General features: G+C 45.9%; 1 protein-coding gene and 3 long non-coding RNA genes across 4 annotated transcripts; 1 reads left to right on the forward strand and 3 right to left on the reverse strand.

The window, feature by feature from the left end:
* The first annotated feature begins 26,016 nt into the window (after positions 1-26,016).
* LOC146199544 (uncharacterized) lies at positions 26,017-201,412 on the forward strand. Its single transcript, XM_084592143.1, has 5 exons — positions 26,017-26,163; positions 192,765-192,942; positions 196,940-198,178; positions 199,817-200,225; positions 200,964-201,412. The coding sequence occupies exons 2-5, from the start codon at positions 192,919-192,921 to the stop codon at positions 201,410-201,412; spliced, it is 2,121 nt and encodes a 706-aa protein (XP_084448269.1). The 5' UTR covers positions 26,017-26,163; positions 192,765-192,918.
* Positions 118,057-125,000, reverse strand: LOC146199545 (uncharacterized). Its single transcript, XR_014704756.1, has 4 exons — positions 124,858-125,000; positions 120,078-120,235; positions 119,031-119,171; positions 118,057-118,296 (listed from the first exon to the last, which is right to left on the reverse strand). It is a non-coding gene; the product is annotated as an uncharacterized LOC146199545 (long non-coding RNA).
* On the reverse strand, positions 129,680-134,477 carry LOC146199546 (uncharacterized). Its single transcript, XR_014705091.1, has 2 exons — positions 134,264-134,477; positions 129,680-131,879 (listed from the first exon to the last, which is right to left on the reverse strand). It is a non-coding gene; the product is annotated as an uncharacterized LOC146199546 (long non-coding RNA).
* Positions 201,413-282,535: 81,123 nt separating the features above from the next.
* On the reverse strand, positions 282,536-285,782 carry LOC146199547 (uncharacterized). Its single transcript, XR_014704757.1, has 3 exons — positions 285,505-285,782; positions 284,954-285,034; positions 282,536-283,058 (listed from the first exon to the last, which is right to left on the reverse strand). It is a non-coding gene; the product is annotated as an uncharacterized LOC146199547 (long non-coding RNA).
* Between the last annotated feature and the right edge of the window lie 2,576 nt (positions 285,783-288,358).

The raw sequence follows: 288,358 nt of genomic DNA on the forward strand, positions 1-288,358 counted from the left end.
ACCAATGTATGCCAAGATATATTCAATGTTGACGAGGCAACCATAACGGCCGGACAATATTAGCCAAGCTATGCCATGATATGTGCAATGCTGGTCAGCCATCAAGGCCAATTAGACAATATCGACCACTAGAAACCAAGATATTACAATGTTAGGAAGCCGCCAAAGTTGGTTGGACATTATTGACCACTGTATGCCTAGATATATTCAATATTGAGAAGCCGTTGTTATTGACCGGACAATATTTACCAGGTTATACCATGGTGTGGAAGATATTGGCAAACAATTGCAGCTGGTTGGCCAATAATGACCAGGCTGCCTCATTGTGTATACAATAATGGCAAACTGTTGAATATGAATGGCCATTATTGACCGCTCTTAGCCGGTTGAATGCCAATAACGGATATGGGTGAAGTTCACTGGGCCAATAATGATTATGGTATAGCGTGGCTGCACATTATTGGTAGCTCAATGGCACCATTGGGCCACTTGTGGGCCAGTAATCCCCAATCAATCCCCATTATTGGGCCGATGAAATGTGCTGCCTGGGATATTTTAACAGTGATTACTTCTCTGAACTCATTACTTAGATCAGGGATTTGTAATTCGAATTGCTGTACATTCGTTTCTGACAAGGAGAGCAGCTTGACCCTGTGCATGTTGGTTTCCTCTGTTCTGGTGAAGTATGGTAGGCTGCTGAAATGTACGGTAACCCCGAATAGTGCAAGGTCCTCTTGTTTCTTGCAAAAGGATGACCAGAGGATTCAATTTTCTGACTTGTTCCCTTAGGGTAGGTCCAGTCTGCGTGAAACTTCTGCAGTTCCATTGTAGACATATTGATCTGATTCTTATTGCGCCTCTGCGGGCTTACGTCTTTTTGGCTCATCGTTCTGGCGTTGGATGCTTTTGTGCAACTCTATAAAAATTGCTTCAATCTGAGTCTGTATCGCGTTTGTTATCGTTTGAAACTCATCCCGCAGGCTTTTTTCTACACGCTGTGTCTCGTTGTGTCGCTCTTGCCTCATGATGCACAGCATTTGCGCATACGCCGAGTCTTGTACGGTAAGTGCCTTTGTCGTCTGATGAGTCTTTGGCGTTTGAGTCAGTGATGTTTCGGTATGTTGGTGCTTTATGGAGTTTGCAGTTGTTTTACGACTGGACGACCGTCCGGGCCGGCTTTTCGAACGCACGCGTTGCATCCGCCCAGTGGGCGAGGCTGAAGCATGTTGCCGCTGCGTCTGAGATGCACGAACGTCTTGTTCCGGTGGTAGCCTTGCAAGGACTTTCTCCAGCATTTCTCTAAGTTGCTGATTTTCTTTTCGCAACTCTTCCAGTTGTTGTTGATAAACAGGGGGCAGCGCAGTTTCTGTCGACGAGTTCTGTCGCGCCTTGTCTGCCCTTGTAACTTCTCCCTTAACTGCATCAGGGTTCTGCTTATTTTGTTTAGGCTCTTTTGGTACATGACTAGGACAAGCCGAATTGATTGAAATGTGGCCCGGTTTCTGGCAGGCGACGCAGAATAACTCTTAATCGCATTCTGTGTCTTTAGAGTGCAGCCGTCCGCACTCCTTACAAACCTCTTCTGCTGGACAATACCTAGCAATATGTCCCAGTCCGTGGCAGTTATAGCAGGCAATAATTTTCGGTCTGTACTCGTAGACCCTTGTGATTTCGTAATCAAAAACGAGCCTTTTGGGTAGCTGCTCTATATCAAATTTTAACAGCAGCATGTTTGTCTTTCCTATGAGACGCGCGTCAAGAATAGTTGCAGTTTCACATCTTAGGTAGTCCTTGATGAACTCAATGGTTTGAGCAGGACGCAATTTGATAACGCCCCGACTTTTTTCCTCGCCTCGTGCTGGCGTTCGTTCAATCGTGACCTCATACGTGCAGACGCGTCCGTTCACTTTCCCGGCTAGTCGCGTTAATGCGGTGAGCCTTTTTGCGTGTTCCTCATCTCTAGCAGTGACCTTGAACGCGATTTGCTACCACATCGTAGCGGAAAGCAGCCAAATCTGCCAATTACCAACTTTTTGCGGTCATTTCTAACGCGTCTGTAATGGCTTGTTTAGGTATATCATGCACATGTACTCGGTTGAGTGGCCTGATCGAGAGTGGAAAGAGAGGTCGACTTACCCGTTCAAGACGAAGCTGTTCAGGCTTCACTTTCCTTTGAGGTTTCCGTTTCTTGATTAAAATCCAGTCGCCGTAGTCGCCGACGTTCTCTTTAATCTTCGGTGTCCATTTGGTCGCTTGCGTGCTGCTCCTTAGTCTTAGTGAGTCCCACAGAAAGACCACTCTCAGCGTCCGCGTTCGGCAGCTGATGCGTTCCGTCCACCTCATCGCGCGTTGGGCGTCGGAACGCCTTTTCTTGGAGGCTGCTTTCAGTTTTTTTGGTGCCTACACTTTTTGATGAACCCACAGCTCCCGCACTTGCGCCACTCGGGTGTGAGCGAACCGACGCCGGCTTCGGCATGGTGCGTCCTCCCGGTTAGAAAAAAAGAGAGAAATAGCATTTATCCGCAGCCGTCACAAGTTTGGCGAGGATCCGAGGCGCAGCTCCCTCCCAGCCATGTAATACCCCTAGTCGTCGACCTCGATCTCTTGGATCTGAGCAGCGGCCAGGGCGAGACGGATGAGCTCAAGTTGTCCTTTTCGCCCTACTTGAAATGTAGTGCCTCCCAGGACTCGTCTGTTCTGTCAGGTTCTCCAAATCTATGACACTTCTATGTCATGTGGATCATGGCCTCTATGTCATCGCAACGTTTGCAACTGGGGTTGAAAATTTCCGGGTGCAAGTTGCTGTAAAGCTGGTGGTTCAGGAATACTCCGGTTTGTAGCTTACGCCCACGCCCACTTACGCCCTATAACCTCCTTACTTTTAGTGAGTTGCTTACATGTTTTTGTAAATATTGATCTGCCGAATTTCTAATGATTTAGGATATCTTGGTATGTATTAAGATCATCATCATAGAGTGGAAGGGGGTCCTCATCGTGCAAGGGGTACGGGGTGTTGCATATAAAACCTCACTGGGATCCTTGAAGGTAGCTTATCCTCGGGCGAGCACGTGCGCTCTCTCGTTCCCCGTTATTTCTCTCTTCTGTCCGCACGAGGAAGCGAATGTGGCTCAGCTGCAGTGCCAGTAGCAGGCCCATGCATTTTCTTTTCCTTCTTCCTACAGCCACAACAACCCCTGAGGCGCCGGTGTCTAAATGGGCGCGACCTGCTCTGCCGTAGGTGGACCCCTGGCCAACACTCTTGCTGTTATGGCGTAATCACGGCCCGCGTCAATATTTCTATTCGCTGACTTTAAGTCATTAAGTATATTTTTGACCTGTTCTGGGTTAGAGCGGTTAAGTGTCGGGTGCTGCAGCAAACTACCGAGTGGCCGTTTTCTGTAGTTGTTACTGAAACGCGTCCCATATGGTCCGCGCAATGTGCGGCATCTGTATATAAGACGGCCTGTCTGCCTTCAAGACGGGCTTGCAGCGCTGCTGCTCTATCACTTTCTCCGGCTCTCATGGTAGACGGGTTGCATGTTTTTTTTTTAGGGGGGGGGGGGGGGGGGGACTGGTGTATTTTTAATTTGTCCCTAACCTGTCTAGGAACCTTCTCTGTACGTCGGGAGAATGCTTCCGGCTCATGGCCAAGTTTCTCCAACATGCTGCGACCAGTACGACTGTGAGACAGTCTCCGGTATTGTGAGGTCGTTGCAGCCTCAATGCGCTCTTCGAGGGTATTGGAAACCCGTAGTCTCAAAATCTTGTTTATCGATGTATTGGGTGGTAAACTTAGTGTCGTTTTAATTCTTTTACCAATAAGTACGTCGTTTCCTATATTCCGCCTTGTGATGCCGTCTCAACGGCCACACAGGCTATCCTGCTGATTAAGAAATACTTGACTAGCCTAATTAGGTTAGCTTCTTTCATACACGTATGTTTGTTTGCTATCCGCTTCAGGAGTCTACAAGTTTGACTGGTGCTAGCGTCTAGCCTCTGTATTGTTTCCGAGCTTCTGTCGTTAAGCCGAATTCGTAATCCCAGAACTCTAATGCTTCCCACCGTTGGTATAACGTTACCGTTGGCCCTGAGTGTTATTTGAAATGCTGGTTGTGTTCGACAACGGGAGCGCGATGCACTTACAGTCACGACAGTGCATTGCGTCATCAGGCGATCCATACATGTACGAAGCTGATCCCGCCTGGCGTCCGAACCAGACGTCCGTGCGGCGCCTTTAATTTGCCGCCTCCTCGAACACGACAGCAAACAGAAGCAGACTCAGATGTCTAGGAGGCGTTAGTACCGCAGGCATCAGCGATGTTTGAAATTGATTGACATGATAGAAAAGGCGCCGCATCTGTCAATTCTCCGCAGGCACAAGTACCACGCCGTAAAGAAAGGGAGGAAAGCGGGAGTGAAAGAAGAGAGGCACACAATCCACCGCGCTCTAATGGCTTTCGCCTCATCGCACTTAAGTGGGCCAAAGTGCCCTCTAGAATTTTGCTCTTTCGTTTTGCTATAAAATCTAAGGTCGAACCGTAAGAAATAAAGGAACTGAAGCAAGAAAATCGCAGAACTAATTATTCGAATAATTTTAGCAATATATATATATTCCTTGTTATACTCATGTACTGTTTCAAATAATGTTAATCACTACTAAGGCGGACAAAAACCACGCCCCTGTCCTCGCTTATGCATTCAATCACACTACATGAGGCTAACTGTTACCGGCGCATGGCCGAAGCAATTCGTGGCGCCCAAGCTAGTTCCAATTTATGCCAATGGTGACTGTTCACCCGTGTGCTCTATGTATAAAGAAAAATAATTAGAAGCGACATGCAATTTGGTGATGAGAGAAGCCTCTTACAGATGGCCGCGGGCTGCTCTCCGCTGAGTACTTTCTGCCGTCGGCAGCCTCCATCGGTTGTACCAGTTTATCCAGGGACGATAGCGTGCTTATTAAAAAGCAAGACAGCGCAGCGCGAGACTTCGCGAAAGCCCATTACAGCCCGTTCATATCTATGAATAAAGCAGGACGTAGGAGAGGTTTGCTGTTTTGGTAACTGCTTTCGAGATAAGAAATAAAAAGCTATGCTCTCAACAACCATCCCGGTGCTCTCGAAGTTCTTCTGCGATGCTGCCCCATCGATTCGAGGTAGTGCTCGATTAGGGGCTGCGATAATAGGTATTCGAAGTACTTTTCTGAGCCCCGCCGGGGCGGTGCAGTGGTAAACGCCCGACTACTGTGCCGGAGTTCCCGGATTCGAACGCAACCATGGCGGCTGCGTTTCGATGGAGGCGAAACGAAGTGGCGTCCGTGTGCTGTGCGGTGTCAGCGTACGCTAGATCCCCAGGTGGTCAAAATTACTCCGTAGCCCTCCACTACCAGCTCCCCTTTGTCTCTTTCCACTTTCACTCCCACCTTCCTCCCTTCCCTTATGGCGCGGTTCAGGTGTCCACGTCGACAAAGAGTCTTCAATGTTCAGTGTCCATTACATTCCATTCGAAGTCGTCACCGGTTGAGGACGATTCAAGACAAGCGCCGCACGCTCATCTAGCTACATCTTGAGCGCGCCGTCGAGCGAGACGCTGTTCCCTTTTTCCATCTATCTCCGTAGCCCGCTGTCGTTTTCTGGCTTCGTCGAGACGGCGTGACTTTTCTTTCTCTTTATCAGGATGCATAGTGAGTGCCTACGCCAAGAGCGGGAGCCTGCTCCGTTCATCACGGAAAACCATTTACATGAGTTTCTATAATATGCCGTATGGCAAGCTTGCGTACAAAAAAAAAGTGCCTACGCGAGCAAGTGCGAGCTTTTAAATACCCATCGTTTTCCTCCCCCTCCTATCAACTGCGAAAGTGGTGACAGAAGCGCCTCTACTCGGTAGCAGCGCGACTCCAGCTGCAGCGCGCCATGCCTACTGACTGCCGTCACCCGACAAGTCGACTTGGTAGCCCATCTCTCGCAACTGGTATGACGTCACAGTGACGACGTCATCTCATCCGCAGCGCGCCGTACCTACCGACCGCCGCCACCCGACGACTCGACCATCTCTCGCAGCTGGTACGATGTCACAGGCATCTGGAGTTGTTAAAGGTCAAACGTGCCTACCGACCGTGGTGGCTACGCGAAAAGCTGAAAATGGGAGTACTATTGCTTTCGCAATAATAGTTAATTACTCGTCCAATAGGGCAGTCCTGCTTGATTAAAGTCGATTACCATTTTTGCAGTGAGGTGCTTGATTCCTCTACTTTTCATCTTACCGCTAACTTTTTAAGTGGCTTCTTCCTATTTTTTGCATTTCATCTTGAAGCCAATACTGATTCGGCACTTAAAAAACTCGTGTTGAGTCATAGACAGAGTATTGGTTCTTTCAAGGAACTCCATCACATGTTCAAAAAGGATCTGTTCTAAAATCTTACATGAATGCGCTTTAAATAGATGGGCATATAGTTAAAAAGAATTTGCTTGCAGCTATAGTAACAAACTTCAATATAACAGTCTATTTTAAAACAAAAAACTTGCACCAAATCGACTCAGTGTTGTAAGGTACCAGTAGTAGAGAAAATTTAAGATATGAACGAAGACGTGCGACTCGATGTTTCAGCATACATATTAGCAACACCAGTTATTTCTTTTCTGCTTTTCTTCCTTCACAAATCCATTCCTCTCTTTTCAGAGGACGGGTATGCTCTAGTTAGAAAATAAAAACACTGCAGCTCACACTCAGCCCTATAGGCGCCCTGTCATTTTGTAGCAGCTTCTCTGTTTACTATAGCAGTTATCTAACTCCTTTGGACATTAACGGTTTCACATAGCGAACGATAAATTACTAAAATATATTGTGCGAGATATCTTGTAGGCTTTCTTCCTCTTGTCTATGTTGTTTCGCTGCCCTTAAATTCTACGACAGCAGCTTTTTTCATGCTGTTTTGAGTCATAGTTCTCTTTTTCGACCTTACATGTCTGGCGGGAATACCGTCATCTTTATATCCGTCGGAAGAGCCTGAACCAAAAAAAAAAAAAAAAAAAAAAAAAGGACATGTGGACATTGTTTCTTTTTTTGAGCTTCAAGCTTCTCCAAGATTAGTAAACTTCACCAAACAGCCCAAGAAACAGCCTTGCTGAGCGTCATCCTTATTGGACGAAGGGAAACAGTCACAGCCTGAGAAGCGAGGCCTTCGTTGCCGTGCTTCTAGAATGACGCGAAATATATTTGACTAAGCTGGCATCATCACGCAAGTCTAGAAAAGCGCATACGGAACGCAGCGATAATTTGTGCTGCCTGTTTATGACGATGGGTAAAGCGTTCACGTTTGCGCGCTGCCTTGCGCATAAAGTGATTCATCCAAGTGCACCGCTCCATCTTTCTCGCGTCATAACAACGAACGGTGCGAAAACTGATAAGACTCGCGCAGCGGCTCGGAAATTTTCTCAGGCTGAAGCAACGACGAGATTGACAAAGAGCTCTCTGTAGGGATCTGGCTTCTTATTCAGGAAAACACGGCCCGATATGCGTCCTGCCTGAAAAACGGCCGCCTCTATACATTCAATCACCGAGACTTGCCTACACGCCACTCCATTCCGCTTTTACGCGCGTTGGATGTCGAAGTGCATAGAAACAGAAACCAAACAAAAAATAATATGAAGTGTACGTTTATACCAAGAACATAAAAAGCAGACAGTTGGACGGAGAACGAAAAACATTAGGGTACGTTCAGCGGTTGTAGGGACAGGGATGCTTCTACTTTCCGTCTACTACGGCCATGTTCTACGCCAGAGTCATGAATAAAAAAACTTTGCAAGATCTACGTTATGACCCACTCAGACAAACAAAAATGTACTTACAGGCCTAAATGTGCTTGCTTTGTTTTTCCATATTTTTCATGATGGAAGAGACGGCAAATGCGCTGTGATAGATGGGGCATATGATAAGGTGTTTATTTGCTACGGCCCTGTCGCGCGTTCAGTAACACTAGCAAGAAAAGATGTTTTGAATTCTTTTTAGAGACATGTCTCTCCTTCTTACTCAAAACGCCGCATTAACGTGGCAGCTTTAAAGGTTGCGTTTTGCAGAATATTCGGTGTTTGGGTTCTTAGCAGGAAATCAATACCAACTCGTGTTTCCTAATTAGTGCAATATTCCGAGTGCATAAGGGCCTTTGGTGCATGGGCACATTTAAGAATGACCTGAAAATATATTAAGTTCCCTTCTTCTCTCCTGAAAGAACCGATGCATATATAAGTGCAGGGGTGTGTCCATCATTCCGCTAGGTCTATAAGCGATGAAGTCTTCAAAACATGATGGACTGCATACAAAGATGGTGTTGGAACTCGTAGCAATGCACGCTTGCAGAACAGAGAACAAGGCACTGATGGTATGTATGCATGTATGTATGTATACATGTATTACGTGTATGTATGTATGTATGTATGTATGTATGTATGTATGTATGTATGTATGTATGTATGTATGTATGTATGTATGTATGTATGTATGTATGTATGTATGTATGTATGTATGTATGTATGTATGTATGTATGTATGTATGTATGTATGTATGTATGTATGTATGTATGTATGTATGTATGTATGTATGTATGTATGTATGTATGTATGTATGTATGTATGTATGTATGTATGTATGTATGTATGTATTGTGGAAGAAGGCCACGTCGAGACGGCAAGGTCGAGACGGCAAGGCAACGGATGCCGTGTCTGGCGTTTTATTCCGATGGACAGAACCCAAGCGCGTGCCGGAGCCAGCGCCGCGGGACGATGATGATGGTATGTACAAGAGGAAGAAGAATATCATGGTATGTACAAATGAAAGAAGATCCGTGGAGGGCTCACACAATCTGCCCGGGGGGTCGGAAGCGGCCAGCCTGGCCGCTCCTAATCAACCGATGTACCGCGGCGCACGAACGGGTTCAAACGAGATACATGAACAATTTCAGTTCCACGGTGGCGTCGGTCGGCGGGGGGATCAACAGGTGTGACTTGGTAGTTTACTGGGGACGTTTGATTGATGACCTTGTAGGGACCAACATAGCGGCGCTGAAATTTATCACTAAGGCCAGGGGTGCGCAGTGGTGTATAGAGCAGTACTTCGTCACCAGGACGAAAAGAGACCACGCGATGCTTCGAGTCGTAGCGACTCTTGTGGTCTTGCTGGCACGCTTTTGTGTTGAGGCGGGCAAGATGACGGGATCGGGTCACACGGGATAAAAACTGGGCTGGTAATGATGAGGAGTAATCGGGCGTAGAGAAGAAGGAAGTGTCGAGGATTGTAGTGGGAGGACGGCCGAAAACGAGAAAAAATGGGGAGTAACCGGCAGTCCGCTGTACTGCAGTATGTATGTATGTATGTATGTATGTATGTATGTATGTATGTATGTATGTATGTATGTATGTATGTATGTATGTATGTATGTATGTATGTATGTATGTATGTATGTATGTATGTATGTATGTACGTACGTACGTACGTACGTATGTATGTATGTATGTATGTATGTATGTATGTATGTATGTATGTATGTATGTATGTATGTATGTATGTATGTATGTATGTATGTATGTATGTATGTATGTATGTATGTATGTATGTATGTATGTATGTATGTATGTATGTATGTATGTATGTATGTATGTATTTGTGCACCGTGGAAGAAGCCCTTAAAGACGACACTGAACCTCGTCACGTTCTGCCACCTGTCGAAATAAACGCCGAGTTATCACCGGCTCAGAAGGATCAGCTTTCGGATGTCTTGGCAGATTTTGCAGACTGCTTCGCAACGACTTCCAAAGTGGGCCGAACTCCGGTCGCCAAGCAACGTATATTAACAGACGAGAACACGCGCCCCGTATGCCAACGGCCATACCGCGTTTCTCCAACGGAACGATCAGCGATTCAGAGACAGGTCATCGAAATGCTTTCCGACGATGTCATTCAGCCGTCTACAAGCCCGTGGGCTTCGCCGGTTGTTGTCGTCAGAAAAAAGGAAAACACTCTGCGGCTCTGTGTCGATTACAGAAAACTTAATTTCGTCACTAAAAAGGACGTTTATCCACTTCCCCGCATAGACGACGCATTAGATCGACTGCGAGATGCCCGATACTTCTCGTCGCTAGACCTAAAAAGTGGGTACTGGCAAATAGAAGTGGATGAGAGAGACCGGGAGAAGACGGCTTTCGTGACACCCGATGGCTTGTATGAGTTTAAAGTGCTACCGTTCGGTCTATGTTCGGCACCGGCCACGTTCCAACGCATGATGGACACCGTTCTGTCCGGTTTGAAGTGGCAGTCGTGTTTGGTTTACCTGGACGATGTCGTCATATTTCCGACCACCTTCTACCAACACCTAGAAAGGTTACGCCTTGTGTTAAAAGCTCTCCGAGACGCCAACCTGACAATCAAACCGGAGAAATGTCAGTTCGGCTTTGAGGAACTTCGCTTCCTTGGTCATGTGGTCAGCGCAAAAGGTGTTCGCCCGGACCCTGAAAAGACAGCTGCCGTTTCTGGTTTTCCGCACCCTACTGACAAGAAAGCTGTTCGACGGTTCTTCGGTTTGTGCTCCGATTACAGACGCTTTGTACGAGACTTTTCGCACATCACAGAACCGCTAACCACACTGACTCGAGATGACACGCCGTTCCTGTAGGGAAGTGAACAAGAGGCCGCTTTCCTTGAGCTTCGCAGCCGCCTACAGAATCCCCCGATACTAGGCCATTTTGACGAAAACGCCGCAACTGACGTTCACACTGATGCCAGCAACGTTGGAGTTGGTGCAGTACTAATTCAGTGGCAAGGCGGTGCAGAATAGGTCATCGCTTACGCGAGCCGAACACTTACCTGCTCCAAAACCAACTATTCAACAACTGAGAATGAATGTCTGGCGGTAATATGGGCCCTCACCAAGTTCCGACCATACCTCTACGGCCGACCTTTCTGCGTTATAAGCGACCACGATTCATTAGGCTGGTTCGCGAGCCTCAGACCCCTCAGGACGATATGCTAGATGGAGCCTTAGATTACAAGAGTATGACGAACAGTCGTATACAAATCAGGACGGAAGCATCAGGATGCTGACAGTCTGTCGCGCTCGCCCATCGCCATATGTCCAGAAGAAACGGCGGATGATTTTCCCTTTCTGGGGACTATTAGTACAACCCAAAAGGCGCAGCTGCAGAGAATGGACCCAGAGTTAGCGTCACTCGTCTACTATCTGCAGGGCGTCGACACCCGTATTCCCCATGTTTTTCATCGTGGGCTTCAAACATTCACTCTGCGTGGTAACGTGCTTTACAAGCGAAATTTTGCTAACAGTGAAGAGACGTTTCTCCTTGTTGTGCCCTCCGAGTTGCACCGAGATATATTGAGTGCCTGTCATGATGAACCCACCTCCGGCCACCTGTGGGTGAGTCGTACACTTGCACGAATTCGTCAAAAGTATTATTGGCCCAGATTACTCCCATCGGTGCGGGCCTATGTACGCTCATGTCGTGACTGCCAACGTCGGAAGTCTCCGCCATTGAAACCCGCTTGATTTTTACAGCCTATTGCTCCGCCGAAGACCCCTTTTCATCAATTGGGCATGGATCTTCTCGGTCCTTTTCCGAAGTCCTCTTCTGGCAACCGTTGGGTAGTCATCGCGATAGACTACCTAACACTGTACGCAGAGACCGCGTCCCTTGTTAAAGGCACTGCAGCCGAAGTTGCTCACTTTTTTGTTCATAACATTGTCCTACGTCATGGCGCCCCCGCCGTGGTAATCACTGACCGTGGAATAGCTTTTGCGGCTCGCCAAATCCGGTTGGTCATGACTCTGACTCACACTAGCCATCGCCGTGCGACGGCGTATCACCCTCAGACCAACGGGCTGGTGGGGCGCCTCAATCGCACCCTCACCGACATGATTTTTAACGTATGTGGACGCAGAACATCGCACCTGGGATGCGATTTTGCCCTATATAACTTTCGCCTACAATGCCGCCACTCAAGAGACGACGCGACTGACCCCGTTCCAGCTTGTCTTCGGTCGCCAAGTGAGCACGTCGTTGGATGCCATGATGCCAGTTGGTCCTTCTTGCGGCTCTGACGCCGAACTTGACGCCGACATCTTTTTTTCAGCGTGCTGAGGAAGCGCGGCAACTAGCACGCCTCAGAATCCACCGACAACAGGTGAATGACGCTGCTCAGTATACCCTCAGCCGAAGAATCATCACTTACGAGCCGGGCGACTTCGTCTGGGTGTGGCCTATCTGAAAAGTTACTACGCCGATACTTCGGCCCTTACGAGATTGTTCGCCGTATCAGTAACGTCACCTACGCCGTTGTTCCCGTAGCTTCAGCTCCATCCCGAATGCCGCAGCGTTCTGAACTCGTGCACGTGGTTCGGCTGAAGCCCTATCATGATCGTGCATGACTGAACTTTTCGTCAACACGGCTGGGTCCTTGTGACACTTTTGTGCACCTTTTCGCTAACTTCTTCCTAGTAGCACCACGTCGCATCGAGTCGATGCTACAGAGGAGGGGGCAGTGATACAAACTATAGTCGACGACGAAGCGGAGACAGTGGCTAGTTGACGTAGACGATGAAGTGGCTGCTGGTTGGCGTAGACGGCGAAGTTGGTTGCCTGGAACCGCGCTCAGACCGCTGCTCGGACCGCTCTCGGACTTCGGCAGTCTTCTAGGCTCAGGGCGTTGCCTGGCCGTTTGGCGCAATACCCGTTACAGTATATACCTATATACATGTGTGTGTGTGTGCGTGTGCGTGTGTACAGTTCTTTTTTATATTTATACACTTTAGCAACTCATATTTAAGCGCTGCATGCTTTGCAAAAAGGTTTTCCCTCTGCACCCTACAGGCCAATAAGTTTGGCCAATTACATGGGAAAGGTTATGGAAATAATGGTTTCGACGCGCCTTGAGTTGGTACCTCGAGCGCTCTACAATGTACCCCAACGCAATGACCGGCTTTCGGCGGGCTCGCTCCTCTAATGATAACGTCGTTGACCTTGTGTCCACGGTTAAACAACAGAAGCGAATGAAAGATATGTGTGTGGCACTCTGTTGATGTCAGAGGTGACTACGACAACGTGGCCATGAAGTAAGCTTTGATGCGCTGGAAACTGTGGGCACGGGTGCGCGAAGACAATTTTTATCAGTGTCATGGTGGCTCGACTGCAGCATATTACACCGACCGTAGTGTGCCCCAGGGTAGTGTGTTCAGCCCTACTTTGTTTAATCCAACACTCATCGCCCTCCCAGAGAACGTCCGTTCCACCGTCCAGATATCAATGTACGCCGATGACATCTGCATTTGGGCCTCATCTGTGACGTGTCGCTAGGTGTGTGCAAGACTATAACGGGAAATAGCATTAACTTCGTCGTATCTCAGCAGGGTCTCAGCATTCACCGCAAAAGTGCGCGCTAGTGTTACTTACACGCAAATCTGGGAATCTATACGCACTATCCATCAACGGTCATAGCATTTCTTACAATAAAACTCACCGTTTCTTAAGGATTCTGATAGACCACAACCTATCATGGAGCCCGCATTGCACCCTATTGAAAACAAAAAGCGAGCATCCTTCGCTCACGCACTCCACTTTCATGTCGAAAAATGATTGGGCTCGTAGGTACAGTCAGTATTTCAGTTGTACAAATCACTATTTTAGGATTCCTGCGCTACAATGCGCCCGAACTTTCAAACACGTGCAAACCTGATCTGCGTGTCCTCCTGGCAGTACAGGGTCAGGCACTTCAAACATGCATGGGCCTCCCTAAAAGCGCATCAAAATTCGGAAGTATTGCAATAGCCAATGACTAACCGCTTTCAAACCATTTTACTGTATACTCTTTGCGAATGCACATATGACATATTTCAAGGGTGCCACAACACTACCTTGCGCAGACGCCTCTGCAGAGACCACATGCTGTATTTTCAAACATCATAGCAATGCACCAATCATCCATCCCAAAACAATTCACTCCAGCAGCACGATCGCTGCCGCCATTGTCATGTCTGCAGCTCCCATGTGTGCGCCTTGCTGTTCCGGGGATATCGAAGAAATCAAATTTGTCAACATCAGCCTTTAATCTGTTGACACTGCTCATGCTACACAACAACTATTGGTACCGTATTCATGTCTATACGGATGGCTCTGTAACCCCTATTAGTTCTGCATGGGCCATCGTCGCGACTGCGAGATAAGCAAACATTTATAATCTAATTTCGCATGAGACTACCTCTACTAAAGCAGAACTGGCCGCAATTCGTACTGCTGTAAAGCATAGCTCTGAACAAACTCTTCAAAAATGGGCTTTGTATGTGCATCTAAACCTGCCCTGAAATGTCTCCAATCGGTCTTGAGCCATGGCGTTCATGAGCAACTTGAAGTGGAGGTTCGACGTCTGCACCACAAGCCATTACAAGAGGGTCACGAAATCTTCTACCATTGGATACCAGGCCACATGTAAATTTTTGGCGACAACTTAGCTGACGATACTCCTGGATCGGCTCGCGATACTACAAATACTGTCGAAATACCACTGACAAAAGCCGACACAGCATGGAACCTTCGACTCATGGCCCGAAACGTGGCCAGACAATCATGGTCTAGGCCTAGAGGCTAGACGTCCCGCTGGCACCACTTTGACTAGTTACTTCTACTGCAGGTACCATACGGCATCCCTCGTTTTGACGCTACAATGTTTTGTCGTCTGTGGCTAGGAGTGACATTTACAAATGCATATTCCCATCTCATTGGAGTGGCAAGCTCTCCAACGTGTGAGCAATGCGGGTGTGTTGAAGCGGTTGTGCCCATTGGGACTGCCCTCAGTTTGAGAGTGAGCGTGCTTTCCTGGCTGCTACACTCCACTGCTAGGACTCTCGCCCTCTTACACAAGATAAGGTTCGGACCATTGGACGACACCTTCATCAGAAAGAAAAGCAGTGAAGGTGCTCCTTAAGTTTTTAAAGGGCTCGGGGTTGAGTTGAAAACTAAGTGTATGCTCTCTGCAATCTTTTATTATATATCTCTGGACATGGGAGAGACTCCTTTGCTTCACGCCCTTTCTTTCATTTTTCACCCTTTGTTTCCCTCCCCACGTGTAGGGTAGCCTACTCAGAATCATGTTTACTGATGCCCACTTACTGGGCATCGCCTAGTTATTCTTCCTGGCTTTCTATTCTAATGCATCTCTCTCTTTCTCTATGCCCAGAAAAGCTGAGCGCCAGGCCGATGTACAACTTTCACCAATTCCCAAACCATTAGGTGCACGCCCATTAACATCTTTTACCCCTTGCAAAACTTTTGGATACACGGCGGCAGTGAGGAATGAAACTATATCCTCCCGAATGCTACGAGGAGGACTACAACGAGGCGACTGTTTAAAAACGACAACAGCAATAAATGTGAACGTGCCCTACACGTTATGGAAACATGTGAACAAAAAACATAACAAAGGAGAAGTGCTAAACCTGTACAAAAATCACGCGGCCATCATACAAGTTTTTTTTTAAATACGAAAATAAATCTCAGGGTACTGTATTCTGATTTCATTGACACGATTAAAAATGACTGTTCACGTTTTATTTTCTTGATAATTTCTTGTCAATGACTGAAGTAGAATCTCTCGTAAAATTTACAGCAACGCCATATTAAAAAAACTATTTGATGTTATTCATCATCTACATGTGATCCCATATCAATAACCTAGAAAAGTATGTGTTCTGTAATGCCGCACTGACACTCTAAATTGCATCATCGAGCAACAAGTGAACTATGCGCATTCCTGCTTTCATCACAATCGTAGCCAATTTAGACATTTTTAACAAATGTGCCTATGATTCTGTATGCTCCTCCTGTCTTCAATGACTTCGGGTCTTGAGGGTCTTGAGAGAATAGACGGAAATACAAAAATGACATTATAAAAGTTGGTTTCCCACAACCTTACTCCGTGTAATAGGACCATAGCATGATGCAGGTGGATAAAAGTTGTCTCCGGAAGTGTTCTGACGAGGATCACTATATCACTATAAGAAAAACACATGCACAATTCTGGAGCGGATGCGTACTTCGAGCGCGTTAGAAGAAACGTCCTTGAAAAATCGGCTATCGTTCACTATCTAAAAGCAAAACAACCTTCATCGTCATCATCTTGCGATTTCATTCACGGCTATTAGTCACATAAGAAAGATTCCTGTGCTAATATGAGAATTCATTGTTTTCGCAATTTTGTTTAAATTTTTGTTTAAAATTTAGCTTAAGACTCAAAATTATCAAAGTACTCCGCTCCTAGTTCCCAAGTCTTGTATCTGCAGTGACCATGGGTAATGAGCCGCCGTAAGTACGTGACATTACGACTGATGATCTTATCATCATCATTGTCGTCGTTGTCGTGCCCGCTATAGTTAGAAATGCCGATTTCATGCTCATCAGTCTTGCAGATTCACACTCTGGGTACTAACAAGTACCGACTAATATTGTATAAAAATAGGCTTTCCACGCTGGGCGCCGGTGCGATACTGCTGTCAAGCGTCCCGGGTAAGATGCTGTCTAGTACTCCAGGTCCTTATACCGAAGATGCAGCTCCACGTTGTCCTCACGAAGGCCTAGAATCACGCCCAGCGGCAGCTTCACAAAAACAGCCCGCATCTCACTGCGTCATTTGCATCGCACCTACGAACCGAGCAGAAGCCGACCACCAAGCTCCTTCAGACAGCATTACAGGCGGAAACAGCCAAGACATGACTTATTCGCTTGCTGCCTTCAAGAACTGGGACATACATGACACGTTGCGAGAAGCAGAATTCACCCAAAGATGATCCATCAGACACACTGAAGTCAACGTCGGAGAGCTCTTCCACGCCGCAGCAAGCTTCAGAGGACACGGAAAGGGCGACTGACGTGGTCACAGACTGCGTACTGCCGAGCCTAGAGAAGTGGTTCCCAGGAAACGTGAATCGTAAAGAGGGCTTCACATATACAAACAGTTCTGACATGAGCACATTCGAGATTTAATACCATCTGTTTCGAGTACGAACGTCGGTAGAAATCGAGTCTTTCTCTAATTGACACAGGGAAGCCGAGAACTTTGTAGGCCTACGGAGACATAATTTTCTCGACCGAGCTTGTATCGTAGTATCCAGTGGAAACAGCTTGAAAGAGCTCACCGGACGCAAGCAATGAGAAAATGTAGGTAGGCCACATGGGGAGAAAAAAGTTGACATATCGTCGTTGGACAAAACTGAAGTCAGGGTGGTTGCTGATTGGGAGGCTCAGGGCCCACATGATCCTGGATGGCTTCTAGAGTCAAAGCCTGAAAATGTTTCACGCCTCATGAGTGCCAACGACTTGAGGTGGGGTTACAGCAACACTCGAGGCACAGCAGCCATTTCGCGCTGCGTGACATGGGGGACGCTTACAAGAGCAGAAGCTGGCCATTCTAGTGTGCTCCTTCGATGGCCTCCTAAGGTTCCATGCAATAAATAGGACCTTCCACAGCTTGCCCCTGCAGTTCACGCTGGCCAGGTGTCAGTGCTTCTATCAGCTGCTGCTGAAGGCGTCCTGTCCGTGACTTACCAGACGCACCAACAACATGCATCACGTGATGCGTACCGTCTGTACCATTTGGCAGCGCTTGCCGCTATCACTACCGTTTTCCTCCTACTATGGCTAGAGCCACAAAGCGGAATAAAAGAAAGCGATTAAGCGATTTCCAACCTTCAGGTGCTTGGCGGCAAGCTCTTCTATATAAGCATGTATACTTGAATAGCCTCCTTTCTTTGGGACGGCGTCAGCCCGTTCCAGGAACTTGTACACAGCCAGCCACGCTGCGCATTGCTTCGGTTCCTCAATTTGCAGGGCCGACACCCTTGCAGCATTTCTTGAAGCCAGATTGTATGCGCCTCTTCTAGATGACGTTCTGGAAACCAAACAGCACCCTCTTAGCAATCATGGACTTGCAGTAAGAGCATGAACATAAATAGGAAGCGCATAAGATGAAGGCTCAAACGCTGTGCTCGAACTAACGTCTGATGTCTTCCTTGAGAGTTTGCGCCTAGAGGCAGTCTCTCGAAATGGGAAATATCGGCTAGGTACTACGCAAGGTGGGAGCTGCTATGTTACTTGGAATCTGTATCTGTGCCAATCAAGCCATGGTATATACGGACATCTTGATTATAGGGCCTCCTCAAATGCTAAAAATTAATGACCACACTGATGGGAATTTTAATTACCTTCTAAGTATTGTTTCTACCATAAAAGGGCTTAAAAAGAAGCATATGTTTCCAATTTTCAGTCTAAAGGCTTTGAAGTTCTCAAGAGACCTGACGAAGATTGTTAGAACAGCGCCAACCAACGATATTTCACATGTGAGTTTTCTGGAATAAATCCTACATCTTGTAAATTTATTTGAAAAATACCTTTCGCGACCACCGATCGTATTAGTACCTTGGGATAGGTTGAGGAATCACGATCTATTCATCCCCTCTCGTAAATGAGATTTTTAAGCTTACCGTATAAACTGAGGCTCACACTGTTGTGAACTACCTCGGTGTTCGACTCATGTTTCAAGATTCTTCCTTTTATTAAAATTTATTTATTACAAGTTCCTGCAGCGCCCGAAGGCATTATTGCAGGGGGGGAGATGACAAGTAATCTTGCTGGGAACGCCAGTGATAAAATACATAAAAATGAAGAAAATAACATGACACAAGTGATAATGCAGAATGAAAAACATGCATCTAAAGGGGGCAACTGCGCGACGAACAAAGTGATGAAAACACTCAAAAACAAAGTAATGAAGGAAACACACGCAAGAGAACTGGGCGCCACGTCACACATCCGATAAAAAAGCCCGAAATAAATTTTCATTGTAACACTCAGTGATGCCAGCTGGCAGCCGGTTCCACTCATTGATCGTCAGTGGAAAAAACGAGGTTGTATACACATCTGTCCGGCATTTTATTTCGCGGATCTTCCACTGATGATCAAGTCGTCTAGACAAAAAGTGAGGTTGAAGCAGGTACCGGTCTTTGTCAATGCTGAACTTTCCGAAATAATTGCGATACATGATCTGAAGTCTGAAATGTTTTCTGCGGTGAGCTAAAGATTCCCAACCAAGATGATGTTTAATAGACGTGACACTAGATGAAAAATTATAATTGTTAGACACAAATCTGGCAGCATTATTTTGGACGCGTTCGAGCATGTCTGATAAGTAAATAAACTGGGGATCCCATACAGGGCATGCATATTCAAGAATTGGCCTTATGTAAGTGAAATACAGGAGCTGCTTGACATTTGACTGCGCTTTGCTGAAATTACGTTTTAAAAAATTAAATATTCTGCAGGATTTCGATGTAATATGCTCAACTTGTCTCGTCCACGTAAGGTTAGAGGTGAAATATATGCCGAGATACTTATATTCAGAAAATTTTTTTCCAGGGAAACATTATTTATTGAGTAGCAGGTCGGTAAAGGGGAACGCTTACGAGTGAACGAGACAAGTTTGCATTTTGAAATGTTGAAAGACATTTGCCATTTTAAGCCCCAGTACTGTATAAAATTTAAGTCTCGCTGAAGTTTTAATGCGTCAGAAGAACTTTCCACACCATGGTAAAGCACACAGTCGTCAGCATATAGCCGAACTTGGCAGGTGAGGTCAAGAACAATATCATTAATAAAAATGAGAAAAAGAAGGGGTCCAAGGAGAGACCCCTGGGGCACACCTGAGGAGACGTTTACGGAATCATGTCCCCAACGCGATGCTCGTCGACTTCTAGAGCGCCCTCCCTCGCAGGCAGTTATGCGTGCAAGCCACTGAAATGGATCTCTTCCCCCTCAACATGCTGCTCTGTTCGATGCCCTCTGAAAGCACATGTAAACAAAGAACTGAGAACTTTGCCGGAAATTTTGTCACAGAATTTAAGCGCGGACGTCAAGCTTTTTCTAATTTTGCAAAAAGGTATAAAGTTGTTATCCGCAGTATGCTAAACGCAACCGTTCTTCGCTTCGATGGGCCAGACCGGGTTAATGACAGCTGACATAGCTGGACACGTGCATTAGGACGCGTGCACTGACGTCAGCTGTACGCGCGCATTAGTTGTCTTCCTGTAAAGGCCGCGAGAAAGAGGAGCGGCTCTGAACACCTACATAATGTGCCACGAGTTCCCCGCAACGCTGGAGCCGCTCAACCTTCAACCCAAACTGCTGGCACGAGCCATACCACATCACCTGCGCCCCACTGTTGGTTCTCGACATCTCAAGACCCTTACAGCTGTAGTCACGAAGTCATACAGCTGTCTCGAGCAGGACCGCGTTTTATTTGGTGCGCCTATGACGCGCTCCGCTGCAAGGCGCGCATGTCCTACAATAGCTACGGGCCGCGGCTTGCCGAAGAAACTAAAAAGATATAAAAAACACATCACCACCAACATCAATATATACAGGGATGGTTTCACATTCCGAGAGTAGAAAAGCTATGCATACTGGTTATGTACATTCAATCGAATGTCAAAAACATCAGATTAATCCAATAACTCAGAACGATATGTGATCAAAAATCTCATCTTATACAGAGGATGTCAAACAAAGAGGAATGAAAGAAAAGAAGACCCTAAAACTTGTGTAAGCCTTCATTCTCAGCTGCATTATATATACCACACCCCGCTTATTCCAATAGGCTAAGGAAATAGAAGCGATCGACTACATTTATTCGGCAGTCCTCAGAATCTACATTTATTCGCCAGAATCAGCAGCGTTGTAGGTGGGAAAGCTCAGTTTACTTATAGTTTTTGCAACTTTACCATTGCTTCAGTTTCTTTAGCCTGGCACAATTGAGCACTTATAACTGCCGTAGCTATAACGAACAATCGTATATTACGAAGAGTGCAGTGCTGCAAACAAATTTTAGGTTGATTGAAGAAAGCCTCAGCAGCCCCACTAGTGCATTACGGCTAGGGTAGTGTCACAGTCCGCATAGGCATTGGTGCAATTGCGGCCATTTGACGTAAAATGCACTTGTTCGCACCACTCGTTAAAGAGTACGTGGAGCATCTGTAAACTTGTCTAGCAGTGATAAAACCTCGCTCTTCGCGCCAGAGCACAGACCAAAGAACATCACATAACTAACCGTTAGTCGTGACCTACTCCTCCTTCCTTGTTATTTCCCTCCCTAAGAAACTTGGCGATGAACGAAAATTGAAATGTTCTGTTCCACACTAATAAAACAGATGGCGACATGCGCGCATAACGAGCTCGAATGCTAATTACTACGTGCTTGCACTGGTCGGTTAATTATAGAGCGTATAGGTACAATTGCAGTCCAAGCTGCATAAGGTACAAGCGGTTCATGCGCCGCCAGTGCAAAGAGCACTCCACCATTTTCGTCACTACCACGTGCTACCAGCGCTAGCTATCCCAATTCAACTAATGAGTCCACAGCTCACACATCGCTGCTCCAGCTTTGTGACTGCATCCTTGCAACTTGGCCGAGAGCCGGAGTCTCCAAGGCCGTGGTGACGCACGTGTACAAGCATTGGAGTCCCGTCTACGGTTCTTAGAGGAGGTGTCTGGCTATAGTTCTAACTTCGCTTTGAAACATAAAGCTGTTGAGCGTTGGAAGCGAAGCTGTTGGAAGCGAAGCAACAATTTTATTGAATTTCTCACAGGATGAGAAATTTCTTCGAGCACGGTGACAAAAATTTCTAAACTGCATGTAACATGGAGAAAAAGTCAGGTTCTTCTCGTTCTTCTTTAAATCTTCCGCACCTCTCCAAGCTAGGTGCTCCTCGATTCGACGGGCGACGTGCTGTTCACACGCAAACACACTGAGACAAAGGCGAACGAACTTGTAGTAACAAAACGCACATTAACTTTATATAACAAGAACACGAAGCACAGGGTACAGAAAACTTAGTTAAACGAGACAGAGAGGCGACACACTTTACAAAAGAGACTGAGCTAAAAAGTAACAGCAAAACGAGCGCATCACTCTTTTTAACGACTTCTCAGTCGGGGCCTGCCTGCTATGCTGTCTTCTCCGAGCGAGAATCGAATCAGAAACAGAACCGTCGGCGCCTGCGCGGCGCGCTCTTAAATAGCCAGCGCCGAACCTTCTAGATGCGGAGGAGGAACGGAAAACAGCTTAGCGCTGCCAAAGCTATGCCTTCCCCCCCCCCCCCCCCCCCCCGGCTTTCTGGAGAGGCCTCGAACTTTCTCGAACATGGTTAACACGCGCGGCCCTCCCGCGCGAAGCGAGGAGGAGGGCCGGGACCGTGCGGGGGAATGCACGCTTGTCTCCGCGCATGGCGACGAGGGCGAGGAGGCGCAGCGCGGTGGCCGAGATGATGTAATCGGTCGAGTCGCATTCTCGTAGCATGGAGAACTTTCCATCGCCGATTTCTGCGGCGCGCGCGCCGAAACATTTAAGAAAGGGCCACCGCGGCCTTACATGCCCCACCATAAGAGAATTGCTGGGCTTTTTTGCCCAGCCGAACCGAACATATACAAAAGGCCGCGACTTTCCTTCCGCTATAACACAATCTACAGGCACATTTCCCTTTGCTCACAGTCTCAGGGTGGCATGAATGACTTTCAAAGCTGGTCACAGTTCCTGGCGCACAAAGTTCACAAGCACGAAGTTCAAAAGCACTTCTCTCGCGCACAGACACTGCACAGCATGCAAAACGTTCCCAGCAAGTCCCAGATCCTGTAGTTCCGCACACATCACATGTGGTAAAGTCCGGCAAGTGTTCATTGCATGCTTCACTTGCCATTCCACGCTCGCAAGCGCACACACTTTCATGCACAGGCGAGCAGGATCGCTTACGCCCGCCGGTGCAAAGCTGCTCAGGCTCAGGTGGAGAATTATATTCGTCTCGACACTCTTTAGAGCTAGGGAGGGGCGCGGCATCGTGCGGCTCGTGTAGGTCTGCAAAAATGCAGCATGCTAAACGCTCGTCTTCGAATGGGGGACTCGTCGCTTTCACGAGTGCGAACAGTGGCCGCTTCCGCGACTGTTGCTGTGCTGACTCTGATGTTCGCGACAGCTGCTGGGACTTCTGCCCTACAAACAGCATCTGCAGCGGTCAACGTAAGATCGCTGATCTCGCCGATCGCATCGCTCGTGAGCGCTGTCACTGAATCAGTTGTGGCGCCCTGTTCGTGATAAGCGCTCGCGCCTGTTGTCGCTGTTTTACCCACATTTGCTACATTTAACGTGTCAGGATCAGTTTTTAAACATGCGGAAGCTTTACGCTCTTCAATTAACCCGTCTACCGCGGGTTTGAGTTCGGTCTCCTGATGCCGCGCGCCTTCCGGTGCACCTGACGGGTCGCTGACGCCCTCGGTAATCTGATCGCACGCGGGCACTTCTAATGGGAAGACTTCCGCCGATGTTTTGGCGTTGTTTACTTCGCTGGCTGGCAACGCGCCGCGGACGCTGACTGCATCGTTCGCTCAGGCGAAGGTTGTCTCCGCTGGCGTAGTGCTCGCGGCAGTGTCGGCCGGCAAGGCCGCTTCGTCACCTGACACGCTCCCTACAAGTACTGTTGGGGGCCGCTCTTTCGAAGGGTTCTTTTTAGTTTCTTCTAATTTACTTGCTTCAATTTGGAAACCACGAGGCATTCGTCTTCTTTCCAATAATTGGACCTCTGCTCGTACCTTTCGAGCTTCTGCCTCCGCTATCACTCTTTGAGTTTCTAGTTCGTACGTTCTCAATTCTGCCTCCATCTTTGCGATTTCCAACTTAGCTTTTATCTCCATCTTTCTGATTTCTAATTCAGTCTCTATTTTCGCCGCTGTCTCTCGACGCTTCACTACGTCCTTACTTTTCGTCTTTGCTACGCAATCCTTCCGTCTCAGTGAGACTACGGGGACTCTTACGGACACTCTGGTCCATCCGGAAAACACTGACTTTCTGGTGTTCATGTTTACTAACTGAACTAACTGCACGTCGACACAGCGCACTTCCCGCTCCTAATGCCTGAGCCACGCACACCAACGGACGCAAGAAATCCCGCTCACTTGAGCAACGGTTGCGCCCTTCTCGCCGCGTCGCTCCTCGCTGTGGGGCACTTCCGATCGTCGCTGCCTCTGACCGTCGTCGCTGGGGGTCCCTGGGTCCTTGCACGCGTCGACGAAGCTCCTACCCGAACGACCGGGAGATCTTGGCACCTCAGCAACGGTTTCTCCTTCCTTGCCGCGCCGCTCCTCGCTGGTGGGCACTCCTACTCGGCGCTGCCTCTGACCGTCTCCTCTTGGGGTCCCTAGGTCCTTGCACGCGGCGAAGCTCTTCCACCTTTAACGGCCGACAGACTTCGGTGAGCACCGATAACGTTGCGATGGCTCGAGTGACGGGCTGGGCTTGCGGAGTGCTGCATTTGCCGAATCATCCTGTCGGCTGCGCCAGTAAAAGTCAGGTTCTTCTCGTTCTTCTTTAAATCTTCCGCACCTCTCCAAGCTAGGTGCTCCTCGATTCGACGGGCGACGTGCAGTTCACACGCAAATACACTGAGACGAAGGCCAACGAACTTGTAGTAACAAAACGAACATTAACTTTATATAACAAGAACACGAAGCACAGGGTACAGAAAACTTAGTTAAACGAGACAGAGAGGCGACACACTTTACAAAAGAGACTGAGCTAAAAACTAACAGCAAAACGAGTGCATCACTCTTTTTAACGACTTCTCAGTCGGGGCCTGCCTGCTACGCTGTCTTCTTCGAGCCAGAATCGAATCAGAAACAGAACCGTCGGTGCCTGCGCGGCGCGCTCTTAAATAGCCAGCGCCGAACCTTCTAGATGCGGAGGAGGAACGGAAAACAGCTTAGCGCTGCCAAAGCTATGCCTTCCCCCCCCTGGCCTTCTGGAGAGGCCTCGAACTTTCTCGAACATGGTTAACACGCGCGGCCCTCCCGCGCGAAGCGAGGAGGAGGGCCGCGACCGTGCGGGGGAATGTACGCTTGTCTCCGCGCATGGCGACGAGGGCGAGGAGGCGTAGCGCGGTGGCCGAGATGACGTAATCGGTCGCGTCGCTTTCTCGTAGCTTGGAGAACTTTCCATCGCCGATTTCTGCGGTGCGCGCGCCGAAACATTTAAGAAAGGGCCACCGCGGCCTTACACATGGCTTTTAGAAAATTTGCAGGTTTCTGTATTTAAAATCAGCAATTTACCAAAATGAGGTGTTCGCTGTGTCTATACCAATCAGTAAGTGCCACTCCGAGTCGGTAGTGAAGTTGGACGGTGTGTGGCGAGATGCGAGCTATGTTAAGGGAGCATTACCATTGACGCTCCCTTCGCCCCCATCTTTCTCACTTCGGAGTTCTCGCATATCCATACCATGCGGTGGCTTTTACACGCACAACAGAAACAGCACAGACCCTTTAACACATCGATGTTTGTACAATGTCTGTAATGTGGATTTCATGTCTTTCATCTTTATATCTCTGTTCTATAGCAAAGCATACGAACCAATGCCGCACGCCTGAGCCTTATCGCAGCGGCGTGCAGCGCATAACTGAGTTCAGTAGCCCATGACAACGTGGCTCCTCCGGGAGGTCGTCGGTAGTCTTACGCCCACAGTTAACCACTCCGGCGGATGCGGAGCAAAAAAGGTGCCAAAACAATATATAACAGAGAGATCACACAACTGATCAGTCATCTCGCTGGGACAGCAACGCACTAGTTAGGGCTATATGTTGTGTGGTTGTCTGCGGAATAATGAGGCAACACAAAAGGCGCTAAGGGTCCTCGCCCGTGCAGAATCACGAGAAATAGCAATAAGAGCAGCAGCGCATTGAGGGAGGGGTAGCCGGAGAATTAATAGGTAAGGGGAAAATAGAAACGAGAAGACAAATGCGCTTCTAAAGGCGCATAAAGGCGAGTGAGCCCGGCCATGCGATAGAGCAGTCGGAAACCGGTGTTTCCCTTCGTACTCGCCCTCCGCAACATCTCTGTGCCCGTACCTCCAGATACGATAAATCAACTGGGGCAGGCCGCCGGTAAGCGCAGCCAGTTGAGACATCTGGGACAGAAGGCTTCGCCTTCCAGGGCCCTGGGCGAGAAAGCCACCACAAGCAACTGAAGCGAAGTGCGAAGCCGTTTTCTGAGAACATCATCAACTAGGGCATCAGCCTAGAGCGACAAGCGTAAGCTCTCTATTTAATAACTTGGCCTCACTTTTCCAATCACAGAGAGTGGGCTGAGCTCACTCGGCTTGTGCCCTCGTTTGCCTTTAGATTTTATCTACTGCAGATGGTTATGTTGGTTTGGTAAAAAGGATTTGTTATCCTTGCCCCTTTGTCTATAGCTACTGTGTACGCTGAGATTTCTTTATGATATACCATGGCTAGAGCTTGACGGCCTTGTAAAGAGCAGAGACATTACACTGCCAACCAAGATCCGTATAACTCGTGCTATGGTCGTTCAAGTTGTGATGTATGGATGCGAGAGTTGGACTGTGAAGAAGGCTGACCGCCGAAGAATTGACTCGTTTGAATTGTGGTGCTGGCGGAGAATCTTGAGGGTTCCTTGGACGTCCAGAAGATCAAATCAGGCGATATTGTCGACCATAAACACTGACTGCTCATTGGAGGGTCAAATTCTGGAGTTAAAGCTCAGCTGCTTCGGTCATCTGATGAGAAGAGAGGAGTTGCTGGAGAAAGTTTTAATGTTGGGAAAGGTTGAGGGTCACCGGAGAAGGGGTAGGCAGCGAACGCGATGGTTAGATGGCATCCTCGAGGCGCTGCAGATGAAGTTATGTGATGTTAGGAAGATAGTGAGAGACCGGAAAGCGTGGTGTGACATGGTCCATATGGTCACGAAGAGTCGGACACGACTGAACTGAACTGAACCGAACATCCAAAATTTCATTTGGTGGCCTACAGAGCCGTATTTGAAGCATGACTGGCCAAGAGAGCTAATGATATTGCCTCATCATCAATGATCTAATCAGCGTTTTTTGTCGCGCAGCGAAGATGGCAATCAGATATTCGTAGGCCATTGGCCTATGCACGAAAGCGTTTTCTGTATCAGTTGTGCAAACGGAGTCCAGGTTTAGTATCATTGTAAGGGCGCTTTGCGCCTATGATAAAGACATTGCACTGAAGGTCGCACCTCCCACAATTGTTTAATCTGCTAAGCCCCAAAATGCGTGATGGAATATCAGCCGTGCCACCTATATTTTAGGGTAGGTGAAATGCGAAAATTGATAGATGATTATACTGATTGATGCGGCAGCACATTCCAAAAATTACCCCGCATGCACTCCCTTCAGAGCAGCCGCTATCGCCGACGGCTTCAAACGGTGCGAGAAGGTAACGTGATCCAGAGCGTCAATCACCATCTTGCTCACCATTTCTTTTTAATTGTCGCTCTTTTCCTTAAATGTATCATTCCCGGTGGGACAGCAATGCACAATTTCCACCGGCTTCTCAACAAAAATTGGCTGATAAACGTTGTTGCGACTCTAGGAAGAAGGAAAAGAAAATGCACGGGTCTGCTACTTGCTCTGTAGCCGGACCACCTCCGCTGCCTCGTGCGCACAGAGGACAAAATAGAGAAGGAAGAAAATCAAGAGGGAGAGAGAAAGACGCGCGTTGCAACGGCTGGTGTGGATCATGTCGGCGACAGCACGAAGACTTGTCAGCGAGCTCAGCGGACTCACCACTCGTCTTGGCCCATTTTAATCCATCCGCCGTAATGATATCCGCCCCGACGGAAATAGCAAGGTAATTTAAGCTATACTCACTTAGCGACAGCCCGGCTGTACAAGGGCGATTGCGTATGCCAGCCGCCTCCTATCTACGCGTGAACAAAATTATTCTATCTCAGAACGAGAGTACCTGACACTTGTTTTGGCTATTACGAAAGTCTGTCCTTATTTGTTCGGCGGCCCCTTTACTGTTACAACAGACCACCATGCTAATTGTGTTGACTTTCCTCCCTCGAAAACCCTACTGGCCGTTTGGAACTCTGGGCGCTATTGTTGCAAGAAGATACCTTTTTCGTCGTCTAGAAGTCCGGCTATCTTCATCAAGATACAGATTGCCTGTTCCGTTATCCCGTTGACTCCTCTAGCCCTCTCATCTGGAATGATGACGCATGTGTCTAACATTGCCTATTAACATCGCTTGAATCTTTTGCTACATTCCCTTATCAATTATCTTACCTCCGACCACACTGATGCATCTCTCGCCTTCTTTGTAATTTACGTAAATGTGTTATAGTGATGTAATATGCGACCAGGTGGTGCTATGCTTTTGTTCATCATTCTCCAAAATCTGCGCTATAATATCCTTGTAGAATTACATGCTGCTCCCACGGCTGGACATCTGGGTATCTCCCGCCACTTGACAGTCTGAGCCGACGTTTCTACTGGCCGGGGTTTTATCGCTTCGTCCAGCACTGCGTTGCCACACGTGAACTGTATCAGCGTCGGACGAAACCCTCCGTTTGGCCTTGAGATCTCTTGCAACCAATCCCCACGCCGACTGACCCGTTTTCCCGGAGTGGGTTTGGCTTTATTGTCCTAACAAAGTCTCCACAACAAATAGTTACCCTGTTCATATATAAAAATCTGTCAAGGGCAATTCTTGACAATTTCTAACTGTTTGCATGCCATTGTTGCACATACGATCTCATGATCACATATTCCTGGCGCTGCCATAACTGATTCCACCAAATCTTCACTGTTATTAAAAAAAACAACTTTAATGTACTCCCTCCAGGTGAGCCATAACGTGTTGAGAAATTAACAAACTGAACAAGTTCATTGTTCCGTACCAGCTCACAGAAGGCAGACTGGAGGCCAGAGCCGCCTGTTGCCACAGGACAGCGGTCACGCCATAAAATTTCAGGCATTTGAAAGTCACCTCCCAGTAGAATGGTTTCCGATGACAATGCTGACATCGATTGTTAAAGGCTACGAAATGGCTCTATGCTTGTTGACGACGGTGGCTTGTAAAACGATCCCACCACTAGAAAGCAATATTCTACAGCAATCACATTCTGAAGAGAAGTCATGGTAGTGTAACGGCGCACTTCGTATTTTGTTATGCACATGGATGAACACTCCTCCGCCCTGCCGATTACGGTCTTTTTGATAAGCTAAATATTCCGATGGAAACATGTCACAATCCGATATGCCAGGCTCTAACCAGGATTCAGTCCCGATCACAGTATCAGGTTGTTAAATGCGCAAGAGGCTCGCAAATTCATCTGACCTATTCTTCAGGCTCCTACAGTTTATAACAGCGATGCATAGGCGTTCTGATAAGTGTTTTCTAAGCCGCGGCGGCCCACGTTTTGTTTGCTATTGCGTATTCTCTCTTACGGTATCGGTAGCGCCATCGTAAATATATGTCTTGCCGTCAAAAGTCATCTTGTTGTACTTCAATTTAGCTACGGAGTTTTGTTCGCGCGCAAAAGCTATAAGCTTACTTCTGCAACGGCGAACCTTTTGAGAGTAGTCTTCATTTATTGACATACCAGTGCGCTTTAGTTTTGAAGCAGCAGAAAGACGCTGTTTGTCCTTGAACAGCACAAACTTCACTATAATAGGCCTTGGTTTATCGCCTTTATACTTCCCCGTCCGGCGAGCTCTCTCGACTGTTGATGATTCAATAGTGACACCTAATTTGTCACAGCAGACAGATATAATCTTCCCCTCTGATTCATTCTATATTTCCTTATCATTGTCATCTTTAATTCCAAAGAACAACAAGTTCTTCCTACGGCAACAATTTTTTCATTCGTACTGATTAATTAGTACATTCCGCATAGCTTTTGAAAGCTGGTTATTTTGAGCTCGCACTTCTACTCTATCCTCAAGCGCAGATACAGCGGACAGATCCTCTGCTAATTTGTCTTTTTTTTTAAATTAAATTCTCGAATTTCTTTTCTATTTGTTTCTGTTGCGTTTCCAGAGCCTCTAACTGTTTTACTATTTTCTCTTGTCCTGTCAATAACTTTGACAAAGAACGTATTGCTTCCATGAGTTCACGTTCCTGTACATCCGACAGAGTGCCAGGGTTCTCTTCTACGTATCCCGGCTAGCAGCAATCTTATTCTGAACCACAAATCTATTGCACCAGCACATAGACAGACAACGCCATAGACAAGCTATACTGCCGTAAAGACCAGGTGGGATCCAGTACCGAGTAACGAGTTGGCTTATAATGGTAAAATTAACCAACCCGAAGAAAGAGCAGATGTGAGCCTTTCGTCCGCATCTCGGCACAGGAACCCAAATGCCTTGTCTGTAGCGGGCGTTTAAGTAGCCCTTCCCTCGATGACCGACAGCAGAAACTGCTATCACGCCGGGCACTGAAGATGCATTAAGATATGCACATAACCACCGGTCACTCATTACAGCTGGACACTGTCCTTCGAGGGAGTCCGCGTCTTTGAAAATTGTGCACGCGCGTGTCCTGGCGCGTTGCTGCTTCTGACGCTCCATGAATTCATGCAGATGAGGCCCCGCAGTCACTTCGATGTTTCCATCAGGGCATGCGTTGTAGACCTCCTCGCGTACTCCAAGCTGACTTGAAACAAAGCCAGTGCCGAACGATCCTAAGACATTCTGAAACAACTGAAGCAAGAGCATAATAAATATCATAAATAAAAAGACTAGCGCAAATAACACAGACACAGACACAGTCCTGTCTTCTCCTATGTCGGTGTCTGTGTTATTTGCGCTAGTTTTTTTATTTATGATGGCACACCAACTAGCCCAGATTTCTGCTTTGACTGAAGTAAGAGCAGATGTGAGCCTTTCGTCCGCATCTCAACACAGGAACCCCTGCGCACGAAACTTGCGCACGAAAAGCTGGAGTACGCAGGAGAGCGTTACAGCCGCTACTACGACATCAAGAGCCGCAAACGATCTCTCAAACTGGGAGATTAGGTTCTTATTCTTCTTCCCACAAAGCACAATTAGCTGCTCATGCAATATAAGGGGAGAGTTTCGGCCATCAGCCGCGGGGGTGATGTTGACTATGAAGTGGATTTGAGCAATTTCACAAAATTATTTCATATCAGCATGCTAAAGGTATACCAGCAAAGAAACGACGACATCATTATGGCAGCCGTCGGTGCAGTAATTTCGGCAGAAGTAGACATAGAAGCTGGCGAGATAGAGCTTCCTAAGCCCTCACTAAGACCCCACAGAAGGTTCAAGGACCTTCACGTCTGACAACAAAGAAGCTATAGCACTTGTTTGGGGAATCGAGAAATTTTAAGTTTTTCTATACGGGAGAACGGTTCTCGTTCAAAGGGACCATCAGCCTTTGAAGTCCAGAAAAGGAAACAAACTCTGCGAACGGCCGCGTTCTTTACTGGAGTATTAAGCTTCAGGAATACAACTTCCGTGTCGAGTATAATAAAGGCAGCAAGAACATGGGAACAGATTAGATGAGCCGGCTGGAATAGTTGTTCAGCTTGCACGACTGCCTAGCTGCATTGTGTTGATGGCGTAAGGAAATTGTTCATGATTTGCCTTTGTATTTGTGCTGGCTTGAATGTTATTGATGGTCAATGACCTGTGACACGTGCTCTGGACATGACTGTGAAACAGGAGTGTTGTAGTGCTGTGCTGGTTCTGATCAGTGCGTATATAGCGCGCGTCATGAAACGCAGTGAGTGGCGAACAATCTTCGGAGCATCGGACGGCCCCAATCTACAGAATCCCTTCTGCGGAGCTCAATAACGTCGTTTTCGGCGCTTGTGGATGTCCAGAAAGTTCGGAGACAATATTCATCAGTGGGGGGCTGTCTCAGAAGCTCCCCACCTATAGAGTGGAAGTTACGGGATCTCTTGCCTCACATATCGAGCGGAACTTACAGGATCTCTTCGCTCCTCCGAGCATGCTTCGACATGACGTACGGACAGCGACTACGCCTCCTTGACGCGGCCACAGCGCAGTCAGCCGAGAGTATAAAAAGGCATATCGCAGCACGCCCGCTGGTGTGCGCACTGGGAAGACTCAGTGTTCTGGGCCTCTCTTGCGGTCACTCTGGGAAAGCGTCTTGTGTTTCACCGAGCCCGCAATCAACTTATCGTTTCTCCTCTTGTACGACTTCGACGGTTCATCTAACAATGTTCCATATCTACAGCGCGATAAACGGGACAAGCGAACACAATAACGACAAACACAAAGCGTTCTCTTGTCCCGTTTATCGCGCTGTAGATATGGAACATCGTCACCAACTCGCCCAACAACTGACCTTGTCATCTAACAAGAAAGCTTTGAGAATTCTTTTTTTGCCACAACTGTCGGTTAATCGAATATTGTTCTCGGCTTTGTTTAAAGCTTGGTCTAACTTGGTATTTTTAAGCCGCGTTTCCTGTGTAACTCATGCCCCTACTTATCACATCTGAACTACGTGTTTTTTTATCTTTAAAGCGCTCTTCTATCGCAGAGTTGTGCTCATTGCCGGATTATCATTTCGTCATTTACCGAGTCATCTTTTATCACTATCTTGTCGTGGCGTTTTATTTATATTTATTTTTATTCTCCGTAATTTGGAATGCCATCTATAAATATTCAAGTATTTTAAAATAAAGGGACTTTCTTGAACTTATTTCTCAATCACACACCGAATCATGTACTTCACGGGTTGACCGGCCTAACTTTTAACGTGTTCTCAAACCTTATAGAGAGACGGGTAACCGTAAAGGGGATCTCGCGCCTCTGTTGACCGTAAAACGGGTTTTTGTGACAGGTGCAGATTGTAGTATGCACAATACCAGAGCTAATCATAAGGAACCTGGATATTGAAATGGCAGCTGTCATATTCAACCATGAATTTAGAGAATTAATTCGAGAAATGCTTTTCGAGGTAACTATATCGGCATGTAAGTGCGGAGAGGAGGTGCTGGTAAGAGATTTCAGCGAGATGGAATCCATTTCAGGGAAAAGGTCAAGGCTTACATCGGCTGCCGATTGGCAGGTAGTGTGCTAGATTTTTAGGGGGTCTGCGAAAGTTCCGATTGGACTGCGTCACACTGAAGCAGAAAATGTCAGGCTGCAAGAAAACAACTCCAACCAACACACCAGAAGAAAACGTACGAAAAAGCTAAGAACAATAAATTTAACTCCATTGTTCATTACATAGACATGCAAGGTGGCATAAGGAGAGCGAAGTGGTTAGAAATAGAAAAGCTGTTAAGAGATGCTGAAGTCGGTGTATATGCATTGTGCCAGACGCACATCACGGTCCTAGTAGAACCGCCGGGTATAGAAGGCTACGTTTAGGAACAGTGCAACAGAACAACAATGGAGAAAAAGGGTTGTGGGTTGGTAGGATGATACACCAAAGGACCAGTTCGCAGAGAGCCAAACCACCTTGCAAAGAACATGTCCGGGTTTCAGAAACAAGAGGAAAAAGGTATGGTTAGGGGCAACCTATTTATAAACTAAGGAAAAAGCGAGCCGGAAAACAGAGCAGTAGGTAAATGTTTCAATGAAGAAATCAAACAGTTTGGAGACGGAGCCGAGATAACTTTATTGGGAGATATAAATTGACTCATTGGGGACATGGGTGGATACACTGACGGCAATGGGGAGGTAATGCTTGAAATATGTGGGCAGTTGAACCTAGGTATTCTTAATAAAGGAAGGAAATGTGAAGGCCAGATCTCATGGGAATTCCGAAATAGGCAAACGACCATTGATTATTGCTTGTTGTCACAGGAATCTATATAAGCTTGTCAGAATGGAAATAAATGAGGAAGTCGCGTCTAGCTTGGGAAGTAACTATAAACGCATTAGCCTGAAGATAGGACACCTGGCCTAAAGTAAAAAACCAGAAAGCACGAAGAACAAGCGAAAATTTGACCGACAAAAAACTAGAACTAGTACTATCAGGCATCGAGGAAACGATAGAGAGATTATGGAGACGTGGGATTATATGAAGTAAGCACAACTCATCAGTAAAAACATTTGGCAAGGAAAAGAGTCAAATTGTTGGAGAAGTAGGAGGTCTCCTCGAAGCTGGTGGAATAGTGAAATCAAAATTTTGGAGGACGCTTAAGCTTCGCCTTTAAGAATGGAACGCGATAGCGTTATCGCGCCCCGTTCGCACCGTCTACTCATTTGCTTGTCGCACTTTTGAGTGACACAAAGACGTAGTTCACATGATACAACACTCGTTAACTTCTTCAAAGCATGACTGTTTGGTAATTACTTGTTCTGAAACCTGAATCTAAGCGTTCCTTCGCTTACAATGTGGCTGAGGCGTGCACTGAGACGGAAGGCTCTGTTTCGAATTTCTACATAGAGAAACTTGCTATACCTTTTTTTAAATATTAATCCTTCCGGGACGTAGAAGCGCTGCCAGCCACCTTGCCGAAACGAGCGGGCCTCAAGTTGCAGTCGTAGCTCGTCGGCAACATCGTTGTCGATCCGAGCCGGCGCGATTTAGATCTCGGAGGTCATACCCTGTCTATGTTATTCCGTGCGCCACACGCATGATGGCACTACGTGCACGTCAAGCGAAGAGGAAGTACAGCGGAAAAGTGATTTGCCACTCGCTTAACTGCGTGTTTCATAATTATGTAATCTACATGCTCATAATTATTATTATACGCCACAATACACTTTTCTAAATGACATTTCTGAGACAACACCGCAATCAATAAACGCGCCTTTGTCCATTTCAAAACATCTAGCTGGCGTGGCGGAGTGGTTAGCGTGCTCGTCTCGAACCCCGGAGGCTCACGTTCGATTCCTCAGGTCGGTGCTTTTTCCTACTCGTTTTTCATTTATGCTTCTGGGATTTTTGCTCACGACCAACGCCGGATGACGCGGAACGGCGGCCGCCGACGACGACACCGACTTTTCTGCGGCACGGGGCCCTTAACGCTATCGCATTAAAACTTGTAATCGAGCCAAGACGGATGGCTCCCAGAGAACAAGAAGCTGAGTAAACTGGGCTGTCTTAAGAGAAAATGGACAGAAAATGGGAATCTTATCGGCAAAATAAACCGGAAGTGCGAATACTGGCACAAAGTAAAATAAAACAGTACACCAGTCGCTGGAAGACCGAAGAGCGCGACTCAACTAAAGACTCTGCAAAGAAATTCTGGAGTCATATAAGCTGCCTGGGTAAGAGAAATCACAGGAAGCAGGAACCGAGTAAGGACGCCGAAAGAAAAAGATTAGAGGGTGATGACGCATTGAATATATTGTTACGCCCTTAGCATCGCGACCTAGACGTTCTAGTCGGTTCAGTACGCTAGGTACACAGGGCCAGCAGGAACGACACAGGTGCCACAAGACCAAGGTCGAACGGGCGCGCACACGTCTTCTTCCTCTTCCTTCTTTCTTCCTCCGTGCTCTGTTTGAGAACAAGTCCGTAACACTTCCCCCGTCGCAGGCGAAGCCCTCCGGGCGAGTCAATCGTCAGCACGAGGATGACAGGGTTTCAGACGCGCGACGTGGGCAAGCTCAGTTCGTGAAGAACGTTGGCCACTTTTGGTAAAGCGCGCAACCCGATAGTAGAGGTCACTAATTGCCTCGATGATAACATAGGGACAGATATAGTGCGCGAGCAGTTTCAGACTTAAGCCATGCTTCCTTAGTGGACACCAAAGCCAGACCAGTTCGCCAGGGAGGTAGGTGACGTGGCGATGGTGGTCGTCGTAGCGGGATTTTGAGCGCTTGTGTGAAGCGAGAGTTCTCAGGCGGGCTATCCGGCGGGCTTCTTCAGCCCGGCAGAGGATCTCAGCAATCCCAGGATCGTCGCCTGTGGGGAACGGGAGCGTGGTGTCGAGGATATGTCGAGGAGACCGGGCATAGAGGAGAGATGGACTGTAACTTATTGTTTCCTGTTGGGCGGTATTGTATGCGTATGTTATAAATGGTAGCACAGAGTCCCAGGTCCTTGTGGTAGGCGGCGACGTACATTGAAAGCATGTTGGTGAGCGTCAGGTTGGTTCGCTCGGTCAACCCATTTGTTTGCAGATGATACGGGGTAGAATGTCAGAAATACGTTTGGCACAAACGAAGGAGTTCTTCGACAACATCAGCGGTGAACTGACGCCCTCGGTCGCTGATCAACACTCGGGGAGGCCCATGGCGCAGTATAACAAAGTGTAACAGGAAGAGGGAGACTCGGTGTGCAGTAGCCGATGGAAGGGCTGCCGTCTCAAAGTAACGAGTGTGGTAATCAGTGCAGATGACCATCCAGCGGTTGCAAGAATGAGACTTGGGAAAGGGTAGCAAGAGGTCTACCCCAACTTTCTCAAAAGGGGATCTTGGAGGCGTCACCGGATGAAGGAGACCAGGAAGAGTGCCGACGGGGCGTTTGTGACACGCACACTGAGCACAGCTAGCCACATACTTCTCAGTGGTTTCACGCATCCGGGGCCAGTAGAAACGTTCTTGGATGCGATAGAGCGTCCGCGCAGATCCCAGGTGTCACGAAGTGGGGTCGTCGTGCATAACGCGCAAAACAGAGGAGCGTAGGCTGACGGGCACCACCAGAAGGTAGCGGAGACCAGTGGGAGAATAGTCCTTTTTGTACAAAAGACCACTCCGTATACAATAGGGACTGGAAGGTGTAGGGTCCCCTGCAGCGGTAAAGAATGGTTGGAGATTCTCATCTTTCCTCTGCTCAGTGCGGAACGTACGGGTATCGGGGAATGGAGGTAAAACCGCAGCGACGTAATGATCAGAATTGTCGGCGTCACATTCCGTTGTGGGAAGCGGTAAACGTGAGAGACAGTCCGCGTCAGCGTGCCGGCGTCCACTCTTGTAGGAACCTGTGTAACCAAACTCTTGTAAACGGACTGCCCACTGTGCAAGATGGCCAGATGGGTCACGGAGGTTTATCAGCCAGCACAGGGAATGATGATCAGTGACCCATCTGACCCATTACATTAGTTATTGCCGAATAAATTAGGAAACAATGATGGGATAATCCTCCCGTAATGAAGAAACAGTATCAGACAGCATAAAGGAAAGGAGCTTATGACTGACAAATGTTAACTGGAAGAAGGTGGAGACAAATATTCCTGTGTGTACAGCCATGGGGAAGGACGAAATTCCAACCCAAGAAGCAAGGATGCGCTGTGAAAAGCATTAGAAATACACATAACGGATAAAAACACTCCGGAACGCTGGTGACTGAGTAGGGTGAATGTAATCTATAAAAGAAAAGGAGGTGGGAGGAACAATAAATCATTTAGACTGATCACTATAACATCAGTGACGTACAGACTGGAAATGGAGGCAGTGCGACTACAAATGGAGGCATGGATAAAAAGTAATAATATACTGGGCGAACTGCAGAACGGGTTAAGGAGTGGTAGGTGCCTAGATAGCATTTTTCGTAATAAACCAATGCATAGAAATAGCCAGGGTGGAATATTACTGTATGTAGCCTTTTTGGGTGCAATCAGTGCATACGACAGCTTAAACAGTGAACATCTGTTGAACGTACTCAGATCTGAAGGCATCAATAAAGAATTAATTGAATTACTAAAGAAAATATACAGAGATAATAGAGTTGAGATTGCATGGGTTGGGTAAAGAGGCATGTCTACTGTCGAGCTATGCAAAGTACTAAGGGAAGGATGTCCGCTATCACCATTCAAGATTTATATGAATATAAAAAAAAACGTCTGCAAGAAATCAACCTTTGTTTTAATCTCTCGTAAAAGCTAGGTGGAACGAATCTACTCCAAACGGTTCCAGGATTACTTTACGCGGACGACATTGTCCTATTAGCCAATAGCCAGGAAAATTTAAAAGCGTTGGTTAATATATGGGAATACGAAGGAGATGCAGTCGTTGTACCTTAAGCGCACTTAGGTCGGGTATGGTGCTTTTTAACAATTTCAGTGGAAAAACGCTGACAATACAAGAGAGTGAGATATCAAGATGGCCAGAATATAAGCAACTCGGATTATAGATAAACGAAGGACAAGTACACATGAAAAAACATGACCAGGCCACCAGGGCGAAGCGGCGATGCGATGCCGCTAGAGGGAAGCAAATGGCAATATGGGGATACAACAGATATGAAGTACTTAAAAGTATTTGGAAAGAAATAATGGCACCAGAGCTCACCTTCGGGAACGCTATTTTGTGACTAAGGGCAGAAGTCTAGTCGGGGTTACAAATAAATAAAAGATCTGTAGGAGTGTTAGCACTGGATCGCACAGCAAAACAACAAATGAAGCGGTGGAGGGAGACATGGGCTGGGCGTCTTTCGAGGCACGAGGGGCTCAGAACAAAAATATTTTGAGAAGAACGCTCGGAAAAAAAGCTGACAATAGGTTGGCAGCTAAAGTATTTAAATACTTATACTGAACGGGCATTGACTCACAGTGGCGGAAAAGGACCAAGACCAGAAAACGAACCAATAAGTATGAAGGCAGGATGGAAAAATAAAGAACATTAAACGACAGGATAGGAACATAGCTAGAGGCTAAAAACTGGAATAATTGAATTGAACAGAAACCGACCAGAGAAATATATAGAAAATAAAAAATTTTACTAAGGAGGAAATATTCTATGTCAACTCAAGAGGCTTCGGCCTCCGTTTTGAAGCTAGATCAGGATGCCTTAGAACCCAAAGCTACAGAAGGAAGTTTAATCAAGAAGATGAAGCTTTTGCTATGTGCAGTAGATGTTCAGAAACAGTTGGACATCTTATACTGGAGTGCGGCAGTATCCAGCCTGAAGTCGATGCCGACATAGTCACTCTAGCCGAGGGCCTGGGGAAGCCTGAACGAATCGGCAGTATAGGTAAGCAAGAGATGTCAGGAAGTTTAGGGGATAAATAGCAGGGAGTGGACGCAACTAAGCTGAACCAATATTAAACACGGGTATTTAAAAATAAGCCGGGATTAAAAGAAGAGTCTTTAAAGATGACGGGTTATCTAAGTTAAAAGTAAAATTCAGCATGGTGATGACTCACCATTGCGTTTCAAAGAGAAAGCTCCTAACATCCGTCCATTCATTCATGAGCTCTCTTACGAGGTTAATTTAACCTTCATCTTTAACGTCATCAGCCTTTAACTTAACATCCACCTTTAAGGGTATATTTTGCAACAGCGTTAGCGACTACAGCTTTCAGGCGCCCTTGAGTACCCTCGCTCCCTCACACTCGTTCACTTACATGCATGCTGCTACTCGTATACTATACATGCGTAAGTTACCACGTTGTATGCAAGGCTACCCAACATATATAGTCCCGCTTTAGCCAAGCTGTTTCAACATGTAGCGTGGTCTAAGGCTGCATGTCTAACTCGGTTTCCAACAGTCCTCGTGGGCGATTACCCGGTGTCACCCTCCCACCTCAATCCTTCTACGCTTCGTCCTTCCTGTGGTGCCGTACGTAAGTACTGATATCCCGGCTGCATCTGTTTAGCGAGTAATGCTGCCGTGTCTATCATCCGCTATCATTCGTGTCTATCATCCAGATATGATAAATATTCGTATATGACAAATATTCATATGACTTATACTCATTAGCATTAATTTTCTGCCATGCTACCTCATTATGGCATTGCGTTTGTAAAGAAATGACAGAGACAGTAATGCTCGTCTCTTAATCATTTATTTTATTTTGGCGGTTATGTTGAGCAGAATTCTGACCATTCCCTTGCGAACTACCACCTGCCAGAAGCATGCTCCAGACCTTCCAAGGCAGCGAGGATTAAGAGTAACTTGGAACTTGGGTGCTTTTTCACCATGCCAATTTGCTGACACTGTCATGGCATAGTCTCCTTCAGTCTTATGGGCATTTTCTCAATTTAGCACTTCTTCAATGTTTTGTTGCAGAACGAAAAAATTTTCAAATATTCAATAGTGTGGCCTCAATCCGTCATGTAGGGACACTACCATCTACATTATCTTTGCATTTGCTGCACGACTAAATTTAGTGCTTGCTTTTTGCCATTTCAGACGATTAGTGATTCCATCTGTCACAGTCACCAGTTAGGCAACAAACACGCACACGATAAGGTTTTTGGCTCTATCCGTGACGTCATAGTGCGGCATGTCATGTCACAGGTTCGTCGAAACCTACTTTTTGTACCTCAAAAATGCGCTGTCCTGAATATGATGTGGTTATGAACACAAAATGTGGAGAACGCCTTGGGAGTTGCTTTTTTAAACTGACTGGTGCACGAGTTCGGTGAGTTCGATTTCGAACATCACCCTTTTCCCCCCTCCATAGAAGAGTGCTGCCCGAGTTAGGTGGAACCTTTTTCTAATTGGCCTTGTGACGCCACTCATCTTGTGACCAACTAATGCCCGTCATGTCACATTCCAAATGACACCTGTAAGAGGCATCCTGGTGATTTCTAGGGGCTGCTAACTTAAGACGCAAGGTGCAAGGATTTTGGTGTTCGTCACCAGGCAACTACCACCTGCCTGCAAAACGAAATTGATTTTTCAACTCTTCGAGGCTTCGAACCATCAATGCCGCTTACTCGAAAACCGGTTGACAGTTTTTTCGACATGGTGGTTGATTGCTCTTGCTAATGTTTCCTTTATTCAATACGCTTTCATTCATTTCATCGCCCGAGCCTATCAGTTTCTACCGCATATAGAATACTCCAGAAAAGGGCCTAAAGAATAGTCATGCTAACATCCAGACGACATCGTTTTACTACCTGCGCTTTGGCACTGTTTAAGGACGCGCAGTCTCTGCGCCCCTAAGTGACGCTCATCGGTGTCACACAGTTGTTAACACTCGGCCGATTGCTCACTTATCGGCGAAGCGCGACAGCGGCCAGGCAGCATTAATCATCGTCGCATTGTACGCTGAGGGGGCTTACGCTCTCTGCACATTTTCCTTCGAAATCTGGCTGTTGCTGGATCACATACGTGGCTGATCGGCCGCTAATCGATATTATTCTTAGCGCTTATGCACGCACGCACACAAGAACACAGGCACAGCTTTTTCCTCGGACAACGGTCGACGCCCAGTATGGCCGCAACGAGTGCGGACTTGCTGTTTCCGGGAGAAAGGGCAACTGCGATTGGGCAACATCGCCTGTCGCCGGCAGCGACGTCGGCTGGTGACTCTTGATAGAATAGCGGAAATAACGAGTTTGCCACAACGACTGCTGAGCATGCGACGCAGTTCGGACGAGCGAGCACACGCACGCACGATCTTCGGCTACACGAGCAAACGCGTTCAAGGGCTGCGTGTCCACAGGTCAACTCTTGTTTTCATCATGCCCCTCCGAGCAGCTCCTTGAAGCAGATAAAGAAACGCACAAGAAAGTCACGACTCGAAAACACTGATGTAAGTGAGCTGGTTGACTTTCCACCTCATGGGTGCGGCAAAGAACGGGAACCCTAACGGATGGAAATGATAGAAACCTACGGCTTCCTTGAGATTAACGCTTGTGATGCAGCTATATGCGCAGAAACCAAGGCATTTAAATCATAAGGAGGGGTATAGTGCTGGAATAATTTAAGCGGCACATTTACGCTTGGACAGTGTCTTTGCAAAAAAAAAAAAAAAAAAAAAACCTTTCGCAGTGATAAAAACAAAATAAGCCGTATAGAATTCTACCAAAGGCCTAGATAGATTACAAATATTTGACAGCCGTGGTTTGCTGCGCTCGTTGACCTTGGGCTGTTCTTTATAGTTCTCACTGTCTGCAAACATCCAAACACACATATTTGCTTGCTTTCTCTGAGTAGGCAACATTAAATAAAATGAGATGGTGTCTCGTACTGGTTTGGGTGAACTGAGAACTGCATCCATTAAGTGAGGGACTAATTGAATGTTCTGCTAACGCTCAAATTGGTCAAAAATGAATGAAGCAGCACGCTGAATTCTGTTTTAGATATAAGACGTTCCTAAAAAAACCGTCAGCTCCACAGATCCGCACCCCGCGCCCTTCCTGCGCATCTAAGGGACGAAACTGTAAGTAAAATCAAGGAATCCTAAATGGAATGCTAAATTAGGCTCTCGTCTCCAAATCTTCAACATGACATACCCGTTAAAGGTCTACACCTCCCAACCAGACAACTACATCCGAAGCGTTCTCTACAACCGTATCTACGACCAGACGCGTGGAGATAGTTCAGGAATTGGCAATTTTAACAAATGTAGTTCGTACGTCATTACGGACGCAAGACACGGTGCAAAGAGCCAACACCAATTCAAATAGTGAGAAAGAGAGACCTTTTAATAAAAAACGAAATTTTTAGAAGGCATTTAGATTTCGCTGGCATGCTACTTCGTGTACGAAGGGGAATTGGGGAGGGAAAGATTGAAAAAGAATGGTGAGGGGATTAAAAGAAATGAAGAGGGAGATAAAATGCGGTCAATATATGCGTTGTAAGGTCCACTGTGGAGTAATGATATAAAATTATGTGATGAAATGCATATTCCGACAAATGTGCTTATAGCGTTCACAGCGTGAAAATTGTCTGATGGTAACATTCAAGCTGAATTTAGAGTTTGTCAAAAGGTTCAATCTCGTTACAATACGTAGATAAAAAGTTCAATGCTAGTCTCTGTTGCCTACGGCAGGCTAAGGGACCTAAAACACTGACCATTTTTAAAGGCAAAATGGAGAATTTCACCATTATACGTTCATAGTATGCAAGCTCGTCAGCGTACGCTGGACACTCAAGAAGGATATGTTGCACAGTTGGAATCGAGCTGCAGTTGTCACAATGCGGACTGTTCGTTTTACCGAAACAGTATCGCAAGCAATTTGTATATGCACAGTTCAGGCAAAGTCGGTGGTAAAGGGTTCCTAGGCGAGGAAATTTATAAGGACGGCATGACCTTACGATCTCAGATGCGGGTTAATTGAGTAACGCAATTGGTAGTGATGTGGGGCAAGCTTCAAAGTTGATGCTTTGCTTCGGAAGCCATTTTTTTTAGCCAGTTGGGATGCATCACACTTCGTCAAGCAAGTTCGAATGTATCTTTTATGTTGGCGATCTTTACGAGCCGCTTCATTTGTTTTTTCATTGGCTTTATTGCCACAGTGGCCTGATATCGACTGAAATGCTAGGCAGTGGCGTGCAGAAACAGCTGAAGATGTAGATACGCGATGTCAAAGGAAACAGGCTGATGATTGGTTTTCTTCAGCAGGTTATACAGGGTATGCAGAGATGCTCTGGAATCAGTGAAAATAACCCATCGTCCTGGGGTTTGGTGCAGGAGATAGGAATCCGCTCCTTTAATGCCGTGGAGCTCAGCTCTCGTATATGATGTCTCCCGCTGCAGCTGGTTAGACAAGAGGGCACATAAAGGTCACAGGAAGAAGTGTCTTAAGTAGTTGAATCATCGGTGAATATCTGGGTGTTATGCGTATATGCCTTGTCTACGTTGGCGAGAGTAGCTTGCAGAAGTGCTGACTGTGGCATGCGGCTCTTCGCATCTATGCCAGGCACAGACGTATTCATCTTAGGAGACTATAGTGTCCATGGAAGAAAGCTGAGAGGTAGTAGGTTTTGTGGCTGAATAATAGTAGGGAGGGGCAGCTTGATCAAAGCCACAGTTGCAGAGCGTTATTTGGACATGAGGTAAGAAGTGCTTCTTTCATTGGTGGACATTCGAAAATGGGTACGCATAGTTTCTTGGGCAGCAATCATATCTAGAGGGAGACATCCTGCTTCTGCAAGTGTTCCTGATGTAGAGAATTTCTTTGGAAGTCAAAGGCATATACGTAAGCAGTTGTTCAGCGCGGTTTCAAGAATCATCTTGCTTGTTGGAGATAATATTTGAAGCACTGGTAAATAGTAGCATAAGGCTCCTTCAACGTAGGCTTTCTCAAGCAGAACCATCGACCGGCGGTTGCTACTTCAGTATGTTCCTGCCATGAATCTGAAATCCTGCGATGCTGCAGTGTTCCCCCCGCGGAGGTTTTTAATCTGACGTGCCCAAGGAAGATTACTGTCAGTCATAACACCTAGGAATCGCTGTGATCGTATATACGATAGTGGCCACCCACCCAGGAGGAGCGCGTATCCAGTCATTCAGTTTCTTTTGAAAGCCATAGCAACACTCTTTTGTGATGAGAGGCTAAGAGCCCGGGGAGTCAGGTACATTGAGATATGAAGTATAGCTCTCTAAATACATTGCTGCGTGATGTAACGCAAACGTGATGCACTCCAGATGTAGATATCATTTGCAAAAATTGTTATGCGTACTCCTCGCGGAAGGTTTCTTGTTTTTTTTTTAAACACGTCGTATTGCGCCGAAATTTGGGCGGCTGGCCAACGTGCCTACCATGGCCAGTCTTGATGACCATGCCCAACTAGATCTTCCGTCAACTATTCGGCAAATCGTGCGCGAAGAACTTCTACGGATCAACACGCTTCCCCTACATGAATCTGCTGAGATTTCTGTCCAGAGGGCCTCTAGACGGCCGGCTTCACCACCATAAGCGATTCAAGTGCAGCCTTTCTGTCAAGCTCCTGAAATTGCAGCTTCTATTGACTACCCGCCAATGCATTTTGCCAACCCGACTGCTTCGATGCTTGAAGCACCAAGGTATGACGTCACCTCAAGTGCACCTAGATCTTCTATTCGATCTACAAGGATTCCTGTGCAGTGTGAGCATTCATCCAGACCTACGATGCACCCTGCTGTGCCTGGCTCGTATCCAGAACAGCATTTTATACCTTCCTCACCGATATGCTACCGCTGCGGCGTCGAAGGTCACATCGCCAGGTACTGCCGCAGTAGTGTTGTGCCGGTGGGGTTATCACACAGTAGCCCACCGTCAACAGGGTTGTGCCAGTGGATCCCGCAACTGCCACCAATGTTGTGCCGGTGGGGTTATCACACAGTAGCCCACCGTCAACAGGGTAGTGCCAAGGAGTTGGTAACGCAGCGCTCGTCACCCGTTTCGTGAACGAGGGCTGTCAGCTCCCTGGGCGGTAGCGATTAATCCGAGTCGGCGTTGGTGAGATGAAGAAAACGCTTTATACACTATTTACATGCATTTACACAAGGATTTCGGCACTGGGGCCGAAAGCTAACATAGCCATACGCGACTGTTCTCGCGCAGCGACGGCCGGGGAGAGTCCGCCGCGTCCGCACTGTCAGGGGGCGAACTGCTCCCGATGGACGCTAGTGACGAACTCACACTCGGAGTCTCGAACGGAAGCACTTGAGACTCCGTTTCCGAGAACAGTTGACGCTCAAAATGGTCCAATCCGACGGCAGCACTTTCGCAGGGCCAATGGGAGAGCTTGCTGCGCTCTCGCTTCAAATATGCCGCGGGGCGAGAAGGGGTTCACCGTCAGGGCCACGGCGCGCCGTGCTGTCTGGACATTCAGCGCATGTTGAAACACGTCGCTTCTGTCCCTTTGGTACGGCTCGCCTCCAGTGCACTGGTGCCTTGCAGAGAAGTATCCAGAGTTTGTGAAGGAGGCGTTCGCCGAAGAAGTTTGGCGTCCGGCTGAATTTCTAGGCGGCTTTGGCCAGGCACAACAGCACCCCCGCCATCAGACAATGCGCCGGGAAGACGAGCTGCTCGCATGTGGCTCGGATGCCGGGCGCGCTCGTTCGCCAGGTTCCTCCAAGCTCACGTACAGTGTCCGGGCGCCAGGTAGCCTCACGTGCCTTGGGTTCCACTCGCCAGGTCAGGATCTCTGCCGACAGCCTTGTTGCCGGGGCACGCCGATCAACTTCACTCGGGTCGCTCCGATGCCCTTGCAACTCGCCCCTGGTAACGGTAAACTGTTCTGCTGCTTGCAAAACCGACCGACAACAGGCAACACCCAACAGAAGCAAGTACTCTCGGTCACCCGTCAAACACCAGACAGAGGCAAAATTTCAAATTCAATTAGCTAAATTGTTGTCCCCTTTTTGCTCCCACTACAACAAGAGACAAGTGTATAGGATGCAGTACACAAGGTTCAAACAACAATTTTGCACATTAATGGTATACATTAAATAGGATGGAAAATTTATGATCAGTAATGGAAAAGAGTCTCCTTGAAATCACTTGGACCGTAAACCACAACTGAGGAAGCAAGGAGGTCATTCAATTTTGCCCCGATCTGCCTACAACATTACCATTAGCGACGACACGCTCGTTGAAGGCAGCTACGTCTCGAATGCACGGCTCAAAGCATCCGAGTTCGCACTGTGCTGCTCTCTTCCGCAAGCGGCAGAATGCGTAGCTGCATTCGGGCGGTTTGGCTCTTCTCCCTCCGCTACAGCCTCGGCTGTCCATTTCTCTACGAGACCTTTCTTTCCACTTTATGCGTGAAAGAACAGACGTGCACAAGTTACTCGCTTTGCTGAACGATCTGTCTCGTTCCTTACGCTCGGCGCACCAATCGCGCATTTTCTCAGCGCGGGTGCATTTGTGCCGCTGGGATCGCCGCTTCTTTTCCTTTCGCGATCGTTTGCGTTTTCTCACCTTTCGATGAGAACATTCTTTCATGCACCTGCCTTTCCGCTCTTTTCGGCGGCTGCACTTGAATGTTTGCTTTCTTTCTTTTAGTGCCAGCTCTTTCAAGCTGCCGGTAACCGGAGCTAGTATGGCGCCGACATCGTCGGAGTGCGGCGCCGCGCCTGCATCGCGGCCAGCAGCGCATGACTCACTGCCAGTCGCGTCCGAACAAGGACAAGGCTCGCTCACGCCAGCCCCCAAGCTAGGCATATCCTCTGCAGGCTCGCCACTCAAGTTACTCTGATCCGCCGGTGTGCCCCATCGATCAGCGCTAACCGGCGCGCGATCACGTTCGTCCGACAGCTGCGGCGCTTCGGATCGCGTGAGGTCCATGTTCGCACCAAGGTTGTTTTCGCTAATACAATTGAGCGCGTCAGGACAGGGAGATTCATTGCTCCAGTCTAGTCGCGCGTTGTCGACTTCACAGGTGCGATTCTCGACAGCGTCCGCGTCATGGGTTTGCCTTCGCTGTTCACCACTCGTGGGCTGCGCAGTTTCCATGAACGGCATTTCGTCTTTCTGTGTGTCATGATTACGACAACGCTGATTTCGGAAATCACCAATTTTTCGTCTCCTAGCCTGACTACACCTCCGCCACGCTGTACAACTGCTGCTTCTGAGGAAATCGCCAATTTGTCGTCTATTAGCCTGACTACATCTCCGCCATGCTTGACAACTTCTGCTTCTGAGTTGTCAGGCGGTTGATTTACTGCCAGTTCCTCACTCTCGATTGGTGGAATGCCTACAGCTACGTGGGAATGCGTGCAGGACGTTGTCACTTCGGACTACTCGCCGATGGAGTCGGCTCCAACCGTCTCAGCTGCCAGTGGCTCGACCAAGGTAACCCCAGACACTTCTGTTCGAGACTCGATCAGCTCGCTGCTGCAGTCGCTTTGCTCGGCCGCTTCCCCAAGCTGTGCCTCATTCTCCGGTGCAAGTACAATTTGCTCCGAAACTTCCTGACTGTCTAGCCATTCGGTTACATCGGCTTTTAATTGATACGCCAAATCAAAGTATGCCTTGTTACAATGTTTCTCGCTCTCATATCTCTTCCGAAGATCCTGAGGCGTTATCTGATATCGTATCAGCAATGACTCTTTTAGTTCATCGTAATTTTTCAAGCGGTCGCCAACCAATCGCTCGATTTCTTCCGACGCTTCAGCGGAGAGAAGAGCCACCAACTTCTGCGCCCAACTATCTCGCTCGAAACGTTTACTTCTGCAGACATTCTCGAAGTCTGCCAAATACATTGCCATATCCTCGGCGATGAGGAACGGTGGTGGACAGTCTCGCGGTATTGAACCGTTACAATGAATGGCATTAAAAGCTTTAATCTTTTCCACGCTCATTCTATGTGTTGAAACCTCCAGCTGCATCAGTTGCCATACACGGGCGTCCTCTTTCTCGTGACGTTCCCTACGTTCACGATCCTCTTTCTCGCGACGTTCACTGACATCAGCCCAGGCCTCTGCGGCTTCCTCAACCGTCACGTCTTCTGCCTGCATGATCTCAAGAATTTCCTTTTTTCTTTTTGTTGAGCCCAAATCGATGCCCAACTCATCACAAATTTGGAGAAGTTCTCTGACCTTGTAACTCTCCATCTTTACGCCGGCCTCTTGTTGTTTGCCTTTCTAGAATAGTGTACTATACGTTCGCTATCTCGCTCCTAGCAAGAGATGCGCAAGCCTTTCTCACACTGATTCCCTTCTCAGCATCCCCTGGTTTTCAAAACACTTCCTGTAGGCTTGAAACACGCAAGGTTAACACAATGCTACGCTCAGCCTTTCTCTAAGCTACCCTGTGTGTTAGAGAAGTCTGGCGTTTGAGGGAAACTTCAGGTACTCACCGCGCCGAGGTGCCTGACGCCGGTCAATCCCGCAGCTGCCATCCAATGTTGTGCCGGTGGGGTTATCACACAGTAGCCCACCGTCAACAGGGTTGTGCCAGTGGATCCTGCAACTGCCACCAATGTTGTGCCGGTGGGGTTATCACACAGTAGCCCACCGTCAACAGGGTTGTGCCAGTGGATCCCGCAACTGCCACCAATGTTGTGCCGGTGGGGTTATCACACAGTAGCCCACCGTCAACAGGGTAGTGCCAAGGAGTTGGTAACGCAGCGCTCGTCACCCGTTTCGTGAACGAGGGCTGTCAGCTCCCTGGGCGGTAGCGATTAATCCGAGTCGGCGTTGGTGAGATGAAGAAAAGGCTTTATACACTATTTACATGCATTTACACAAGGATTTCGGCATTGGGGCCGAAAGCTAACATAGCCATACGCGACTGTTCTCGCGCAGCGACGGCCGGGGAGAGTCCGCCGCGTCCGCACTGTCAGGGGGCGAACTGCTCCCGATGGACGCTAGTGACGAACTCACACTCGGAGTCTCGAACGGAAGCACTTGAGACTCCGTTTCCGAGAACAGTTGACGCTCAAAATGGTCCAATCCGACGGCAGCACTTTCGCAGGGCCAATGGGAGAGCTTGCTGCGCTCTCGCTTCAAATATGCCGCGGGGCGAGAAGGGGTTCACCGTCAGGGCCACGGCGCGCCGTGCTGTCTGGACATTCAGCGCATGTTGAAACACGTCGCTTCTGTCCCTTTGGTACGGCTCGCCTCCAGTGCACTGGTGGCTTGCAGAGAAGTATCCAGAGTTTGTGAATGAGGCGTTCGCCGAAGAAGTTTGGCGTCCGGCTGAATTTCTAGGCGGCTTTGGCCAGGCACAACAGTAGGTTCCCGCCACGCTATAACCGGCCGGTGCCTCCAGCAGTACCCAGCAATCGGCAATACAGCCCCGTTTTCCAGCAATCCAATACTCCCCGTGGGTACTTCAACAACATCCAAAACGGAAATCTCCGCGACCATTCCCCAGCATCTGAGCGAAGTGTTACTCCTCCACCCGCCTTCAGTGCAGGTCGTTCTCCATCACCGCGGCGGCGCTCCATGACGCCCCAGCAGGAAAACTAACCAGCGCGACCGATGGGGGTGAGGCCGCTGGAAATGTGCTGTGTGCCAACATCCCTCCAACTGCAAAGCTCAAAAACAAAATTCGTGTGTTCATTGATGGTGTGTGTACATTAGCTTTAGCAGATATGGGTGCGACTGTGTCTGTGATGAGTAATCAGTTTAGGCGCTTGTTGGGACGCAAAGTGATGTTTGAATATGACCGTGCTTCAACGTTTTGTGGTGTGAGTGGAGAGGCGTTGCGACCACTGGATGTGTGTAGTGCGAAAGTGTCTGTGGGTGGTGCAATTTTTCAAGCCGAATTCATAGTCTTACCCCACTCTACGCATGACATCATTTTAGGAATGGACTTCTTGAAGTTTTGTGGCGCTACCGTGGACTGCCGAAGTCAAGAGGTTGATTTCGATGGCTCGCATCTGCCGACACTTTTTGAAAGTGGCCGTGATGAAGAAACAGTTTTTAGTATTACCGAAGACACAGTAGTTCCACGCTTGTGTGCCATGTTCGTTCCCGTGTCCGTTCCACTTCTTGAGAAGGTTTCATTCCAGGCCATGGTGCACCCAGTCCACTCAGCATGCCTGAAGAAAAATGTAGTTATCCCTCACTGTATGATATCCGTGCATCACGGTAGTGCCTCGTTATGGACCATCAATCCATCGTCCAAGCCCGCAGTTTTACCAACGGGATTGAAGCTTGCCTCCTGTGGACCCGATGCGCCCCACGTCGTTGCTTTGGTCACAGATGCTACGAGTGCCACCGTACCTCTGCCTGCTGATGAAATTTCGATCTTCCGCATGATCAGCGCCGATCTCATCTCACCTCAACGCCGAACTCTTGTGGATATTCTTCTACCTTTTTCGCCTATGTTTGACGTTTCTCAAACAGATGGACCAACCTCTCGCCCTGCACATCGGACCCATCATAGCATCGACACTGGTTCGGCTCGTCCCATTCGTCAAAAGCCATATCGCGTGTCCCCATCTAAGCGCAAAGTCATTCATAAGCAAGTGGAGGACATGCTACGGAAGAAGGTGATACAGGAGTCATCTAGCCCCTGGGCTGCCCCTGTTATTCTTGTACGCAAGAAAGACGGTTCGTGGCGATTCTGCGTCGATTATCGGCGTCTAAATTCTGTTACGAAAAAGGACGTCTATCCTCTTCCTCGCATAGACTATGCCCTCGACTGCCTCTGTGGTGGGTCCTATTTTTCTTGTCTTGATCTCAGATCTGGCTACTGGCAAATTCCAATGGACCCTGCGGATAAGAAAAAAACAGCCTTCGTAACGCCAGATGGCCTTTATGAGTTTAATGTTGTGCCATTCGGGCTGTGTAATGCGCCAGCCACCTTTGAACGCTTTATGGACACAGTTTTGCGCGGCTTAAAATGGGACATTTGTCTTTGCTATCTGGACGGTGTCGTCATATTTGGGAAATCCTTTCAAGAACACCATGACCGTCTAGTACGTGTCTTGGATTGTCTGCGCAACGCCGCCCTAATTCTGCACTCCAAAAAGCGCCGCTTTGGAGAGCGCCAAGCGCTGGTACTAGGACACCTTGTCAATGGTGATGGTAAAATGCCGGATCCCCAGAAAACTGCCGCTGTTGAGTCTTTTGAACCCCCGCAGACAGCGAAGGAGTTGCGCAGTTTTCTAGGGTTGTGTTCGTATTTTAGACGCTTTATACAACGCTTTGCTGATGTTGCTTACCCATTGACGTGCCTTCTCCACAAAAACTCTACTTTTGACTGGACACCAGACTGCGACGCGTCATTCCGTCAACTGAAGTTTCTTTTAATATCGAAACCCATCCTACGGCACTTCGATCCTACTGCAATGACAGAAGTACACACGGACGCTAGTGGAATCGGTCTTGGTGCAGTCCTTGTCCAACGGCACGATGAACGAGAGCATGTTATCGCGTACGCAAGTCGTACCCTGAGCAAGCCGGAGCGAAACTACACAGTCACCGAACAGGAATGCCTAGCTGTACTTTTCGCTGTGCAGCGTTTCCGTTCATATTTTTACGGACGTTCGTTTACTATCGTAGCTGACCATCATTCACTCTGTTGCTTGCGGAACCTTCGAGACCCATGTGGTCGCCTCGCACGCTGGGCCCTCGGTTACAGGAATATGACTTTGCCGTGGTGTACAAAAGCGGGAGGCGTCATGCAGACGCAGATTGTCTTTCTAGGATGTCAATGGCCACGATTGGACCTGAAAGCGACGATTTCGACAATTATATATCGACCCTCGAGCCAGCGTTCCCCGACACGAATGTTTTCAAAACGGAACAGCAAAATGATACCAGTCTGCAGCCTCTCTTTGCCCAAGCTTGCGTACCTACAAGCCGTTTGTGTGCATGATGGCCTCCTATGGAAAAAGAGTTATTCACCTATCGGCCAGCGATACCTACTCGTAGTTCCCAAGAAGTTGTGCACGGACGTATTGCGTGTTATGCATGATGATCCAACTTCTGGGCATTTGGGATCGGTTCGAACACTCCACCGTGCTCAAGAAAGATTTTACTGGCCCATAATGCGCTCGGTGGTTGAACAATACGTTGCCAGTTGCAAGCAATGTCAACGCCACAAACGTCCAACTGCAACTCTGTCTGGCTTGCTGCACATTGTGAAGACCCCGACAGCACCGTTTGATCAAGTAGGCATTGACCCCGTAGGTCCGTTTCCGAAGTCCGTGGATGGAAATCGCTGGATTGTAATCTGCGTGTACTATCTCACACGTTACTGTGAAACCGCCGCTCTTCCATCTGCTACGGCACATCAGGTGTCGCTTTTCTTGCTGCACTCAGTCATCTTACGACACGGGCCGCTACGAATTGTCATTACTGACCGGGGCCGACAATTCCCTGCTGATGTTGTTGAAGAGATCATGGGTTTATGCGCCGTAACTTTCCGACACTCGACGCCATACCATCCCCAGACAAATGGCTAAACTGAGCGCGTCAACAGAGCGCTTATCAACAAGCTAGCCATGTATGTGGACGCAGGGCATAAGAACTGGGACGCCATACTGCCCTTCCTCACGTATGCGTTTAATACCGCCACGCATGAGACGACTGGGTACAGTCCATTTTTTCTGCTCTATGCCAGACCGCCACGCTACTCTCTGGATACTATCCTGCCCTTCACAAGCCGTGAAGACCCCTGCCTGGCTGAGACCCTCTGCCTCGCCGAAGAAGCTCGGAGAATCGTCCGATTACGGTCTGGTGCTTCACAAGAACGTTCTAAAGTGCGATACGATGCCAGTCACCGGCAGGTCACGTACTCTGTAGGTGATTTAGTCTGGCTATGGCGTCCAATTCGGCGCCTTGGCCTACATCAAAAACTCTTGGCCCATTATGACGGCCCATATGTGGTTATCAAACGCATTAGTGATTTAACTTATGGAATAGCCCGCCTGACAGCATCAGGTCGCCGGTCTGCCAAAACCGAACTATGTCATGTTGCCCGCTTGAAGCCGTGTCAGCCTCGCACGACTCACGAACACGCCCAGAGGGCTTCGTCTGAGTAGGGGGGAAATGTCACGCTAATGACGACGATGAAGGATGGTGATGGTGTGACAGAAGAGGAAGAAGAAGCGTTGGTTTCTGGGCCTAGTAGGCTTCATCTTGTTCCGCTACATCAGCACTGTAAATAAGCACCCCTTCTTATTTCATTGTAACAATATTGTTATATATCCAGGAGAGGGCTGAGCACAGCTCTCTGAGGTACGCCCCTCTTGACTGCATGAAAGCGACTTTGGCCTTTTGGAGTGCTCATAAAAATTTGCCCCTCTTGCAAATAGTGTCCAATCCAGCTGTACACCTTTCTTCTGAGGCCAAGGCTGACGCGGCTGCGAGAATCGCATGATAAAACACAGTAAAAAACAGCCTTGATGTAAAGGAAAACGGGCGTCAAGATATACCCAGCGCCAAGGTTCTCTTCAAGTTATGACCCAAGGCGATGACAATTTCAGTCGCAGACCTATTTTGGCGAAACCCGTTTATTTCTTGAGGATACTCATTTCGGCTTTTCAGGAACTAGGTGACGCGTCTGCAGATCATTCGCTCCATAAGCTTACCTACGCAGCTCAGCAGGGCGATGGGTCGGGAGGAAGCGTAACTTGCTAGCTGTTTAGAAGGTTAAGAAACGGGCACAATTTTCACCAACTTCAATTCCACGGTGACCTTACAGGACATCCAGAAAGAATTGCAATATTCCGGGAGTGAAAGACGGGAATTGTGGATTAGATTTATGGTTGCGTCATAGGCCACTTCATCATAACCCGGAGACGTCCGTCTGTTTAAAACCACGATAGCTGTAGGTAGGTCCATCGCTGACACTGTCACATGGGTGATGACTGACAGACAATATGCGGAGTGTGCGGAAGACCCTACCGCTATGACAGTAGTCTGAAATATTCTTCTGGGACATCTTCAATGGATTTTCGTTCATGCAGACACAGCGCTGTGAAAGGGTAAAGTTGTTGAAGGAGCGTGAGCACGCAGCGAACTATCTTTTAAATTTTGACTACTGGTAGGCGCACATCCAACGTATAAAAAAATTCATGCCAGCTCTGCCGACTAAGCTTACCCAGGTAGCGTCTATGATAATGTGCCCCTCACAAGCATAAATGTCTTGAAGGTTTTTTTGCGGGGAGAGCTTTCCTTTCAGCTCGCCTGCGAATGGCACACTGCCTTTGAAATGCCTCGTGATAATGGTGTAGCTATCGCTTTTAGTTGTGATTCTGGTGCTTTTTCTCAGGCAATATGCCATGGTCAATATTAGTTCCTCCTTTCGGGTTGCGGCAGTAATTCCTCTGCTTGCAGCGTCTTTGTATGCATCCCAGTCTGTAGACTTTATAAGAAATTCCTTTGCCGACCTCTGCGCACGGACAGCTGATATGAGGGCTTGGTAATGGTCCCTTCCACGTGTTTCTAGGTGAACCAGCCAAAGTTGTGGGCAGCTGGACTTGTCACAAAGGTCACGTCAATGCTGCTGGCGGTCGTCATGCCTCGGAGATAGATTTTGTTGCCGTCATTAATCGGTTCAGTCGAACATTTTGCCAGAAGGTTTGCAAGTTTGGCACTTCGGGCACATGTGCGTCATATTCCCCAAATTTCATTGTGAGCATTGAAGTCTCCGCAAATAATATATGAAGTGGGCGTCCTTATTAAGTTTTCAAGCCTCGATGCATCGAATGGCCTGCCTGGCTCAAGGTATACTCCAATAAGAGTGTACTCTTGTCTCCCAATTACTGTTACGGCCCACATATATTTACTGTCATTATGAGGTGGGACATCAATCAATAATGCCAAATATCTTTGCGAAAGCCTGTTAGCAATCTGCTGACGTCATCTGGTCGTTGTGAATGATGAAAATAGTATTCGTTTAGTCTGAAAGCTTCCTCCACGTGAGATTCAGAGATGACTATGAAAGGGAAGGGGTACGCTCACACAAGCTGCTGAAAATCAGAGTTTTGAGCTTAAACCACGATCATTCCATTTTAAAAGGGTGCATGTGCGACAGATGTTGTGGATGGCCAACTGTGGTGAAACACTTCCTGTCGAAGCCATGACTACAGATGTGTGATATTAGGCCCCTGCCAAGCATAAGAGATCAACATCAATGGTCCCATTGCAAGAACAGCTTCTACTTCTGGGAGTCCTCGCGACGAGGAGTGAGCATGGAGAAGAACCTTGATAGCGGCAAACAGCATCGGAGTCAGTAGGCATGTGATATCTTGTTCGGTGCTTCCGTTTTGCTGCCTTTCGCTGATAATCTGGTTACGTCGCATTGCATTAGGCTGAAAGCAAAACAATTAGAAAGACTGTTTGTCGGGTATGGTGCGGAGTGTCGCTGCTGTTTTGATGGAGAACAGCCAACGGCCTTTCCCCGCTTCGTTTTGGCTGCAGCGGCGCATTAGTCATTATATGTTTTTTCACGTTGAGGTGACTTATTTTGGGATATATCTAACGTATTCGTAAGAACCACGTCAGAGTTTGGTGGTGAATCAAGACGCTTAGGCGGTTTTCCGTGCTCTTGCTACACTGTGCATGCAGGTGTAGCTGATTTCTTTAATACACCCTCCGTATGAAGCAGGGTGTAGGCCGTCGCAGTTTGCGCATTTAGTTTGCGCTCTCGAGGTGCACTGCTTTTGCGTATGGGGATGGGCACACACTTTGCATGGCACGGGGTAGGGGCATTGTCTCAATATGTGGCCATGCCTCTGGCATTTGTAGCATTGTGTCGCAACTTCGACGTTCTCACTTACATAGTAACTACATAAGCCAAGCGTGACTCTTTTAGTGACTCTTTTAGGCAGCGGTGCATCGTTCGAGAAATCTAAAATAATAGAGCGACGGCGTACCTCTTTGAACGTGCCACCGTCCTCAGCATTGTAAGTTGTTAGCCTCCTTGCAGGAGAACGCCTTGGTCACGCCTTCGCTTGGAGTAGGTTACAGATACGTCTTGAGTTTTGCCATAGCTGACTGTGTAAGAGTACGGTACCCAGTCCTTTATAGCCACTCTAGCAAGCATGGTTCCTGCGAGGAAACGGTTGGCAGCAGGCAATGTCGATACTTTATCCATCAAGCCCCCGTCCTTGTTAATACGATGGCTGCGAACGTTTTCTGGAGCCGACGCTACAGCTGCTGAAGCCATGACGTTAGGGTTGGTTTTCAATAGATTGCCTCCTACCTCGATGGGTCTGAAGACAACCGGAATACCAGCACCTTCCATTTTCTCGTAGGACACAAACTTGAGGGATGCCTGGTCCATGCCCTCTGAGTGGTCACCCATAGCCGCATCGCTGGCTTGTTCTTCGCATGGTTTCTTGTTCGCAGGGCCCTATTCTGTTGCCACCACTACAAAGGCCGCTTGACTAGCCGATGGCTCTGCTGCCATCAGTGCAGTATGAAGGGCGGCTGGAGGTGGTGTTTGGTGTCGGCGGGGATACGGCGCAGAGCGCTTAGGGGGCCGCTTGACGTGCTTCTGCCGTTGGCCAGGGACCCCCAGATTGTCGCACGTCGAGTACACAAGCCAGAAAAACACTGAATATTGTAAGACTTAAAAAAAAACGCTGAAACTGAGAGAAAGGTCTCAGACAGCCGTTCAGCTAATCTTCATCTTCTTCTTCCATTCAATTCAAATAGTTTGGGCTGACATCCAAATTAATTCAAATAGTTTTGGTACCAGCCCACGCAGGTAACCTCAGCAAAGGAACGGCTCACTCTCTTGCTCGAGCGTACGTCAGCCGAGCAGGGCACACCATAAGCTAGGGTATGCACTAGGAACCGGCTCGTCACCTATCATGGCATAATGCTCCACTAAAGGGGGCAAAGATTCGTCTATCCCCCACCACACATCTCCCTCTCGAAGGAACAACAAACTACCTGGAGACAGTTCCAGGCTCGCACATTCCCTTCACCGGCTTTGTTAGTCCTTATCCACCTAGGCCATTTCAAACCCGAACGCTCTTAAGTGGAGTACTGGGCCGAAAGGTACGACATGATTTACAGGGAGGCTTAGCGCGAGACAGACGAAGACAAGAGAGAGGGGCACACAAAGACGAGTACATCCGTCTTGTGTGCCATAGCCTCACAAGAACACATGCTCTGTTTGTGGTGCTCCGGGCGCCAGCTTCGACAACATTTTATATCTCTGCCGAGAATTCCAACCACCATCTCGCTGAAACCTACGGACATAGAGGGTTTGGAGGTCGCGCTGTCCAGCTAAGAACTGATCTCACAAAAGTGGTTGGTAGAGTGGGCTGGAAAGGTCGTCACACGTCATGAACTGTTGGCCACTACCGAGATCAAGATCCAGACCAACCATAGGACCTAAGGATGTAGCTCCCTCTTTAGGGCTCATAATAAATTTTTCACCTACCTAACTAATGGAACATCTGAGACTATAGGTAACTGAAGAAAAGTTACTCAAACATGAAGTGAACCATCTTCTAAATAAAACTAATTACTGAATATTTGCAGGTAACTGTGTATTCCCTACATGCATATTTAGAAAAAAAAAGCTTTGCGCAACTCAACTACCGAAAAACATATAAACGGAAACTATTGGTCTATCATTCCGACGCCCAGTGTGTGTCTGAAAAAAAGAAAAAATTTGTTTTTTATAGGTATGCCAGTCATAAAAAAAATTCGAAATCGTAGTGGTAAATTAACTGAAGGCCCCAATAGAGATTGTTTGATCACTTTTGTTAAGGGAAGTGAATAATCAACAAATACATGGTTCTGGAGGTTTTCGAAAAAATTTACAAGCAGTGAGCGCAGTTTGTTCTTCTGGTATTCCTTCCATCTTTCGCTTATCCTCACACGTGGCCCAAGCTTGCTAGGGTACCATAAAATCATGTGCAAACACTGCAAACAGATAGCCACCACTCTACCAGATGAGAACGAAGAAACTTCTAAGTTTATAGCGTTCTTCAATTTAAAGCAAACAAGAGTTACTAACGAACTCTTGTTGCCGTGTAAAAAGGTAAAAAATATAAACCTGCCTCTACTCATTGAGACATTTTAAATTTTATTTCATGTCTTTCTCTCGCATCCTCACGAAAAAAAAAAGGCTGGAAAAATTTTGAATCGACCTCTAACGTCAAAGTGCTTCGTGTAAACGTTGCTGCGGTCGCATGATAACAAGCGTACCTCCCGCTCTTCTTTCCACGTGCCTTGCTGCTCTTACTCTACACGCCTAATTCAAGATCCTCGGGTCCTTGTTTCTTCACAGAACGCAGGCGGGAAAGAATGAAAGCCGTGCTCCCTCATGCGTTACTGCGCCATAGCCGGATTATGATTAAGATGGATGGGGCGCAATCGTTGACGCCTCCTCCGAGGCTTTGGCAGATTAACCCGCCTTTTCGCTGCTTTATACCGAAACAATTGTTGGCTTAGCAGCCAGCGCCCTCATAGGCGGCCAGCTATGACGTATATGCTTATCGGCGCGCATACATAGCCAGTGAGGGAGGTGACAAGAAAGGAATGTAGAACAAAAACAATTCAGAAAATAAACGCAAAGCTGTCAGGAGCCATTGCGTGGCGACTAGACTAGAAAGTGAAAAGAAAAGCGCTTCTGCACAGTTGGGCCGCCTTCACTTCGCAACTTATAAATGACGCAGAAAAAGATGACCCAAACTATTGCAATGGGATGAAGAAAATCTTAACTGAAACGACTGCAAGTAGAAACGCAATTATCGCGTCCAGGAGTAAGATTATCGCTCTTACGACGATGAGTATACGGCGTGTACACTTCGAGCAGTTTTATTTCTCTGCGCTTCTTTGCATTTCCTTCTTTATTTTGTTTTGAAGGCATTCGATGACCACAACTATATTTTATATTTTATTTTTGTTTTATTTATTCTATGCTGCAGACCTTGCTCTGGTTAATGTAGGTTGGTAAAAGACAACAATATTCCAAATATACAAATCATCAATCAATGGAAAAACAGGCAACAGCGAGTCATTCTAATCTGCTATAGTTCGGGGGAAAAACGAAAACTAGAAAACATTGCCCCGCCGGGGTGGTGCAGTGGTAAGACGCCCGACTACTGTCCGTAGTTCACGGGTTCGAACCCGGCTACTGCGGCTGCGTTTCGATGGAGGCGAAACGAAGTGGTGTCCGTGTGCTGTGCGATGTCAGCGCACGTTAAAGATCCCCAGGTGGTCAAAATTACTCCTTAGCCCTCCACTATAGCTTCCCTTTCTCTCTTTTCAATTTCACTCCCACCTTCACTCCTTCCCTTACGGCGCGGTTCAGGTGTCCACATAGCAAGTGCGACAGATACTGCGCCCTTCCCTTCCTGTGAACCAATTATTATTATTATTATTTATTATCCGACCGTGCACAGTGAATGCGAATGATGGTTTCTAGTAAGCCTAGATGTTGAAAGAGACAGATGAGATGAATAGTCAAATGCTAAATTTCCATTACAACGCACTAAAAGTAACCACACTGGTAAGTTTTTCCTTCTATTTAAAAAGTTAATTGCCATTGTCATGCATTATTTGTGGGGGGGGGGGGGGGGTTACAAGGGTAAAAGCTCTTTCTTTTCCTTAGTTTTCTTTCCTTGACCAAAATGCCTTTTTTTTTTCACCGAATGTGTTCGGCGTTCCACGAATGGGATGAACCTTTCGTGGTGATTTTCGTGAAACTTTTCGTAGTCGTGGGTTGGCGAGGAGGAGGAGGAAAAACTTTATTTAGCTCTATATTATTTGGCGGTTTTTGGACGTCTTCAGAGATGTCTGCTTGTTGTATCCACAAGAGTCTTCTCCGTCGACTTCGTCCACTTTTTCACAATGGTCGGTTGCCCTCAGTCCAGGGCTCCGCTGGCTGCTGCCGCCCGTTGGGCTCGCTGTACCAGACCTTGCTGGTCTTCGCAGCGGTCGCTGTACAGCAGAGTCTCCCATTGCTCCGCACTCGGGTTTCGAATTTTGGGGACCACATCTATGTTTTGACATGCCCATGTGATGTGATATAGTGTTGGTTTTTCATCGCACCACGGACATCTGTCAGCGTATATGGTAGGGTGCATTTTATTTAGTATGTGTAGGTTTGGGTATGAACCCGTCTGTAATTGTCTCCATATGACAGTTTCCTCTCTGGTGAGAGAATTGTGCGGTGGGGGATATCGCATTCTTCTTCCTCTGTAGTTTTCTAGTATGGCCGAGTATGCCTTGGGTGCTGGCAAAAGTTCCGCGGACCCGTCGGATGCTCGGAAAGTAGTGTATGCTCGAGCTATCCTTTCAGCCTCTTGGTTCCCTGCCACCCCCATGTGCCCCGGTACCCATATAATTTTATGTCTGGTCTTGTTTTCTTCGTGGTTTTTAATTCTGTCGCTCGCTTTGAGGAGTATACGGAGCGCGTGAGGACCAATCCTGCCATTCATGAAATTTCGACAGGCTGTTTGAGAGTCCGTGAGTATCGTTAGCGACCGCCCAGCTCTATAGCCCTCCGCCACCGCTAGAGAAATGGCTACTTCCTCGGCCTCTGCTGCTGTGCAGTGTCGGATAGAGGCGCTGGTCAGTTCGCGTAGAGACGAATTGACCACCGTGGCCACTGCAATTTTGTTGTGTCCTCCTCTCGAGGACGCGTCTGCATACACAGTCATGTCTTGAGGAGCGTATGTTTTTTGAATAAAATCGGCCCTTTGCTTCTCTTCTACCTTGGTGGAGGTTAGGGTCCATGTTTCTCGGGATTGGAGCTACCTTGAGGGACTTGCGAAGTTCGTCGGGGATCGTTACCGTCCTCGCTATTTCTCGCATCTGCTCACAGTATCCGAGTCTCTGTAAGAGCGCTCTTCCAGTCGTTGTCTGCAGCAGTCTGAGTTTTTGCGACTCAAGCTGCGCCTCGCGTAGTTCTTCGAATGTGTTTTGCAATCCAAGCCCCATGAGCTTTTCTGTAAACATGTTGCGCGGTAATCGGAGCGCTGTCTTATACGCTTTGCGTTGTATTTCACTCTTGTTGAGGCACTGGTAGGGCAGGCTGTACATAATTCGGCTCACTACCAGGTTTCTAACTAGTTTTAGTGTGTCCTCTTCGCGCATGCCCTGCCGCCTGTTGGTGATGCGGGTGATCATGCGTGTCACTTGTAGCGTTGTTGTTTTGAGCATGGTAAAAGTGTGACTACTGCGTTGGTTCGATTGAACCCACATACCTAATATTCTTATTTTTGACTTTTCAGGGATGGGCATTCCTTCCAGGTAGATGTTGAGTTTCAGGTTCTCACTGGTTGGGATGGTCCGGTTTTGTTTGCCTCTCCACACTCGAAGCAGTTCCGATTTCTCCGTCGAGCATGCGAGTCCTCTTTCTGCGAGGTATTTCTGTACACAGGAAGCCGCTTCCTGTAGTTTTTCTTCCTTCTCCCCGAGGGAACCGGTGTTCGTCCAGACTGTTATGTCGTCTGCATACATGGCGTGCCTGATGCCTTCGATCTTCTCTAGTTTTCGTGCTAGACCTATCATAGCTATATTGAAGAGGATAGGTGAGATGACTGATTCTTGTGGTGTTCCTTTGTTTGGCGCGTGAATTTTGTTCGATCGAAGGTCTCCCATGCCGACGGTGGCAGTTCTATCTGACAGGAAGGCTTTGACGTACCCGTGGATTCTGCGTCCGCAGTCCAGGTCGTCTAGGCCTCTAAGGATCGCTTCGTGACTGACGTTATCAAATGCTCCCTTGATGTCAAGGGCCATTATGACATTTTCACCTGTTCGGGGTACGTTGCGGAGCACATCTTCTTGTATTTGAAGCAGCACGTCCTGCGTCGAGAGTTTTGCTCTGAAGCCGAACATGGTATGGGGTACATGTTCATTATCTTCCATGAAATTTAAAAAAAAACGTTTCAAGAGCACTGCAGAATCTGCAGTGCAGAAATGTGAAAACCTGAGCATTGCTGCTGCACACGGTTCATAGTGCACCCTTTGTGGGGTCCCGAACTAGGGACTTCAAGGCTCAACGTAATGCTTTTGAGGACCGGCTCTCTCAGGGTCAGCTAGCAAATAACCTCTTGTATTGTATGTATGTATAACGTAAATAAAATGTGGGCAAATAACGGTTTAATGCGTTGTGACGCTGGCCAAGTGTCGACCCGGTGTTATGCCCTACTCTGCCATACCTCATTTTGGCCCTTTTGTACAGCGCACACCGAGCCTGCTGGACGGTCCATAGTTCACTGTCCTTGTCTGTACCTTGGAAAGCACTTTGAAGTTCTGGTTGTTAAGCCTTGGGTGTTGCTTTTGTCGGGAACCTGGCACAGTCCCACTTGATGTGCCATTGGTCCGCCGGATCTACTTTACATACACTGCACACATCACTGCAGTAGGTGTCTGGGTGAAGGATGTGTAGCACTGCCGGAACGACGAGTGACCCGGTTCGCATTTGCCTTAGTATGGCCGCCTCCTCCCGACTAAGTACGGGGTGAGGAGGCGGCACTGACCGTCGAGTTAGGCGGTAACACTTAGTAACTTCCTCATAACTGGTCGTTTCGAGGAACGAGGAACTACCGCTCGATACGGTCACTCTCGGGGACTCGGAACGTAAGCGCTCGCGCCGCCCAATGGGCGGTCTCGTTATGATTCGGTGAGGATGCACACTCTCCCACGTGCGCCGGGAACCACTTGATGCGGATGGTGTTGCCGCGGTCTTGGAGCATGAGTTTACCGATGATGGCGGCCGCCTGCGCACACACTCGCCCCTTGGTAAAGTTGCGCACGGAGTTTCTCGAGTCGCTGAGCTCTGCGTCTGCGGCGTTCGTGCACCGCACGCTCGCTGCCATCCTCTTGATGGCGGTAGCCGCCGCAAGGGCCACTGCCACAAATCCTTCTCGCTTGTATTCCGCTGCGTCCACTTACCGGGCGTGCGGGTCCTGGGCTTGTTGCTCGACGAGGACTTTGGCCCGCGCCTGCCACCGTTCTTGAATGCACTCGGGGTGCATGATTTTCGGGATGGGGTCCACGTGGATGCGGGCCCACACCTCATCGCTGATCTCGCACGATTGCCGACTGGGAGCTCGGGGATTGTAACCCAAGCACGTCAGTATACTCGGCCTATAGAGGCGCTCCATTTGAGCAGTGAGCTGCGCCTCGGCTATTTCCTATAAGGTATTATGGGCGCCGAGCTGTAGCAGCCGAACCATACTCGTGGTCCCCATTAATTTCAGTGCCATCTTGTAAACCTGTCTGATCAGCGCGTTTATCCTTGTCCTGTCAGTTACCTGCCAGTTGAGGCAGACCGCAAACGTAGGTGATGTGACTGATCACAAACGACTGGACGAGGAGCAGAAGGCTGTCTTCACGCATGCCTGCCCGTCGTGTCGAGACTTGGTGTATGAGCCGGATGGCGTCCATTGTTTTGGTGGTAGTCTTGTTTATGATCTCGTCGTTGTTTTCGTTTTGGTATAGCAGCAGGCCCACGACCCTGATCTCGGGAACTTCGGGGATGCACTGCCAGTTGCAGTCACGATCTTTATGTCATCGCACTCACCAGGGGTAGTGTGTCTCTGTCCCGGTCGTAACGGTGTGAGGACGAACAGCTTGAATTTGGCGGGAGAGCGCACTAGGCCTTGTCTTGATTGGGGTAGCGAGGGCAGTAGAGGGCAGTAGATAGAAACGGCGTCCGGCATACGATCTACGCCGACGACATTACCATGCGCGCCACCAGTGGCGCCGACAAGCATTTAGCAGCAACAGCTCCAAGAGGCTGTTACTGCTATCGAGCAGCACCTTGACTTCTTGTATTTGTATCTGCATGTAAATGTTTTCAACCACCACCCCTTGTCAAACACAACCAGCATTCTGCTCAACGCATCGAAATTCATCGGTGTTATATAATCGGTTTACAGGAAAGGAAAGGCGCAGTACCTTTAACTCGCGGAATCTCGATCGCTATTATCCGAAGGGTAGACAAGGAGAATTATGATGTGCGTTTCACAAATCCAGGCGTGGCGGAGTTGGTTATTGCGCTCGGCTGGGGATCCAAGTTATGGAGGCTCGATTCCCGGGGGAGATATGATTATTATTTCCCTGATGACGTCATCATGATAATTGACAATTGGAATCCCGGGATATCCTGAATCTGCATGCTGTGTGAGGCGGCCTTTGAGGAAGCGGCAAATGAAACGCGCTATCACGAACGTCTGGATTGGACGCTCGGCAGGGTCAGCTTTCTTCGTATATACGATAATCGCCTGTGACGCCATGGCCAGTCGTGAAATCAATACTGGATGTTACGTCATAATGATGTCACCAGGTAATGACGTCGAAGTCTAGCGGTATCCCGCGGAATCTCGTGGACACTCCTCGCGAACGCACCGACACGCTGGTGAAACAAGAGCCATTACACGATTTCCCCATAAGATATGTGTTATTCCAGGTGACCTTAACTCCACCATAGAAGCGCTTTAAAAATGCGTCGTCAGTATAAAACATTTGAAACAAAATTCTTCAAACGACTTCGCCTTGGTTTAAGTTTAAAGCTTGTTTAAAGACTTGGAAAAAGTCTAGGTGCTCATGCCTCAGTTGTGTCGATTGTTTTCAGAGAACAACATAATTACAGGAGTTTAATTTTGAGGATCGATATAGCAAATGCAATAATTATAACTAAGCAAGATTTGAATGAGGACGATTATGTTATCTCAATTTTATATGTCTTTCTTGGGCGCTTATTATTTATCACATATTGGAAGTGTGTGAATAATGGCATAAATACATTTATGTCAAATATTTTTGGGAAACTCCTATTCTTTTAGGTGTTCTAGCAATTTTTTTCTGCAATCACCTTTGGCTTTACTACCGGTAGCAAAAAAGAGAGTAGAGAGAATACTTTTTGCGCGCGTCCAGGTAAAATGAGACAGACGTAGGCCTCGTAAATTCGGTGCCCTTGCCTTTACAGAAAAGCCTCCGCCGCTGTGTCTTTGCTTGAAGGAATGCGAAATCTCATGAATACTACGAAAAATGCGACCTTACATATTGTAAAATAAATTCAGTAAGGTTAAAAAGAATGAATTTCTAATATTTTTGTTTTATTTCCTATCAGATTTAGTCTTATTAGCATGGAACTCTCTGTCCGTAGATTTAGTCTGCGCAGGATGGCAGCTGCAGTCGGGCCCCGTTATCCGGACCCTTTGGCTCCATGACAATGCTGTCCAATGCGGCGCTCTCTAGGGCATATTCCACAAAAAAGTCTAAAGAACAAAACTGATATTTGTGTCTGCACACAACACTTATTTAACCAAATAAACTCTGCAGATATATTCGGAACCTGGAAAAAATTATTCTGATTGCCATAATGTTAAAAATGCCCCTATCAGCGAGTTATTATAGACGTGCAATATTACATTATGCTGTAATGACAAAAACTTATATTTGTGTTTGCACACAACACTTATTTAACCAAGCCAAACTGTGCAGATGTATTCGGAACCTGGAAAAAATTATTCTGATTGCCATAATGTTACAAATGCCCCTATCAGAGAGTTATTATAGACGTGCAATAATAAATTATGCTGTAATGACATCTGTCGTTCTTCAAGTTATTAATTTCTCAAAAAGAGTCCCAGTGTATAGCAGGTGCTATATGCAACAGTGAATGCCGCCGAATTTGATGAAAAACCTTTCATTGAAGGCTTTCAGGGAAATACAAAGTCGCCTTCGCTGTGCAGCTTAGCCCTGTAAGGCATAAAACTGTAATCGCCAGTGATGCTTTCTTCGGCGCACAAAACACATTAGACGAAATATTTTCTAGAGAATTCAGACTTTGGCTCCATTTCTAGCCAAATTAACGCGAAAAAGCTACACTTGCCCCTAACCGGCTACTTTCACCCACTCTGGTTTCTGGACTAAGCTTGCATCTTAATGAGAGGCAAACGCGTTAAAATTCTTGTTTCTCGGAAGTATCATGTGTAAATAGAGTATATCATCAAGGGCTCATTAGTTAACGGAGCACGCATGCACATGTTTATCGAAGCTTAGGTGATGCTTGTCGGCGCGGTAATGATTTGTGTCGAAGCCCTGAATATTGCGTAAAAGAAAGTTAGAAAAATCTTCCTACTCATCTAGACTAAAGGTTCTTGTAAGAACGTTCCTTTAAAAAAGTATCAATGTAAAGCTCATTTAACTTCTTAAAAGCCGGTTGCTGAGGAGGGCGTTGTTTAAGGACAGATTCAACAAGGACTTCTGGGCGATGTTTTGAGCCATGATTCATTTTTGACAACCACTCAAACGAAACTTAAATGCTTACGCTCGCAAAATAGAACAGCCACATTTAGAAGCAGCCTACAAACAGCGCATTATCTGCTCATTCTTTCTACACAGCAATAAAGTAAAGACTTGAGCTCGCAGGTACAGGTCGGAGAGGGTGAAACATCACGAATAAACATGATGCAAAAAGTTATAGTGCGCACGGGCACAAACTAAGAGCCACCATAAGGCCTTTGGGCGAGGCGGAACGCTAGGAAGGGAAAGCAAAAGATATGCTTATGATTACGCTGCTCGCTTATGCGAAATTTGAGCGCAGGCATGTAGGAGACTAAGAATGAAATTCTCTATGTACTCTCTTCTAACCCTGGAATTGTGCAGGATGTAAAAGTAAGCGGAAAGGTTCGATGCAGTGACCGAGGGATGGTAAGGTCTCGAATTAATCTGGATGTGAAGAGAGAACAGAAAAGACTAGTGAGGAAGAAGTCCATCGAAGTATTTGCGGTAAGGGAAAAGTAGAATTCAAACTCTCTTTCTCGAGAGTAGATATTCAATGGTCACTGGGGAAGTCGATCTTAGCCTAGAAGCATTGAACAATAATTACAGAGATATCATTACTGAGTGCGCGGTAGAAGTATGCAGTGGAATTGTTAGAGATGATACAGGTAAACTAAGCAAACAAATGATTTGATTAAGAAATCCCAAAGTATGGAAGCTTCCAATCCAACACACCAGATACAACTGGCAGAGATATGAAAACTACTTTTGTCCTGCCGGGGTGGCGCAGTGGTTACTTACTCGACTACTGTCCACAAGAATGCGGGATCGAAGCCTGGTCTCGGCGGCAGCTTTTCGATGGAGGCAAAAAGCATGGCGCTTGTGTGCTTTACGATGTCAGTGCACGTGTAAGACCCCAGGTGGTCGAAATTTCCTGAGGTCTTCATTACTGCATCTCTCGTAGCCTGAGTCGCTTTGGTACGTTAAATACCAGGAAAAAAGAAACTAATCAATAAGCGTAAGGTGGCCAACATAATGAAGTATACCATTGGGAAAATTGAGCATGCTCTAAAGAACGCTCGTAGCCTGAAAGCAGTAAAGAGGAAAGTAGGCATAGGCAAAAAGGATATGTATGTACTGAGGAACAAGGCGGTCAATGTCATTACTAACATGGACAAAGTAATCAACGTAGCCGAGGAGTTCTATATAACTCTACAGTAGCCAAAGTATAGTCAGGACAAAAATTAGATTGGCTATAATGAAGAGCAGTCGAACGTTTCGCCAGTAACGAAGAGAGAGGTTAAGGAGGCCTTAGACGCTATGAAAAGGGGGAAAGCACCAGATTCAACATCGATAAAAAAAAGACTAGTCTTAACCAAGACGCGTCCGAGCATCACTTGGTACCATAGAAGTTATACGTCTAGCTCGGCATCCAATGCAGCCGTGTTCAAATTTCTTGCCACCATCCCACATGACAGCTGCCGAATTTGCCGCTGGACACTCGGGCGGGAGCCTATACAGGCGCTTGCCAATTCCCTTGTGCCAGAGGAATATTCGTCATTTTTTGGTCATAGCTCCCACCGACGCCACTTCCTCTTCTTACTGCCTTACACTACCTCATTCCCCGGTTCAGCCGTAGTCAATCTCACTCTTCATGCACCACAGTAATACTTGCAAACGCTTACTATGCCTGCATTAACGTGATAGCACTAAGGGGTCCCTCAGAATCCCAACGCTGCCTTTCACAGAACTGTTCAAGACATCTGTGCTCCAGATGACTATGTCTGGTTGCACGAGCCTCAGCAGAATCTTGCACTCCAAATATTCTAGTGCCAGTTTGAAAGGATGGCCTCCTGGGCCGCGTTTTAGGCGTCGACCTGTTGCACCAACGACGACGCCGCTTGAACCAGGAACGGGCGCTTAAGTGCTGTCCTTTAAAATAAAGAAATAACTGATCTATAAGCAAGAATTCAGAAACAATAAATAAAATAAAATGTTCACGTTTTTTTTGTGATACCGGAAAAACGTTAATAAACCCCGCAAGATCTAGAGAATTCATTCTCTCTGAACCACTCTGTTTATAGAGCTGCAGTCAGTGTCCCTTTAACGGTCGTAAGAAGCCCTGAAAGCTTAATATTTTCGGGCTGCCAACAAAGCTTGCAGTTGTCTCTTTTGTCAGCTATGCTGGCAACAGTCAGGTAACAGTATGCATAGTCTGAGTGAGTATTCTTGTCTAAATAAAGCACGTTTTTTGCTACCGAGGCACACGAGAGCGACGAAGCGTTGGTAAAGTTTTCAGAGTGATAGCACCCTTCAAGTCCACTGTGATTGCCCCCAGAGTTCTTTATGCTATGATTAAACGCTACGACTGACATGAATTGCTCCGACGTCTGCGTGCCTCTCACACTGCCTCAAGCAACGCTACCCGTGATGGCACCAGTAGTGTCTTCACTCTCGACATCAACAGTCTGATCAAATGCTTCAAGAAACCCTCCTTGTGGCACCAGTTGTGTCTCCCCTTCCAAGTTAAGTGTGTCAGTGCTCCGAATGTCTATCAAAGCGCGCCGCATGCGATTCTCTGCGATAAGTGCTGTGAATTTTTATAACATGTGGAAGCTAGAAAGGAGGACACAAACACCTTTACGAATGCGGAAGAGACATTTCGCTATACGTTCGAAAGCACCTAGAACAAGAACATCGGCGTCGGCGAGAAAGGTTGATAAAGGATATAGACAGAAGATAAACAGTTATGGCTTTATATATTTTCTAATAAGCACTATAAGGATGACCACCATCGGGAGAAACTCCAAAACAAAGCTATTCAAAGATGGACGCCCAGCCTGCTAAGAATGAAATGCTAGAAAACTTCTGCATACCGCAAAAATGTCGCGAGGACAACAAAACGATCCCATAGTCAAGCTCAGTCCACTCAAAGGCATCGAAGACAATAATTGCTAAACCTTGCCTTAACGCAGCTTTGATGAATTCCTGGGAGCATGAGGTTAATAAAATCATCAATTCTCAATAATAAAACCAGTCGGCGCTAGCTAGGGCGGCGAAAAAAAATCTCAACCACACAGAAAATATTTGTTTATATATCATACAATCATTGTTGTCAGTGCTCCACTGAACACGCATATTATGCGTATGTAACGGCGACTTGGAAATGCAAGGCAAAAATTGCGGCTGAGTTCTACTGTTCTAAGGTTTTAACATCAGCAAACAATGCAAAGATAGCCGCTGTACCCAAGAGTTCTGACGCATATTCCTTAATTTGGGCGTAAAAGCGATCCACTATAGATAAAATTCTTAGACTCAAATTTGATGAAAGAGGGAAAATAAATTGCAATGAGTAAACATTTACCCGCCATTCGTTTCAAGCTTTTTACATCAGTCGTCGAGAACAATCGATCACAGTCGTCAAAGAATCAACGGTGGTATATCTTAGCTCTGGGGATAAATGACAAAAACTTTAAGTCGGCGGACGGAGTTTTCTTGCTGCACGAGCCTATTATAGCAGCAAATGCACTTTGCTTTAATGCGTGCGCTTCAGTAGCCAATGTCTTAAATAGATGTCAGACGGTGTCCGTCGACTATTCGAAGCTTCGCAGCTTCGAAAAATCACAAGCGTGCCTATACCGAGTGGCAGTTGGCAGATGACACGGCCTGACACAGATTGGTCTGTGAGGCTGCGTGAGATCTGGCTCCAAATTCCACGGGCGACTCCTGAGGCGCTGCCAAGTCGGGAAGCTCCTTTCATATAGAAAACTGAGAAGAGAAAGAAGCACATCGACACCCTACAATTCAATCTTGAAGCCTCGCAGGCTCCAGAAATGAATGAACCTGTATCTTACAGATTGTACTTGGCAAATGACATGTAAAGACTATAATCTGCAGGCAGGTTTTGGGATGCACCGATTCCACATGGTATGGACGAGTTGACTGGAGCTGCCAGCCGGGGTAGTTTCTTTGAGGTGAGCAACGAACTCTCCGAGACAATTCAGTCGAGTTGCACTTATTCTTCGTGAAGCCTAGCTTCAGCCGTCCGCCCGAAATAAGGCGAAACACGCCTCTGAAGCCAAAGCGGGAAGCAGAATAAAGGCACGCGCGGCTCCCGGCGTCGCAGACAACTACGCATTCCTGTGGGTTGGCCATCCGAGGTTCCTGAATGAGAAGATTGTGTGCGCTTTTAGCGCACTTCGGTCCGCGCTCGAAGAAAGGCGTGAGCGGTGTAGGACATTAAAAGGGGCCGCGGAGCAATTGGATAGTCCGATAATAACTACTATGCCGGTACCGCGTACCGGGTGGCCTATTTAGAAGATGGCAGAAAGAGAAACCACAGCGAGACTTTGCAGCTCAAACCGGTGCCCTTGCGGGCGGCCGTGTCAGACGTTCCACGATGGCTAGACTGATTAGGGCCAAAAAGGCGCTGGCAGCGGGCATCTTCAGGTGTTCCCGTGGGAAGTGTGACCATGACCTTGGGAAAGAAAACGCCTCGATACTGAGCAGAGGCGGCTCTGGCACACAGAGAGACTATATAGTGGGAGCCGTCCTTGGGAAAGCTTCAAATCCCCGCCTGTTTTAGGTCGTCTGTCTTTTTAGTGTGGGAACAGTGTTGCGGACAGCTGAGGTCCGGTACGGGATGAGGGTAAATTCTTGTGGTCCAATCACGCTGCTTATGCCCAGGTATTGTATGGTACAGGTCAAGGGATAGGAAACAGATTTGCGAATGGAAGGTGCTGAAGGAAAATTTGTTGTTCTGTCTCAGATCTTGGTCTTAGGTTCTTGCCTTGTACCTCCTGCTCTGCGAAATGTGGCAGTCTCTCCCAAAAGAAAGACATGCCAGCCATTTCTAATGTTTATTATGACTTTTAGGCTAAAACCTTAGTAGACTCATGGGTGTGCGCAGAAAGTGCGTCCGCGTGAGGTGTTCCCCTCTGCTAGCGCTTGAACTGATGAATATAGAAGAAAAAGAATGGCTGTATGAGTTTGAGGAGGAAAACTTGAACCAAGAAGTGAAATGTGATGACTGTAGAGTAAGCAGGTCAATAAAAAGAGCCACAGCTGTCTACTTCGAGTCGCAATAGCACCAGACGTCGAAATAGCACAAGAAAAGTCAAAATCTAGTCAGAAACCCTGAATTTGTGTTGAATTAAGATAAGAACGTGCAATTAAGTGCAAATCATAGTCGAAATCACCGAAGGACCTATGTGTGGGTCAAAAAACTTTCAATAATGACGTCACATCCGGCGGGAAGATGTCGAGGCAGTGTGAGATCTCCCAAATTGAGTACAAAACAAAGGCGGTCTATCGAATTAGATCAGAAGACAACCACGCGAACAGAAAGAAGCCAAATGTGTGCAAAAGAAACAAATGAGGTCACACGCTCTAAAAAAAGTTCAAATTCTTCGCGTCCACGCGAATTAACCAGACCATGACCCCACGTCAGCAACGGCTGTATGACGCTACCTTCAGCAATTCGGTGAGTGCCGGGGGTGACTATTGTCATCCAGAATGGCAGTACACGTTAACTTGTGTCCTATTTGACTGGCCATTCGCTTCTTTCGTCCGGTGCTGTGGTCTTGATTTGCGTTCGGCTAGATAAAGCGGCTAATGAAATCTTGTCGAATGCAGCTACATGACGCAGCTTGGATCGTTGAAGTCTTCTATACGAGAACAAAATTTATCTTGCCCTTGTCGCAAAGACCCAGTTTTGAGAAAACATCATAACTGCATTTACAATAAGAAGAAACTGCGCAATGTCTTAACACATATATGCACTCCAAAAATTGTACGCTGTCAAGTGCAAGAAAACTCAACTATTCAATCTTTTCAGGTAAGAGATGGGCAGCCTCGGTACTCATAATTTTCTAAATGCCAAGAACGGTATTTTATATCGTGTTGCATCCTCAGCTTTAATAGACGTGTAAGCGTGAAGTAATGACAGAACCTTAATTTGCACAAAAACTTCATGAGGTAAACGTTTTGCCGTACGCAGGTTTTATGGTCATCTTTTTCGGCAATCGCTTCGTCAAGGATACTGACAATGTTGAGATCACTATGTCTCACAGCCATGAATTAGAGAATGTGAACAACGCCATTGCATTGCAGGGACAAGTTCCAACATGCAGCGCCTATATCATTCACTAGTTTGAGATTTCAGTATACGTGTGTAATACATTTTGGCAGTTATAAGAAAGTATGGAGGCATCGCATTCATAGAATCTATTTCTCTCAGCTTGTGTTCGCGTCGCTACTCACGAGCAGCCGAAGCATTCGCTTGAGTTTATTTTGACAAGTTTCATAACAGGAGGCCGGAACTGCTGCTGGAATAATTTGTGTAAAATTTCGGGATTAGTCAGCGCTGCGAGGGTGTGAGGCGCTGATACCACGCGCTTTGTAATGCACTCACGCGCAACTCCCCCGCCAGCTTTATGTTTGGTCACACATTGGTTTGGTCAGATCTTATCCAGTGTATGATTGTGCTGTTGTCATCGTTTTCAGCAAAGCTCTGCGAAAATGCGCCGACGCGCATGCTTACTGGCATACATACTGGCCTTCGATTCGCAGGAAGCCTGAAGCAATTGTGTGTGTACTGCATTACAGGAGGGGGTGAACTAATAGAACGCGAAAGGTAAACTTGGTAGTCTTGCACGCCTAAATGCAATTAAGTGCTATGGTATGGCAGCAATGATGATGCGCAACGGTGCCGGTCTGATGTGACCTTCACTAAATAGAAGGCAGATTCACTTCCTGCTAACAAGTAACTTGACTCTCGTTAAATAAATTGAAAAATATCAAATTTTTTGGGCCATGTCAAAAGAGCACGCTCTCAAATCAAATAAACAACTTATATTGCTGCAATAATATTCATTTTAGAAATTTCTCAACATTATTCACACCTTTTTGCATGCATGCAATCTCTTGTCGTTTAAAGGGCCACCGTCCAGGGAAGGCCCTTTTAAGCAAAGGAGCCCAGTGTTTCGATCAGGTACCGTAGATAGTCTGTGCAAAATGCTACAGTGACACGCGCGCCGCAAAGCATCGAAAATACATTTCAAAGCTCTCTCATGTTCTCCTCTGGGAAGCCAGCTTCCCCGTTTCCTGCGCTGGCCCGACGGGCCACAGCAATGACGTACTTACCGGGAACGATGTCCATTGGTCCGTCTTGCTGACTGACGGGAGAAGGATGGGTGTCTACCGTTCGCAGCGCGCTTTTCCCTCGCCACGACCAGACAATCCAGCGGCGCGCGCTCCCTCCACCGTTTTTTTTTTTCGCGCTCGCGGAGAGCCACGCCCCACCTCCCGCCAAACGCGGAGGAGGAAGGGGAATTTATATTGCGGAGGCTAGACCACCTCGGGCAGGAGAGTGAAAAACCTTTGCGAGGGAACGGAAGGAGAGAGGCATGGTAGAATCGGATGATTGCGGTGGCTGTAACTGCGTTATTAGTTACTCTTTGCAAAAACATTTTGCGGCCTTGCGTTCTAGGGGCGAAGTCTCACAGTCACCGGGGAAGAAAATACTTTCGACCGGAGGGTGGACAGTGGGCCTTTAAGGTAAACGTTCATGCTGCCGTACCATGGAGTCGCATCTTGTCATAGCGCATGTTTCGTCATGAGAGGATAACACTGTTTCGAAATCTGTACACAGATTCTGTAACTCGCAAATATTTGTTTTATTTTATACAATTTAGCAAACACAAAGATCAGCTCAAAATTCAGATGTCCGTTCATCGCACAAATCCGAACACAAATTATACCTTAACCTACGCCCAAATTTCTAGCTCTAAGAGGCGCTGCATTGAAGTCTTCTTCACGACTCAATTCATGCATTTGATGCACAGACTGCTGAATATGCTGTTTTGTTTCCTGTGACTGTCTTGCTATAGGCCGTAGCATATTATTATAAAGTCTTAAAAGTATGCCCCGATGTCGTTCCTAAAGTATGATTGCATTTTTGGATGGCGCTACCTCTCCGAGCAAACTTTTCAATAAGTTCTGTGTCATCTCGTATCGGGGATGCGGAAGTTTAGGTCCCGACAGGCTAGCTTCAAAAACATATTGTTTGCCCAGCGGGTGTGGGTTCGCCCGCACATACTTGTTACGGTACATGTCTGAAGGTAAGACGCTCGGCCAAGCGTGTCAGTGGTTCCAATCTTGCAACCCTAGCGGAAACGTTTCGGTGCTCACCAACAGGCGCAATTTTTTCAACACTGTGGGCAGCATCAAAAAAAAAAAAAAAAAGCAGGGAAGGAAGGATGGGAAAGTAGACACATGAGAAAAGGCCAAGGATCTCGTCGGGAAGTGGGGAGAAAGAACGAATGGCGAGTAAGGTGAAAAACTTGAAGATATGGTTGTAGCCACGGTGAATTTTGCCATGAATAGCCAATCGCAGAAGGCCTGACGAAATAAAACATGACGAAAAAAGGAAATAGCAATCGTAACGCTTTCCAAAATACAGCATTCGAAAAGATGCGATAGGAACATATAGAATGATCTCCGGCGTTTCTCCCTTTCACAATATTTAGTTGTTTTAATGATGAAGTTTCTGTTTCTCAAGACGTCTGCATTACATGCCTGCCGAAAAAATGTTTGTGATTAACAAGTTAATAGATGAGGCACTAATCCAGTCATAACAACGAGAAAGGCGATATCCAATGATGCAATTGAAGGTTTTGTGATAACTGCTCCTGGGATAGCTGAAATTTTATTGTTTGTCTCCGGCTCATTTTGCAAGAAGTATGCAAGAGGATAACCGAAGTTGGCCGCAGCGACGTATAAAATTCTAGACGAAGGCTACTTGTTACTTATATTAATTGGAAACTGTCCAAAAACACAGAAACAAGCCAAGGAGCACGCGTACGGTTACTATGCTAACAGCTTTACACTGTTGAAACAAACAAGTACCCAGAAATTGAACAGTGCAGGCTACAACAACCAAGCGATGGTGATAGAAGGAAGACCGATTATTTTTGTCAGAGGTTATAGATTTGTTATTTGTCTCCGCTTTGTCATTACCGGTTGACTATTGGCGGCTGCAGTGAACACTCCATGTTAAGTTTTTTTGATGTTCCAATTTGCTTTAACGAGTAACAGTTATTAGCACATTAATATAGTAGTCGTGCCTGCCGTTTTCATTTTCGCCTTATTGACTGTTTCTTAAAGGGTTTAGCAAACTTTATTCAAAATTAAAGGAACAATATTTGTAATTAGTTGCCCTCGATAAGAGCCATGAATGTGTAGCATGTAACTATAGAAGGGATCCAGGTGCCGCCAGCAGATTTCAAAAATCCGCTCCTACAGGAGAGAAAGAACAATGACAATACGTTTCGCGTCGTCCTACATATAATCTGGTCGAAGAACCAATCGCCTGTGACATGGAAAGAGGGGAAATAAGGAAAGCATAGGAAGCACTTTCGCACGCTGCCATATCGCAAGACCGGCGCATTTTCGTGGAGACTCCAACCAGATGGGAACAAAGTACACACACACACACACACACACACACACACACACACACACACACACACACACACACACACACACACACACACACACACACACACACACACACACACACACACACACACACACACACACACACACACACACACACACACACACACACACACACACACACACACACACACACACACACACACACACACACACACACACACACACACACACACACACACACACACACACACACACACACACACACACACACACACACACACACACACACACACACACACACACACATATATATATATATATATATATATATATATATATATATATATATATATATATATATATATATATATATTGTAGGGGTGTGTTTATTCGGTGAACCCAGGTGATTCCAGCCGCTCAGGGGAGACTCGCAGCGAAGCGTCAGGCGTGGCGAAAGAGCAAGGCAGCGAACAACTTCTTCGTCCTTGAGAGCGGCAGCACGCGACGCATGTCAGTGGTTATATCGATGAAGATTACCACATTACAATATATATATATATATATATATATATATATATATATATATATATATATATATATATATATATATATATATATATATATATATATATATATATATATATATATATATATATATATATATATATATATCGACGCGAAATGTGATACAGCGATACTTAGAGGGAGAGCAGCACAGTTCTAGGGACTTCCTACAAATCATCACTTTAGAACGAGGACCTCTGCTCTTGCACCGGTTCGAGCAACCTAGAAGTTAGGCATGGCTGTACGATAAGCTTAACGGATAGACCTAAAGAATATGTCATGCATAGAGGCTCCAGAGATCCTATGATATCGACCGGCAAAACGTGTATAATCAATGGCACGCCGAAGTGTCTTCAGGGTGCTATCGGCAGTGTGATTATTAAACAGAACTGATCATCCGGTGACATAATGTTCATGCAGTTCGCACGCGATAATCTATAGTTCTGAAAGAAGCCTTCATCAATATCTGAAAACTGCTCACTCGTCTTGATATAAAACCAAACCCAGCCGTTCAGTATGTGGCGTCTGATGCGAAGCCCCTGGACTTGCTCCGGAGATTAAATAAATATAATAGCTCCGTGTGTATCTGTGATTAGGCGTTGTGTTCCCCGCAGTGTTCTGATGTCATATCTACACAAACAGACTAGTGTGTTAGCATCTTCATTCCTAATGCATGGGCATGAAAAATAGTTCAAGACCTGAAATTGGGGTTCCAGTTGGTCCATTGAAAAATGGAACCAGCGGTGTAGTGCGTGTACCTACACTTTCTTGTCTTGCGTCTGTCTTTGCAGGCTCCACATTTGTAATCACTATGAACCATAATGTGTCATAGTTTGTATAATGCAGTGGGAGAAGCTGCCTATCAGACCATCGTCCTCCAAGTTTCATTAATGTAACAATTTTATCTGTATGGCCTGCAGAAATACGCACACACGCAGACACGCGCGCTTACATACGCACGAACAAACTAAAGCACGCCATACAAAATTAGCATTTAATATGGTACAGGAAGCTTCGTGGATGAAATGACCCAGCGGAAATAGGAATTCTTTGCCAGACTCAGTGCCTATCACACTGATGCACGACAGAGTAACGGAGCACGGTAGAGGGGCCTCGAGTGAGCGATGACCGTGAACGCGGAGAAGCACATATACCGCGTGGTCTGATAAACAATTTTGTAAGGCACAAATGGCGTCCTCCATTAGTTGCAGTGATATACGGGAGTACTTTAGGCCCCCATTATACACTTGGAGCTTCGGGCGTCAAGTGAGAGCGGTGATATTTCTTTTTTTCCTCACTCTCTGCGGGAGCCGTGCTTACCCACTGCCCTAACCATATATCTTGCCTTTCACCCGTTATCTAGTTGAATAAATAAATAAAGTTTGCAAGTCGCGGTGAATTCTCAGGTTTTTGAGAACTGCACCATCGCTGGCAGATAAACCTAATAAACGACACCGTAACTTGTGTAGAGAAAAAATCCCCGTATTTGTCATCGTTCTCTCCTCCGACATACGCTAGGCACCGCAGATTTGCTCGCATTTGAATTTGTTGTCTGCGTTGATTTATCACATCTCCGTGCATACCTGACAGGGGCTAGAAAAAGATCCCCCATTTCCGCCAGCGCTGCCCGTTTTACCAACTGCGCTGCTGCTCATGTGCAACTGTGATGTAAGGTAGTTTTCTTTTCAAATTCCTCTCCTTTTACATGTGTTTCTTTTCTCATACCGGTGATATGATCATATACCATTTTATCAGTGCCTCTGACTTTACTGCCTGTTTTGTGGGCGACGCCGGATGGATCAGAAAATCGCATGCTCTTCGCCCACTTTGCGGGGCACGCATGAACATGGGCATCAACACTTAGAACTTAGAACACTTAGAAATACTTAAGGCATACAGGACGCCCATTGCAGGTTCTCGCAAGAACATTACTTCGATTCTTTGTAGTGCAGATTCGTAAATGGAAGCCTTCATGTTGAAATGAGTGCGAAGAAAGCACCCCCATTATTGATCACAACAGGACGTCTTTCTTCCACGGTTGATACATTAAGCCAAGATTTATTGTTTACTGTAGTGTCACACCAACGCTCGGTGATTGTCGACGATGACAAAGACGACGAGCGTACGTCGAAAGGCGCGTGCAAAAGAAAGAAGACGGCAGACAAAAGACGAAGACGCAAGAGACTGACGCGCTAGGTAAACGGTCGACCTGAACACCGACCTGAGCTTCAACGCACCCTTACATTTGGTGGAGGCTGCTCTTCGTTCCCTCCTCTCAAGCTGGAGCTTCGCAGCCGCACACTAGCTCGGCCATCCGCTATGCCTGAGGCAACAAGCCAGACCGCCACTCCACACTCGACTGATCCCACCGGTTCCCCTACCATCCTGTGCTCCGGTGGGCTTCGCCAGCGTGACCCCAGCTTTTTCAGTGGCGCCGACGACCAAGATGTAGACGACTGGCTATCCTCCTACGAACGCGTAAGCGCCTACAACAAGTGGGACGACACCACGAAGTTAGCCAACGTCCTCTTTTACCTGACCGATGTAGCAAATTTATGGTTCCGCAACCACGAACCCGACCTACCCACCTGGTCGGCCTTCAAAACGAGCTTTTCCGAGGTGTTCGGCCGCCCCGCTGTGCGCAAACTGCGCGCCGAACAACGCCTCGAAGCCCGCGCCCAGAATCCCGATGAATCGTTCACCAGCTACATAGAGGACATTGTGGATCTTTGTAGACGTGTTGATCCTTGCATGTCCGAAGCTGACAAGATCACCAAAATCGTGAAGGGAATCTCCGACGATGCATTTCACATGTTGACGGCCAGAAACCCCCAAACCGTCGTCGAGGTAGTTCAGCTCTGTCAGAGTTACGACGTCCTCAAAAGGCAACGAGCTTCTACCCGGCGTTCTCTCGTGAACGATCGGTTATTCGTACCTCCGACAGCATGCAGTCTCACTTCTGAACCACCTTCCCTCCTTCCTGAGATCAAGGCCTTTATACGGGAGGAAGTGGCTCGTCAACTATCGCTCCTCCCTGCTTCTGCCGCAACCACCCCATCGATAGATTCTGCACTTCGACGCACCATCCAGGAGCAAGTTGCAGAAGTTTTACCGCCAAGTTCTCAAATTGCGCCTGTGACAGCCCCGTTAACGTACGCCGCTGTCGCCGCCAGACCACCACCCTGCCCTGTCGCGTATGCTGCGCCGTTACCACCGCCACCACCTCCGCCCCGCCCTTATCTGCCTCCTCGACGTCCGGTCAACAATCCATGGCGGACCTCCGACAACCGCCCAATCTGTTATTCATGTGGCGTTCCTGGCCACGTCGCCCGGCTTTGTCGCCAGCGCACGCAGTCATACCGCAATGGCCCCCGCCTGTACAGTTACAACTACAGTTCAAACTTTGAACCTTCCCCTCCCCCTGTCCCTGCCGGCACTTCTACGGACTCATCTTATCCTGACCGCTCCTCCCACTCCTCCCGTCGATCGCCGTCTCCCCGCCGTCGTTCCCTCTCGCCGCTGCGCCGTCGCTCTCCTGCTGGCCCGGAGGAAAACTAACAGCCGCAGTTCCGGAGGCAAGAACTGCGTTTTCCTCAACTTGTGAAAGTCCTCCGTCTTCCCCGACCAACGTTATCGAAGTGTTTGTTGATGGCGTCGCAGTTCTCGCTCTTGTGGACACTGGCGCCGCTGTGTCTGTTATAAGTGCCAACCTTTGCCGCCGACTTCGTAAAGTTACGACGACTGTTTCGAAATTTTTTCTCCGAACTGCCAGCTCACATCGCATTCAACCGCTTGCGGCGTGCACAGCTCGAATTGTCATTCAGGGTGTTTTGTACGTCGCCGAATTTTTTGTGCTGCCTCACTGCTCTCACGAACTGATGCTGGGTTGCGACTTTCTCACTAGTCATCATGCCATTATTGATTGTGCCCGAGCCAGCATCGAATTGTCTCCGCTTTCACCGGCCGCCTCGTCTGATACACCGCTCTACATCGATAAGATAACTGTGGCCGAAGATACTGACATCCCCGCCTGCTCTACCGTCCTCGTGCCCGTTTCCTGCGCCGGCTTTTCTGATTCGACAGTTCTGTTCACTCCGACTCACGCAGCTAATCGTCGCCATTGCTTAGTCCTGCCTTTCGCCCTTCTGACTTTCTGTGGTGGCTACAGCGCCATATACGTCTCTAACCCGTCGCCTTGTCCGTCAACGCTTCTTCGGGGAGAACGTCTTGGTCATGTCGAGTCCTTTGATGACGCTATGACATCTGCCGTCTCAGAAGACCCAACCCCACTGCAACTCGATACTATTGACTTGCCCGCTTCTGTACCGAACGACGACTCCACTGCAGCTTTTTCTGGCTGTCTGGATGCCAGCCTTTCAGCAGATCAACGCGACCAGCTCGTCAGCTTGCTGCAGCGCTTCCGTTCCTCATTCGACCTTCCTCGGACATCTTTGGGGCGCACATCCGTAGTCACTCACTGCATCGACACCGGTACGCACGCCCCGGTACGCCAGCGCCCTTATCGGGTATCGGCTGCTGAACGTCAAGTCATCACCGAGCACGTTAATGACATGCTTCAGCGTGGCGTCATCCAGCCTTCGCACAGCCCTTGGGCTTCTCCAGTTGTTCTCGTGAGGAAAAAGGATGGCTCTATACGGTTCTGTGTTGATTACAGGCGTTTGAACAAGATAACGCGAAAAGACGTATACCCCCTTCCATGTATTGATGACGCTCTGGATTGCCTTCAAGGTGCCGAATTCTTTTCATCTCTGGATCTTCGCTCGGGCTACTGGCAAGTACCCATGGCAGCTGACGATCGACCAAAAACCGCCTTTGTGACACCTGATGGTCTCTATGAATTTAACGTCATGCCGTTTGGATTGTGCAACGCGCCGGCCACCTTCGAGCGCATGATGGACACAATCCTGTGCGGACTCAAGTGGCATGACTGTCTTTGTTACCTAGACGATGTTGTCGTGTTTTCAAAAGATTTTACGTCACATTTGGACCGTCTCGAGCGTGTGCTAAAGTGTTTGACTGATGCCGGCCTGCAACTAAATTTGAAAAAGTGCTGCTTCGGGGCTCGCCAGCTTCCTATATTGGGACACGTTGTTTCGAAAGACGGTGTTCGTCCAGACCCTGCGAAACTCCGTGCAGTAGCTGAGTTTCCACGCCCAACTTCCCTAAAGGAGCTGCGTAGTTTTATCGGGCTGTGCTCGTATTTTCGTCGCTTCGTACACAATTTCGCTTCGATCATCTCGCCGCTGACTGATCTCCTTGCCGGTGACGCCATTCTTTCGTCTTGGACATCCGACTGTGATGAGGCCTTTTCGACACTTCGGCGCCTTCTAGTGTCGCCTCCGATTCTCCGCCATTTTGGCCCTACGGCGCCTACCGAAATTCACACTGATGCCAGCGGTGTAGGTCTCGGCGCTGTCCTTGCACAACGAAAGCCCGGCAACCCAGAGTACGTTGTTGCTTATGCCAGCCGTACCTTAACAAAGGCCGAAAAGAATTATTCTGTAACCGAAAAGGAGTGCTTGGCCATCATTTGGGCCATTGGGAAGTTCCGCCCATATCTCTACGGTCGTCCCTTTTCTGTTGTTACGGACCATCACGCACTCTGCTGGTTGTCCACCCTTAAAGACCCATCCGGCCGTCTTGCTCGTTGGGCCCTCCGCTTACAAGAGTACGACATTCAGGTTACCTACCGGTCAGGCCGTAAGCATTCTGATGCCGACGCCCTGTCTAGGTCACCTCTTCAATGTAGCTCTGACTCGACAGCTATCACCATAAGTGACTCATTTTCGCTAGAAATTGCCGACATGCCCAATGAACAAAGGCAAGACCCTTGGATCGCTTCTCTTCTCACGCTTTTATCTACACCTTCTCTGCGCCCAGCTTCACGAACGCTTCACCGCCAAGCTCGTCACTTTTCCATCCGCGACGGCATGCTTTACCGCCGAAACTACCTTTCCGACGGTCGCAAGTGGCTCCTTGTCATTCCTCGGCATCTCCGTTCGGAAATATGCGCCGCTTTTCACGCCGATCCTCAGTGTGCCCACGCCGGAGTGTTGAAAACTTACACTCGTCTTCGCCTCCGCTATTACTGGCAGGGTATGTACCGCTTCGTGCGTCATTACGTTCGCGCATGCCAGGAATGCCAACGCCGCAAAAACCCTCCACACCACTCCACCGTTCCGATGCAGCCCTTGCCCTGCCCCAGCCGACCATTCGATCGTGTTGGTATTGATCTTTACGGGCCACTACCAGTCACTCCAGCTGGTAACCGTTGGGTCATCGTGGCTGTTGACCACCTTACCCGCTACGCAGAAACATCTTCCTTACCTTCTGCGTCGGCGCCAGACGTTGCGTCTTTCGTCCTGCATCATCTCGTTCTGCGCCATGGTTCACCTAAAGAATTGCTCAGTGACCGTGGCCGTGTTTTTCTTTCTGAGACCATTGAAGCCCTTCTTCAGCAGTGCCGCATTGTCCACCGTTCTACCTCGGCCTACCATCCGCAGACAAATGGCATGACAGAACGTTTTAACCGCACCTTAAGTGACATGCTGGCCATGTATGTCGCGTCCGACCACTCAAACTGGGACCGGCTTCTCCCATTCGTCACGTACGCTTATAATACTGCCATACAAAGCACGACCGGCTTCTTCCCCTTTTTTCTTCTATACGGCCGTGAACCCACCTCAACTATGGACACGATACTTCCTTATCGCCCTGACACCTCCGAAGCGACCACCGTCTCTCAAGCAGCAGCATATGCAGAAGAATGTCGCCAGTTGGCCCGCTCATTTACAACCCAGAACCAAGGTCACCAGCAGTTCCTTCGCGCACCGTCTTGTCCAGCTCCTTCATACACCGCAGACTCCCTCGTGTGGCTTTGGGTTCCTGCCACCCCTTCCGGCCTCTCTACCAAACTTGCTTCCAAATATCATGGCCCATATCGGATTATTTGCCAGACCTCTCCGGTGAACTACGTTATAGAACCGCTTGTACCGACACCGGATATGCGTCGCCGCGGGCGTGAAACAGTGCACGTTGACCGCCTCAAGCCCTGTTACGACCCGCCTGTTGTGTCCACACCATGAGTCGGCAGGATGCCTCTTTTTTCTCCCGGGGATAATGTAGTGTCACACCAACGCTCGGTGATTGTCGACGATGACAAAGACGACGAGCGTACGTCGAAAGGCGCGTGCAAAAGAAAGAAGACGGCAGACAAAAGACGAAGACGCAAGAGACTGACGCGCTAGGTAAACGGTCGACCTGAACACCGACCTGAGCTTCAACGCACCCTTACATTACGATTTATTAATTGCAGTCTTCTAAAGATATTAAGAGCCTAAGATATGCATAAAAAATTGAATAGTTTGTCTCAGCCAGTTGACCACTCCTTACAACGTTTATTCGCATAAAAAAGGCACAAAAAGAAACACTAAAAGCACGTCGCTTGTGGATATCTTCTAATTCCTTAGTGCACTTATTGAAATCAGCAAGAACATAATTCCAAGGATGAAAATGTTTTAGCGTACAAGAAAAACATACAAAAATAAAGCAGGATTTCATCAGGGGGAGAGAGGGAGGTAGAAATAGAAGAATAGCAAGGCAGGGAGTTTAGCCAGACGATGCCCAGTAGCCTATGGCCTTGACGTGGGTTAAGGAACAAAGGAAGAGAAAGGAAAGAAAGAATGGCATTGAAATGAATTTTTTCCATGTGCATGGTTGACTATTATGAAAGCACCGAAGGCTCTAAATTGATGGCCGATAATCGGGATCTCAAACCTTAGTCTTTTAAACATTCCAGAAACGCAATTCTCCTCTTTCGGTTGTGATGAACGGTTTGTCCAAGGCACCAGAATATTTATTTGTGTGAGAGGATAAGAATCAAAGCGTCCAATTGTAGCAGCAAGGAGAAGCACGCACACACTGAGGGCTGTTACAAAGTAGGTGCCCAATTGTTTCGTCGAACCCGCTCTGCACACACGTTGAAGGGTTTTGTCAAACGGAAATATTGGTTGCTGGAAAAACAAATTGGTTTACTTCAACTACACGATGAACTACATTAAGCTGTACATTTAGTAAATACGATAGCCAAGACAAAATTAACATATATATCTTTAGCAGGTTCATTTTGACGACCAGAAATTAGGTGCACTGAAGAAACACCGGACGTATGCTTTGTTCGGTTCGGACTTTTGTTCAATGGGCACCACTTCGCTGTTTTAACAATCCGTCCTCAAAAACAGCTTGTAGGCCAGATGTATAAGTAATTAAACACACCAGCCTCCATGAGGTTTCGTTAATACGTTTCTTTCAAAATTGTCCAGCTTGTTATTTTTGACATATAGGTCGCGGCAATTCGTTTCAGTTGCTCATTTTTAGCGAGGCACTTCTCTGCTGCCCAAAATAACTTCCACCGATGCTCAGCGGCCATGACCAAGATCCAGTAGCCAGACCGTAAGATCAATGGTCGAGCTCTTTTGCCACTGAGCAACCAGGGCGAGTAAAGGCGCAAGTATTCGTAACACAATTGCGCATTCCGAGCAATGTGTATGAGAAACTGTGCAATTTAAAACCTAACACTAGAGAGGTTAGCATTGCGCGGCCTTTGAATATCATGCATCGTATAGCTCTTCTTTCATATTAGTAAACTCGAAGAATTCTTTTTTTTTTTAGATTTCGCAATTTATCTAGCTTTTTGGTAAAGAGCAGGTAAAAGTAATAAATGAAAGACATTCCTACTAACTCGCTGTCGCATTTCCTTACAATAAACTAATCCCCGCTTCGTTACGCCTGCTTACTGCCTCGCGTTTCGCTTTGCTGGTTTCTTCTCAATTCTTTTTCTTGTTAGACCAGGAGCACCGGCTAGATCTCTAATCCGCGTATGCTTTTGCAGTTCGGAAGTCTGCTACCAAGAGCTCACAGCGATGTATGCAGCTCTGGGGACGAGAAATGCATTGAAAGTGCACAACAATTTCCCACAATGCTGGACAATGCTTAACTATAGAGAAGAAAACAGCGGGTAGTAATGACATGGCTTTTAAGAGCGCTTGTCGCGGTTATTCGCACCTTTTTAAAGCTCAAATACGAGCACGATAAAACAGTTCAACCTAAATTTCTCTTGCCCACTTGACGGCATGTTTTGAGTAATAATATTTGTACAGGTACCAAAGTTCGCTGTGTCTCTAAGCGCCAAGAAACCGGCCACCCATATACCTACGGCCGCAGAGAAAAGATTGCATAGTAAAAGCGAGTAGAGTGACAGACTACGCTGGCCTTTTCTTTGTTATTTTTCTATATTCTCGAAGTCAGCCGCTGTCATGTGCTACCGTGAGAACGGTGACAAGCAAGGGCGCGAGGGAGACAGTGATGACGCACAAGCGAACGTATTCCTCGTTAGAATACAGCGCAAACGGACAGAGGAAGACAGCAAGCTGCCGGAGAATCGCTAGAAGACTTGTGCATTTGTCTTCTGTGAGACACAGTGCAATTACCACCCGAGACGAGAATAAGAAAAAAACCATTTTTTTTCTTTTATATTGCTGGGAGAAGTCCTGGTATAGCATTTCAGTGCTCTGTAAAAAAATGTGTTTTATTCCTTTCTGAGCGGCTAGAGAGAAACGGCACTGGCTGCTATTCATGCTTGAGCACCCATTATTGCGTTGGCTAGGAGACAAAAAAAACACACATGAAAACGTATAAAAGAAGGTGTGCACATTGTGGGTTCAGCTGAAGAGCGAGCCTTATTTTAATTTCTTGCTTTTGCTTTTGCTTTTATATTGTACGTTGCCGCTATGTACTAAGCGTGATCTCTTGCACAACGTACAAAACGCCACCCCGTAATTTCGAGCATAGCGATTTGGTAGGTGTAGAATAGCAGAATTAAAAACCTTCAGATCGCCAAGGTATGTACTGCATGTATGAGTAGAGATTACGTTCAAGAAAAACGATGCTCGTAAATAACAATCTACACATTTTAGCTTGTACATAATGTTTCCGCTTTTGCGACTGATTTCTTTTCGAGCACGTACACTTGAACATCGATGCGTGACTCATCTGCTATGGTGAAATTCATACTTTCCCCTTTCCGAAAAAAATACCTCCACAGTCATTATTTGGGAATAATATTGTGTAGTGACAGGTTTTCGATCCTCTAGTAGCCTAGTAGATTGGGTTTTATTTTCCTCTTACTCCTCCTGCTCGATCTCAGCTGGTGCTCCATGGTGTTGGGAATTGCAAACATCAGGTTTGTGGCCACCTACTTCATCTTTGTGATAACAAGTCTAATAAAAATTGAGAGCTGGAAGGAAATATCGAGAACAAACTCTGTACTGAAAGGCACATGTGTTAATTGGCCCACGTGGGTAAGAATTCGCCGAAAGTGCAGAGATGCAATCGGTTGTACAGGAACATGTTTGATTACACGAACCAGACTCAACCCTGCTAAAGCATCCGCTTTGTAAATCCTCACGCTGAGCACCCTAATAGAAACAAAAGACAGTAAGATATCACAAGGCTGCCTCGCCTTGCATACCAGTATGGCCCTCTTGTAGACTTAAATGGAGGAAATCTTTCCATAACCCTTTGCTTCGTTTATTTTACATTATCAGTTTCTCTTTTGCCTGTGCCGTTGTCGTAAACACTTCCGTTTATTTTGCTTTTCTCTAAGTCCATTTTTCGTGTTTTTCGTGTCTCCAGAACATTATGGCTGCATTGGCTGCATCCGCTCCGTACCGGCCGTTGCGAGACCAGTTTCCTCTCGTTCCTTCACGCACATGGCTTGTAAACATGACGTGCTGGTGCGCGGAAAACGATCACCACAGATGCGCGCACCTATGGGGAAAGGGCATGGCGCTGCCCTCGACCAGCCGTCGCCAAATTGTTTCCTCTCATTCCTTTTGGGCGTGGCTTGAAAACGTCACGCGGGTAACGGCCGAGGTGATGCGATCATCTTTGGGGAAGGCGCACCTTCCAGTGCGTGGTGAGGATTTCAATATATCGAACGACAGGTGAAATTGAATTTAATATACGACGCAGCTTTCCTATACTTTTACATGGGATTTTCGAGGGGATATTTCTTGAGTTTATAATAACGAAAATTCCAGTTATCAGCATTCGGCTGTATATGGATCTTGCCTGTTATTTCAGTGCTATACAGAATTTATGGCCAAGCACACAGTTTTCTGCATGCAGAAAATTTGTTCTTGTTGTCGAAAAAGCTGAACGTAGCAGCCCGTGAATCAGTAGTTGATAATGTGTATGAATATTTTCTGCAGGCGTGCAACACAACCAAGCTGCACTGGAGCTTCTCGACGAAAGATCAAGACATGAGCACGAAGTGAACTGCAAGCGGTTAGAATTTGAAAAGAGGAAATTGTGCCTTCCTATCAAAAGCCACAGTGACGGTGATGTGCACAGACTGAGCATGGAGTAAAAGCGGCTAGATTTTAGATGCAGAAACATGCAGATTAAATAAGGTTAAGAGAATTAGAAGTTAGTACGAGGAATTTATGGAGGAGCATCGAGCGTTCACCGAGGAGCGACGAGCATTTCAAGAGGATCATCATGCATTCGCTGAGAAGCGTCGCAGTTATCACGAGCAAGCCAAATGCCAAAGTGCTATTCAGCGCCTTCCTGAAAAGCATGATTATTATTGTTTTTGTGTGCCCTCAGTGATGTTTCATTTGGGGAATTGGTAACCTTCCCCTACTGAAAAATCCTGTATAAAATTCGTACAGGAAATCGCATACAGGTTTACTGTACAGGATCTGGGATACAGGATTGGGGGCTATTTCAGCAAATTCCTGTACTGCCTGAAAAGTCCGGAATGAAACCGCGCGGAGCTCTGATACCGGAATGGCCTGTATGGTTGATGGCCCTCGTTTCCGGAAAAAAAACGCGTCGCCAGGGTGGAAAAAGCATGCAACAATATAAAATAAAACGACTACATTCAAAATAATAAATAAAATAAAAAAATAAAAAAGAACTTTACTACCGAATGTGGAGTCAAACCTCGGTCCTTATGGTCTTCAGACGTGCTCGTTAACCACTACTCTACGGCGGGTTATGGTTACGGTGGTTATTATTCAGTATATGTAGCTACTTTTGCTCTTTCCTACTTACATATTTTCCTTGGGAGTATAATTTGTGGCCGTAATTCACCGAGCGCCCTTTAAACACACTGTATATCGTTGCAGGCTATCACGAGGGTTCACAAATGTGCCGTATCTTTATAATGCGTCGCTTTATTGAAGACAAACCTCAAGATATCATAATTTACTAGTGCTGATGTGTTTTTCATCATCTACGAACGCTTATAAGTTTTCCTACATACAGAGATATGCGGTGCAGTAATACTTGTAATACTGGGCGTTTTAGCTTCACGGGCTACCAGCAGAGCATCGATGTCAATGAATACACTTCCGACTGAGCGGTTTCAATATGTAAACATTCGAGAACGCGTTGCCCGGAGTGCGGCTATCTGCGCATCTTTCGATGATCAGCGATGTTTGTTTATTTTTTCTCGAACAGTTTTTTGTCATCGCTAGCGAAACGATACGTTCGTGCTTCTACTTTCGTGTTGTAGACGGCAGATCTTCAGTCGCAGATATGAAGACGCACCGCAAGATCGTACGAGCTGCAGAGACTGTTGTACGCGCAAAAGCAACGCGACGCGCGTATATGCTTGCTAGCGCACACTTCCACGGCTTCGCATTTTCGAGGTATTTGGGAAACGAAGCGTGCCCTTTATATACAGAACAGTTATATAATATGTTTGGTATCATGTTTATTTAGTGCGCTGGCGTGTTCGGCATGGTCATTCTGGTTGAGCTTCGTCGATCGGCCCGGCTTCTGTTCAGAAGCGGAATACTCTAGGGTGTAAAATTTGTGGTCGTAAAATAACGATCGTCCTTTAAACACGCTGCATCTTTTTCCTGGCTATCACGAAGGGTTATCCGTGTCCCGCATCTTTACAATGTATCACTTTCTTGCAGACAAACCTCCGAATGTCACAATTGACTAGTGCCGATGTGTTTTGTCATCGTCTTCGAATGCATGCAATTTTTGCTACATATAGATATATGCGGTGACCAACACTTGTAATACTGCTTGTTTTAGCTTCACCTGCTGCCAACGGAGCCGTGACGTCAATGAATTTACTTCTGACCAAGTGTTTTGCATGCGTAAACACTCGAGGAAGCGACTCCCGATGTCCGGCTGACCTGTGCATATTTCGATGGTCAGCGATGTTTCATTTATTCTCGAGCGTATTTTATCCGCGCTAACCAAAAGCTACGTTCTTGCTTGCACTTTCGCGTTGAAGGGGGCAGATCTTCAGTCGCAGATTATGAAGATGCACCGCAAGATCATACAAGCTGCAACGACTGTTGCACACGCAAAAACAAAACGCGATGCATGTATGTACTTGCTATAGCGCACACATCCACGGCTTCATATCTTCTAGGTATGTACTAAACAACGCGTACTCCACATATACAGAAAAACTTTTAACGTATATTATGTATGGTTTCATGCTTATTTAGCGTGAAGGCATGTTCCGACGTGGTCATCCTGGCTGAGCTTTACGATCCGCCAGAGTTGTACTGAGAAGCGGAAATACTTTGCCCCGTATCAGTTTCGTCCATATCGGATTTGTCCGGTTTCTGCTAAACCGGACATGACCTGTCCTGTATATGAGCTCAATGCAGGACTGGTCCGCCCTGTTTCATATCCATACCAAACTGGGATGTCATGTATAAGATGCATATTGGAAATGGTCTGCCCTGTATTAACTCGATACCGGTTGGATCGTCCGGATTGAGATTCATACCGGACATGACCTGTCCTATATAAACCCGTTCAAGATTCATACAGGACTGGTCACACCGGTATCAAATTTATACGGGATAATACAGGACCGGTTCAAACCCGTTTGTCGCGATACGGGATTTTTCACTAGGGTCATATGTTTTAAGGTACTTATCATGAACCGCAAGGAAATGGAAGCAAAACATGGGGCAAGGAGCTAACTCTGATATACCCAAGGGTAAGATGAATGACACAGTACAAAGTCTTTCTCTTAGCCAACATCAGGCCTCCTTTGTCTATTCTTCTGAACAAGGCCACAGAAAGGCAGGCCGATGTGGCAATGTGTACCATAAATTTGAAAGTGTATCCACATTGTCAACTTCTGTCCGGTAAAATATTGCCATCAGTGTACAGCATTGGTGAAAATGTAACTCTGAGAGCACAACTGATAGCTATTAGATAACCTGAGAAAGACATTCCGCCAGACATCAGGAACTAAATGGATCTGAATACATGACTGCGACTAGGTCAGCTTCCTGTAGATGGAAATATACCTAGGAAATGCTGAAAGTGTGGCATTGACTACTAAGCATTGCAGGCTAATGGCAACACCAAGCACAATGCTTTGGCCAAATTTAGCTCGAGTTCTTCGGATCCTCTTATGGCCCGATGGCGAAATCTCATGCGCCAGAATGAGGACCCTAGAACGCAAGGCCTTCAATACCATTGCCTGTTTAACTGTTTGGTTGAGACACATTTGGTACGACCAGAAAAGAACCACGTCCTCAAGATGAAAAGTATGGGTGATCTGCCGCTTGCCACAGCATGTTTTTCCTAGCCTTTTTCGACGCCCGTCTAAGGTGGTCTTCTTTTCGTGACACATCGAGCATATTGTGGGCGATATCTTTACTGCCCGCGAAACGGTCGCCCCTAGAGTAGGGAAAGAAACATCAACTAATACTAACGTAGAAGGGAAAGTCGCCTGCTCCGTGGAAACTGGTGAATAAAGTACAAATGGAGCCTTTGCACTCATAGCATTGCCAATTATGACATCGTAAAGGGGAGCGAGTAGGCATCGTTAAATGACCTTGCCCGAGAAGTATAGGGCGAGACCACCACCTCCGCCTATGGAACTTCGATGTTAGTTCCATCCGCTAAAGGCAACGTTGCCTTTTCCCCCTGAGAGCATTCGCAGGTGCGAGAGCCTGGCGCACAACGTTATTGCTACCGGTGTCACGCAACACGGAAGCTGGTTGTCTGACCGTAATCATGGTAATTGCGGCATCCATCGGAGTTGAAGTATGAACTCCCTTTTCCAGCTATCGTTCTGCGTATCGCATCGCTGGAGGTGCGTTGGGTGAGGATCTCCGAGGAGTCATGCAACATAGACTCCACACGGTCTCCTGAACTTTTAGGCATGCATGACTGTGCATCCCCCTTCATGGATCACTGCCTTGTCATGGCGGAGGGGCTTGCGAAACTCGATGAAGTCGTGAGCTCTGCTGTGTAGGGCCACCCAAGATAGAGAGGTCACAGCAGAGAGTTCTGACAAAATGTGATTCACTGGAGAAGGTAATGGCAACCCACTCCAGTATTTCCTGCCAAGAAAACCCTATGGCCAATCACAATACCATTAATGATATGGCGCCGGAAGATGAGCCCCCCAGGTTGGAAGGCGTCCCACATGTTCTGGGGATGAACAAAGGGCGATTCCTAGTAGCTCCAGGACGAATGAAGCGGCTGGGCTAACGCCAAAAGGACGCTCAGTTGTGGATGTGTCGGGAAGCGACCGGAAAGTCCGATGTTGCAAGGAGGTGTACCACATAGCAACATGGAATGTAAGATCTATGACGCAAGATAAACTGGATATCGTCAAGCGAGAAATGGACAGATTGAACATTGATATCTTGGGTATCAGCGAGCTCAAGTGGACCGGAATGGGAGAATTTAACTCCGGCGACCATTATGTCTTTTATTGTGGGCACGAATCCAAAAGAAGGAATGGGGTCGCTCTCATAGTAAACAGAAGAATGGGCAAAGCAGTGCTAGGGTACAACCCCAAAAACGACCGAATGATTTCACTTCGGATCCAAGGTCACGCTTTCAACATAACAGTTATCCAAGTCTATGCACCGACCCCTACTGCTGAAGAAGCTGACGTTGAGAGATTTTATGCGGACCTACAATGCATTTTAGACCGCACCCCATCATCAGACGTCGTTTTTCTCATAGGAGACTGGAATGCTAATTTAGGGAGTGAAGAAATATCCGGAATTACAGGCAAGTTCGGTCTTGGTGAGCCAAATGAAGCTGGGCAGAGGCTAGTAGAGTTTTGTCAAGAAAACAACCTGACCATAGCGAATACTCATTTTCAACAACACAAGAGGCGCCTGTACACATGGACTTCACCGGGCGGTCTGTACAGGAATCAGATCGATTATATTATTTGCCGGCAGAGATGGAGAAGCGCTATACAAGCAGTGAAAACAAGGCCTGGGGCCGATTGTGGTACCGATCATCAGCTTCTTGTTGCCAAGATTAAGCTTCGATTGAGGAAAACGCAGAAAACTAGAAGTCCTTTCAGGTATAATCTCGATCAAGTTCCATTAGAATATGCTGTGGAAGTGAGGAATCGATTTCAAGAATTAGATCTAGAAGACAAAGAGCCCGAAGAGATGTGGACTGATGTTCGCGATATAATACAAGAAGTTGCTACTAAGGTAGTTCCAAAGCAAAAGAAGTGCAAAAAAGCAATCTGGTTATCTGAAGAGGCTTTGCAAATAGCTGAGGAAAGGAGGATGGCAAAAGTTATGGGGGAAAGAGAAAGATACAAGGTTCTCCATGCGGATTTTCAGAACATAGCAAGGAGAGATAAGAATGCCTTCTTGAACATACAGTGCCAAGCAGTTGAGGACGACAGCCAATTAAGGAACACAAGAGCTCTGTATAAGACAATCAAAGATATCAAAGGAAGCTTCTGTGCTAAGCTGGGCATGATAAAGGACAAACAACGCAAGGACCTCACTGAAGCCGCAGAGATAAAGAAGAGGTGGCAGGAATACACAGAAGAACTGTACAAGAAGGACCCGAATGTGCAAACCCAACATAAGACGGTTGTGATCACTGATCTCGAGCCGGGCATCCTGAAGAGTGAAGTTGAATGGGCCTTAGCCAGCCTTGCTAAGAACAAAGCTAGCGGAATTGATGGCATTCCAGCTGAGTTGCTTAAAAACCTCAACCATGACGCTGTTAACATTCTGCATACATTATGTCAGAAGATTTGGACAACCCTGCAGTGGCAACAGGATTGGAGGAGGTTAGTTTACATCCCCATTCAAAGGAAAGGCAGTGCCAAAGATTCTTCCAACTACCGCACGATCGCGCTTATTTCGCATGCTAGCAAGGTGATGTTGAAAATCCTCCAAGGTAGGCTGCAGCAGTATGTGGATCGCGAGCTTCCGGACGTGCAAGCTGGGTTTCGCAAGGGCAGAGGAACTAGAGACCAAGTTGCCAACCTTCGCTGGATCATGGAAAAAGCAAGAGAGTTCCAGAAACCCATCTACTTCTGCTTTATTGATTATGCGAAAGCGTTTGACTGCGTATATCACAGCAGATTGTGGCAAGCTCTCCAAGAGATGGGAGTTCCAATTCACCTCATCTGTCTCCTCAGGAACCTGTATGAAGGGCAAGAGGCCACAGTCAGAACTGGGCATGGTCTTACTGATTGGTTTCCGATTGAGAAAGGAGTGAGGCAAGGCTGCATACTGTCGCCCTGCCTATTTAACCTATATGCGGAGTGCATCATGAGGAAAGCCGGTCTGGACGAGTCTTCAGCTGGAGTGAAGATTGCTGGAAAATGTATCAACAACCTTAGATATGCGGATGATACCACTTTAATGGCAGAAAGTGAAGCGGAACTCAAGAGACTTCTGATGCGCGTACAAGAAGAGAGTGAGAAGTTTGGGCTTAAACTGAACATTAAAAAGACAAAGATCATGGCGTCTTGCCCTATCAAGTCCTGGAGCATCAAGGGACAAGAAGTGGAGCTGTGACAGATTTTCTTTTCTTGGGCTCCAAGATTACCTCGGAAGGAGACTGCAGCCATGAAATTAGGAGATGCCTGCTTCTGGGAAAGAGAGCAATGGTTAGCCTTGACCGCCTAGTAAAGAGCAGAGACATTAGTCTGCCAACCAAGATCCGTATAACTCGTGCTACGGTCTTTCCAGTTGTGATGTATGGATGTGAGAGTTGGACTGTGAAAAATGCTGACCGCCGAAGAATTGACGCGTTTGAATTGTGGTGCTGGCGAAGACTCTTGAGAGTTCCTTGGACTGCCAGAAGATCAAATCAGTCAATATTGTCGACCATAAACCCTGACTGCTCATTGGAGGGTCAAATTCTAAAGTTAAAGCTCAGCTACTTTGGTCATCTGATGAGAAGAGAGGAGTCGCTAGAGAAAGATTTGATGTTGGGAAAGGTTGAGGGTCGCCAGAGAAGGGGTAGGCAGCGAACACGATGGTTAGATGGCATCCTCGAGGCACTGCAGATGAAGTTATGTGATGTTAGGAAGATAGTGAGAGACCGGAAAGCATGGCGTGACATGGTCAATAGGGTCACGAAGAGTCGGACACGACTGAGCGACTGAACTGAACTGAACTGACTGTGCATCATGTCCTGACCAATGACAGACTGTACAGTAAGGTTGATTTGGCTTCATACGACAATCTCTAGCTTTGTGCCCCGCCTTCTCGCAAATGAAGCACATGGGAGGACTGTGAGCGAGGAGTTTCGATTTTGGGTCTCACTTCTTGTTCTAACTTCACTTTGAAAACCAGTAGATTACTATGCCGCCGTGCCTTGAGGAATTAATCAGCCGCCTCCGTCAGTTTGTCAACAGTCTTACAACCCCGGTCATTTAAAAACATAGCAAGGCGGGAATGGCAGTTGTTTTATAAACAGCTTGGACCATCATGTCACGAAAACTCTCAAATGTGTGGTCCAGTCCCCGCATTTTGAACTAGTGGTCAAAGAAGCTGAAAAGCCTATTTCGACGCCACTTCCCCATCCTGGGCTTGCTTTGGCGAAATTTCTCGCGATAACCATCAGCAGTAAACTAAAATCTCTGCAGTAAAGGAAACCTGGCCTTCTCATATTCAAACGAATCCTCGGGCAGGAACCGAGCAAATATTTTAGGGCTTTCCCACCGAGGCATAAGCTCAAAGCTGTGGCCCACTTTTCTATTGGCTAAACCTGTCCTGTGGCCACATGTTCAAACCACTTTCAAATGGGCATCTAAGTCTTCTTGGCTTTCATTGAACGGCGGTATAAGGCTAAGGGGGTTTATAGAGGGGGCTTGAAAGGCCCTGCGTTGAACAGGTGGCTGAGGAGAAGGATTTTCGCCACCTTCCATGAGCCTTACTTGCAACTCCAAATTACGTGCGTCAAACTTCAGCCTCAAGACTCTCTCATCCCGCTGAGTGATTCTCTGTTCGTGAGCTTTGCAAAGGTCTTGCACCCACGATCGCAACTCTGCATCGTTCAATCCCATGTGATCGCCTAAGGCGACCAACTCCGAAGCGCTCATATTGCCTCCAAAAATCTTATCATTATCTAGCCTAGAGGCCGGCCTCATTCTGCTGTGGGCGCCAAAATTGTGAGGAGGTTCATTAAAACCCACCAATTGAAGAGCTGATTTGTGGGCATCAAACAAACACACGAGCAGATCGGTCAAACTAGGAATATATATTTTTCACTCAGAAAACTAGAACTAGACAAATATCAACAAATAACAAATAACGGGTTCAACAAACAAGACGAAGACGAACACAAACTAGTAAAGTCACCGAAAGCTAGAAAAATGTTGTCCATGCGTACACTCCCGGTTGCGTGGGCTCGGAGTGCAAGGAACACTCGGCGTGCACAGGCGCTTGGGTCCGAACAGCAGGTGGCTTGGCGGCGGGAGACGCTCGGCTCAGGCGAGAGGTCTTAGGTTGCCTTCACGCGGCAGAGACGCCCGATTTCCAGGTGCGTCTATCCAGCGCACCCAGGAGGACCCCGAACATGCGAGCTGGCTACGTGCTTCAGGGCCATAACAGGAATCGATTACTCCCAGGTCAGGTCACCCGGGTCATAGGACAGGTAGAACGCGATCAGCTGGAGCTCCGTGTTAATACTAGGTCTGGTCTTCTGGGTCGTAGGCCATGCGGCCTGCGATCAGCGGCAGCTCCGTTACCGCCATCCTCAAGCAACGCTGCGCCTCTGTTCTCTTTCTCGCTGTTTTTGTCTTCATAAAAATGGTGTATACCCACAAGGGGTTGGTCACGACCAGGCGGTGATTATAGATTTTGAGATTCCTTCCTGTGGCACTGCGATTAAAAATTTGAGCAAAACCGGTTCCCTGACAGGATGGTTGAGGGTGGTGCATGGGTTTGCTGAAACTTCAATTTTGAAGAATAAAAAATACCACGCACGCACGACATACTTGCGTCGTCGTCTTCTTCGATTCTCCTCGGGCTGAGAGTCTAAGCCATCGTGTAGAGCTAGCTCCTTACACACAACATCAAACAGAGCACCCTGAATCCGGAGAAGACGCGAGAGGACAAAATAATGAACAAAATATGGCTGCGCATACATGACGTTATCTAAGTGCCTCAGCGTTCCGAAAGCTCAGTAACAAAGAAACCGCGACTGCGGTATTAAAGTTTATCGCAAAAAAGGTTTTATTTTGTCCCTGTCTTAGCAGCGAAAAAAGAATGCTTGGAGCAAACCCTCCATGTGGTTCCTAAGACAACTAACAAAAGATTGCTTCCTGATACTTTACGGAATGTTGCTTCTAAGCCTCACCAAGCATCAAATTCAATTTCCAATTCATTTATTTCTGCCTTTTAAAGTTCAAGTATTTGGAAACTATAGTATTTCTGCCTGCATTAGGCTTCTTTTTAATATAATTTATTAACAGCGTTTGTTTTTAATTAAACCATATTAAGATCTGAATATATACTTTACTAATTACTCTTTGTAATAAGAGCCCGGTATAGAGAATTCTCTTTCTGCTCTCAGTCTCACTTAGGTGCAGCGTATACAAGCGCCACTATAAAGGACGAAAGTCCATTCTATTTTCACAAATCTGGACAGACTATTCATAACTATCAACACGTCTCTCCCATGTCTCTGCTGAGTCGAAACGAGTAAGCGCTTGTCTTTGCTTCACAATTTATATACTTTTCGTACAGTTTAAGTCGAAAAAACTACAGGACCATGTCAAACATACGACAGAAAATTGTGGAGTGTCGAAGTAAACGTCAGATTTTTCTGTAGTTCTGCAGTAGTTTTCTGTAGGTCTGTAGTTTTTCTGTTGTAGTTTTCTGCTGCTTGTAGTTCTGTGGTACTTTTCCGTTGTAACTACAGAAAGCTCTGACGTTACTACAGAAATTTCTGTTGTCACTAAAGGTCTTCTGTCAAACACCGCACTGAAATTCTGTCATAGCAACAGACATTTTTATGTAGTTTTTTTCGACTGGGTAGTACCCTTGACCGTCACGCATAATTACGCAGTAATAGGTTCATGCCTTAATCTACTCCTTCTATGGTAGCCATCCTCCAGTTACGCACTCCTAAACTTTCGTCATATTTATTTTTTCAATATAGCGGTTCTCCATCCACCATAACTACCTGTCGGATTGCAACTCCTGTGCTCTCGTTAAGCTTCCTTCTGACCCGCTAATACCCCCTTGATGGTTTCTCGGCTACCACCAATTGGTTGCACATTCCTTCGCTTTCATCATACCTCCTACCACGCTAACAACCTTAATGCCGGCCGGCGTGACAAGAATCCTGCTGTAGCAAATTCTTTCATTTCTGCGCCATACCTTCTCTCTTCCACGGTGTAACTACCCTCATGCTAGTTCCGGTAATGACCACCTTTCAGATAGAGATTCCTTCGTTCTTCACGATATTTTCGTACCCGATCCTCCCAAGATTGTAGCACTGCAGATGCTTTGGTTCGGTTTATAGGGTTTAACACCCCAGAACGACTCAGGTTATGAGGAACGCCACACTAGAGGACCCCGAAACTTTTACCCGCCTGGAGTCATTCTACATTCACTGAAATTTCACAGTACACAGGCGCGTCGCTTTTCACCTTCATCGAATAGCTGCTGCCGCGGCTAGTGGTTTGATTTTGTGGTCATTTATTTAGCAATCTAACACCTTAACCACTGAGCCATCGCGGCGCCGACGGATGTGACAATCACCTTTTTTTTCTGACCTCCTGGTATAGCTGCAACAGCACAAATCCCAAAAAAGAGGTCTTATATGCAGATGTCCGTGCAGAAATACAAGCTTTAAGGGAGGTATTCATACCTACGGCAGCGTGGAGCTCAATAACAGTAAAAATCTTCGTGGCGAACTCCTAAATTGGCACACCAGCCTCGGGTACTCCTCACCTAAGGGTACCTTACACAAAAAGGGTAATGGAACAAATGCAGTAAACCTTTATCATCCAAGGCTCTTTAAAAAAATGTTATCGCAAAATGTTTTCTCATGCTGTTAAATAAGAAGCAGGAGTTTTCAACGCGGTGCGGGTACATATTTCTTTGTAGGCATTCTTCTGCTTCGCACTGAAGCTGCTAACACGCTATTGAAGATAAAGGTGGGATAGTTTGTTTTATATACGTGAAATATTCAATATGTCGTTTAAGGAATCATGATGCATCTAGAAACCAACTCGCTTCAAGTCCTTTTGAAATGAAATCAGCACTGCATAGAAAGCGTTTATAGTGTAGGCCTAGCAATACGACGAATTTTATAGCATGTACAGTTCCTCCCCGGAAAAGTACGTGGATGTAGTATCAACCTCAGCACCTAATTTTTAAAGCTGCAAGTACGAATGTTCTAGAAACAGAAAGAACTGGCGCTTACGAATATGCTTGGAAGGCCCAAATCTTGGGGATGTATGGACGCACAATATTCTGCGCCTATATATACAGACAACATGCATAAAAAATATCTTGCACAGGCGGTTTAAAAGAGCTAGTTCAGTAAAAAATGTATGAAAATAGCTAGATTCGTTCAAGTCTGGTACGCAGCTCCTCTGCAAACGCCCCCTGCTTGTGGCGTATCAGCGTTTCCCTATGGGCACTTTACCAAAGGAGTGACGTACGATGTCACTTAATAAAGGTAAAAGACGAAATTGGTATTCCTCATTGCAAAATGAATTGTAGGCTGACATTTCTTTTTCTGGGACATGTGCAGCTGCGGACAGCGCAAGCGCCATCAATGCAGCCCTCTTTAGACAGGCTTTTCTCTCCCTATTTCTTCCCACTTACTTGCAAACGAGACAGCCTCCTACTATTGCATAAAATGGGCTCTGTGTGCGCGTGCCGAACAATCTTACTTTTTTTAACAAGTTGCACTGGTGTAGCAGAACGGTTCCTCCCAACAATAATGCTCACGTTCGTACGTATCAAAGCGCTTTTCCTTCCATCATTTAATAACCCTTCATGGCCACTTTGCAGGGTTTAAATGGGGGCGGGAAGAAGGCGGATTCATTAAAAATAAATGCAGAAGCAGAATGCCAATATTGTCACGCTACTGACGACGACGAAGGATTGCGATGGTCTGCGAGAAGAAGAGCAGAAAGCGTTGGTGCCTGGGGCTAGTAGGCTTCACCTTATCCCAGTGCCATATCACTGTAAACACATGGAGCCGGACTGCTGGGGAAGTGATCACCACCCTATCCTCACCGGTCTCCATCCCTCCCGTCTCCGCCCTTTACGCCGCAAATGTTCTGTGATAAACTGGGACAGCTTTCGCTCATGTCTCGACAGTATGTCTTCAGATTCGCCGTCACTCCTTGTTGACTGTATACAGAGAGCACAAAACAGCGCTACGACAACTACCTGGATTGATGTAGGTCGACCGGCACCAGATCTCGGCCTGCTTAACTTGTGGGCAGCCCGCCGTCAAGCTGAGCTGGCTGCTACGCGAGACCCTGCTTCGGGGCAGGCACGCACACGACTGAATTACCTTACCGCGAAGGCTCGGAGATATGAACGCGATCTCTCGCGACGCCAGTGGCATGTATGGTGTGAACAATTTTCTGATAAATCATCGAATGCCTCACTCTGGCGAACGTTTCGTGCAATGGAACACGGTCGTCGTTCTACTGACGCAGCAGCAACAGCATGCTTTGCGGCTAATCTGTCGCCTGGCGATTTCGCCAAAGAAGCTGCTCGAAAATGTTTCCCAAAATACGATATACTGCCTCCTTCAGCCGTAAATCTTAATTTGGCAGGTATTCCTGCAGACGCATGGAAACTACCATCTGCTACCGACGCAGATGGAATTGCGAGCCCCTTTTTGATGTGCGAGCTGCTGGCTGCAATTGACGATGCGAAACGGAAAACAGCGCCCGGCCTGGACAAAATTCAGTATGAGATTTACAAGAACCTCAGTACTGCTGCACTTCCTCAACTACTAGACACCATAAACAAAGTGTGGCTTGGTGGTGTCGTACCCTAGAGCTGGAAATCCGCTGTCGTGATCCCTATTCCCAAACCTGGGAAGCCTCCAACGGACCTCGCCAACTTACGACCAATCTCCTTAACATCAACGCTTTGCAAGCTCGCAGAGAAAATGCTATCCACACGACTTTCTTGGTGGCTTGAACAGCACGGTTTTTATCACCCTGCTCAAATTGGATTTCGTCCATACATAGCTACAGAGGACGGGTTGGCTGTCTTGGCATCAGCAGTTCTATCATCTACCCGCAACCACAATGTACGTACCATATTAGCAATGGACGTTGAAAAGGCATATGACAACATCAGTCATGCTGCAATCCTGAATGCCATTGACATGCTTCATCTCCCTCCGACAGTACGCACTTTTGTCGCATCATTTTTGGACGGGAAAAAATTTGCAATACGCCTCAGCGGTGACACTGTTGGTTCATTCGTTTCACTACGTGGCGTGCCCCAGGGATCAGTATTGTCTCCGCCGTTGTTCAATATTACTTTCATCCCATTGGCGTGGCGCTTACATGATATCCCTGAAATCAAGTTTTTGCATTACGCAGATCATATCACGATGGAGCACTCACCATGATCTTCTCACTCAAGAGACCGCCCTTCAGTCAGCATTAGACATAACCTCTGATTACGCATCCTCCATTGGCCTTCAACTTTCTGTGTGTAAAACTTCATACACGTCAGTCGCCAACCGCTGGGGACGCCGTAAACTTGCTTCAAATCCAATTCGTCTCTCTCTATCGGGCACCACAATACAAGAAAGTTCGAACCTGAAAATTCTGGGCTTAACAATTCACCAATCAGTATCAGCGACTGCTTGGCTTTCTCAGGCAAAAAAACAAGCACTTAAAACTATGAGTTTAATAAGAAGAATTACACCTAAAACGGGTGGCGCTGGCTCGTCTGTTGCACGCGAGTTAGTGAGGGCGGTTCTGCAGCCCCGTATTGTTTATCAGGCCCAGTTCCAGCATCTTACAAGGGCACAATGGGATCGCCTTGAAGCCGTAAATCGAGAAGCTATGAGGACCATAACATGCCTTCCACGAATCACACCGGTCGTGGCGTTACACGAGAATGCGCAGCTCAACACCATCGATGAACTGGTGTAGTAGCGCCGTGATTCTCGCAGACTCAAGGCCACTGTCACATTCCACGCAAGCACTGAGGGCGTATGCAACGTCACACATTATTCTTCAGCCACCTGCGCCAGTTCTCCCTCCCTGGAAATTTATACAGTTAGGAGACAAGCCAACTGACATCCGCAGACCGACGTCTGCCAACTCTGCATCGTTGCTACGCCAGAAATTTGAAGAGCAAGATACTCACCTGCCTCAAGATTCCATAGTAGTGTACGTAGATGGAAGCCTGCAAGGCTGTGAAGCCAAAACGGCAATCTACTGTCCACGGAGACCTAGCCTGAATCAGACAACTACGTTTCAGCTTTCGGAGCCACTTACATCTTTCTGCGCTGAGCTTGTGGCAGTTCAGGAGGCACTCTGCTCCGTGACTTCTATAACCATGCTTCCTACAGCCCACGTTGTCATCCGCACTGACGCACTTCAAGAAGTACGTCTGCTCCGACGTGTCAGCCGCTGCCCTAAAATTTGCCAGGACATCCACCAGCTTGCGGCGCGCATCCCACAAACAATACACATTGAGTGGGTCCCAGAGGATCTGCTGCCTTCCCAAAGTCAAGCTGATTTTGCAACCCGCCTCGTGAACCAAGACGCATCAATCCCACGGCTTCTCGAAGTCGACGACGCTACCCTCCTTTTGTCAAGAAAAGAGCACCTCCGGCGCCGCACACGTGCACTTATCCCTCCGTGTGCGATATCCCTTCTCCGCGGTCTCACCCGTGCAGAGGAGGTTGCGCTTAGGAGGATCCGGGTCGGTGTTGCCCTTACACCAGCTGTAACTAGGACGTGGTCATACTTCCAACACTTATATCCTCGCCCAGGATACCCGATATGTACCAACGAAGATGTCGAGGCCGGCATCCACTACTTGCTGTGGGACTGCCCAGCACTCAAGCCAACACGAATCCGGCACCTGAGCATAGCTGGCCTTTCAGCAACCAATCCTGCCTCATACGTCACTTGGACGCAGGGACCTCATCATCGCTCACTTCTGGACTTCATTAAATCAGCCAACCTTTTTCCACTCATTTAATCATTTATTCATCCTTCATCTCATAACACTGATGCCCTGAGGCAATAAATATCGACTTAACAAAAAATATCACTGTAAATAAACACCCCTTTGCTATTTCATCATAACAACTTGGTAGAAGATGCTTCGTTCGATCCCTAAGTATGGCGCAGCAAGACCAACTGGAGTTTCGACGTAGTCGCCGCCTTGCTGGACTGCCACCGCTTCCAACCATCATGGACCACACCAAATCTAATCGTGCCAGCCGCGACGCTGCATGCCAGGCTGGTGACAGGCCTGCCCCCTCCAGCTCTATTCCCTGCCAGCCTTACTTGAACCACGACCGTTTGCAGGAGAAGAAGGTGAGGACGTTGAGAAGTGGCTGCTTCATTATGAAAACGTTAGTCGGTACAACCGGTGGGACCCTATCACCATGCTCACAAATGTCGTTTTCTTTCTAACTCACACGGCTATGACATGGTTCGAGAATAACGAGGACAATTTGACAACTTGGGAACGGTTTGCCACCGAGATCAAACAGCGTTTTGGTGACTCTGTACCGAGCAAAAAGCGGGCTGAGCAGACCCTTGCTCAAAGAGCTCAATTGCCGGATGAAACTTGTACCACTTATACAGAAGAGATTCTCAGATTGTCCAAATGTATGAATTCCAACATGCCCGAAGAAGACAGAGTCGGCCACATTTTGAAGGGCATCGCGGCTGACGTGTACAACTTTTTAATCGCCAAAGACACCCTTGAAACCGTCTCCGCTGTTATTAAACACATCCGCGCTTTTCAAGCTCTCAAAATGCGTCATATTGCGCCAAAATTCGGGTGGCTGGCCAACGTGCCTACCGTGGCCAGCCTTGACGACCACGGCCAACTAGACGATCCGTCGACGATCCGGCAAATCGTGCGGGAAGAACTCCTGCGGCTCAACCCACTTCCCCTGCACGAATCGGCTGAGGTCTCTGTCCAGAGGGTATCTAGACGGCCGCTTCACCACAACAAGCGATTACAGTGCAGCCTTTCCCACAAGCTCCTGAAGTTGCAGCTTCTATTGACTATCCTCCTATGCACTTTGCCAACCCGACTGCGTCGATGCTTGAAGCACCAAGGTATGACGTCACCTCAAGTGCACCTAGATCTTCTATTCGATCTACAAGGATTCCTGTGCAGTGTGAGCATTCAGCCAGACCCTACGATGCACCCTGCTGTGCCTGGCTCGTATCCAGAACAGCATTTTATACCTTCCTCACCGATATGCTACCGTTGCGGCGTCGAAGGGTACATCGCCAGATACTGCCGCAGTAGATTCCCACCTCGCTATAACCGTCCGGCGCTTCCAACAGTACCCAACAATCGGCAATACAGTCCCGTTTTTCAAGAATCAAATACTCAGCGTGGGTATTACCGCAACATCAATAACGAGAATCTCCGCGACTACTCCCCTGCATCTGATGGAAGTGTTACTCCAGCACCCACCTTCCGTGCCCGTCGTTCTCCATCACCACGACGGCGCTCCACGTTGCCTTAGCATCCTCAGCAGGAATACTAACCGGCGCGACCAATGGAGGTGAGGCCGCTGGAAATGTGCTGGGTGCCAACATCCCTCCAACTATAATGCTCAAAAACAAAATTCGTGTGTTCATTGATGGTGTGTGTACATTGGCTTTGGTGGATACGGGTGCGACTGTGTCTATGATGAGTAATCAGTTTAGGCGCTTGTTGGGACGCAAAGTGATGTTTGAATATGACCGTGCTTCAACGTTTTCTGGTGTGAGTGGAGAGGCGTTACGGCCACTGGGTGTGTGTAGTGCGCAAGTGTCTGTGGGTGGTGCAATTTTTCAAGCCGAATTCGTAGTCTTACCCCACTCTACGCCTGACACCATTTTAGGAATGAACTTCTTGAAGTTTTGTGGCGCTACCGTGGACTGCCAAAGTCAAGAGGTTCATTTTGACGGCTCGCATATGCCGAATTTTTTTGAAAGTGGCCGCAATGAAGAAACAGGTTTTAGTATTACCGAAGACACACTAGTTCCAGCTTTGTCTGCCATGTTCGTCCTCGTGTCCGCTCCACTTCTTGACCAGGTTTCATTTCAGGGCGTGGTGCACCCGATTCACGCAGCATGCCCGAAGAAAAATGTTATTATCCCTCCCTGTATGATCTCCGTGCATCACGGTTGTGCCTCGTTATGGAGAATCAATCCATCGTTCGAGCCCACAGTGAACGGGATTGAAGCTTGCCACCTTTGGACCCGATGCGCCCCACATCGTTGCTTTGGTCACAGATGCAACGAGTGCCACCGTGCCTCTGCCTGCTGATGAAACTTCGATCTTCTGCATGATTAGCGCCGATCTCAGCTCACCTCAACGCCGTACTCTTGTGGATATTCTTCTACCCTTTTCGCCTATGTTTGACTTTTCTCAAACAGATGGACCGACCTCTCGCCCTGCAGATCGGACCCATCATACTATCGACACTGGTTCGGCTCGTCCCATTCGTCAAAAGTCCTATCGCGTGTCCCCATCTGAGCGCAAAGTCATTCATGAGCAAGTGGAGGACATACTACGGAAGAAAGTGATACAGGTGTCATCTAGCCCCTAGGCTGCCGCTGTTATTCTTGTACGCAAGAAAGACGGTTCGTGGCGATTCTGCGTCGATTATCGGCGTCTAAATTCTGTTACGAAAAAGGACGTCTATCCTCTTCCTCGCATAGACGATGCCCTCGACTGTCTGTCTGGTGCGTACTATTTTTCTTGTCTTGATCTCATATCTGGCTACTGGCAAATTCCAATGGATCCTGCGGATAAGAAAAAAACAGCCTTCGTAACGCCAGATGGCCTTTATGAGTTTAATGTTATGCCATTCGGGCTGTGTAGTGCGCCAGCCACATTTGAACGCTTTATAGACACAGTTCTGCGCGGCTTAAAATGGGACATTTGTCTTTGCTATCTGGACGATGTCGTCATATTTGGGAAATCCTTCCAAGAACACAAAGACCGTCTGGTACAAGTCTTGAATTGTCTGCACAACTCCGCCCTAATTCTATACTCGAAGAAGTGCCGCTTTGGAGAGCGCCAAGCGCTGGTGCTAGGACACCTTGTCAATGGTGATGGTGTAATGCCGGATCCCCAGAAAACTGCCGCTGTTGAGTCTTTTAAACCCCCGCAGACAGTGAAGGAGTTGCGCAGTTTTCTAGGGGTGTGTTCGTATTTTAGACGCGTTATACATCGCTTTGCTGACGTTGCGCACCCATTGACGTGCCTTCTCAACAAACACTCCAGTTTTGACTGGACACCAGACTGCGACGCGTCATTTCGTCAGCTGAAGTTTCTCTTAATATCGAAACCCATCCTACGTCACTTTGATCCTGCTGCAGTGACAGAAGTTCACATGGACGCTAGTGGAATCGGCCTCGGGGCAGTCCTTGTCCAACGGCACGACGAACGAGAGCATGTTATCGCGTACGCAAGTGGTACCCTGAACAAGCCGGAGCGAAACTACACAGTCACCGAACCGGAATGCCTGGCTGTAGTTTTCGCTGTGCAGAGTTTCCGTTCGTATTTGTACGGACGGTCGTTTACTATCGTAACTGACCATCATTCACTCAGTTGGCTGCGGAACCTTCGAGACCCATGTTGTCGCCTTGCACGCTTGGCCCTCCGGTTACAGGAATATGACTTTGTCGTGGTGTACAAAAGCAGGAGGCGTCATGCAGACGCAGATTGTCTTTCTAGGATGCCAATGGCCACGAATGGACCTGACAGTGACGATTTCGACAACTATATATCCACCCTCGAGCCAGCGTTCCCCGACACGAATGTTTTCAAAACGGAACAGCAAAATGATAGCAGTCTGCAGCCTCTCTTTGCCGCCGCCGAAGCCAGCGTACCTACAAGCCGTTTTTGTGTGCGTGATGGCCTCCTATGGAAAAAGAGTTATTTGCCTGTCGGCCAGCGATACCTACTCGTAGTTCCCAAGACGCTGTGCACGGACGTATTGCGTGTTATGCATGATGATCCAACTTCTGGGTACTTGGGATAGGTTCGAACACTCCACCGTGCTCAAGAAAGATTTTACTGGCCCAGAATGCGCTCGACGATTGAACAATACGTTGCCAGTTGCAAGCATTGTCAACGCCACAAACTTCCAACTGCAGCTCCATCTGGCTTGCTGCACCCTATGGATACCCCGACAGCTACGTTTGATCAAGTAGGCATTGACCTCGTAGGTCCGTTTCCGAAGACCGTGGATGGAAATTGCTGGATTGTAATCTGCGTGGACAATCTCACGCGTTACTGTGAAACCGCCACTCTTATATCTGCTACGGCGCATCAGGTGTCGCTTTTCTTGCTGCACTCAGTCATCTCACGACACGTGCCAACACGAATTGTCATCCCTGATCGGTACCGACAATTCACCGCTAATGTTATTGAAGAGCTCATGCGTTTATGCTCCGTAACTTTCCGACACTCGACGCCATACCATCCCCAGACAAATGGCCTGACTGAGCGCGTCAACAGAACGCTTATCAACATGCTAGCCATGTATGTGGACGCAGGGCATAAGAACTGGGACACCATACTACCCTTCATCACGTATGCGTTTAATACCGCCACGCATGAGACGACTGGGTACAGTCCATTTTTCCTTCTCTACGCCAGACCGCCACGCTACCCCCTGGATACTATCCTGCCCTTCACAAGCCGTGAAGACCCCTGCCTGGCTGAGACCCTCTGTCTCGCCGAAGAAGCTAGGAGAATCGCCCGATTACGGTCTGGTGCTTCACAAGAACGTTCTAAAGTGCGATACGATGCCAGTCACCGGCGGGTCACGTACTCTGTAGGTGATTTAGTCTGACTGTGGCGTCCAATTCGGCGCCGTGGCCTACATCAAAAACTCTTAGCCCACTATGACGGACCATATGTGGTTGTCAAATGCATCAGTGACTTAACTTATGCAATAGCCCGCCTGACAGCATCGGGTCGTCGGTCTGCCAAAACCGAACCATGTCATGTTGCCCGCTTGAAGCCGTGTCAGCCTCGCACGACTCACGAACACGCCCAGAGGGCTTAGGCTGAGTAGGGGGGAAATGTCACGCTACTGACGACGACGAAGGATTGCGATGGTCTGGGAGAAGAAGAGGAGAAAGCGTTAGTGCCTGGGGCTAGTAGGCTTCACCTTATCCCACTTCCATATCAATGTAAATAAACACCCCTTTGCTATTTCATCGTAACAATATAAACAGAAGGGATTACACAAATATACACTTGAACAAATGACGAGTCAGTCAAGAACTGGGCTTACCAACATAGCCTTAAACTAAGATACATCACACAATAAGCGAATGCTTCTAGAAGCAGATTCCATTCCTCAATTATCATCGGGAATAAAAGCTTCTTAAAAGCATTCGTTCAAACCATGTATTAGGCTCAGTTCACAATTCTAGCCAACGTTTCTACAAGTCTATTTGTCTTTGTCTTACGAACTGAAGCTCCCCCCTCTCATTCAATGCATTTTCATTGCATTGATGATATAGATCGTGTTATGTGGTTCTGAACGGATTAAAAATGTTAGGGGGGGGCTTGATTAGGAGTCTTATTATACACAAAACTTTCATATATCATCCTTCGTATCTTAGATGGCGTATTCAAAATTTATGTTTTATTACCTTTGGAAGTAAAATACTGTTATTTTTATGGGACTTCAAAAAGCCTAAAGAAAATTGGCAATAGGGTAGATGCGGAAGTTTGTTTTTCGGCTCTTGAGGAACTCACCAGAATCTGCCTTGGAGCAGTATCAAAGCCTCTTCCAAGCGGCACCAACAACGCTTCGTTGAATGCAACCAAAATATGATTTATTTCTTGCCACTGACCTGCGGTAAAGGGTACGTATCTCACACTGAGAGAAAACTTAATTAAATAAATGCACTGGAAGCATGTCACAAATGTGGATTGAGAGGTAGAAATATGGTTGATCTTATTCTGGAATATAAGGAATGTACTGTAAACTCGCTACTGTTTTGAGCAGAGCTAATTCCTAACTAGGAAGGGAAGTATTACAGATCTTTGAAATTACAAAGACCTGGTAGCTCGCTCGTCTGCGTGCCTCCATATCACTGGTCGAAAAAAAAAACGAAGCTCTTTTATAAATGAATGTCGTTGGAAAGAAGCGTTTCACCTGAGGCCGGTGAGGTATACCCAGGCAATACGACAGGAACTCGTGTAGCATTCTGAACCACCGTAGTGGTGTCGTGATCACGGCTCTCGACTACGTTGCCCAAGGATGCGCCATCGAATCCCTACCTCGGCGGCCGCCTTTCCTTTCGGGCCAAAAGCCAGGCGAGCGTTTCCGGTGCGATGTCAGCGCACGTTTAAAAACCTCACATGGTCGATATTTCCGGAGCCCGCCACTACGGCGTCTCTCATAGCTAAAGTCGCTTTGGGAGGTTATACACCATAAATTACTCTAGACCGAAATAAACTCATGTTGCTTTTTTTGTTATTCTGTTCTGTCTTCTTTCTTTCTCCGGTTTTGTTGTTATTCTGTTCTTCTGGTTGTTTCGTAAAATATAATCTCAGTTGTTAATGACGCTGTGTCCTGTCTTCAAAGGATTTCTTGTCCCAGTTGGATTGCACTAAACATCCGGTAAACTGTCTCTATTCATCCACATTTTGTGTATAACAACGAGAAATTCGTTTGTAGTAGGAATTAACTGTCTGACAATGGATAGACCTCGTCGGAAATCATGATGACAGCTCTGAATAAAATTGTTACTCTCTAGAAACAAAACTCATCTCAATGAATACAAACTGTTGCTAGACATTCCCGTTGTATTCAAAATACAGAGAGGGGCCGGTAGTTGGATAAATAGTCTTTGTTCCCAGATTTATATACAAGAACTATTTTGCCCGTTTTCCAGTCTATCTGAGCTTTTCCAGTGCGCAGACGTTTGGAATAATTGAAACTCCAAAGTGAGCGCACCATTCGGCATGTCTTGAAGCTCGCGCTGAGAACCGTTGGGACGGACGGATTCAGCTTTCAAGTCTTCCATTTGGTAGGGCTAAATCTGTAAAAACATGTCCTCAAAGGTTTTGTTAATACAAAATCTCCATTTCTTCTAATCACAAATGTATATATTAGAAAAATGCTGGAGAAGGCATGGAAGATATATTTTATAAACAACAGTTCCGGGGGCACTAATAATCGTGAATGCATGCGTGATTGTGGCTTGATGATTCGGGGTTCTGAATAAAACTAAATATATAGTGTTTACTGTCATGTTTAGGAGTGTTAACTACAGCCGAGGTTCAAAGTGAGAACATCTAAAAATAATGACATGGCAAGTGCAAGTATTTCCAGTAACTGCCGCTGAGATATTACTTGCACGAGAAAACCTACAATAACTTCGAGCACCACTGACGATAGTTTGTTAATGGAAAATATGTCGCTGTCAGTAGCGTGGTATCACGCAGCTCTTATGGATGTGGTTGTGGAAAGGGTGCGTCTGACGCGAATGATATCTTGGTGGGAACTGATAACAAAAAGAAAAGGCAGCTTTAGAATCCTGAAGGAAACCTTATCGAGTCTTTATGCAGAAAATGGCACGTCATTACCAGTACTTGGCCGTTTAAAATAGTATTGTTATGATGAAATAGCAAAGTGTGTTTATTTACAGTGATATGGCAGTGGGATAAGGTGAAGCCTACTAGCCCCCAGGCACCAACGCTTTCTCCTCTTCTTCTCCCAGACCATGACAATCCTTCGTCGTCGTCAGTGGCGTGACATTTCCCCCCTACTGAGCCTAAGCCCTCTGGGCGTGTTTGTGAGTCGTGCGAGGCTGACACGGCTTCAAGCGGGCAACATGACATAGTTCGCTTTTGGCAGACCGACGACCCGATGCTGTCAGGCGGGCTATTGCATAAGTTAAGTCACTGATGCGTTTGACAACCACAAATGGTCCGTTTAAGGGCCAAGAGTTTTTGATGTAGGCCACGGCGCCGAATTGGACGCCACAGACAGACTAAATCACCTACAGAGTAGGTGACCCGCCGGTGACTGGCATCGTGTCGCACTTTAGAATGTTCTTGTGAAGCACCAAACCGTAATCGGGCGATTCTCCGAGCTTCTTCGGCGAGACAGAGGTTCTCAGCCAGGCGGGGTCTTCATTGCTTGTGAAGGGCAGGATAGTATCCAGGGGGTAGCGTGGCGGTCTGGCGTAGAGAAGGAAAAATGGACTGTACCCAGTCGTCTCATGCGTGGCGGTATTAAACGCATACGTGATGAAGGGTAGTATGGTGTCCCAGTACTTATGCCCTGCGTCCACATACATGGCTAACATGTTGATAAGCGTTCTGTTGACGCGCTCAGTCAGGCCATTTGTCTGGGGATGGTATGGTGTCGAGTGTCGGAAAGTTACGGAGCATAAACGCATGAGCTCTTCAATAACATCAGCGGTGAATTGTCGGCCCCGATCAGTGATGACAATTCGTGTTGACCTGTGTCGTAAGATGACTGAGTGCAGCAAGAAAAGCGACACCTGATGCGCCGTAGCAGATGTAAGAGCGGCGGTTTCACAGTAACGTGTGAGATAGTCCACGCAGATTAGAATCCAGCGATTTTCATCCACTCGATTTCGGAAACGAACCTACGATGTCAATGCCTACTTGATCAAACGGAGCTGTCGTGGTCTTCACAGGGTGCAGCAGCCAGATGGAGTTGCAGTTGGACGTTTGTGGCGTTGACATTGCTTGCAACTGGCAACGTATTGTTCAATCGTCGAGCGCATTCTGGGCCAGTAAAATCTTTCTTGGGCACGGTGGAGTGTTCGAACCGATCCCAAATTCCCAGAAGTAGGATCATCATGCATAACGCGCAATACATCCGTGCACAGCGTCTTGGGAACTACTAGTAGGTATCGCTCGCCGACAGGCGGATAACTCTTTTTCCATAGGAGGCCATCACGCACACAAAAACGGCTTGTAGGTACGCTGGCTTCGGCGGCGGCAAAGAGTGGCTGCAGACTGCTATCATTTTGCGGTTCTGTTTTGAAAACATTCGTGTCGGGGAACGCTGGCTCGAGGGTCGATATATAATTGTCGAAGTCGTCACTTTCAGGTCCAGTCGTGGCCATTGACATTATAGAAAGACAATCTGCGTCTGCATGACGCCTCCCGCTTTTGTACACCACGCAAAGTTATATTCCTGTAACCGGAGGACCCAGCGTGCGAGGCGACCACATGGGTCTCGAAGGTTCCGCAGCTAACAGACTGAATGATGGTCAGTTACGATAGCAAACGACCGTCCGTACAAATATGAACAGAAACGCTGCACAGCGAAAACTACAGCCAAGCATTCCTGGTCGGTGACTGTGTAGTTTCGCTCCGGCTTGCTCAGGGTACGACTTGCGTACGCGATAACATGCTCTCGTTCATCGTGCCGTTGGACAAGGACTGCCCCGAGACCGATTCCACTAGCGTCCGTGTGAACGTCTGTCACTGCAGCAGGATCAAAGTGACGTAGGATGGGTTTCGATGTTAAAGTTCAGCTGACGAAATGACGCGTCGCATTCTGGTGTCCAGTCAAAAGTGGAGTTTTTGTTGAGAAGGCACGTCAATGGGTAAGCAACGTCAGCAAAGCGATGTATAAAGCGTCTAAAATACGAACACAACCCTAGAAAACTGCGCAACTCTTTCAGTGTCTGCGGGGGTTTAAAATACTCAACAGCGGCAGCTTTCTGGGGATCCGGCATTACACCATCAACATTGACAAGGTGATGTGCGGCTCTCTAAAGCGGCACTTTTTGAGTTTAGAATTAGGGCGGCGTTGTGCAGACAATTCAAGACGCCTACTAGAAGGTCATTGTGTTCTTGCAAGGATTTCCCAAATATGACGACATCGTCCAGATAGCGACAAATGTCCCATTTTAAGCCGCGCAGAACTGTGTCCATAACGCGTTCAAATGTGGCTGGCGCATTACACAGCCCGAATGGCATAACATTAAACTCATAAAGACCACCTGGCGTTACGAAGGCTGTTTTTTTCTTATTCGCAGGGTCCATTGGATTTGGCCAGTAGCCAGATCTTAGATCAAGACAAGAAAAATAGGACCCACCACAGAGGCAGTCGAGGGCATCGTCTATGCGAGGAAGAGGATAGACGTCCTTTTTCGTAACAGAATTTAGACGCCGATAATCGACTCAGAATCGCAACGAACCATCTTTCTTGCGTACAAGAATAATAGGGGCAGCCCAGGGGCTAGTTGACTCCTGTATCACCTTCTTCCGTAGCATGTCCTCCACTTGCTCATGAATGACTTTGCGCTCAGTGGGGACACGCGATATGGCTTTTGACGAATGGGACGAGCCGAACCAGTGTCGATAGTATGATGGGTCCGATGTGCAGGGCGAGAGGTCGGGCCATCTGTTTGAGAAAAGTCAAACATTGGCGAAAAGGGTAGAATATCCACAAGAGTACGCGGTTGAGGTGAGCTGAGATCGGCGCTGATCATGCGGAAGATCGAAGTTTCATCAGCAGGCAGAGGTACGGTGGCACGCGTAGCATCTGTGACTAAAGCAACGATGTGGGGCGCATCGGGTCCACAGAAGGCAAGCTTCAATCCCGTTGGTAAAACTGTGGGCTCGGACGATCGATTGATTGTCCATAACGAGGCACTACCGTGATGCACGGAGATCATACAGTGAGGGATAATATTTTTCTTCAGGCATGCTGCGTGAACAGGGTGCACCACGCCCTGAAATGAAACCTGGTAAAGAAGTGGAGCGGACACGGGGACGAACACGGCAGACAAAGCTGGAACTACTGTGTCTTCGGTAATACTAAAAACTGTTTCTTCATTGCGGCCACTTTCAAAAAAATTCGGCATATGCGAGCCGTCAAAATGAACCTCTTGTCTTTGGCAGTCCACGGTAGCGCCACAAAATTTCAAGAAGTCCATTCCTAAAATGATGTCAGGCGTAGAGTGGGGTAAGACTATGAATTCGGCTTGAAAAATTGCACCACCCACAGACACTTGCGCACTACACACCCAGTGGCCGCAACGCCTCTCCACTCACACCACAAAACGTTGAAGCACGGTCATATTCAAACATCACTTTGCGTCCCAACAAGCGCCTAAACTGATTACTCATCATAGACACAGTCGCACCCGTATCCACCAAAGCTAATGTACACACACCATCAATGAACACACGAATTTTGTTTTTGAGCAATATAGTTTGAGGGATGTTGGCACACAGCACATTTCCAGCGGCCTCACCCCCATTGGTCGCGCTGGTTAGTTCTCCTATTGAGGATGCTGAGGCGACATGGAGCGCCGTCGCGGTGATGGAGAACGACGCGCAGGGAAGGCGGGTGGTGGAGTAACACTTCTATCAGATGCAGGGAAGTGGTTGGGGATATTCTGGTTATGGATGTTGCGGTAATACCCACGCTAAGTATTTGATTGTTGAAATTGCCGATTGTTGGGTACTGTTGGAAGCGCCGGACGGTTATAGCGAGGTGGGAACCTACTGCGGCAGTATCTGTCGATGTGATCTTCGACGCCGCAGCGGTAGCATATCGGCGGAGAAGGTAGAAAATGCTGTTGTGGATAAGAGCAGGGAACAGCTGGGTGCGTCGTAGGTCTGGCTGAATGCTCATATACTGCTCAGGAATCCTGGTAGATCGAATGGAAGGTCTGTGTGCACTTGAGGCGACGTCATATCTTGAGGCTTCAGGCATCGACGCATTCCGGTTGGCGAAATGCATAGGAGGATAGTCAATAGAAGCTGCAACTTCAGGAGCTTGTGGGAAAGGCTGCACTGTAATCCCTTGTGGTAGTGAAGCCGGCCATCTAGATACCCTCTGGACAGAGACCTCAGCAGATTCGAGCAGGGTAAGTGGGTTGAGCAGCAGGAGTTCTTCCCGCACGATTTGCCGGATCGTCGACGGAAGCTCTAGTTGGGCGTGGTCATCAAGGCTGGCCACGGTAGGCACGTTGGCCAGCCGCTCAAATTTTGGCAGAATACGACGCGTTTTGAGAACTTGAAAAGCATGGATGTGTTTAATAACATCGGAGACGGTTTCAAGGGTGTCTAGGCGATTAAAAGGTTGCACACGTCAGCCGCGATGCCCTTCAAAATGTGGCCGACTCTGTCTTCTTCGGGCATGTTGGAATTCACACATTTGCACAGTCTGAGTATCTCTTCTGTATAACTGGTACAAGTTTCATCCGGCAATTCAGCTCTTTGGGCAAGGGTCTGCTCAGCCCGCTTTTTGCTCAGTACAGAGTCACCAAAACGCTGTTTGATCTCGGTGGCAAACCGTTCCCAAGTTGTCAAGTTGTCCGCGTCATTCTCGAACCATGTCGTAGCCGTGTGAGTTAGAAAGAAAACGACATTTGTGAGCATGGTGATAGGGTCCCACCGGTTGTACCGACTAACTCTTTCATAATGAAGCAGCCACTTCTCAACGTCCTCACCTTCTTCTCCTGCAAACGGTCGTGGTTCCCGGTAATGCTGGCAGGGAATAGAGCTGGAGGGGGCAGGCCTGTCACCAGCCTGGCTTGCAGCGTCGCGGCTGGCATGGTTAGGTTCGGTGTGGTCCATGATGGTTGGTAGCGGTGGCAGTCCAGAAAGGCGGAGACTGCGTCGAAACTCCCGTTTGTCTTGCGGCGTCGTACTTAGGGATCGAACGGAGCACCTTCCACCAAGTTGTTACGATGAAATAGCAAAGGGGTGTTTATTTACAGTGATATGGAAGTGGGATAAGGTGAAGCCTACAAGACCCCAGGGACCAACGCTTTCTCCTCTTCCTCTCGCAGACCATGTCACGCGACTGACGACGACGAAGGATTGTGATTTTCTGTAAGAAAAAGAGGAAAAAGCGTTGGTGCCTGGGGGCCAGTAGGCTTCACCTTACCCCACTGCCATATCTCTAAATAAATAGCCCTTTGCTTTTTCATCGTAACAATATTTATCAGCCATTATGATTTAAAAGGAACGAATTGAGTATTATTTCCATCAAATAAAGTGCTCAGTTCTTTAGAAGATAGCGACGGACGTTTACTACAGCGACAGCCATCGTTTGCCATGCGTTTCAACGCGTAGGAATCGAAAGTGGCCGAAAGGGGAAAGGATGCCTCGAGACGGACAGTGACCACTATGCCTCTTGCTCTGCCATGGCTTCGGTATTAACACGGTGCACGAAATGCTTACTCTCCATAAGCTTGTTGTAAAGCTTAAGAAGGGAGCCATAAACCACTGACAGTAGGGAAATATAAGGAATGTTATTATAATACAGTGAAATGCTGATCGAACGTGGAAATCAGAACTAGAAGAATTGAGACAGAAGAAGAAAATATTGCCTCTTGGTAAACCTGGAGGGAAGCGATAGCTTCATGTACATGGCTGCGCTCAATGCCAAGTTTGGATTAAACACATTGTGTGTTTCTCCAGACGTAAAGCCAATTCTTCATCACTCACTTCGGCACTTGGCCTTTTCAGGGCCTCATTTTGACGTGCCTTCTTCGCGTACCAACGCGCTAGTGTAGCAGGGTGTTCGTTCTCCTCTATCTCGCGCAAAATTGCAACCTAGGCGTGACCCCGGGGATGCTATTTATACACGTATCGCCCCTCTAGCGCCCTCTGCTTTCACGTCACACTGATGTCACCTCACGTGACCTTGACCTTGACAGTGGTCACGTGCCACTAGCTGGCCTACGTGACTAGGTCCCAAAGTCACATGGCGGCCACCAGGTCACATGACCTTGACCTTAATAGGATAACGGTCCACTTAGTGGCCTACGTAACAATACCCAAAAGTCACAGTGGCGATCACCCGGCCTAACACAGAAGGTTGAGCTCTAAATTTCCCTCAAGGTGAGAACCGCGCTCAAGTGACCTTCATCTTAACAGTAGTTACGGGCACCTTATGGCCTACGTGACTACGCCCCAAATTCACATGACGACCATCGGGTGGCGTAACTTTGACCTTGACAGTGGTCACGGGCCACTTGGCGGCCTACGTGACTATGCCACAAAGAACCCAAAGATGTTAAAGAACCCCTGTTGATTGAAAATGTGCGGAGGCCTTTACTACAGCATCTCAGATATAAAAAGTCGCTTAAGGACATTAAGCGCCATAAACCAAACAAGTTATGGTTGGTTGCGCTTAGCAACGGTGCTCCACGTTTCACAATAAGCAGTTTGTGTGTTTTATGCCAGTTTAAGCCTAATTTATAGGCCCCAATAAATCGGCAAAAACACTTAATCGAGCCTGCGAGATATTGAAGCGTCTTAGCAACTTTTATTTACTGCGATTACGACGCGCACCGGCTAGCGTTTTTGCATATGTCATGCAAAACCCGGAACCTTCCACGCATCAAGCCAAGGGTAAATGCTGATCAAATCTCGATAATCAGATTTCTCTGCTAGAGGAATGGAGTTGTCAGTGCCTGACAGATGCGGCGCGCTTCTGGTACTGCCGGCGGAAACGTGATGCAGTTGAACTGCTCTTTTTGTAGGTATTAAAGTATAGGAAAGCCAGACACTAGGGATGGTGCAGACACATCGTTTAATGCAGCTCTGTAGAGGTTTGATTTATGCTGCTGTTTCTCGCGCCATGACTGCGATCATTGCCACTCGGGCTTCGAACGGATGTTTGTTTTCTCCGCGCGGAGTACTTTTCTTGACCCTTACCTCAGGAGATTATTACATCATTATTTGCTATCTCGGATATTTAAAATAATACTTCAGCAGCCATGAAGCTGCCTGAGACGACTCACCGTGCGTATCGATGCGCGTGTAACTTCCATTTTCTCGATGAAACTGATGTTGTCTGGAATCAATGCTATCACTGAGGAGAATGTTGAGATATCCTTACTTTAGAGCGAACCTTCCTGGCACTGAGAATATTTTTACCCACGATGGAGCCATCATATTTTCTGTATATCGAGCAATCTGTCTTCGTTGGGTTTTGTTAGTGAAAAAGCCAGCGCCGGTCAAGTGGCCGTTCATTCGCGAACAGTTTGCCGACAACACCGCATACGGAACCTTCCTCGATGAAATGGTTGCTGCAGACATGAGGATGACTACTCGCCTCTTTGTCCATTCGCCGCTTGAATAACAAAGCTTCTCTCAGCATACTTTTGGGGTAAAAAGGAGGGCTTACTCTGGGTTCCATTGAGTACCCCTTACAAAAATGTCTATGATCACTTTATGCGATGTCTTTAGACAATATGATCATAGAAGCTATCGACCATCAAAAGAAAGTCTTTAGAACACGTATGCTCTATGTATGATCTCCCTTCCGACAATTGGCCACCGTGATTGAATAGAATGTATTTACATAGAACGTATTTATACCTCCTATGATTAGCCTATCGATAGCGTATATGGACACTGTAACGACTGTGTTCCGATAATTGGCCACCGTTATTTTAAAGAATCATGTTCATACAAAGTATTAATACCTTGTGTTATGCTAACTATATTTCAAGTGTCCAATAATAACGTGTATTTTACTCACTATTCACATGCATGTAATATTTCGTGAAAAGTGAGAGTGGCAAAAGAAACAGATGCAAATTCATACCTTCATTTATTGCACAAACCCTTGACACAGAAACAGTTGGTTTCCGACGGCAACAACATTGTGTGTTTGATGTACCAGCCATATCAAAATTTATCACGGTGTCACCTAGAAAAGAAATATACATGCTCAAAATTTTTCTGCCAATTTCGCACGCTTTGTGCTAGCATCACACACACATCTCTCTTCACTCAGATGCCTGTTTTTCCTCAAAATAAGCTAACTGGTTTCCAACTACTTTCTGTACAAACTAGTACCTGCAAAACACCCTCAGGAGATAGAGACTATTGCTGTGTTTAGTTGTATTCCTTTTGATCCTCTATATCATTCGACATTAGTTTATCACAATAGGGGCCCAGGAAACAAAGGAGTGAAATTTACACGCCAGTATGCTTGGTCATCAGATAAACTCTCTCCTCTGCCATTTGCTACATCAAGCAAATACACATGTTGAGCGGCAACGTATCAGTATGTATACATACATTTTGGTGCATGCTACCAGCAAGTGATGCCACTATGCCTGTTTGCTCCCATTTTTCCTGAGTGATGGCTATGTTTGCCATAGCAGATCACACACACACATAAGTAATTACTGAAGGAGACCAGCTACACCAAACACCTAGGGGAATACAAGAGCGATAATAGGGAATGATGAAGTATATTATAGTTAGCCTACAATATGTGGCCACACATACTTTTTGCTACATATGCAGGTAACAAGTCTCAATAGTGTATTCCCAGAGAGTAAGAAAATGAAGTGCCACTCATGCCCATCTTTTCCTTTTAAGAGCTTGTCACCAAGGTAAAATCTTTATCACATATGAAAGCAAAATTTAGAATACCTTTCTTTTATAAGAAGTCCACATGGATGCTGCTACGTCCCACTGCTACTTGTCCAGGAAGTCAGGTTGCCTTGTTACTTGTCGGCACAGACCACGGCAACAGTGTGTCTCCAGATATGGTCGAATGAAGCAACAAGAGGACTGCATGTACATATGAGAACACTAGTCAGAACAGCAGGAAGAAAGATTTTTTGAATAATAAAGGAAAAGTCAAATGCACAAGTAAAAGAAACAAGGAGCAGTATTTCATATGGTTGCTGAGTGACACCATGAAAAGCCCAGAATTGAAAACGCAATGCTTCACTGAGGAAAATTACATATTCATAAAATACATCAATACATAATAATCTAGGTAATCTCAGGAATAGTGGCAAGTCTTATGTAGGCACTATCATTTGGAGACACGTGGAAAGACAAGTCAGATGGGGTGGTAAAAAATGACTGGTTTGGTTTATGTGGTTTAACATCCCAAAGCAACCCAGGCTATGAGAGATGCTGTAGGGCAGGACTTCAGAGCGTTTGACAAGCTGGGGCTCTTTAACGTGCACTGACATCGCACAAGACATGAATGCCTTTTTTTTGAGCTTACTGCTGAACTGGTCGTACTCAAAATAGGTTGGCGCTACTTTTATTTAAATTTAGACAAGGTCCTTTTGAGGATACAAGACTTGCATGTGTCCCAGACACATTTAGGGAGGCACGTTGGCCCTGTACAAAGGCTTAAAATGTGGAGAGCTTGTCTCATTAAAACCCACTCGGCCCCGCATAATCACTTTTTGGTACCTAATATTGCCTGCTTTGGCTCGTCAATAGTAGGCTACCGACAATAGGAGCTAAATTATTTCATCCTTAAAAAATCATGCAGCTTACTGCTGGAATATGCAGTCACACATAATTTTTGCTACATATGCAGTTAACAAGTCGTAATAGTGTATTCCGGAGAGTAAGAAATTAAGAAAGTGCCATAAATGTCTATCCTTTCCTTCAAGAGCTTGTCACCAAGGTAAAATCTTGATCACATATGAAAGTCAAATATAGGAGAAATACCTGTCTTTCATAAGAAATCCACATGGATGCTGAAGAAACCATGCAGCTACGTCCCACTGCTACTTGTCCCGGAAGTCAGGTTGCCTAGTTTTTACTTGTCGGCACAGACCACGGCAACAGGGAGTCTCCAGATATGGCTCAATGAAGCATCAAGAGGACTGCATATGCATACGAAAACACTAGTCAGAACAGAAGGAAGAAAGTTATTTCGAATAATAAAAAAAAGGAAAAGTCAAATGCACAAGTAACAGAAAAAAACAAGGAATACTTCATATGTTGCTGAGTAACAGCATAAAAAGAGAAGCACAAAATTAGAAATACAATGCTCCACAGAGGCAAACTACAGTAAAATGCTTCTGCACAAAATTCTCTTCTAGAGTGGAAGATTCAGTGTATATGCAAGGGGTTACGTTTATCTATTGTGCATGCATACGGTACTATAGGAATACAACAAGGTTGACGACTGGGCACGTTGGTATGGGTTCATACTGCACCAGCCAAAAGACGAGACACAGAAAAGAGGAGGACAGGACAAGGCTGGACTATCAACTTAATGTTATTGATAAGAAGAAAACAACGAACTCTTTCCGAAAAGCTCGCGCACAACCCAACCGGTGGAATGGCAGGAAATTGGGAAGAAGATGAAGAAGAAAATTCAAAGCCAATTCCAAGTCAAGGCCTAACTAACGACTTTTCTAATAGATGAAGTTCCTTACAATGAAGGCTAACAGACGCCTTAGCCACACACTTGTCCTCGGCTTTAGCAATGTAAAATGCTTCAACGAACTCTCTGCAGAGTTGATTACCATTGCTGTAAACTACACCCGTATTATTGAAGTCAGGCGCACAAAGGGACGGGTCATGCTCCGACTTACACTCTCGGGATTGCACATGTAGCGCAAGATTAGAACTCGCCTTCTCTCCCAGAGAATTGGAGTGTTCCGTCAGGCGCACATTTAGACATCTGCCTGTCTGCCCGTAGTAGCACCGACCACAATTCAGCGGAACGTGGTAGACCACATTCTTTCTGCAGGTGGTGAACTTTTTCTTATGTGACACTGCACAACGAAAACTATCACGAGGTACACTGTCGAGCCCCTTTCTAACTCTAGCGCACAAAGCTCCTATCTTGTTTCTCGCTGTAAATACAACGGGCAGACAGGCAGATGTCTAAATGTGCGCCTGACGGAGCACTCCAATTCTCTGGGAGGGAAGGAGAGTTCTAATCTTGCGCTACATGTGCAATCCCGAGAGTGTAAGTCGGAGCATGACCCGTCCCTTTGTGCACCTGACTTCAATAATACGGGTGTAGTTTACAGCAATGGTAATCAACTCTGCAGAGTTGGTTGAAGCATTTTACATTGCTAAAGCCGAGGACAAGTGTGTGGCTAAGGCGTCGGTTAGCCTTCATTGTAAGGAATTTCATCTATCAGAAAAGTCATTAGTTAGGCCTTGACTTGGAATTGGCTTTGAATTTTCTTCATCATCTTCTTCCCAATTTCCTGCCATTCCACCGGTTGGGTTGTGCGCGAGCTTTTCGGAAGGAGTCTTCGTTGTTTTCTTTTTATCAATAACATTCAGTTGATAGTCCAGCCTTGTCCTGTCCTCCTCTTTGCTGTGTCTCATCTTTTGGCTGGTGCAGTATGAACTATAGGAATACATTTCTGTCTGGGAAGTCAACCTCCACATCACCAGGTATCAAACTATTTCAGAAGTTTCTGAAAGATTTCTATGCAATGAGAGGAAGATCTTTCACTATCAAACACAGTTGCAAATAACACTAAAATCTAATGAGCCCATGTATGTTGCTCTTAAAAATGTGCGGACGAAGGAAATGTAGTTGCTGCTCCTTTTATTTATTTACTTGTAACTAATACTGCATCATTTCCAGCTATAGCATGCGTGAACACAATGCAGACAAACAATAGAGGTGAGCAAGCTTATCTAAAGATTTAGAATGACTTTTTGTAATAAAATGAACAGAAATCATTTAACTAGCCATGTACAGGAGACAATGCATGTACTAAAGCAGAGATGCACAGATTTAAGAGCTTTAAAAGCTCTAGCAAAACACCCTTCTTGTCACTGTTGCCTTTTGACAAGCACTACAGGCTGGCCGAGAGCTAGTTTAGATCCAATAATTCTAATTATTGCATTCAAACTGATCACTTTTTCAACTACATTGATAAACACAGGTATACATGGCTGAGCTTTCAAAACATCATCTGTTGGACAAAACCCTCATTATACTCTTGGATAGGTCTGATAATAAAGATCAGCATGGCGAACAGCTATTCGGCGCTTCCATGCGCTATGCAAGCTTAATAGCCTTATCATATCTTACAGAACACATTTTCAACACCTGAGAACGAAATTCCATGGGGGTTTAAAGGGACATGTTTGAGCAAAGTTCACTGTAGGATATTGCCCCCAAAAAACCCAATCACAACAATCTATAAACACATGTTCGACAGCCTCTGGCTTTCTGCACAAAATACAGTTCACACCCCATGGAAGAAAGATCTCTCTCTGCCATCTATGTTTATCCAGGCAGAACCCAAATATGCAATTTAAAAAAGATTTTTAGCAGGCTGTAAAGGCATTCGTTTTACATGTTAGAATGCATTATTATTTGATAAACACAAAAGGGCCGCCACACTGATACTTCTCTTCGTCTTGCAGCCCACCCCTTCTGTAATAAGCCCCCTCATGTTTGCAGAACTCAAAAACACACAAAACAAAGAGAAAATGTTCTCCAACAGATAAATATCAACATATTACTTTTGTTATTGCTAGTAACTATTTGGCTCTAGGGTTAACGATGCATTTATTTAGGTTGTGAATAAAATGAGTTCGGAAGTTAATTGCAAATCTTGGTGACTAGCAAGAAAGTAAATATTTGTGTATATGTTGCTTTGAGCAAAGTAAATGTTCTCATTTAGTCACAGAAAAACAGAATACCACTTGAACGAACGCCACTTAGACGATGTATTCAGTTGTACGAACTTTATTAAATCCCCCCACTGAAGCTCTATTTAACACTATGCAAACGCACTTCATTTTAACAAACTTCAGTTATTGCTCATTTCAGTTCAACGAACATTTTCCGCGGTGCTATCCTGTGTCTTGAAAGTCATACTGAGTGCTTAAAAAAGCAGTCTGCACTCTTTGTAGCATATTTTTATGTTAAGAACCACTCTTCATTATCACGTGAAGAAAAGTGGCCGTTATTTAGCTTTAAAGTGAATTGGCTGTCTACACTAGCTTGTAACCAGATGAATCCATAGCTGTCTGCACGCTTAATTAGCTGTACAGTCATAGCCAGATCTTCAGCCCTACCAGGCCCTTTAGCTCCAAGAATTGCAAATGTGTGTGCATTTTGGTTAACCATGATCTGCTTGGAGAAAATAAAAGCCTTGTCTCCTCAGCAGGCCGTTGTGATAGGCAAGATTCTCAGGAGCTTGCACAGTAATCGAGTTCAAAACCACTGTAGTCCTTTCAAAAGTGCTGCAAAAGGTTACGCATTCTTCCCTTGCAAATCAGGGCAGTGACAAATAAATGGGCTCAGATAAGATTTGAACAACCTAAAAATTTGTGACAGATTTTCTCTTCTTGGGCTCCAAGATTACCTTGGAAGGAGACTGTAGTCATGAAATTAGGAGACGCCTGCTTCTGGGAAAGAGAGCAATGGTTAGCCTTGACCACCTAGTAAAGGGCAGAGACAATAGTCTGCCAACCAAGATCCGTATAACTCGTGCTATGGTCTTTCCAGTTGTAATGTATGGATGCGAGAGTTGGACTGTGAAAAAGGCTGACAGCCGAAGAATTGACGCGTTTGAATTGTGGTGCTGGCGAAGACTCTTGAGAGTTCCTTGGACTGCCAGAAGATCAAATCAGTCGATATTGTCGACCATAAACCCTGACTGCTCATTGGAGGGTCAAATTCTAAAGTTAAAGCTCAGCTACTTTGGTCATCTGATGAGAAGAGAGGAGTTGCTGGAGAAAGATTTGATGTTGGGAAAGGTTGAGGGTCGCTGGAGAAGGGGTAGGCAGCGAACGCGATGGTTAGATGGTATCCTCGAGGCACTGCAGATGAAATTATGTGATGTTAGGAAGATAGTCAGAGACCGGAAAGCGTGGCGTGACATGGTCCATAGGGTCACAAAGAGTCGGACACGACTGAACGACTGAACTGAATATTTCTTGAAGCTAATGGAAACAATCTTCCACGCATTTATTTCAGTCCTATGAACTTTCATTTCAACAAACTTTTTCCTAAGGTCCCTTGAACTTTGGTCAAGTGAAACATCAATGTATGTGTACATATGCTGAGGCAGTCTAAATAAACAGTAACTGAATGTCAGCATGAACATGCACACATATGCATAGTGCAGTCAGCTATATTATGAAACCATGTTTGTCACTGAGCTATTAAAACATAGTTTTACTCAATTTTGCCTCAACTAGAAATAGTAGATACTACTGCAATAAAACAGCTAAGTATATCTCCTGTTTTAAAGCTCTGAAGAGGCCATGAAAAATTTTCTTTAGTGCAGACTATGAGCAAGATTCACCAACATGTCAGTCTTGCGCTAAAAACACAGCAAGAATCATATAACAACACCGAGCTGGTTTCAAGCTTTGCTTTAATGAAGCCTGTTACACATCCGCCCTTTATACTCTCAAAAGAAAACAATAAATGCAAAGCATGAACCAATAAAAATTTTACAGTTATAAAGCAAACACATGAATGCAAAAAACATCAGCATGTGATACCTACCAATTCAATGTCTCCTTTACAGGAAGGATGCTTTAGGGCAGGGCACCCATGGCTGATAGAATAAACTGCCTCAACAGATTCATGATGCTGTCTGCTTCATATTCAGGCAGCCCTCCCTCGATGGCAGATGAAATCTGCTGCAAAAGCAGTGTGACAATACAATTGCATCAGCTGGACTGCAAGCATTATAGCCAAACAAGCCGTAAACACAGTAAAAGAAAGACTTCATTAAATCCATGCTTCTCAAAACCCATAACATACCATTACTTTCCCTACACTCCTAAAAAAAAGCTGTCTCAGAAAATGAATTCCTAGCAGCTCTAGGTCACATGCCATAAGTTACCAAAAAACTCGATCCTATCATCTGTTTCAATTTGGACCCTTGTCAGCAATGTCAAACATTAATAAACGAAGAACTTCCACAGTTGAAATTCACTTTTCAAAAATGCTGTTTCTCTGTGAAGCTTAAAGGTTCTTAGAAATTAAACAAAACAGAAGACTAAGTTTGAAAGCTCTAATCGCTTAATTCACAGCCAATTGTTAGCTTGACCCACATAACTTGCCACGCCTCTGTTAAATAAAAAAGAAAAAGAACACTGGGCCTGTACTAAAATCATACGTACTGACCTACTAAGGATATAAATATAACTATTACTGCGTTGAAGTCTGCGAATTGTTATAAATAAAATTATATATCACCCCCCCCCCCCCCCCCCCCCCCAATCTGTGCTTACTCTAAAGGAAAGCTTAAAAACCTAATTTTAGGCGGAAAGTCGTTGCTTATGGACTGTGCGGTAACCGCATGAGGCGACAACCCCTAGCGATCCGTCGCGCGACGCCGCCGCCAACGCCTGTCGTTGTCGCTGGTGCATACCGCACGGAGCGACGGGGCTCAGCGACAGAGAGGCGCATTTTCAGCGTTGCTCTGTTACCGCCGCCTCGTCCATTCGGTCAAGGGGAATGCAATCACGCTATATCCCATTTCTAACACTAAACAGCATGAGGTACGATAAGACACTGATTAAATTTCTTGTAACACATCGTATTTTAAAGGGTCACAGCGCAGCGGTGCGCTACTACACTGCGATGCCGATTTGCATTGCAAGCAGTGACGTTCTCCTGCTCCTTTCGGAAATTAACAATATCTAGCCACGCTAACCTTTTTCTTTCTTTTATTACCCTTCCAAGCTTTTACTGAATTATCTCGATGCACTCATATATACACGAATCAGACGAAGTGAGCGCGTGAAGGCACCAGGTTCTTCGCCCGAACCGGACTAGGAAAACAAACTTCACACGCAATAAAAGAAGAAAAAGCGAGAACGGAAGTTGAGCACTCGACAGCGCTCTGCGATTGGCTGCCTCGCGAGCTGCTTCCGGGCGACACTCGAAATTTTCTAAAAACCCAGAAACCGAGCGACAGCGACGAGCGGCAATGCTTTGGCGGCCCTCAACCCGTCGCGCGACGGCGTCGCGCGGCATGTCGCCGCGAATTGTCGCCTCATGCGAGCTCAACGAAGAAACGCTATAAATAAAACAGATAGGTAGCGAGCGATCGCACACATCTGATGGAATTTAAAAATGACAGGTTTTATACGTCTACATAGCTTTTACGCAGTACAAGGCCTCTCTCAATATTTGAAATTTGACGGTTATGGCTGCGAGGCCAGGCGGTTGTTTACGTTTGAAGAATTAGTAATAACTCCGCAAAAAAACGCCTTAAAGATCTGAACTATGTTGCAAACTGATCGGAAAGAGGCCGCGGACAATCGAGGATCACTTTTTAAAACTTAACTAGGTGATAAAAACGCTAAACAATGAAAAAACTTCCTAGAGCATTGGTCGTGCAGTATGCAGCAAAGTAAAAAATGGGTAAACGCTTGTAATGTAAAAACTACTCACTTCTGAAACACAAAATTTTCCGTGAGTGTGCGCAAAGCGTTTATAAGAAAGGAATGAAAAAGTTTGTCAACTTACATTGAAGATTTCTGGCAGAAAACTTTTCCACGCTCGACGTCGCCAAACAGCCAAACGCCGCTTCTCAGTCACGGGAGCTTTTGCAGATCTTCGGCGCAATCACGTGACACATGAAGCTGCATCACGTGTTTTGTGGAGTTCGCTTTCTTTCTTTCTTTTTTTTGCCACGCCGCGCTGCTCCATCACGTGTCTTGTGGAGTTCGCTTTCTTTTTTTTTTTTCCAGTCGCGCTGTCGCGCCGCGCTGCTCAGACAAATGGCGGGATTAGTGGAACGCCGAGCGAGCGTCAGTTCTGTACGTTCGCTATCTTGTGCTTTCGTTCTTTTTCTTCCGGTGGTTTTGTGGGGTGGCTGGTATTCGAGGCGACGCAGAGACTCGGAGTGGCGGGCCCACTTCAGCGATCGTGTGTTTGCTTCCTTCATTGTAATGAGAACGAGTTCTTACCGTATGCGGAGCCGCACATATTGAGTGCCTGCGCATGAGTTATTTGCACGCACGCGCGCTCACACACATGCAGCTTTGCAGAGGCGAAAAAGAAATAGCTCTCAAGACTGAGAGCATCATACATTTGTGCTAAATAAACACAAAAAACTGATTGCTGATTTCGTTACTGTTACTCGGAGACAACTTTGCTCTGTGAATATTTTGTGAAACTTTAAACCCATCCCTTTTGCTGTATTGATGACATCACTGCGGTAATACCGTGAAATTGCGCTGTTATTCGGTGAACACATATCTGTTTTCCTTTTTTTTACTTTTTTTGCTTTTGCTGCTGTTCATCTCTGTAATGTCTGCAATGTTTATGCCTGTAATGTGTTCCATGTAAACTAGCTTCCTGTTGAGCTGTCACCTGCTGATGTTTGCGAGGGTCCTCGGCACTCTCAAGCAGTGTGCAACTGCTTTCTCGCTGAGGTGCCCCCCCCCCCCCCCGTCCTCTGGATTTGAAAACAAAAAATTGATTGATTTATTTATTGATTGAAGGGCGCATAAATGAAGCCGTCACAGGTTTGATACCGCGCGCTGTCTACGTTGGCTAGCCTGCCCGCTTCTCCTTTCATACCTCCCCAGTAAACACCAACCCATCTATGAGACGGCTACAAACTGTCTTGCCAAGACGAGCAAGATGCCCGATAGATGTCTCAGTAGACCTCTGAGATGGCTACTAAACGTATATAATATGTCTCGAGAAGATATGCAAGACATTGCCAGATGTCTTGATATTTCTTGTAGTGATCTTGTAGCTCAGCTAATGCACCCACTTTTTTAGGCTACAAGACGTCTTGCAAGATATCTCCTAGAAATCTGGAAGAAAAATAACTTACTAAACGTAAGTCAGTCTAGCAGATAGCTATAAGGCATCTTGCCCAAGATAAACAAGTCACCTTATAGACATCTGAAGTGGCACCCAAGACAGCTGATAGACATTTAAAAGATGCTTTGACAAGATATGAAAGATGTTTTTATATGTCTTGGTACTTCTTGTAGCTGCCTTCTAGCTCAGCTAATGCACCCACTTTTTTAAGCTGCAAGACGTCTTGCAAGTCATCATCTAAAGATCATTAAAATAGATTCTGAATGTCTAAAATGAGCTCTAGAATCTCCTGCAATGCTCTAAATTATTTATTCCCTGCTATTTCTCGCAAAACTGTCTGAAATGCTTATGTATTTGCAGAGGTTTTCAACACCACTGCCAGACAAAAATATAGTCTCATCAGATGCTACTACAACTAAAGCTGCATTGCCGTCACACACCCACAGTGCTCTTTCACACATTCAGTTATGATGCAAGCTAAACTGATGTACAATTGTAAATCATTAATTCTCACGCACTACAACTGTTGTCTAGTAATGAGAACTGTATGTTTTTATTACAAAGCGTGCCACATTTCACTGTTAATTGCCATCAGGTGCTCTTTAGAAAGTTTGGTAGTAACTGCACCCAATGCTAGAAAATGAGATGAGTAAACTACAGAACTCTTTAATTTCCTCAACATTATACATTGCAAATAGGCAGCTTAAACAATCTCATGCATGTTTAAAGCAAGGAAAGCCACAAGCAACAGTATGCAAATTAAAAAATGTGCTTCTCTGAAGCCTAATATTGTACCAAGGAAGGAAACACCAGAAAGAGCCAACTCATGAACACATGACATGTAAAGAATGATGCACATTGTCATTCATTCTCACAGACATTAAAACTGCAAACACTAAGTGAGAACTGTACACATTCTTTGTTACAAAACATGCCACACTGTACGGTGGACAGCCATGGTTGGGTGCTCTTTGGGAGATTCGGCAATAACTACAAAAGGCGCTAGGAAACAAAAAGTGTAAATCATATATTTGATTTTTTTTCAACAATGCGCTACGAAGTTACAAGCACAGAAACTAGACACTACAAGTGGTATGAAAATGACAAAATAATAATGCAGTTCTCTCCAAGCTTAAAATGATCTGTTTACAAAAGAATGACAACATCCATACTCCAAACAAGAACAGGAAATGACTAGAAATAAACAGGGATAGGTATGCAAAAGTGTACAAAACTGGTTGAGTGGTTGAACGAACTATCTGCATAATGTTTGTACAAAATAAAACAAAGCAACAAATTCGAATGAAAAAGCTTCAGTATACAGAAAAAGGCGCCTTCACAAAGGACCATCATCACGTGTTGCATTTCATACTATATGTGCATGCATGTCACCAACTGAATGCTGGTCATACATACATCTTGTAGAAACTGCACAAACACTTGAGCAATAGGCACGACATCAAATCCATTAAAAAATCTACACTGCAAAAAAAAAAGAAGCCAAGACTGCTTCACTGCTGCTGTTCCTGTTAGCATGACTAGAATGCACTGAAAAAAAAAATGCAATGGCTGCATGCCTGTCATAGTTACATTCTACTATCATAACTAAAAAGTACTAAGGAAAAGGTAGCAGGTAAGGGTCATACATCACTCTACAAGAAACACTAGAAGGCACCATAAGGAAAAAAAAAGGAAGGAGCAAAGGGTTCGCATCCCTGTCATTGTACATACCAACCTACTATATTCCATCTCAAAAGCTGTTTGCAGCACTACAAAAGATAAGGGCAGCATGAACCAGCCATGATGGCACAAACTGTCCTTACCTTTTGTAGTGCAGCAAACAGCTTGCGAGGAGTACAGAAGGCACAGCAAAAAAAAAAAAGAGAGAGAATAAAATTCAGTCTTGCACACGGTGCTGCTCTTCACATTCTGCTGGTATAAAAAGAAGGAAGTTAACTGCTGAGATAGTTGGTTTTCAGAAATAAAAAAGGTATTTAGTATTACACGGACACACACAAGAAAGAAGACACCACGTGTACTTACTACAACTATTTATTTAGGGGAAAGCAGTCGATGCATAGCTTTCACTGCTGATGTGCACATGTACAAGGCAACAGGAAAACAGCACCAATCTTATCAAAGCAGGTATGAGAAATATCTGTTCAGCCTCAAAGAAAATAATGGCAGCATTTGGGCGAGTTGGTTAGACATGTTAAACCTGGAAAGCGCATAAGCGTCTGTCTCTTTCTGTTGTCCGTTGTTTTTATGCGCTTTCCAGGTTTAACTCAAAGAAAAGCTGGAGTGTCACTGACACAGCTCAAACCTGTTTAATGTATAGATGGTATCCTCTGCTCCCTGAAAGCTTGCTCAGCTAAGCCATCACATAAGCTACGAAAGCATACAGGTCGGCTGTCAGAAGAGACATGGCCAGCATTTCGTAAAGTGCACCACCGTCTATAAAATTCTACTGTCATGTAGAAAAATCTTATTTTGCACAAGGAGGATTCTGCGTCAATGGCCAACTTAGGGAACATGCAAAAGACATTAACAATGAAGGTTAGCGACTTCTCTTGCACCGTAGGGTTTGCACCAATTGTGAAAACTGTGGGTAACGGCTCATGAAACACCAGAAGCCCTTCATATAGAAAAGCAGGTTACAGCTGTGTCAGCAGCAAATTGGTTTTTCTTATGAGACTGAAGAAAAATTTCTCACGCATAGTTTGACAAAATGGTGCTGTTTCCATGTTGCCTTGTACCCGTGCGCATCACCTGAGTAGGCTGCTTTCTGCTGAACAGTTGTAAGTGCTGATGGTGTCCTCTGTCTTGTGTGCGACTGTGTTACGCTAAATAGCCTGTTATTATGCATGCAGAAAAGGCATTGAAAAACGAAACAAGGTCTGAATACCACTGCCAACATTCTGGCATGAAAGCATCGTAAAATGAGGGAGCTGGCATGGGTTGTGCATCTGTTATTCTGTACAACCCTAGAGGGCAGAGAAAATTGAAAAAAAAAAAAAGAAAACTTCCGGGGCTATCAGATCCACTGCAGTCAGTTACAAATTAAGAATGAAGGGGCGAATATCCCTCAAAGGAGGCTTTTCTGCCAATCAGATCGTTCTCAACACTGGTACCACTCCAGCCCTTGTCCACAGCTAACTAGGCTGGGCAGCTTTTTCTTTATCGGTACTGAACACCAGCTGCACTGCCTCTTTTTGTCACCTACTGCCATGAAAGGGGAAATTCCTTTGTGGCTCAACTGATTGGGAGGCTCCTCTCTGTCAATTGTTGGAGGCCTACCTTTGCAAAATTAAAAAGCTTCAAACTTGAGTTGTAAATGAGCACAGAAGGTGCCTTGATCCCAGCTGCTTGCTATTGTGGCACTGTTCATGATGGCTGTGCAGCGCCTTTAGATGTGGACTTGGTCTTTGTCACAAGGCAAACACCAACCACTCTTTTGTGACGTCGGCAAAACTAAGTTTCATTGGTGTTGAAGGCTTTCCATGTCACACCTGCCAGGATTAAAATCAAAAGCACGATTTAGATATATGAGCTCCCAAACAGAAGGAAAAAGTCCCACTGTTGGCAACTCTAAGTTTTTGGCACAGTCAAATGTATTCAGTCAGTAGCCCGCGACTGCCCAGTGAGATGTCAGTCCTGTGGTCCTCATTGCTAAGTTGTTTGCAGCACAGACAGGAAAAGGATAGTTGCTAGGCAGCCGTGGAGGTGGTGGCAACCTGCAAGGTGTTCCAATGCTTTAAAGATTTCCTGTGAACATAGGATAAGAATTTAACCTCAAAATATGTCACATAAGGTTGAGAGTACTGAGTACACAATAGAAATATGTTTAACCAAGACACGCACTAGCAGCACAAAATAGTGCTGAGTATAAATATGTATATTAATAACTCCTTGATGACCTCGAAGGCTAAAAAATTTTCTTGTCTTCACCAACAGACACACCTGAAGAGAACCACCATTTTCCTGATTTATACATTTCTTTTTTTTATTGAGAGTCACTTTCTATGCTGGGTAAGGTTCCTGCCTCTGAGTTTACTAAGTGTTTCATTCGACATATGTAGAGAAGAAATAAATCTATGTATCATGTATCTATGTATGGATGCATTACCTATGTATGTATCTATGCATGTATATATGTAGGTACCTATGTATGTATGCATCACCAGGTTTTCCTAGAACAAATGAAAGCAATATTTTAAACAGTGAGCATGCACCCAGAGCAAAAAAAAAGAATGCATAGCTCACTTGCTTGAGCTGTTGAGTAAGTGTTTTGTTTACCTCGCGCAGACACAAAATAACAAGAGCACCAAGCACAGACACAACAGCACAATGTGAAAAAGAGCATTAAATTCTAAATTCTAAACTTAATTCTAAGTTAATTAATTCTAAAGTTAAAGCTCAGCTACGTTGGTCATCTGATGACAAGAGAGGTGTCACTGGAGAAAGATTTGATGTTGGGAAAGGTTGAGAAGGGGTAGGCAGCGAACGCGATGGTTAGATGGCATCCTCGAGGCACTGCAGAGGAAGTTATGTGATGTTAGGAAGATAGTGAGAGACCGGTAAGCGTGGCGTGACATGGTCCATAGGGTCACGAAGAGTCGGACACAACTGAACGACTGAACTGAAATTAATTGAAGGTATTTCACCTTTGATGCCAAACACCTTCACTTCGGGAGGAGTCCATATGCTATCAAAAGGTTTGCGTGGAGTCACAGCTTTGTTGTTGAGGACAGCCAGAAGGCATACACTGAACCCATTTATAACATGGCTACATTCTATACGCCTTAAAAGTAAGTTATGATTCAGTACTCTCTTTTCTTTTCCCAGTTCTGGATAGGAAGAGCAGTGGCGTGAGAGGAGACCTCGTGCTAGGCCAGCCATAAAATCATTGTTCATCCTGTAACCATGTTGTGCCGTCTCTTTGCTTGTCACCACGTAACAATTTGGTTGGAGGTGTGATTTGTTGTTGAGGACAGCCAGAAGGCATACACTGAACCCATTTATAACATGGCTAAATTCTTTACGCCTTAAAAGTAAGTTATGATTCAGTACTCTCTTTTCTTTTCCCAGTTCTGGATAGGAAGAGTCTATTGGCCCTGAAGCAAGAAAACAAATGAAATTGATATGTTTTTGTGTATTAATAATAGGCTTTTCATTATATGAGGTCCCTCCGAAAGATTTGCTTTCGATTTCTTTCTGTACCAATTCAACTGAAGCTTAATTTCTTAAAACATTTCCGCCAATAAAAAAAAAAAAAAAAACCTGAGGACCAAAGCAAATAGAGCACCAGCACATCCCACAGCATGCAGTTCAGGAACTTAAAAAGAACTAAATTGTGCTTTCTGACTATATGAAAATGTAAAATCACTTAATCACGGCAATGTAATGGCTGACTAAACATTTATGAACTATTAAAATTAAATCACTGCAGAATGTTTGTACGCCGTTCCTATCTCGCTATGTGTTTCAACTTGTGCCTGTGAACAGGCCGAGAGTATTTTGCTAGCAGTTGGGAAAGTCGCTGTAGCCAGAATGCACCTTACCCTCCCCTCTAAGGCGGTTTATTGAGATCGTTCTCTTTCTTTTTCGCAACCGCGGCATAACTTAGCGCGTATAGAGCTCTGCAGGCTGAGAAACAATGCACGGCCTTCCACTCGACGGTGCGTATTTTCTGTATCTTGCTGCAGAGTGAAGGCCACACTAAGCATGCAGACTTTCGTGCTCAGTTGTGTTTCCTGGGAAAGTGTTAGAACCAGCGGCAATCAACGAAAGACGTCGGATCGCCAAGCTCATTTTGAAGAATTACATCGCGAGGTTCCGCCGCCAATGGCAGTTCACGAAACGCGGCGAGTGGAATTACAAGCGAAAAACCTTCCTGCATGCACAAAACTGTAGATGCGCCATAAAACACCGCCTTTCGTACTGACTAAACTAGGTCGTGGACTAAACGGTCCGCGCGAGCTATCTTGCTTGCCCATACAGCCTGCGCCGCCGGATGCAAACAACGGTCCTTGCAGCATTTTTATCGGAAAAAGAAAACACTCAGTCACTTTACTGCTCCATTAAGTGACTCATTTAGAAGAAACAATTTCTTACTCACCCAGCGAAGCTTGCCTTGCAGCCAGAAGTAGCAGCCGCTGTGCGGGATACATTTTCAACGCAGTCACAAACCAACGGCCTAACGTGCAGACACGACTAGACACGACGAAAATTTGAAATGGCCAGCCGCCGAGCAGCGCATTGATACAATAACTTTAAAAACAATAGAAATCTGAAATATATTTCATAAAACAAGCTATACAAGTAAAATGTAACTGTTGCTTATGGCGTATTTGTTTCAAAACGGTAAATACAACCTGCATCTTGCGTAATTATTTTGGCGCACTATTTTCTATCTCGCTGTAAAGAGGAGGGGTGCGAAAAGGCTACGGCGCGCGAAGTTTGGGAATGGCGGATCGTGCATAGCTGGCGTTCCGTATTAACATCGGCACAACAAATCTTTCCTCTGTGCGAACTACTGGCTTTTATCACACACGGATACATCGCTAGCTTACTTTGTCGTTGTGAACACTCGGAGTTTGAAGTCTTCCGGCGGACTGGACTGCGCCCAGTGAGGTCGAACACAGTACGCGTGTGGCTATCGGCTGCAGAAATGAAGGTGTCAGCGGCTTTTGTACATTATGTTCAGATACCCATCGCCTAAACAGCATTTCTTGGTGCCATATTGGTCCTGCATGCTGGAAACAGCCCAAATTGCATGCTTAATTCAAAAGCGCAGGCACTTTGGATACAGTATTTTGCAAGCTGAAAAATTGCTAAAACAAACCTTCGACAATTTATACTCAGAGTATGCAGAACAGTGTCGTCCAGTTAAATTGTGTACATATTGCACTATAGGCGCATATGTGACCCTGAAACGTCTTGTTAGGAAGTATGGTAGACTTCTGAAGCAGAACTCTAGAAGACATCTGGCGTTAGCCGGCTAATAACTGTCTTGCGTAGCTGAAGACATAAAAATTCTTCACTAGACAGATTCCAGACATCTTGCCGATGATGTCTTCTAGACTAGCACCAAGCAACGTCTTGTAGATGTCTTTGATAGCTCAAGATATATGTGACCAATATAGACATATCAAGACAGCTACAAGATATTCTGTGCTCAGTGGGTCCCGCACTTCTAGGGAAAAAAAAAAGAATGCGTGCGTGCGTGCGTGCGCACTGCTGTGTGCTTTGCTCGCAGGGCGGCTAGACGCCCCCCCTCCTCCAGCTCGAAGCCGCGCTCTGATGGCCAAGCGCCTCCTTGCATCCTTCCCGCGCATTGGATTTGAAGGACAGCTTGCAGCCAACATCTCGAGAGGGTGGTTGCGACTAGAACTAGCATAACGTTCCCAATGGATCACAGCGGAAGGATGAATATGTTCAGCTACAGCTGGTCGATATTCCGTGGTTCGGGTCAAGTGCGTGTTAATTGTGCCGTAAGGGCACTTAATTGATTTACAGAGGTCGGTGCCGCGGACCGCAGGTTGCGCGCTGATATAGTTCACGAGGCTGCATGAACGCTATGCGAAGGCTGCGAGCGAATATGCGTGTTTCTGCTGGCGCATTCTGTGCCGATATGTGCGTTAGTTCGCCGCCCCAACCCCCCTCCCCAGCCGCCGCGCCTTCTCTTCCCCCCCCCTTTTCCCTTACCATTAGCGCGCTTCCTTACCCTACCCTTGCCCTAAGCTCGCACCTCACCCAGACACCACCTCCAGCAAAAACATAACAAACAAAAGCAGAACCTCTAGAGCGCTCGCTCGGTTGACGCACATGTCCAAAGGCTGCTGGGTGGTGTCGGATAACCTCCGCATACGATGCGCGCGGTCAGGAACAGATGGGCTGAGATATGGCCGCTGCCTTGACGGGAGCGGCGGCGCAGAAGTGAATAAGAGAATAAGACAATCGCTAACATACTGAGCGCGGCGAGAGAAAATGTCGGCGGCGGGCGCCGATTTGTTTTCATAAGTGGTGGACAGGGGCGTATGCACAGCGGGTTGGCTCGGATGCGTCTGGGAGCACACTTGTAAACACGATCGGGTCGATAAAGAAAAAAAAATACGAATTCATTTTTTTTTTTTTTCGGATGAAAATTTGGTCCTTGCCAGGGAAATGCACCCTCCATTTTCCAGTAATTTCGGCGCGTGAGAAGGAAAGCGGAGAAGGGGGGGGGGGCTCGTTCGGTAGCTTACTGTACATTTGCATATACCCAATCATTGTGTGTATGCCAATATATAATTCTAAAGTTTCGCCCATATAGCTTCTGAGGGATGAGCTACGTGGATCCGAGAGTCCAGGGCGTGCGTCTCAGCATCGCGTGATGTAACCCGACAACACCCACAGCGCGCATTCTCCACTGTAAAGTCGGCGGCGCGGTGCGTTTACCTTCCATTTGTGACGTTTTTGTATTTAATTGTGCGAGCGAGCTCGATAAAAGGACTCAGTGCGTCCTCAACAAGAGCGGACGCTTGATTAAGAAATGCGCGATGAAGAAAGAGCGAAATTGTAACCAGTTAAATTTTCAAAATATAACCTTATACGTTTTTATCTATAATTAATGCAAATTGATCGTATCAATTTTCCGTTTCCATTTCTTTTTTAACAGATGCTATTCATAACAAAAAATGTAATTCAAATATGAGTTGAAATGAATAGCATGCACTCGGTCAGTTAATACTATATTCTTTCGATCTGAACATTTTTTCTGGCATGCCAAATTGCTTCAATATATTTTAATAGCTGTGTATGAGTGGTATAACCAGAAATAATTTTCGAGGGCGTTATACGGCATCGATAAAAAAAATTGCACAAAAGGCCGAAAGAAGGAGTTCAAAAACTTTCGGAAGGGTTTCTGACATCGAAACAGAGCCCTGGCTACGTCCCTGCTGTATATTGATAGGAGTATATACAGAGAAGTATATTCACCTAACAACTTGCTATGTACAAACTTTATATGAACTGATTTAGATACACAAAAGTAACCGTGTATGAACTTCGTATTTACGCATGTTCATACAGATTAAAAGTACGTACAATATTGATAGAGTCAATAAGGTGTTAATACAGATTCTAAAGACTGTTCACGACCATTTTTGTAAGGGACTGCCGACGTCGAGGTGACAACGGCCAAAATAAAGTGCAACAAACCCAGCGATAAAGCAAATTGAAACGTGCACTGTTGAGACTTGTTAACAAGCGAAACTGGGGAAAATGGAATTTTTAGCCTTAAAACAAATTCAATCGAGCACATGCTCCAGCAGCAGCAAGAGGAGTCACCTAGTACCACGTGCTCCCCGATAGATGGAGCCTAGCGCCGTTAGCTACAGCGGTGCTGCACCCAATACATTAGGTTACAGGATAGGTTCGCAGGTTTCTGTTTTTGTTTTCCCTTTGCCACTCGCACCTCTAGTGGCTAAGCGCTTTCGCGTGGTTCGTGAGCATCGATGCGTTGCACCGAAGAGAGCATCTGGAATTTCATCGGCTCAACTACTGTGTTTGGGCTTGCCCATTTATCTGCTCCAAGCGCACAACACTGAGTGAAAAGCGTTTTTTTTTTTATCAAAATCGCTGATTTGAACCATGGGTTTTTACCAATTGCTAAAGACCATTACTTAGAGTTTACAACAGACGGTGTTGCGAAACGCCCTGATGCAAATAAATATTTTACCCACAAGCTGTGTCATCTATTTACTATTTGGGACTAGAATGCAGAGCAAGTTCGGGACTCAAAATGAGCAGCTTGCTGCATCCAGTATGCCTTCTGAATGCATGAATTAAATATTTCCCTCATAATCTGCATGCCCGTTAAAGGAAGGAAAAAAAAATATGGCGGACGTTTGCGCAACTCTGTGAACCTACACACCTGTTGCAAAATCTGCTAGCCAGCTGTTCTATGAGGCAGAAATTCGTGCGGAACAGCGGTGGAAACTCACTCTGGGGCCTCAATTATAGGTTACGATGAGTAGCAGTTATTTGGAGCACGCAGATTTGCATTCGGTCCCCTACCGTACTAGACGCTATTACGCGGGAGCACCTTATCGTGCGTTCTTAAGGAGGTGATTAAGCAGAGCGCTGAAAATGTGGGGAAGAGGAATGTGCGCCCAGAGACAACTCACGCGCGTCTGGTTGCCAGCCAAAGTGGAGCAGCTGCTCCAAACTGCAGAACGCTGCGCAATTACATGCGTGCCGTAGAATGCTTCTACCAGCTAAACCGCCGAATCCTTGCGTACAAATTTCGCAGAGAAAGGATATTTGGTCGTCAGTATTTTCTAGACCAACTTTTTTTATGCCACTTGCCTAATTCGATCAGAAGTCGGTTGTTTCCGTCGTCTGTGGCGGCTGTGAAGCAAAAAAAAAAAAAAAAAAAAAAAACGCTAGACGGCACCGTTATGCTAACTGTATGCGCAGGATACCTAAGCGAGTGTCCCGTCTGGTCGGCTATGTTATTCTGTGCGATACCGGTGCTTCCCAATAACTGCATACGTACGTCCCACGCCGTAAACAACTTTCGAGTTTGGGTCGTTGTTGCCATAACTATACTGAAGCGACATATGCACACGCTAAAGCTTGTCGATTAGTTCTGTGCAATCGCCGAAATTCTACCCGTGAATCCAGAACTCTATATCTTCTCATTGGGGACAGGGGCTGGTGTCGTCTAAAATTTTTAACCGCCTAAATATATAGTGTTGTGTACAGGTACGTACATTTTTACAGGAGAAGAGGTGAATCCACCTGCTTCTGGCAGCGCTATTGGCCGCATTGTTTTTCTCTGCAGCTCCATAGTCACTTTGCTAGCTAAGGAGCCAACCAGATTTTCTGTTCGGGCCTCTACTGCCGTAATTAAATTCAGGTGCATAAAAATTTCACGACATTCACCTACGCATATTAGTTATATTACTTGAGCGCACCGAAGAAAAAGGACGCGTCTAAATTTTCTGTACAGCTAACTGAGAGTCTGCATTTTCGTTCATGGGCGAAATCCTCGCACTACGTACTTGTGCGGAGGGTATCAAATAATTCCCTAGTAATATTTTTATGTACTCCCCTAAAGCGTTGCGGAGAAGTTTTGTGACCAGAAAACGCGGAATTAAGGCTGAGCTAGAAATGACGTACTGACGTTTGATTTGATACCGGCAACACCAAGTTACACAGTGCATAAACTTTATTGAAGAGGAAGCTCTAAGCACCGGAACAGGAAACGCTCAAGGCGCGCACTCGTAGAAAAAAATATTGCATCTTTGTTTTTAGCTTTGCGCATAGCCAGCGTTCCAGCTGTGAGCTAAGGGCATCCGTAAGCTATAACCGCAGGCTGTATTGCTGAGCCTGCTGAGATACCCAACCAAGAAAAGCAGGGGCAGCGAACTGTTAGGGTGTTTAACTTCAGCTTCAGACACAAAGAAGTGCGCCCACTTCCTGCAAGTGGTTCGCCACAGGCCCCTCTCATATGTAAGCAAATCCCAACACTCCTGAGACCTGCAAAGTATAAGTTCATGACTTCTTCAATTCTTTGTGAGCCGATTGAGAAGCATGGAAATCAATATATAGAAAAATGAAGACCGTTCGGTTTCCCCTGTTCTGTTTATATGCTATTCATTCAGTGTGAGAAGTCACTAAGACACTCACAGACGCATAGACACACAGCGCCCGCACACACGTTCGTGTTATAGAAAAGCTAATGCAATCAGAAAAGTGTAAGTAAATCATAAAATTACAGTTTAAATTGTTTCTTACACTACGGCTCAAAAACAGGTGCTCCCTACAGTCAATCTTAACTAGGAAGTAATTTGCGAAGTTGTGAAAAACAATATGCAGCTTGTATATTTTATTAACCAATTTAAGGCATTAAATTGTTCAAATTAGTTCACTTTTGAAAGAAAGCAGGAGAGAAACAAAATTTGACATGTGCCACTAACCCTTGTGTCATATTTTCAATATCGCATGCCAATAGGTGCTGTGCGATGTCAGTGCACGTTAAAGAACCCTAGGTGGTCGAAATTTCCGGAGTCCTCCACTACGGCGTCTCTCATAGCCTGAGTTGCTTTGGGACGTTAAACCCCACAAATCAAACCAAACCAATAGGTGCAAAACGACTTACAACGGATGCACCTTGCACTGCCACGGGGGTACAGTGGTTAAGATGCCTGACAACTCTGCCGTAGTACCCGGGTTCGATGCCGACCGCTGGCGGTTGCGTTTCGATAGAGGCAAAACGGAGTAGCGCCGCGTGCTGTGCGATGACAGTGCACGTTAAAAATCCCCAGTTGGTCGAAATTACTGCATAGACCTCCATACGGCTCCTCTTTAACTCTTTCCACTTCCACTCTCATCTTCCTCTCTTTCTTTGCTGCTCCGGTCAGTTGTCCACAAGAACAAATGTGACAGATGCTGCGCTCTTCCCTTCTAGTGAACAAATTATTATTATTTTATTATTATTATTAATATTGTAATTACTATTATTATTATTGTTATTATTAATGTTATGATTGATATTATTATTAATATTATTATTACAGAGGTACCTCAAGAAAGCATAGTGAGGCCCCATTGTTCAAGCTTTATGTGTATGCCGTAACGTATAGCAAGCCTGCATGGTGTAATTAATTTTAGTTGGAAACGATAATTTCAGCAAGCTTACAAAGAAAATAAATCGCTCGATAAATAATTTAAATACATAGAGCAAGAATAGTTCCCAAGCACAGTAGAAATAAGTGGAAGGAAAAGAAGAAAATTTTCCAAGAACGCAGTCACCGAAGCCGTTAGAAAGTAGTTTTTTTTTTTGTAAAGCCATTACTGAAAGCTTTGATGCAGCAAAATCCATTAGAGTTTATGGCTAATAAAGGTGTCCTAGCAAGCGCGCTGAATTACACTCCTCTCGTCTACAAAGAGCTGTTGGCATAATGGAAAAAAGTTCCACTTTTTTAGGCCACCAAAAGTGCAGGTACACATTGTTGTTTTCTTCGTGCATCAATTACTGTTTTCTTGAATAATTAGGTAGTGTAAGCAAATTTTGTGCCAAATATATGCTCTTTAGAATAAGCTCCTTGACGATTTGGAGAAAACAACTGAGAAGCTGATATCATAACATTGTGGTTTCACTTTAGTATAATTGCAGTAGGGTAATATTCTTTGTGTATTTTTTCAATGTATTTATTTATATTTTGTTCATTATTTATTTATTTATTTATTTATTTATTTATTTATTTATTTATTTATTTATTTATTTATTTATTTATTTATTCTAATACCTTGACCTCTAGTACGGCATTATTGTAGATTGGAGCACAAGAAGAAGTACATTTTCACGCAGCTGAAAGATCATACAAAAGACGGAAAATAAGTAGGTTAAATAACAAAACACTAAGAAGGGCGTAATTAATAATTATGCCCTTAATACAAATCTACTCAACCTTGGGTGTTTTCTTGAAATATTCGATGAAGGACAAGAACATACTGTACAGTACAAAGCATCCTAATATGGAAACAAACGAGTACTATGTGAGATTAAAACGCAGGAAGGTATACGATAAAATAAGCTTTCCATAGAGCCAGCACACAGCAGTGAACCTTGAACACCGTACATTCTAGAAACGCGATCAAGTAAATAAAAGGGAACCCGGTGTGTCGGCCGTTCATGCAAATTGAGTTTAGAAATTCGAAACCCCATAGCTACCTGTGATAAGATATAAATCTAGAACTTACCGATTTAATAGCACTTACACGAATATATGCATCCCGATCAGCAGATAAATGGAGAGTATCTTTCTCACGGACGAGATTCGGCCAGCAAATGCTGGCATATGTGCAGCCCTCACTTTTCGGCTATTTCTTAAAGAGCAAAGAATTCGAAATTTTTCTTCATGCTTATCTTTCCACTAAGTTCGTCTTCTTTAAAAAAAAAAAAAACTCAGTCTCATCGCCGCGAAGGCCTTAGTAGAATGACGTCACTTCAGTAATTTTTTTTAGGATTCACCGAATATGTATTACACTTCCTTTCCATGATGTACTTGCGCGAGAGAGAAAAATGTACCTTTCACCACGTATCAATACTTTATTCTATGATATGCATTATATGTGACGGTGTCTTCACGACACGAATTTAGAGCCTACGGAAGGACCCCAGTGCAGTGCAGCAGTACTGACACGTGGGGTGAGTTAGGCAGCGAAAACATGTCTTCCGCTGCCTTCTGCCACTATGCACGCTTACAACGTATGTCGACAAACAAGTCACACAAGGCGATTCTCACGTTATGAGCGTAACGCAATCGATGTTTAATCGGTGAGAGGCAGTGTGCAGACCGACGCGCAGTTATTCACCAGCAGCATTAGGCGACGGGAAAGTTTGCGTAGATCTCTTTATTTCTGCTTGCCAAGAATAGGCCAGGCCTTTGTGCCAGTAGAAAAAAAACTGAAAACGTGCGTTTTGAGCGAATGGCTCGAAATGCAAAAAGGTGCAATATATTACAGCAAACCAATATATACATATATATGATAACTTCAGCTTCACCGGCCTTACTGTCTATATGATCTGTCACGTTGGCTTGATAGCCGTATCCAATTGATTTTAATTTAAACTTCCTTTATTGAATAGGAAGGCGCGTAGCCATGGGTGAGGGTGAAGGGGGAGTAGGCAGATTATCCATTGTTCGCACAGGTCGTCACGTTAATCATATTGCTCAGACCAGGCTACTGAGGGAGCAGGATTGCAAATATCATTTGTGTGTTAGCGTCCGTTCCTAGAAGGGTTCGATCTCGAAGTGTCCAGTAGAAAAAGCAGGGCTATCCAAGAGCAGATGAGATATGCCTCCGCGCGTTTATATCCTGATTTGACTATTGTCACACAAGTTTTCTTGTTTCAAAGCGCTCCACTATCAAAAGTGAACAATATCGGAACCTGCATCGGTGTAGCCTTTATATGCGCGAAGAGCCTCCGCAAACTTGTCTGCTGATAAAACAATATTCATGTAGGCGCAGCTTCCGCAGCGTATTAGAAAGTATTCAGGAGCCCTGTCCCTATTATACAGTGCAATTCCTGTAAGCTACAGCCAAGGAGCATACGCTCTCAGGAATGCACCATCTCCCATCAGATATTGAAATGGGCGTCAAAGCGGTTGCTTAGGGGAGATGGTTTGTAACACATCTGCGCTGTAACTTTTAACTATACTAGCGGCGATAAAGTCTTTGAGTGTTGCTTTTTTTCCTTTCCTTCAATCAAAATAGGTTTTTGACCTAGCGAGGAAATTTATTCAGAAATTTGCTGTTACATTCTCGTCCCGTCTTTACCGCTCCGTAAATATGACGCAAGCCGTTCCAGATTTACTATCGTCGTCTTTTACTCAATATTCATGATCACGATCACGAAAAGAAAATATATGCGCATGTCCAGTGAGCTGCGAATAGTTAAATACGAGGAAGATACTGAATTACGTATCGCTCTTTTAACAGATGCTTTCACTATGGCACCACTTAAGCGAAACAAGATATGAAAACATCATCTCTGTTTACCATTAGTACCCTTTTACACAGCGCTTGCACAGGTCATAATTTTATTGTTACAGAAATGTAGGAGACTCTCAGTGAAAGTTTGACCCTCTCTTTCCTCATTTGTGGCATATATTTGAGCATTTTTTCACTTCTTGCGTTCAAACACCTTGTGTTTTGGTAATGCTATACGACATTAAATAAAACATGTATATGAAGCTCTGATATACACAGGAGAACATTCTAGGGGGCACACAGTCATCAGGGCACTTCGCCGCCCGGAGAGGGGTATTCACGACAGAGAAAAACGGAGGGGCTGCCTCATTCAGCGCACCGCAGTTTATCCGGGGTTCTTCCTTTACTTGGTTGCGTTCATTGCTCTGTGGTGCTGGTTTGATTGAAAGTACGACACTGCGTATGGGGCGAAATTTCTGAATGCTGCGCAACAGCAAAAATATTAGCAATTAAGAAGAAAAGTGTACCGCTATGTATTGAAAAAAAAAAAAAAAAAAAACGTGTTCAGCGCTCTACATTAACAATTTATTTTTCCGGGGCCTCTACTTCACTCTTTCTCGCTCACACCTTTTATGCCCTTTCCTCTTAGCGTGATATTTCGAAGATCTCGCCTACAAAGACCGAACGCTTGAGCCGATGGAGTCTTGTGCATTCCAGCGAGCTGAATAACAGACGATGCTCTCTCCACTTCAGTGGCATATTTATTGTTAAGCCCACCTAGGAAGTTCAAAGGTCTTTATGCCGCGATTTAAATTGCCCCGTCTGCAAGGTGTTAGAGGCGGGAAGGTTATGAAGACACCGAAGTCTTCGGTAGACGTTGTGGCACCCTGTCTTAACGCGCCTCCATTCAGTGGCCTACTTCAGTTTGAAGAGTGCTTGTTGCCCTGCCAGCTGCATTCTTCTACAAGCAGGCAGGACGAGCCACATTCAAATGCGACTGCTCCACGCAAAGGCCTAAAACACTTGCACAATATAAAAGGGATAAAAACACGTGCAGATTTGATTGAACATACTCGATCTTGAAAAGTTACCGTATTCAGTTATTCATGCAAGAGAAAATCCGTAGAAGGCTGCATAGTTATGGTTAAGAGCCAAACGCCCGGCGGCCGCTACACAAAACAAACTGAGACAACGGAAGAAGATAACAATATGGCGCAACGCGGAGACGTAGAAGGTCAGCAACAAGGTACATACAATGAAAACTGAAGTAGGAAAGAAAATGAGCAAGATGCTTTCGAAATCATTGGCTGCTTCTTGATTATCATTCGCTGGAACGTCTTCCGGAGCACTTACCACTTACCGACCATGGGGATAACAGCGTAAACACCTATGAAATATGGAGAATGGTGTGAAGACAATGCTGTCATAAGCGCGAGGTCGGAAAGTGAATTTGATTTACTAAAGCGCCTCAGTAACGGGAGCTGAGGAGCCAGTGCAGACATCGAACAAAAGGAATTGCAAGAGAACAAAGAGATTCCACAAATGGGCCGAGCTTTGTTCTTTGAAGTCATACCAATAATTGCGCTCCAGGGAATTTGTCAGCCTGTTTAAGTTTTTTAAGTTTCTTGATAGAATGCGATTTCCTAAAGCTCCTCAACAACGTGAGGTGAGGAGCCAGTACAGACATCAAACAAAAGGCTTGAAAGAGAACAAAGAGATTCCACAAATGGGCGGAACTTTGTTCTTTGAAGTCATACCAATAATCGCGATCTAGAGATTTTGTCAGCTTTTCTCAGGAAGTGCGTATGAAAGGACAGATAGAAAATAGGTCAATAATATTAACGCCAGACGAGTGCGCGCACACTGGAAAAAATGCTGCATAGAGATTTTGACACGACAAGGGGAAACGAAGGTAACTCTCCAGTAAAAAGAGAGTAGATATGTAGACAGGCGAACAGCAGGTATGGGCGCTGCCATAGTGAACAAAAGTAAAGGAATGCGAAAGCATCCAGCAAATGAGGTAAACTATACAGAGACTACAGACCTCTTCTCTCCTTGCCCTACAAAAAACCGCAAAAATATTTACAGAGCAGCTAATATGTAGCACATAGACGCAATACTGTTGATTGAAAACCGTGCTACGATTTTGAAAAAAACTGAAAAACTGAAAAACTGCTCTGCGAACGATTTGGGTAATTAGCCAACCACACCAAGGCACAAGAAGATAGCAATCGCAAATACAGCATGCGTATACATGGGTTTTTCTAATCAGTACTCCCTGTAACTCTTCACAACGTCAGGCAGCAAATAATACACGTTAAATTATTATAATTGCTAAGCTTCCCTATTATTTACGTGTCGAAGTCTCAAAGACAGAGAATTGGACAGTGAATAGCGCACTTCCGAGACTCGACTTGGCTTCTCCTCCGAGCTGTTCCTTTGCAACGTCAAGAAAAGGGAACCATGCTTAAGCGCCACCAACAACAAATGTAAGCTAATCACTACTGCCACATTATCGCATTCCAGATAGAAAGGCGCTATACTTTTAAGGTAAACAGCTTTTTTAACGAAAAAAAGGTCATAAAGTGAGGTAAAGTATATGTGTAGACATACACGGCCATTTTCGCAAGAAAATATTGGTACATCAACATAGCTTTTCGGAGGTCAATCCCGGAGGACAGGCTACAAAGTTATATTCTCTCTGGAACAGTGATCCCGGAATCATTACTGGGGGAAGAAGCCACAAGTCTGAATCGACTGGCAGGAAATTTTCAAATGTTTATCTTCTCCCCAATAAATACGCCTTACGCTGCCACAAAAAGATTAAAAAAATGAATGAGGTTGTTATTAGTGCCTCTTTTAGTTGCTGTATATTGTGTGAAAGTTTAAGCTTCAAAATATAACCATTCAGGAAAATCTGCTGACGCGCCGTTAATAAGACAAGGTTGCGCCACCCTACCCTGGCTTGAAGACGAGGTCAGTAAAGATAATCTATGGGAATGGCTCACCTACTTTCATTTGCTTCAAGACCAGAGTGGGAAAGATCTAAGATTTTTTCAACAGCACCGCGGGTTTTGAACACCCTTAGGAACTTTTGGAAAACGTGCCACGAAGCTATGTAGAAGAAAGACCAGAGGAAAGACACTAAAAAGAAAGAACAACGGAACCACTCAAACTAAACTGTGTAATATTTAATGCGGCGCACTAGTCACTGGTTATGATTCTTTTTTCCACCCTCCGACTAAAATCTGGACGACATCTGCTGGGCGCTTATGGAAATCATTTCCTTTTGGTAGCCTATTAAAATTCGCTGCTTTCTGGCTAACATTGTCCAGTGAAAATAAAAATGTTGATTCTTTTCGGTGAAATAAAAATAATTTAGTTCACGGACGTCCATAAAACGAATTACTATTTGACGCGCACACGTAGCTGTTCTGAGCTAACTAGAGGCACAAGAAAGGTGGGTAGTTAACGTACAATCTGGTTAAAGTTCCGGCATGAACCGTTCAGAAATAAGTAAGACATTCAAGCTTTATTTGCACTCCAAAATAACGTACGCGTGGGGAACGTAAACTAACCTTAATCTTATCTCTTGACTGGGGCTGCACCTTCCGTGTATACTAATTTTGTGTATCAAGCGGCGATCACTTTATTCTGGAAATAGAAAAAGGCAGTAATACACCGGGATGAACCAGGAGATAATGCTTTGTTTACTAACTATGAGGCCGAAAGCAAACAACAAAATTGTGAGGTGAGGGGCCTATACAGTTCGTGCTGAGCAGTTTACTGCCAAAAGAGCCTGATCGACAAAAAACGGCTACGCCGACTCCGGGGCCGGTATTACAGAAAGTAAACGAAAATTGAATTCTTTAACACCACCTAATACACACTTCCGCGGTGTGGTGTTTTGCGAAAAAAAAGTGGAGACCTTCCTGACGTAACAATTTTTTGTCAACCAGGAGGCGACGTTACTTTATATTATAATAACACTCTAGGCATCATGAGGCTCGTCATGACGAAATTCTTGCCACCTCATGCCTCCAGCTATTCCTGTTGGCGAAACTCCGTGGCTCTGCGTTTAGGCTTGGGATACACACACCGTGACCCGATGATGCCTTGCTGGCGCCTCGGCAATCGCAGAACACCTTCGCCAACACGCAGGAAAAAAAAGTGGCGGCGGGGGGGAAGGGGGGGGGGGGGGGTGTACATGCAGCTGCCAACTGTGGCGGCGGGAGCACGTGCAGCAGTCGGAGAAGACGCGTGGTTGCCGCCATGGAGGAAGAGGGAGGGGCAGCGTACATGCAGAGGCGAACGGTGTAGGCAGGAGAGCGCGCTATACCGGCTGCGGAGCTGGTTACGTTTATCCTACATGTTCCAGGCAATTATAGGGGTACAGTTCTGGTATATATTGGAGACAGAACATCCTTTGATTCGTTTATTCCATTAAAAATAAGAAAAAATAAATAACTGTGCGTTTAGGAGCGGTGCGCTGTAAACCGATTAGTTCTAACACAAACGAAAAATACCATGAGGAAGTGAACTTTGGCAAATTGTTTTTGCCGTTTTTTTTCAGTAATTAAACAGATTACCAACCGCATTCAAACCCATGAGGAAATGAACTTTGGTAAATTGTTTTTGTCATCTTTTTTCACAATTAAACAGATTAACACCCGCCTTGATATCCAAATACAGAGATCGAACTCCGCACGACGGTGCTGCCGCTGCAGTATTCTGCAGACGCGATAAAATTCCCCTTATTACTCGTCCACGATTCATCAAATGCAGCTCAGAAAATCCTGAATTCTACATCGAGCAGTGATTGCGCTCGCGTGTGCGAACCTGTAGTAACACCACGGCCGCGTGTCTTGCGAACGCCTTCCCCTAAGGAAAATAAAACTCATTTGCTCTTGTACAAACATGCGGCCAAAGCGAGAATGTACCCTTTCGGCCACGAAAGTGGCGTGAAAACGGGATCGTCTGTCGTCTAAAAATATTGCGCGGACAAACTTTAAAATTCTAAGTATCGCTTTACCTCTCCTCCACCAAGGCAGATAGAAAGCGCTCTACGTTACACGCACATGCCATTTATGTTTACGAGGGCCAGACCGCACAACTGCGCATGCGTTAACGATACAGAGTTGACGAGAACAGGTGCTTTAAAAGTGCATGAGAAAGAAGGTAGAGGCAATGCGAAAAGAGGATCCAGTATTTTTCCTAAACACTTAAAATAAAATTTGCTGCGATACCGAAGGAAACGTGAACGCAAACGCTTTTCTGAAAACGCTAAATTAACGAAACTGAGCGTATGTATTTCAAAAATAAACGAAAGAAAAACAAAGTTCAGTGCTTCACGAGTAACTATGAACGGAAGGCGATTAGTTCTTAAGCGTGTTTCCACTGAGACATGGACCGTTCATATTTTTTTGTCTATGTCGATCTCATTATGCGATACTTCCACGTTCTGTATTTCAACTTGCTGCCCGCATCGCGCGGCCTCATCACGTCATATTGTCTGCTGAAAGTATTATGAACGCTTAAAAAAAGGCTATAGTTGAATGAGCACGTGCTTTAAGAAGGCAGCTTTTGACCGAGGTAGTGTGTTATATTTATTTATATTTATTAGGTAACTAGACACTATTGCTTCTTTTTGCTGTCACCCATAATCTCAGTGAGAAAGAAAAACAAACAACTAATGCCTTCAAAAATATTTAATAGTCTTAGTAAGCATCAACAGGCTTTGAACGCTATGCTTACGTTCTGGATCATAGAAATATTTATCCTCCGTAAGCCTTCTTCCAGATGTTACCTTAGCTCCGGTTTATCGCGTTTTTATATGTTCAGTTTTTTAGGTTATCAGAGCGCGTGTCTTAACAATAAGAAACTTTCGAAGTCATTCTAAGTACGACAACAGTAATTTCACTATTGAAATACAGGTGCACTTCTAATTAAACGCTTGGAATACATCATGTCGCCGGCTAGATATGCAATGCTTTCGCCACAATCTATCGAAAGAATGTTGGAGGTAATTTTCCCGAAGGCATCTACAAAAACTTATTTTGTCTTGAAGTGAACTCAAAACTTAAACGTGCACTTGACAGAAGGCAACAGCAGGTAAAATATTAAATATTGTACACACGAATTTGCATTCAGCTGTACGGTCCTGTACGACAAGCGTACACGTACCCAGATGCGTGTATGTCTGAGCTGATCTAGCCGGTACAAACAACTCAAGAAGGGTAGCCTACATTCGTTGCATTATGTAATAACATACCCGAGCTGCCTTCCCTTATCTGCCTTTAGCTAGTTTATTCTTTATTTATTTCGTTTTTTTTAATTGAAGTCTATATTAGTGAACAAAACATTAACAGGCCACTTATTGCTTTAACACTGCCCTTTTATTCCACGTTTTTTCATTGTCTTGTAAAAGTAGTTAAAACGTTTAGAAATATTGTCCCTGAAAAAGCAGTACACATGCCAAGGACAAGTTTGTAAGACTTATGTGCCACAAAGAGTTCCCTAGATGCTCCTCTAACACACGTGGTACCAGTCACCGTTCGTGGCCTATAGCGTTGCGTCATACAGAGGGCCTGAGCGATTTCGGATCCTGGGGACAAAAAATTATTTATTTGTGAATTCTTCCCGACATGTCTTTCTCAATTCTCGGTTGCAACATATTTTATACCCAACCAAGCATTATACACTGTTGCGTATAAGTGTTCATTTCATTGCGAATATGGATGACGAAAAATCATCGTTTTTGTTCTGTGTGCATCCCTGCAGAGAAATGACCGCCAACGATTCACGCAGATTGTTTTTCTTTCACCTCCTACAATAAAGCGTTCTCCCTCTCTCTCACTTTGCCCAATGGGCGAATTTGTGTCTGCACGAAAGAAGGACGGCCACGCTCAGTGAGTAATATATCGAAGAACACGATCTGCCATTCGACGACGTTTCCCCCATCAAAGCTTAAAAGTCAAGATCTTTTTCTCTTTACAGACACAGTACATAAATGTGGAGGGGGAAAGGGGAGGGGGAGAGGGAGAGGGGGCGTGGTATAAGAAACTCTTTTGTTCTTCGTGTATGAGGCATAGACCCAGATTGCGTGTGTGGAAGAATAGGCGGCCTAATGCAACGTACACACAAGAGGCCGCTTTCGTCGTGAACGGGCTTTGGTTCCAAGAATACTCACCCTCCGCCTAGCGGCTGCCCATATATTTTCACTAGCAGACAGATACAAGGCAGGCTGTTTACGATCTCTTAGCGAAAAATGCCTTTTCCGCAAGAAAGCTATCGTAAAACAAGACGCAATCGATACAGGAGTAACAATGTGGAGCTGCTTGGCGTCGTCTCATGACCTCAGTCGACGGGAGAAGGAGCGGTAATCTAATAACGTCCACTTGTATTTTTTTGATGGAGCACGAGTTGATGGCGCCCAGTAAGAAAAAATTGCAGGGTCCCAGAAGACAAAGTTTGATAAAATATATGCATTGTGCGCATTCTGTATAGTTTATCTTGTCATGTGCTCCAATTACATTAGCTGCTATCAAGGCAACGCGGCTAATAAGCAACAGACACGCATTACGCTTTTAAATAGCATATGATTTACATTGTGACTTCGTATCTGTGGAACGGGGGCCAGTAATACTTTCACGTTCATTGGGTAATGCGTGGAATGGTTCGCTTAGGTTCCAAGCGAAAGGGAGTCGAAGACAAACACCTCGGCTTAGCAAAGGCTGCGTAAGTTTGGATCATTGGTTAATATGGAATGTTGTGAATGATAGACGCTCGCTTATTATTTTTCGAATGCAGTGAATACAGTGCAAGGCCACTCAGTTATAAGTAAATAAGGCAGAAGACGCGTTTAGCAGGAAATAAATTGTTTAACGCCGCCGAAAACAGATTAAAAAAAAAATGAACGGTGCTTTAAAATGTGACACACACTTACGCCGGCGGACCTGCTGACATGCCCGATAAGCTTTAGCGCAGACAGTAGTCGACCTTACACAATACTCCTTGAATTTGCGTCCAGCCGCGGACATGAAAACATGGGTCACGCTTCGGTAGCAAAATGCTGGTGGCCCTTTATCTAGAAAACTTTAAAGGGTGTACGATGCACGTGCAATCATTGTTGCCAAGTTATCGGTTCTGCCTCCAATTTTAGTTCGTTTTCTACTGTTTACCTATCAAAACTTTTCTCTTGAGGGAAGCATGCCTTTTATTAGGTCCTGTTTGCGGTTTATGGTACTCCGACAATGTTTGTTCAGAATACTCTATGTATACTCCTTTGACATCGTTGCGAACGCCAGTACACGCCTAATACTTACATTTATTTATGCGGCTATTTTAATGCAATCGTTGAGTCTACTGTTGCCGGCTCTGCAACCCGATGGACTGTGATTTATCATGTAGGTGCAGATGTTTAGGAAAGACTGACTGGGAGATTCTAAGCTTTGAGGCTGTGTCCAGAAAATTTGAAATTGAAAGTAATGCTCTTTGTATAGTTAAAGAATTCCTGGCGCTTATTATGCAGTTCGTGAGTCCACCGCGAGAAGCAGTCGCTACCATTGAACTCATTAGAATAAAGCCACACTCTTCAGCTGGACGAACTTTGTGAGCACAGGCACGCTCATAGGGCGAGGTGAACAAGTATAGGATTGTATTTGACAAAAATCTCTTCTTCGAGATAGCCGAAGTTCCTTCTGTCACACTGATGCCTCTCAGATGGAGCAATAGGGGTGGATGCATGTTAAATAAAGTGAACGTTATCAGATATCAGCATGTTATTGTTTGTATGTGAAAAGAGACGGCGAACCTGACCATAAATATTCAAGCCTACTCGTAAGGCAGTCTTTGACAAAAGTGTAGAGTCCAGGGGGTGTTATTCTGGGCCACTTCGTGCGGCTTGTAATACATTTTCTAATGTTCCGATACACTTGATGGTAAGAAGATGCCCTCTCCGATGAGGAGAATCTCCACTAATGATAAATCAGCGACACTACACTTTTTTACACTTCTGTCAAAGACTGTACAAGCAGCTCCGGCTACGAAATGCTAGCGAATACAATAAAAATAGCGAGATAATATGAAGATTTAAGCTGGCAGCAATATCAGCTGGAATTTCATCTCGAACTTCATGGGGGCAGGAGCTGGAAATCGTTCGCAGACATGTCGGCAAATCAGGTTAAAGCAGACGATGGCTTTAATGCAAGTGTAAGCACCAGCAGTGAGAAGTTTTAATCGAAAAAAAAAAACGCTTTTGAAGAGTTAACTTAATGTGGGAACCTACACTTTAAAAAAACAAATATCGAATACCAAAAACGAATTATGGGTCTATACACAGAAAATTTGCGGTCTACACTATAAAGATTGTATCCTAATCAGATTGTTAACATCGACGAAAAAAAACATTGCCCACCTTTATTCTAAAAAAATGTACCAAATTTGAATTCCACGTAAGCAAAAATAAATTGCTTTTGCAGGTAACTATAGAGACGTCAACTGTACAAAGCATCAAAAATATTTTTGATATTATCAGTTCTCTTTTTTATTGACGTAGTAAACTAAGCGAAACGTTTCAATAAAGAATAGTTTTAAAACAATTGAAAAAAAAAATAATAACGATTATCGTACACTTTCATCTTTTGTAGTTCACGGCAAAGCCTAGTATATGCATAATACTGTGCAACAATATAGGTTTACAATATGCAGAATAAAAGTGCAACGTATCACTGAAACATCTATTTGAGGAAAAACGTTATGAATGTTCACGTCAGCTGAAATGGAAGAAAAGTGAGTTTCAAAAACGAAACAATGCAAAAGGTTTGTTGTAGCTAAATATGACATATAGCAATGTCCAGGAGGATTCTAATCGCCTGCTTTTGTGGCTCAGATCCTCTTTAGTGTTCTCTCTACTTTCTTTCGCCCAAGCATCTGCTTGCGTTTTTCCTTGCGTTTTTTTTTTTTTGCCATCGGTACACTAATGGATGATTTTCTGATGCGCTGTAGGCCACCTGTAAAGCAATTTTTCACCTTCCCCATCTATTTAAAGCACGTAAAAAACGACATGAAATGATAGAACTGCACGAAGCTCCGAACAGGCAGTTGGCAGATTTTTTGATTTGCGCGGGAACGGTCCAGTGTACACCACCTACGTGGTCTAAATATCAGGTGTCCCTGTTGTGAATTTTTTGTAAATAAATGCGCACAAAAATAGACATTGCTGCTCAAAAACAATTGTAAGTTTAAGGTAAAAATTTCGAAATCACTGAAAAGCAAAACCCTTAAAAGCAGGGAAATATCTCGCGGTCAGTGGAAACAGAAACCCTTAGTGTCCGGTTAGCAAAATGCACGGCAGGGTGCAGATTTGACTATCTTTAGAATGGTTAGCCTAAACGCGTAAGTGTTTGCAGTTATTTAAAAATTATTGTGTAAATTGATGAAATAAAATCTTGAGAACAAAAGCACTCTAGAGGTTTTTCCATTCGCACGTAACATACATGGTGAAATATCGTGCGCCCTTATTCAGAACGGTCTTGTTGTCAGATGCAGTACAAATAGCCATAATTGCTCAGAAATAATAATCATATTGGCAAACTGAAATAGTCAGAAAAAAAAACAAGCCAATACGAACAAAGAAATGTTTACTGGTATGTGGAAGCTGACACCGTTTCAGGTTTGTAATATGCCCTAAGGGTCACAACGTTGGTGTTTGCTTTATAATGGTTTATTTAGAAACATATATTTCGGCTGTTTATTCAAAAATGACTAATTTCATAAAATAAAGTTCGACAAATTGATATGTTGTTTAAAAAAAGTTTTAAAGGTGGCCTCCTGCCTTATACCTACAAACATAAGGCCAGACATTCCTGAGAATAAAAGAATTCGTAGTCAGGCATTTCATATAAAGGGGCTATAACTATTGATTTTTCTTTTATTTATAATATTTGCATTGCTGGTTTTGTATTGTTTACGCTATTTCGTGGGTGACCGTAGGATGGCCGAAGGTAAGTCATAGAGGAAGGATGCAACAACTATATTTGCGGTTTGTGAATTGACCAAAAACTTTCTGTAATATTTCTTTCTTAAATCCCTTTATGCCCTGAGGCAATGAACAATAGGGAGGCTTAGCACACGGCGGAAAAATTTCCTGGAGGCATCGACTTGTAACTGTTCTACTAATTTGAACCTATCCTACTTTTATAATCTGTCAAATTCCTCAAAATGGCGTTCTCAGCCAGTTGGTGAGTCCTGATTCACAGCGTAAGACAAATGAGGGCAAGGGAGGAGCCCAGGACGAGCGCTAATTGAAACTGGTAATGGAAGCGAAAAGTTCGAGGTAAATGTATAAGTATGCTCAGCTATCCACTGAATTTTTAGCAGCTACAGAAGCATGAAAGAAGGGAACGTGCTCTCAGCGCTGCTACTGAAGTAGACAGAAATTGAAATACGTGGTGGTGCCTTACGTTCACCGCGTATCGCATAGCATAAAGAGGATAGCAAGCAAGTCTCGTGTAGACGTCGTTTTCATGGCACCTCGAAAACTGTCAAGCATTCGCGCACTGGCAAGCCAAAACCATACGAAACCGGCTTGTAGCATCAAACATGTAACTAAGTTCGTTGCGTGCAAAGTAAGTGTTTATGAAGTCCTTCTGAACTGTGGCGGCTTCTATGGGCAGACTGGCCGATGTCCTAATTAAGCGCTTTAAGAAATACGCTGCCTCCTTTGAATCTTCCCAATCTAACAACCAGCCTGAGCATTAATTGAACTGCAAGTGTCATCCACTTTTTAGAAAACCAAATTTTACTAGCCGTTCTAAAGGTAACCAGCAGGGGAGCTTCTTAGGCGTCATTTTTCATATATGTTAGGAACCGATTGTTAGGGCTGTGAGTGAAACGTTAGTTGTGTTGCAATACGAAGCTTTGCTTCAAAATGCTGCATAATTTCTTTCATGCACTTCCGGTATCTTTCCATGTTTTATCTGTCTTCGTGCAGTCCTAGATTATCTTGGTTGACTTTGGCTTACCTATCCCCTTCACCCCATTCAGGGGGTAGTTGAGCATGAGTGTACAGTTCCTCGAGCTCGTACATATTTTTGCTTCTATTCTCAGTTGCAAGTTAGCTCTTTTCCTGTGTCCTTGTCTTGTCCTCGTCTGTCTCACGCTAAGCCTTCCTGTGAATCATGGCCTAGCAACCGGCCCAGAACTTCCCTATGGGCAATAAACAATATTATTAAATACCAGTAATATGTATTTAAATAAATCGAAACGTTAACAGTCGATGGCTCGCGGTAATATTTCCGCCATATGCGCATTCTTAGACCATTTTACTGGAAGTTGCACTCCACAGCGATAACACGCCTAGTTGTTGCCCTACCGCAAAATTAGTTAGTAGTGATAGACTTGAAAATGCCGCATGCTACATTGTATGAATATTTTAGTTATTCAACACATTTGATTTGTTGAGAGAGAAAAGGTATCGGACGAGATGAGTAGATGAAAATGAAGAGTAATAATAATCATCGTGATCAATTTCGTAAGCGCGGCCGTTGTCACAGTGACTCTTTGCTATGAAGAGCAACGTCGCATTTGCAATGCTTTTGTCTTCTCTGAGCCGTGAGGTGCTCGCACTTGTAATTTTTCTTCTTTTACAGCACACGCGTGCTGTAAATCATGCGAGATTCTTTCCCTAGATTAGGTCAGAAAAACCCCCAGTGACAACCGTTTGGACCTCGAGCCAGAGCGAGACAGTCGAGCATTTCTGTCTTCCATAGAGGCCAAACCTGCCGAGCAGGGCTTCGAGGACTTCATTGTAGTGCCTTATCGTTAACGCTCCTGCCTTCGCGCCCTTCAGAATGCCTGCCGCAACTCCGCCGGCATCGACGTCGGGACCCCAGCCGGAGTACCCTCTGGTCACCAGTGCCCGCCTGCAATCCTGGTCGATGACCGAATCTGACTCCACAGTTAGCCTGGATCAGCACCCTCAAGACTCGTTTTTCGCTACGACAACCCGTGTAGTTTAAGACTGATAAACGGCGCCAATAGGATAAGGACAAGAAGGAATGTAAACCAACAGTACTGGTGCTTCAAACATGCCTACAAACCAACTAGCCCAAACCAATGTACTTCTACAGCCCGTACAGCTCTGCCACCCGGAACATGTGACAGTGGAGAGGATGAGGCAGTCAACCAAGGTTAAGGACCTTCGAACAGTGTTCGCAAGCAACGTTGCCGAAGCCGGCCATCTGAAATGTTTGCAATGTACGTCTTACGTACTTAAGCTGCCTTCAAGGGCGCCTGGGAGCCGGGGATCCAAGCGCTGAGGAAAAAAGGGCAGCGCAACAAAACGAAACAACAACTCCAAGGGATGCTGTCGGCTTTGGAACCAGATTATACTGGTAAGAGCACAGAAGATGCTGCGTTATGTATACTTGCGTTTCTACTTCAAATTGTCTTCATGGTCATGCTTTTCGCCTTGTAACCTGCGCCCCGCACCATGGACTGCTCTCTAAGGACATCGACGACCCCAGGGACAGCTTTGAACCGTTTGGCTGCTGGCGTTGTTCAGGTAAATGTCATAATGCATCGCTAACGTTCGCGGAGTCTTCAGACATTTACGTATCCAGTGTAGAACGCTGAGTCCAAGCGTTTGACCGGAAGCCCCCAAGGTATCCAGTCACACGGCATCGCTCAAAAAGAAAATGTGCAAGCGCGCTAAAGTCAAGCAGATCGGAGACGAGTAATGTTCGAGTTAGTGCTCAACATTATTCTCCAAATGTTCTCCCTGACACTTCCTGTCCGCAAACGTCTCAAAGCAATGGCTAGCTACAGCTCATTTTTCCTTAAGACCGGCGTGGCTGCATGCTTGTTCCCGTCAGCATTGTCAGCCATCCGGACATCATAGGCCGCGATGTTCCTTTAGTGATGCCTCCTGAAACACTGGCCACCAGCTGTGTTGAAATGGACGAAGTTGTTAGTATATACACGGCGGCTCTCTTGATAGCTGTGAGGTGTTTGAATAAGGACTTCGTATTGCCGGCACATACGATGAAGACAGTGCACTTCGCCAGAGCCCTTAAATGCTCCCCGCCTCGAGCCCGCCCGAATTGCACTCTGAGGCTACTTTTTCGGAAGCACATCTAGATATTGTGGAGTTCCTAGGAGTAATTATAATCAATATTCCTTCATCAACGCTAGAGGAGGGTTTCACACAACGTTTTTGTGAGCCTCGTGTCGCAGGTACTCAAGTTTGTGCGTAGCACTGAGCCATACGTTGCCATCAGTTTTCACTGCGTACTGCTAATTGTTCACATGTCGCCTTTCATTCCTCCCTCCAAGCTACTGGCAGATCTCTATGCGACCTTGACGTACGGCGAAGTCTAAACTGATGTTTCAAGCTGGCAGCTCCGTCTCCAGGCAGGCGAAAAAGCACTATTACTGCTTTTTTACAAGTCCTTATTCACCATACTGGGTTTGGGACGTGATTCGACGATATTTCATTTCACATGGCTTGTAGGAGACATCGCCAGTGGATTCCTGACTGCAGACACTATTTCCCCGTTCTTTCACAAAAACGCCATTGCTGCAATTAGACTCATGATTTCTGGAGCCAAACTCGAGACCTTGGTACCCTTACAATTGAAAAGAGCGCCGTTTGTTCGCAAGATACTTAAATGAGCTATCCATCTCCAAGGCAGCCTTCACGGTGTACGTGTAACATCAAGAGCGGACTTTCTTGGCAGCTATGGCGCATGGCTTTGGACTCGATCTGCCTTCAGGACGAACTGCTTTAAGCGTAGTCCGAAAACGATTTGCGTTCCAATAGTCACTTTTATCCTCACTTCACCCGCTCGCAACTCAATCAACCAGCACGAACTACGCCTATAGACCTCTTTCAATCTGGCTACGCTACGTAGATGCGATGGTGCGGTCCTTGTCGATGACTTTCATGCGGCAGACAAAACATTTTAGTCGCTTTGGCCTACCCTGATTGCGTGGTGGTTTACTGCTGCCGAAAAATAAAGAGCCCCAGGCGAACTATAGTTGCTTCGTCCTGACAAGCACTGAACGACTCAGGAAAGGAAGTTTAGTGAGGTTACAATGGTTTATTGCCGATGAAGGTCGCCGTAAACAGTGGACCGCCGCGGTGAAGGGCGAAGGCTGGCTTCCGACGCCGGCTCATCGAATACTATGGACTAAGATGGACCTTATTCATTTTTACAACAGAGTGGCCTACCTGCTGAAAGGTCGCGAATAACTCGAATTCGGCCTTTACGCCCCGAATTGGGATCATGTTTTGGTGTCGGGGCGACTGCGCATGGGGTCAGCATATTGTAATGCGCAGGTCTGTTTCTTTGTTCGAGCATGCGAAGATGCGTTTATCTATGTACACAATTCCTGAAACACATTTTGTTCTCTCAATTTGATAATTGTATGTATGCATAGTGAGCTACTGCGCGAGCGATCTGTGTTGAACTCTTCCGTAGTTATGTTGTACGACTAACCTTCGCCGTGTTCACCTGAAATTATAAAATACTTTTCGCGATGAATACTGCCACTGCGTATTGACAGCCGCTGATTTTCTCGATTGGAGCTTCATTGTCTTTATATACTGAGCGGTTTTAGCTGTATTCACAGCGGCTAATTGTAAATGCGAGAGGTGGGGTTTAGCATCGCCGAGAAACATATGGGTTCGTGATTCAGACTCTCTGAGGATCTTATTATCAGCTATATACGTACTGCATGGCGCACTATCGCATTCTGATTGTATCCTATACATTGCAACGTGGCCACGGTGGCCGGGGCTGAACCGGGCGTCCTAAGCACGCAACCACAATAACCACTACAGCATGTAATTGTACTACAAGCTAAAAACGTGAACATCCGTGATCAAATGCGTAACTTAGCCGCCTATTAACACAGCAGATACAACAGGCCCGTAGCGTGGTGATGTCAATGAATAACTCAAAGATAAGCAAAGCCATGCGGTGCTTACCTAAAAACCGCTAAACGCTAGCGAGGAGGAGGAGGAGGAATCAACATTTATTAAGCCCGAAATAATTCGGTGGTGCATGCTTGCACCAGACGGGGTGGTTCCCTAGTTGCGGGACCCATATGTTTCCAGCAGCTCCTGGCCCCTGTCTGTCAGTGCGAGCTGGATAGATAGGGCGGGGCTGGACAACAAGGTCTCCCATCGCTCAAGGGGTTGGGGATTGGGGGTGTTGGCGGGAAGGGGAGGAGGGGGGGTTTTGAGTTGTTTGCATTCTGCCAAAACGTGCGGCAGGGTGCCCTTTTCTTTTTTACAAAAAGGACAGAGCATGTCGTGTTCCGCAGGGTACATGCGGCTCATCAATACGGGATGCGCAAGCGATCCCGCCTGCGCTCGGCGCAGGATCGTCTGTTGTTGCCTGGTGAGCTTGGGGTGCGGTTCTGGCAGTCTGCACCTTTCCTCTCGGTACATACTTGTAATTTCCCGAAAGCTGGTAACCGGATGCGGTAGCTCTTCCGGCTCGTTCTCGCCCCGGATTGACATTTCTCGGGCATGGTAGTCTGCGATGATGTTGCCTGCTACCTGCGAGTGAGCCGGGACCCACACGAGCTCTATAGCTCTTCCCGGAGGCTTGCACTTGGATAGAATGGCTCGGGCCGCGGAAGATATTACCCCTCTGCGGAAGCTTCTGTAGGCTGTCTTTGAGTCAGTGACCACGGTGTCCACGCTCGGTTGTGCGAGTGCGAGGGCCATGGCCGCTTCTTCTGCAACTGCGGCGTCTGTTGTCTTTATGGACGCGCTGACGATCAGCCTGTCTTTTGACGTAACCACCACTGCTGCACGGTCAGTGTGTTTTCGGAGCGAGGCGTCCGCGTAGAGGACCCTGGGGTTCTCTTCCAGCTTCCGGGCTATGGCTTTGGCCCGCGCGGTGCGCCTCTCGTCGTCCTTGCCCGGCGTCATGTTCCGGGGAAGGGGTTTGGTCTGAATGGCCGTCTTCCAGTCTTCCGGAAGGGCTTCCTTGAGGGGTACTGGCTCAATCTGCCATCCTATCTTGCGTAAGACGGCTCGTCCGTGTTTCGTATGACTGAGCCGGATTCTCTGATTAGAGAGGTGGGCTTCAATGAGCTCCTCCACCGTGTTGTGGGCGCCCATGTCCAGCAGTCTTTGTGTGGACGAGTATATGGGAATGCCCAGTGCTTGCTTCGTTGCCTTACGAAGCATCGTGTTTAGGGTGTCCCTATTCGCCTTCGTCAGCTGGAGATAGGGGGCGGAGTAGGTAACCCGTGACACGACGAATGCGCGTATCAGGCGCATGACATCGTCCTCTTTGAGGCCTCGGTTTCTATTAGATACCCTTCTGATCATACTGAGTATCTGTTCGGCTGTAGTTTTGATCTTTGTGACGGCGGCGTGTGCCTTCCCGTCGGCCTGAAGTAGTAGGCCGAGGATCCTAATCTGCTGTGTTGGCTTGATAGCCGTTCCGTCGATGGTGACGATCACGTTCGGCGGCAGCTCTTTCTTGGATTTTCCCGGTTGGATAATAAGCAACTCTGATTTCTGGGGAGCGCAGCTCAGTCCGCATGACTTTGCGTACTCGTGCACGGTTGTTGCCGCCTTCTGCAAGGCTTCCTCCATCCAGGCATCAGAACCGGCTCGAGCTGTCCACACCGTAATATCGTCGGCGTAGAACGCATGGTCCACGCCTTCGATTTGCTTGAGTAGACCGGGCAGGGGCAGGAGGGCCAGATTGAAGAGCAGGGGCGACAAGACCGATCCCTGTGGGGTGCCCCTATCACCCAGCTCGACAGGGTCTGACTTCTCCTCCCCTATTCTGATGGTCGCTGTTCGGTTTGACAGAAATTCTTTGATGTAGTAGAATGTCTTTCGGCCACACCTGGTCATATTCAGATTCCGCAACACGCTCGCGTGGGACACGTTATCAAACGCTCCCTTCAGGTCGAGGGCGAGTATCCCGCGCGGCGTGTGCCTCGTTGCCGGCTTGACGACCAGTTCGTGAAGTTGGATCATCACGTCTTGGGTGCTGAGATGTTGCCTGAAGCCGTACATCGTCTCCGGCATCTGATCTGTTTCTTCGAGGTACTTCTGCAGCCGGCGAAGGACCATACGCTCCATCACCTTCCCCGCGCAGGACGTGAGGGAGATGGGCCGCATGTTGTCTATCGTGAGGGCCTTGCCGGGCTTTGAAATGAAGCAGACCTCGGCGTCCTTCCATTCCTTCGGCAACCGCGAGCTCTCCCAGGCTTCGTTGATGTGCCCTAGGAGGCCGCGGGCCGCTTTACTGCTCATGTTACTGAGTAGTTTGTATGTTATGGCATCCCTGCCGGGTGCACTTTTCTTGTTACTTTGATCTATCGCTGTCCACAATTCCGTCATGGAAAACGGCCGGTCCAAGTCTTCGTTGTCGGGTCCTTCGTACCTCTCTGGCTCCGGGTACTGTCCCTTCTCTGTCTTTAGGTACTTCGCCTTCCGGTCTTCCAGGAGCCTGCGGCCGTCTCCCTTGTACATGTTCAATACTTTGGTAAGGTTGCGATTGGTCGCAGTTTTGCTACTCAGCGGGTCGATCAGATGCCTCAAGAGGCACCACGTCTTCCACGTCGAGAGCTTGCCCTGCAGGCCGTCGCAGGTCTTCAGCCAATTCTCCCTGCATAGCTTGGCCGCGTGCTCGGCGATCTGCTTGTTCAAGGCTGCTATGCGCTTGGCCAGCTTTCTGTTGTGCCGCTGACGTTTCCATCGCCGTGTTAACGAGTGCCGGGCCGCCCACATGTGGGTCAGTCTGGCGTCCACGTACGGTGTCTGCGAAGTCGTTGCGATTTCTTGGGTAAATTTTTGGAGGGTCTTCTTCTGGTCCCTCGACCATTCGGTGTAGGTCTGTTGTGTTTCAGCTCGTCCGGATTCTTCCTCAGACGCCTCTTCTTGTTCCTGGGTGAACTTTCTCATCTTGTCCCAATCCGTGATCCGCGCTGTCCCCAACACAGCCCGATATCGGGAACCTCGGATCGTGATGCCGATCACGCTGTGGTCAGAACCCAGGTCCACTTCTTCGCTTCTCCAGGAGACGTCTAGCGTTCCCGATAACCACGAAAGGTCTGGCGTAGTGTCCCTCGCGGCACTGTTGCCTCTTCTGGTAGTTACGTCAGGCTCGTTCAGGAGGGCAATCTCGTGATCCTCCATTGCTTTGGCCAATGCTTTTCCTCTTTTTGACTGGAACTTATAGCCCCATGTTGTGTGAGGGGCGTTAAAGTCGCCGAGGATCAGGAGCGGCCTGGTCCCCGGCAACCCTTTCGCCTGACTCACGATGCGGTCAAATTCGTACTGCCGTTGTGACGGCCGACAGTACGCGCTCATTACAAATAAATTGCCCGCGCTGCCAATTTCTCTTGCATGAATTTCGACCAGCGTGTGCTCGCACCCGCCCTGCGCCGTAACATGTTGAGTTGCCGCCACGTTGCTGCGAACGAGCACCGCCGTTCCGTTCTCCGTGGGGTCCGTGTAAGTGACGTACCCCGGAAGTCTTGGTTTCCCGTTCGTCTCCTGTAGAGCAATTACATCAGGCTTGTTGTCTTGCCCGTCAATGTATAACATTAGTTCCGCTTCTTTGTTGCGAATCCCACGGCAGTTCCATTGGTAAATCACGGTGGTTTCCCCCCCGGTCTTCTTGTGCTTCTTACTTGGCTTCTGCATCATCCTTTCCGGCTGTCTCGAGTCGATTGCGCCTTTTCGCGATCGCGTTTTTTATTTTTTCGGCCCGCTCCTTTTTCAGGGACGCGAAGTGGTTCCTCACCGATGTTGAGGCTACTTTTAGCGCTTGACGTTTGTGCTTCGCCGATGGCGTCTGAGGCTGACTCTCGACAGCTTTAAGTCGGTCGTCTATTTTGCTGAGCCTTTCGTTAATTTGGGAAATTGCGGCCAAAATGGCCATAAGCTCTCCTTCTCGCGGGATCTGTGTCGTTACCGTGGTCGCGGTCTCTGCGTTCGCAGTTTCCTCTCCGCTCGCGGGGCTCTCTTCGGCGTCCATCGCCTCTAGGTTATTTGCTGCACGTTGCATGGCCTCAGCCTCTCCAGCTGTCCGCCCTTGGCGGGGCGAGGGGGGGCCCTCCGCGGCACCTTGCGCAAGCCTGCGGCGTTACTTGTCGCCGTGTTGTCTTGGGGTCCTGAATTTGCCAGGCTGCCGTTACTCGCTAGCGTTTCGATCTTATTCATAAGCGCCTGTATTTGGGCGTTCTGTTCCTGGATCTGAGCGTTTTGGCGCTCTATGATCCTCCTAAGCTCTATCACTTCGCTACTGTCCTTTTGCGGATTCGCTTGTGAGTTAAGGGGTTGGGAGGGGGTGAGGGGTGGGAATTCGGTGTCGCTGGTTAGAGCGACGGGAGACCTGTTGGTCCGGCCCACCTTTTTCTCGGCGATCCCTCGGTGTCCGGTTGACTCTGGCGACTGTTGTTGACAGCCACTGTTGTTGCTGTTGCGGCCCGGCGTGTGTGACCGGCCCCGTTGTTTGGAGGCGCTGCGGTGGGGTCCGCCTGCAGGACCTCTCTTGTCTTGGTTCCTTCTCCCGATGTCTTCTTCCTCTGCTCGGCGCCGTTCCCAGCGCCTCCGGCGGACGACGTAGGGTGTCTTGAAGCGGGCTTTGCAGGCCTTGTCCGCTGTCAGGTGTTTGACTCCGCACAGGCCACAGTTCGGGACACATTCGTGATCTTCGGCGGGGTTGGAGATTCCGCACCCTCGGCAGATCGTGTTCGAAGGATCCGGGCACACGTCCATTCTGTGGCCCACTCTTCCGCACGCATAGCATACGTCGATTTGTTTTCTATGTAACGTGCACTCCATGAGCAGGTTGCCGTATCTCACGTATTTGGGTACTTTATGCCCTTCGAAAGCAATGACGACTGATCGGGTCTTACCGATCCGGTTTGCCTGTAGCGCCGTTGGGTTATGCTTGTGCACAACATTGTCCTGAATATCCTGGGCTGTATCCTCGAGCGGGATGCCCCTTATGACGCCCTTCACCGTGCCGTGGGGGGCCGTTTCGTAGGTACTTACTTCGTGTGCCGTGCCGCGTATGTCGATCCTTTCGACTGCAGTGTATAGGTCGGCGTTCTCTCTCTTGGAGGTGCTCACCACAACGATATTCTGCTGGAGGTTGGGGCACACGACATCTTCACTTGCTTCATTGCCGGGGATCTGTGCCGCCGCCACAATTGCACGACTTAGTTCAACGCGGGTCACGTCGCTCACGTGGAGCCCGCCTCGTGGTCGTAATACGATCTTTATGTCGCCGCGCGGCAAGTCTGGCATGCGCGCGCCCTTCAACAATTTGCCCTTGTTTATACGTTTCGCCCTTGAGTGACGTGTATCGCTGCCAGTGGCAGCCATGGCCTTGGCGCCATCTTGGTTCGTTTGAAGTACGGCATTTAGGCCTAACTTGCCCATGCCTTTGTGCCTGACCCTCTCGCCGGCAGTTTTCCAGCCTTGCGATCTTGTGCACTGGTCCGGCGGAATTTCGACGCCGTCCACCTCTACTCGCATAGCTGTAGTTATCTTAGGTCAATGCTCACTTGCGTAATCACCGATGATTCGATGTTCCGCTGGCGGCCTCACCGAGGCTCGGGTTGGGCCTACCGCTCCTCCGGCCAAGGCCGGAGTCGACGTTAGGCCCAGCTGCGGGCGCTCCTCTCGGCACACAAAAGTCCTTTAAATTTGGCAAAAGCGGTCCCCTACCTCGGAATTCGAGTTCCCGGTGGTCCACACAACTTCATGCATCCGGTCGACGCACTTTCATTAAGGTGCTACTCAAAAAATCTGGCAGTTCAATGAAAAAAACACGGAGCCCAGGTGAAACGCGTCCGCTCGCTCCGCAGGAACGCCAGATCCCAAACGCTAGCGAGGAGCTTCGTGCCTACCAACAACGCTCATCTGCCCCTCGGTGTGAAGAATCATCCGAGAATGCAATGATATTTCGAGCGGATTACTCTACTTACACTACTGTACTTACTCGGCTGAAAGTAATTGTGAGCACTTGAATCTTTGTAATTCTCGACGCGTTCCGCAGTTATTTCCTTGGCGAAAACAGCAAGGAGATAACATTGTTGCTCATTTTCCCTGGCGGGCAACATCTCTTCGCTTGAGCGCTTTGACTTTCCATCCGCGACGGCATGCGGGACCAGACGCTGCACGCCGTGTATGTGGAGTTTTTCCACTTATCGCTTTTGTCCTCAGTACTGATGCTAACGAAGTACCCTTATGTAAATAAAACTCGACTGAATGCGGGTCGAGTCAGTCATTCGAGAGAAGGAGCCAGTTTTAAAAGTCAAAAGCGTGACGGGTGTTTTGCTCTCTTCCTCTGCGTTTTGCCCTTTCCTTGAGTCGACTTTTGTCCGGTTCGAGTAAACTCCCTTAGCCATGTTCATTTCTTCCGCAAAAATAACGCACGCACCTTGAAAATAATACCACGCTCTTCAAAAGCTTGGTTACAATGCGGCTTCCGTGCTTTTTTCGTACCGTGGGGTGGCAACCGACTGCGGGCAATTTCGATCGCCTTGCTTGTTTGTAAACATGGAGTTCTATATGGCCAAGTTGCATCTTCGACGCCCTTCTCGCCGAAAACTGGCGCTGCCGATTCCAATAGCTAGCTCATCAAAGACCCGTACCAGGGTGTCAATCACCAACAACTGTTTCAACGCACAGCCGTCAGGTTCGTCAAAGGCGTTGCTCCGTGACGTCATGTCCACGCAGTTCGCCTTTGGCATCTTCAACCACACCGTCAAGCAGTACGACAATTCCCTTTCCCCGCGCCTTGTGCAGCGAAGGATTCTGACGGGTGCCCAGCTTTTTTTCGTCCGCCTGATGCTGCAGCGTGGCCAGAAAAAGAACGGCCTGTACGCTCTGTCGCGTGGCTCGGCACACGACCTGAAGTCGTGCTCAGCAATGACCCACACTTCACTGCAGCGTTCAACTGCTCCCTTAGTTCACCAATGAACCTGGAGACGAAGTGTCGTGTGTGACGTGCATAGAACTGATACCAGAATTTCTTTGACACCCTACGCTTCTGATTTTTAATGAGAAAATTATGTAGCACTGTCCCGGTTATTAATTTTCGTTGTGAACTTTTGTCACCGCTACTCATAAACAGTCCGGAAGCCGACATAACGTTCTGAAAACGTTTCGATCTCGTGTTAGCCGCCAGTGAGCACATCAGACAACGCCAGGTTTTGCTGAATGCTGATATAATGCTAAATTTTAGGATGGTTTTAATAATTATATTTTTGTTTTTTATACAATCAATGAGCGTATTTAGCTCGAAACCGTTCGTAATCATCGCATAGTCTGAAAAGTGTCGTAGATCAATGTCAAAGGCACTAATACTGGCATTTATTCTGGTCGTTGATTTGAGAAAGTTTTATAAATGTCGGCAATGCCCATAATGACGCAGACTTTCGTTTATTTACTTTTATCTTCAACAATTCAATGGTGTAGAGCACTAATAGCTCGGCACGAAATAAATATCGCTCGCTATTCTTTGCAGCGGGTTCAGACATTCTCGTTTCGTGTAAAAATTGTACGGTGGGGCTCCTGTCCACAGCGAGTTGTCCAGAAACACGCAACAGCAAGAACGCTTATAGGAAGGAAAGGAAACCATGCATTGTTTTCGCACAAAGCGGACCGATGCAGTGGTGTTTTTGTTTTTGTAGGTGGTCGGCATTAAAAAGCGAAGTTCTAGAATGCGAGCTTCGGACACCTTACAGGTTTCAAGATCTCTTTGGTGCGCACTGGGCTATCATCGGCTTTTACTCAATGTGTACGGTTGGAAATTCATTCGTAATGCTCGTGCTCTGTAGACTGTGGTGATGAATCAAGGGTGGTGAATGCGAAAAGACGTTTATGGTTCGAAATACAAGAGTACAACGAAGCACAACATACTGATCTACTGACGCTAGAGTGCATATTTTTTCAGCGCAAAAAAACAAAAGACTTGGTTTGGTTTGCGCGGTTTAACGTTCCAAAGCGACTCAGCGTATGAGAAACGCCGTAGTAGAGAACTCCGGAATTTTCGACCACCTGGGGTTCTTTAACGTACGCTGACATCGCACAGCTTACGGACGCCTCTGCGTTTCGCCTCCATCAAAACGCAGCCGCCGCGGTCGGGTTCGAACCCAGGTACTCCGGCACAGTAGTCGGGCGTCTTACCACTGCACCACCCCGGTGGGGTATAGGATTAAAAGAGGAGACAGACAAGAGGCAAACGCTTCAGCGTTCGTCCCTTGTCTGTCTTCTCTTTTAGTCCTGTCTTTTTTTATTTTTTTAGCGCTGAAAAAATATGCACTCTACTTATCGCGACCAACTAGCCCGTCTTTCTACGTTACTGAAGCTACTACCACTGCACTTCATGTCTTGCCTATCTGCGTGTAGCTTAACCTCTTTCAGCTGTTAACTTTCGTAATAGAGAATAAAACACGGGAATTAAACATTTTAGGGAGGATGGGGAGGGGCTCTTGTGATGAACAGCCGATGTAAAGCAAAAGGATGGCTTGTAAGGTTCATGAATTTGGCACCATTTCATTTTCTTCAAATTTCTTCTAAAAGCAACAAAAAAAGAAAGCAGACAAACAAAACAACACTAAAATAGGGCGTGAGCTACTGAAATGCTGAAACTGCTCTGCTCTTCGCATCTTGCGTGTAGCTTGACTTCGTTAAGCTGATAAACAGGTCCAATAGAGAAGACAGCTCGCGGAAAAAATTTAGAGAGAGGGGTAGGGGCTCGTGCGATGAGCAGTTTTCCTTGCTTTTCAATAGCTATTTTCTAGACGTCTCTTGGATTCAACAGGCGTCTACTAGTCGGTCAACTGACATTCCGTCTTAGCAAAATCATTCACACTCCCCATATAAGGCATGCACAGACAGATGTCGTAAAGTGGACCTGGAGGCTCCAAACACAGAATGAAAGCTTCCTTCAAAGGCAAAAGAGAGGCCACCTTAGAAGATAATCAGCTTGCCGGCATAGAACAGAGCTTAATTTTAATGATTGCGCGTGTAAACTCATAAAGATAACACAAAGAATTCATCAAAATCTCGCACATCGTGCCATTGCTAGACCATGGCTTGTCTCGTGCGCCCTGCGACTGATTTGATTTGGTAAGAAGCCCCGCAGAAAAAAAATGTTTTCGTTCGAACTAATTTGTACCGCGCTGCCCCTAAAACCGTGATTTCATTCATCAGGCAACGCATATGATGGAAACCAAACTTCATATGAATGCCCGTTGCCTTCCCACAGCTAATATAGTAACACCGAAAACGGTCCGGAGATAGACAAAAAGGAACAAGCAATCATACCACGCGCCATCTAATGGCTTGTCTTAGTAAAATGCTAAGTACGCAAGATTGATTGATTGAATGTCCTTTATTGAATGGGAAGGCTCATGTGGATGGGGAAAAACGTAGGGGCCATGTCACTCAGGCCTTTGGAGAGGCCTGTTCTGTCTACTTTGTATAATAAAAAGAAATGAAATTCGCTTAGGAAGAAAGAAAAGTCGCATGTATTTGTCACATTTCTCGGTGTGCCTCTTTACCGCGCCGTAAGGAAAAGAAGGAGACGGAGGGCTACGGAAAAATTTCGACTACGTGGGGAATTTGAACGTGCACTGTCACTTCATATCACACGGCCGCCTTTTCGTTTCGCCTTCATCGAAACGTGGCCGTCGCGGTAGAGTTCTAACCCGGATACTTCTGTTCAGTAGTCCAGCGTCTTAACTACTGAGCCAACCCGGCGTGTTGGCTGGTGGATGATGAATAAGTAACGCACGTGTTGAGCGATTGTTGGCTGCCAGGGTTCCACATGAGCAAAAGTTGTTGCTGTTGCGACAGAAGGAAGAAGGAAAAGAAGATACAAGGTCCTGCTGCTGGCCCTGTAGCTGAGCCATCTCCGCTGCCTTGTGCGGATAGAAGAAATGGTATGAACCAAAGCCAGGAAATAAAGAAAAAAAAAAAAGGATAGAAGAGAAAATAGAAAATAAAGAAAAAGAAAGAAAAGGGAGAGAAAGACGCGCAGCAACAGTCGTCGTCCACCACTGAAACGATAGCGGGTGCAATGACGGCCTGAAACAGATAAAATTCGGTAGCAGGCTAGCTCCCTCCGCAAGCGGCAGGGACCTGCCAGTCCCAGCCCCGTAGGGTCAGGAGCAGCCATTCTACACCTATTCCTCTCTCTGAGCAAAACGCGAGTCGACAGTGGCATGTGTCATTATCTGGTTTGGCTTTGGGGGTTTTAGTCGAAACTACTCCGAAGCCCTCCGCTGAGATCTCTTTTCCGCTTTCATTCCCACCTTCCTCCCTTCCCGTACGGCGGTGTTCAGGTGCCCACAGAACGTGTGACAGATACTGCGCCTAGCCCTTCCTGGGAACCAATTATTATTATTATTATTATTTCGGAGTTTTACATCCCAAAGTGAGTAAAGCTATTGAAGACGCCATAGTGGAGGGCTCCGGAAATTTTAAAACGTGCACTGCACACCAGCACCTAGCTTTCCGCTGCCATCGAAGAGAAGCCACCGAGGCCGAGATTTGATTCCCCATTCATGAGCACATAGTCGAGCGCCCTAAACCATGCACCACAACGACGGGGCGGTTAGGTTTGGTTTGTCTTGTAAAGTTTAACGTCCCAAAGCAACTAAGGCTATGACAGATGCCGTACTGGAGGATTCAGGAAATGTTGACCACCTGGGGTTCTTAAACTTGCACTGACATCGCACAGCACATGGGGGCCTTGTTTTTCGCCTTAAACGAGAACATCTTCCGAGGCCGGGATTCAATCCCGCATCCTTGGGGACAGTAGTCGAGCACCGTAACCACTGCTACACCCCAGCGGGGCGGCAGAGCGATTATCTTAGTACATTTTTACACCTGTGCCTATGGTACACGTCTTGCGCACACTGTTCGCAACAGTCGAGCGTCAGTGCCTTGGTTGTTTGTACAAGTTCGCTTAAAAATTGCAATTCAGTTTGTTTTAGCAATGCCGCTTAGAAAGAGCCTAGGATAAAATTCTGTGATAGGAGCTTGACGAGTCCATTGACTCGTACAGAGTACAGTGCATGGCAGCAGACTCTAATGCAAGAGAATAAGTACAAACATGCAAAGATCAAGGCAATACAGTCACCCCTATCATGTGGAACAAATAACAGTAACGCGAAAAAAATAAAACAGAGAAGGAGGAGGATGAGGCGACAGCTTTGTTCAACGCGCGATTAAGCATCGAGAATGTCGTGGGCAAGAGTCACAAAGGCCAAATGGTCTTTCAGCTGGTCAGAGGCTAACCAAGCCCGCCACGTTGGGGAGGAGGGTGTGGAATGTGAGCTGACTGCATTGCAACAGGGCAGAAAAACATTCATTGTTCTAAGTTTGCATAGTGTGCAGAACAATTTGGGCATGCGGGGAAATGTCTGATTTGGTACAGAAATGATCGTGAAGGGGTAAGGAGTGTATTTAGTTGTATGCGTCTAATTATGCGTATTCGCATGGTAGTGAGGGGTTTATCAAGAAGAGGAAATGTACGAAGAGTTTACCTAGTGTTGTCATAGTGAATGTTGATTTATTCTTTTTTTGTAGTGAAGAGTAGCGTCCTATATGCGTGGATAAGGCCAGGGAATCACAGGCATCCGGTGCTGAAGTTCGCGGGCGAGGCGATGCACTGCCTCGTGGCCTGGGATTCCAGCGTGACCAGGAATCCACCTCAGTGTGATAGTGTTGGGACGTAATTTGGTGAGAGCTCTGTGTAGACCATCTTGCAGTTCTTCAGGAATGCCACCTGTGTAAATGGCGCGCATAGCCTGTATTGAATCCGTGTATATATCATGGAGGGTTAGGGGGTGCTTGTGCAACTTCCTGAAAACCGGCGACTGTTGGTAGGATCTCGAGAGCTGCTGTAGGAGGAGGATCTATGTAAGGACTGAGCGTATGCGTCACTACCTCGCTGCAGCTCTCAATTGACTAAGCAGCCGCTACGACGCTAGTTCGTGATGAATCTGTGATACATCTGGAAAACAGATATGTAATAAACGAAAAGCGAAAAACAAGAATCAATCATAAAGCAGTTTCAATGGAGATGAAGCACTGCGAAAGTTGTTTACGCAAAAAGTCGGCATTTTTCACAAAAACAACGTTGAGTGGATTCAAACTACGTGGCAATGCGCTTTTAATACTACGTGTGCAATATGTAGTGCGACATGCTTTAACATATCGGTGTTTAGCATGTCTCCTGTTTCGTTTGGTTTGTAGGCTTTAACGTCCCAAAGCGACTAAGGCTGTGAGAGACGCGACGCTGTAGTGAAGGACTTCGGAAATTTCGACCACTGGGGTTTTTATCGTAAATTACGTACGATAGCAACTCTATTTCACGGTTATACACGGTAGCCACTCTGGTTCGTGTTTATCGAAATGCAGCCGCCAATGGTCGGGATCGAAAATTGCAACTCCTGTGAAATTGGTGAATGTACGTTAATATACGAATAGATGCTAACTGTCGGAGGTGGTTCACCGACGTATATTTTACCTACATTAGTTCTGCATGTGCTAAGCAGCCATAAAGGCCCACTGTCCACCCTCCGGTCGAAAATATTTTCTTCCCCGGTGACTGAGACATCGCCCCTGGAACGCAAGGCCGCAAAATGTTTTTGAAAAGAGTAACTAATAACGAAGTTACAGCCACCGCAATCACCCGATTCTATCCTGCCTCTCTCCTTCCGTTCCCTCGCAAAGGTTTTTCACTCTCCTGCCCGAAGTCGTCTAGCCTCCGCAATACAAATTCCCCTTCCTCCTCCGCGTTTGGCGGGAGGTGGGGCGTGGCTCTCTGCGAGCGCGAAAAAAAAAAACGGTCGAGGGAGCGCGCGCCGCTGGATTCAGTCTGGCCGTGGCGAGGGAAAAGCGCGCTGCGAGCGGTAGACACCCATCCTTCTCCCGTCAGTCAGCGAGACGGACCAATGAACGTCGTTCGCGGTACGTACGTCATTATCGGGGCCCGTTGGGCCAGCGCAGGAAACGATGAAGCTGGCTTCTCAAAGGAGAGCATGAGGGAGCTTTGAATTGTATTTTCGATGCTTTGCGGCGCGCGTGTCGCTGTAGAATTTTGCACAGACTATCTCCGGTACCTGATCGAAACACTGGGCTCCTTTTCTTAAAAGGGCCTTCCCTGGACAGTGGCCCTTTAAGTGACAAACAGGTGTGACACATTCGCTACTACACTGATCGAAAAGCTCAGCTGCATGAGCGAAGAACCTCTGGTTGCATATTAAGGGGAAATCCTATAAAGGCTCATTGGTATGCGCAGAAACTATCCGTCCGCAGAGGGTGTCACACCGTCCTTGTCGAAGAACAACCTGAATTATGAGTAAAAGAATTGTTATGAGGAAAGGGTAATAAACTAAATATGCAAAGTTTCTTTAATGTGAAGTCGTTATTTTAATAATTAGAGACAAAAATTCAATAAGACAATCGACATTGCCGCGGACGTCGATATATTGTGCGTTAGTGAAATAGCTGCGCACGTCGAAACAGTGCAAAAACGTTTAAAGTCTTACGAACTGGAGCGATACAACATTATCTTATCGAATTTAGAAAATTGCGACCTCGAAGCGAAGGGGTTTACAGGAGAATAAGAGAATAAAGTTGTAAGTTTTGTCTAGCAGACAGGCGTTGTCAAACACCGCCAAACTATTTTTTTTCTGGCCCCCCTATCCGGCGGCCGTTACAGACATCCTAATAAAATTTTTAATAGTTTTTCACCGACACCCCTTACCCCTTTTTTCAGAGACAGTACTGCAGAGATTACGTTAGAGGACTACCTGGACAGTGGCACTTGGCGGTACTTTCTCAGGTCATTAACTAAGTATTGTTATGGTCTCTATAATGTCACAGTAATATTAAGTATCCTACGGCGTACGAAACGATGTTGCTGTCACTTTGCGTTCCATTGCTGTTAGTTATATCTAGCTCTGTGCCCATCACCTGATCTGAGGAAATCGTTAAGGCGCTGCCTAAATTTACCCGCCCCATTTTACCTACGCACACACTGTAGCATTGACCTTCGAAACTAACTCGAGCACATCAAGGTGTACATCACTTCTCATGGGGACAGTGATATGAGCAGCCATAAAAGAAAAAGGGAAAGCAATTTGATTGCCGGTGTCCATTTTCACATTGCCTTGGCTGGCAATCACGCTAGCAAATTTAAGTATTTATATCATTCAGAAGTTTGCTTTTATTCTCGACATGCTCATCAGTAAAGACCTTTCTAGAATTCGGTAGCTGGACTGCAACAGCGCCTAATTTAGAGCCAGAAAAAAAAAAAAAAACTCGTCTTCCATCGTACTGTTCAAGGGAATTCACTTTCTTTTTCTGCTGCCATATATCGCACTGTGGTGCTCAGTTTGAATATTTCGGAAAGCACATTGCTAATACAGACAGAACAGAAAGAGATAGAGAGAGAGAAATAAGGGGATATACAATAAAAGGCTGTAAAAGGCTGGGGTTATATAGCTTGTGTAGAATGGCGCTCACATGCTACCCTGTGTTGTCAAGGACTTTGAGAGAGAGGCGGAAAAAGTATGGCGCCGGTAAAAGTAAAAAAAAAATAAAATAACTAACAATGCAATATTGCAGTTTCGTAGTCACTAACCAAAGGACCACGGTCGCAACGGAAGGAACCAATATGTCTCCCGAGGTCTGCCGTGGGAATACATAATGAGTCATTAGGAGTGATCGTAAGTGTCTGCAGCCATGGTAAGCCATGGCAGGTGACTTTTAGATATCGTAGTCATTGCAAATAAAGCTGGTTAATGGTAAGTCATTTTATATTAGTGTCACTCTTGCATTATTAAGCTCTCCGTTCTTCAAGAAGGGACTAATGTGATATTGCGGAAAAAACGACCCGAAGAGACGCAACAGGAGACAGGCTTCGTGGTCGAGGCCTTTACGGGGAGACGGCTTATGAGCTCGCAGAAAACCTTTAGTGAATTCTTTATTAAATAAGTAAGCACAATGGCTATCATATTTCATAACAGCTACAATCATGAGAGGCCAGCGGCAACGTTTTCAAGGAAATTTCGGTCATGCTTCGGTGATGATGCCCTTTTCTCCATGACATTTTTTTATGTCACTGCTTTACTATTCGCAATCCAACCACCGTTCCCATAGATTTATTTTGTTGGGTTTAATGTCCCAAAGCGAATCAGGCTATTGGAGACGCCGTAGTGGAGGACTGCAGAAATTTTGACCACCTGAGGTTCCGTGCACTGATATTGCAGAATACGCAGACGCCACTCCGTTTTGCCTCCATCTAAACGCAGCCGCAGTCAGTCGGGATCGAACAAGGGTACTCCGCCACAGTAGACCACCCTCTGAAGAGCTAATCCCTCTAATCGCTGGCGGCGCAGAGCTGATCCTATGTTCGCGCTATGGACGATATTGACAATGTTGGTGAATGGGCCTTTTGCTGACGACAGCGAGCTTACGTGAGCGCAATCCCTGTTTAGCGCCACACGCACCTAGGCACGCACCCCCCCCCCCCCCCCCCCGCCCCGCCCTCGCACTCATTACCCTGTCCTCATACTTACATTATTGTTGTTATTATTTTCAACTTGGCGAACTGAGAACGTTCTTCTCGAAGCCCGAACCTCGCAGCTGCGTGACACAAAGCCGCTTTCTTCGCAGCTTGGGAAACACGTCCGAAGCGTGTTTTTATACTTCTACTGGTATGCACTGAGCACACCGGATTACCGGACGGAAACCAGCGTCCTATTCTCTTCGCAATGACAGCAACTGATGTAATTTGCCGACGCAAAGCACACGCAAGACATCCGCGACCTGCGTATGAACTCATCCGAAGCGTGGCGCGTGTTTTAGCCACTGTGGGCAATTATCATTATAGCAGTAGGCTAAACTTGCTCTTCTTGTGGATGTCGCTTTCATCGATCACGTAATCAACTAGCAAAAATGTAGTGAATTCTTCTGTGAACTAGGCTCATAACGCATAATTAGAATGCTCCGAAAAACAGTGCTGATTAACGCCTAAAGTCATGCAAATCGCTTGTAGAGCAGGCGAGAGAACTTATTTGTTTTTCAATTTCGGAACATACTATTAGAGAAGGGAACATACTTCTTGGCGTGTGGTAGCACAGTGCACAACGCCGTTTTAGCGCCATTGTTGCGGCTTAGAAAAAGGAAAGAAAAACACGCTTTTATTTTCGAAACAGTTCGGTAAAGCAAAGTCGCATATCGTTCCCATTCCTCAAATTCATTGCACTAATCATAACTAACTACCTCGGATAACTCGAAATGCACGGCATAGTCAGGAGTCGAGACTTTCAGCTTTTACATTTTGAAAATTGGGCGGGCTTTCTTTGTTTCTTATTTCAGGACACAGTTCTCTGTAATTGTCGATTGCGAGTATTATTTCTGCAAATGAATAATCAATTTATTTTCAATGGTGTAAATTTGTGTTCCTGTGCGCTTAATATTCCCTTCATTGATATGATCTTATTGACTACACGCCCGGGCAGCCGTTCCTTTCTGGAGGCGTGGCGGAACTTGTGATGATTAAGACAGAAGGAATGATTTCTCGTTTTCAAGCGGCATGACTGAACACAGTCGTGGACCGATCAAAGCAAAAAGAAAACAGAAGGACAGAAAAAGGCAACAGGCGAAGTTTACAACGCCACAAACATTTTTGCTTGCCGCTTAAAATTTTTATCACTACTTAGAATCTGCTCGTGTGCTGTGCGATGTCAGTGCACGTTAAAGAACCCCAGGCGGTCGAAATTTCCGGAGTCCTCCACTACGGCGTCTCTCATAGCCTGAGTTGCTTTGGGACGTTAAACCCCACAAACCAAACCAAACCAAACCAACTTAGAATCTGCTTCCTTTCATCAAACTTCAAAGCGAGTGGCCGTAACTCGAGTGAGGGGAGTGCTCAGTCCACGGAGAGGTGCTGAAAGAATAGATTTGCCACAGAATCTTTGTATCCTGATCAGTTCCTGTCGCGTCCGAGGGATTGGTTGTATAGAAGCATACCTTTGAAGATCACGGCAAATGAGGCTGGTGCGCTGGAAATGTGGCCGCCTGTTAGATTGTCGTAAAGGCGTTGTGTATTGCCACCATTATCATCAGCAGCCTTGCTACGCCAACCGGAGGACAGAAGGTTTTTAAATGCGTCTCCAACTAGCCCAGTCCTGTACCAAAAGCTGCTACCTCTTATTTCTCAAAGCTCTGGTTTTATGCAACTACCTGACTTTCTGCCCCACCCCCTCTCCGATGCTATGCTAGGTTACCTTTATAATCCAGTTTACTACTCCTAAAAGCAATTAGTTATCTTGCCTTCGTTTTACCCCCATTGTTCATGCCCATTTTTTTTTTTCTTATTTCGATTAGGATGCCATTGAATGGCGTTTGTTCTTTGGGAAACATGGCCTTCTTCGCATCTTTTTTGTTTCCGAAGCACGATGCGTTGGGCGCAGTTGAACCGCTTCTTTTTTTTTTTTTTGCCGCCCCGTCTCCGCTTCATAAGTGGGTATCAGTAAGATACAAGTGTTGTAATGTACTTTCCTTGTTTGGTTTGGTTTGTGGGGTTTAACGTCCCAAAGCAACTCAGGCTACGAGAGACGCCGTAGTGGAGGACTCCGGAAATTTCGGTCACCTGGGGTTCTTTAACGTGCACTGACATCGCACAGCACACGGGCGCCTTGCTTTTCGCCTCCGTCGAAAAGCTGCCGCCGAGGTCGGGATTCGATCCCGCATCCTTGGGAAGGCGTCGAGTGCCGTAACAACTGCGCCACCCCGGCGGGGTTGTACTTTTCTCTAAAGGAATACTGGTAATATGCCATTCGTGAGTTGATAGTACGTGACAACTGCTTTCCTTCCCCGTTTTACTCTTCGAGTTATTTCGGTATATTTTTTGTAGCTAGGCTCCCCCCCCCCCCCCATTTTCTGCCTCATTGATAACTATGCATTCACTTGACACCTTTACCTCTAGTGCCTCGCTATCATTGTAAACTCGCTTTTTTCAGAGAATCCTAGATAATACTTTAATTTTGTATAATTAATTTTAGACGTACCATTTTACTTTGCCTCTCTAGGTCATTGGTAAAGCTCTGAAATTTATCTCTAATTACTTAGCAGGAAAATGTCATTAGCGGAGAGCAAATTAGTAAGGAACATTTCGTTAACCCTTATCTCCAACTTCCCCGGTAGAGGTCCTTATATATCTTCATTAAACAAGTAGTAAATAGGTTCCATTATTACCTTCGTGTGGGCTAGTCGGTGAGGCATTCTGAAGAGGTGTAGCGCAAAGGGACAAAGGGCGACAAGAGACGATAAAAACAGGACTAATGCAATGTTTGTCCGGTTTTCCTTGTGTCTTGTCCTGGTTCCTTTGCGCTGTGCCTCTTCATAGTAAATATCAATGGGGAGACAGTGTCTCCTTACCTAATGCCATTGCTTTTAGGATTTTATTATTTCTTATGGAGGTCTACGGGGGTTCTTTATATCTTCCAGTATATTTAAATATTGCTCCTGTACCATGGTTACGGAGTTCCTCCTACTCTTCTGAGGTTTTGGAGAGTGAGATACTTTCATGTGATCTATGAAGGCTATGATATATAGAGGATAGGTACATTCTGAAGACTCAGTTTTATGCACCTTGATTGAGAGTATGAAGTTTTTTTATGTCGACTAGCGTTTGTTTACAAAAGTCTTCTTAGTACGTTCAAAAATTTAATTGTGAGATTGCTTTGAGTCGTGATTACCTTGCTAAATATTGTGTGCGTGACGGATAAACTGATCGGTCTGTAACGTTTCAACTGCTTCACGTGATAGAGTGTTTCGCGTAAGCAATTACTTAAAAAAAGTTTCTTCGTCCTCTTACCTGATATCCTCTTTCTCGGGGGTTTCGGTAATCAGTCCTTTGTTCGAAGAATGCGATAGTCTCACGGTTGTTATGCATTGCGCATGCTATGCGGCCAATTTTTCTTCCACAATCTCCCCCCGCCTTTCGATAGCTCTGCAGCTGCTGGTATCCCGCCTGCAGCATTCCTACTTAGCCTTGAGTTTAAAGAGCCTTTATTTCACCTTTCGCTATCGGCGCGATGTATAATCCTTCTATGCTACTCGGATCCCTAACGAATTCGTAACAATTCTGGACACATGTAACGCAAAAAAAAGAGTACTGCGCATACTGACCGCAAATGATGTATACGTTAGTGGCAGCCAAAAATAACTGCAGTCTAAAATACTGAACCAGCGAAAGACAAAAACACAAGCAAAGAAGTACACGTAACAGCGCTGGACTAACAACTGAGGTTTACACAAAGAAACGGCCGGCCAAGAAACCAAATGACATATTATGTAAGATGCGGTAACATTTATGCTACATAAAAAACATGGTTGTAACCCTTAAAGCAAATATTTTTCTAGTGGTACATGGTTCAGGGCGTTTAACTTCCCAGGCGACTCCCTGGCTATGAGTGGCGACGTTTCGGAGGGCTCGGAAAATTTCGAACCCCTGAGGTGGCGGGAGTCCGTGATCGAACCAGCATCTGTGGAGTAGGCAGTTGAGGGTCGTTATGAAGTGAAAAAAAAAAAGAACATGTGGCGTGTTGTATGATAAACATATTTTTAATGTTAAAACAATATCCTTATTATAGCCTTCTACGCGTTATTATAACGTTTCACTCATGGGTATGAAACAATATTATAATTTATTTCACGTACTTGGTTTCAAAACATTTTCTCTTTTCTTACAGCAAATATGTTTTGAATTGGTAGTCTTTTCAGCTTTTAAATATCTTGGATTGTGCCTGCAACAGAGGTATGCGCAGCCTCATCATTTCGATAGACAGTTTTGCTGATTACCCATTCGTCGCTATAACTTCCGGAACATCCCTTAGTAAGGGCCATATAAGCTTGATCTGTACCATTTGTTAGGAAATTGGCGTATGAGGCTCATGTTGTGCTGTGTTGCGGGGGTCACCCTCACCTTGCTCCTTGTAAAGCGCTTTGCAAGCAAGACTTTTGTATGCCTTTTTACGATAGCTTGCTTCGTCGGTAAAAAAAAAGGGGAAAGGGGCACAAAAGGAGATTCTTGAACATGTGCTAATACAAATCTATGTTTTCTTTTCTTTTACGCGGACTATAAACCTCAGTTGCAGTCTAGCGGGTTATTCTGTCGGTTCCCTTCTGTCGCTGTCTCTTGTCTGTTAAACATAAATTGCTATGTTTGAGTCACTTAGTGAAACGCACACACTATCCCAGCCTTTGACGTCGCTTCGGCTACAGTAGAAAGCTTTCGGAACGAAGAAATTCCGGCGGAGGCAGCTAAGTAAAAGAGAAATGAAAAAAAAAAAAAAATATCACGCTATCATTTCAGCGCCATTCGGGAGATCTAACTGCATGCAGTACAGTTGTATGCGTGCAAGTAATGCCCACCGTGTTTTTTGGCTAATGCCAGTTTTGTTTGAAGGCAGGCGCTTATGAATTGTGAGAGCCCAGCATCTAAGTGCACCTGCTTTCAATATTAGCCGCTCATTATGCAGAGCAAGGAAGTTATACGCCAAATAGCAGCAGCCTAAACACGTCGTCATCCGAGGAGAACTCGGTCGTTCAGTTTGTGAATAGTTAGCGAGGGGCACCTGGAAGCGAAGTTGCAGTAGCTGCGCTTTGTGGCTGTTCGAGTGAACTTCCTTACGTATAACAGAGGCTTATTCATTGCAGCTTTTCATAGGCTGTACATTCACGAGAAAGTCTTGGCCTTCATGCTACTCAAGTGTCTGACGGCAATTTGCATCTTGTAGTGCGCAGACTCTGGGGCGAAACTGCTTCGTTAGTTTGCATAGTTCCGTGCATAGTTTGCAAAATCCGCGCCCACATTCACCGTGCGCCGTATTGAGACTTTAGAGGGTACCGTTCGTCCTTTAAAACTATGGAGTTACTCTCGCTGAAAGCCGCATGCCAGAAAGCCTTGAATGCAACTAGGCTTGTTCAGCGATGTAGTACCTCGTTGGGAACAATTCCCAGAACTAGGTAGTAAATAGACCGGCAAAACCAAGAAGGCGATAAACCGGGCATCTGCATGTCTGTCTACCACAGGAGCGTTTTCGAGAGAAGAGGTTATGTTTTCGTTCAAATTATTGAGCCTTTAGATGCAGAGAACATATTGAAAGGGAACATACTTTCCATCAACCAAGAAATATCCATTTTGATGTATTTACTCCCAGGTGGCACTGAAATATTGAAATAAATTTACGATTTTGTTTTGCTAGCGCGTTATTTCAATCTTCTTGCCGTCCCCTATTTGAACAGTTCAGTATTGTTACACCTTTCTCCAATATTTTTGAACATGTCAGCATACTAATGTAACAGGTATTTAAAACAAATATAAATTAAAAAGGATGGTTAGGCAACACTTCGTGAGCATGTGGGCTCTACCCGTTTTGCTATTTTGGAATGAGCCGAATTCAATGAAGCGAGAAAAAAAGCCTATTGTATACTATACAATTCCGCTCATTCAAAAATAGTAAAAAAAGAGATATCTTAAACTTGCTCTACAGTTGTCCTTTGAACACAACGTGAACTTGAGTGTTCTGTAGCAGGCTCTTCGTCTGCGTAACGCTGGTTTCGCTGAGAGCGTGTTCACGCCGTCACTAATAGCCTTATTAGAGATAACAGGCGCGGACGCAAGACAGCAGGCTGCAGTCATGTCGGCTCCCAACGACGCCCTGTGCTCGTGCCTTACATGCACAACCTGTTCCATCGGCTCAAAAATGTTACGAGGAAGTGCGGCATTCATGTCGTCTTCTCAGCCCCACAAAAGGTGTCAAGAATGGGCCTCACGGTTAATGGTTCTCCCCATGTTTACAAATACCTGCGCAATTAGGCACGCCATGCAGTTTGTCAACTGCAATATAGGAGTGTCCATTGACTTGTGGCAAGTACTATATTCTGAAAACAGGATAGCGTCTCGATAAAAGGCTGCGGAAGCATCGGACAACAGTCGCAGCTCTGACGGCTGGCGGCCATTTGGCGGCACATAGCCGCAAAAGCAAAGGAAAGAAAGAAGGCAGAAAATAAAACAAAATGCATTCCTCTTTTTCTTTGCACACGTGTATTGAACCAGCTCCTCATGCGGGAAGAGATATACATTTTTGAGGCGCTTTGCATCAACAAGGCGGGGCACAAGTGTGCGAGAAGAACCCCTTCTATAGCCCCCACCAGAAAAGTGGTTATCGATCAAAAAGCACCTGAGTTAATGTGTCTTGAATTTTGTGTGCTTTTTTTCATAGCTTGCTTCGTCGATAAAGAAAAGAGAAAGGGGGCACTAAAGATTTCTGAGCATGCGCTAATGAAAAACTCGTGTTTTCTTTTTTACGTGGACAATAAACCTTAGTTGAAGTTTAGCGTGCTGTCCCGTCGGTTGCCTTCATTCGCTGTCCCTTGTTTGGTACACGCTAGTAGTTAGGTGCAATACCCCAATCTAAGTGACGTCATGACGCATTTGCAGAGATAATTTAGCAGTGGCAACATATTCCTTGCACGCAAGGCAAGGGAAGCTACGAAGCAGTAGTATATTAACCCTTACAAACAGATGGCAGGATCATACATACAAAAAATGGTGCTGTATTGTGAACTGTGTGTGAACTGTGCCCGAAAATGCACACCACGAAACAGAAGGCGTTGACACTTTTGTACTATTGGAGAAAGAGTTTTGTATTTTGTATTCTTATGGACTGCATATCGGCGGAATTTCCATTATACTTAAATGACTTGCTTCGTCAATGCCGCCAATACCGATGCTTCTAGACAAGCGACAAGTTTGGTTTGGTTTATAGGGTTAAACGTCCCAAAGCAACTCAGGCTATGAGAGAGGCCGTAGAGAAGGGTTGTGGAAATTTCAACCATCTGGGGTTCTTCAACACGAAATGACATCGCACAACACACTGGAGTCAAGCCTTTTGCCTCCATCTGAAAGCGGCCGCATACCGGAATGCGATCCGCATCTTTGGGAGAGCATTCGAGCGCCATAAACGTTACACCACCCGGCAAAGCGAGAAACAAGTTACATAAATATGTGTAATGCGAGTGGGTCATAAGTATTCATGCATACCTGACCTTAGTAATATGCATTTTGCGGCAGCCATGTCAATTACTTCTCTTCATACTTAATTTCTCACTACGGTTGATTGGCCGTTTGTACGCGTGACATTAAGTCTTTCTTGACTGCAAGAATGTTCAATGGGCTTACCAAGCAGGTAATTCACCTTTTGCTTAAAACCTTCCCATGAGGTTAGTTCTGGGTCGTGTGTTACGCACCACTCGCGCCCTGCCGGTCAGAAATAAAGTAAGACCGTCAGAGCGGCATCTCACCAATTATTCGCGCTGGCTCACTCATACAAGTTGAGCCAGTAGTCTATGTCGACGTTGTCGTCAGTGGCACAGAATAGGCTAGAATCGCGGGGCTCCACCATGACGACGACTTGTGGTGTCACTGAAGTGAAGACGGTAGTTGCTGGTCCGGTGGCAGTGGACATGGTGATGGGTACATTATGGCGAGAGCTGCTGAGATCCATCGTGGGGTGCAAGGATTGAATTGCAGCCATCAAAAGATGTTACGGTGCAGAATAATTCTGGTTCTGCTAGTTATGCCTAGTTATTTCCGTCCAATTAGCAGAAAAACTTCAACATTGTCGTCATTCTACACCATTCCCGAAGTCTTCGTCACAATACGAGCGCCATTTCAAGAACCCATGATGGTCGAGATTTACTGAGCCTTCATCAACGGCCCTGGTGACGTAGTGGTTAGGATGATCGACAACTATGGCCAAGCATGCGGGGTCGAATCCAGGCCTCGGCGGCCGCTTTTCCACAGAGGCGAAAAGCAAGGCGCAAGTGTTCTGTACGATGTCTGTGCACATTAACAATTCCCAGGTTATCAAAATTTCCGGAGCCGTCCTCTACCTTGTCTCTTATTGCCTGAATCTCTTCGGCGCGTTACCCATAAATCAAAGCAAACCAAAACATTCCTCAACGGCTCCCCGCTGATTCGTGTTCGGCTTAGGTCAAAATTCTATAAACCAAACAATCTTAAAAACGTGGATGGACATGTATACTTATTTAGGAGAATACCTAAGGGCTGAACCAATAGGTGCATCGCAGTCATTGCCATGGGCATTCAAGGAGTTATTACTGTGCGGTTACGCTGCCGTTTCCCGGAAGATTTTTTTGTGCTTACTTTAATTCAATCCTCTACATCACTGTTGCCAGGTACGAACTAAAGACAGTGCTGCTAGACGGTCATATAGCTACGTTTGCCATTTTACACCGCTGCTCCTTACAGAGTTGTCACAATATAACTCGCCCACTGATCGCACCTGATTTCTTTCTTGACGCACTTCTTTGTGAGCAGCACGTACATGGCGTACCGGAGTGCCTACATGATTATTAAGAGAAGGCCGCGTGCTGGGCACACTGACGGTGCAGCTAAACACTAAGTGCAGTGACGACAAGCGACGACCGGTTGCACGCTATCTGTCCCGAACACCGATGCCGCAGTCGCAGACGGTAATTGGAACATGCCAGGCTCAATGTCAACGTAACACATACATATGACAGGTCTGCGATTTTGTGATCGACTTTGGAACTGGTGGAACTGGCGGTATTTTACATCGGACTGCTCCCAATAACTGCGCTTCAGGAATTATGCACACGAAAAAGTTGGCGCAGTCTGTAAAACAGGATAACTGAAGACGTCGGTAGCGAATAAAGTCGGTTAGTGTGGCGTTAACTAAAGACATGATATTCCTAAAGCTATAAAAGCACCTCTGTGCAGCTGCGAGTCAGCACACGAAATAAATTTTACCATGCCATTCAGCAGACCGCCAACTGCACAGACGCGAATACTAGCTAGCACTAAAGATGAACATCTCAGACAAGTACAGGTTAGTCGATTTGTCTGCTTATGTTACAGGGAATGCCGGGCGACTAAAGCAGGAAAACGCTACCAACTATTCATAAATATTCATCTCGTGACGCGTTCTTGCCTTAGTCAACAGCAGACGACATGATACTACCCCCGCGTAACGTTCGACAAATGTGAGTAGCATTGCGCATGAAACTACGATCGCGGTATATAGGCAAAAAACTTGCCCCTCTGCGTTTCGTCGTCCGCTTGGTCACATGCTGATTGATGGCTATGAAAGCAATAATTTATTTTAGCGTTACTTTTACTTTGTTGATCGATCTCGACAAATACCTACACTGATGAATTTGAGAAGAAGCAAGCAAGATTAGTCAGTACGCGCTTGGCCCAGTTTCTTGGCAGCCCACGGTGTGGAAGCGTCTATCCCCTTTTTTAAGGTTTAAGCATGATATTTGAAAATGGAAAGAACAAGCGTTATTTCTCAATCTATGCGTCAGCCTCTAAATTGGTAGTGGGCTTGCCCGTCACCACACGGCTTGCCGCACGAGGTCTAGCTCGTGGTGCAGCTGGTCCGAAGCAAACCGAGCACTCCATGTAGGAGAGGATCCGTATTCCAGGGTACTGAGATCCTGCATGGGCTACTCACAGGCTATGAAATATGGTGAACAAAAAATTGAGCTGCTAAAAGTATGCTAGAAAGGAAAGAGTATGCTTGGCAACTGTTCATCCTGCAGAAATAAAGTCAAAAAGGAATTATAGGTTCACCTAGTGATTATAATCGTGAAAATATGGTATTTTCATTTGTTTTTTTTTTCCTACATTTCACTATCTGTCGATAAACAAAGATTTCTGTGCTTAATGAACTGCCAAGACTTTGCTAGTCAGACTATATGCTGCCTCGTGCAAAAACAACCCTCGAGGGACACTCGTGATCGCTCGCAGCGCGTGTCAGGAAAACTTTCTCCCTGGAAAATGTAAAAGGCTCACGTGTGGCATTCCGTAACCGCACCAACGTGTATGTTTGTGTTTCGACGCGTCTAAGAATCTTTAAAACAGTTATCACAGATACCGTTATTTCGAGTTACACACTAAGGGATCAGTCTATGAAATCCGTATTAACGCTAGTTTAACAATCCTCGGCTTACTTGCCCAATGCTTCTGGCTTTACATGGAACATTTTGTGGCAAATTATGGGGCCCAGAGCACTCCATGTTAGCTGAGGAAGTCCACATGCAATATTACGCCGCGGGATCACTGCTGTAAAACCACGAATCCGGTATGGTAAGTACGCCAATTTACATTAATCGTTTGCAGTGCATAGCTCGAACGGCGTATTAAGGTTACCACCGACGGTGAGAATCAGCGGGTTATCCCAAGTGGCCGTTATTTTCTTCTACTCGGAGGCTAACGGTCCCCTGATAGCCAATCAGTCCGCTCCGTGACAACTAAGGCGGTAATCGGCAAACAACGACACCTGCCTCGAGCATATCTGTTCCCGCTTTCACACAGTTGAATGACCTTGTAAGGGGTTGAATCTCGGCTCCGTCTTGTATTGAGGTTGCAGCTGGGTCACCCTTTGTCTCTTCGTTGGGGATCGTGTCGGTTTGGAGACTTGTCGCATGGTAGCCGGTGTTGTAGTGCGTAGCACGAGTGTAAACGTTGCAGCGTCGTCATTCGTCGCCTGCGGTGAATTACCTTCGTTAATTCATCGCGTAACAACCACACCACTAAAGGCTGCTGCCTTAATTTCCCCTGCAGGGGCTAGGAGACCCTTCTTGCAGATACATGTGACCCAGCACACAAAGATGTGCAGGAGGGTGAATGAGAGCGAGGCAGACGGCAATGATACAATACCTCCCCTCAACTCAAGCCCCGCCGCCCTCTGCCACAACAAGGCGATGCGAAACGACACGTGGCAATGATAACAGTGTGTTTTTCTAACTTACTTCACTCTAAGCAGGATATGTGACTAACGTTCAGCCGTTTATAGATGTTTTAGGGAAGCCAAAAGCGCATCTGCGATGGCAATTATACAAACATACTGTACGAGAGCTACACCTGACGGCTGTCAATTGGGTTGAGCAGTTGTGTTTTTTCTAGTATCATGCAGTTCGATTGCTGCTTTTCACGTAGAGGATTTGAAAATGTCTACTTGAAACGAACTTAATAATGAGCTAGTATATTGCTTAGGACATTAGGGGAAAGCCCAAGGGATGCCTATGCTATTCGGTTAAACACCAGCGTACAGAGCGCGTTTTAAGGATATATCTTGCTTTCGAACAAGCATCTACTGTGTCGTTTTAAAACGGTAGGTTTTAAATTGCCGTGCATATTTCCCACAGTATTCTTCAAAGCACACTCCAGGTGAGTACTAGTGGATAAATATATTAGCGTAAAAATTAGTTATTTGCCTCTGTAGGCCACGCTCCCGTCCTGTTCCGGCGACAAGAGTGGACGCCAACGCGCAAGTGTCGCAGTGTTTTAAAAATACTTTGGCTACAAACTGTATCATGTATTCTGGTTCTCTTCACTAAGAGATAGCATCGTTGGTGTACTGTGGAATGGTAAAAGTGTTTTAAAAACATTTGTCTTCATGAATTTTTATGGAGCATCATTCCACTCTGCACTCTTAAATATTAATTTGTGAAGCGCACGTCGCTGTGGAGTTAGATGTACTCGGAGCTTCTAGGAGAAATACAGCAAGAGTGAGCGCGTTACAAGGCTACATATTGCGCGGATTAGCCTGCAAACATTTTTAGCCTGCAAACAAGACTCGCCTTAATGCTCCTCACTGACTGCTCGTGTGTGCTGCAAAGTAGGCATTTTATTGAAGCGAATATCCTATGCCCTGTCAATCGCGATGCGGAGGAGGCAACAAACAGCGTAGACAGAGATGACGGGCTTCTGACAAAATCCCTTAAAACATCATTTAGTTTTCATACAGGTGTAGTGTCAATACTAAATCAAGACTGCACGTTGTTCATTGTAAGGCAGGCACTGACAGTATCATATGCAAATATACGGCACTTTAGGTAGCCTGTATTCTCTGCTTTCTGTCGACGACAGTGAAATTATCGAGAGCGTACACTGCTTCTCATTTACAATGGCCGGCATGACGAGTACGCATCGCATAATTTGCATAGGACCTGCCAAATGCCTCATTCTGATCTTGAAAGTTGCATTACTCTTTCTGCTAACCTGATTAACAAGTTTCATTCTCTCTCGGATTACTAATGGCGTAACGAACTGCGCAAATTTGTTTTTGCATGTAGAGCATATCGCAAACTAAGCTCCTCTGCTAGTCATAAATGGTTATATGTAACATTGGTCCGATACATAGCGATTTCTTTCCTCGATATGGAATCTAGATTTAACTATTAACCTTTCAATATACCTGTCGCTTTTAACATCCAGACATACGCGCTACCATCATCCTAACTCGCGGACGCTGTATTTAGCGCCAACCAATTTATCCAAGTTTCATTTTGTCCTCGCGCTGCAACCGACTGGAATGATTCCTTACAACCCTTCGCCAAACTTTGATGTTTATTACCTTTGTTATTATTGTTTTGATTGCCATGCAACCCACCTTTCCTGAACCTGTACAAGGTTTGCAGTATTGAATAAAGAAGAAGAACTAAAGCAGCCCGAAGATGCCGCGAGTGCGAGTGCGAAAGGATTCGCGTTGCCTCAAATTTGTCAGTGCTTACATAACTATATCACAGCTACGGACAGATTCCCTTGCTAATTGTATTCGAAATTTACAAAATTTCAAATTTTTGCTTCATATTTTTTCTTTCAATAACTTTTGGGATCTCATATCTTATGTTTTTGTTTAGTTCTCAATTACTTTATTACACTAATTCAGTTTGTGTAGGACATTTGGCAATCCACACTGAACCCTGGTCAATCCCCCTTCGTGGATATGTGCCAAATATCAAGGAAAAAGGTGCCGCGCGTCTCGAGAGCGCGCTACTGAGATGAAGAAGTGTCGTTTAGCTGCCGGTTTGGATTTTGCGATCTTCTCCTCTGCGTAAGCCTAACCCAGCACTGCAAGCAAGAACAGTGACACGGAGTCACCGCCTGAAAAGTCTTCAGGTTGCATCCAGCACCAGCCAAGCCTAACGCACACTGAAATTGAGCCCAGTGACACGTAGTCAACGCCTCAATACGGTCTTCATGATACGCTCAGGATCAGTCGTGCGGCGAGTCAAAAGACCCGAGCGTGTACCACGGCCGCCCCCGCCTCCGCAGTGCCATCCTGTTCAACAAGGGCTGCCGGTAAAGAGAAGCTGTTCAGGACTTCCCGTGGACAAGTCCCATTCCGCCTCCTGTCTGCGCTACAGCTCCTTCGTGGCGGCCGGCGTCCTCCTCACTTCGGCGACGTTTCTTGCGGTGCCGGCGTATTTGTTGGAGAGGATGGCGATGTTCAAGAAGCGCTACATTCCTCTGGACGAAGACCTAGATCATTCCCGGGACCTGAGCGTGCACCCGTGCGACGACTTTTATCAGTGAGCACTGTCTTTTTACAACACTCGCACTGAAACCACACCACCCTATGTTAAAATCTTGGTAGCATATACGAATCACTGATTCATAGAATTTTTAGGCGAAAATGTGAATTTTACACCTGAGCCTTCAACTGAGCAGCTGTAAATGTACCCCACTGGTGTGTACTCTAGACTCACTAAACATCGAGATCCTTTACAGATTCGTAGAGCTACTGCTCATCATTGATTGGAATGCATTCTTAATATGAGCTTCTTGGCTCTTTATATGCCCTGCTATCTCCCTGATTGCAGAGCCGGAGGTCCTAAAGTGGATCATAAATTGCAGTTTTTTCAATTGGCACTGGACTATCCTTCCGCAGTTTGTTAGGATTTGTTCGATGAGTCATTTTTATTGTTTTTCAGGAAACAAAAATAATAAATTGGCTTGGAATGTAAAGACGCAGTATCTTTCAATCTTCCGTCTAGAGAAAGGTGGGAGTGAAAGCGCAAAATCTGAAAGATGTCGCGTTGCGGAGAGGTGCGATGTAAGTTTGTCTACCCGGAGACCTTTTTTGGTTTGGTTTAGGGCATTTAACGTTTCGAAGTTACTCAGTTGACGCCCTAGCGGAGGGCGCCGGAAATTTCGTGACACATCGCTTTTCCCTTTCTGAAATTGCCCCGCTGCACTCGATCAATGGTGAATATGCTCTGCAATTGAGCCAGAGTACTCGGTTTCGGCCCCATCCTCCGGCGGCTGAGTTTCGATGAGGGTAAGAGTTGAGACCTCGCTGTGCTGTGCTATGTCAGTACCTGAAATCTTAGACGCATACTGATATCGCACAACACAAAATGCTTATCCTTTTCTAGCGATCCTCCACTTATCGCAAGCAGAGCTGAAGCTGTTGTTCTTGTGACTGTAGGGAGAAGGAAAAGAAAATGCATGGGCCTACAGCTGGATATTGCTCTGTCATACACAGATGCCAGTTATGTACTTAGTTGTTCAAAAACTGCCGTTATAAATTATGCCAGGAGCTGGGTTCATCCCCCAGCACACCGCCTGCGGCACATCCCCACCCTGCACCTACCCCGACGAGTTGTGCTCATCTGGGTGCCTGCGCACCCCAGAAATCCCGGCAGCGAGGCCGCCGAATCGTTAGCTTGAGGGTCTAGAAACTGGGCACAGGCGGACCTCGTGGAGGATTTCTCGAAGGAACGTATGCACTCGTTTGCTGAGTTCACTGCAAACTCCCACGCTGAGCGCCTGATCTATCCGTTACCCCACCCATCCCTCACTACCAAAGAACAGTCAATCTGGCGTCGCCGGCAGACACGAACGCTGTCCACACCAGCTCTACTTTCCAACTTTAAGCCGGTATCCCCCATATGCACTTCGTGCTCCCACCCCGGTAAGACGCCCGACTACTGTGCCGGAGTTCCCGGGTTCGAACCCGGCCTCGGCGGCTGCGTTTCGATGGAGGTGAAACGAAGTGGCGTCCGTGTGCTGTGCGATGTCAGCGCATGTTAAAGATCCCCAGGTGGTCGAAATTACTCCGTAGCCCTCCACTACGGCTCCCCTTTCTCTCCTTCCACTTTCACTCCCACCTTCCTCCCTTCCTTTACGGCGCGGTTCAGGTGTCCACAGAGCAAGTGTGACAGTTACTGCGCCTTTCCCTTCCTGTGAACCAACCAACCAACCAACCAACCAACCAACCCCAATGCCACCCTACCCACATTTTTTTATTCTGCCCGGCGTCTCCTCCCTCCGCCGGCCCAATGCCTCTCCGAACCTGGGAGGACTGGGAGACCTCACTGCGGTCAGTGGACGGGGCCACGCAGAAGATCGCCGTCAGTCGGGCCGCATACGTCTTTGATCAACATCACACGAACTTTTAGATCGCCAGTGGGGTCGTGCGGAGACCCAGGAGGCCCGCATGCCTTGAATTCTTCGTATAATAAAGTTTTTCTCCTCCTCTTTATCTGATCCCACCTTCGCTGTCTCGCGCGGACATAAAGGAAAATAGAGATGAAAGAAAAAGAAGAGGGAGAGAAAGACGCGCATCGCAACAGCCGCCGTCCACCACCAAATCGGTAGCGGGTGCAATGGCGGCCCACAAGGCATACAAATACGGTGGCAGGCTAGCCCCACCGCAATTAAGTGGCGGTGAACTACCAGTCTCAGCCCCATAGGGCCAGGAGCAGGCCACCACATCGACCGCCGAGCTGAAGCTGAAATGCAGCTTGCAAATAACCTCTGTTACCGTTCAGGTGTACAAGCAGAAAGTGAAGATACTGCGCGCTTCCTTGCTGTAAAGCATTGTGTTAGAGGTGATGTTAAGGTTATATCATAGTTAGAAATCATTTATGCGGCGTGGTTCAGGTGTCAATGAAAAAACTGTCGGATTCTGCACCATTCCTTCCTGTAAATCATTCTGTTAGAGGTCATTTTCTACTTCTCGCATGCAAAACTAAGGTCAAATTAGGCTTGTAAATTACGTGTACGGCGCGATTCAGGTGTTCAGAGGACGTGTGACATACAAGGCCTTTTGTTTCCTATAAAAATGGGCTATGGCTTAGCCTAGGTTAAGCCTGGATATCCGAAGCAAGAAGGTTCAGTGATGTTTGTGGTTTAGCTTGTGGCTATGCTATGGTTGTACTTGTGGTTCTCAACCGTTTAGCCACATTGTTCAACACTGGTAAAACTAGATTGCTTGGACGGATAGCGATAGTCATTGCTAACGCTGAACAGAGGGACTTTCTCTTTAGCTAAATGAGCTCTGCACATTGCACACACGTTAGTCGCAGTTTGACGTAAATTCAGACGCTTAAGTTTAATGTTCCGTGCATGGCATCCCTTACCGGTCTCATATCCCGTAGATGCCATAGTCCTTCACAAACGTCACACACATGGTCAAATGTATTGTCTACAAAGTCTGTCCCAACCACTGACACTTTCGGAAAGTTTCAACGTGTAGTCTGCACACCTATGCGAGTCTTTGTCTCTTCATCCATGGCGTCGTCAGCGTCACTTTGTTGGCTGCTGAGACTGGTGGCAGGCGCGGCTAATATCCGCCTTTGAGCCTCTTGCCGTCAACGTTTAGCGAGGCGTTCCTCTCTTTGGTGAGTTGTCATTCGCTCGTTTCGTCCTGTCTTTTTCATTCCTCCCGTCCTTACTGCTGCTCAACTGTTCGGCATCTTCGCTAGTTGCCGGTTCGGAATTCCTTTGAAGTCGTTTAGCGAAGCGATCCTTCCGCTATTCTGGCGTTTCGGCAGCTCGTTTGGCCTTGCGCTGCTCGTATAATCACGGCATCTGGGCCAACACTCAAGCCACTACTTCGGGATCTTCTGTCATAGCGAGGCGTGTGCATTTCGTCTACGAGCGCTGCTATATATATACCTCGCAGCATTGTCAGATGCGCCGCAGCGAAGGACGAAACGAGGGCGAGAAGGTGTGGTAGCGCAGTAGCGTCGTACAAGGAAGCCGAACGCACGCTGATGCTCACTCGGTAAACATGCGTTGAGCGCGCGGCGACGGCGAAGTTCGACCAGCAGAGTCGCGCTCGACGGCGCTGCGCCTCTCTTAGTGACGTCACTCGGCGAGTTCGCGCATGCGCATCTGTGGCTAAAAGTGATCACACGCACGCCAGGCCTGGTGTTGACTAGCCTAATGAATTTATTTACATTCGCTGGCACGCAGGCACGTGTGCGCAGGATGGGATGCGAGACTGAATGGCCGCTACAGGTCTCCCCTGGACAAGTACAAAGGGGAATTTGACGGCCATGTCATCAGGAGCCTCCTGCAGCGCCCAATCCCTGCACGCCCAGACAAGGCCCGAGACAAGGCTGTGGCAATGCTCCTCAAGTGTCTCAGCAGGGTAATATGCGACATCCTTTCTTCAGTATTCATCGCTTCAGGGAGCGTGCCAATGCTCGTACTTAAGCACACTGGCCAGAGCTTTCCCTCTGTTTTTAATGCGAAAGCACTAATAGCTTATTCATTACTCACCAGCGCGTCCCTGCTTTCGCTAGAAGTGTCCGCGAGACCACTGACCATGACTTGTGATTAATGACTTTGACTCTGTATTGCACAATCACTGCTTTATATATTTCGAACTAGCTCTTCGGATCATGACGGATGACGTCACCAGCTGATGATGTCACATCTAATGGCACATTATGTGAACACTTCCGCTAGCGATCATCATCATCCTCAGCAGCCTAATTATACCCACTGCAGGGCGAAGGCCTCTCCCATATTTTTCCACTTAACCCGGTCCTGTGCTAGCTGCATCCACTTGACCCCTGCGAACTTCTTAACCTCAACCGCCCACCTAACTTTCTGCCGCCCCCTGCTACGCTTTCCTTCCCTTGGAATCCAATTTGTTACCCTCTGCGACCATCGGTTATCCTCTCTTCACACTACATGTCCTGCCCATGTCCATTTCTTCTTAATTTCTACTAGAATGTCGGTAACTTGAGTTATTTCTCTGACCCACTCTGCACGCTTTCGATCTCTTAATGTTACCCCTACCATTTTTCGTTCCATAGCCCTCTGGGTTGTCCTCAACTTAAGTAGAACTCTCTTGGTTAGCCTCCACGTTTTAGCCCCATAGGTGAGTACAGGCAAGATGCAACTGTTGTATACTTTCCTCTTGAGCGATACCGGTAAGCTGCTAGTCATAATCTGCGAGTGCTTGCCAAATGCGCTCCATCCCAATCTTATTCTTCTTGTTATTTCCTTTTCATGGCCCGGATCTGCGGTTACTACCTGTCCTAAGTAGACATATTCGCCTACTATTTCCAGTATTTCGCTACTTAATGTAAACTGCTGTTCCTTCCCGAGGCTGTTGAACATCACCTTAGTCTTCTGCATATTGATTTTCAAGCCTACCTTTCTACTTTTCCTGTCTAGGTCATCAATCATTATTTGCAGTTCATCCCCCGAGTTGCTTAGCAAGGCAATGTCATCAGCAAATCGCAGATTACTGAGGTATTCTCCATCTACCCTTATCCCTAACTGCTCCCATTCCAAGTCTCTGAATACTTCCTCTAAACAAGCTGTGAATAGTACTGGGGAGATTGTGTCTCCTTGCCTAACACCTTTCTTTATGGGAATTTTGTTACTTGCTTTATGCAGAACTATGGTTGCTGTGCAGCTGCTATATATATCTTCCAGCACTTTCACGTACGGCTCGTCTACCTTCTGATTTCGCAATGCCTGCATCACCGCCGAGGTTTCAACTGAGTCAAATGCTTTTTCATAATCAATGAATGCTATGTATAAGGGCTGGTTATATTCCGAGCATTTTTCTATCACCTGATTGATGGTATGGATATGATCGATAGTAGAGTACCGTTTCCGAAACCCTGCTTGATCCTTTGCTTGATTGCAGTCTAAGGTTGTCCTGATTCTATTAGCGATTACCTTAGTAAATACCTTATACGTAACAGACAGTAAGCTGATTGGTCTGTAATTTTTAAGGTCCTTAGAGTCCCCTTTCTTGTGAATGAGGATAATGTTTGCATTCTTCCATGGTTCCGGTGCCAACGATGACACCAGGCACTGCGTATACAGGGTGGCCAGTTTTTCTAGCACGATATCCCCCCCCCCCCGTCTTTTAGCAAATCTGTAGTTATCTGATCCTCTCCAGCTGATTTTCCCCTTTTCGTAGTTTCTAGTGCTTTCTTGACCTCGTCCTTCGTCACTGGTGGAACGTCTGACTGTTTTTCCCTACCGCCAATCTCATTACGGTCCTGACTACTTTGGCTACTGTAGAAATCTGTATAGAACTCCTCGGCTACTTTGACTATATTTTCCATATTAGTGATGGCGTTGCCCGTCTTGTGCCTTATCGCATACATCTGGTTTTTGCCGATGCCCAATTTCTTCTTTACCGCTTTAAGGCTTCCCCCGTTCTTTACAGCATGCTCGATTTTCTCCATGTTATACTTCCTTATATCGGCCACCTTGCGCTTATTTATTAGCTTTGATATCTCGGCCAATTCGATCTGGTCTGTTGGATTGGAAGCTTTCATACTCTGGCGTTTCTTAATCAAATCTTTCGTCTCCTTAGACAGCTTACCGGTATCCTCCCTAACTATCCTACCGCCTACTTCTACCGCACACTCAGTGATGATATTTCTGAAATTATTGTTCCTTGCCTCTAGGGTAATGTCGCCATCCTCAGTTAGAGCTGAATACCTATTCTGTAGCGAGATCCTGAACTCTTCTGCCCTCCCCCTCACCGCTAATTCGTTGATGGGTTTCTTTCTTACTAATCTGTTGCGTTCCTTCTTCAGATTTAGGCTAATTTGGGACCTCACCATCCTGTGGTCACTGCATCGCACTTTCCCGATTACCTCTACATCTTGCATAATGGCGGGGGTTGAACACATTATGAAGTCGATTTCATGTTTAGTCTCCACGTTAGGACGTTTTCATGTCCATTTCCGGTTCTTCCGTTTGCTGAACAAGGTATTCATGATTCTTAAGTTATTGCGCTCTGCAAACTCAACTAGTAACTGCCCCCTGCTATTCCTAGAATCAATGCCATATTCACCTACTGCCTTGTCTTCTGCTTGCTTTTATTGAAGTCACCCATTAGTGCAGTATACTGCGTCTTTACTTTTCGCATTGCCGATTCTACATCTTCATAGAAGCCTTCAACTGCCTGGTCATCATAACTAGATGTAGGTGCATAGGCCTGTACAACCTTCAGTTTATACCGCTTATTAAGCCTAATTACGATGCCTGCAACCCTCTCATTAATGCTATAGAATTCATCTATATTACCCGCTATATACTTATTGACAAGGAAACCTACTCCTAGTTGTCGCCTCTCTGGTAAACCTCGATAACACAGTACATGCCCATCCTTCAGTACTGTATATGCCTCATTCGGCCTCCTAACCTCCCTAAGCCCTATGGCATCCCATTTAATGCCCTCTAGTTCCTCTACCAGCACTGCTAAACTAGCTTCACTAGCTAGTGTTCTAGCATTAAACGTTGCCAGGGTCAGTTTCCAATGGCGGCCTGTCCAGCGGAGCCAGGCTTTCTTAACACCCCCTGCTGCGTCACAGGTCTGACCGCCGCCGTGGTCAGTTTTTTTAAAAGAATAGTTGCAGTTTTTTTTCTTGCAATTCTACCATAATGAAGGAACAATTTTTTTCTTGTTACAAGCCTAAGACTACTTAAAACTTTCACAGTGCTGCCATGAAATCATTTATTAGCTCCTAATTGTCATCCACTGCGTTTCTCCTAAGGAGTAGTAATATTTGACTCTTATTTGCACACACAGGAAACACAATATTGAGGATTTCATAAAACATGAGCAGGAAGCGAGTGAATAGGGAATCGGCTCATTGAATTCGGTAAACGTAGTAAATAGAGTTAACGAACTAGAAAACTGAGGCGCCTAGTTGACTTTACTGGACCCCCTTCTATTGCAACAATGGAAATATAAAAGTTGCCAGCTTGAACATATAGACGCTTCCATTTGGTATAAAGCTGCGCATTGAGCTTTAAAAATATGAAGGTTTAGCTATAAGCGTTTTTTTTTCTGCCTTGAATTGCGCAATTTCCCAGAACGCTTCGAATTCATAAGCAGTTTTATCGAACTTCTCAGTAGTCTAGCGCGCAATGTAACCCCTTTAGTTTTGATACTGCATTTTGGTTGAAGAGCGAGAATTACACTGCCAGCCACCGTTGTGAAACCAACAAATTTACCGAAAAATTGCTCACGAATTTACAGTTCTTCGTAAGGGATTCACACTTTTTGTGAGTCTTTTTTGCATAAGGCTGCTACTTGTTTCGATGTGGGATGGAAATGTGACCTAAAATATTTTTCACTTCGAGGCTTCCTTATTCTGCAGTCTGGCCGAACGAACACGTGGACGCTGAGTAAGCTGCTCCTGGAGCTGGGTCTTCCGTGGCCTTTGAAGTCTACGGCCTCGCGAGGAGAAGTGCTCGACATTTTGGCCAAGGCTTCACTCCACTTCGGCCTACACGTGTTTTGGGCCTTCTACATCGGTGCCCACCCGCAGCGTCCTTACGAGAGTATCATCTACACGACTCTAGACGAGCGGTACATCAATTGGATCCGAGACTTCGAGTTGATCATCACCCGAGGCAGGCATCATGAACATTTGCGACGAAGCGCAGAGATAGTTGGGGGCAAAGGGCAATCATACTCGTCCATGATCCAGGAAGTAACGGCCGCGCACAAGAGAATAGCCGAACAGGTCCACCTTCTCTGGGAGCCGTATGCAGTACCCGCCTTCCTGAAACTGACTGATCCTGAACTTCGCCGAGCCCTTAATGGTCACCTTCCAGAAGACTCGCAATTATGGCACGGCAGCGATATTGTCAATATGCAACCGAAACTTTTTGATGAACTTAACGCGACGTATCTCTCCAACCAGCAATTCACAGAAAGCTTCAAGCTCCTCTTGGGCGCGTACGTAGTGTGGCTGTTCACGCCATTCCTCTCGCGTTACTTGACAGCGAACATGCTAGCCGATATTGGCTGGGAAAGCATAGAGCGAAGCCACCGGTACGACAAATGCCTGAACGCGCTTGAGTTCGCACTGGCTCTGGCAAAGTGGAAGATTGAGCACGACACCGTAGGTAACAGGGCGAATACATGGAAGATGCTGCGACTGTCAGTGGCTTCTTTCAACGACCTCCACAACATTTACGGTGCCACCTTCAAGACTATCTTCTCGTCCAGTGTGGAGCGCCTGTCGATTAATGCCCATAATATGACCATGAGCTGGAATATATTGGACAAGGCTTATGCCTACGTGCAAGTCGAGCCTAGGGATGGCTTCTTTGACGCATTCCTAGCGGCATCAAGAAAAAACGTTGACGTCTTGAAGCTGTCCATGCGCAAGTCGGGGCCGATGATGCTCCATGCGCCAGGGATTTCGACAATATACGAGTACCGTCTACTCGTGGCTCGAGAGGTCATCGTTCCGAGCTTTTTCACCTCACGGCCGCTGTTTGATGCAAGGCACCCGTTGGATGCTCACGCCGCCGTGGCGGGCACAGTGATCTGCAGGCAGATTGTCACACTTGCTCGCTTTGTATTATTCTACAGCGAAATATTTTTGGTGAGTTTTTAGATTTTTGTACTGCAAGTTCTTTATTGGCAAAATTTGCACTTTTTTGTTCATAAGGTAAGGTGTAGGCTCGAACGTTTTCATTATTTAAGCTCTGGCGGGCTTGCCGCCATAAACTAACCTCGGCTCATTTCTCCCGTGCTATAACTGTGTATTAAAAAGGAATATTCATGAGGAGGCATTCTGCATAAAGAAATTATTGAAATGTCTATAAAAAAAAAGCTAGATAAGGATACTCAATCTCTTGAATAGCATACATAGCTTGCTCAGAGGAAGTATTCAGTCTTGGAATTGGAGCGGTTAGGTTTGGGTCTGATGGAGAATACCTCAGTAACCTGCGATTCGCCGGATGATATTGGCGTGCTAGTTAACTCCGTTAACTAGTTGCAAAGAATGATTGTTTAAATTACATAGGACAAAACACTAAAGTAGCCCTAGAGATTGGCCTGCAGAAGACTAAAATATTATTCAGATGCCTCCGAAAGGGACAGCAATTTACAAATAGGTACCGAAGCACTTAAATAGGTAGGCGAATAAGTCTACGCATGACATGTACCCGAAATCCAGACCCAGAAAAGAAAAAAAAAAAACAAGGGAAGTAAATTTGGTATAGGGCGCATCTGACAAGTACTCCCAGACCATGACTAGCAGGTTAGTGGCATCGCTAAAGGGGACGGTATGTAACAGCTGCATACGCATATATGGACCGGATATTTACTGTGAGGATATGATAACTGAAAGTTGATTATGATAAATTTGATTCCAAGAAAAGGAAAATTGCAGCAGGGGCCGGAAGAAAATGATTTTGTTATATCAGGTTAAGAAGTTTCAGGGGTAAAACAGATGCAGCTAGCACAGAACAGCTTAATAAGAGTAGTATATCCATTGGTGTTGGTGTAGCCCCACTAGCGGTGCCGATGGCTCGGAAGAAAATTAAATTCGCGATTTCAGTCTGACGGTAGTGAGATTTTTGAAATGTAATTAAAGGCCAGGTACACGTAATCATCCCTGTAGGCTGTTGCCGGATAAAAAGTCACTGAAGTTGAGATATTTCAGGAAATGCAAGGCTATCGAACAGCTGTGCTCAAAAGAAGACGCTTTGCAAACTATCGCGTTAGCTTTGTTACCAGGAATAGCACACATCGTTATAGCTCACTAGTTTTCTAAAGTGGCGAAAGGCTATGCTTTACTGGGCTGAGTGATACACTACCTGGATCACCCGGGTTTGTAATCTGAATGGCACGCACCGTCGCTTTGATGGCCAAGGCTGTTTCCTGACATCATTCTACGAATGACATTAGGCGGAGTCACACTGCGGAAACAGTTGGTCAAATCGGTCCGTCAACAGCGTGTTCGCGTAGTGTTGGCGACCCTGTCACATCGCGCCAACACGAACTATTCGGAAACATGTCTTTGTCGCCCGCCAACAGCTGCCGCGAACTTGTTCTCCCACAGTCGGGCGACACCGTGTCACACCGCGAAAACTTGTTGCTCGTTGCGACTCAGCTTTAGAAGCCGCTCTTCTCGCTAGAATTTAGCTTCTTTTAGCTACACTCGAACTTGTTCTTCTGGGAGTTTTTAAATGTGGAGGGCAGAAGTTTTTTTTTCCTTGGCCACAAGCTTTTCTAGCAAACCGAAGTGGCGCTGCGAGCGCTGCAAGAGCATTTCGGAGTGTTGCCCTGTAGCGGAGATCACGCGATGGAAGACGACAGTGAAACCTCAGTTGCTGCAGCTGCTGCTTTGATCCTTTTGTACGCTGTTGATTCAGTGGATAAGTCACCACAGAAAAAGCCCCGATCTAAGTGGGTGAGCGAGTGGTTGCAGAAAGCGCCTCAACAAGGCGCGTACGAAAATCTTATGCGGGAGCTGGCACTTCAAGATGGCGATGCCTACCGGCGCTGGATTCGAATGGATACCGGCGCTTTCGAAGAGTTGCTTGGAAGAGTGCAGCCACTGATTGAAAAGAAAGACACGAACTTCCGGCTGTGCATCCCTGCTGGCGAGCGACTGGCTGTCACTTTACGATATCTTGCAACGGGTGAGTTTCGCAAATGCCGCATGATCTTATGTTATTCCTTGTCTGAATGCGATGAGTGCGATATCTCCGAGTTAATTTACTGTTTGTTCTCAGGGAGCAAGACGCTCGCGGCGCGTTAAATAACTTGATTTCGTCTTTGCGAACAACCAAAAGTTATTTTGGGATCGAATTGAGTGGCACATGAGCTTATGAATGGAAGAAAACCACTTGTACAAATATTATTCGAAGCGCAGAAGACGCTGATTAAACGTGCTCCAAATTACAGCTCTAGAATGCGTTTCATGTGTGTCGGCGCCGGCAGTGGTGGTGCATGCAACGTTCTGAAATGGAACTTGTGTTTAATCTCAATTTTCAGGGGACAGCCAAGTGTCTCTCCAGTGGCTGTTTAGAAGAAACAGCAATACAATTTCTGGGATCATATGGGAAGTATGTAAATCAATTTATGTCACCCTGAAAGAAGATATTTTGAAGGTGAGAAAAGTTGACACACAAAGGTGGAAATTAGAGCAAGTTGTAAAAGGATTCATGTTGTAGCATCACAGGGACAAAACATGCAGAAGTAAAAGGGACAGGCCAAAGTTCTTTCTGAAGTGAATACATAGCTGCATTGCTGTGAGAGCTATGCAGCTTTAATATTTATCATAACAAATGGTTCATTACAGGTGCCCAGCAGTCACGCTCAATGGAGAGCTATTGCTCAAAGCTTTCAACACCTATGGCAGTTTCCCAACTGTGTAGGAGCATTGGACGGGAAGCACGTTTCAGTGATGCCGCCTGCAAACTCCGGTGCCAAGTACAGAAACTACAAAGGATTTTTTAGCATCGTGCTAATGGCCCTAGTTGACGCTGAGCTCAACTTTGTGTTTGTGGATGTTGGAAAAAATGGAAGGTTGAATGACAGTGGAGTTTGGGATGATTGTCAATTGAAGAAAGACCTGGAGAGCCTTCCACCAATGCTTCCAAAACCAGCAATCCTGCCCCTTTCAGATAAAGTATCACCCCATGTAATTGTAGGGGATGAAGGCTTTGGCCTAAAGACTTATTTGATGAGGCCATATCCCGTTACAGAATTGAGCAGAGAGAAACGGATCTTCAACTACAGGTACACAAAACAAATCACTCACTGTCATCTGCTAGCATGTTCTTATCACTTACGCTATGAAGGGTACAACCACATTCTGTGTTAAGTCAATAAATTAAATATGACTCCTCAGTCAACAATATCAGAACAACCAGCAAACAATTTGGTGTGCCACTATTTGATAGGCTGGACAGGCTGTCAATAACATAGTGTCTTTTTTGTGAGATATTTATTTGCTCAGTTTACTGAAGTAAACAGCACGAACTTCACGCAGTCAATTTTGTAAGGAAGACTTGAATTGGAAACTTCATTACACAGCCATCAGCACGCAATCTTGTATCTTTAACATTAATCCTCCAACTACTTGCTTTTCAAATTTTTCAGACTCTCGCGTGCCAGGCGCACAGCTGAGAATGCGTTTGGAATACTGGCAAATCGCTGGCAAGTGTTCCGAAAGCCACTGCGCCACGAGCCCGAACGAGCGATTGATGTCGTGTTTGCAACTCTAGCGCTCCACAACTTCTTGAGGTCAAGAAAGACAACACAACTTCTTTATTCCCCCACAGAGAGCTTGGATGTTGAGGACATCTTGACTGGTGAGTGGAGCTTGACTGCCACGTTAAACTTGCAAGCGCCTACTTCCCTTTTATTAATTGTAATGTACCTAAAGAAGTCTTTCCATGCGATAGCATATTCTTAGCTCTAAAGGTAAATGAAAGTCACCCATTGACATTCTCTGCATATTTTAGTTCCTAAAAGCAGCAAAGCTTTCAAATAAGCTATACAACTTGTAATCTTTAAAGCCTTTTAGCTAAGTGGAGATTTTAATCCTTGCTTTTGGCGAATGATGGCCTGAGTTCACCTATGTGTCATAAAACACAACAAAAAACAATCACGGGGGTTTGCACCTACTGCCCTGATCTAATTTGTAATATTTTGACATATTCAATTGAAACTCTAAATTACAGGAAATGTGCGTCCTGGCTCATGGAGAGAAGGTGTAAGCCCAAATGGAGCTATGAAGCAGTTCCGGAGACTTGGGGCAAACAGCAGTGCTGACGCCAAAGCAGTCCGCAGCCTCTACACGGAGTATTTTGTCAATGAAGGACAAGTGAGCTGGCAGTGTCGTGTTGTTGCATAAACAGTTGGCGCCAGTCAACAGGCCTGTACAGTTTCATTCCCACTTATGTTTGTGAGGCCTCTAGCTTCGACCATGTTCATCATGCATTATGTTTAAATAAAAAGTTACACCAGATCACTTTTCTGAAACATTTTATTCATTTATTTTTTCAAATACTGCCGGCTGCCCATTAGCGGCCAAGGCAGGAGTGGGTACAAGCATCCTTACATCATGACACACAAGCAGCAAGTATTTGAGCAGCATAAGGAATAAAGAAAACAATCATCAACAAACACTTGGTACAGGCTGTTTATAAAAAGAGTGAAGGAAGCAATGAAGCTGAAAAGTGCCGATCAAATGTAGAAAAGCTGTTTATGCTAGAAAAGACAATTATTATGCGAGATGGTCTTTCTGATTATTCTGATGATTGCGGGATTACTTCTACCTCTGTAAGATTGAGGTTCATGTGGTACTTCACGACAGCCTCGTATGCCAGGAGGCTGGCCATCTGCCTGTGTTGGCCTTGAGGTATTTGTCGGAGAGTGTTGGCCACACTGACCCCAAAATCGTCACATTCATCCCGGTCCCTTCGTGGCCGGCTGCATGATCTGTTTAAAACTTGTACAGCTGATTCCAGCAGCTGCCTTTTTGGGCTGGGGACGGTTTCTGCCGGCTTCCGCTTTGTTCCCTGGCTTTTACGAACATTGCTGCTGGCACCGGCATCGGCACTGCTACAAGAAGGTTGTGGATTATCCAGATCCAAGAGGTTTGGTGTTGGCGTGTTTATATTTCCTCCGTCTTGCAAAGTATCTTCATTGCACTCAATAGGCGAACAGTCAGTCTGGCTCAGCAGCTCCACCTGAAAAAGCTAGGGGTTTTCTGCTATTGTGCGTAATTAGATATATTTTGGTTCACAAAAAACAACAGTGCTGCTTGGCAGAGAGTTTACATTTGTTCGACTGTAAGATCGGCTGACTCAATGCGCCGGGAATTCCTGCCCGGGAGGCGGCTGTGTGAACCTTGAAGCACACTCGTCTGGGACCATGTAAACCGACAACCCCCACACCTGCCGCGTGCCTCCGACTAATAGACGCCGCGGTGGCTGGCGTCGTCGTGCCGTCTGTGTTTATTGTGAGCATCCCGTGACTGCATCTTGGATCATGTAAACCGACAACCCCCGCCTGCAGCGTGTCTCCAATGGGTCGACGCCGCGGTGTTTGGCGCCATGACGTCCGTGTTTACCTCATACTTCGTTTTTAATGGGCCTAGTGCGCAGCGAATACTGCAAGAGAGTGGTGGTGGTGCGAGCACGGGAGTCGGGACTCCGAACGGTAGTGCGCTGTGCTGCGTCAACAAGAGCTGACGCTCAACGAAGGAAATATATGAAAGTGCGCGACGAAGATTGAATTTGTAATCGAGTTATCGTTTTGTAACTTTATACGTTTTTTTTTCTTTAATGTGCGCTGAGTGTTTCCTTTCCATATTTCCCTTTTTTTTTTAACAATGCATACTGTGCAAACTGTAGCAATTTATATTTACAGGAGTTGTTTCTTACACTGTATTTTAATGCAGCACTGCTTCATCATAACAGGAGTATAATTATAGGAAGTATGTATTTGAAGTTACTTACATTTGGAGACTCCTTATAATTAGAACGGCTGTCGCTCTGTGGGCTTCCACTGAATAGAAAAAGAAGATCATCGTAGTGTGCTCAGCGTGGCACGTACAAGTCTTCGGAACCGGCCCCAGATTGCGAGGCCTTCACTTTTCTTGTCTCCCGTTGAAACTGCGATCGCAGATTGGAAAATCGTGCCTTGACGTCCGCCGCTGCACAAAAGACAAGACACAGCTTTACCTGATGATGAAGGGTGCGAATAGCCGCTTTATTTAGCCTGACCATTTGTTCTTTAGAGCTAGCTGTAGCTACTGCGATCAGTGGCAAAACAGCAGCGCGCGCTTTCCTCGAGACCGGCCGCGGCATATAAAGCCTCTTGCGCCTACCTCACAGTCTCCGCATAGAAATGTTTACGCGTGGTAGAGGTGGTTAGTCGGGTTATAAGTGCGAAAGAGCGATAAAAGAAGCAACACTCAACATGCATTTCAGTGAAGCTTGACCCTTTCGTGACAGGTAGCTGTGACAGTGGCAAAGTGGCGGCGCGCGCGCTTTCCTCGAGACCGGCCGCGGCACAAGCAAGCCTCCCGCGCCCATCTCACTGTCTCCCGGTAGGAATTTTAACGCGTGGTAGAGCGAGTTAATCGCGTTACAATTGCGAAGAGCGGTAAAAAAGCACACTGAACATGCATGCCCACCTGTGAAATCAGGTCCCAGCGCTGCTGCGATCTCGTCGTAGGCCTTCTCTTTTAGGTTACGGCGGTGATACCTGTTATCTACTACATCCCATAAATAGCGCCGCTCTTCGACCATGATCTTTTTCATTGGCTAACGTGAAGTACGGCGAGTTAGAAGGCATCTTGATGCGAATCGCGAACTACAGCAAACTGCGGTCTAGCCAACGAAGCCAAACGACAATACAATGGGATGATCTCGATTGCCATGGGGCTCACCTAAGTTGCTCTGTTGTCGCCAAGAAATTCGCCCGGCCGGCGAACAGGCCAAACAGCGTTGACGGACACTGTTTCCTGCTTGTTTTGGTTGCCGAACACTGTCAAACCGAGGCAACACTGCAGCAACCTGTTCGGTTTCCCGGTTGTTCGTGCGGTGTGACATGCTGTTGGGGAACAAGTTGGTTCGGAAACTTGTTGGCGGCTTGTTTGGCGAACTTGTTCGGTTGATGTCGTTGTTGTGTTTCCGCAGTGTGACTCCGGCATTTAGGGTGTAACAAGAGAACGATGATGGCTGCACAGTATGCAACAACACTGAACAAGGGTCCAGGAGTAGCCTCAGTTCGCAAGCCCAGCTAGCATTTTGACCAAGGCTTATCTTCTCCTAGGCAGCGCGAGCATCTCTGGTGGAGTTTAGATACAAGTTTGCTTCTGAAGAAAAGCCAAGGAGGGACATTTTTGTCTTTTACTTCCCGGGCTTTTTTTCTTCGCCACGAAAACCGCATTTAAACCCCGCCAGTGATGACCACGCTACCCGCCAGAAAACAAGCCACTTGTCGAAACATTGGCTCGGCTTGCGAACTGAGGCCCTCCCTCAACCCTTGTTAATTGTTCTTTCAAATCATTAGGTATTGACACAACAACTTCATCATCTGCCGGAGTAAGCCCACTGCAGAGCAAATTCCTTTCTGACGTAGCTAAAATGTGCCCGTTCCTTTGCTAGCTGCATCCACTTTACACACGGAATCTACTTAACCTCATCTTTCCACGTAACTACCATAACAAACTACAATGTGCACACAGCGAGTCATCAGCACCTTTTTGAAGCCCAGAGTCTCAACAGAAATTGTGTGCATGCTTATGGCAAGTGGTAACTGGAAGATTACAAGGCCGGGCACCTATTACTCTATGGACTCTAACGTGACGCGACCAGATGCCCTGATTGCGCTAGAATGAGCTACCAACTCAAGCAACTCATTTCGTAAGGCAGGGCGAAATGTGGATGGAACATTTGAAAATCGTGTGCCATCCGCTGAGTGCTTAAGCTCGTCTAATACGACACCATTATGTGGCTTGCGCTTATAATTCAAACTACGTATCGTAGTGTTTACACATTGATACATGATTACCTGACTTTTCAACTTTGCTTCAACTATGATTTAAAATCAAATTGTGACCTCAACTACAGCAATGAAACAAGCCAGCACTTACAAGTTCGCAGCACATTGCATTAGCATAAGTTTGTAAAACCTGCTGGAATTTTTTACTTTTTACTGTAATGCAACAAAGGTTTTTAATATTGGATTTCGCTGCAAATATTTATGGCGCAAGGTTAACCACCAGACAGGTACAATGGGTGCGAAGGGAGTTAATCGTGCAGCGTGAGATTCGGTATTCTCGTAACAGAAATATGAATAGCGCACAAAATTACTGCTTGTGCAAAGCCCGCAAGGAATAATAAAAAGCCCTGGAAAAAGGCGACTGTAGTCGTAGACTAAACAGTAGTATTTTTGTGTCCTAAATGCCCTCCAAAACTACTTTTCACATATGCGCACTGTGCATAACCCTAAAGCGTCTGCAAAAGTTGTAGGCAATTCACTGAGGCATCGCTTTATTCGGTTTCTCAGGCAGGTCACCAGAGCCTGAATAAAGGGAAAATATATGTTCATATTTTATAAATTTTATCAAAAAATTGCGACTTCTCTATGTAAACTAATTAACGTTAGCTTGACTGCTCATATTCTCCATCCCGCAGCTGAGCCAAATCCTTAACAAGGGCCATGATATGCAGAAGGAAATGCAACCTTTTCACCTACGTCCTTGGTTTCTGTTGATTTTTGGTGCCAGGTGACATTACCTTGCTTTAACAATACTTCAACCTCGTTTTCATCAGGTTAGGCTCCATATGCCAACTTTAATTAGACGAACATTAATTTACTCTAGTTAGCGATTGCTTATAAAGCTCATTCGACCGGAAAGACCATCGGCGTCGCAGGAGTAGGAAATGTTGTCATCACCGCGTGTTGGAAATATTCGGCGCCTGCGTAAAAAGACTATCAAGGTAAATCGTTGCTAAACTGGTTGATGTTTGATTAACATGTGATGGGCAATGAAGAGCTAATGAAATCATAATATATTGGACAGTGCAGTGATTAAAAAGCGAAAAAATGAAGTATTGGAAAAATGCTGAAGGGTGTCAAAATACTCAGATTGAAAAGGCAGTGCTTAATAATGGTTGTTAAGAAGCAAGTGGGTAATTGATAAATTGTATATTTGAAATATTTAAAAAGTGAAAATTTCCCAAAGGGGGCTTCAAAGGTGTTAAAAGGCTCAGAATGAAAAAGAAAGTCTTGATGGTAATTAATAAAATCTAGACTGTGTAATTGATTAAATATGCATTTGTAATAATGAAAAAGTTTAAACTCGTAAAAGGTGGTTCAAAGGTGTCAGTATACTCAGACCAAAACTTCATTGCCGGACAATGCTAAATAATAAAAATTAGAGTGTGCAATCAATCGAATATTAAATTGAGTGAAAAAAAATGAAGCATTGCAGAAATAGCGATTGAAAGGTGTCAAAGTGACCAGAAAAAGAATATAATGGTTAGTGAGGACACTTAGTGTAATTTAAAATAATTGACTTGATCAAGTCTCTCAATTTAGTGTGTGTAATTGGTCAATTATATAGTTAAAATACTTTAAGGAATGGAAATGCATTCAAAGATGTCACGCTGGTCTCAATGGAAGCCCTATATTTGCTGAGGTGAAGTAACGTTCTATGAAATTTAGAAAAGAATAAAAAATAAGCTAATTATAAAATGGCAAAGATCATCTATGAGCGTTAAACACATACGCGTCATACTCTTAACTGCGGAGCTCAAGTGCACCCTTAAATTTTCCGTTTATATTTTTCTCGCTTGATTATGGTCGCATGATTTCGATTTCCTATGTGGCTGGACAATTACGGTGCCAAGGTTTCGTAAGAGATGTGCAGTTTTTGGCAGCTTCTAATAGCTGCGCTTTCAACATAAACACAGGGGTTAAACTAACCGGAGGCGATTGGTCGGTTATAAGGTGAAAATCATTATCGGTTCATGACTGTGGACAGGATCGTGCGCCCGTGGATAGTGTCACACCGTCATTGTCGATAATGAACTAATTGATGATAAAGAATTGTACGAGTTAGAGGCTGAAAAAATGTATGTACAAAATATCGTTGATATGGAGCAATCAGTGAATTAGAACCAAAAACGTCAACTAGACGTCAAAATAGCCAAGGACATTGATATAATGTCCTGACGCCAAAACAGCCGCGGACGTCAAAATTGTGCGAAATGCGTTAAAATTGTGAGAAATTTGAAAAAAGGCCAAAAATTACTTAAAACCAAACAAAAAAAAAAAGAAGCCAATCAGTGAAAATGCGGCAATTGAATGCGAAGAGACGAAGGAAAGGCTATGCCTTACCGTACTTTAAAAAGATCTAAATATCTCCAACAATATTTTTTTTTTCAGTATGACGCCTTAAACCCCGTCTACCATGAACTACGGCATCTACTTACGGCCGTGGAAAGATACGAAGCCATGGCCAATGCCAGCGGCTTCCTACCATTCCAAGCGAGGCGTGAGACGCGGCACCTGATGGTCAGCGGATTGGCAGCACAAATAGCTAGCAGCATTCCGCGTCTGTCCGCGGACGAAGCCAAAGCCGCTGGAACTGAAACGGGGCAGGCACGCAAGCGGCAAGCTTACCGCGGTATACCCGTGGACCAGCTGTTTTTCCTGGTCAGCTGCTTCAGTGAATGCGGAGCCACTGGCAGGATGTACGCCGTGCAGGTTTGTGGCAAACCCACTTGCTTTCAGACTTTCACCCTCCTCAGTCAACTGATTCAAGTAACTCATGGACAAAGTACAGTGTAGTTAAAGATAAACCAAGTGGTTGTAGCTTATAAAATGCATACAGGGCGTGTAAAATACATTCTGAATGAAACGTCAATCAAAGTAGAAGAAAATTGTTGACTTGTCCCACCCCGGTGGCTCAGTGGATAGTCTTCCATATCCTACGTCAGTTTGGGATGCCAAACGTTCAAATCAAGCCGAACTGAATGCAGGAGGGTGCACAAGTGCCTTAAATTTAATAACAGCCTGTTCGTTGGAAATACTGAATGCTCGTTTACTTGCTATGTTGCTGGCCTAATAAAATCAGTTTCACGTAATACATGCAGGTTCTTTTTAATTCTTATCCCCTTCTGTTCACTTTGTTAGTTTTTACTGTCTGCTTTTCATTATCTTCGCATTTTGCGAGGCTTACAAAGGGATCAACCATGACAAATCAATAACACTACCATCCAATAAAGAAAAGAGATGAGGAAAACTATTTTCCCAATTCTTATGTGCGCATGCATTTCAGTAGAAATCACCGGCTTATGTTACCAGCACAAAAAAAAGCAAAAAAAGGAGGACCATAAATCATCGAGATGAATACTGTTAGCTCCATCGGTGAGTGAACACGTGGAATGCCTCACGGAGACGGTTCTGAAAGCTAGCGCGGAAACCACGAGCCTTTAAAGTTCAGGCGTGAAATATACCGATGTACCAGGGCTTATTTAGGATTTGATTATGAATACCTCAAAATGATGCGTGACTAGAGTTCTATCCAATTGTTATGTGCCAGAAAGTCTATACATAACATATATTTAGAAACTAATAGCGGTTTCAATAGTTAGTTACGCCATTACTCTGAAGGCAGCAAATATTTGACTTTATTATACTACAGTCTATGCTGTCATTTCACTTAGGACAGGTGCGAATTATCCTGGGTTCAAGGACGAGCATGCTCAAATTGTTGAACGTATTTGCGCTTTCAGGCTCAAATTGACTGGCCACCTCATGCTTGCATTACCTGTTCTTACGGGGTGGGGAAATTGTTGAAAGCAATAAACGAAGTGTCTGGTGCTGCACTTTATATCAATCAATCATTTATTTCATTAAATATACAAATTCCAAAAAATGTTGGGCCAATAGCCGAAGCTAGTTTAGGCCTGTACATACATACATACATACATACATACATACATACATACATACATACATACATACATACATACATACATACATACATACATACATACATACATACATACATACATACATACATACATACATACATACATACATACATACATACATACATACATACATACATACATACATACATACATACATACATACATACATACATACATACATACATACATACATACATACATACATACATACATACATACATACATACATACATACATACATACATACATACATACATACATACATACATACATACATACATACATACATACATATACACAGCAGTGGAGACATGCTAAAGGACATGTAACAAATGTTTTCAGGCTTATATACACGCAAACATAACAATCAATGAGCATTCTTAATTGCGCTGATTCTAAGCAGAGTAATAATGAGAACCTCGGCGGTGGCGACAGCCACAATCCCGCTTGGCTGTTGTCGAATTACGAATATCCATTCGCTGTACTCTGGAGCGCTTAATTTAAACTAGGTCAAAACCGGATATTTGGAAATCATTCGTGATCTCCACATATGTCATCCGCACGAGCAAGCCATTGCTTCTTCCCTCAGTGTTTAGCAGAGATTCTTTTGACGCTTCGTTTGAAAATTTATCTATGGGCCTCAGTTATTCCTTTTTTGAAGAATCACTGCAAAGAGAAGCTTCAACCACAGCAGACACGAAGGTATTCCAATCTGAAAGGGCTTCTGTTCTTCAGCTCCCGCCTCCACTGCAATCTCTAGTGCCGCCGGGAACAATCCAGTGATGCTATGGGAACAACCCTTTTCCTCTTTTGTGGAATGGTTCTCGATTTCCGTGTGGTGAACTGCTTCGATGGTAGGTTTTGATCCCACGTAAATACAGAAAAAAAATGCCATAATGGCCCCTTAATGCACAAAGTTGATTTCCGCTTCCCGCAGACATATTTTCCACCGCAGAGGTGACTGACGTTTGATAAATGAGCCGACTGTTGTGTTATATTGACTCTGAGTGGGTATTTCTTGAATGAAGCCAAGACTGTGGTCCGGCGAACAAAGAATCTGCGTCTCCGCCCTTTTGGATGAAAGTGAAAAGCCGAAGGTGTAGGATAGGCCCGCCAAGCACTTCCTCTCTTTATGAGATACTCCTGCTAGAGCGCGCGGCAACGTGTTTTGTCCAGCGCTCATTTGGTCTATTTTTCGCTTGCAAACTTTTATTTGTCTTAGTGAGAGATTGAATGGCCAAAGGGAGTTGTTCTGATCAGTTGAGTTAGGCTCTTTTAGTATACATTGCACTTATCACATTTCAGCCGAATAGGGCGACAGTTCATTTCAACTAACACATATGTAGCGCTCTGACCTACCTAGGCACTACCTACCTAGGCACTACCTACCTAGGCACTACCTACCTAGGCACTACCTACCTAGGCACTACCTACCTAGGCGCATACCTAGACACATCACTATATGGAAGTCAAGCAGTTCTAAATATTAAAAGGCCTGTACGTACGTCTCTACATTGGGGATGGTGAGATAACATGACGCGCCCATCATTTCAACAAAAACAACGTAGCACAAATGGGACAAAGCACGGAGGCCACACAGACACATAGACACACACACATACACTGCGCAATCTGAAGATTATATTGCATCGTCTACCTCTTCTATTAGAAGATTCGGAAAACCGTCAGGAGCCATCGATAACACCAGGAAAAAAACAGAAAAAAAATACAGAAAAAGTCATGCAACAGATCGCACAGCATCGAATTAAGAGAACGCCACATATTTAGCTCTCACCGAGACAGTGGTGTAGGAACCATTTGCAGAATGTTCCATTAAAAGAACGGATAACCGGTTCGGAAAGTGAGAAGCAAACCATAGACTAAAGGTATAGGTCACTTTAGGCGTGTTAGAGCGGGGTTAGACAATAAGTACAACCACCACTTTGTGCTTGCCGAAGAAAACGTGGAGAGTGTACTCAGCGAAGACATCATCAGGTTTCAACAGGACGGGGGAAGGTGGACTTGCAACACCATTGCACGGATTGCATACCTCCCCATCAGAGCTGCAAAATATACGCACATGTTATGCTGCAAATACTTGCTCGCGCAAACCAGAATTTCCGCCCTGATGACCGAGTATTTGCCAGGAGAAAGCGTGCATTCTTTGTATCGCCAATAGGTAAACGGCCTCACTGGGTATCGAACCTCGCATCAAATACATGCGAGGCATGATGCTCAATTTACTAAGTCACCTTCTCTGTCGCTTTGTACGTAGTTGGGTACATCGCTGCAAAGGCTTACCTGCTTGACCTGGGCTGTTTAGCTCTGGACAACAAGAAAAGGGTCTTTGTAAGGCCTAACTAATATTGACGCGCAAAATATGATTTCGACTTTACACTTTACACTTTAGCGAACTTGCGCCCTCTTCAATGTCGCCGGAAACAAAAAAGACTCATTCTTTTCTATAAGATTATGAACAACATGGTACATATCGATAAGCAGCAATACATAAGCGAAACTACTTCACGTATCACTCGGGGACACGTATCACATTGCAGACACGTAAAAGAACAAAAGTTTTCTAAGCACTGCTACAAGCATACCTTCTTCCTGTCCACAGCGAGAGAATGGAACAGACTGCCAGAGAATGTGGTGCTCGCATCGGGTGTGGATGTGTTCTCTGCCGGAGTTCGTGGTTGTTGGTATAGTGCCTGATATAATGCGCCTTGCATTTGTGTTGGGCATGGTGTTTTCACATTGTTTTCTGTTTCATTGCAGCGATATTTTTGCGCATTTTTATTTGTTGCTTAGAGGTCAGTTCCAATTTTGATATGTTAAAACTTGGCACCGACTGGATGGTGCTGGTGTTTTGTTTGTCGTGTTCCGCCTTTGTTATCTGTACCCTGTATCGCTCCTATCTTGGACCTGACCGGACTGATAGTATCTCTAATAAATAAATAAATAGCTGTTCCTGAATATGTTATCTATCTTAAAAACCTTCACCTTTCATCATTCTTCAGAGGGCCATCTGCAATGTTGCCTTGCCGTCCGTGGATGCCTTCAGGCGAGCCTTCCATTGCCGGTCGAAACATCGCCTGGTGACCAACTTTACCTGGCCGGAGGCAGCCGCTACGACAACAGCCTTCGCACCACTGCTTTCCTACACCGGCGTCATTTAGGATGCAACGCCTGAATTACACCGGCACCGTATGTTCTTCATATATGTTTATAAATACTGAAACCTTATGAATGTAGTAGCTTTTGAGCAATATCTTGCGAAGGCTGCGGCTATAATGAAGCTGTCTTGTCCTACATTACAGCCAATTCTCGAACGTCATGTCCATATCTACATACAGGACCACAGGATAATAAACTCTTGCATAACAGTTCGCAAAACTCAGCGTGTCACATCGTCGTCCTGCATGCATGAAACTCCGACTGCTAAAACTGACGAATCCCGTCGCAAAGCGCATTTTCAGTAGCTGAGTACGCTAGAACTTTCAGCCGATCTTCGAACTGCTGTTTTATTTTTGGTTGCAATGAAAAATGTTTTTCCTACTAAACGAGCTTGATTTTTCTGTAAACCTCACATGGAACTTGGTAGCCTTTAAGCGGTCTAAATTGATTTATTATTTTACTTTGAAAACGTTTACACATCTTCGGAGCTTCGAAGTAAAACCTTTTCGTTAGTTTCAACTACAGGAGAAATATTCTCGGTTGCCGGGGATTTGGCGCAGGCTGATTCAAAAGCATGTTCTCAGCATTACCATGTGAAAAATGTGAAAACTTTCCTCACAGGCCTGACACTGGAGAAACCAGCAATGGTGCTTGTGACTCTGGTGCGCGAAACTGTAATGTGTTTTAGCGACCGTTAGCCCAAGCGCAGAGACGGACGATCCCCGGAAAAGATAGAGACAGAATTCTTCCTCGCATACAATTCGCACACACCTGATAATTTCACTATTCTATCTGGATTTTGTTTTTACGGCAGCCTGTCTACCCCGAATCCTTGCACCAAGGAATATGCCTTTTGATGAAATAAGTAGGAACAGGCCCATGTGTTAGCCGTTGTAGCTTGAGAAGTGAGACTTAGAATAGAGGCGACAAAGTGTGTAATAGCTGCGAGGAAAGCCAACGCACTGGTCAAAGCGTGTGAGTGGGAAATGAGGACATACATGACCACAGTACTAAATAAAAGGAACATCTAAGCAGCTCTGGAAGTGGACTGACACTTGGCTTCTCCTCGTCGCTGATTCAGTAGATGACGTGGCCTAAATATTTTGTAGTTTTTTTTTGTATGCAGACCCCAAGCTAGCAAATTTCTCATAGTAAACGTATGCATACATGCACTTAAACGCAGTCGTCAAGGTTAAGGCCCATTGAATAAAGCTGCTGCGGACCCACTTCCAAGCGCTGTAGTACACGTCTCGAATGATGTACAATCTGCTCCAAACAATCCCACATCATTGTCACCGTTTATCACCGGCGTTTAGCCATGGGTCCCGGATATATTGAAATCTAGCGGCCCCACAAAGAGCTCCCTTGCTCAGCGAACCACTCAGCCACATTTGAATTTTGAGCGGTGCCGCAACAATGTTATCACAGCTAAGAAGCGCTATTTTGTTGCCCTCCCTCACATACGTAATGTTTTAAAGTCATGACGCATCAAGTTAAATTAACCTTACCTAAGCTTTAGCTGAGTAGTTGCTTTTGCATTATCATAACAAAGAGGTGCACTTACAAAACAGATGAATGTGGTCATGTGAGAGCTTCTTCGGCTGTGCCGACTGAAAAAGAGGAACGTTTTTCTATCAACACAGAATGGCAGGGGATTGGGCGCCTGTCTTATATGCTTGGTAAGGCGTTTTTCGGTTTTGGTTCGCATTTGTTTTCTTGGCGTTTTGGTCTCATACTCATTTCTGTTGGCGAAGACGAAAATAAAGTTTAATTATAAGTTTGCGCTTGTGTCTTGTGTCATGTCATCTCTATTTTGTTAGCGCACATATGCGTTATTGGTCACATCGTGTGAATTTGTTCTAGCTTTAGAGAGCCGAACAGCAGTTAGTTCCTGGGAGGCATCGCTGCTGATAAGGGAAGAACAAGACCAGCGTAAAGTCATCGGTCTGACCATGGCTGCCGCCACGATCCAAGAGATTCCGGGCGAAGCCTAGGGGAGAATGATCGGTAGTTAGTTACATGACTCCCTGTCGAATTCTCGGACAGGTTGCAATAGATATTTATCTCTCTGTTTCTCTCTCTTGTGAGAAGCAAGTTATATTTCATATGGCATGGCATGACATGGCATGGCATGATGCGGTGCCGTAATCTTCATGACCGAACTAACAGTATCGATGGAAGAGCGCCAAATTTGTTCGAAATAAAACTTGATACGCTACTTATGTAAGGGACCGACGGGCACAATGGATTAGCGAGGGAAGTCAGGAAGGTATGTGGCTATGAGCTCGGCGCCTCTTGACAGTCTTGAAGAATGAGGGGACACAGGTGGTGCGTAGATATGAGGGCGCCGCGCGGTGCGGCGCGGAGCATCAAAGCAATTTAGGATCACGAGCGTTAGGAGCTGAATGACAGGCTGTGAGTCTCCGAAGAGGGAGACATAGACGGTACACCAGCTTGAGCGCGCCGTCTCGACCCTCAGTCGCAGGTGAGACGTCCACTGACGCCAGCCCCTGATGAAATGTGGTGGCGAGCTCTTAACAAAAGCGTTACGGCCTAGCTACAGACGAGCGGTGGTAGGGCCACTGACCTCTCTTTTCTCTTTCTCTTTTTTTTTCACCACTAAGCCGGAGTCGCGAATGTGGCAAGTCGCTGCAGGCGAGGGGTGTGAGACGGCGGCTGCCGCCCGGGAGGCAACATTATACTCATTGACTCTAAAGTTGCAATGGCCAGGTGAACGGCCAGGTGTACCGCGGAATGTTGGAAGGACGTGACCCGAGTTTCGCTTTTCATTTTTTTTTTATCCGTGGAAAGAGGGTTTTTAGTCCGGTTAAGGTTGAAGTGAGAACTGCAAGTCACAACGAACCTATCAGGTTGATGTTTCTTGTGATTGGACGTTGTGTAAATTAGGGCTGGACCTAAGGGGTTAACACCGGACCCAGGGGCCCAGTCTGGCGTTCTGGGCTAGGTTTAGATCTTCTGTATCTTCGGCTATGCCGAAGTGAGAATATTTCCCATTTAGCCAGTTCCACCTTGCATCACTGTTGTAAATGTTGTTGTAAATACTGTGTATATAAATATTCAGTTATTCTCCTCTCAAGCTCCCGCCTTCAAGTCTTCTCAACATACCGTCTCCGACGGGGCGCCTTTGGCGTAACGAACATCCGCTGCAACTCGTATATCGTCTCCGACGGTGCAACCCTGGTGCACAAGGTGAAAAGAACGAACTACAGAACTTTACTGACGCAGTGTGACAGGTTTGTCTCTACTGGCCAAGTAGGAGACAAGGAAGGCAGCGGAAGTAGGAGTGTAAACTACGGCAAGTCAAGGCATTGACTACCTGGATGAACCAGGTGCAGGCAGCGAGAAGCAGCAGCAAAGGAAACCAGGAGAGATAGCAGCAAGGACCATAAAAATAAACCAAGGACGCGGGACTGCAGCCGGTTAGGAAGCGCAGAGCGTCGGTCAGCGGCGGGTCGACGCAAGTAGGCAGCAACGCACCCAAGGCCCGAGGCGAGCGGCAGCACATCGCAGGCTCCACTGAAGGCGGCGGCGGACATAGGCACGTGATTGCGTTCAAACGGTATCAACACATCGAAACCGTGTGTTTTCCCGGTCTCATCGTTCGTCTCTCTGCCTGCACTCAAGCCGGTAGGGTAGTTTTAAGGGTGCGTTGGTTCGCATGAATAATTTTTAAGTTGAAACCTCGGTAGAGGAAAAGAACTTGCATTTGATAAAAGCCTAATTTTCAAATCGGGACAGGCGCGGGTAAAGAAGCTGCAGGCAGCATTGCAGAGGCTAAAGAGAGAAAATGCGCCCAGTTTCGGGTGCAGTATACTCGATTTGGACCACGCGATTGAAATTGCAATAGCGGAGAGCCATGAAGCTGATCGGAAGATTGCTATGGCAACACGGCGGATGAGGGCAGTGGGCTCAGATATGTTCAGCATAGAACCCCTTGTTAAACTGCTACAGCCGGAAAACAATTTCTTATTAAGCAGGTCGCCGAAGGATCAGAAAAAAAAGCAGTAAAGTAACGGTTGACAATCGAGAGAGTTAGCAGTAGCATCTCTTTCAGGGAAAACAACAGAAAGGACAAGAAACGAGGCTAGGCTTGCGGCAGGGCGCGAAAACAGCGCAGCTTTACCGCCGACTCGGGAGGCCAGCAACGAAAACGAGCATCTCAGTTCTGATTGCCCAAGAGTAATCGATATAATCGATTTCAAAGTGTCTGTGAGTGAGGATGTCATTGTGGCTTCCCCAGCGTCAAACTATAAAACGAAAAGCAGCCAGGCATCGCCAAAAACGAGCCAGGTTCCCATGAAACAGATTCTGCGGTGCCGCAAAAACAATCACAGGCAAGCTCCGAGAAGGAGCGGTCCGAACAGCGAGAACCTAGCACGGAGAACCGACGTGACCTCGTGGAGCTAGCGAGAGGTGGAAACGCCTCGCAGGTGCAACGACGCACTGCACCAAGCAAATTGTATGAGGCGCCCTGTACTACTCTCTTCAGCAGGAGCTCGCCGTTCGCGGCCACTAATGGAGACGGGTCAGTAAAAAAGAATGTAGAGAGGGCCGTGCAAGTTTCAAACGCCCCCGAAAGCCTGACCGCGTCGTCCGGAGACACAGCATTGTCGCTAGACAATATTGAGTCAGGTGACAGGAAGGACAAACTAAATCTGTAGTAGCTGAAAGAAGAGATCTACAGTTCCACTGAAGCACTCTTAACGCTCCCTTAATTGTGTAATCCGGGTAGCAGCAACAGCCTGCCCCAAAATGGTATTGTATGGTTTAGAGACGAGCTGTTTTTGTTTGTTCTTTTTTTGCCTGAGGGCGAGGCGATAACGGGTTAGACTTCGGAGATACACTGCGTTTTAAGATTTGCTTATCGGTCTCCACCATCTCTACATCATGAGCCTCGTATAATTTGTCAGAGTTTTGCATAGGAGATGCAGAAGGAGATTCATCTTCCTGGCAAGACAATGTAGCTATGGACTTCTACTAGCCGCACTTCATCCACACTTCGTCTTCTTCTTAGGACGATATCACCAATGAGAATGAACACGTACAGATGAAGATGCCATTCATTCACAACGGCATTCATTCACAATGGCACTCTATGCATATGCAGGCTAACAATATGAAAGCAACTGCAAAGTATTGCCTGTCAATTCATGTAAAATCGTTCCACTGGTTTGGGAGAGATCCACGAGATTACGGATGGCGATTCGGTCCATAAACGGCAGGGTGAAACGCTGTCACGTAGATGCAAGTGAAGACTGGTGTGAGGTTACCCTGACTTCGTCTTTTACGTTCACGCATGAGATTCGAAATCGTGATATCAAAGTTCTGGTATCGTCGAGTCGTTCGTAATGTATTAGTTCGCTATATATATGTCGCCTACGTGCAAATAAAATGACATTCAGTGTTTAGAATTTTGTACTTTGCGAGAGTCGTACTGTCATATTGCCAAAATAGCCAAGCTTCGAATCGCATGCGTTAAGGTTACATAGATAGCTAATGTTTCCGTACTTTATGAGAATCGTTCGCGTTTTCAAATTGGTCAACTGAAAAAAAAAAAACCTGGGCCGGATGTATAAAATTAATGTGATTGATGCGGGCTTGGCGTTTAATGAGTTGCATAAAGCCTGCCTAAATGACAACCGAAGAACCCAAATGGACCTTCGTTAAGGTAAGAAACAAACAGCGGCAACATTTTGTATTTTGCTTTTTAATCTCTTATCTGCAACAGAGCAAACCTCGGTGCAATAGTACCCTCGGTGTGAAGTTCGGTCGCTCGCTTCCAGTAGTCGTGAGGGCGTCGTGTCGCGTATTCCTTCATGATAAATTGATTGTATTTGTTCACAGTAGAGTGGCTGCAGGCTCTGTGACATCAGACACACTTCAATGTAAACTGGCAGTATCCATTGCGTACATTAAATCTCGCGTATGCGGCCTCGCATGTACGGGCAACTCCTGGGCAACACGCCGTAGCTCAAAAGTGCACGCTAAGGTGCCACATCTGGCGCTCCTCTCGGAAAGGGAACATAATTTCATGCGACAGTTTATATCATCGAACCTTACCAGCTCCCCGACGTAGTTTGCTTTTTTTTTTACCTTGCTTCTCACTTTTTTTTTTTTTTGAAACCGACACACCACCTTTGATTTCCGAAACCACATCACACTGCTAATAACCTTTATTTTGTGAGATACACAGCCTTCAGACGAAACTCGCGAGGCAGCTAGCTGCGGCTATTTGGGGCGCAATTGAAGATACCCGCCATAAGAAAACTCTTAATCGCTGCCCTGGCGTACGAAGCTGCAGAGGAACGTGCATGTAACTTGCGCGTTGTGTATTTTGCAACCGGGCACAGTCGAAAAAGGCAGTGAAACCGAGCTGCACATCAGCTATCGTCAGTCTCCATAAACGTGCCGAGAGCATTACACCGCTCCCTATGACCACCGCTTCGCGGCGCTGGCAGCAGTCCAAGCGACGCTTCACGTCATTTGGCTTCACGTCTTTGGGCAGCTGAATGTCGTACTACCGAACGAATGTATTAGGCGTATTGTGGGCAAAGCACGGTGGGACTGATGATGTACGAAATCGTTCTGTTGTAACAACAGAATGCACTCTAGGCTAGTCCAAATTTCGTATAGTGTGTCTATGTACGCTGTTCGAGAAAAAAGCACCGAAAGCCTTCTCTTGGCGTAAAGTGTTTTATATTGTCGTGGAAAGCAGGGCTAGATGGTGAACGGCTGCGAGGCCGGCACGAGAGTCAACATCCTTTTCCCTTTCTTCTATGGGTTTTCCTCCTCGTCAGGATTGCTACATTTCCCCCCGGGACAGCCGAAGCCCCCCGGGGCAAGAGAGTTAGTCGTTGCCACGGTATTGGTACGGTTTCATCCGGGCGACATGAGCGAGTTCTGTTTTAGCTGAGCGACGACCAGTTGCGGTCATGCTTGCGATTTCGCAATTCAGGTCACTGACGCGGTCGAGGACAACGTAAGGGTCAGCGTAATGCGCCAACATTTTCTAGGCTAAACCACGTTTCCGGGTAGGTCGCTAAAGCCACACTAAGTCTCCAGGTGCGTATGACAAATGGCGACGCTGTCTGTCGTACCGAGCTTTGGAACGCTCTTGCGAAGCCAGAATGCGCAAACGGGCGAGACGGCGAGGTTCTTCAGCCCGACAAAGAGTTTCAGCGATGCAAAGTTCGTCATGGACGGAATAGGGAAGAATCGTGTCGAGGGAATACCGAGGATCACGGGCATAGAGAAAAAAAAGGGCTATAGCCGGTCGTCTCATGCGTTGCAGTGTTGAAGGCAAACGTTATAAACGGCAGTATTGTATCCCAGTTTTTGTGGTCTGATGCAATTTCCAGCCTTTGTCAAAAATATATAGCCCAAGGGTTTTGCTTCTAAGCACCGTAACGGAGCTCGTTGAGCATCTGCAGTGTTCGAAACCTCGTAGATGACAAGTTTCATCCTAGCTCTTCTCTAGTTTACCCATACATTCCAATATTTCTTCCAGGAGCCTCGTTACAGGGCTTAGAAGCGAACCCATTGGGCTGTATATTTTTGACAAAGACTGTACATAGAGAGCATGTTGACGATTGTGCGGTTTGTGCGCTCCGTCAAACCGTTGGATTGAGGGTTACGGTATGGTGTGGAGTGTCGAAAATGTGACGAGCACAAACGGAGAAGCTCTTCCACGACATCTGCCGTAAACTGCCGACGTCGATCACTGATGATCACTCGCGGAGGTCCATGGCGTAGGATGACGGAACGGAGCGAGAACTTGGGCACGTGGTGAGCTTTGGCTGAAGGAAGAGCGGCCGTTTAGCAGTAGAGGGTGAGGTAGTCGGCACAAGCCACGATCCAGCGATTTTCATTGGAAGATTTTGGGAACAGACCCATAAAGTCGATTCCAACTTTTTCAAATGCACCATGTGGTGGAGTCACAGGACGCAGCAGGCCCTGTGGCGTGGAGGTAGGTCGTTTGTGCCATTGGCACTCAGTGCAGCTCGCCATATATCGCTCAGTCATCTGGCGCATCTTCGGCAAATAAAACCGATCGCGGGCACGGTGGAGGGTTCGTGTAGAGCCCAGAGTACCGTAAGTGGGGTCGTCGTGCATGGCACGTAGGATGCACGAGCGGTAACTCTAGGAAACAAGTAGAAATTTGGTGCTGGCGCTGGAATAAGCCTTTTTTACAGAAGGCCATCACGGAGACAGAATGGGCTGGCAGCTGTGGAATTCCGCTCCGCCGCAAGCAGTGTCTCGAGGCTTATGTCGGTCTCTTGCGCAGTCCGCAGAGCCGAGGCGTCAGGAAATTCGGGAACAACAGAGTAGAATTAGTGATCGAAGTCAGCAGAGTCACATTCAGTCGTAGGAAGGGGCAGACGTGAAAGGCAGTCTGCATCGGCATTTCGCGGCCACTCTTGTACGAAACATTGAAGTCTTATTCCTGCAGACGAAGCGCCCAGCGTGCCAGACGACCAGTATGATCACGAAGGTTCACAAGCCAACACAGGGCATGATGGTCCGTCACAACCGTGAAATGGGGCCAATATAGGTAGCACCAAAACCGCTGAACAGCGAAAACTACAGCGAGGCACTCTTGCTCCGTAACAGTGTAGTTACACTCAGGTTTGCTGAGGGAACGGATTGCATACGCAATGAAATGCTCGCCGATTGCCGAACGTTGCACAAGCACAGCTACAACACCAATCCCAATTGAATCAGTGTGAACTTCCGTCGGAGCGAAGGGGTTGAAGTGCCTTAGTGTGGGATGTTACATAAGAAGAAACTCCAGCTGGTGGAGAGGCGCGTCACAATCTGAGGTCCAGTCGAACGGAGGGACGTCCTTTTATAGAAGGGACGTCAGATGGTAAGCTATGTCGGCAAATCTTGGGATGAATCGTCGAAAGTAGGAGCACAGCCCCAGAAAACTGCGGAGCTCCTTTGATTCTGGGGTCAAAAAATCTGCAACTGCTACAGGCGTCTGTGGATCTGGTCGAACTCCATCGCGGTCGACAAGATATCCGAATACTAGCGCTTGACGCTCGCCAAAACGGCGCTTTTTAGAATTCAGGACAAGGTCAGCCTTCTACAGGCAATATAAAACAATAGCGAGTCGCATGTTATCTTCAGTAAATGTCCGGCCAAAAATAACAACGTCGTCTAAAATAGTACATGCAGATTTCCCACTTGAGGCCACTCATGTACTGTGTCCATAAATATCTCGCCGGCGCATTACATAGGCCGAAGGGCATCACATTGAACTCAAATAGGCCGTCCGGCGTAAAAAAATGCAGTTTTTTCTTTGACAGCGTGGTCCATTGGAAGCTGCCAATACACTGATCGCAAATTAACTGAAGAGAAATTCGATGCAGAGAAAAGGCAATCTAAGGCATCGTCAATGCGCGGGAGAGGATACACATCCTTTTTTGTGATGGAATTGAGGCGACGGTAGTCGATGCAGAACCTCCATGTTCCGTCCTTTTTTTACCACTATCACGGGAGCAGCCCAAGGACCGGAGGACTCCGGAATTGCGCCCCTGTCCAACATGTCTTTAACTTGCTCGGTGATCAGAGTTTGCGTCGTTGTCGAGAAAGGTTAACGTGAAAATGCCTTCGATACTCCTCTACCCCCGATCCTTTTTCCATCTTGCCGGTTCACAGAGGCCTGGTTCTTAGGCCGCCGTATAGTGTAAGGGGCTCTTATTCGCATATTTCTTGCTCTGGACTTGTGGCAGATCTGTGACATCTGTTGATGTTTAAATATTTTCGACTTTCTTCCCGCTGCCAAAACCTGTTCACCTTCACATGCTGGGAATCTTGGCCCTTTTCACTGACTCCTTTTTATTGAAGTTTCCATCACAAGTTTGATTAAAATTTGTTTCAAGAAAGCCACTGAAGTCCGCTAAGACGAGATCGAAAGGTACGGATACTAAGGTTGTGCTTATAACTTTTTGTTGTGTCAGCATGGCTTAGACGAGGAGTTTCCACGCCACTTGACTACTACTAACTATACATGCTTTTTGAGCGGGGAATAAAGAAAAAAAAGCAGAGTGATGCTCTTCTAATAAACTTTAAAAAGCATTTGGTAAATATTTGCATAGAAACATTTTTGAAAACTAGTTAAAGTACTAAAAAATGACAATTTACTCTCATGAACTGCAGTTTACGTAAAAAACCGCAGTAACTACGTGGTGACAAATAATTTTTCATTCCCTCTAGTTCGCCTTGACTCTGGCGCTTCCAGAAGTCTGCTATTGGCTAATTCGTTTCTAAATTTTTATTAATTATATTGCCACCAATATTTCAGTTAGTATGAGTTTGTACGGCGTGGAGTGTGTTGCATGAAGAGGTTAAAGCTACCGAGGATCAAGTCCATGTAAACTAAGATAATATCGTGGTGTCATCAATGGCAATGTGCTTTAATTATGATGAACCAGTGTTCATATGTATAACACAGAAAAAGAAGACTCGTCTGTTTAAATATGGTGCTAACAATAATTTCTACCTGCAGTGGCTACTTACAAGTACCTTGGACTTCGCATCTGTAATAACCTCTCTTGGACACAGAACGTTGGCAACATTCCTGCTTATACCGCACGCATTTTTTTCCCTGCGACGTGCTCTGAAGCTCAACCCTCGAGCCTACGATCACTTTCACATACCACCATTAACCGCCCCATTTTAGAATAGGCCGTTGTAATTTATATCCTTACAGCAAATCTAATAAAGCTAAATTACACAGAGTTCTAAGGAAAGCAGTACGATTTGTTTGCAACCTTCATAGCCGCAGATCAATCACTACTCTTCTTAATCGAAGTACTTCGCTAACATTCTCCCACAGAAATGGTATCAATTCCCTCCTTATTCAATTACTCAAAGGCCAGTACATTACTGACACAACTAGTATTCTATCATTCTCCTCTGTGTACCGCGCAAGACAAGGGCTTGACTTAGCAGACACCATTATAAATCACAAATTAATACAAAAATACTCCATTTCCCCAGATGGTTTACAGTTTAGTATCATGTCACTAGTGCTGTAGTGACACAAACTTGACTAAAATGTTCGAAGATCATCTGTAAATTTTCTTATATAATTCATACCACTGCATCGCTGTTTTTGTTTGTGCTCCTCAAATTCTGTTATTGATATTCTTCGTTTTGTTGTTTAGAGTATTCATGTACTTCCATATCGTGTGTCCACCTTGGTAAGGTGGTGAAAAAGAGCAGTATCAATAACAAATTATAAGTGTAATAAATAAATAAATACTACCCCAAAAAGGCTAACATGGCATGTACACTGCAGTTGAACATAGTCAGCCGGTAATGATAAAGTGGAGATAGACACAAATTTAGAGCTTGTGACCCAAATAACCTTTCTTTCTCATATTAATATCAGTTTGTTGCCGGTTGCGCTACGCATGCTCTGCTAACATTTCTGACAGCAGTATTTGTTTCAACCAAGTACAGTTAGTGCAGTCCTCGTGCGCCTGCTCCTTGTTTTCTTCCTGGCTGCTTTGCTGTTTGCCTGTTAGCTATGTGTAACCACTGGCCGATATCTCTAGTTCCGTGCTTGCTTACGCCAACGGCTGTTGTCCCTTTCTTAAATCATATAGCAAGGAAATGTCTAAAGAAAAAAAGATAATTTGACGGGCCCTTTAAGAGCTGTATTCATAATTTTTTTCTTTTAAACCAACTTCATCACTGGCCCGAAGTCTTTTTAAGCGGTTGTAACAAATGGAGAAGTGCCTTGTCTGGCAAGCTATTGTTATTCACCAACGCGTTTGTGGCAGGCACTACTGCAGATTTCTAGTGGAGCATAATCTTTATGACCAGAACAGCAGCGTTTTGTGACCGGGAGAAACACTGTGTAAGTTTCAAATTTTCTTCGTCAAGCAGAAAAATACGTCAAATACATTTTGATGAGGTGCTGCCACATCTTCTGGAACGCTTTACTTTGGAGAAAACCGCATTTGCTATTTTGTTTTTCGTGGTGTTTCTCTTGGTCAGGCCGCCTCCAAGTTTGCTTTTTCCAGCAATAACAACCGCGGTTACAACCGCGTTTTCAAGTTTTTCATCTCGCTCGACCTTCATACTTTCTCCTCCAATTCACTTTGAGATCCTTTCTCTTTTCCCATGTCTTTTCTCACCCATTCCTTTCGATTCTCGTTTTTCCTCTGATACTCCCCACAGAGTGAGGAAATTGTGCCTGCCGTGAAGCGTCAAAACACTTCCGCTAGGGTTGCGATATTGAAATCATCGACATGCTCTGCGTAGCACCTGACGTCCTGACTTGTGCCGAAATAAGTTTGTGCGGGCGAACACACATCCGCTGGGCAACATTATGTTTTTGAAGCTGGACTGTCACGACCTTAACAAACTTCAGCGTCCCCGAGACGAGATGACACAAAACTTCCTGTGATGGTAGATGCAACCCATAAATGCAGTATTACAGTAGCAGTCGGATCGGAGCAGGCTTTTACTGCTTTTTTTTTATAGAGTGCTACTGCCTAGAACAAGAACTAGACCAAAAAGAAAGAACATTCAGCAGTCTGGTCTGAGTACTGAATGCACAAATGAACCGTGTAGAAGGTCTTAATTCAGCTCTTCTTAAGGTTTTCCGTTTGACCAGACATTCGGCCTTGAGCCAATTGATGTGCGTATTTGCTCGATGAAGAGATGTGTACATTTGAACAATCCTTTCGTTGTTCTGGAATATATACAGTACTACTAATTGGGAGCTATAGAGCGTGTGTTGACATTTCAAATCAGCGTTATCTTCCGATGATGAAGCATTTTATTTGACCGGATGCGGCTTCCTCGGGACTGCCGTGTGGATGTTCGCGTAGTACTTCAAGGGATCGCACACAGAAGGTGAATATGAAAATTAAAAATTGTGAAGGTTAGCTCTGAATACACCTTCTAATTTTTATGCTAGATGCAGGGGCACGCCCCTCTTGAAATACGCAAAAAATGGCTGCGGCTTATCTTAGCTAAACCGGTTAAAAACCAAGAGCTTTGTTATGTTTGCTTATGTTATGTGCTAACCCAGGCTTAACTGATATATTAGCATAGTTTCCTGAGCGTAAGCTCGATTTAGCATGATAATATAGGGTTTGTTGCGGTTTAACTACTGCATGGCTCTATGCGAACATCAAGTAAACACTGCTGAAGCACTAGTCGCAGCGCGCGACTGAAGGACACCACAACCAACTCTTGACACGACAAGAAGGGGTCGAGGGCATTTTGAAGGGGGAACTCTCAGAAGTAGAGCCAAACAGCCAACGGTGACGGTAGAGAAAAATGGCAGACAAAGGACTGGAAGGCTGCTTGGCAATATATCAGGCAATGTTGTATATTTGTGGAGATATGAAACGTCACAAATAAATTTTGCCAGATGTGTGATGAAGGAGAAGCAGCAACAGGTGTGCGAAGTAGAAGAAGAAGTTAAGAATTAGCAGATGAAGATGCGAGTAACGCCGGCTCCGCGTTTTGCACGCTCAAAAGAGAGCTGCGCCGGCACCTAGTGCCCCACCTAAGGTCAGATCTTGCCCACAGATGACCGTGAATTCTGATAGGCAAATAAATATTACGCTTCAAAACTAAATATCAAAAGTTCATTAACGAGTTTAACATTTTTTACGTTTCGCACCGACAAGTGTGACAGCTGACGCGGCCACTGCGTAGCAACAGGCAAAGCAGCGAGCGTTTCAGCGCGGTCCGGTCGACCGCCCGACGCTTACTCCCGTGAACATGTCTCATCCTGTCCGTGCCACGCGCCGAGTGTGTGTGCGTGCGTGTGTGTGCAAACGCTGGCCAAGCCCGGCACTCGAGAGAGAGAGAGCGTCGCCCTCACCCGCCTGCAGGAGGTGGAGGAGGTCTTCGTCGCACCACCGACGATTGAATCATCTCGTCTTGTTGGGACATGTGGGCTCTCTCTTTCCCTCTGAATGACAAGCCCATAAAAAGCAGCGGCAGACTCCGCTGTGACAGAGACTACTTGGAAGGCGTCGCAGAGGTGACGCTAGACACCAATTGTGTGAGTGTGTCTGTATTCGCTCCGGGTCAGCTTCACCGCCCGTTCCTTAATGATGTTGTATTAAACATTTGTTTGGTTGGAAGACGCCTCGTCTTTGCTGGGACCGTTGATACCGTTCGCCGAGCCACGGAGCCGCCAGGCCAACGCTACCGAAGGGCCGCGAGTCGCATGTAACTGGCGTCAGCGATGGGATGAACCACGTGAGCCCCAAATGTAATACATTCCTTCTTAGTGGGCAACTAAGGCTTGCTAAGATGTAGTGAAGATCTCATTGAACCAGTGGTGCTGCGCACCATCCTGTCTGCCATACCTTGGCACCTAATTCATTTAAGCGCGAATTACTAGCAATTTTCTGTTCCGCTCTAGCACTGCACCCACTCCTGTCATGGAAAACACAGGTGATTGCCGGAAGCTGTATGCGACGTAGAGACACCAAGCCGATAACTGTGGCAATTATGCCTTTTGGCGACAGCACAGCAGTACATGGGGTTAGCCGGGATTAAAAGCATCTGTGACCGAGAAAAGGAACATGAGAAAAAGAAAAAAAGTCCGAAGTGTCGACGCTTTGTTTGCATCCTCACGCCGCTGACGTATGCTCTAATTTTACAGAATGTATTTCAGAAGCTGTTACTTTCACTTGGCGGTAAACTCAATTGCATTTAACATATAGGAATGCTTAGGCTGTGCATGGGTAGCGTCATGCGAAGAAATGTTAGAATGGAGATTAGCTGGCTTGATGGCGGTGATACCACCATATTTTCTTTTAGTATAGCAACACGTACAGCATGTATGCTGACATCGCATAGTATGGAACCTTATGTGCACAGTATGCTACACCTTGTCCGTACAAACTAATGACCTAGTTGACAATATCTCGCCACATGCTTATCAGCTATTGTGCTCACAACTTAGCCAATAAACTTAGCCAATATTTGTGATGAAGTGATTGCTGTAACAGATTGAGGCCACAATTTGTGCTCACTGAAAAAAAAAAAAACGCTACCTCATAAGCTGATTTTTGAAAATATAAATATGAATATTGTATTTGCTTCAGGCTTACCGCTTTGCAATAGCTAAGTAACAATGCGAGCTCTCTGAATACGAGGAGAAATAAGACTTTGGCAGCTAGAAAATTGCCAGAACCGGGACTGCTGGAAACGATTGATAGTTTTTTTCTTTAGATGACAGCATGAGATTTTTACACTGTCTATATATCTTCAGACAGTCTGGAGTTTCCTGTTATTGTAAATACAGTTATGCTGTTTTAACTGCAACAGTTCCTTTTTTCTCTAAACCAGGATCTTTGCGACTAGGGCAATACAAAATTTATTCTCTTATAAAGAACTATGAAGATGTAACCTGTGCCTTGTGCCTGGGTTCTCTGAGATTTTATTTTCCATTTTGTTAGCCCGGACACAAGCGTAATGGTTGCCTCAGACAAATGTGGCGAATGGCTAGTCACATGAATAAAAAGATAGCGTGTCCTGCCCCTGGCGGTAGCCATCGGCACTGCCGGCCTAAGGATTGCGGCAATTATCCGCCGTGAAATATGTCAGTGCAGAAAAGAAAAGTGCTCAGATCCCTCATGAAGCCCTCGACTGTGATGCTGGCAGATCTCATGAAAGCGCCTGTTTTGTAACAAGCAATAACTTAATAAAGATTGAGTGTCAGTAGAAGGATGGTTGCATGACACAATACAGAATAGCCTTAAAGTGCTCATAAATATAAATATCTCTCAAATTCAGGACCTCGACATATTGCGAACCTAAAATGCCTAGAAGCTGCGCTGAGATTTCGCATTAACGAGTATATTAATGATTGTTGGCCAAATTTTTTTTTGTGGATTTCTTTCTTAGCCAATACGGCTTTAGCGAAAGGCACTCGAGGTGATTCACAGTTAGTGTATGCTACTTCTTTCTCTCATTTTTTTATTTTTGATATTTCACTCTTTTCGACGTGTCTCTGCGAGCTTAAGATATACTGTATCGGCATATATAAACAATGACCAGATACCACGCTGCATCTAAGTTGCTTCAGAAATGTGTTTGTTACTTATTCAGAGTGCCAGCTTCGACGTGTCGCTAGAGTAATTCCCAAAGACTACGGAAGGCGGAAAGTGTGCGTTGAGGAGGTTGATTGATGGCAGTCAGTGTTGTGTTTCATGAAAAAAATTCCTTCCATAATAATCTGTTTATTAAAAGTAAAGTGCACATAACGTGAATAAATATTTTGTGAATATTTTGCGTACAATAGCGTTTCGTTTAGATTAGTAGCAAGATGTTTCTTACCCTTTTTAATCTGTACTGAGGGCTGAGCATCAAAATATACAGGTGCCGAAAGGAATGTACCGTCATATTCCGATAAATATTGAGCGCTGGTTAATATGAATGGCTTAATTAACAAGTGATATTTCTGAGGATCAAACATCATTAATGCATTGCAGGTGAATAAGATGGAAACTCTGCCCGGGCAACAGAGTGGGTGACCAGACGAACAACTTCATGCCACCGGCGCCCCGCACGAATCCCACACACTTTGTCGTTCTCCACCTTCCACACCCGAGCACAACACTTTGTCGCTGTCGTCCCTTTACATAACTCCCGACGGCGAAAACACCGTCCCGGTGCCAAGTAGAAGACGGATCAAGTGCATGGTACTGCTTGAGGCGAACTACGCGAACAACGTCTTTGGCAGGGCGGGTGGATGATCTCGGAGAATCAAGAGGGGCAACCTCATATGTCACGTCAGTCACTTGGCGGAGCCCACGATAAGGGCCGTTGTACTGGCGAAGGAGCTTCTCAGAAAGACCGACACCCCGAGAAGGAGACCAAACGAGAACGTGTGATCCTGGGGCATAGTGTACTGGGTGGTGCTGGCGGTCGTAAACATACTTCTGGAAGGTCTGGCAGGTGGTGAGACGGTGGCGGGTGATTTCGCGAGCCATAGTTGGTCGGGTGATTGCGTCACGTGCCTACTCGGTGGTAAACTCCAAAGATGGCGGTGCAGTGTATCCAATAGCAACGCAGGATGTTAACCAAACAGATGATAGAAAGGCGAATAGCCTTTGGTGTCATGCCGCGACGAATTGTAAGCAAATGTTACATAGGGCAAAGCAATGTCCCAGTCACGATGGTCGGGTGCGACGTACATAGATAGCATGTCAGTGAGGGTCTTGTTCAACGGCTCGGTAAGCCATTTCGTTTGAGGATGGTACGCTGTAGTAAGCTCATGTTGCGTAGAACAGGACCGGAGTATGTCGTCAACTACCCGGGACAAAAAGTAGCGGCCGCGGTCCGTCAGCAATTGGTGTGAAGCACCATGGTGAAGGATGACATTTCGAAGCAGGAATTCGACGACATCGTTGGCGCAACTGGTTTATAATGCACGCGTGATAGCATATCGGGTGGCGTAGTCGGTCGCAACAGATCCAGCCCATTCTGGCTCTTTGCATGAAAGTAGACCCCGCAGAGTGCTAAAGTTGGTCATGTAGTAAACGGAACAGCAGATGACGCCTTCACCTCACTCGTGTACAAGGACTGCGAAACGGTTGACGCGATCCTAAAAGAATGCCACCGGTTTGAACAAGCGAAAAGCCGTCGTATTTCTTCTCAGCTCACGCGGCTGCCGAACACGGTTGCGACGTCGTCCTGCGTGGACTCGACCTCACCAAGCCCTCTGCCAACATCCGACAGCCTGACAGGACTTGTGCGCCGGGACCTAGAAGCAGTATCTCCCGCAGCTTCCCAACTATCGCTACCGGACAGTGCCCCTATGTTATCCCTTATACAGGCTGTTGTCCGGCAAGAATTTGGCAATCTCGGGATCCAGCCTGTATACTCCATTAGCTCTCCAGATGCTTGCCGTGTGTTCCCGGTACTTAGTTCTGGATGTCCGTACTACCCTCGCCGCAGCAGCCACTCAGATGAGTGTCGAACATCTAACAACAGGCCTATCTGCTTTAACTGCTCCAGAGTCGGCCACATCTCTCGACACTGCCGAACTTGTCCACCATCGACCTACAGCCGCTACCCGGATTATATCTATTCCCGCTGCTCTTCATCGCCCTTTGAACAGCGATTCTCAAGCTCCGACACTCAGACTCTGCCGACGAACCGTTCGTCGCCGCCCTGCCGCCGTCGTTCTCCGTCGCCTGATCTCGCCGCCCGTCATCTCCTGACCCGTTTGCTCAATGTCGTTCAGAAACCTGATGGCTGCAGGGTATGGAGGTGATGCTACTCTGACGACCCGACCCGAAAACCCTCCAATTCTCCAGGCCCGAAGGAACATGGCTAGCGTCGACGTAGACGGAATCACTGTTACAGCTCTGATCGACACGGGACCGAACGTCTCCGTTCTCAATCCGTCTCCGCCATCGCCTAAGGAAAGGGCTCACTCCTGCCCTTCAGCTATTGTCCGTGTCGCTGATGGTGGCACTTCTCTTGTTGTTGGAATGTGTACAGCTCGTGTATCAATCGCCGGTCATCATAATTCTGTTCTCTTCACTGTCCTTGAACACTGCCCTCATGACCTAATCCTCGGCCTTGACTTTCTCTGTGAATATTCTGCCCTCAATGATTGTGCTACAAGTGTTGCTCAGCTCGACCTACCTTTTACGGAGGAGCCGCCGGATCCAGTTGTGCACCGCCTATGTACTGTCAATTTTCACCGCCTGGACCCCAAAGCCGTCACCTATGTATCGTTCTTGTCTGTCCCACTAGTCCCGAATGGCCAGTACATCATTATTTCAGTCCTTGCTTTACCTGTAGCACGGAACGTTGCTCTTGCTCATACAGCGGTCACTATGTCTGCCAATCAAGTGTCCCTTCCGGTCCTCAACTTTGCATAGCACGTTAAGACTCTTCCCCAAAGCATGTCATTCGCCACGATGTGCCCTGCATCTGAATGCGTTGTATCAGCTGTTACAGGTTGTGTACCCCCATCGGGGAACTGCCACGAGTAAGACGTCATACCCTCTAACGAATACACAAAGATGATTGCTCCTGACCTTTTCACCCCGCACCTCCACCAATAATGTAACGTAGATACACGTATGTATTTACAGATATTTACAAAGACGTAGCTGACAAGATGAACAACTTCACGCCAGCGGCGTCCAGCCCGCATCTCAGATACTTCGTCGTTCTCCACATTCCACATGCGAGCACAGCAATTAGTCGTCGTCGTCCCTTTACAATATTTACAGTGTTTCTACTTAAATAAAGAAAGCCATAAATCTGGGATTGTTAACGTATGCATTCCAAGCACTTATTTTACGGATTTAAGTTATGGTGAAAAATGCATCGCTAGAAAGGCCTCTAAAAGGCGATAGATGGGAGGTTCCTTAAATCAAAAAGTCGGAAAGCAGGAGGATGACATATATCTCAACAGGAGGCTTCTTACAAGCTGCGAACTGTGAGACGTCAGTTTCTAAAGTGCCCCATATGTCACAATGAAGAATGCTGTCGCGCTAAACACGAAATATTTTCAGGTCCTTCTAGAATAACTGCCAGTATGAAGGTACGACCATGCCATATTTCATATTTTTTGATGAGGGCCACCTAATTTATTTCTCTAAGTGGTGCAGTGTTTTCTTGTATTGTGCTGTTTTATGACTCATAAACGACTAAGGCTTATAACTCGGTAACACTGGATAGAAAATCTCCTACTTGTCGCTTATAAACTATACGCATTTTTTACGCAAATATTTGTAATCTACAAACTCACCTATTTATTCAAGATTTTGATTATCGAGAAGGCTCAACAACGCATTTGGTTTTGAAGGTTTTTATTCATATACGCCGTATGAGAGAATTGAAGTAGGGTATTCGTTGCCGCTCTTTGAAATCTCATCAATGCCTTGACATATAGGCGCGAAAGTGTTCAAATATCGAATAAATTTATTTATATATATCCGTGGCCAGCACATTTTAAGACCTTACATATTTTGCTAAGTAGGTAGACTCAGAACTTCAGCCAATATAATAACCTATAATGAAAGTTATATATAACTCCGTTTTAATAAAATAGGATATAAGATAAATAACACTCAGATATAACAACCCGTAAACCACGTCACTTGGCTAACCGAACAAAGTGCACTGAGGAAATTTTATATTAGTGTTTCATTCCATAAAACAACTGACATGCTTAAAAATATTGTCGTCTTTGCTCTTTCGTTTAATGTAACCAAAGAAACTTTAATAACGCTCAATTTTCTTCTTACAGAAATATAGTGTATGCCACTCAGGGATAAGGGTAAAGCATCACTGGTGCCTTAAGCTCCATCCTTCCGCAGAAGACGGAATAAGTTTTCGTTTGACCGGCTTTAAATGTGGCGCATTACATATCGTGCGTTTTCATACCACAAACATTAATTTTTCCTTATATGTTTTCTTCTATATACACGAGTATCTTCGATGCGAGGCCGTTATGGCCAACTGCTCGAGTCTTATAATTAAGACACCTCTATTGTTGATTCATTTAACCTGCCAAACATACTTTACTCTTAGATGCCAGCGTTAACAGTACTTCATAATCTTCGTTATCCACCGAACAAGAAAATATTCTAATCGTGTAACTCTCTAGGAAACGACCTCGATTTTCCTTTTTTTTTTTAACCCACTTCTCAAACCGGCACCTTTTGCCAACAACCTGTTCTCAACACTGTCATGATGTACACGCAAACGGCATTGCCTATTGCGGCTGAATGCAATAATATTTTAGGTTCGGGTTTTCGATGGTTCAAATCATAGTAAACTATTCAGAATTTAATCCAAATCAACCTCTTGATTTAGCTCCGATTAGCCAGCGGATAGCGATTTTCTGGATGCAGTACTTGCTTCGCGGTTCACCGATAATGTAAAAGGTCGGTGATCGAGCATGCCGCCCGTGCCAGGCGCTTCGATTTAAGCAGCCGTGGACGGTCTGAGGGACAGATATTTAGACAGGGCATTTCATTCTGCTCTGCCTGCAGCAGATTGCAGGAATAATATATTACTTAGTAAGTTTATTATACAGCATCGGTACAGGCGTAACATGAAGCGTTGCGCGCTTCCGCCTCGCAAACTACCTTTTTTGCAGCTTCATCGTGCTCCTGCAAATATACGATAAAACTTAGATGTACCTGCATTAAGTGGAGCTGAAACCATTTGATTTAATTCTTCACACAATTTTAAGCAGGAGAAATGAAATTTTCAAAAGTTCTACTTAAGTACTGTATTTAACAGGAACTTATATGGAACCCTATTAAGCGTGTTATGTCTCTTACGTTCCTTTCTTATTGGCGAAGAATGTAGTAGGGGAAAAGTTATGGGGAGCACTTACTGTGCGCTTTTGCGGGTACGGCGCGATAACGTAGGCAACCATCCCACATATAAACCCCTGCTTAAAGCAAGCCGTATAAACGTGCCGACGTAGTCTAGGGGTAACGTGAATGCAAGGATCCTGGCAGGCAGATTCTAATACCACCCTCCCATATAAAAGGAGAGGCCCGAGTTGACAGCTCCGGACATACGTAACTTCAGGCAACCCTACGGCCTGTCAGTTTGCGGCGGCAATGTCAGCTGCCAGCTACCACCTGCCAGCGTCATGCACGTGCTCTTTCGCTCACAACGCCGGCGCTGAACTTTCGGTGAACGTTGCCTGTACTCTGTCGTAGGAAAACTGAAGATAAGCGGTCACTCGCCATGCTCCCGCTAATGTGGCATCGCAGGGATCAAGCACGTGCAAGGAAATTTACCATAAATTACCCGGATTTTGTAACGATGCAAGAATCAGACAGAGGTATTGGCAGGAGGGCATCCTTTGGGCTTCATAATAGCCCCATTCTTGAGTTGCATCCGGCTGCAGGTGTCAAGATAAAATATTTATTTTTGTTTTCATTTCCACACTCTTATGTCATCCCAACTACGAGGCAAAGCGTAGTTCTCTTTCTAAAATATCCTGAGATTTCATCGCCGAGAAAAAGGAAACCGAGGTAACTGCGCTTTTGCTGGAGTTGGGCAAATCAAACACGCCTCCAATAGCAGGAAACACTACGCATTGTGCAGGGTGTCCTATTGCTGTCTGCTTTACTCAAAGAGAGATGAGAGAACTAACACCGGCTTCAGTGAAATCTCGAGGATAACCTTTCGTCTATCGTTGTATTCAAGACTGTTAGTTAGTTACCATATTAATCGCATCCTTCTTACCGCCCACATGTGGACTTATCATGGCCGACCAGTAAGTAATCTGCCTAGAACGACAGGTACACAATTTCACAGTTCTGGCACATTTCGCTTATAATTTTTATATCAGATATAATGTTTATATAACGACGAATTTGAATGATAGCACTCTCAAAGCGACAATATATGAGCAGAGTTGCGGGTTCACATTTCTGCCCTACTGAACAGCAGTCAGTTCAAACCCCTAAATTTTTCCAATACTAGCGTTTGGCGGCTTCTGGTCGTTGAATAAAATCTCGTATCAGCGGACTGCATTGTAAAAACAGTAAAGTAACTTTGTGCGGCTGCTAGCACTGAGATGCAACCATGACATGGAAATTTTGTGGACAAATGTTCCCACGGTTGGAAAAGCGGAATAAGAGGAGGTAATTTGGAAAGCAACTTATCCCACAGCTACTCTATTGGGGCTATCGTATTGCATGATGGTAACGATGTTGTTGATGGTAGCTTCATTTTCTGGATACTAATGACACCATCAATTCCGCATGTCTCGAAATTCTTGTTTATGAAGCGTATTTCTAGAAAATTTCTAGAATTTCGTATTTCTAGATGATGAGAGGAAGAATTCGTCCGCTCGTCTGGCCGACAGGTTACCTATCTTTCTAGGGATTTATTTGATGAATTTTTTATTTAGATGAAAAAGCGAATATTTTAGTGCACTCCAACCTACAAGTTCATCTAAGCGAAATGTCGCAGTTTTGTGCTCCGTCTCTGTTGCAATAGCAGCCCTCAGACCCTAACAGCCTTCTTTTGAAGCTTGCAACCTGATAAAAATCAAAAGTTTGTATCTGGGAGCTCGTAGGGGACAGGTTACAGGTGCAGTGATAGTTAGAAGGGCTGTGTGACGTCATGATAACAACTGGCATGATCAGGTTTAAATGAGGTGCCAGCTCGCACCGCTCCTTGTACACGCAAGGGTAAGATGAAATTCGAACACCGCCTAACATCGTCTACGCCAATATAATAGGCTCAGCTGTTTCGTGACATTACACAAACGTAGTGTCACGCTAATAATTCACATTATTTCCGTAATAACTGAGCGCATGACTGACCATTAGCAGTCGTTTGAACGGGATGTGACGTGACCTTTGACTTTGACTTGGTTTTCGGTTTAACTTTTGAAGTTGCCCATGCTGGTGTGCCAAACCAGTATTTCTCGACAGAGTGGCATTGGCGTAACCAGGTTAAGCGCTGTATCTTTCTTCCCTGCTTTGTTGTAAATAGAAACAACCATCCAGTGTCCTTCCTGTTGTCATGTCTTCTAGGCTTTTCTCGATAGTGTGTGCAGTTCATTCCATCAAAAAACCTACGCCGCGGCGGTAACCCAGAATTGAGAAAAAATTTCGCAAAAACATAACTATAGTTTAGTATCAAAAAATGACGCAAACCTTCTTTGATCAGCGTTCAGAGTGGTATCATGCGATTTCGCTTCGCATTTAGCGCACGCTAGTCAGGTTAGTGGCTAGGTAGTGATAGGGATGTGAACCAACCACACGTGCAATCCAAATGTAATTCATCGAGAAGAGGAACAGGTATTGTACCATCTTGTCACAAAAACCAAACGAATCAGACTTTAAATATTGTCACGACTGAAGTCAGAGGGAGCCGTGAAAGTACCACGTAGCCAAGGACCCGAGAATGAGGTCGGCTTGTCGTTTCGAACACAGAGTCACAGCGTCCAGCACCAGCGCGCCGCTCGTGCCAACCACCGCTTCGTTGTCGTCGGCACCAAACACGGCTGTCGCGCGGCGCTAGGCACGTGGCAATATTTTACCAAACTCTGTCCCAGTGTTTCAGTGCAAAACGTTGCGGTTGAAAAGAATGTGTTAAAAGCATTACCACCTCTACTGTTAAGGTGAAGCTTGCACAGCTTCCTTATTTTCTAACTTTTGTGTGGAGTAATCCAACACTGCTCTATCACGGATTAGTTTTTTCTATAACCATTCCTTTCGTTTACTTGCAGTATATATAATGTAGTGCTGTGTCCATGGCGGACTAATGCAATGAAGCGAATAGCACTACTTTCTGCAGAATAAAGTAGAGCTAAGCGTTGTCCGGTTCCAAGAACTAAGCAAAGAATTATAAGCACTCGTTTTTTATTGCAACTCCTTCGGCGCAATTGAAGAGTACGCATCACCCCTACAGGCAGTATCTGAACCACTCTTAAAGAGACCTAAAATCTGAGACGTGGCTGCTCTCTCGAGTAGGGATGTTAAACTATACGCGTTACAAAATCCCAGGTGGTGTAAATTTCCGGCTCTCATAGCCTGAGTCGCTTCGGGACGTTAAGCCCTACAAACCAAGCTAATACTATCTAATACGCAGGTATTTAAGGCACTCTGTTAGAATGAGATATGATGAATAAACAATCCGTGGGTCAGCTGTATAGCTCTCCTGGATGAGCGTGGACACTTTCCTTCATCACAGTTTCATGCTGTCGCTTGAGCGCGACAACGCCGTCGCCCTTAACATATATAGCTGGTTTCCTGCCGTATAACATCAGCGCACCTCTCGTGAAGAATATTTTTTTGACGTGGAGGCTCTTTGTGGTCGATGCGCTTCTCGTGAAGAAGCTTTTGGTCCGCAGCTCATCTTCTATTAAGGTGAGTCGCCGTTTTCCTCCGTTAATAGATTCGGTGATGCCGTATTTACCATGCATTTCCTTGCTTCCTCCTCAGGGGCTTTCAGCGGGGCAGTTCAGTTCAGAATCTGCAGAATCGAAATAGTATTCAAGCTGTTGTTGTAGATGTTAGGCAGAAAGTTGTAATAATGTGGACTGCTTTAAATAAAGTACGGAGTCTGTTCAATAAGGATCATATTCCGTTATATTAATTTGGAATAGGAAACATTTGAGGAGAATAGCAGTGAAATATGTGCGGATTACGTTGAATATATTTTAATTAGCATGGATTGTAGTTGAATAGCTGTATAACCAGGATTATACGTTGATTGCGCAGAGTTAAGAATGAATTGTGTTGAGAGCACACCTCTAGTCACCACCTGGAATCCATCCGTGGCTCAAGATCAGGGTGGTCATGACATGGCCCACTTTGAGTCACGCGCGAAAGGTTGGGTTGCATTAATTGTAGGTAACATTGCAGTACATTAAAGTGGGAAAGACGGCGATGCAATAAGGTTGATTGCGCTGGATTGTGATAGACTCTAGTGTGTTAAAGATGGATTGGTCACTACTATATTGCCTTAAGGAAGCACGGAGAAATTTGATGAAGGCGGATTACGGTGCAATAAATCGGCATTGTGCTGAGTTAGGTAGTAATAGGTCAAATAAACCTAGATTAATGCGGCTGGATTAAAACGTTATCCACGTTTATTGCCACACTTTTTCAAGTAGTTTTATGTGTCCTCTGTATCATTAGTCTGCCTCGCTGTCTGGCGCAGCTGCTTGAAAAGGCTGCTGCCTGGCAGCGAAATTGTTCATCGAAAAAGAGCTATGAATATTTGCCCAACGGGCAGTCGAAGGAACAAAAAAAAAAAGACTGATGAACCAGCGTGTCCTAACGGCGCCGCAGCGCTATGCTTGATATGCAAGGTCCTCGCCGCGCTCGAGCGGCTCCATGCCAGAGTAGAGGTGATGAATTTTCGATAATCGCCGACAGAGAGGCCGATCTGCCGCTCAACCAGAGCGGCATTTTAGCACAGGATGAAGACCTGGCGGCAGGGATAGCAACTTTGACAACATCGCGTAAATTGGAAAGGTTCAAATTTCCAAATTACCCCCTCTCAAACGAAGATCATGTACTAGGAGGACCGCGCTAGAAGTAAAGAGCAGGAAGCATCAACGCGAAGCAGCCACCATCACCGCTCAGTAGGTTGCTCACGATGATTGTTTCACAAAGCCATTGCCTAGTTTTGATATTTTGAGGTGAAAGCCTTTAAGCGCTCATACTCGCGGTGACCGCCCGTCCGTTACATCCAAACAGAAGAAAAACGTCGTGGGAGGCGGTAGCTGGCAGCTGACATGACCGAGCACTAACTGGACGTAGGGCTCCCTGACATTACGTTTCGCAGGAGCTGCCAACTGGGGCAGAGAGTGGTATTAGAATCGGCCTGCCAAAACCTTGCAATAATGTTATCCATAGGCCATATAGGCGCTTCCATACAACTCGTTTAAAGCGGGGCTTGATATGCTGGCTCGTAGCTTACGCTATCGCGTCTTCGCGGATGTGGGAGTGGAAAAGGAGGAGGAGGAGAAAAGAAGGGCGGAAGGCAGGGAAGGTAGTGAAAACAGAGATAAAGAGGTGCCGTAGTGGAGGCCTTAAGACCACCGCGGGATGCAGACTTTCGCCTCATCGCATTTTAGTGATCCAAAGTGCCCCTAGAATTTCTTTTCTCTACCCACCCTGTGAAATGCTGCTAACTCCACTCCAGGCTCATCTTATAGAACAATGCTAGACGCGATGGGACACGTACTTGAAGAGCTGACATCTGGTACTGTATTTATTTCTTCAACTTCACGTACCAACAAAACGTTTCTTTTGTCAGCATAACTATAGCAGCGAACAAATCAAATTTCGAACAAATCAGAAAGCTTTGACCGGGAAAAACAGGGCCCTTACAAAGCGCATGCTAGCAAATGAACTTGCCTACAAGATGCACACTTACCTAACGTTCAGTGAGGAATCTGGCCTAGCACTCGTTCGAAAGAAGCCATTCCCTCAGAAGGCAACTCGACTCATTTTGGTAGCCTAATCAAGTCAGTCCTCTCAATCCTAACGAGCGAGCCGCCAGCCATTGAGAGCCACACACCGTTTCGGCCGCTTTCAATAATGTGCTTCTGTCGAGGCTGGCATTTACGATTAGTTTACATGATTGACTAAAATAATTTCTTTAGCGTACTTATTTATGCTTTCTTTTTTTACCGTCCCTTTATTTATTTTTGTCAAACACAGACTTGAACAAAAAAAATCTTCTTTTTCACCGTTTGTTCCTTTCCTGTGATGGGGGAGAAACCCTGTGGTTGGATGTACGTTTCGCCATGGAGGAGCGCCTTCATGTGCCGTCTTCGGCGGCCCCTATAGTAGTCACTTTATCACGCAGGCGTCATACTTCTTCAGACCACCAGGCAGATGTAGCTCAGCGTGCTTTTTCGCTCGAAAAGACGCGGAAGCAAGGAGGACTAGGATGACAGCTGGAATAGACGACCAACGTGAGGAACGGCTCGCTAAACGGCGGCTGTGAGAACGGCGCCACAGGAGAGAATTGGCTGAAGCTGTCGCCGACAGAGCTTTTTCTCTTACTTAGTTTGGATAAGTTAAACTACAGTGTTTTTCGTTCTTCATACCTTCTTTCTCTTTTTCTAAAAAAAATGGAAAAAAAAAGGAGGCGTCAAGAGGTGTCAGTGAGCGGAATGACGCTATGTTATCGGTTCACGCAGAATGAGGCTTTTCAGCTTTTCTTCTCCTTTTTGTTTCAGTAAGCAGCAGCTTGTTTTTTTTCTATTCTGCCGATAACACTGAAAACAACAATTTTTTCACGATGGAACGAAAAACGCTAGCTCGCCAGCGCTTACCCAGTTTCGTAATGGAAATACACTTTATTTTCCGCGGAAAAACTTTTATTTTCTTATCATGGAATGGTCGTGCAACGCCATGCGACCAGCGCTCTTTTCTCAAGGTCGTGATGGAGCAATAATGGAAGGCGAAAACGCGCTTTTTGATCCACACTGTCAAAAAAGTGGCGCGGAGAGCCAACGACAGAGCTTGGTGATAACGCGGCTGTGGGAATGTAATCTTGTGTAGCTGCCGAAATGCATTTAACACTAAAGAGAGTCCTGTAGTTCTCTTTGTGGAACCACGCTCAAGTAGAATTGAAAGCAAAAAGACTTCTTTAGTTCATGGTGGAAAGTTACTGCGCAAGAAGACCCAAGATGAAGGGAAGAAGACGGAGAGACGTGCGCAGTCTGAACCATACCAACTTGCCCAGATGTCTATCTTTCGCCTTTAGTTCAAAAATGTTTTCGTTATTTAAATAGTATTAGCGCCATTATTTCGCATACACATTAAGGCTTGAGCACCAAATTCGACTGAGGAAGCCATAAGCTGCAAAAAGCAACGCTCACAAGTAGAGGCCACGAGCGGACACCATCAGCAAGATGCATCATGAATGAAGGATTGTAGGAAAACATCCCGTATAATTCTTCGGTCATTTCTAAATTTCATCATCATGATTCACTTAGTTCTGGCTAGCTTGTATACGCCTTCCACGTGCTCTAATTAGCCCGCGGTAGTATAAGTTCCACTTTCTCTCAGTTTGAAACGCCGCCGTTTTCTCGAACGACTAGATGTAATGTTCTTGATGTTTTTGTTAAGATGCTCTAAAAATACACCTGACACATTATTGACTGCCACGTCCAATATCAGCGTAGATAGAATGGGTTCAAATAACAAATCTGATAATAAAAAAAAGAACGAGTAGGTGTACTCCAACGTCTACCGACTCTCCATATGCCAAGGTTTTAGCTGTTTTTACGAAATAAGTACACAATCTGGGAACATTTGATCGTCCTTGCAAATGAATAAATTTTAAATGAATAAACAAATGAATAATGCTCTGCATCGTTCTTTCATTATGTTGATGTTTTTATTTGTCTTGTGCGATCGGCTCTAACATGTCTTTATGTCCAACCACCTGCTCACCGCATGCGATATAGCGTCACATGTCCAGTTCACACACCTTGGAGCCCCCTGGACAGTCTTCATGCCCTGTAGTGCATCTCCCGCTGCGCTTTCACGGCCCTCTACGTCCATGGGAGCCATAATCATACGTGCATGCCGCGTTTCAGACAAAACGTGTGAGGTCAAATTTTGATGTCTCTCCTCCTTTCTAACGAGGGAATATCGGGTGGACACCAAAGTACGAGCAACGGCGTTTTCTGCTAGCTGATCACTGATTTCTTAAATAGTGTCTGAATTATCTCACATTTAATCATCAGTTTACAGTCTTAAGCGACAACTTTATGCGAATAGTGATGCACATGACAGTGACGCGGGGATTTTTTGGAATAAATGGGGCATGCCGCCTACCGCGGCACTCCTCATGATGAAGGCAATAATGTTATGTGCAAAAAGCTGTTACTCACATAACCTAATACATTTACAAACGGCGGTGACAACGTCTGGCCTAGCAACTGTCAGGACGCCTGTCGACGACGGATCCGCGCTACAATAATTGCAATAATGATTGTGAGCGTGTTTTATTGAACAGTAATTGGCGTTTATGTGTCCATGTGATTACAGAAGAGTTATAAATTCCACAAACATCACCACGTCATAGCGGCTTTGGCTTCATCGCAGATTACTACTGATGATGATGTTCAATATTAGGTCCACAGTGCCCCCTAGTAGTTTTATTGTTAAGAAAAAATTTCTCGGTCGGAGAGAAGCTTCGCGTGGGCCGTGTGCTGCCAAAGCCATATTCAGCGCATCCGCGAAACTGAGGCAAGCTGCGCAACCCCCTCATCAGACTCTACGGGCGTTGCTTTTTGCTTGCGGGCGTTGCCTAAAGGTTTGGAACTCCTAGGGCTAGACCTCACCAAGGCCTTCGACAACGCTGCACACGAAGACATTCTCGAGAATCTCTCAGACACTACCCCGGGAGAAAAGCCTTCCGATACATTCGCTCATTTCTCAGCCATGGAGTCACGACAATTAAAATAGGCGAAATGGACTCATTGCCTTTTCGGCTAGGGGGTAGAGGGACACCGAAATGATCGGTACTGTCACCGTTTCTCTTCAATCTCTTCCTCATAAAGCTTCCACACAGACTGGAAGCCATTCCTGAGCTGAGACATACATTCTACGCAGATGACATCACACTCTGGACCACCAACGGGAATGACGGTCAGATAGAGAAAACGTTACAACGCGCGGTAGACACTGTCGCAGAGCTCGCAGGTCATTAAGGCCTATCATTCTCAAATCCAAAATCCGAGCTGCTGGTCATCAGACCCTAACCCAGGGGTCCCGGTTCCAGGAGCCAGGCACCCCCAACCTCACTTAACGTGTGTGTGGGGAGACTTCCAATTAAGGAGGTGCAGTCAATTAGGACCTTGGGGCTGTAGCTACAAGCTAACAGGAAAAACAAAGAAACCCTGCAAATGCTGGAACATCTGTTAATATGTAAATTAGGCTAATCAGAAGAATTGCCAACTGTACGAGAGGAGTCAAAGAAAAATACCTGTGTAGGATAGTGCACGCATTTGGCCTGAGCATGATGGTGTATGCACTGCCATACCTAAAACTAGATGCTGCAGAGAAATGCGTAGCCGGGAGAATAATTAGGCAAGCATACAAAGCAGCCCTGGTGCTGCCGAAATACACACCGACAGAAAAACTCACGGTACTGGGAATACATAACACACTAGATTATCTCAAGGAGGTTCACCTCACAATGCAAAAAGCACGGCTTAAGCGCACTGAGGCAGGCAGAGCCATACTAGAGCGCCTAGGTATAGGCGTGGAACTTCCACCCATGGACACGAAAGCACAGCTACTCAAACTCCTTTGCAAGCGACTGACGATTAAACAACTACCAACGAATATGCACCCTTCTTACCACGAAGGAAGCAGGAAAGCTAGAGCAATAGCTCTACAAGAAAAATACGCAACGAGCGAAGGAGCTGTCTATGTTGACGCGGCAGAATACACAACAAGCGGAGCGTTCGCATTGGCGGTGATGAGCGTGCACGGCGGCTGCGGGCAACAGGGTCGGTAGTGACAAAATCTTCGGAAACCGCGGAAGAGGCAGCTGTGGCACTAGCCATAGTTAGCACCGACGTGGATACAGTCTTCTCCGATTCTAAATTTGCTCTCCGCAGCATTGCGGGGGGCAGAATCTCAACTGCAGTGCAGAAAATATTCAAACTGACCAGGCAAACATAAAGAAAAATTGAGGTGATATGGGTTCCGGCTCATTCTTGAAATCCGGGAAATGAGGCGGCCCACAACATGGCTCGAGGTTTCGTCAACCGAGTCGGTGTGTCCTTCGTATCCATGGGTTACTCCAAAGAGGGGCTGGGATCTTTTCACGATATCACAAGTCATTACAGATTGGAACGGCACAAATTTCCACTACCTGACAAAACGTTGGATAAGGCACAGGAGACCGCTTGAAGGAGACTCCAGACGAGATCGTTTCTTAACCCATATCTGTTAGCAAAAATGCACCCGGATAACTTTAACCCCGCGTGCAGGTTCTGTGGCGAACAGCCACGAATGATCACATACTATGGCAATGTAAACAAGAACCTCCACCGGAAGATCTGATACAAATTCCTTCTCTTGAGCGATGGGAGGCCGTTCTGGTCAGCTCGGACCCGGGCATTCAAGTCTTGGCCACCGAGTGGGCCACTAAGGTCGCCGCGATCCATGGACTGGAGGACATCTAGAGCGGGACGTCCGCATATGTATTTTGACGAAATAAATGTTTTCCAATCCAATCCAATCCAATCCTCATTTAAAAAAAAAGTATTCTCCATCCGGGAATCTAAACTCCCCCAGCTTGGCCCCCAACTTAACTCCCAGCCGAACGCTGTACCACCATGCCGCATCCCTTTTTTGTTTCTTTATTTCCTGTTAACAATGACATTTACAGTTGGCATTTCGGGTCGTGAAACGCTCTTTATAATTCCACTTGCCTACCGTGAGGATGATAGACGGATTTTGAGAGTGACAGATCCTGCGACTGGGGCGAAATTTGAAAGTAACAAAGACTAAAATAGTGAAGTCACTAAATTAGGGTGACGTCAAGGATGTGACGCCACCCATCTGCTGTCAGCTGTGAGGACCAAGCGAGAACAAGTGCGCTCCAACGCCGCCGGCCGGCGCTGCTTTCCCTTCGCGAGTGGCATATGTTGCGCCTTTCCTCTCCTGTAAACTAATTATAGCACGGCGGTGAACTTAAACGCACTCGACATGGAAGCCAAGGAGAGTTTAGCTGCTGGCGAACAGCGCAGAAGACTGGAGAAATTAACTTCTTCTCATCCCGAGGTAGTCACTGCTTTACGCAATGTATGTTGAGACATAGCAGAGCTGAGCCATCTTTAATTTATTTATTTTCTTTATCATTTGTCGATTTTTAAACTTATCTTTGTTATTTTATTTTTCTTGTTATTTCTTGGTTGAATTCCGTTATGCCTCTAATATAATGCATTATTTTTTTATTAACATTTGCTATTAATTACTGCCATCAGTATAAGTTCGCATACCCTACTGTTTCCATTAGTATTTGGTAGTAATTGATTTGCACGGAAAGGGAGGCGCAGTATCTGTCAGGTTCTCTGGTTTTTGGGATTTACCGTCCCAAAGCAACTCTGGCTATGAGAGACGCTATGGTGGAGTGCTCCGGAACTTTCGGCTACCTGGGGTGCTTTGAAGAGCAGTGGCATGGCACAGAACTCGGGTGCCTTGCTTTTTGCCTCCATCGAAAAGCAGCCGCCGGAGCAGGGGTTGCTCCCGCATCTTTAGGCACAGTAGATGTGCGCCCTAACCCCTGCGCCACCCCGGCGGGGCCCACGCGGTCTGTGGATATAGAAATAATATAATATTCATTGGTTTGCAGTACATTAAAGTATTTGTCACGCGGATCCTAAAGGCATGGTTACACATTCAGAAATAGTGCCTTCGTACTAAGGATGTTATCCCTTCCCAAGTGTAGGTAAAATATGTGAGTTGCATACCGCCGCTTTTCATCTCTTCTGCGGAGTGTGCGGTCGTAGCATTTCCCATCACGAAGTTACCGTATGCGGGATCGCAAAGGGAGGAAAAGGCTGCAAAGTGAGGAATAGGTAAAATAGCAAGTGAGAATACGCAATAAACAACCTCGGAACTCTCGCGAAAGAATTGTGCCCAATCAGCGCTAATTTTAGACAGCCTCGCCTGCTACCGCATTGCCGTGGGGCGCAGATAATAGTGTTAGAGTCGCTGGTGGCGTTCGTGCCTTTGGTGTAGCGTTTTGGTACGTCGTTTGTACACGCCTCCTTTTTGCTAGAATCGTCATAGGGGTGCGCACACAAAGTCAGAAAATCGCACATGTACCTGGGCCTTCCGCCTTTACTAATTAAATACCTCACCTGTGCAGTGAGCAAAGAAAGTGTGTTGTAGGCCGCCAACCAACGTTACTGGCCAGTCCTCATGCATCAAGCAGTTTTTCACGTGGGCCAGAAGTAGAACGTATTAAAGGTTTCCTGCTTTGTAATGGGCTCCTCGCAGAAAGTAATTTGCGAGCGTAGTGCCAAAAAAGAGTAACCGGTCGTTTGCAGAAGCTCTGCTGTATTCCTAAAAATAAGGTGGTTAGCTCTATTACTTGCAGCTCATATTTACACAGTACAAATAGCCAATGGATTTTATGATCAGTTCTGGGTAACACAGGCAGCTTTTTAACAACTGACAAAATTCAGTTATCCTCAAAATTTACAGCATACTTCAGATTTATAATTCGTTTTAACTACCCCTAATGAGGAAACATTTTTACACCTCGCGTAAACACTGTCAACACCGAGTAATCTCGGCGGCAAGCATGACGCCTAAGGCGTCGTCCTGGTATCGCGCTGACCCCTCCCAGAAAAACAGCGGTGTTTTTGCAATTTTAGTGTATTACAACTTTACTCTGCAGGAGCAAGCGATCGCTTTGTGCGGAGAGGTGATATCCATTCAGCCTATTTTAGTTCGAAGATAGGTTGGAATGGCCCACCCGAACCTAACTATGGAAAGGTTCTCGTTTACAACGTCGGTTTCTTCATTTCTCGGGGAGAAAGAGACAACGAGAAAAAAAGAGCGATAGAAAATATTTTCATTAACGGGAAATGTGAAGAGGTCGGTTTGTGATAAGTTGACCCTGGTTTGCTGCTCCACTTGTGGTGAAAGGGAAGTAAAACGAGAGTTATGGTGCGAATGGGATATGAAACTGAATGCCTTCTCTGCCCTCTGTGATGGTACCACGCGTGGTCTGACAGAGTTTGTGCTGTCAGCAATGCCTTTAACAGTTTTCTGCATACTAATCGGCGTCGTAATATCATAATGACTATTGTACCATGAGGTAGTGCAAAAGGCTGTGCCAGAGCAGTTTTTTTTTGCTTACATTGCTGGCTAGAAACTTTGGCTGCAGGAGTTCTGGATCATTTAACGCTCGTTGCTGGCAGTCATACAAGAGAAATGTATTCGAAATGTATGTCCTGTTTTCTTGGAAAACGGGACACCAAATATTTTACCTGGCATTCTTTCTGAAAACAATGTAAATAACGTTAAAACATAACAGAAAGCACTTATTACCCATTTGACATGGAATTTTACGCTTCTTTTATGCTTGTAAACAATGTAAATAACATTATAAAAATACAAGAAAGCACCTGGCTCTAAGGCTTTTGCTTTCAATAGGTTTTGCTTTCAGCTCCAAACTGAATTTGTAAAAGCACTTCTTTTCCTGACTGTGAATTGCTGACTATTGTTTGATATCGGCTGTCGTGCGCTTCATCTTCGTTTTCAAAGCTGTGTGTTAGCGGTTGACTGGTCCTTTCATCATGCAGTTCCAGATGACATTCCAACGCTGTTATCCACATGTACCTTCATGTATAGTGCCGATCATTTGGATTGAATATGATAGAAGTTCATAGGTGGAGCGGAATTCGCACTACCTTAGGATTCGGTGTGACTGCTTATGTTGGAATTCGTATTCTCTGTTCACATATCAACAATAAACTGTTTATATTGGACAATCTTCTGTTTACTGAACATGCGTCCAACACCTGCGTTTTATATGAGGGGCATTAACCTGAAGCCTTATCGCACAATATGTGTTCGACTTCTTTTCTCTTGCAACTTGGGTAAATATTTCAAGCATTCCGATTTTAACGCAATAGCTCTAAAGGCCCCGTTCTCCATAACTGCCGCCGTCAACCTTGTCGACATCGGCGCTGCCAGAGTAAAAACATTCATGGCTCTTTAAGGTAGTTTGTATTCGAAATGGCCGAGCACTGATTCCCCCGAGGGTTGTACCCATAATATATGCTGTCAGAAAGCTTGGAGGCGCTGCCATCTAGGGTTGCTAATATGAGGTGGTAGGATGGGGATAGACTTCAACCTTCAAGGGTTCTTGTTTGTGGCTTCCGACATGCTACTTCTATGCCAGGCAATCACATTTGAATGGCTTGTTTAACTTGGGCCTATATATCAGTATGAGGCTGTCGCTTATGACTTGTAGCCGAATTGCGTAGTGGCCTAAGTCTGCTTGCTAATAAGAATGTGAGAGATATTTAAGACGCGAGTGCCCCGCCTGAGTGGCGTAGTGGTTAAGGCACTCGACTACTGTTCCCAAGGATGTAGGATCGAATTCCGGCCTCGGCGGCAGTTTTTGGATGGGGGAAACAAGCAAAGCGCCCGTGTGCGGTACGAGTTCAGTGCACGTTACAGAAGCCCAGGTGGTCGAAATTCCAGAGTCCCCCACTCTGGCGTCACTCGTAGCCTGAGTCTCTTTCGGAAGTTAAACCCCCACAAACCAAACGAAACCATTAAAGACGCAAGTGTAGCTATTTTTATCTGAGCGAGCAGATTCTGCATTTACACAGATAAGGAACCACACGAGGAACTGTAGACGGGTACCATTAACACTATAACTTCATAACCTTAATGGTGAAAAGTAGGCGTACGCTATAATTTGTTCTCTCCCACGCCGAGCTCAGCCTGTGTATATTCAACGTTCCGCGCCACGTTAGTGTGTTCAGTTCCTTAGTTCGCGAGAACATTGACATCAACAAGCCCAAATCTGGCTCATCTTCACACACTAGTTGTGAATTCCCACTAGTCAGGCGATATGACCAATTCTTTTCTTTACACTAGGTGAGCGCTTTCTCTGCTCTTTTGGCTCCTTATGGAAACTCGAATGCATGGACAAGTTTCTGAGCCGTGTCTAATGCTCATGCAGTCGTCTCAAAACGTGTTGGGCCATGCTCTGCCGCTTGAAAATGGCGATGCTCGCTCTCGACGCGAGCAGCTCGCCGTGTTCCCGACGCCATCTCTGACGAGGTGCTGCAAGCAGAGGTTGCACCGTACTACAAGCAAAGATCATGACATGCTCAATCCTGCTGCTAGAGTGGAAAGTGCAGAGAGCACAATATTATCCAAGAAGAGGTTCTCGGCCTGAGGTCCTGAAAAAGAAAATGATGACTTGAAGTAAGTATTTGGAGCAAGTGATAACTAGAACAGAAAACTCCCTTTTGTCACAAAGCGTGCGGCTCCCATTTTCTGTCAGCAAACCTTGCATATCTTTAGAACTCAACGTCTAGACAAGATATAGTCTTCTTTCCCCATATAATCTCTGGTAATCGTCAACATGCAAATAGGCCGCCATTTTCTAAATAAAAAATTAATCGAATAGCTATTTTCAAATTCAAATTTTCAGATTCTGTTTATTTCCGTGAGACCAACGGAAGAGGCTTGAACAAAAATGAAACAAGATCACTTAATCCCGTACGAACCCCCTTTACATTGCATGATGTAACGAAACGGTTGAACTTGATTTACATGTTGTGGGGAATCACAATCCCCTGCCTCCATTATAACGACAGCGCGTAGTTAAGCCGGGTGACTACGCGCGCTGTGAAGGAGGTTGGCGGAGGAGAGGGCCCAATTTCTATTTCTTCAGATCCTTATATGATATATAAAGCATATGGTATTGGGATTGCCGGGGGGTAAAGATGGCACCTTTTTTTTTCTTAACGTTATCTCCAGCGAGTGTGCCTCACTCCATTTCTTAGGTCTTGAAGGACATTTTTAACTTCTGCCTCTAATATCGGAAAGTTATTGCTTCGAAATACAGGGTGGTATCATCTGCATATAATATATATTGTGGAATATGGCTAGCTGTAGTGAAGTCATTTACATAAAGCTTAAACAGGAGAGGGCCAAAAATGCTGCATTGAGGTAAGTCCGTATTAACTGGTCTGCATAATGACAAGCTGTCACCTATTTTAACGATTTGCCATCGGTGTCAAAGGTATGATGTTATGTATGATAAAGCTGTCCTTCCACGTCCTTATATTTCACGTTTTTTTAACAATGTTTGATGATTAAGATCATCAAAAGCTTTCGAGTGGTCTATATATATATGCTAACCACTCTTTCTTTGTCTACAAATGCATTTAGTATAATTTCTTTCTGCTTTATAGTAGTGCTAGCTTTGTCAACTTGTCTTTCCTAAAACCAAATTGTTTTGGAGTTAATACTGTAATTGTTATTAAGTTATAGATTGGGTTATGACCTGGTAGTAAGTGCCCACCTAGAGGCTCGCTCGTGCTTACAGCGAACTTATTCCAGTTTTTTTCTAATGATACAGCGCCAGGTTAGATATACATTTAACACAACCCCAATGATGAATAAGTAAGGAGCAAAATATTCACTGCATAAAAAGTCATAAGGCATTGGCTATACCAGTCCTCAGGCCGTTGTGAAACCTCACAGAAGTGAGAACCAGGCCCCCCCACACTTTCATGGAACGTACAGAGACAACTCCGTGAACAAACTTCAATATACTTGCTTATGGTACATCAAATATTATCCAGTAAATGTTACATCTGGTCGTTGTACACGTTCCTCTAAAACTTTCGCAAACTATGCCGCTTAAAACAAAACCAGATATTTCACAAAATGCTACCAAGTTTAACTAAAATCCTATTAGCGGTGCTAATCGCGATCACGCGAACTCACAAAGGGCAAACAAAAGTTAAGATATGTGCGTCAAAGCTGCAGTATTTTTTTTTACTAAGCATATTTGGTCCCTTTCGTTTAAGTTGTTCGCTGGTTTTTTACTGCTTTCTTATTGTCACTATATTTGTCTAAATTATCTATGAAATGTAACGCTTACTAATAAAAGGAAATGTCCTCTTGCTGCGCATTAGGATCTGGCGGAAATAGAGCATAAGACAAGATAAGCTACACATGATGCGCATATGTATATATTTTATCAACCTTTGTCTTCTGTTGGCGCGCTACGTTTTTTTTCCCTCGCTGCCACCCTCTCCTGCTGCATCATTGACAGACAAGTGGACGTTGTTAGATCAGGGCTTCGGCTATGGATCCGCTCGCTCGCCTGTTGACTGAGGTAGGCAGACGAAGCCGAGCGGCTCCCACGCTGATGCGTCTGTCTCGATTGTGCCTTGTTTCACTCTAGCTTTGCCGCAGAAAAGGCATTTGCCGCCTATATTTCGTAAACAGTCTGCCTTGTAACCGTCTGTGAACGTAAATATATATGGGCCGCTGAAAGGCGATCCGTGAGTATTCTTAGAATCAAAGCTCGTCGATCAACAAATCTCAAAAGCGGGCTTTGTGTGTGCGTTGGATTGTGCCAAAGAAGTTAGAACACTCGCACCATGCGTCTAATCCACTTACACGGAGAAAGAAAGGAGTTCTCTCATATACCCCCCTTTGCCCACACACACTAATACTCTGGTTCTGCCAACTTCGACCTCAACTTTACTGCTTTGATACTTACGGGGAAAAGCCTTCGAAAAGCAGATAGTGTTCTTCGAGATGTTACTCAGAGGTCATTGCGTGCAGTGCTGTAGAGCCGCAAAAGTGTTTGGCCACAGACACTGATGCACGGCGCAAATTAGAAGAAGGGAAAATGAAAGGCGCTAAACGTAGTTGGAGACACCTCAGTCCGCATGCACTAAGAGACAAAAATTTACGACGGTTGTACATTATTCATATTCGTGACAAAAATTTACGACGGTTGTACATTATTCATATTCGCAATGAAATGAACACTTTTACGCGATAACGTGTACAACTCTTTCGGTCGAAAATATGTCACCGTCGCCGTAACGCAGACTTGAGAAAAATGTGCTGAAAAAATACATATTTACCAATATACGTTTTTCGCCTCTTGGTTTCGAACCCGCGTCCTCAGCATGATTCAGCGCTTATCAACCACGAAAGGTCTTTGGTTCCAAGTGCATCAAAAATGCACATAGGGAACTCATTGCGGCGCATGTGACTTTATCGTTTGTTTGGGTTGTGCACTGATGTTACAGTTATATTAAATTGAAAAAAAAATCAAACAAGACATTACAGAAATAAAACAATCGCGGAATGGAACTGCGATGCTAAAGGCGCTGTCGTATCTACTATTAATGGAAAGCGAAACCTCCTTCCAAGTTTTTTTTGCTCAGACCTCCAATATGGAGACAGAACATGGCAAAACTAAAGAAAGAATAGATGAGATAACTGGGGAGGAGGGAAGGCAACGCTGGTATTCGGACCGTAATAGAAGGAAAGCCGGCCTTCAATGACACGCTGTCCGTTCGATCTAGTTGAGCTCATATTCTCATGTCACACGTGTCATGAGTCACACGTACACGTGTTTCATAGGGACAAGCAGCTGAGTGCTACTGCGCATGTACAATATTTCCGCTTACATTTGCCTGCCAGCACAAGCAAGATACTTTGTTGGGCGAGTTGGTACTTATTCATTATTAATCTAAACAGCGTGAACACGGAGACGAAGGACGAGATAAAAGAAAGCCATAGTACAGGCACTGACTCTTAACTATGCCTTCTCCCAAGTTGTTCCGGTGTTCCTGTACTCTCTTGTTAATACATCGTCCTGTTTGGCAAGGACAAAACGTTTCTGGTATCACATTGCCATTCATGTGAAACAATGAAGAAGGAGAAGAAGAAGAAGTGCACGCCTAAGTTTGACCACGTTAAGATTTTGTATCGCCACAAAGAAAAGATGACCAGAGAGATAGCGGAATCATATTTTATTTCAACGGACAATAAGTGTGTCAGCAAGACTTCTCTTGCTCTTTCAAGCAAAGAGTTGTTGTAGCAGGTGAACCCAGGGGCTGTTTAATGTGATTGTTTCGTTTTCTTCATGCTTGTTTTTTATCCGGGCCTTGGAGTAAAGGGCTTAGGCATAGCTGTGAGTCAGCGCTTGTACTGTGGCTTTCTTTTATCTTGTCCTTTATCTTCGTGTTCGCGCTGTTTAAATTAATAATGAATCAGCACAAGCATGTTTTAGGTTCTGGTACATTTCAGTACTAAAGCAGTTTTCGTATAGATACCTTCGCCGAGTGTATGTTCAATAACGTTTCTTAGCCTGTGGCGAATACTACCGATAACTAGCTGGGTACGTGATGCGTTTCAAACTTTTAATTATATATTTATATAGTATTATCCCATGAGTTTAACAGTGAGACTGGCTGTACCCAAATTTAGAATAATCGCTAAATCTCCTCGTTGCTACAGACAGACGCTCTGCAAACATGAATACATTGAAAACAAGATAAGCGGGATTGAACGTACTAAACTGGAAAGCGGTTAACTAGAGTTAGTTATGTATAAGTTCCATAGTGTAAGCATGGTATTAAAAGGCAGAGGAAGCTTATCAAAGGTTTTAAAATATATTTGAAATCTTGAGCTTAATTTGGTCTTGTCTAGACTATGGCAGACAATTAAAAGAAGTAATAGTGCCCATCGCTTCCGTGCCTAATTAAAGGTAATAAATTAGAAGACAATCTCACCGTAAAAGATTACGTTGCTAAATCAGGGGTGCATTAGGTTCCGTTTTTAACCGAGTCATAATAAATTCAACAGAAATTTCACCTGACGCAGTCACAGCATGAGGAGAGTGGGTATAAAAACTGAAAGTGGCAGAATCACAATGTGGGCGTGACATCGAAAGGGAAAAAGGCACTGGTAATCCTTGTCTTAGCAGAAACACGAGTAAGACCCATTAATTACCTTTTATTCACAGTTACGCTCGTCTCCCCAAGCACTGAACTTTGGTGCTCTTTTGCTTATTTTTGAACGAAATTCGCTTAGTTGTTTCGCAATATAAGCTTTTTCACAAGAGGATTTTCGCAGCACGCTTTCTTTGGTATTGCGACAAGTGTTTTTTTGCTAGCTTCTTCTCTTTTATTAGCTCTCGTTTCTCTGTCCTGCAAGCTCAAAGAGCATGCTTTCATAAACTCTGTGCAGCAGTAGAACATGATCGGTTGTCGCCATTCTGGCCTCATATCTATCGACTACGAGCCCTAATAAATGAGGAGGCCGGGAAAAAAATAGGGAAGCGGGTGGAGCCCCGTTTTTAATTTTATTATTTACCACGCAATATTTTTTGATGCCGCTAACGCCACTTTCCCGGCTGATTGGGTGCATTTTCGCAACACCAGCATTTTTGTACAAGAGAAGATCTTTGTTGTACTTGATGTATCATGGACGAGCGCTATGGGTTAAGAAGTGCTTGAGATTGAGATTGAGAGCAGCATCTGTGACGAGCGCTATGGGAACATCTGCAAAACACAGTCGGCGTAAACGTCATGCTTCATTTTATATAAAAATTTGGGATTGAATAAGAACGCTAATCTATTTAATTGTCGATTGTGGAAAAAAATGACGAACAAACAATTTAAACAATTCTCTCCAGCATGGTATATTTCGTTTGCGTTTTCATTGTGGCTAAAGAGTTGCGAATTCATTATTCCCTAAGTTGCTCCAGGTAGAATCTAACCAAAGTTATGAATAAAATATATACCAGAACTGCACCCGTATAACTGCCTGAAGCCAGCAGAAAAAATTGCCACGCTTAGGAAGACAGAATATGGGTTCGAAAGTATGATAGAAATCTTTTTCGGGGTGTTTCAAACCTTTGGCAGTACGTTAGAAAATAATCAATATGCATAAATTTAGAAACTTTCTGAAGCAGAAAAGAAATTCAGACCCACCTCGCTGCACAATTTTCTGCTGTTGTGTTCGGTTGCAATGTTACAAGCGGTGCAAATGTTCCATACATCTTGCATACCCACCTGTCATAAATACATGTGCATCAGCGTGCTTACTATTATTCACCGTCACCGTAAAAGGCTTTACAATAATGATCTCCAAATTTCAGGTGCTCCCGCGAGAAACTAACCAATGTCCAGGATTTTAACCATAATCACTAATAGCAGTTCAAATTTTAACATTTGTTTAGAAAGAAACAGCACTAAACATCTTTTTATGACGGCTGCAGCTGCGGTTACATACCAATGATAAGGAATGTTTCTTTTCTGAGCTCCAAGGGAATATTTCGGAATCAAGCAACCATTTAGAACATCCAAGGTAGCATAATGTGCGTTGAATGAACGGTAAAGGCCTGTTAATTATAGTTGCAAGTCTCTGTTTACCTAAAATCCCCGGCCGCGCAGTGAAATGCAACTGTCGAACTTCTGCATTCAATTGAGCCAAAGGGCACAGTCTCCGTAACGAAAAATACGGCAGTGGTTTTCTTATAGCCTTCTATGTATGTTATAATATAACTCCAATGCTAAAAAAAAATTAGCTGTGGTTTAGTTTTTGGTTAAACCTGTAGTTACGCGAAAGCAATCTGCATGGCTGCACTTAGGTTCGGCTTCAGTGTAAAGACATGTCTTGTGCGCATAGTAGTTTAACTCTATCGTTTCAGCTTCATTTATGTCAAAGGGGAGTCACTTCACGTTTGAGCACTCCTTGTCTATTATCGTATACCGATCTCATTCGGGTGTAGAAGACTTCTATGGTATGACATCGTCTCTACGTCGAACTCCGGGGCACAGCGCCGTTACAACGTTCAAACGTCTGTCCTAGGAACTCGCTGTTGGCGTTCGCCTCTACTAATTACGAGTTATCTGTCTTCTTCTTTTACTCCTTCTTCTTTTTCTTCTTACCTTTCTTCTTCTTCTTCTTCGTCTACTGCTTTTCTTCTCCTTCGTCTTCTTCTTCTGCCTTCTCTTTTTCTTTAACTTCTCATCCTTCTTTTTCTTCTTCTTTTAAGTCGTCCTCTTCGGCTTCCTCGGTGCCATAGTGCCTTGCCGGCGGCTTGAAAACTAGTACAACAAAGTAACTTTTGCTACACAAAGGAAAGATGACAACAGATTGCATTTTCGGCTTTCCGATGTGAATTGCTCACCTGTGCTTTGAAAACACGTTTTGGTCTTCAAGTTTATTGGTTCCTACCACGGTTAGGTCATTTTAAGGCGGGTGCAACATCGAACGCCGAACGGTTTTCTGGAGTTTACTTTTGGAACAGTGCAAGCGAAGCCTCATTTCCAATGTTTGAACACCTAATAAGAATGGTCCGTTTTCTACACAGTGCCAAGTGAAGCGCAAGAAAAAAAAACATGTGAAAGTGCCAACTCAACTAAAACAGCTTGGTAAAATTGTCAGAAATGAAATAACGGAACTGAGATACTTTTTGGTACAACAGGAGGCGACGTACGGGGATTTCTCTCGTATTAGCCATACTCTTTTAAGCATTGAGGCTCGTTTAGTAATGAATTGCACCGCATAATGCCTGTAGGGCTCTCATATGAATGTCCCACCTTCTAGAAAACAGGTTCGCCAATCATCTCACCCAACGAGTACGAAAGCCAGGCTGTTTTAATAACACCGGGTTTTTGCGGGAAAACAAAAAAGCGCTCAAAGAAAGAATCATCTCGAGCTACTGCGCTGCATACATGTGGTTGAGACTCGCGACACTGGAAGAGACATAAAACAAAACGAGGATCAGGGCTTTATTTGCAGCAGGACAAAACACACTGCGGTGCGAATAGGGCGAGTGATACGGCCAAAGCTGTAACGGCTGTACAAGAAACATTGCTCTTTGTCAAGCAGCAACTCAGCAATAACGTCTAAGCATTCCTTCGGGCACCCAGCACCTCCACCACTTGTAAAAGAAGGCAAGGTTGAGATGGCAAGGTCGTGACGGCAAGGCCAGCGATGCCTTGTCTAGCGTTTTAATCCGATGACAAAATCCAGGCGCGTGCCGGAGCCGGCGCCACGGGACGATGATGATGGTATGCACAAATGAAAGAGGAAGATCATGGCATGAACAAATTAAAGAACATCCACGGAAGGCTCACAATATCTTCAACCAGACAGGCCTCTATTCCATCATCCGTACACATTCCGATGGCCCGTGATGCTCGCCGTCCTCCCGCCGGACAAAAGGCGTGAGCGTTGCTTCCGACGGCCTTAAGTACCCTCGTTTTCACTACGATAACATGCCGCCCGACAATGGGCAGTTGCACTCGCGCTGCCCGGGCAAACACTAGTACAAATAGAACAAAGCGCGTGGTTTGAAACACTTTAAAAAGAGCTGCTGAGCCCCAGACAGGACAGTTTTTTCCTTGCCTTCGGCATAATAAAACAATATAATATTATTTCTTTTTTTCATCACGGACTGCTGTCATGCCGACTTTTGTATTTCCCGGCAAAAGTTCGGTTGCTTGGTACCCAGTATTGTACTTAGTATAATCCGATAATTCAGGCCTCTGTTTAGAGAGAAGGTTCATATTAGTTTACGTTTTCTTCACGTGCATTGCTTCCAAATTCTAATAAAGCATTCATTACTTCGAAAATGTGCAATACATTTGCACATCCTCGAACATTAACCCCAGTTTATGTAAATTACCCGCATTTCCTTAAAGGTAGTTCCTTAGTCGGGCCTTTACACAAACTGAGGTTTTCTACCCGACTTCGCTCAATCTAACTGAGTGAGCAGACCAGGGATTAATTTTACGGACGTGTTAGAGCTATTTGATAATTATTTATTCCCAATTAAGATGAAGAAATAACATTTTTTTTTCTTCACTTAACTAGAATCACCTCCAATCTGCGCATTTTAATATGCTAGCGAAACAAATCATTTAAGAATACAGCCGTAGGATATCGTCCAGACTGAGCAGGAGTGGGCAAACAAATTGTCATACTCGGTTACTGCAGTTCCTCCTCATTTAATACGCAGTTATTTCGAGGCATTCCATTAGAGTTTCTTTTCAGTGGCTTTCCTCGGGCCTTTCTACTTTTAGCAATAGTTTCTAAGGGCGTTCAAAACACGCTTTGCTCTAAAAAGAATCTCAGTCAGCGGTTTCCCATCCCGATCTTGAAGCAAAACGAAGTAGGTGAGCCATTTTACTAGCCTTGCCTTCACGTCCAAGGAAGTGTGGCGCAGTCTTGTCTGATTCACTGCAGGTCATCAGATTTTGGCGAATAATACATTTTTCAAGCTGAAACCTTTCACACATGGTTGAGAAAGTAAAGGGACACTGAGAATAACCTCATCCTATTTTGTTGATGTCTGTGTGGCAGCGTAAGGCGTATTTATTGGGGAGAAAAGCGGTTTTGAAAATTTTCGACCACGCGATTCACAATCGCAACGCCTGCACCGAGGAATGACTCTGGGATCACCGCTTCGGAGCGAATAGCTTTGTAGCCTGCCCTCCGATATCATGCACGCCCAAAAAATTGATGTACCACAATTCCTCTCCGACAACGACCGCTGGTGGCAACATATGCTATATTGGCCTTCATGACTTTTTGCCGTTATAAAATGCTGTGTTTTGTCAAAGCATAGCGCCTTTCTTGCTAGAATGCAATAATGCGTAATTAAAAACAAGGTTAAAGCTTGTCTTCTGTGTCCTTTTACATGCGTCCCATTTCTCGATGTCATGAAAGAACAGCTAGCTTAGGAGCGTGCAAATTGACTCTCGCAGTTCGATTACTCGCCATCCGCTCCTGCGCCCTTCAGATACTGATTCTTAGTGAAGGATGATCGACAATTATTATAGATTCGTGTAGAATATTTATTGTCATACCCTGTTGTCATATCTTAAATGTTGTAGTAATTACAAAATCCATGCGCATACTCGCATACTCTCGTTGTGGCTTAAGTCCTCCTGCTTAGCTGCGGTTGTCCAACTACCAACTCATTCGTATCCATTTGGCAGTTCTAATGCACGAATTGCGCCCAAAAGTAAGAAAATTACATATCATTACATTTATTTTACCCTCAGGGTACGGGGTACATTACAGAGCTGAGGGGTCAATAAAATAGAATTATATCAGAATTATATCAGACTAAGCGATGCAAATGAAAAAAAAAGTGCGAAAGATCGAGCTATAACTGATGATTATTAGCACAAAAAGCCAAAATACAGAGTGCACGATGGTATGTTTACATATGAAATTAATAAGAAGTTCAACAATGTTTTAACTGCTTGCTAACATGATAAGAAGGCTGAGAAAAAGTTGATTAAAAAACGGGAATAAAAACAAACACTCGAAATACATCAATGCAAATCATATCCAAGGGCGCTTCTAAACTTATCAGGATTAGTTATAGTGTTAATAAGGCGATAACTTTTTCCAGTCCTCGCTATGTTTTGGAAAAAAAGGAGTTTGAACGCATGACGGTGTTAAAATATGGTACGCTAACTTTCTGATTATGGCCAACCGCGAAGAAATAAACGGTGCTGGGGTGATCAACAGAGTGTATAAAATACTGTTTTGATGATACTTTTGCGGAAGAGACAAACGCGGGAGAGTTTTTAGAAATCTTATAATGGGGGAAAGTTTAAGAGTAGTTACATTTGAGTTACATTTGATGTCCTGTTAAAATTATTTACGAAGAAGTGAGCTGAGGGATTGTGTACGGTCTCAAGGCTCTGTATTAGTGAGGCGTGAAATGGATTCCATATTGGCGAAGCCTACTCGAGCTGTAACTGAACATAGTACACATAGCTGGTGTACAAAATCTGTTCAAGGAATAATAATGGTTGGTTGGTTGGTTCATAGGAAGGGAAAGGCGCAGTATCTGTCACACTTGCTCTGTGGACACCTGAACCGCGCCGTAAAGGAAGGGATGAAGGTGGGAGTGAAAGTGGATAGAGAAAAAGGGGAGCCGTAGTGGAGGGCTACGGAGTAATTTCGACCACCTGGGGATCTTTAACGTGCGCTGACATCGCACAGCACACGACGCCACTTCGTTTCGCCTCCATCGAAACGCAGCCGCCGTGGTCGGGTTCGAACCCGGGAACTCCGGCACAGTAGTCGGGCGTCTTACCACTGCACCACCCCGGCGGGGCGAATAATAATGCATGAGCAAATACGCCAGTGTACGCTTAGCTTTAGAGGTTATATTCTCAATATGCAACTTCCAACATAAGCTGTTGGTTAAGGTGACCCCTAAATATTGGTACGATGTCAAGAATTTAAAAAGTTATTAGTAAGACAATAATTAGGAGTACTGCAGTTAGGAGTACTGCCCGCATTACTTTGCACTAGTTCAGTTGCATTTGCCACTCATGACACCACTCAGTTTATGTAGGTCAAGTTGGTAATTTTTTTATAAATAACGCAGTCATCCGCAAACAAGCATATATTTGAAGAAATATTAGTAGGCAAGTCTTTTTTATAAACCAGAAATAAAACCGGGCCCAGGACATACCCTTGAGGGACGCCTGAGCTAACTGGCGCTAAGGAGGAGGTAAATTCATTAGCAACAACAAATGGAATGCGAGACGTGAGAAAGCTACGGATTCAATTAAGTAACGTAGGTCTATAATTGACATGGCAAGCCTGTGTAAGAGTAGCGAATGACACACCTTGTCAAATGCCTTCGCGAAATCAAGAAATACACAGTCTCTTAGAAAACCTGCGCCGAGATTAGTCTGTAAGTCACTTGTAAATGCGAGAAGCTGGGGGTCGCAAGATAAACCATTCATGAATCCATGTTGATTTGTATGAATGAAGTTGTTTTCGTCAAGGAAGCAAGCTAGGTTAAGGTATAGATAACAGAAAAACTAGTCTATAGTTCAAAGGATTGTCATAATCACCGGATTTGTGCATTTGCATTATTTTACCTGTTTCCCAATCAAAACGAAGCACGCCAGAATTAGACGATTGCGAAAATAGGTATTGCGTTGGCGCGCAATACCTATTTTGAGTTGGCACGCAATATCGTGGTTTCCATGGAACAATGTTGTGTATAATGTCCCATATATTAGCTGCTGTGTGCAAATCTATGTGTTATTTTTGTGCAAGAGCAGGTCTGACATCTCTTGCACGATTTAACTAATTCGTTATAGGTTATGACGGCAGTGCGCGTAACAGTTGCTCGCTTGTTACGCAAAACTCGCTTCCCGCTGTTTGCGCGATTATCTCCGTTCCCCTTTCTTTTTGGATCATTATACAACAGTTTTACAGTGCGCGTTACCCTACTGGCGGTCATATTAAAATTATCTAGATCGCTATTATTGACATGATTTGAAGGAATTAAGCTCTGCCCATCTGTGGAATATATTGTTTATTCTCCAAGTACTTTTGTTTCACATCTGTCCTTGTTCCTCATCTAACATTACCGACGTAAAATAGTGAAGCAAACTCACCCCGCCACCTCGAGCTTATGCAAGAATTGTGAGCATTGATTGAGCAGCTTTTTCCAACTTTCACAGATATTTACGCCGGTTGCGATATGGTCTGAAACAGTATTCGCGGAATTACGTGTATTTGCTATGAGCTAAAGCTCCTAAAAACGCTCCAGCAAATAGAGATCAAAATGCATCACGGAGCTAGTTGCCAGATAAAAAAAAATTCCCAAAAACTTTCTGCTGCTTCGCCTTTCCACCCTTTCGTTTTGCCGCGTGCGCGCTGTTTCTGACCTTTCGCCTCTTTGCGTTGGGTGACCTTCTTATCATCTTACTATGCATTAGTTTGTTCTGTGTAGCTTTAGCAGTGGGCGTTGCGCTCTTAACCATTACTAGTCTTCTATGTTTTTTTTTTCTGGACTAAGTAACAGGCAACGCTTCAAAGTAGAGAGCGTTGGCTTAAAGCCGCGCGTGGTTTTGCCCCCTTTAGATTGCACAAGAGCAATAAGGCTTGTACAGGAGTAGCCAAATCTGCACGTGATCTATCATCTGTCTTCCGAGGACCCGGCTGACGTGGCAGATTGCACTCCTGGAAATGAAGCACGCCAGTGAACGGAAGCGTTTTGAGACAGGGTGGCGCGACGTCTGCCGGAGAGCTCGCATTTTCATAAATATCTCGCATGTAAAACGTTGTACTTGGAACAGATTAGGATTTAGGCAGAACAAGTGGAGGTTTCCAAACGTGTGAAGCTAGCGCTCTTCCACTTTTTTGGATTTTTTCTCGCTTTGAGCTATTTGTGATCTCGTCATCTTTCGGGATAGCGGGTGCATGACCCGTCATCCCGAAATACGTTAAATTAGTCTTTGAAACTAAATCCCTCCCATCCCACGTTGAAGTGGGCTATATGAGACACCCAGTTGGTATGTTCCAAGACCTGTTCAGTACCACAAATCCAACAAGATCGGGCATGTGAGTGGAGTTTGTCGAAACGAGGTATCCTGGTGTCGATGCGGCGGTACGCATCTTCTTGACACATGCCAGACGGAAACTGTCGAGTGTGTGAACTGCTCGGGTGCTCATGAATCGACGGCTAAGGACTCTCCTAAAATTTGGAACGAAGCACGTATACTAAAGAAGATGATGCGACATAACTCGACTCATCAAGAAGCGGCTGCATCTATTCGTCGTCGCAAGCACCGTTCCCGACGCCAACACAAGAATCGGAAGGCAAGGCTAGCCTGTATACGTCAACTTCACAGCTAACCTCAGCTCAGGTGCCACAACAGATTGAGCCCAATCCCGTTACGAATACTCTTGCTGTAATGTCACAGACCAAGGATCAAACAGAAGATGTTGTATTATCTGCCGCCTCTGATATTGAGTGGCCTGCTCTACCATCAAATGCTATCGCCAGGCCTCATCCCAGTTTGGTAGCCACACGTGGTGATAATTCTGACAATCCCGACAGCCAACAGGTGAAAGAAATGATGAAACAGCTTGTTCGTTCAATGCGGGTGCTGCTCTCTAGCATCAACACGCAAACAGCAAAGTTTGCTGTTCAATTTTTGGACGCAGTTGAGCCGCTCTTGGCGGCATTGCAATAATTCACAACGGCGCAACAAACTAACTTCACCTCTGTGACGATGCACTTTCGCCGCAGTGTAGTGATGCGACGGAATGCCCGAGGCCTGCGTGGTCGGCTGAGTGACTTCCGACAGCGGTACAGAAGTACCGCTTTCCTGAGATTGTGATTTGTGAGCCCAACATACCGGTTGCTTTCCGCCTTTCTGTATATGTTCTGGTATAGTCTCGAGAAGCAGACGAAACACGCAAAGTGCTGATTTGTGTACGCCAAGAAATTGCGCACGTCCGCTATGTTCTACAGCCCCACAAAACGAACCACTACATTTCTTTGACATTAGCCCTGAAAGGACGAGTATGTTCTGTAATTGGCGCTTATATTCCACCAAGGGATGGCTTGGACAAATTATATCTATTTTCAACAATACAGAGTTGTGCAGCTCCTCGTATTATTGTGGGGGACGTTAATGCACACCACTCTCAGTGGGGTAGTGCTGTAATGAGTAATCGAGGAAGAGACCTGGCAGATTTTATGCATATGCAAGATCTCGTCAGTATAAACGACGGCTCACCGACGTTTCTCCGCGGAACAACCTGCAGCTGCTTGGATGTGGCGTTTGTTTCCAGAAGCCTCCATTTCTCTGTTTCTTGGTGTAGTGATGTGGAAACACATGGGAGTGATCACATACCAACGTACGTATGCATCAAGTGGTTTGCACCTGCCACTTCGCCTCGTATGCAATACACAGACTGGCCCACCTTTAGGGCATCGGTGGAGACTTCCAGCGTGGACCTCCAGTCACCATCTCAAATAGAGGACCTCATTACTTCCTCTCTCAGGGAGAACACTCGCTATGTTTGTGTGCCCGTGTCAGTGTCCAGCTTCGACTTAGAATTCGAGCGCCTTCACGTGATCCGTCGGCGGGCTGAAAGAAAGTACAGAAGAACGAAATCCGCGCAAGATCTCGCACTTTCTCGCCGAGCTAAACGACACGTTTTGCGCCATCTGGAGAGGTTAGGACGACAATGTTGGAGACAGTTCTGCTCAACACTGCATCCCCGTAAGCCCCTGTCGCGTATCTGGCATGTTGGGAGAAGTTTGTGCACACCTCCGCGAGAAAGGCATCCTTTTCGTGCCCTGGCCCTTTATCAACGCCGCAATGAAGTCGACGTAGCTGAAGAGTTTTGTAAAATGGTTGTGGGCACAAACCAGGCACAGTTACTAATTTCAGAGGTTTTTGCGCCACCTTCGCCGATTGATCAATACGACGTGTCCTTTATAATAGCTGAATTAGACGCCGCTCTTGCTTCTTGTCGGTATTCATCTGCACCTGGTCTTGACGGGATTACTTATTCAACCTTATCAAACCTAGGCAAGGATGGTAGAACTGCACTACTTCATTATTTCAATAATATATGGGCTTTTAGTACTGTTCGTGAAAACTGGAAGATTAGCCGCCTGGTTGCTCTTTTGAAGCCTCGAAAGCCTCCGCTTGAACTTACCTCATACCGGCGAGTTGTCATAGCAAGCTGGGTTGGAAACGTTATGGAGAGAATGGTGCTGGCAAGGCTTGAGTGGTATCTAGAGCGTAATCATCTTTATCAAAACATGATGACTGGATTTCGCCGGGGACGATCGTCCATTGACAGCATCATCGACCATGTGACGACAGTAGAACACGAAAAGCGTCACCGTCGACTAGAAGCTGCTGTCTTTTTAGATATAAAGGGAGCTTACAACAATGTCCTCCATGAGGCTATTCTTGATGAACTTGACGACGTGAGAGTTGGTGGCCGGCTGTACTTGTGGATCTATCTCAGTGGCCGATCTGTTTACATGACTACGCCTGAAGAAGACACTACCCGCTTTCAAGTCGGTCGTGGAATTCCATAGGCAGGGGTCCTCACCCCAACTTTATTTAACGTTGCGCTATTTGACCTGGTGAATGAACTGCCAACTAACATCCACATAAGTGCATATGCTGACGACATTTGCATCTGGGCCTCTGGTTCGACGCGCCCACAACTACGTACGAGATTGCAACGAGCTGTGTCATCGAAATCGATGTACTTACAGCATCAAGGTTTATTTTTAGCGGCCGAAAAGTGTGCAGTGACCGCATCTACGGGAAAATGTGTCAGCCGCTACCCGATTACTCTTCATGGAGTCATAATACCGTACGTCTCCGGGCACATATTCTCGGGAGTAAAACATATTACTGTAGGGAAGCAAAGGCTAATTAATTTTTGCCGTGTACTTCATTTCATAGCTGGCATAAAATGGGGTCCAACTGAGCGCTCCTTAATACGGCTTTACGAGACTCTCTTTGTTGGCTACATCCGGTACAGTCTCCCAATACTCTCTAGTATGAGCATTTTCTGCTTGCGGACTTTAGAGAGCGTGCAATCGCAGGCACTGAAAATATGCCTTGGACTGCCTAGATGCACCTCTAAAAAGACATAATTAAATAGGGACATGCTCGCCCAATATCCATATACTTGTCACACGAACCACTTAGTCTATATTTACGAGTACTTACAAGACACTGTTTTCACCCACTCAGCAAGATTCTGTGTGGGCAGCCGGACTGCAGTTTTACAAGTGCACTGCACTGCCATCAGTCGCAAGTACCTACAGGATATGCCCTCCCATATCACCCGCCCAACCACCGTAGACGATGGATGAACCTTTGGTGCACCTTCGTCTTCCCAGAATACTAAATAAATCAATGGTGACAATTAGTGGACTCAAACAACTTACTCTGGCGCACATCTGATCAGAATATCCTTATTATATTGACGTATATACCGATGGATCTGTGTCAGCAAAGGCATCCGCTGCAGCTGTGGTCATACCAGGGACATACTTCTACATCAACCGCTGCTGAACTTGTAGCCATTCGGAAATCTATTCTCTACATATGTGGGGAACCACCTCAAAATGGTGTATATTCACGAACTCAAAGACTACATTGCAAATTTTAGAACACTTCCTACTCCACACTGCCTATCAGTCCCTGGCACTAAACATTATGGAGCTCCTCACATCTGCCCAGCTGCAAGGCCACAGGATAATGTTTCAATATATCCCTGCCCACTGCGGGCTCCATGGGAATGAACAGGCCGATGTTGAAGCAAAAAGCGCACTCATCAATGTTCTCCGAACAGCTGTGCCCTTTTCAAGAGCGGATACGACGAGCCTTCTTACGAGTTGTACGAACAATGCTACAGCTGCTTACTGGGCCCAGCCAGGCGCCCGACACATTACTCTAAGAAGGCTCGATCGAACATTGAAATTTTATGTTCCACGTGATATTCCGCGTCATCAGGCATGCTTGCTATATAGACTTCGTTTAAACTTGGCTTTCACGCGCAAGTACTTACGTTTAATTGGACAGATGGACTGGCCGGAATGTTCATTTTGTGGCATCCCAGAGACTGTGGACCATATATTATTGGTGTGCCCAGCGTAGGCGTGCGATAGAAGTGTGCCAGCCACTTCCTTGAAGCGTTTGACCAAGAGGCCTCTGTCGCAGGAGCTGCTGCTGGGCGCTCGGCAGGAAAAGGGGAAGGGCGTCCAGGCAGTGCGTGCTCTTTGCCGTCTTTTGTGCGCCAGCGAACTTGATTCGCGCTTATAAAGCAAGCTGCTGTGCCTGTATATGTATTTCATATGGCTTCTCCCACATCATCACCCATCATGATTTTCTTTTTTCTCCCCTTCCCCTTCCCATTCCTCAGTGCCGAGTAGCAGGCCAGATTTCAATTATTTCGGTCAACCTCTCTGCATTTCCCTTTAAATAAATCCATCTATCGATTAGGATGAACAATTGACGAAAACTTATGCAAAACCTTAGGCAAACAACCTAACTTCTTAGGTGGACTGAATGTGAAAAGGCGTTTGAAGTAGCGTGCGCAGAGTCTGCTATTCAGCTCGTTTGGACGTCAGGAAATTAAACAGCTAAGCTCGAGGGTCGGATTTATAGAGGCCATATGCCCTCCTCATCACGCGCGCGTGGACATGCCGAAAGGAAAGGCGACACGAAAAAGCGCTATGAATGTAATCAAGAAAGGGACAAATAAGGTGCGCTCGCGAAGACCTCTCAGTAGAAGTTGTGGCAAAATGAACTCCACAAGGTAAGGAAGTGTGCGAATACATTATTTTTCTTTCAATATGCAGCTGTTCAGTTTTCCCCTTTATTGCTATTATTTTTGCTGTTACTTACAATTAAAATTTCGCTCCCTACACCGAGCTGCTTTTTGAGTCAAAGCAGTACCACAGAGCAATAAACCCAACCAAGAAAAAGGAGAACCCGAGATACGTTGCACTGTTTTGTGTGATTCGGCTATCTCGTTCTTCTTTCTTGTGACAAGCCACATGTAGGCGGTGCAGCAGCCAGGCGACAGTACGACTTCTGGAGTTAATTCCTTATACAATAAAAGCATAATGCTTATGGTTTATTTACATTTTCTATTGCCTTGCCAAAGCACGAGTTGTTTGAAAGCAATACTTGACAACTGCGGACATAGAGGGTGGTGATTTCACAAACGGTCTCCCATAGTTTTGTAGCGAGAAATTCAAGACGTGCGCTAAGACAGTACAAACAGGATGCTATCGGTAGACAGAAATGTAAGGGTTTCATTTTTTGCCAGTTTCACTTCAGCGGTGCGATCGCGCAAGCATCTGTTCCTGAAAGAGAGCTAAATAATTCAGCATTTTCTCTGTATTTCAGGAACATGAGCTCATTGTAAATGCACATATATTTTCTTTTCGTGATCGGCACTATGAATTGTGCGTATAAGGGAGCAATAGTAAACGTGAAACGGCGTCCCTCAGCACTTTGATTGCGGAGTGGGCAACAAAGAGGCGAAAGTGTTACAGAATGTTTTCGATTATGTCCTCTCCCTAAGGCTTACAGCAGTCGGACTGGTGGAAAAAAATACGCTCGTAGGTTTTGCTTACCTCCGATAACAATAGGTAAGCAGTGACTCTATTACAAGCCCTTTTCGAAAATGAATCCCTTTCAGACCTTTCTGGAACTGTTCACAAATGATGCATTTCTAAGCATACGCTCCTCCACTGTAGATTATAGAAATTAAACTGCGCATAAAGCACAGTGTACTTGAATGCATTCTAGTGCACTGCAAAACATCGGCATATAAAGATACACTGATCTTATCAGATGACAGGTCAAAAGAGACGTTTCCGGCACAACAAGCTTACGCCGATAGAGGTGCTTGTGTCGTTCATTACTAAGACTGCGATGCTATAAAAATTAAAAGAAGTGCTGCGTAAAAGAAGTGAAACCAAAAATCGAAACATGACTCAGCTATCCAGCCAACGGGCAGAGTACACGGAAAATAGGCCCGTCGAAGCAAATAGGCTTGTCGAAGCTGTAATACATATGTATAGTGCATTTCTTCGCATTATCGCTAATTCGTTAAAGACGCTTAAATTTAGTATTCCTTCTACTTCTACGGACACAAAATCTGCCCTATTAGCGACAGGAACAAATAAATAAATATCCGTAGCACAGGATGTTCAGTGCCAATGCTGCTGGTGAGGAAATATGGGATGCACTATGTGCTTCTCGTCGAATCAAAATTGATTGCGTTACCTTGAGCCTTATCATGATGCGACGCAGAAACATTTAAGATAACGGATAAAGTACCGCTTAGATTGAGGACAACGAAACGAGCTGTGCAAATTGAAAATGGTCAGCGAGACTTCAGAGAAAGGAATGGAGCAGAGAGGACTAGGAAAGAAACACAAGTTGCTGACACCCTAGTCGAAACTGAGATGACTAAATGCGCATGGGCAGTACATGTAATGCTGATGCTACGTAACCAATGTTAACTGAAGTTAATCGACTTAATTTCAAGGTAAGGCAAGTGTAACAGGGGGTGGAAAAAAATGAAGTGTATAGATGAGATTAAAATTTGGCAGGGATTAGGCGGCTTTTTTTCTGCAGGGGCATAATCAAGCTGATAATGGCGATTTACAAAGATTTTACAAAACATCATCAGATGCCCATCAAAGACTATACAGCAACAGAACACTAGAAGGGCAATAATACTGAGCACAACACTTTCAGGGACTGCCACTCTGGTTTAAAATTGACGTGTTCATGTACTTTCCTAATACGGAGACCGACAGCAATGAGATTTCGTTCGAACAGTCGGTTCAAAGTGCAGTTCCATCAATCCGACTTTCCATAAACGGTGCTGCCGAACAGAACAAAACATATGGACCGGTTTATTTCATTCTAATTATATATTTCATGCTACAAAAAAATATTTCGCTCTTTTAGCATTTGTTACAAGACGTCTTAAAGCTAACTGTCTTGCTTACAAATGGTGAAGCAAAGGTAAATTTGTGACAGGCGGATCACACAGGCCTTCGAGCAAATTGGTAAACTTTTGGCAAATTGGTGATTTATTTCAAACTTTGCCCGAAATGTAAGGTGAACACTTAGACGCCGTTATTTGTGCGCCTATTCTATTACCTTATCTTATGTTTGCACCGAGGTCAAGATTACAGCGGCCGCAGTTCAAGGAAGGCACAAAATTTATTTTTCTCAATCAGTCTTCAAGGGCGACGTCTCACCATGTTCCTTGCACAAGGAAGTCTTGGTGCGGGTGAAAGTGACATTGCTCGCTCTCGTGCAAGTACGTCAAGTTCTGACAGTCTTCTCAATATACCCTTAACCGTGAATGAAAGGTGTAAAAATAGGAAAATCAATGAAGTCTCTGCACAGTTTTGAGACGGTGAAACTAAACCCTTCTTTTTCAAAAAGTGAAGCACGAAAAGGGCTCATAACAAAAAATCTCTTAACCATAAACCCCCATAACAAAGAAGGTCGCAAAATTAGGAGCATAAAATGAGTGCGGGCACAGTGCGAAATAAATTTTCGTAGTTTTGTTTTTTGTGTAAATAGTCTCAAGGCGCGGGTTGCGCATATGCGAGAATATGCTGCCGTGTTATGCAGGATACTGCGAATTCAGCCCTCACCCGCATTATATTCGAGTTTGAGCGACGGCAGTCAGTAAACGTAGATAGCACGGAAAGCTTGGAAGCAGCAGGCAATAAAATACCGAGATTAACCCCTGAGCGCAACCAGCGAAGGACGCTTGCTCTTTTCAAACATATTGTATTGAGCACTACAAAGGCCTGCGCCGCTTTTTGTTGTCAATGTAGTACCAAAAATATTGTCTGGCTTGGTTTGTGGGGCTTCAAATCGCAAAGCAGCTCAGGCTATGAGAGACGTCCAATAATTTCGACCACCTGAAGTTCTGCTACCTGCACTGACTATGCACAGCGCTCAGCCGCCTTGCTTTTTGCTCTATCGAAAAGTGGCCGCGAAGGCCGGGATTCCATACCGCATCTTTGTGCAGTAGTCGAACGCCCTAACCGTTCCACCCCTACGGCGGGGCCAAAAAAAAAAAAGGATATCACTAATTAACTACCATATGTCTACGCACTCGCTGAAACCGCTTGTAACGCTGTTTTCCAGGAAGGTCGATGGCGCGTCACTTCCTTTCATCATCTGTCTATGCACTACCGAAAGCAAGCAGTGCATAAGAAGCATAGAGGGAATACGCCGACTCTATAGAGAACGCTGCAATTTAAGCCAATGCATTGGAGTGATGCACGCATTATTTTCTCCATCATAAAACTGTTTGATGTCTTCCGAATGATTTACACTTACTATATCTGGTCGATGAACAAGGTTGGAACGAGGCATACTAGATCATTGGAATCCGGCGGCGTGCATTTAACAGGCGGCTACTTTACTCTGCTGTAAACAGCGACAATACCCTCACATCTGGAGCACCTCTGATGGTAATTTCGAGATACAACGACGAAGACAAATTGTTGTGCTCGTGTGTAGGCATTTGGAACGCGAGGACGACAAAGTGTGTGTGATTCGTGCAGTAAGCTTGCTAAAACATCATAGAGTGCCAGTGCCTAGCCCTTGTTTACGCCGCGTCTAAATTTCGACCCTACCTGTTTGGCCGTCCTATCTCGGTTGCGATTGACTACCACGCTCTTTGTTGGCTTTCTTCACTCAAGGACCCCACAGGCCGGCTTGGTCGTTGGGTATTGCGCCTCCAAAAGTATCCTTCCACCACGCATTGTCCAGAAATATGGGCGTCTATATCAATACGATGACTGCCTGTCTCTTCATCCTGTAGAACTGCCAGATCCTGGACACAATCACCTCGGCCCTTGCTTGTTCGTCATATCTGATCTGCTTGACGTCGCGGACAAGCAGCGGCAGGGCTGCTACTTACGACCACTTATCGATCGCCTCAGCGGCGCCACCTCAGGCCTTCCACTCCAACATTTTGTTCTTCGCGATGACATTCTATACCACAGCAACCTTCGCCCTGATGGACCTCCTCTCCTGCTCGTCATCCCTCAGAGTCTCCACTCGTCTGTCCTCAGGAAACTGCAGGACCTGCCCACCATGTGCCACCTCGGTGTCTCAGGAACGTACGACTGGGTCCGAAACCGCTTCTTTTAGTCCGGTCTTTAGCGTAGTCTGTCAATGCCGGAACCGCCCATCTACTTTGCCTGCCATTCTTCTGCAGCCTATAGATGTACCCCTGGAAACCTTCCATTGTGCATGAGTAGAACTCCTAGAACCTTTCGCGGCATGCTGTTCAGGCAACCGCTGCATCGCTGTTGCGACTGATTACGCCACTCGGTACGCTATCACGCGTGCATTACCAACAAGCTAAGGCACCAACGTCGCCGATTTCCTGTTACAGAATGTCATCCTTCACAATAGTGCTCCAAGCCATTTTCTGACGGACTGCGGCCGCTATTTTACTATGCCGCTACGCAGCATAAGCTCACTAAAGCGTAACATCCTCGAACGAACGGGCTTACCTAGCGGCTGAACAGAACCCTGACTAACATGCTATCTATGTGCGGCGCTCGCGACCAATGTGATTGGAGAGAGAGAGAGAGAGAAAAAACTTTTATTGAGCATATAATCAGTAAAAATTCGCAGGAGCTGGGTGGTCGGTGCCCCTAGTCCAGGGCTCCGCTGGCAGCAACTGACTTGCGGACTAGCTGGATAATCCAGGCTTGCTGGTCCAGGTTGTCGCTGGTCAGGGCCGCCTCCCACTGCTCGTGTGTCGGGCATGGCTCTATTAACGTTGGGTCAGGTTTGTCCTGGCATTCCCAAGAGATGTGATAGAGTGTGGGGCCTGCACCGCACCAAGGACAGTAACTCGTGTATTTTGTTGGGCTTATCTTATTTAAAATTTGAAGATTAGGGAATGTGTTTGTTTGTATTTTTCTCCAGTCTATAGCGTCCGAGGAAGGAAGTTGTTTGTGTGGTGGTGAGAAAATTCTTCTTTCTAACCGTAGGTGTTCCAGCTTATCGCAGTAGGGTCCTAGGAGAGGGGTGAGGTAGGGATGGGGATCCGCCCGGTTTGTGAGAGCTCGGGCTAGATCATTCGCTACCTCATTTCCTTCTAGGCCTTCGTGTCCAGGTGTCCATGTAATTGTGTGCGTCTGGGAGATGGAACGTAATATTGCACACGCTCTTTTGTGAGGTTTTCCGGCCAGGTGGTCCCTGCAGGCTGGTTGGGAGTCCGTCACTACGCGTGATGACTTCTTTTGGTTGTCTTGTGTTTTTATGGTGATGGCTATTGCTAGTGATTCCGCTTCCGCAGGATCCTTGGCATAGATCGAAGCCTGAATAATTGGCCTCTTCTTGTGGTCAACTGCAGCTATTGTGAACTTGCCAGGTTCGCCGTAAGCCCCTATGTCCACGTAGACAACTTCCGCGTCTTTAGACAATTGTTTTTCCAATGATTTGACTCTGGCTTTCTTTCGACCCTTTTGTAACTCATGGTGCATGTGCTTGGGTATCGGGTTCACATAGATGTTGTTTCTTGTGGATGTCGGAATTTGTGATTTGATCTCATAAGTTCTTAGTGCCTGCCATAGCCCTAGTTTTGACAGGATTTCCCTACCCGCCTGCGTTGTTGTTAGGCGTTGTTTCTGACTCTCTAGCACCGCCTCCTTGAGCTCCTCGAAGTTGTTGTGCACTCCGAGTGCCCAAAGACGTTCCGTTGATGTTGTTGGCGGGAGGTTTAGGGCCGTTTTATAGGCTCCTCTTATGATAGTGTCAATGGCCCTTTTATCAGTGAATCTAATTTCGTGATATGGGAGCTTGTAGGTAATCCTGCTAACGACTAGGGCCTGTACAAGGCGGAGGGTGTCCTCCTCCCTCATCCCTTTCTGGTGCCAGGTCACCCTTCTAATCATTCTGGAAATTTGGTTGACTGTGGTTTTGAGTGTTTTGATTGTATAATACACTCTCAAATTGCTTTGAAACCGCAGCCCCAAAACTCTGATCTTGTCCTTCTCTTGAATTATCTGGTCTCCTAGAGAGAGCTGAATTTCTCCTGGGGACTTGTAATTTCTTCTGTGTAGCCTGATAAGTTCGGATTTTTCTGGGGAGCATTCAAGACTACTCTCCCCGGCAAATTCCTCGACTAGGTCTATAGCGGCTTGCAAAGTTTCTTCTTTTTGCGCCAAGGATCCCTGAGTAGCCCAGATGGTGATGTCGTCCGCGTATAAAGTGAAGCCAATATCAGTGCGGGTCAACAGATTTTTGCTAATGTAGTGTGGTAATTTTCGTCTTCTTAGCCACTGCCATGCATCGCGTGCTGGCGCGCTCGAGGACGAAGAAGTTGGTCGCTGCCTTGCTGGTTCGCCACGCCTGACGCTTCGCTGCGAGTTCCTCCTGAGCGGCTATATCCATCTGAATAAACACACCCCTACAATTGGTGCAGGTGCTGTTGGGTACGTTCCCATCCACCCTGGAACTTAGAAGCCGCACGTTGACCACTGCTTCCACCATGCCAGACGGGACCACCTCGACATCGGCGCCCCTACCAACCACGGTACTGTGTTCTGGCGCTCTACGGCAGCGTGATCCATGCCTCTTCAGTGGCACGGCTGACCAAGATGTCGACGACTGGTTGTCGGCGTATGAACGTGTCAGCAGTTATAACAGATGGGACGACCTTTTACCTGACCGACGTGGCGAACCTCTGGTTTCGCAACCATGAGGCAGACCTGCCATCTTGGTCTGCATTTAAGAAGAATTTTTCGGAAGTGTTTGGCCGTCCTGCAGTTCGCAAACTCCGAGCAGAACAACGCTTGCGTGAGCGCCCACAGCATGCCGAAGAGTCATTCACAAGTTATATAGAGGACATCGTCGACCTGTGCAAACGTGTCGACCCAGTAATGTCCGAAGCGGCTAAGATCGGACACATCTTGAAAGGTATCTCCGAGGACGCGTGTCAGATGCTCTGGCTGAAAAATCCTGCCTCCGTCAGTGACGTGATTAAGCTTTGCCAGAGCTACGACTAGCTTCGAAAGCAGCGCGCTTCTACCCGGCGGTCCGGTTTTAGAGACGACACCATTTCTACACTAGCACTGGGTGGTTCTACTTCATCCGAGGACAGCCCTTTGATTCAACAGATAAAAGCCTTCGTTCGCGAAGAGGTCGGCCGCCAGCTATCCCTTGTCCCTCAATTATAAGACACTGGTCGCCTTGTTCCTGACATGGCTCCGTCTTTGGCCCCTACCATACGGCGTGCCGTGCAAGACCATATCGCTGATGTCCTTTCGCCCAGTTCCGTGCTCCCGCCCAGCCCAGTGCTGCCGACCGGCCCCGTGCCAGCGCAAGTAACGGCACCACTAACGTACGCCCAAGTTGCGGCCAGGCCGCTAATGCCAACCGCACCTGTTTCCTACCAGGCCGCCCCTTCCAACCATCCTTCGCCATCGCCTGGGTCGGCGTTCCATGTCCCTATTCCAAGGGTACGCCAACGCCCTACGAACCCTTGGCGCACCGCAGACAACCGGCCAATTTGCTACTCTTGTGGGCTGCCGGGCCATGTAGCCCGTCTTTGCCGCCAACGCCTTCCACCTTCTCGCCCTGACCCCTGGAACTACTCGTACGACGCCGACCAGCCCTCGCCGAGAACTCAACCCGGTTCCGAGTTCCTTCCTCGGGACAATCAAACGTATACCTCTCGCCGATCATCTTCCCCTCGTCGCCGTTCACCATCACCGCTTCCCCGACGTTCTACCGGCGCTGTTGAGGGAAACTAACAGTCGCAGTTCCCGGGGCAAGAACTGTGCTTGGTTCGAACTCTTCAAGTCCTCCGTCTTCTCCCGCAAACGTAATACAAGTGTTCGTCGACGGTGTCGCAATACTCGCTCTTGTTGACACGGGCGCTGCCGTATCCGTCATCAGTGAATCTCTTTGCCGTCGTCTTCGCAAGGTGACAACCGCACTACCCGACTTTTCGCTTCGCACCGCTTCATCCCAGCGCATTCATCCCTCAGCAGCGTGCACGGCCCGTGTTCTCATCGAAGACGTCTTATACACCATCGAGTTTATTGTACTGGCTCACTGCTCACACGACATCATCCTGGGCTACGATTTCCTTTCCACTCATCGTGCCGTTATTGACTGCGCCCGCGCGGAAGTTGCCTTTTTTCCTGTGTGTGATACTGTCTTGTGCGACGTTCCTACCCGGTCTGTAAAACTCCTTGTCGCCAATGACACAGACATTCCTCCATTTTCTGCTGCCCTCGTTCCACTCTCCTGTGAAAGTGTTACTACTTCGACTGTCTTCTTCACACCGTCCGAGGCCGCTTCACGCCATCCGTGCCTCCTGCTTCCATTTGCTGTTCTCAAGTTCGAAGAAGGTCTTAGTGCAATGTATGTATCGAATCCATTTTCGTACCCATCCGTCCTGCTACGCGGCGAGTGTCTCGGTCGTATTGAAGAACTTGATCCTGCGCGTGTAAATACCTTTCCTGCCACGCCTACTTCATTAGACGTTAATGTTCTCAGCTCTTGCGATATAGCGACCGCTTCGACACTACCCGATGTTCTTCAACATGCTATTGACGCAGATCTTCCACCTGCGCAACGCGATCAACTTTCTGCCCTTCTACAGAGCTTCACTTCTGCCTTCGACTTTCCTCACACTGCTCTGGGTCGCACGTCTGTCGTTACGCACACAATCGACACTGGTACAAACGCACCTTTACGACAGCGTCCTTATCGCGTGTCGGCCTCTGAGCGCCAAGTCATTGCTGATAATGTGGACGATATGCTTCGCCGGGGCGTCATACAGCCATCAAACAGTCCATGGGCTTCTCCGGTTGTTTTGGTCACCAAGAAAGATAGTTCCATCCGGTTTTGCGTCGATTACCGTAGGCTAAACAAGATCACGCGCAAAGAAGTCTATCCTCTGCCACGAATCGACGACGCCTTGGACTGTTTACAGGGAGCCGAGTATTTCTCCTGTTTGGAATTGCGCTCTGGGTACTGGCAGGTGCCGATGGCTGACGATGACTTCTCGAAAACTGCCTTTATAACACCTGATGGCTTATACGAGTTCAACGTTATGCCCTTTGGCCTTTGCAATGCCCCGGCTACTTTCGAGCGCCTGATGGACACTGTTCTTCGTGGACTCAAGTGGCAGACCTGTCTTTGTTATCTGGACGATATCGTAGTTTTTTCTACCGATTTTTCTTCTCACCTTCTCCGCCTAAAGGATGTCCTCACGTGTCTCGCCGGCGCTGGGCTTCAGTTGAATTTGAAGAAGTGCCACTTTGCCGCTCGAAAACTCACTATTTTAGGCCACGTAGTTTCTAAGGACGGCATTCTTCCCGACCCCACCAAACTTCGCGCAGTTGCAGAGTTTCCGAAGCCAACCTCCCTGAAGCAGCTCCGGAGCTTTATCGGCCTCTGCTCCTACTTTCGACGTTTCATCTTGAACTTCGCCTCTATCATCGCTCCTCTGACCCAGCTCCTTGCCGGCAGCTCCGACCTTTCAGCCTGGACTCCGGCCTGCGATAAAGCCTTCGACACTTTACGCCGCCTTTTGGTTTCGCCTCCCATTCTACGCCACTTTGATCCGCATGCGCCTACGGAGATTCACACTGACACCAGCGGTATTGGGCTTGGAGCCGTCCTTACCCAACGTAAGCCTGGTTACAGCGAGTATTTTGTGGCATACTCCAGCCGAACATTGACGAAAGCAGAGTCCAATTATTCAGTCACAGAAAGGGAATGTTTGGCCATTATTTGGGCCACCGGAAAATTTCGTCCCTATGTATATGGCCGACCGTTTTATGTTGTGACCGATCACCACGCTTTGTGCTGGCTGGCATCTCTGAAAGACCCATCCGGTCGCCTTGCTCGCTGGGCTCTCCGTCTCCAGGAGTATGACATCCATGTCATTTATCAATCAGGTCTGAAGCATACGGACGCGGATGCTCTTTCCCGCTCGCCATTGCCTAGTGATACCTCGTCTGAGCACGTCTGTGCTTACGATTCGTCGACTCTTTCGACTGTCGACATGGTTACCGAGCAGCGAAATGACCCGTGGATCAGTGCACTTTTGCATTTTCTTTCAAGTCCTACTCCCGGTCATTCATCCAAGGCGCTCGTCCGGCAAGCCCACCACTTCTCCATTCGTGACGGTCTTCTCTATCGCCGCAATTATTTGCTTGATGGACGGAAGTGGCTTCTAGTCATCCCGCATCATCTCCGCGCCGACATTTGTGCTGCTTACCATGGTGACCCACAGTGTGCCCACGGTGGCGTATTGAAAACCTACACGCGCCTACGTCTGCGATTTTATTGGCGTGGAATGTACCGCTTTGTACGACGTTTTGTGCGCGTTTGCGAATCTTGCCAACGACGAAAAACTCCACAGAAGTCCCCTGTTTCGTTGCAGCCGTTACCCTGCCCTGCTCGTCCGTTTGACCGCGTTGGCATAAATCTCTATGGCCCTCTTCCTACTACTCCTGCTGGAAACCGGTGGATTATCGTGGCAGTAGACCATCTTACTCGCTGCACTGAAACATCACCGTTACCCTCTGCCTCCGCAAGAGACGTTGCTTTGTTCCTTCTCAACAACTTGATTCTTCGCCCCGGGACTCCGAAGGAACTACTCAGTGACCGCGGACGCGTTTTCTTGTCCGAAGCTCTTGAGGCACTGCTGAAAGAATGCCGCATCATTCACCGCACCGCAACTTCTTACCACCCTCAGACGAATGGCCTGACCGAGCGCTTCAATCGTACTCTGAGTGACATGCTGGCCATGTACGTCAACGACGCTCATTCCAACTGGGACCAAGTTCTTCCCTTCGTAACCTACGTGTATAATACTGCGATACAGACCACCACTGGATTCTCTCCCTTCTTTCTTCTTTACGGACGCGAGCCAACCTGTACAATGGACGCGCTCTTTCCCTACCGCCCTGATGTCTCTGAATCGACGCCACTCTCTGACGCCGCCCAGTACGCAGAAGAATGCCGTCAGCTCACCCGTTCGCTTACAACAGAAAACCAGTGGCAACAAAAACACCACCGCGACACCGGCGAGCCTTCTACATATGCACCTAACTGCCTGGTATGGCTCTGGGTCCCTGCCACAACCACCGGCCTTTCAAAGAAGCTTCTTGCTCGATATCATGGTCCATACCGAGTCCTCCAACAAACATCTCCTGTCAACTACGTAGTTGAGCCTGTTACGCCCTCTGCGGACCTGCGCCGCCGTGGACGCGAAACAGTTCATGTCAACCGAATCAAGCCATACTACGATCCGTCTGTTCTGTCGGCTCCATAAGTCGCCAGGATGGCTCCTTCTCTACCCGGGGGGAAAATGTAGTGTGGTAATTTTCGTCTTCTTAGCCACTGCCATGCATCGCGTGCTGGCGCGCTCGAGGACGAAGAAGTTGGTCGCTGCCTTGCTGGTTCGCCACGCCTGACGCTCCGCTGCGAGTTCCTCCTGAGCGGCTATATCCATCTGAATAAACACACCCCTACACTAAATTTATCATTGCTATGCTAAATAGCATTGGAGAGATTATAGAACCCTGCGGTGTACCTTTGTTCGGCATGGGTACTTTTGGTGATCGGATCTCTCCAATTCCTATGGTGGCTGTGCGATCTGAGAGGAAAGCATTCACGTATTTGAAAATTTTCTCCCCGCAGTTGATATTGTTTAATTCGTGCAATATGGTTTGGTGGCCAATGTTGTCGAATGCTCCTTTGAGATCTAGTGCCAGAATGAAATTTTCGCCTTTTCGGGGTATGGTGTTGATGACTTCTTCCCTAATCCGAAGGAAAGCCTCTTGCGTGCAGAGTCCCTTGCGGAAGCCCAGCATGCAGGAAGGAAAGATGTTGTTTTCGTCGATGTAATTTTGGAGCCTTAGGTGGACTACTTTTTCATAGAGTTTTCCCAGGCAAGAAGTGAGGGAGATAGGACGGAGACTCTCCATAGCCGGTGGCTTTCCAGCCTTTGGTATGGTGATGATATCCGCGTGTCTCCAAGCTGATGGGACCTGTCCCTTCTCCCACAGTTCTTCGTTGATGTACTTCGTTAGGTCTTGCAGATGTTCGATTGGAACATTGCCTTGCCATAAGTAACATTTGTTTATTATTCTTCACGACATGACACAAAATGTTATTCACATTTCTATCATCTATTTGGTCGACATGCTGCATTCTCAGCGGATACACTGCTGCCGCCATATTTGGCCTTGACTATGGAGTACGCACATGACACCATCGCCCAAGAACTTATGGCCCGCGAAATCACCCACGACCACATCACCACCTTCCAGGTCTACCAGAAGTCTGTTTACTAGCTGTCAGCGGTTTCGCCCAGTACTCTACGGCCCAAGATCAGTCGTTCTTGTTTGGTCTACTTTTCGACGTGTCGGTCTTTCCGAGAAACTACATCAGTACAACGGCCCTTATCGCGTTCTCAGTCAGGTTATCGACGTGACATGTGAGGTTGCCCGCCCCCCTACATTGGCCGACATCATCCACCCGCCCTACACTGACGTTCTCGTAGTTCGCCTTGAGCCGTGCCATGCATCTAATCCGCACTTGGCCGGTGATTTTGCCGCCAGGAGTTATGTCAAAGGACAACGACGAGGACTAAGCGCGGTGCTCGTGTGCGACGTGTGCGACGTGTGGAACGTGAGGACGACGAAGTGTGTGTGGTTCGTGCTTGAGCGACTTGCCTGAAACTGTTCGTCTGTGGTGTGGTCAGCTGCCCCTCTGTAAATATCTGTGAATACATCTCCTCTTTGTGTGCGTGTATCTACGCTACAGTATGTTGCGCCGCTTACCTACTGCAGCCTCACATAGTTGTTACGCATTTTCTGTGTTATCAAAAGTCCAGCTAAATCTGTGATTGTTTGTTGCTTCGCATGCATTTCGTCCATCCAGCACACACGCGTCTTTTCTGTTTCTGATAGCCTGAAAACATCGAACTTCTGCTTTGGCATAAGAAGAGAACGCAGTATAGAAAGAAAAAGCGCTGACGAACACTACCGCAGGGGCCCTGCCTGGCTTATTCTGAAGGGCCAGCAGCGCATACAGCAAATTTCAAGGTTTCTCGCGAGTGTGTTTACTGTAATTCTCAAACCCTGGAGCAATAAGCGTGCTCTGAAGTGCCGAGGTATGGTTTCATATGAGAGGGGATTGTTGGAAACTACTGGCGGAAAGCGAGCGCACTTTGATGTGCCTGGAAGTTAGTTATACGTTCTAGCAGCTCTCCCTCCCTGCTTTTCCTGGATGGACTCCGATATATAGCCTGCAGCTATCGCTGACGCATGCCGTTATAGCTCACCGCTGGGAGACTGCCTATCATGCAAAAAAAAAAAAACAGCGCGAACAAACGGGGACAACAGGAAGAAACAACAGGAACAAGCGCTGACTCTCAACTAAAGTTTAATCGCAGAAAACACATTTATATAAGGTACAGAAACAATAAAACACCAAAACCAGACCGCACGTGTTACTATGTGATGTCCAGATATGCAACTTCGCAGTCACGCAGGAGCGGGGAAGGTTTGCTGACACGCAATCTTTGTTTCTTAGCCATATTATACGCCTAGATGATTTCCCTGGTCAACTGGTCGGGGTGTTTGTACAAAATATCAGCAAAATGCTAAGACGGAAAACAGGAGTGACACTCACGGCAATGATCATCTAGATTAGTGGAGCGATTAGATTCTAATGAGTTGAGATGTTCTCTGAGACGTGTGTTATTACATCGTCCCGTTTGCCCAATGTATATCTGACCACAGGACAAGGGAATTTTATAGACTACCCCTTTGGAGCACGGCACAAATCTTTTATCGTGTTTAACAGCCCAAGACGCTACAGATTTATTAGGACTGCGGGACTTATTTTCTACCACTGAACAAATTTTATTGAGCTTATTAGGGGCCGAAAAAACAACATCAACTTCATACCTATGGGCAACATTTTTAAGACCATGAGAAAGACAATGAACATAGGGAAGGACTGCGAACTTACTCCGTTTCTGTTCTTTCTGTGAAGGCGGCAGCAATGCCGGCGATTTAAGCTTTTTGATTATTTTATTGCAAACCCAAAGTTATAAGCTCAGCTGGATAACCTGCTTCCTTTAGTCTCTTAGCCTGGTTATCGAAACTTTGTTTCATAACATGGTGACAGGATTTTTTCTTGGATGATGTATCACCAACTCGCCCGCTTAACTACACTGTAAAAAAAAAACACCTTATTAGGTGTTTTCGCATGTCTATAACTAACACCCATGCACCCTTGACAAAAAGTGGCTTCAGAGTGCCAGTACACCCTCAAAGATGGTGCTTCGGTTGGTCATAACACCCTTCTATGGGGCCAATGCACTGGGGTGTTTTCATCACCTTTACACCCTATTGCAGGGTGGAAGCAGTGGCATTGCACCCTTACACCCCTTGATAAAAATCAGTGCGGATAACGTCCATATATTGCATTCCCTAATTAGGAATTACTTTTGCCACTACACGTTCCTTAATGATTTTTCCTATGTGCACATTTGCAATCAAGCTTAATGGTATTCCTTTTAACCACCTGTAATGCCAAAAGAGCATGTAAAGAGATGCTGCATGCCATTATTTTGACATCTCGAATGGCCCATGCCAGTATGATTGTTTTTTCAAATTCACAGAGCATGTTACAAAAAAATGTCACACAGAAGGAAACTGGAAGTCTTTTATTCGGCATAGCAGGGTCAGGGTTCGGGCTAGTGGGTGCTCGGGTGCTGGCGGAGGGGGGGGGGGGCAGGGGGGCACTTGTGTTCTGTTTCTTCATTGATGCGCGCTATGGAACCTCATTTATTTAACAATACTGCCACTCTCCGCCGAGAGCCTAGCAGACGGGCAAAAACATATATGGTATGTACGTAAATACCTAAAAAAAAATGAAAGGAGCAAAACAGTTCCAACAAATGCAGACAACAAAGTATACAATTTTTTTCAAGAACAGAACCGAACAATGAACACAACAGCATGGTGACTTTCTTAAAAAACAGCAACAAAACTTTTAGTCGTCGTATGCAACAATAACCGCAGTACACAATATTAATCCTATGCTTTGTCAGTGTCAACGCGTGCACTTGCATAAAATTCGGCCTTAAGCGATGAAATAAAGCGTCGTGCAGCGCATCTTGGCTTCGACACGCAGACGCCCAAAAAGAGGTGCTCTATAAAGCAGCACAAATTGTCGGACCCGTTGTCATATGTCAGATTGAACAGCCAAAATCGACCCATTATTGGAACAATACCCTAAGTAGAGTCGATGACTCGAAGAAGCTTCCGCTGCTGAATGAAGGGGAAATGCTCTTCAGCTTCTTTGATGCTGCTCCCAGTATATCCGACGCACGGCGTGGCAGGCTTTTCTTCCTGTTCCTTGATAAAATTGTGAAAGAAGTGCATAACAGAGCAGCTGTATAAATATGCACTGCACCTGGCAAAAAGCAAATTCAACATATTTTCTACTCTATATTTAGAATACGCCAATGCCCCTTTAGTATACAGCAGTGTGCTGGAAAAGGGCCCTATCGGAAACCACTGGTGGTTACCTCACAATTAACAATGCAGAGTATACTGTTATGGTTGGTTCAGGAGGCACAAAGCCAGCAGTTTGATCAAGTCATAAATGAGATCACATAAGGTCAACCCATTTTTATTCATGCAGCATGCTGTTGCATGGTAATTTTAGATTATGCAAGCTATTTTATCAAACAAAAATGGCTACACTCATCAAAAGCACCTGGGTTAGAGAACTTCTATGCTGCCCCACGAACTTTTCATTTCACGTGAACTGGAATGCTTATTATGATAGTTAAAAATGTAAAACAATAAACAGCACTGGAGCACGGTGGTTACTACTAAAATATTAACAGCTCAACTGAAGGCTTCACACAAGGCCTACAGCATACCCTGCGCTGGCCAAGTAGATACTGCAGAACCAAACAAAAAAAAACGGGGAAAGAGCATACTTAGTGATGGGGCACTACAAAAAAAAAAGTGCATGTAATACATAACACATAATGCATTTCTGAACCTTTGCACGTCTTCTTGTGCTAAGTATGAACCAGCCAAGCCCTAGGTCATCGCAATGCTTCCTGAAGTGTTTACATTTAAGGTTTAGTAACAAGGAAAAAGTGTTCTCGCTGCTCTATGTGGCAGTTCTGAAACTTCATCGCACATTATTCATTGAAAGTGTACACTGGAGCTTTGAGTTGAGCGACAATTACATGTGCAACAGCCAAGCATTACCAAACAACCAAACAGCAGAAGCTCTAAAAAATGTCAACACTGAAGCATGGCATGTTAAAATATTTTCCACGCATAGCACATTATATGCATAGACATCCAGAACATCAGTGGTGAGCCTCAAGAGGCGGCAGGAAGCTCAAGTGTTCAAGAAGTTGTAATCGTTATAGCGGCAGGCAGTCTGAGCACTTTGAAATACTAAAGGTTCGAAGACTAAAAATATGTTGACTAACTTGAAATGCAAAAATAACAATTTGAATTTATTGAGAATGTTTACTATAAATGAGAATGTCTATGACAGTGCCACATGGTTAATGCATGAAATGTTAGCATCTGTAGTTGAAGGCATTATATTTATACAGCATGAACCTTGAAACACATATTTTCTCCCAACCAATGTAGTAAACCTAATATCAGAAGAATTAAAATTATTACATCATTTCAAACTTGGCTAGCAAATTACAGCTTTTTAAAACAACTATTAAACTGCATTATCCACCTTCAGAAGCCTGTAGGATAAGACAATGTGGCAAATATTTCTTTTGAAGCAGTCTCAGATTATATATTCCAGACATTAGGAACATGTTAGGTACTAGCATGCATGAGCAGGTTGAGAGACCCCTTTCCAGCAAATGCTAAACCCCACCAAGCTGCCTGCAAGAGCCATCTGATAAAGCACTGCTGGTCCACTGCAACAGAGTGCTTAGTCAAATGGCACACTGCACCAATCTTGACATCACCAGTGCTTCATCAGGTGACTCTTGTATGTTATACGACGTGGTAAGATGTGATGGCAGGAGTCTCTTAAAAGTGCTTTTGAATGTACTTACAGTGAAAATAATCCTTTCACAGCAAAGAATTCACAGTTGTGATGAAAACTTGTGTAGTATTTCTATTTGAATTATGAATCACTAATACATATTACAAGTTAGACTGTAAACCATTTTAGAAACAAAGAAAATTCGCTAATAATGTCGGTTTCAAGTAGGCTTCCTGAATATTCAAATGACGAAGAGAAAACTTACAAGTGATACAAACAACATCCAGAGCTCCCGGCTGGTTCCCAATGTTTGCCAGGAGTTGCAGAATGCATACTGTCTGTACATCTACAATAGAAATAAGCAACACAACAATGGTGTACCTCCTTGCAGGTAAAAAGAGACAGCTGAGTTTTGAGGCGATAATTTATTGTCTAATTTAGGAAGGTAAATAAACAAAATTGAAAACATGTAGAGGCACGCAAACTGAAAGCCAAACATCTGACAGCAATAATTAGCAAAGCTTGTGAAGATTTGAATCAGGTATCACCTAATTCTCTGCTACTAGTTGAACAGATTCGAAAAGGCGGCACCATTACAATGGAGAAGAACAATAGGTAATTTAAATTTAGCTAATGCGAAAATTGTTACATATGAAGAAATGCACAGGCTAGTTATGGTTTTATTATTCTTTCTGATGCTCAGCCATGTTTTTAGTATATCTATAAGGCAATGCAAAATGGCAAAAATGTAGGCATTTAGCGAAAAACTGCCAATTAGCACATGCAGCAAACAGAAGGAAACAGCTTAATACTTACGCTTCTTTCTCCTTTCACGCATTCCCTCAGAACATACTTCGAGCATCCGGGCAATGTCTTTTTTTCTTGCACGAATGGTGTCCTTCAAAACCAAGACAAGTGTCTTGTTAAGGCCAATTTCAACTGCTTCTTTGCCGTCCTTCTTGATCAGCATGTTGACGTCATGTAAGAACTGCAAGTTTGTGTGAATGGTAGCCATAAAGAATTTTATTTTACTCAATGTTTCAAGTAACTGAACATTAAAAATCATTGTCAAAAGCTAAGGCAATTGATGCCTTTGTACATATCTGAAAAAAAAAAAAACTGGCATTAGCAAACAGCAAATACAAATATTTACTAAGGTTAGAAAACTGCAAAAACCATCAGTATTTTGCCACTCATCGCCAAACTGCAAGCAATATAAGGAAAGTCTAATATAAAAAATAAAGCAAAAATTATGATCCTCCTTCCCTCAACTTGGCACACGGCTGAATGGCAATAAAATATGTAATATATCTCTAAACTAAGGGTCCCCGCTCAGCTTTAAAAAGTAGGCTTCAATTCTTAGAGACAATCTACAGACATGCATCGTTAGCATATGAAAGTCAAATTGTTTTCTGGGCCCTTTAAATCAGTAAACTGCTTTCAACACATACATTACAAATTTTTTAATAACAGTAAGTCACACATTTGCCTGCAAAATGCGCACTGTGATGAGCAAAGAAGGTAAACATATGCGACTAAGGCTATGATAATCGCTTCATATGTAAGTACATTTAAGCAAATGACAAAAAAAGAAAGTAAACATCTGGTCAGAATCAAACTCTGTAATAGCAACATCCGGTACGATATTTGGCCACAGAATTCAAGCTGTCGACGTCTACTTGAATGCTGAGAGATCAGTATGGAATATCCATTTATTCTAGTCTAAAGACACTACAAAAATCAAGTAATGCGGTCAAACAGATATGTTGAAATGTGACCACAGAAATAATAAAAACTGGATGGTTTGAACCACATCAGCTGACTTAGCACGTGTACAAGTGCCTTAATTGAAGTCTTGCTGAAAATAAAATACGTACTATCGGGGACATAAGTGCCCAGGACGCGGCTTCGCCGGCCGGAGCGCGAAAAACTGCATCGTTGCGCCAGCTAGTGGCAGTTCACCTGGTTCGAGATCAAGGAGGAACGCATGAGCGCCCTAGCTAGCACGTAAGCATGTACTGACGGTGCCTTAACGTGAGTTGCTCTTCACCAAGGAGGCTGCCGCCAGATGCCGCAATATGGGCATCGCTGTGTTCGTGTGCTACACGTGCTGCTGGCCAGAATTACAAGACACTTGTCATGTCGTTCGTCAAAAGAACGCAATAATTTCTTGAACAAACCTGCATTGAATGACTTGCTGTTTTTATTCTTATCGTTTCTAACGGCGGCTCTCTTCGCAGACAACCGAAAATTGGTTTTGTGGAATGGGAAAGTGGTACACGCCCACTTTGAAACCCTTATCGGTATTTGATAGCGCATGGTTTAAACCCACGAAATGTGCCGGTCAAGAGACATTGGTAGCGAAAGCTTTTGCAAGACAGTCACTGCGTCTCAGAGATGGCCCCTCCTATTCCAATTGAAGAGAGGAAATTAATTGTGCGCTACTTTGTTGAAGGTGTGCCTCAAAGAGAGATCGCTCGGCTCACTGGCCATTCGAAGTGGGCAGTGACTCGTATTATAAAGGCGTTCCGTGATGAGCAAGGGCGACTTACCGACGCTCCCCGTTTTGGACGGCCAAGGGCAACTGACGACGAGACAGATCTTCTCATAGTAGGTGCCGCAGTCGCCGATCCATTTATGAGCGCCAAAAGCATCAAGAAGGAGCTATCCTTGGATATCTCTTGCAAGACCATCAAAAGGAGACTGCATGAGTGCTGGCTAAAAAACCATGTCGCTGTCCAGAAGCCCGTTCTCAGGGAAGCACAGCGACAGGCAAGGCTTCACTTCGCGCGTACACATGAGCAATGGAGTTCTGCCGACTGGTCCGAGGTCATCTTCACCGATGAGTCTACCTTTTCGACAAGGTGGAACCAGAAGTGGCGCGTTTGGCGCCCCATGAATTGCAGGTATGATTTACAGTCCTTTGCATTACTGTCAAATAGAACGGAAAAAAATTATCTGCCATTCATGGTACCGGAAGCATTGTGGAGCTTTCTCAGTTCCTTTAGTTTTTGTGAAGTTTTATTCTATTCATTCCCTACAGAAACTCTCTTTAAATTCATTCGTACGCAAAATTGGCACCGTACCTGTTACTGCATAACTATGCTGCTCTATAAGCAAAAAAAGACGAACAATCATATTTACGCCTTCAGATCAATGAAAATATCCCACCAAAAGAAAAACTCGAACTTTGCCCAGTTTTCCCACTCTCGTCTTTCAAATAGGGGGCTACGCGCAAAAATACATGGACAAAAGAAGTAACTCCTTTGAGGCGCACTAACCTACTTTTTGCAGGATGAATGTCCACCAACTAGTACAGATTACTGATCTCATTTCACCGTTCTCTTCTTCTCCTTCGTGCAGGTACTTGCCAGAGTACACTCAAAGTGTCCTCTCCAGTGGGCGCTGTGCTGTCGCTGTTTGGGGAGCCATAAGCAAGGAAGGAGTGGGGCCACTTGTAAGAATAAGTAGTCACTTCGACGCGGACGCCTACTGCGAGATCATAAAAACCACACTTGTGCCGTATGTTCTTGACGGTCCGTTTCCGGATGGGTGCTACCTGCTGCATCAAGATCGCAGCCCAGTGCACACTGCCCGAAAAGTGAGCGCAACGCTTGAAAGTCACAGCATACCCGTGCTGGAGTGGCCACCCAATGGCGCCGACATGAAC

Source organism: Amblyomma maculatum, chromosome 2 (assembly GCF_055883805.1).
Source record: "Amblyomma maculatum isolate TAMU_Amacu chromosome 2, ASM5588380v1, whole genome shotgun sequence".
Classification (NCBI taxonomy): Eukaryota; Metazoa; Arthropoda; class Arachnida; order Ixodida; family Ixodidae; genus Amblyomma; species Amblyomma maculatum.

Excerpts from the sequence above, each read along its gene's own strand:
- LOC146199544 (XM_084592143.1), top strand. The coding sequence starts at position 192,919 with ATGCTCCTCAAGTGTCTCAGCAGG. Across the intron at positions 192,943-196,939 it reads TCCTCAAGTGTCTCAGCAGG|TCTGGCCGAACGAACACGTG; the intron begins GTAATATGCGAC and ends CTTATTCTGCAG. Across the intron at positions 198,179-199,816 it reads TCTACAGCGAAATATTTTTG|CAAACCGAAGTGGCGCTGCG; the intron begins GTGAGTTTTTAG and ends AAGCTTTTCTAG.